The sequence below is a fragment of the Schistocerca nitens genome, chromosome 1 (assembly GCF_023898315.1).
Source record: "Schistocerca nitens isolate TAMUIC-IGC-003100 chromosome 1, iqSchNite1.1, whole genome shotgun sequence".
Lineage (NCBI taxonomy): Eukaryota > Metazoa > Arthropoda > Insecta > Orthoptera > Acrididae > Schistocerca > Schistocerca nitens.
The window spans coordinates 1,002,267,856-1,002,556,213 of NC_064614.1; positions in this window are offsets into that span (position 1 = coordinate 1,002,267,856).

The following is a 288,358-nucleotide window of genomic DNA, read 5'->3' on the forward strand; positions in this document are numbered from 1 at the left end:
GACACTTGTCAAGGGTTTACATGAAACTATCCACAAAAATAGGTCGGGACATAGCTTCCGACCCATTATGAAATGTAAGAGATATTCACTGAAACTATCATCCAACGCAATTAAAAGAACGAGCTACATTTCGAAAAGAATGTAACACAATGAATCATTTAGTAGACGACAATGAAATTCCAGATCAGAGCAGTGAGTTTCAATTACCAGTTTGCAAGAGATTCACAGTGTTTTTGAAATTTGTTAGTCAGTTTTAACAAAATCTGACCTAACAGACCGTAAGATATAAGATAGAGATTCATCATATGTGCTACAGCTTCCATCAGAGTGAGGAATGGTTCAAATGGTTCTGAGCACTATGGGACTTAACATCTGTGGTCATCAGTCCCCTAGAATTTAGAACTACTTAAACCTAACTAACCTAAGGACATCACACACATCCGTGCCCGAGGCAGGACTCGAACCTGCGACCATAGCGGTCACGCGGTTCCAGACTGAAGCGCCTAGAACCGCACGGCCACACCGGCCGGCTCAGAGTGAGGAGTTTAGAATTGACAGAGAAATCAACCAAGAGGATTGTGTAGCACCAAATCCTCTTGTAATCATCCTTACACGAGAATTTGCCGATTCTTAAACGGGGGATATGAAAGAAAACGTATTAAGTAAACAAATCGCAACCACACGAGTTTCGCTGGTGACACTGACCTCTTTGCCACAAGTACACATATTATACACCAATGAATGGAAAATAAGTTCGAAAGGAGATCTGGAAATCAATTATAATAATATCAAATTGCAAAAATCAGCACATCAAAAGGTAGTAGTACAGTTGACCATTTTTTATACTTAGGATACTTGAAGAAAACTACTGGATCGACATCAAAAGAAATGAACAGAAGAGCGAAATAGCCTCGAGTAATATGATGAACCAAATAGAGTTTTCACATGTTAGCTTTTGATGTGTCTGAAATGGAGAGCTTACAGTGTGTATTATCAGTTTTGATTTATAGAAGTAATACATGGACTTTTAATACAAAAACGTTTCAGAAATTGACAACATCTCAGGGAACAATGATGAAGTGTGCAATGGTACCTAATGGTCTTCTGCTGTGCAGTTGCTCTTCTAAAGGGGATCCCATATGAGTAAATCAGCTGCGACCTTACCTGACGTTTCTCGTAGCTCAGGTAGTCAGGCTTTGCACAGTTCTGTTTAAAAGGAATAGGTCGATGTAGTCATAGGCTCAAGCCGCACATGTCTGCATGCCTGCACGACCGGCATCTAACTTGCTGCAAATGATAACCTGAAGCTGTGATCCTGCAGTCAAATAGTCTAAGCACAAGCTAGAATTGTGAATTAATAAATACACAGGAATATAAATAAAAGATAAATAAACAACTGAAAAAAGGTCTCTATTCTAATGTATATACACTCATGCTAATAAACTAAGGATAATTGCAGAATGTGGTGCCACACAACGTGGCACTACACAAAGCTGACGCTAATAGCATAGGCACATAAGAAACACACACGACACAGATCTGCAAGTCCACGGTATTGGTGATAAGTTGAGAAAACCGTCCCGAAACACGTGCTACTAAACGCCATGTTTCCTGTGCATGTACTCCGACATCAATATGGGATATGATCACCATGCACACATACACAGGCCGCACAACGGATTCGCATACTCTGCATCAGATGGTCGAGCAGCTGCTGGGGTATAGCCTCCCATTCTTGCACCAGTGCCTGTCGGAGCTGCTGAAGTGTTGTAGGGGTTTGAAGACGTGCAACGATACGTCGACCGAGAGCGTCCCTGACGTGCTGGATGCGGTTTAGGTCTGGAGAACGGGCAGACTACTCCATTCGCCTGATATCTTCTGTTTCAAGGTACTCCTCCACGATGGCAGCTCGGTGGGGCCGTGCTTTATCATCCATCAGGAGGAAGATGGGAGCTACTGCACCCCTGAAAAGGTGGACATACTGGTGCAAAATGACGTCCCAATACACCCGACCTGTTACAGTTACTCTGTCAAAGACATGCAGGGGTGTACGTGCACCAATCATAATCCCACCCCACACCACCAAATCACGACCTCCATTAAGGGGTTGGTATCTGGTTCCTGGTTCACGCCAGACGAAAACCCGGCGAGAATCACTGTTCAGACTATACCTGGGCTCGTCCGTGAACAAACCTGGGACCACTGTTCCAATGACCATGTACTGTGTTTTTGATACCAGGCTCTACGGACTCTCCTATGACCAGGGGTCAGTGGAATGCACCTTGCAGGTCTCTGGGCGAATAAACCATGTCTGTTCAGTCGTCTGTAGACTGTGTGTCTGGAGAAAACTGTTCCAGTGGCCGCGGTAAGGTCCCGAGCAAGACTACCTGCAGTACTCCGTGGCCGTCTGCGAGCACTGATGGTGAGATATCGGTTTTCTTGTGGTGTTGTACACTGTGGACGTCCCGTACTGTAGCGCCTGGACACGTTTCCTGTCTGCTGGAATCGTTGCCATAACCCTGAGATCACACTTTGTGGCACACGGAGGGCCCGTGCTACGACCAGCTCTGTTTGACCAGCCTCCAGTCGCTCTAGTATCCTATCCCTGATAACGTCAACAGTATGTCTTCTTTGAGCCATTTTCAACACACAGTCACCATTAGCACGTCTTTAAACGTCTGCACACTTACTCGACGCACCGTCCTCTGGCATGCACGATCACACCTCTACGTATGTGGACTGCTGCCAGCGCCACAGTGCGAAGACCGCAGGTCAAATGCACCGCATGGTCATACCCCGAGGTGATTTAAATTCGCAAACCGCCAACCAGAGCGTTGTTTCACCATGTATCAGCATTATCTTTAATTTATGAGCATGAGTGTAATTGATGTGCACAACGGAGACTCATGTTGAACAATGTTTATTCAAGAAAGTGAAGCTACAAAAACGGAAAGTGCTCCTACTAAAATTAAGAATAATCCAGATGAAAAATACCCTCTCCAAACGCAGTATAATTATGTAGAGAGTTTCGTGTGAATGGTAGCAAAATACCTAAACTAAACAACCACCAAAGATACACGATAACTAAGTCAATGCCGTGATCATAATACATGAAATATTCACCAGCTCAAGACTTTTCAGAGTTCAGCATTATAATTCACAAATTTACACACATGCTACAAAGAATAGTAACTCATTCTTTCTCTGTCCTCAGTTCCGTAATACAAGCGGAAAAAGTTAGAGTCCTACACTGGAGCACATTCAGATCTCTGAAAATATAATGTCCCTTCAGAAGTTAAAACACTGTCCAATGTTAATCACCTACCTGATCAAATACCACTCACATCGCAAGCAGGGCTGCCTCCTTCAAGCTCATACATTAAAGTGTGTTCTTCAAGGTCTAGCCGAAAAATGCCCAGAGTCGCTCCCCTGAGCTCTTCATTCGAAAAGTATTGACTCTTCACATGACTCCTATAGTGTTCTGCTACTGTCTGCTTCTCCATTGGCTGAATACCGTTTCCACAATAGATGCAGCATTCTTAAGTGCTACAGGCAATAATGACTCAATTTGGCTACTTCCCACACTAAACTAATAAATATATTGCAACCATAAAGAAATATTATAAACACTCATTCATGCTAAGTCCACCCACAGTAAATGTAAATAAAGGTTTGTTCGTAAATAAATGAGCCAGTATTTTTGGACAAATGCGCTCAGGTTAAATGACAAGAGATTATCGCTAAGCGTTGTTCAACTAATTATTTGCACCTGATTGACAGAAAGGTCTTTTGGCATTCTTTTTAATGGTGGTGTCAGCTAACACAAGCGATCGACCGCTTTTTAAACTGCCAGTATTTTTAATACCACTGGCAATTAACATTAAAATAAAACCACTGCCAAAATTTCATTAAATAAATACACATGTATGGCAAATCGTAAGGTATTCATGCTGCATTCATTTGTTGTGTTACTGCCATCCAGTTTGGCCGAGTGGTTCTAGGCCCTTCAGTCTGGAACCGCGTGACCACTACGGTCGCAGGATCGAATCCTGTCTCGGGCATGGATGTGTGTGATGTCCTTAGGTTAGTTAGGTTTAAGTAGTTCTAAGTTCTAGGGGGACTGATGACCTCACATGTTAAGTCCCATAGTGCTCAGAGCCATTTGAACCATTTTTTGTTGTGTTACTGTGGGGAATGCGATCTTCTGACAAACATCTGCTTTGCGAAAAGTTATAGAAGATGTCATAACTGATAAATAAAGTAGATACAGATGAATAGCTTTCGAGATGATAGCTGCCATACAGCGCTGTCATCTAAGATTTCGTTTGTTGAAATCCCATTAAGTGTTTAAAAATTGTCAGTTGAAAGATTCATTGCATATATGTTTAGTGACTGTGAGATATTAATTTCTGTAGTTTTAAAGACATTGTAAATATTGTTATGTCAATGGATGCGGCTCATATGTCTGAGATTGGAATTTATTCAGATTTCCTTTAATATCCGACTGTAAATTATTGTTGAATCTCAGAGAGCTGTAACTTAGCCGTCTGTAAGACTGTCTGAGGTTCCACCATTTACTGGAACATTGTTCGTCCTCTTAAGTGACACAGCGTTATCAAAATCCTCCGTACTGCGATTTACCCACACCCGGCCACGTAGCTCGCCTTTGTACTCGGCTCACCTCGGCCCTGGGGCCGCACAGGCAGCCTCAGCCGTGCAAGCAAATTCCCCTCCCCTCATACCAACTCCAGCCAGCTAATGTTACAGATGGACTTTGGGGATTACTAGGGGACGCAGGAAAGCTAACAAATCGCTCAGACAGCGGCTGAGGTTCATGATGGATACTGTAGCCCAGTGAACACATGGAACTTGGACCAGATGTTTTGCTTGATTTTGACTGACTGATGATCTGACGGAAGTTGGGTAAGCTGCAAGAGATTCATGAATTCGTATAACTGAAGATGAGAGAGCAGTGGATGCAAATGGCTTATGTGAACAATGTTTACGTCAATATCCAACGAGCCAGTAATTTTGATAGTTGTTCTTAACATGTTATTAGGTCTACAACTTTGCTTTCGCCGTTTTGCAGTAGACGGCAGTAGCGGCAAGTGGGGTTCAGAAGGTTGGTCATAGGTGTAATACAATAAGCTTAGGCATCTGTAAACATAGTGCCATAAAAATATTAGTCGATTTGTGATTGCAGCGTAAGGTTATTCTCGATTAAGTACGTCAACTTACGTACCCATTTCTCACCATTTCCGGGAAGTTTTAATTTTCTGCTTTAACATGAAAAAAAATCTGCTGCTGTGGCTCTTAAAATGCTGGGTAAGATCAATGGTGAAGGAACTATTACTGGAAGAACGTGCAGAGAATGTTTTCAACGCCTTAAGAACGGTGATTTTGATGTCGAAGACCAGCATGGCCGTGGAAGACAGAGCGTTTTTGTAGCTACTGAAACAGACGAAGCCAGTCACAGGACATCATTATCGAAAGCAATTTTCGCGTTCGAGGCCAGCACTGAAACACAAACGGCCACAATACAGCGATAGACACGTAACGGTAATTTTGCAGTAGGTCAGTGCTCGACCCCATGTAAAACCCGTCAAAATATACATGGAAACGTTGAAATGAGGAGTCTTCCCCATCGTATCCCTCTGAGATTTAGTGGTAAAATGTTCCAGTTGATAGCCTGTGAAAAACTGAACACAGATCAAGCACGAAACCAGGGAGAAGGTGTGAACTGTGGAAAAAAAAAGGAAAGCAGAAATAGTGAACGGTCCAAGCTCAAGGGTGCAAATCAAGCGTATTTCAAGACGCACAGCATCGTGGTATTGTAGTCACAGTTTTGGACTGCTAAGCGATTGATACATCGTCAAATCTCCCTCGTGTCCCACTCCCTGTTTTCACAAAATTATGAACTTTCCGTCTCGCCATTGACGTCTCTGTTCTCCTTCTGAAGTTTTGACTATTGTGATCCTATACATTGGTTATGGAATATGAGTCATGCGGTAAGAATATATTACTGTCAGGAGTAAATATGATGACTACCGAGAGCAGGCAGATGCTGCGTAGACCTCTCACAGAAATGAAAACAACAAATAAACGGGTGTGAACTATGTTACTGTGGGGCGGCGAGTAAGAAGAATTGGGAAATATGTGCTTGCTGTACAAAATGTTTGTTTGTTGAATCAGTTCCTGGTTTTTAACATGTTGTTAAAGCTGTCTTTCGCCGTTCTCAACACTGGCTCTCTATTTACGTGTTAGCCCCCAGAAAGTGATTTAACAAAACGTGAAGCTTGTAAAAAGGAGTTCCTAGTGCCCACTTCACCTGAGAAGAATATTATAGCTGCAGCTTATAACTCTGAGGAATTAGGAGATTGTCCGGGATTTCCAATCAAAAACTGTAGGGAGGAGGTTGTTCTGTAACCTCTACACAGTGTGGCAGCTGTGCAGTCCCAGCTGTGTGAGATCTTCTTTCCCTTTCAGGTCTCACTCATTCTTCATCTTTCCTGTCCACAAAAATTTCGACTTCTTCTTTAAAACAAAATTTTCTGTTATGGCTATCAAGCCACGAATTATGTAACCATTCTATCCACCGATTAGTGAAACAAAATACCTGATATGACAAACCTAATAGTGACAAACAATAGAGAAGTATGATGTAATTAAGATATAAAATGTATTTGAGTAACAATTATGTATAGAAGCTTGGTAATATTGTAAGTACAAGTGTTGTTTATTGGAAATGGTCCCATAATAGTAATTTAAAAGGAAGTACAAATTCATGTACAAGCAGGATCTGAAGTGGTAGTGAAACCTAGTGTATGATGTAGAGCTAACTAATAAATAGTAATAAAGAGATTGCTTAGTGTTATAAGAAAAATACGCAGACAAGTTGTAAGAATAAACTCACCTTGTGTGGCAAGGAAAGGCAGTGTAATAGAATTGAACAGTGTTTGTAGTTGAGACGTGAAGGACACGTCCCTGAAATATTTATAAGGTTGGAGCTGGCCGTTATTTTGGTGTAGTGTGTGACAGGATACACCTACACGTATTGAGGTTACGAGTTGGAGGCGTGAATGCGACCATAGGTACCCTTATGTTAGATGAGACAGAGCAGCTCATGGTGTCCTATAGGTTTAAGGAAATTAGCATTACGCTCGTCCATAATTATTTGATGCACTTTAGTGGTAGGTCTGAGTGAGACTACCTGTGGTTTCAGCGTCCGATCGGTTGGAAATGGATTGCCACGTGAGCAAACTGATCAGCTGCAATACACTAAAGATAAGAAATAAATGTGCTATCCTATGCTTTAAATATTAATAGTGTGAGTGTTAAATAAGTAATACACTAAGCTAAGTAAATTGAATAACATACTGACAGACGTAAAACATTATTTTAGCTCAGCATATATATACTTCAAAATAAGTAAGTACCTAATTGCAGATGTAGAACTGACAACAGCAGAGGACCAATAAGTGGATTTAGTAGTCAACTAAACGTATTGTGGTTTGAACACTCACAACTGTACTATTACCAAAAGTTACTCACATGTACAAAGAAGGTGAGAAAACAACCACTAATCATGCTCATACTATCTCTAAAAATTAGGTAATCAAAGATGAGTCAGTTAAGTGCTTAAAATACAAATGTATCAGGAATGTACCGAGCATTAGTTCAGTGTTCCGGCCCAGAAATAATAAATTGACGTTAAATCTGATTTATGATTATATGCCTTGAGCATAAATTTTCTCTAGTACATGACTAAAGGCGTTTTGAGCCATTTATTTACCGATTTTATGACAATTAAGTAACCGCGAGAGTAATACTGAAAAAGTTCTGTTAACTTGTTCCAGCAACATATTAAAGGATAACATGTATATCCCCATTTCATTGTGACCCACCCTTAGATATTAAGTGAACAGAGTCTGAGGCACTCTTTTTGTTTGTTCTACAGGACAAACCAGATAACGGCAGCCTGGTAGCTGCGTGAAAGCGTGGAGTGACTTGGACACAACTCACAGTGACCCCTCCCCTTTCCCCTTGTAATTTAGAGTGAACGTGAAGGACGCACACCATAGCAACTTCCCCTCCTCTACCCTTGTGAATGGAAGTGTAGGACGCCAGCCAAAGCGGCTACAACCACGTGTGTAAAAATTATGTGTGAACTTTTCTTTCAGGTTTAGAAAAGACTGCTAAGAGATAATCATCTGTTTATGTATCATGTTATTTTCTTTGAATTTGTGTATGTAAAAATGTATTTGATGGATCTAAGATTTTCATAATTTTTCAATTTGTATGGGTTTGTTTGTCTAAGGCAATATGTATGCCAAAATATTTCATTGACTTTGCTTAAAATTTTGAGTAATGACATTGTTTAAAAAGGCAGTGAACATGCCCACAATTTAAATAATTAATGTAGGTAATCAGTTTTCTTTAATGTTTCTACATGTTTACATTTCAATTTTGAATTTTCATAGGGAGTTAAACTGTACTCTTGCTTCCCTTTTTGTAATTAAATTTTTTTTCATTCATTAACATTCATAAACAAAAAAATTTAAGTAGAGGGTGATGTAGGGAAGCAGCCTACTCACGCTGTAGTAAATTCACATCAGTTTCCATTGTGTGCCAGCCAGTCTGCTGTAACTAGCTCTGACGTCATAAATGTTGCGCAATACCTTAAAAATCAAGCAAATTACCTAAAACTTTTATAGCATGTCAGGAATAATGATAAATTAATGTGAGTTAAATATCAGTTCGATAACTTAAGCCATTTCCGAAATTTGGACGTTTTTCTGCAAAAATAATTGGCGCAACAGAAAAGAGCTAGAGATTTCAAAATTTATATTTAGATTCATCTTTCATAATGATTTAATAAAAACAGTACTTTGGATTTCACAAATTTAGATTTTAGTGGAAATTCATGATTTTCTGGTTTTCGTCTCAAAACTGAAGGAAGCAAGATAGATTAAGTAGGCTAGTAATTAAGGTTAGGATGTTTAGATTTAAATAGGTTGGAGGTCCGCTATGACTATGAAGATGTGAAAAGTTTCGTTTGAATACCTATAAAATTATAGCGATAGCGGATCTCAAAAGGGACAGTTCAGAGCTCATCTGCTGCGTGCAGTGCAATTAAATTAATTCTCTCGCCCACAATATTTAACTTAGCCACGTCAGAATTTTATTATTAATACTTACCTGCGTGCTGAATGTACAGTTAAATTAAGAGCTTCATCGGCCATCAGCAAGAGAAGCTATGATTTATTATGTGACTTGAAGTGGTGCGTTACTAGCACAGCGGCTAGTCGGGACAGCCGATTTGATCAGGCGTTCCCTCAGCCGTCCGCACCGCGGATTTATATATAAGAGCGCTGCGCGAAGAAGCAAGGCCCCAGTTCTCTCCAGACGCTGAATGACACGCCATCTGTGTCGGCAGTCGCGCCGCGTCGGTATCACTGCTACAAACAGCCTCGGGTGCCGTATTAAGTTACTAGAGATGCGCGTAACCATGAAATCATTTCAAGTGATTTTCATTATCTAGCCTCAGTTTGCGGATTGTCGTATTTTCACGTGCCGTCGCGGGACAGACATTCTACCAATTATTTAGCGTGGCGTTTGATGAAATACTATCATCAAATTATGGCGAGCATTCTTTTTAACATTTAATTCGGACTTTTATAGTTGCATCAGCGCATTAGACTCTGAACTGCTCTGTTAGTTAGGTTGTAGGGATATTGGTGTTTCTCATATGTGACTTTGAGAATATACTCAACTATTTTGGAAAATCGTTTTTGATTGGAAATCCCGGACAATCTCCTAATTCCTCAGAGTTATAAGCTGCAGCTATAATATTCTTCTCAGGTGAAGTGGGCACTAGGAACTCTTTTTTTACAAGCTTCACGTTTTGTTAAATCACTTTCTGGGGGCTAACACGTAAATAGAGAGCCAGTGTTGAGAACGGTGAAAGACAGCTTTAACAACATGTTAAAAACCAGGAACTGATTCAACAAACAAACATTTTGTACAGCAAGCACATATTTCCCAATTCTTCTTACTCGCCGCCCCACATATGGTGCATCGGCCGGGAAATACTGAAGTGAAAGTGATTTTAACTATTCGGATTCGCGAGTGAAATGCGACACGCAACTGAGTAATAGGACAGTGGAAGTGTTACGTGTGCATGTGGACGACGCAATTGGATTAACAACGCTTCTGGATTGACGGAGCTGGCACTGAGTCTAGCGGTGCTGCCGGCATCGCGAGTAGCCAGTTTCGCCGCACCGCAGTCGTCAGCCGCAGCAGCCGGAGCCGAGCCTGTAGTTACGGGCCACGCAAACACTCAACAGCCGTCGGAGTGCCGTCTGCAGTTCAACGTGCCGCGTCGCCTCAGTAATCCTGGTACGCCGCGCCGACAACGTCGTGCAGAAGGAACTAAGTTAAGTGAAAAGCTGTTAAAAATTTTACTAACCTGCACTAAAAAACTGTCGGCGATGTAACCGCCAAAAGAAACTGAGTTTAAAGTTAAATTAGAACCTATGTCTGTTGAGGGATCTGTAAATTCAGACTACGTTTCAAGTACAAACATGCATGAAAGTAGTAATGTTAAAGTGAAATATGAAGTATTGTCTCCTGACAGTAGTGGTCGAAGGGGCAATGATTCAATAATAGAGACCCCTGTAGTAAAGCAGAAAGCAGAAATTGTAAATTTATTGGATGATAGTTTCTCTGATGAATTAATAATGAAACAGTCATCAGAGATGGTAGAGTTTAAGAAGGAGAAGTTAGATATAACTGATCAATCTGCAGTTTCATGTAGTTTTGATGATTCTGGTATTGGAGCTAGTTTTTCGTCACCTGAGTGTTATAAAAAGCCAGCTAGTGAGCAACCCAAAGCTGCTGGGGCTGTTGATTTAAATGTTATTTTACAAACAATAGCTGCCAGTAATGCACAAATGACAGCTGAATTAAAGTCTGAAATAAGTGAACAGGTCAAAAGCAGTCATGCTGAATTAAAATCTGATATAATTGAGGTAAATAACAGAATTGTGGCCAGTCAAACTAATTTTAATAAACGATTGGAGGAAATGGACAATACCTTCAAGGCTGGTTGCAATAAGTTGAAAGAGGATCTAGACAGTTTGAATTGTAAAATTGATTACAATCATGATGATATTAAGAAAAAGGTTGCTCAACAGTTTTCTGAAATGTATAAAACAGTTAAATCCGAAGTTGCTGAGGTTCGCAAAGACTTCCAAATGGAAGATGCGAAGCTGGAGCGCAAGTTAACAGAAAAGATCGAGGCGGAATCTGAACTGTGCTCAGATAGATTTAAAGATGTTAATATAAAGGTAAACATATGTCAAGCTGACATAGATGCAATCAAAACTAATACTACTCATATTGTACAAAGAGTAGATAATGTGGAAATGAAAGTAGAAAATATCAGTACTAACATTGCTAACCTTGAGAGTAAAGTAGCTTCAGTAGCTTCTGGTAATGGTAGTGTACAACAAGTTGTAGCTGCAAACGCCGCTTTTATCGGGTGTCGGCAGTTCTTGCGGTTCGATCCAGATAAAAATATCCACCCGCTAGATTTCTGGAACGATTTTGAAGATGTGATTCCACCAACTTGGTCTGAACGAGAGAAAATCTCATTTATTAGAAGCCATTTAGCAGGTGACGCCATGCGTTGGTCAGCTGATGTTATGTTGAAGTGTAAAACATTAGCGGAGTTTAGAACAGCTTTTATTAATGAGTATTGGTCTAGCAATAAGCAAAATGAAGTGTTGAGAGAATTTTGGAGTGGAAAACGCTTCAATGCAGGCAAGGAATCCATTAAAGAATTTGCTAGGTCATGGATCTCACGTTTGTCACATTTGGACGAAAAGCTAAAACCTGAAATGATTATACTAGGTCTTGAAGCCAAACTGCCATGGTATTGGCAAACTAGAATTATATCTGCCCCTAGAGATAATCTGGATCGTTTTATTGAGTATCTGGAACGTGTAGAACGTGTTGCTGCCAATGAGGAGCAAGCACGTAATAACAGAAATGCTAATAACAATAGTAGTAATTTTAGGAACGAGCAAAATGGCAATGTAAACATCAGAACAGTAGGTGTTCGCCATCCTAAGGGAGGTAAGAATTGGGGAAATAATTATCAGAACCAGCAATGGCGTCCAAGGGATAATAATTTTGTTCCAAACAGAAATATGCAGGTAAACAACAGCGCGGAAAGCAATGCTATGCCAGCTAACTATAATGAGACTAAAGGAAACAGCAGTAGGCCGAGGCAGGAAAACTAGTTCCCGTCTATGAGGACACTGGCGCTCACCAGGCGGTTACTTTTCCTAAGCCAGTAGTTAAGGGAATTGGTAAGACAGATCAGAATACTCAAACTGACTATGTGGATGAAGAGTCGGTAGCACCTAAGGATACAACAGAAATATTAGATCACTCACAGTATTTGATAGATACCGTGTTAGAGACGCTTTCTAAGTGGGAAGAGAAAGAGAAGGCGCAGCTGTGTAACGATAGGGAAGAGCTACAAAATATTGAATTGTCAGGTGAAGAAGCAGAAGAAATTCATGCTTATATTTACGATGAAGATGATGTGCTCTTATCTAAAGTGCCTGTGCAGGATGTTGATAATGTACTAATAGATTTAGGACAGGAGATAAGTGAGAATGTAGAGGGTAGGCTGTTGAGGGTCGATGAACCCAGTAGCTGTGACCAGTTGTCACTTGAGAAGGAAACCGACGATAAAGGTGAAAATGGTTTAGCTGTAACTAGTGTTATGCCCGGTCTGGAGGCGCAGAATCGCTCAGACTACAGTAATTTGGGTTATGTTCAGCAAACTAAATGTAATGAAGTCGTGCGGTGTTTCGATTTAAAATTAATAGACCGACTGGGAAAGGCAGCGGAAAATGTAATTCAGGAAACCCCTACACACTGTGACCTGAATGTAATGAAGACAGATGTTGATCACTTTAGTTGGAGACAAATCCAAAAGGAACTACTAGATGAATTTGAGGAACCACCTGTACAACCTAGAATAAGCCACCCTATAATAATAGTGAATATGTTGGGTATCAATGTACGTTGTCTCTTAGACAGTGGGAGTGAAGTGAGTGCAATATCTCAGTCCTTCTTTGATGCATTACCGGGTAAAGACAAGCTTACAGTAATGAGGGTATCAGGACTAAGAATAATTGGTGCTACCGGCAAGGTGTCAAAAACAGTAAAGCAAGAAGCTTTGCTGCCCTTTAACATTAATGGTAATTTAATTGATCATCCATGTTTAGTTGTAAACAATCTCAGTATTGAGGTTTTAATTGGCATAGATTTCTTGTCAAAATATCAGAGTGTTGTTGACTTTGAAAGAAGCCAGTTAAAAATGGTCTTGCCAATAACCGGAGTAATTACAGTCCCTTTTAGTGATAAACATGTAGTAACTGATGATGAAGCTTGGGAGCTGCCTACACGAGTTCTGAAAAATAGGAAATATTGGGACGAAAGTGTTAATACTAGTAACAGTAAGCTAAACACAGAAGCTGAAGAAACCATTATTTTAGACAAAATAGTAGCTAAATTGCAGGAAATCAATAAAATTTCCGCCAATCAAAAGGAAGAACTAATACAGGTTCTAAAAAGGCATCATAAAGTATTTTCAGATCGACGTGGCGTGTTCATAGGCAGCCAATGACTGCTGTAGGGAGGAGGTTGTTCTGTAACCTCTACATTACAATTAAGGAATTCAAGAGTCAAAACTTCCAAAACGGAACGCAATAGTTATGTTGTTGTTGTGGTTTTCAGTTCTGAGACTGGTTTAATGCAGCTCTCTACGCTACTCCATCCCGTGCAGGCTTCTTCATCTCCCAGTACCTACTGCAACCTACATCCTTCTGAATCTGCTTGGTCTATTCGTCTCTTGGTCTCCCTCTACGATTTTTACCCTCCACGCTGCCCTCCAATACTAAATTGTGAACTATGTTACAATTAAGGAATTCAAGAGTCAAAACTTCCAAAACGGAACGCAATAGTTATGTTGTTGTTGTGGTTTTCAGTTCTGAGACTGGTTTAATGCAGCTCTCTACGCTACTCCATCCCGTGCAGGCTTCTTCATCTCACAGTACCTACTGCAAACTACATCCTTCTAAATCTGCTTGGTGTATTCATCTCTTGGTCTCCGTCTACGATTTTTACCTTCCACGCTGCCCTCCAATACTAACTTGGTGATCCCTTGATGCCTCAGAACATGTCCTACCAACCGATCCCTTCTTCTAGTCAAGTTGTGCCACAAACTTCTCTTCTTCCCAATCCTATTCAATACCTCCTCATTAGTTATGTGATCTACCCATCTAATCTTCAGTATTCTTCTGTAGCACCACATTTCGAAAGCTTCTATTCTCTTCTTGTCTAAACTATTTATCGTCCATGTTACACTTCCATACATGGCTACACTCCATACAAATACTTTCAGAAACGACTTCCTGACATTTAAATCTATACTCGATGTTAACAAATTTCTCTTCTTCAGAAACGCTTTCCTTGCCATTGCCAGTCTACATTTTATATCCTCTCTACTTCGACCATCATCAGTTATTTTGCTTCCCAAAAAGCAAAACTCCTTTACTACTTTAAGTGTCTCATTTCCTAATCTAATTCCCTCGGCATCACTCGACTTAATTCGACTACATTTCATTATCCTCGTTTTGCTTTTGTTGATGTTCATCTTATATCCTCCCTTCAAGACACTATCCATCCCGTTCAACTGCTCTTCCAAGTCCTTTGCTGTCTCTGACAGAATTACAATGTCATCGGCGATCCTCAAAGTTTTTATTTCTTCTCCATGGATTTTAATTCCTACTCCGAATTTTTCTTTTTTTTCCTTCACTGCTTGCTCAATATACAGATTAAACAACATCGGGGACAGGCTACGACCCTGTCTCACTCCCTTCCCAAACACTGCTTCCCTTTCATGCCCCTCGACTCTTATAACTGCCATCTGGTTTCTGTACAAATTGTAAATAGCCTTTCGCTCGCTGTATATTATCCCTGCCACCTTCAGAATTTGAAAGAGAGTATTCCAGTCAACATTGTCAAAAGCTTTCTCTAAGTCTACAAATGCTAAAAACGTAGGTTTGCCTTTCCTTAATCTAGCTTCTAAGATAAGTCGTAGGGTCAGTATTGCCTCAGGTGTTCCAATATTTTTACGGAATCCAAACCGATCTTCCCCGAGGTCGGCTTCTACTAGTAATTCCATTCGTCTGTAAAGAATTCGCGTTAGTATTTTGCAGCAGTGACTTATTAAACTGATAGTTCGGTAATTTTCACATCTTTCAACACCTGTTTTTTTTTTTTTTTGGATTGGAATTATTACATTCTTCTTGAAGTCTGAGGGTATTTCACCTGTCTCATACATCTTGCTCACCAGATGGTAGAGTTTTGTCAGGACTGGCTTTCCAAAGGCTGTCAGTAGTTCTAAGGGAATGTTGTCTACACCCGGGGCCTTGTTTCGACTCAGGTCTTTCAGTGCTCTGTCAAACTCTTCAGGTAGAATCATATCTCCCATTTTATCTTCATCTACATCCTCTTCCATTTCCATAATATTGTCCTCAAGTACATCGCCCTTGTATAGACCCTCTATATATTCCTTCCACCTTTCTACTTTCCCTTCGTTGCTTAGAACTGGGTTTCCATCTGAGCTCTTGATATTCATACAAGTGGCTCTCTTTTCCCCAAAGGTCTCTTTAATTTTCCTGTAGGCAGTATCTATCTTACACCTAGTGAGATAAGCCTCTACATCCTTACATTTGTCCTCTAGCCATGCCTGCTTAGCCATTTTGCACTTCCTGTCGATCTCATTTTTGAGACGTTTGTATTCCTTTTTGCCTGCTTCATTTACTGCATTTTTATATTTTCTCCTTTCATCAATTAAATTCAATAGTTCTTTTGTTACCCAAGGATTTCTACTAGCCCTCGTCTTTTTACCTACTTGATCCTCTGCTGCCTTCACTACTTCATCCCTCAAAGCTACCCATTCTTCTTCTACTGTATTTCTTTCCCCCATTCCTGTCAATTGTTCCGTTATGCTCTCCCTGAAACTCTGTACAACCTCTGGTTCTTTCAGTTTATCCAGGTCCCATCTCCTTAAATTCCCACCTTTTTGCAGTTTATTCAGTTTTAATCTGCAGTTCATAACCAATAGATTGTGGTCAGAGTCCACATCTGCCCCTGGAAATGTCTTACAATTTAAAACCTGGTTCCTAAATCTCTGTCTTACCATTATATAATCTATCTGAAACCTGTCAGTATCTCCAGGCTTCTTCCACGTATACAACCTTCTTTTACGATTCTTGAACCAAGTGTTAGCTATGATTAAGTTGTGCTCTGTGCAAAATTCTACCAAGCGGCTTCCTCTTTCATTTCTTAGCCCCAATCCATATTCACCTACTACGTTTCCTTCTCTCCCTTTTCCTACTACCTTCAGCCGAAAGATAGAAATTATACAATAGAAGACAGTTAAAATTACAGAAAGGAGAAATATATGGCGGACACATATAGATATAAAAAGGGAGAACAGTATGGAAGAGAACAAAAAAAGAGCGACTATAAAATGGAGATAAAAACCGTAAAAAAGTAGCTCACAAACACAAAAAAACCACACACACACACACACACTGGCATAATTAATGAACACAAGGCGAAGGGCGAAGTAGGACTGGAGCATAAAAGTATCAATGGATGGCGTAGCACATAACAGTGACTGACAGTAACAGTATTTACAAGTCCAGCACACAATGAAAATCACAGCACAGCTCTTGACGCATGGGAGAACAGCACCAAACACAACACTAACGCAGCACACTCGAGAATGCATAAAAACCTGGGGGGATCTGCCAGGGAGGGGGGGGGGGCAAGGGAGAAGAGAAAAGGAGGTGAGAAGGGGGAGAGAGAAAGGGGGATGAGGTGGGGGGGGGCGCGCCTAAGGAGGGCTGGTGAGGGAAGGGATGGAAGAGGAAAACAGCCGAGGAGGGGGTGCAGGGACTCAGAGAGAGAAGAGGAAAAAGGTGGCCCTGGGGGCGGGAGGGGGGGGAGAACAAGGCCAGATTACACTTGGAAGGGAGGGTAGATGTCATGGTTAAGTTCAACATCGGGGAGGGGGAGGTGCTGGAAAGTGCCCTGATGTAGGAGATGGAGGGTGTGGAGGTGGAGAGAGGGAGAGATACAGTGATAGATGCGCGGCAATGGGCGGGCGCTGAAGAGAAAGGAGGAAACCAGGGGGGGGGGGATCAAGCCTGTGGACAGTGTAAAGGATGCAGAGGTGTTGGAGGAAAAGGAGGAGGTGGGGGAAAGGGATGAGGTGGTACAGGATACGTGTGGAAGTAGTAAGGTGGATATGAAAGGCAAGGCGGAGCACTTGGTTTTCGAGGATTTGGTGGCCCTTGTAAAAGCGGTGAGCAAGGGGGGGGGGGGCGGAGATCCAGGCGATGTTGGCATAAAAGCGGAGGGAGGAGGTGGAAGTGTGCAATCCCCATGTCTGGCCAGCCAGGAGTTTAAGGAGGCAGAGGCAGGAATGGGCTTTCTGCTGGATGGTCAGGAGATCAGAGGTCCAGTTGAGGTGACGATCGAGGGTGAGGCGAAGGTATCTCAGGGTGAGGGTGAGCTGGATAGGACGACCATAAACGGTGAGGTAGAAATCGTGGAGATGGAAGGAGCAGGTGGTGCGGCCTATGATGTTTGCCTGGTTTTGGAGGGGTTGATACAAAGGACCCACTGGTAACACCAAGCGATGGAGAATTTCCCTTGTAATTATCTAGAACTGGACAACTTGTCTGGCACAGTGGTAATTTTATTGATGGGTCACATAGAGTTATGATAAAAATTCAGATAACAGCATTAGATAACTGAATGGCATCATTTCATACAACTTCAACAATGTAAGCAGTGCACACCAACAAAGTTCTCTGGGGGCACGAATGTTATCTGTTCCACATTTCATTGGCTTTTGGAGTGACATCTCACGGCGCTGATTGAAGCCTCGAGGTAATGCACAGGCCGATGCACGCTGCAGTCACGCGCCAGCTGCCCGACAGAAATGAAAGTATGGCACAGTCCACCAAGCCGCAGTGGATTTGACGCAACTACGGCAACCTACTGACAGGCCAACTCCAGGGCCAGTCTGGCACGAGCTGTATTTCCTGCGTGAACTTTTCTTGCATTTCCCGACACAACATCACTGGGAACTACCCTCTGCCATGCAACAGTAGTATGGAGAGCTCTGTCAACACAATATCAGTCTGCAGAAACCTCTGACACACATCAGTATGCAGCACCCTCTGCTACGAGAGATCTTTATGAAACACCCTTGGCTACGTAAAATTTTTAAGAAACACTCTCTGCCACACAGCATTGGTACGAAGCATCCCCTGCAACATAACATTACTACTAAGCACCCTCTGCCATGCAACAGTAATTTCATGTAACATCGATAGGATGCACCCTCCTCGGCGCAAAACGGTACAAAGCACCTTCTGACAGGAAACATCGGAACGAGAGACCCTCTGACATGCACCACTGGTACAAAGCACTCTCGACCGCGCAGAACTGGTATGGAGCACCCTCTGCCGCTTAACATTAGTAAGAAACACCCTGCACTATGCAACACTGGCACGAAGCACCATCTGCATTTTAACATCGCTACGAAGCATCCTCCGGCAAGAGACTTTGGTGCGACTCATCCTTCGTCATGAAAGAGTGTTATATAGGACCCTCTGCCATGTACTTCTTCTACGAAGCACTCTCTACCACGAAACACTGGTACGGAGTAACGCGCAAGCTACCGCCACTCCAAGCAGTTCCGCCATTCACAACCGTATCTTAAACGATAGTCCTTGAGACTGGCCCGAACATACAGAGAGAACTACGAAAGGGGATTTCCATTTATATGTGTATGGATTGACAGAAGCCGCGCGGGATTAGCCGAGCAGTCCGAGGCGCTGCAGTCATGGACTATGCGGCTGGTCCCGGGGGAGGTTCAAGTCCTCCCTCGGGCATGGGTGTGTGTGTTTGTCCTTATAATAATTTAGGTTAAGTAGTGTGTAAGCTTAGGGACTGATGACCTTAGCAGTTAAGTCCCATAAAATTTCACATACATTTGAAGATTTGTTTGATTGACAGAAGACGATAAACAGAAGACGTATTAACACAGAATCCTATGTAACGAGCGGTGAAATCATCGCTTCTCTGACATGGTAACTGTAAGCTGATACCCATGGAATTAGTCAATGAATGCCAACGATTATGATTTCGTAAAGGAAATTATGTGTGAATAAAACAATATATAAAAAAGAAAATTATGTCATTTTTTGTAATAGTGCGTTCACCCTAATGTACTTTTAAGACTCATCTCACATAGTTGTTCACTTATCTTTAAATGATTACATTTTACATACGTCCACATAACTTTATCTGACCAAAGAGCTTTTCCTGAAAACATTTAAAGCTGATCTTCAGTCATGCGTAGTTTTAATATGCTCAGAGATATCGACTGAAACTTTAAAACGCAGTTTTATTGCATTTAGCTTGCAGTATAGAGTGCCGTAAACGATAAGTTATACTTGTACACTAAAAAAATTAGCCCGCATCTCGTGGTCGTGCGGTAGCGTTCTCGCTTCCCACGCACGGGTTCCCAGGTTCGATTCCCGGCTGGGTCAGGGATTTTCTCTGCCTCGTGATGGCTGGGTGTTGTGTGCTGTCCTTAGGTTAGTTAGGTTTAAGTAGTTCTAAGTTCTAGGGGACTGATGACCATAGATGTTAAGTCCCATAGTGCTCAGAGCCATTTTTGAACTAAGAAAAATTATCACCCAGACTATAACAGAGGTAGATTTTACACAAACAGCAAGTGGCGTTTTGATTTATATTGCGTTGACCGAAATCTCAAAGATGAAACTGTAAGGATATTTATTTATTATTGTTGGGTTTTTCACTATATTTATCGTGAACGCAGCCTCTCTAGGATAGTCTCAGTGAGCTACCATCTCCACCACGAGGAGGTCGACACCATTGATTTATGCGTTTATGTATTACTAATACCACTAGTGTCCGCCCCTGGTAGCTGAGTGGTCAGCGCGACGGAATATCGTACCTAATGGCCCGGGTTCGATTCCCAGCTGCGTGGGAGATTTTCTCCGCTCAGGGACTTGGTGTTCCGTTGTTCTTATCATCATCATCATTTCATCCCCATTGATACGCAAGTCGCCGAAGTGGTGTCAACTCGAAATATTTGCACCAGGCGAACGGTCTACCCGACGGGAGGCCCTAGCCACACGGCATTTCCATTTCAAATACCGGTGGTGCTATAAAGGCACATTTGCATGCCGAGCGTGAGTTTCCGCGGAAACGCGAAATATTAATTAAATAAATAATCAGTGACTAATAAATAAAGCCTATGGCACACAACTGCAGCGCTGTGTCGCTGATAAAGACAAAAGAATAATTACGTTACTCTTATGTCTGTTTAAGAGAGGAGAGAGCTCAGGTAGAAGTGGTGCGAGAAGCACGTATTTTATTTTATTGTCTGGCACACCGCCATATTTTCATGTTATAGAAGAATACTGCGAGTTGCAACCACACTAGGCACTCGATTCTGTAATGAATTTATATTTATAAAAGTAAGTAGGATTATGAACTGTAGGCTATTTCATTGAATATATCTGATTTAACTAACTGTGTAACTTTTTTATGTTTAGTAGACAATCACCTCTGTACGACGTATTGGCATGGCTGGCAAATCATTGTAATATTGAGATTAGATCATGAGTCCGTACCTACCGCAGCAGTCTTTGGAAACGATTTAATTACGAAGTCCGATTATTTCAATTTTCTTTCATGGTCAACTACGAGTTACATTGCCTTTTCCAAATAGCCATTGTCAAGCGTCTGATACCGAATAATTAAACGTCCACGTTCCAGATAAGCAAATACCAATTACAACCAATCATCATACATACAGAATAATTAATCATTAATATTTTATTCCATTTTATTTTTATTTATTTTATATTGGCGACCGTGACAGGACTTGTTATTTTGTCATTTGTTACATTGTTCTTTTTGTTTCATGTCAAAAATCAACTTTCTGGACCTGGACGTGAATGTATGAGAGATAATGAAAATCTGAAGATATTTTCCAATTCTAAAGTTTTGCCGGAAGACGCAATGAAGCTTCCAGCAAAATAAGGTAAGACGCAGCATCTTTGCATTAGCAGGCTTGACCAGACGTATAATTCAGTGTATTAGCTTTTCAGTAAATTCTGTAGTGTTTCTTTCGCGCATAACAGTTTTCAGTAACAAATTTCATTCTTAGCACTTTTCCCTAAACAATAACGTATCCAACAATACCAATACACGAGTGTACAATATGGCCGACTTCTGTACGATATGATGTAACATGGCCAGCAGCCATTACCAATAATCTCAAATTCAGTTTATATTTTTAAATTAACGGGACAGCCATTGTTGCTACGAGCGATTCATGCTCAACTGCATTTCATTTTAAAATCAGTGTCAAATATTTTCTTGAAACATAAATCACGTGTGGCATGGTAATGACTAGAAATCAATACGCAAAAATGGAACAGCAAAGACGTACTATTCAGACACAATCCGACTCGGACGAGAGACAAATGTTAGAAAATGACTTTACGACAGCAACCGGTAGTGACGATTTATCAAACATTGACGCAAGTGTTGACGGAAATTTTGACAATAGGCCGTCCACCACAAAAATTTCAAAGTCTCAGTCAGAGCCCATGTTAATGCATGACGTCACGTCTAATGACGCGGCGGGGGCACAGACGTTGCAAACGGTAAACATTGCCGACATGTTACAAATGATAATGAAACAGAACGCCGAAAACATGGCAACCTTACAGACACAAAATGACGAAATTAAATCTGACCTCATAGCACTCAAGACGAGTAATGACACTTTATGTAAACGTGTGGAACTTATAGACGCCACACTGACCAAACAGATGACTGAACTCAGTACTAAATTTTCCCAGCTTAATACGACACAAGAAAAGACTACAACTGACGTAGCACTTTTACAGACACAAGTAAAAAATCTTAATGTCACGTGTGAAGTCCTTACTGAACAAATTCAAACATATCCTTCAGTACACGACAACCTTGAAAAACGAATTACTGACGTACAGAATAAATTTGACAAGGTTGAACAACACCTGACTGACATCTTACAATCTGATGCTACAGCTCATTTTCAAAACATTAATAAAGAATTTCATGATTAGGTAGTGAACAAAGACAAACATTTTGATAGATGCCTACGTGAAAATTTACCAACAATTGTGCACGACTCCGTAGCGCAATACATTACTAATAACAAACAGCTGATCAGTGACGCAGTACAATCCGTCACTGGACCAATGACACAATTCACCGATCGACCACAGTCTGAATGTAACGAAAATATCAGTCAAAATGTACAGTTCAGGAACCAATATACATTCGAGTATGACACACACATACCGCACACGACAAACACACAAGAACAAAACACACCACGACTACAACACATACCACGATGTACAAACACAAACACAAGCTATTATCATGGTAAACCACAGCAACATTATTGTAATTACTCGCCAGCTGAACATTGCAGTAATTACAGTGGAACAAATCCATATCACAATGCAAAGGAAGAAGAAAGCTTAATGAAACACAGGCAATTTCAGATTTTTATCCCAGAAAAACGAACCATTCATCCGGTGATTTTTCTTAAATCTTTTAGTAACGCATTTCCACGCACTTGGAGTGACCGGAAAAAGATTTCATATATTGTCGGTTACATCCAAGGCGATGCAGCTGTCTGGGCATACAGTCAAGCTGACGTATGTACCACGTACAGTGAGTTTGAGCGTGCTTTTCTGAACAAATTCTGGTCGCAATCCGTCCAGGAGCGACTCAGAAGACCAATTCTAGAACCTGAAACTTTTAACAGTAAAAATGGCAACTTACGCAGATATTTTGAAAAATACTTGAACATGGGACACTTTTTAGACGAACCAGTCGCAACACGCGATATACTCCGTGCGTTGAAGGCCAAATTGCCTTTCAACATTAAAGAAAGACTCCTACATATCCCGGATGACGATTCAGATTATTTTTTAACAGCTTTAGATTCGGTTGACATGTTACTTGAAGATCAGCGCTTCGCGCGGCAAAACAGCAGCCACAATGTTTACACTACTGGAATGCAAAACATGCAGGCTTGCCAACTCAATTCTGGCGCGCCCACAGTTGGATACGCGGTACAACAAAAACAGCAAACTCACATGCCGTCTCAATACGGATATCAAAATCAACACGCGTATTCCAATACAAACAATAGTTACAACAGTAATAACACTTCATGCGGCAATCCATACAAAAGGCACCGCGGTAATAACTACAGCGGTAACAACGGATACATAGGCAACAACAAAAACACAAACAGAAACAGAAATAATAATAATAACTACGAGCCAAGACAGCGTCAAGGCTGGACTCGTAACGATCAGTACTTTCATTCAAACACTGCTTTACCACAGCAGCCACCAGGACAAAATTGGAGCATACCTTATGACCGACAGATAAGTTATAATGCGCAACAGCAACAACAACCGCAAAAGTTTGGAGATCACAATAGGCAATATCCGAATGTGAATATAATAGAAATGACACCTGACACACAACCTCAATCTGTGTCAGTACCTAGTACAAATGCTAATCCAACAGACTAGAAACAGTCACTTCTATGCCCCAGGTCGTGGCTGAGGAATTCTTGGGGGGCGACTTCAATGTTAATCAGTTATTTGGCACCACAGTTGAACATCAGAATAATGATATGCCGAATAATTCTAAACAAAAATTACCTGTTTTATTTATAAGATACAACCACAATAACAATATATCAGATGAACTTTTACAAGACAGTACACAATGTCGTTCAAACACAAATGAAATTGTTTTAGCATCTACCACTGGTGTAGTAGGTGGGATTCCAACTACTATTATTCTAGATACAGGTGCAGCTGTGAGCGTTTTGTCTTTTAATTTCTATAAAAAGATGTGTGAATTGGAACCTGTGCCTGAGTTTCCTGACCAAAACTGTAAAATAACTACTGCACTAGGTAATAAGTCATGTAGGGTTACGAAGCAAGTTTTTGTAAACATTAAAATAGGTAATGGAACCGTACAATGGCCATTCCTGGTTGTACAAAACCTTGTGACAAATTGCATATTAGGAATAGATATTATGAGCGAGAAGGACTGCATTATAGACTTCTCCAAAGGTAAATGTATTTTAAATGATAGAGGCAGTGTAATTATTATTGATTTGGACAGGAGAACTCTAAAGCATGACAAACACTGTACAGGGTACAAGGTTCAGTTAGTACTTGACAATGACATTCAAGACACGCACACACACTCATTTGACACAGAGCTAATGGACTTGAAAACATTGCTTGATCATAAGATAAATGAAGCTACAGCTCTCAGTGCACATGAACGTATAAAACTACAGGAAGTGTTATCCAAATATTTACAAGTTTTTGCCAAGCGAATAGGTGTTATCAACACGTATGTGTACAAGATTGAAGTTAAGCCTCACAAGATCTTCTACCACAAGACATATAACGTACCGTTATCTCAACGACCTGCTGTGTGGCAAGAATTAAAACAAATGTTAGACTGGAAGGTCATTGAACCATCCACCTCACCTTATTGTAGTCCTCTACTTGTTGTCAAAAAATCAAATGGAAGCATCAGGTTAGTGTCAGACGCACGAGCAATTAATGAAATAATTTTACCAGTTCACACAAAACCCGAAAATTTAGAAGAGCAATTACAGAAATTTCTAGATGCAAAGTATTTTTCCACAATAGATCTCGCTAATTCATTTTGGCAGGTGAGTATCACTCCTGATTCTCGGAAATATACTGCATTTATGTTCGGGGGGCGAACCTATCAGTTTTGTGTTCTACCTTTCGGACTGAATGTCAGTTCTGGGGTATTCATTACAGCCCTGGATACCGTGCTTGGCGATGATTTAGTTGAGACAGTCACACACTATGTTGATGATATACTGATAGCTACACAGTCTTGGAATGAACACGTTGACACACTTCAAAGAATTTTAGAAAAATTTGCACAAGCTGGAGTCACGGCCAATCTTAGAAAATCAAAGTTTGGTTGCAGTGAGATAAAATATTTAGGACATATCATTAATTCACAGGGCATACGTCCTGATCCCAGTAAATTAGATGCTATCAGAAACTTTCCTAGTCCTCGAACTAAAAAGCAGTTAAAATCATTCCTTGGGCTATGTTCATTTTTCAGACGTTTTTTGCCACAACCACTTTTGAACAGTAAACATCTGCTAAATCTACTCAGAAAGAATCAAGTTTGGATCTGGTCGGAACAGTGCCAGAATGACTTTAATACAATTAAACATGCTTTAGTGAATGCAAACATATTGAGCCATCCAGATTTCAATTTAGATTTTTGTATGACTTGTGACGCTTCACGTACTGGTTTGGGATGTTGCTTATTTCAAGTTGTAAAGAATAAAGATAAGGAACAGATAAGAATTATTGGGTTTGCGAGTCGTACTCTATCTGAATGTGAGCGTACATACTCCACTACTGAGTTAGAAACACTTTCCATAGTATGGGCATTCAAGAAATTCAATTATTATTTATTTGGAAAACATACAGTAATTTATACCGACCACCAGGCCCTGACATTTTTGTTAACTTGTAAACTTGTACATCCTAGACTATCACGATGGGCAGTTACACTTCAAAACTACTCTTTTGAAATTAAGTACATAAAAGGTAAGGACAACACCATTGCCGACGCTTTGTCTAGACTTCCACAAGGTATGAATGAAACCAACAGTGACTTAGAAAATATAAATGACTACAGGATTCTCTTAATGCAAGACAAGCAGTATCACCAATATTATATTGATATGTGCAGAAACATGGCTAAATTACAAAAATCTGATCCTCACTGGTATAAGATAATAACATTACTGGTAGAAAAACACAATCATCCTTTGACTAAGTATTACAAGTTACACAATGATGTGTTATTTTATCGCCGACATTCAAATGCTACTAACTGGTGTGTATGCATTCCCAAAGAGTCTGAACGTAATCTAATTTGGCACACACACTTAGTTTGGGGTCATTATGGGACGAAGAAGTGTTTAGCAAAGCTCAGCACATACTGTTATTTTAGCAATATGAGAAGGAAAATTTACAGGGAACTGAAAACATGTGTCATATTTTCACGTCTTCTCTCTTAAAAAAAACTACTATATAGCTGTTGCTGACTGCCCTTTCGTTAATTGTTGCTTTTATAAAAATATATGGGAAGAGTGACGTGAAATTCTTTTAACAATGCTGTGCTTTTAATTGCTTTATCATCGTTACCTTTTTTAGCAAAATAAAATGATGGAAGTATTATTGTTCTGAATCTGGCCTACAATTTAAAGAACGATTTTTTAGTAACTGCAACTCATGCTAAGTATCAATATATCTTTCCTACTTCGTAATTATTCAAAGTTGAAATTAATGTCCTATGATCACTGATGTTACAGTTCGTACGATCGTTCACAAATACAAGTTTGCAGTGGATTTTATTTTTTACTAAAATGCTATTTCATACCACGGCTAGCCCAAGAACATGAGACTCTCATTAAAGAAAATTACGTATTCACTATAAAATTTAGCCAGATCAGAACGGAGCACAGCAAGTTTCCTATCAGATTCTTTAGGTACATAAAATTATTTGCACTGAAAATTATATCCTATCAGCAGCCCGCGTCAACCTGCAACACATCATAAAATCTGCTGATCTTCACTGCCAGCCTGGGAGCTAAAAGAAATAATATTATTTTTTACTATTATTTTACCGCTTCCTTGCGGTATACTCGACTATATTGTAAGTCGTTTAAATACGCCGCGGCAGCGGCTCTTCTTTCTCCACACAGCTCAGCTCCACAGATAATATTTTTATATGGCTGAAAAATATCTTAACAGGATGGGATAATAGGCAGGCACACTTTAACATTTAAGTAATACAAGTTTTCATTTAAACAACTCTATTTAAACATTTAAATATCTTAATAATTACAGACCTGTGTACATTCACGCGCAATGGCGTCCAATTCACAATCTCGACAAAAGAATGCTACCTTCGCGCTCTCTACGACAACAACAGGAGATCTTTATCTCACAGCTTTCAGATTAAGAAGAACAGAGACATTGCTTTACATCATGCCTTATATACAAATTCATTTGGTGATCTTTGTACAACATTTATCTTCTGTGTCGGTCTTATTACTCGCCGACACAGACGTTCTCAAAAATAAAAAATAAAGAAAATAATACATAATTTTACATAATGACACAATATGACACATCTAATATTTTAATTATTACATAATATATTGTCTTTGTTTATTACAAGACGTTACACTGCCCCCTGGCAGCATTTGACTAACGATGAAAATGTTCGGCAATATGCTGCCACTAACGTCTGTCTTGTTTATGGTTTATTACTTTGGTTGGAACATTCACTTTACACTACTCAGTTCTTTTACACTGTAGGTTTAATTACACTTCGTATACCGTTCTTACACTTTGCGAGGTGACCGTCAACCTAGTCCCAGGGTCATTACATTTATTTGGCTCCCCCATTCGGGCTACGTGCGATCAGAAAACCTGGGAAAACTGCGCCGGAGCCATGGTCATCTCACGAAAAGTTTAGACTCTATTCAATGTCCACATATAACAAAGGCTATTTGTGATAGCATGCTACACTTTTAGTCTCTTTGTTATCAATATACTACTTGTATTCTGGATTGTTATGAAAGTCACTTATTACACATTTTTACAATAGTATAATGAACCGTCTTTGCACTTACTCGCGACAGTTGGTTTAAAATGTCTAGCATTCGTGCGAGTATCTTTCATTAACATGACGCAAACATATTAGATCGATACATCACTAAATCCATGAATATTGTGAGTTCGTGTTGGATAACAACAAAAAAAATGTTTATCACGTCCTTGCGTGTCCATTAAACACCATTCATGTTAGCACATTATACATGTAGTTAATAGTTCATTTGAATGACAACAATGTGGTATGGAGCTGGCGGCGCGAAGCAATTGTTGAGTAGCGTCGTCTGGAACGCCGCGTACCGACGGCCGCTGGGTTCGACGACCGGCTCTCAATAACAGTGAGGTCGTGCTAGCGTGGCGCCCAAGCAGTCGCGAACCGCGCTGAACCATTCGCTGTTGTCGGCGAGTGGCAGTGGTTTACCGCAACCGGCTGGATGGCGGCACGGCACTCGTCTCTGCTTCTCCGCATGGCTCCCCGTCGTGGCGCATGAAACAAACATTCCACAACGGTGTACTGTCTTTAAGGACACAGATTACTAGCTGTGGAAGAAGAGGCAATTTGTTAAAAGCGTTTATTGTTCAGTAAGCCGTCGCTTCACTGGTATGCACAGGATGTTTTGGCGTGATAACAGGTTTTTTGTGGCATCGTGACACTGGTATTCAGAGTTCGTCACACGCACATTGTACTACACGTTTTCACTCACTTCCACGGTTGATGCACTGCCAGAGCGTCTTTCAACACGCGAAAATGGTTCGTTACACTCATACTACATGTCTCCGTTGAGCGATGTTTGTGTAAATCGTCTCCGAACGGATCAATAACTACTGTTTTTATACACTGTCTATTGTTCGTTGAGCGCTGCACTAAGACAGTCTATCACTCAACACTAGATTTATCGACGTATATATTGGTGCAGATACAACAGTCATTTTCTGTCCCTACTACACACAATATTCCGTCCTGTCCTTAAGTGTTTATGCACACAGTTTATTTTTTAACACCTTTTAACTGTTCTTTGCATAGTCACTCTGATTTACATAGCATTTATTTGTTTTCACTTTATCACAACATACTCTTCATATTGTTGCTAGGCGTATTTGGCCCTTTGTAAAATTTTTTTTTTTTTTTTTTTTTTTTAACGGTGTGTGAATTTTTTTTTTTTTTTTTTTTTTTTTTTTTATACATATTTTTTTTTCTTAGTGTAGCTTGCCTGATTATCACCCATCTATCAAACAGATTTTACCATGCGCATGACAGCTTGACTCGGGCATATTGTTCAATAAATACTTCGTTCAGCAATAACATTATTTTTAATGATTTTTCCTATATGACTACAGTGTAGGTTCTGCATTGTCTGACTTAACTCGCGTATCGCGTAATGAATATTCAAGGTCGTGTACCAAGTACACAGGCTTCAATTGAAGCATTGCTACATACAGAACGGAGTTTCCACGGAACGGGCTCGTTTTTAATTAGGTTCTGCTCCAGTGTCGTTCTCAAATCACTACTGGCAGCCAACATCACATTACATCATTGTTGCATATTGCAAAGTCAATGTCTGGCTAGTAAAGACTCTCTCTCTCAGGGTTTCTTATCCTAATACAATTACAGCAATTCCCTTACTCTATAAGACTGCATCATTTTGCACTTACACACTACACATAGAAAATGGTTCAAGAAATTAATCCTTTATACAACAAGAAAATTGTTGGATTCCGGTGTAAGGGGAATTTGCCAATATGAACTTTTCAGATCGATCGAGGTCAAGTATTGCACTCCATGAAATTTTTGTATTTGCTCGTCTAAATTCTCTGGACGAGTCCGGACAGGTATGATAATTTTGTTAATGTCCCTAGCATCTAACACTAGCCTGATTTTTCCATTGGCTTTCGCCACTGCTACAAGAGGACTACTGTATGGAGAGAAGGAGGGCTCTATGATATCCCACTCTAACATCTTTCGAATTTCCTTAGCTACTAATTCCCTCCTCGACCAAGGGATGGAGTAGGTTGCGCGACAGTATGTATTATGGGGTATCACCTCTATGTGATAGTGGTACCCTTTGACTATTCCTGGACGGTCGGTAAATACCATAGTATATTCCGATAGCAGCTGCGTCAACTGTTGCTTTTGCGTATCATTTAAACCTTCCGATTCGTGCACTTTAGTCTGATATGCCTCAACATTTGTTTCGAAATTTTGATCCTCTAAGTTCGGGTAATAGAGGTCTGTTGCATGTGAAAAATCATCGATGTGTAGTACCCAAGGGTTCCTACCTTTGATATCGATTCGATTACAGCACGGCACAAGTACCTCCTTCGATTTCATCATAGATAATTCAATCCTTCTACCCCTATTAATTATGCTTAGTTTCCCCACGGAGAGGTCGATCAATGCGTCCCTCTCACGGAGAAAATCTACTCCCAGAATGCAGGCCACCTTCAATCCTTTAACCACGAGGAACGAGCTCACTATGGCTTCGCCCTCCTTATAAATCTCCACCTGCACCTGGTACTTAACTGATTGGCTCTGTGCACTAATGGCTCCAGACACCTTACAATTATTAACCGGGAAGGTCGGAATACTATGTCCCTTTCCCAGTGCTTTAAATAGCTCCATACTCATCACACTTACTGAGGCACCTGTGTCGATAATTATGTTTACTGCAACATCATTGATTCTAGCTTCAATAATAGCTTGCACATTTTCGTTATTATCCTTCTTACATTCGTGCGATTCGTTCAGCAGATCTTTATCCATACTGACACCTTCGTTGTATCGCAGCATGCGTATCCCAGGTCTATTACTGTTATTACTCGAGTTGCTCTCACTCCATCCCTCGGCCGTCGATGGAGAGCATATCGAGGCCGATTCTAGTTTGTTGGATTAGTTACTTGGGAGGTACTTGGACGGCTATTGTCCGCGACCTCCACTATATGTACGTTCTGATTTGTAGGCCGCCACGGCTGCGCAATAGGCGCGTTTTGCGGTGGTGGTCTATTGTTGTCATACCGGTCACTAGCCTGTCGCTCTGGGCTTCTATACTGATTCTGTTGCCAATTTCGATTACTATCATTATAATTACTCTGCCACTGACCTCGCGCATTTTTCCAGCGGTTGATCCCTGACATTCCGGATTCGTATCTGTCGTCAAATCGACGCTTTTTGTTATAATTTGGTTGTCCATACCCGTTTTGGCCTCTACCGTTACTACCATTTTGCGATTGTTCTTGTCGCTTGCTACCACCCCCACCATTTCTATGGTTGTGGTTCTGTGCACTACTGTTTCTGTCGTGATTACATCCCGACCCATTATTCCGCAAATGGTCGCACGCCGATTTTACATCTTCCTGTATCAAATCTATGGAATCTAGGACCGACAGGAAGTTTTCCATGTCGCTTTCTGGTACATGTATTAACTTCTCCTTGATCTGAATTGGTAAATGGGATTTGAGTAGTCTTATTATGTCTCTCGGTGATATAGGCTCGTCCCAGTAGCGTGTTTTGTTTATATATTTTTCAAAGTACCGCCTCAAATTCCCAAGACGGGGTGAGTACGGTTCGGGATTATATACCTCTTTTCTTAGTCGCTCTTGTATACACGGCGACCAATATTTCGATAAAAATGCCCTTTCAAACTGTTCGTATGTCTTGCAGCTGTCTGCTACTTCTGTAGCCCACAGTGCTGCGTCACCTTGAATGTACGACATTACGTATTGTATTTTCTGTGTTTCGTTCCATACACTGGGTAAGATATTTTTAAAGCTTTTTATAAATACCACTGGGTGTACTGATTTCCTTTCAGTAGTAAATGTTTGAAATTGTCTATTTTTAATTAAACTTTCTTCCACTAATATTTTTGAACTACATGGGTTCGCTGCTTGGACATATGCTGTGTGCTCCGAACCGGAGCTACAGCTCTTCGCATTATCGACTACAGATTCCCCATTGTTGTATCGCATATAAGTTTGTGCGTTGCCAAAACCATGGGCTGTTGGCGACAGAGGTTCCTGTTCCACTTGTTTCCTGCTTTGTGCTAAACCCTTCTCCAGATCGGATATCCGTTTGTTAACATTCACTTGCCACTGCGGAATATCCTCACTGAGTATTTGTTTAATGGTTTGCACATCGTTCTGTACCTGACTATTTACGGCGGTACTGAACGATTCTGAATCTCTATTTGCTATTGCTGCTTCTACTTTAGAATTAATATTCGTGTCAATCTCAGTCTCCTTCACTTCTATCCATGATTTAAATTCTGTTTCAATTTTATTTGCCTGTTCATTCCACTTCTGCTCTACAAGCTGTGTGGAATCTATTTCTAGCTTTTCTACTCTGTTGGCTAAGACACCTATTTCATCTACCATGTTAGTGTTTGCTACTTGCAGGTGGGTGACCTGTTCAGTCAGCTCCTGCACGGCCTTAGGTATCGACTCGTAATTCTTTTTCATATCTGCTATCTCTTTTTTCATATTTTCTAACGATTGCACAAGTTGCTGATCTCGCTCGGCTTGCTGGCGATCTCGCTCGGCTTGCTGGCGATCTCGCTCGGCTTGCTGGGCAAGTAAATTTTCTTCTAGCCTGCGATCTCGCTCAGCTTGCTGGCGATCTCGCTCAACTTGCTGTTGCGCAAATTTTGCCTGGTAATCTAGCACACGCTCTAATATAGCCTGAATTGAATACCCACCAGGCAGATTACCACTCTCTGGTTCCTGCTTTTCTGGTGGTGGTACAATTTCTTTATCTACATCGACTTGATGACTAGTGGGCGGTGGCACTACTTCCTGTGGCCCTGCCCCCACAATTTCGCCTGTTATATCCTCAAAGAGAGTACTAGTACTACTTGAGGCACCCGGTTCCACATTTCCTTCACTAGCTAATTGTTGTTCTTCAGTATCCATATTGCTTGGACGTTGACTACGCAACTTAACCATATTCCTAAATTGCTTACTAAAACACAAACTCTAACAGTTTTTCCCCTTGCACACAAAATACATCACTTTATATACACTACACTGCACACTAAAAATTACTATCTACATCAACTTTGTCCTGTCACAAATACTAACATCAAACTACGTACAGTATGCACACCACTAGCGATATGAGATTACTTCACTGGAGCTCAACTTCTACAAACAGGACAACTACACTGTAGTCTTACCTTTAGTTTCTATTATCTCGGGGTCCGGCTGCCCCCGGATTACGTAGTCGTTAGAGCTTCTCAGTACAATCAGGATCGTCTTCTCAAACTCGCTTGCAGTAGTACGTTTTGTCATGAAAGAGTGAACCTTCATTAATACATAGCATAGATCATGATATACATACATTTAACACTATATACATATACACCTACATAACAATAGACACTGAAAGAAAATACATAAAATTTTATAATTGTGGCCACTGCAAATTCGGGCCCCGCGTTTTTGGGCGACAGTTTCACGTCTTCTCTCTTAAAAAAAACTACTATATAGCTGTTGCTGACTGCCCTTTCGTTAATTGTTGCTTTTATAAAAATATATGGGAAGAGTGACGTGAAATTCTTTTAACAATGCTGTGCTTTTAATTGCTTTATCATCGTTACCTTTTTTAGCAAAATAAAATGATGGAAGTATTATTGTTCTGAATCTGGCCTACAATTTAAAGAACGATTTTTTAGTAACTGCAACTCATGCTAAGTATCAATATATCTTTCCTACTTCGTAATTATTCAAAGTTGAAATTAATGTCCTATGATCACTGATGTTACAGTTCGTACGATCGTTCACAAATACAAGTTTGCAGTGGATTTTATTTTTTACTAAAATGCTATTTCATACCACGGCTAGCCCAAGAACATGAGACTCTCATTAAAGAAAATTACGTATTCACTATAAAATTTAGCCAGATCAGAACGGAGCACAGCAAGTTTCCTATCAGATTCTTTAGGTACATAAAATTATTTGCACTGAAAATTATATCCTATCAGCAGCCCGCGTCAACCTGCAACACATCATAAAATCTGCTGATCTTCACTGCCAGCCTGGGAGCTAAAAGAAATAATATTATTTTTTACTATTATTTTACCGCTTCCTTGCGGTATACTCGACTATATTGTAAGTCGTTTAAATACGCCGCGGCAGCGGCTCTTCTTTCTCCACACAGCTCAGCTCCACAGATAATATTTTTATATGGCTGAAAAATATCTTAACAGGATGGGATAATAGGCAGGCACACTTTAACATTTAAGTAATACAAGTTTTCATTTAAACAACTCTATTTAAACATTTAAATATCTTAATAATTACAGACCTGTGTACATTCACGCGCAATGGCGTCCAATTCACAATCTCGACAAAAGAATGCTACCTTCGCGCTCTCTACGACAACAACAGGAGATCTTTATCTCACAGCTTTCAGATTAAGAAGAACAGAGACATTGCTTTACATCATGCCTTATATACAAATTCATTTGGTGATCTTTGTACAACATTTATCTTCTGTGTCGGTCTTATTACTCGCCGACACAGACGTTCTCAAAAATAAAAAATAAAGAAAATAATACATAATTTTACATAATGACACAATATGACACATCTAATATTTTAATTATTACATAATATATTGTCTTTGTTTATTACAAGACGTTACAATATGTCAAAAATCAAAACCTCAGAATTTATCCACAAAGACAGATTTACATTCTATTTTACCCAGTAAACCCCTGGAAATTCTGTGTACTGACATCAGTGGACCGCATCCAGCAAGCTCTGGAGGCGTCAAATATATCTTGGCTTTTTACGATATATTTTCTAAACATGTAAAACTTTATGCTTTAAAATCCGCCACTGCAAGTGCTATAATACGAAGATTCTCAAGTGATTACCTGACGCACGTGGGTAAACCAAAAGCAATTCTGTCAGATAATGCAGCATACTACTCTGGGTACAAATGGAGAAATTTCTTGAAGGACAATAACATTAAAAGTATATCTATTTCAAAGTTTAGTCCACAATGTAACGCGACTGAGAGACTTTTCCGAGAATTAAACCGATTCATGAGGACCTATATTTCATCAAAACATACTAATTGGGTGTCCTACCTAAGTCTTTTCGAAGACGTACACAATAACTTAAATATTTACGATACAAATTACACACCTAACGAGATCATGTTCAGTTGCAAACAGAACGATCAGTGGATAGAACCATTACCTAAGTTGTCAGACAAGGAAATCACACCTGAACAGAAAATAAAAGAAGTTTTGACTACGCTGACACATCACGCACAGATACGAAACAAACATCACAGAAACATAATAAAAAGAAAACAAAGATTCGAGGTAGGAATGCTTGTACTACTTCGTACTCATCATAAATCTGTAGCACTCAAACGACGCAACGCTAAGTGGCGTCTGCTATATGAAGGACCTTATATAATTGTTAACATACCGCATCCTGGTACGTATTTGTTACAACATCGTAGAACTAACAAAATTATTGGGCTATACGCACACCGAGATCTTAGAGCATTTCATGCGGAATAATGTCAAAGTCACATCCATCAAAACATTGCTAAGCAACTCCAAAAAACTCTGTTGCTACAACACAGATAGTAAGTAGTATAGAAATTTTCATTTCAGCGGTTCCAGTGACGCAGTTGAAGGCAGAAGAACTCTTCTTTCAGCGCGCGCCACCACCTGGAAGACGGAATATTAAAATAAAATTTATGTTTACGTAGCAGTGAATGATATATTAATTTTTTTACGGAACATTTGTGACTGTGGGTATCACTGACTTGGTGTGACACCTGACGAACCGACAGACGTCATCTGTGAAGCGAACTTTTACTTTGAGAAATAGATTAGACGCACATCTCTCAACACGAAAAGCATCTATCAGTAGTCAAGGCCACACAGACACTATACACACACGCACAAAACGCGAGGAATCAAACATTTTCTCTCTTACTATTTTGAACATTTATTGAGTAGTGAAAATGCCTGGTCTTGCCTACTGATGTAATGAATGTTGTGTCTAACCTATCTTAATTTCAGATGACATCACAAAATAAACATCGATAAAATCCCAGCAAAACCCTTAAAGAGGACGTAAATATCTGCAATTCATGTAATCAAAGGTGACACAATGAGATAATTTATAGCTATGTAATGATGATGAAAACATGTGTATGTGCAACTGTATTATATTTATGCTAAGAAAATATGTGACGTGTGTATGTATGATTACTTATATTTTTTTTTCTTCTCTTTCAATGATGTATAATGTAACTGTTACTATGTAAAAGAAATTTGAACAAAACGAGTGCCAAAAGGACATTGCATAGTGAACCATTGTTCACGGACATTAATGAACATTACTAACTCTGCAACTACGCAGAAACCTATGTGAAAGAAACTGTTAATGACATTCATTATGCATCGTACCTATGTAAACGCGATGAACCATTTCTTTGATTAATAACTACGAACATTTAGGTGAGCTATATTCAGCAAAAAACTGAAAATGTGAAGTGCATAATTCGTGCATCGTCTAGTGACAATACTACAGTACCTAACTTCAAGATGTTAACTGGATTAAACGGACACAAAGTGCCTGTCCAGAAAACAACACGACGGGTGGAAGAAGTTTGGTTGGAACTTCAGGGAATGAAATGTTCTCGAAATGTGACGGACACTCTTACCTGGACTGTCCAAGGATCCACGCCAGCTATGTACCATCCGAGGTTCTGCAACCAAGCTTCCACGGAATGTAAAAACGAACTGCACGTGGACCAATTACTAACGGGTCACGTCAATCTGTAATAAACAATGTTTTTTAGTCACAACGAACTGCATCACAACGACTATAATGGAAATGGAAATGGACACGCTTATGTTTTAATCACGTTGTTATACAACGATGATACTAACCTGTGAAAAAATTATTGCGCAGCAGATGAATATGAACTGTAATAACGACACGATGTGAATAGGTCGACGCACCTGAAACATACGGACATTTTTCTTTGAAGTATTTCAAAACAATACTATGTAACTAAGAACATTCAACAATCTGAGTTGTATTGTGATATAACAAATATTGTAAATTTAAAACTAAGTTACCTGTTATAGAATGTAGTCTTCATATGTAATCTTGGTTGAATATTTTCTTTGTGCAACGACTAAGATACGCGCGCACACGAACAATATGAACTGCATTACTGTGCCGCGTGATCTAACTGTATGATATAACGGCACTGCCGGAGTCACACAGACGCTTCTGCGCATGCGCGCACTCTATCTGCCAACATAAGAACTTTTACGATGCACCCGCGTCATTCAAATTTTGTATATAATGTGTATAATGTGTGTAATGTAAGTCATGTGAATAGTTGTAGATAACTTAGATTTTCTTGTGCCTTTAGGTGAATTGCTCGCCTGCAGGTGTGTCCTTTCGCCTCGCAATTCAGGGGGCAATATAAAGGCACATTTGCATGCCGAGCGTGAGTTTCCGCGGAAACGCGAAATATTAATTAAATAAATAATCAGTGACCAATAAATAAAGCCTATGGCACACAACTGCAGCGCTGTGTCGCTGATAAAGACAAAAGAATAATTACGTTACTCTTATGTCTGTTTAAGAGAGGAGAGAGCTCAGGTAGAAGTGGTGCGAGAAGCACGTATTTTATTTTATTGTCTGGCACACCGCCATATTTTCATGTTATAGAAGAATACTGCGAGTTGCAACCACACTAGGCACTCGATTCTGTAATGAATTTATATTTATAAAAGTAAGTAGGATTATGAACTGTAGGCTATTTCATTGAATATATCTGATTTAACTAACTGTGTAACTTTTTTATGTTTAGTAGACAATCACCTCTGTACGACGTATTGGCATGGCTGGCAAATCATTGTAATATTGAGATTAGATCATGAGTCCGTACCTACCGCAGCAGTCTTTGGAAACGATTTAATTACGAAGTCCGATTATTTCAGTTTTCTTTCACGGTCAACTACGAGTTACATTGCCTTTTCCAAATAGCCATTGTCAAGCGTCTGATACCGAATAATTAAACGTCCACGTTCCAGATAAGCAAATACCAATTACAACCAATCATCATACATACAGAATAATTAATCATTAATATTTTATTCCATTTTATTTTTATTTATTTTATAGTGCCAACTTTCTGAACGATAATTATCCGTCGCTCGATCTTATCTACGTATTTCTCTGTCTCGAATGACCACAACATTTTTTTCTTAAGATATCTTAGAGGTCACACCATCTTCAGCACTGCAGCATCCTTCACAGAGCCGAGCAGAGCCCTAATCTTAGAAGGTGGACGGAACACACTCTTAATGTTAAAATTCCTTAAAATTCGTCCAATCTTAAACGATAAGCCTCCAGCACAAGGAAGAAAGGCCACAGATCTACACTCCTGGAAATTGAAATAAGAACACCGTGAATTCATTGTCCCAGGAAGGGGAAACTTTATTGACACATTCCTGGGGTCAGATACATCACATGATCACACTGACACAACCACAGGCACATAGACACAGGCAACAGAGCATGCACAATGTCGGCACTAGTACAGTGTATATCCACCTTTCGCAGCAATGCAGGCTGCTATTCTCCATGGAGACGATTGTAGAGATGCTGGATGTAGTCCTGTGGAACGGCTTGCCATGCCATTTCCACCTGGCGCCTCAGTTGGACCAGCGTTCGTGCTGGACGTGCAGACCGCGTGAGACGACGCTTCATCCAGTCCCAAACATGCTCAATGGGGGACAGATCCGGAGATCTTGCTGGCCAGGGTAGTTGACTTACACCTTCTAGAGCACGTTGGGTGGCACGGGATACATGCGGACGTGCATTGTCCTGTTGGAACAGCAAGTTCCCTTGCCGGTCTAAGAATGGTAGAACGATGGGTTCGATGACGGTTTGGATGTACCATGCACTATTCAGTGTCCCCTCGACGATCACCAGTGGTGTACGGCCAGTGTAGGAGATCGCTACCCACACCATGATGCCGGGTGTTGGCTCTGTGTGCCTCGGTCGTATGCAGTCCTGATTGTGGCGCTCACCTGCACGGCGCCAAACACGCATACGACCATCATTGGCACCAAGGCAGAAGCGACTCTCATCGCTGAAGACGACACGTCTCCATTCGTCCCTCCATTCACGCCTGTCGCGACACCACTGGAGGCGGGCTGCACGATGTTGGGGCGTGAGCGGAAGACGGCCTAACGGTGTGCGGGATCGTAGCCCAGCTTCATGGAGACGGTTGCGAATGGTCCTCGCCGATACCCCAGGAGCAACAGTGTCCATAATTTGCCGGGAAGTGGCGGTGCGGTCCCCTACGGCACTGCGTAGGATCCTACGGTCTTGGCGTGCATCCGTGCGTCGCTGCAGTCCGGTCCCAGGTCGACGGGCACGTGCACCTTCCGCCGACCACTGGCGACAACATCGATGTACTGTGGAGACCTCACGCCCCACGTGTTGAGCAATTCGGCGGTACGTCCACCCGGCCTCCCGCATGCCCACTATACGCCCTCGCTCAAAGTCCGTCAACTGCACATACGGTTCACGTCCACGCTGTCGCGGCATGCTACCAGTGTTAAAGACTGCGATGGAGCTCCGTATGCCACGGCAAACTGGCTGACACTGACGGCGGCGGTGCACAAATGCTGCGCAGCTAGCGCCATTCGACGGCCAACGCCGCGGTTCCTGGTGTGTCCGCTGTGACGTGCGTGTGATCATTGCTTGTACAGCCCTCTCGCAGTGTCCGGAGCAAGTATGGTGGGTCTGACACACCGGTGTCAATATGTTCTTTTTTCCATTTCCAGGAGTGTATTATGTCTGACATAACCGTAAGTGTGGTAATCCAGATAACTGTGTCAGGAAAGTAACTTTCTGTCAACGGATGCACTTCTTGTGAACATCAAAATGTTTTCATTATGTTTATTCAGAGTCTAACACCGGTTTTGTTAACTACAGATGAAAAAATAAATCACCTAAAAGGATACATGCAGATATTCCAGGAGTCAAAACATCTGGAGATAGATTAACATGAGTCCGAACATCATTCTGCACAATAAAAGTCAGTTACCTTTCGACTGACGGCGGAATTTAGATATACGAGGGTGAGTCAAATGGAAACCTTAAATATTTTTTTAAATATTATTTATTGCGCAAAAGTGGTACAAAGCTGTATCACTTTTCAACATAATCTTCCCCAAGCTCAATGCAAGTCCTCCAGCGCATACAAAGTGCATAAATTCCTTTAGAAAAAAATTCTTTTGGTAGTCCGCGCAACCATTCATGCACCGCGAGACGTACCTCTTGATCAGAACGGAACTTCTTTCCTCCCATTGCGTCTTTGAGTGATCCAAACATATGGAAATCACTTGGGGCAAGGTCTGGTGAGTATGGTGGATGAGGAAGACACTCAAAATGCAGATCTGTGATTGTTGCAACTGTTGTACGGGCAGTGTGTGGTCTTGCATTGTCATGTTGCAAAAGGACACCTGCTGACAGCAATCCACGTCGCTTTGATTTGATTGCAGGCCGCAGATGATTTTTTAGGAGATCTGTGTATGATGCACTGGTTACAGTGACCCTCTAGGCGTATAAAGCTCCAAAATGACGCCTTTTCGTCCCAAAAGAGAGTCAGCATAACCTTCCCTGCTGATGGTTCTGTTCGAAACTTCTTTGGTTTTGGTGATGAGGAATGGCGCCATTCCTTGCTCGCTCTCTTCGCTTCCGGTTGGTGGAAGTGAACACAGGTTTCGTCCCCAGTAACGATTCTTGCAAGGAAGCCATCACCGTCTCGTTCAAAGCGCCGAAGAAGTTCTTCACAAGCATCATCACGTCGTTCTCACATTTCAGGACTGAGCTGCCGTGACACCCATCGTGCAGACACTTTGTGAAACTGGAGCACATCATGCACAATGTGGTGTGCTGACCCATGACTAATCTGTAAACACGCTGCAATGTCATTCAGTGTCTGTCGGCAATTTTCCTTCACTATGGCTTCAACTGCTGCAATGTTCTGTGGAGTCACAACTCGTTGTGCCTGACCTGGACGAGGAGCATCTTCCAATGAAATCGCACCATTTTCGAACTTTCTACTCCATTCATAGACTTGCTGCTGTGACGAACATGCATCACCGTACTGAACCTTCATTCTTCGATGAATTTCAGTACGTTTCACCCCTTCACTACGCAAAAACCGAATAAGAGAACGCTGTTCTTCCCTGGTGCAAATCGCCTGTGGGGCGGCCATCTTTGTACTGTTACTGCGACGGTTTGTGTGCATCTGCACTATGCTGCCATCTACAGGCCATTCTGCACGCTGTTTGTAGCACGCTGACCAACTTACAGGATAACTGCGCGAAATTTCGATTTGTTATTACAAATTTAAGGTTTTCATTTGACTCACCCTCGTATATTTATCTCTTTTGTTCGTCTACATCGACTTTTTTCTGAAAATTTGTGATTTGTTTGTCCGTACACGTACATCACAGCTACCGATTTCCGTACCACTCGGATGACTCCTTCGAGGTACGTTTTATTTTCATCTTTAAAATTTTTTTTGTCTTAGAGAGTGTATAAGAAAATCGGAATGCAGTTAACTGCAACTGAAGGTAATCAGTCTCGTTTTGACTTTAACGTCCGTCTAATTTAGAATCTTAGAACATATTTAGAGAGCAAACCCAATGAAATCCCCCATGCCAGCCAGCATGGTCGTACGAACCCCAGCTCGCATTATTCCCATACGTAATCCTGAAATCCACTGATAGCCGTAATGTAGAGGCGAGACTTGTTGCCTCTGAATCAGACCTACGCTTATTATCAAATGTAAGCTGTGAACCGAAATTTGAGACTGTATTGAGTATTTCTTGTAGAGAGGGCGCAGCGTGTTGTGAAGAATAAGTGACAGAAATAGCAGTAACTCCAGGCAGTGTACTGGGACACTCGCTGTTCATGTTGTACATTAATGACTTGGCATTCATTTCACAGACGATTAAATTATTATAAAGATGAATTATCTGAAAGAAAGCTGAACAGATATCCAGTCAGACCTTCATAGGATTTCAAAGTAATGCAAAGACTGGCAATTTGCTTTAAATGTGCAGAAACATGGAGCAGAAGTTGGAATCATTCAACTTATGTAATTATGTAGGTGTAGCAATTGGTCCCTCCCCCCCTCCCCCCCCTCCCCAATGAACCATAGACCTTGCCGTTGGTGGGGAGGCTTGCGTGCCTCAGCGATAGAGATAGCCGTACCGTAGGTGCAACCACAACGGAGGGGTATCTGTTGAGAGGCCAGACAAATGTGTGGTTCCTGAAGAGGGGCAGCAGCCTTTTCAGTAGCTGCAGGGGCAACAGTCTGGATGATTGACTGATATGGCCTTGTAACACTAACCAAAACGGACTTGCTGTGCTGGTACTGCGAACGGCTGAAAGCAAGGGAAAACTACGGCCGTAATTTTTCCTGAGGGCATGCAGCTTTACTGTATGGATAAATGATTATGGCGTCCTCTTGGGTAAAACATTCCAGAGGTAAAATATTCCCCCATTCGGATCTCCGGGCGGGGACTACTCAGAACGACGTCGTTATCAGGAGAAAGAAATCTGGCGTTCTACAGATCATAGCGTGGAATGTCTGAATCCTTATTCGGGCGGTAGGGAAATGGATAGGTTAAAGTTAGATATAGTGGGAATTAGTGAAGTTCGGTGGCAGGAGGAACAAGACTTCTGGTCAGGTGAATACAGGGTTATAAATACAAAATCAAATAGGGGTAATGCAGGAGTAGGTTTAATAATGAATAGGAAAATAGGAATGCGGGTAAGCTACTGCAAAAAGCATAGTGAACGAATTATTGTGGCCAAGACAGATACGAAGCCTACACCTACCACAGTAGTACAAGTTTATATGCCAACTAGCTCTGCAGATGACGAAGAAATTGACAATTGTATGATGAGATAAAAGAAATTATTCAGATAATGAAGGGAGATGAAAATTTAATAGTGATGGGTGACTGGAATTCGGTAGTAGGAAAAGGAAGAGAAGGAAACATAGTAGGTGAATATGGATTGGGGGTAGGAAATGAAAGAGGAAGTCGCCTGGTGGAATTTTGCACAGAGCACAACTTAATCATAGCTAACACTTGGTTCTAGAATCATAAAAGAAGGTTGTATACGTGGAAGAAGCCTGGAGATACTGACAGGTTTCAGATAGATTATATAATGGTAAGACAGAGATTTAGGAACCAGGTTTTAAATTGTAAGACATTTCCAGGGGCAGATGAGGATTCTGACCACAATCTATTGGTTATGAACTGTAGATTAAAACTGAAGAAACTGCAAAAAGGTGGGAATTTAAGTAGATGGGACTTGGATAAACTGACTAAACCAGAGGTTGTACAGAGTTTCAGGGAGAGCATAAGGGAACAATTGACAAGAATGGGGGAAAGAAATACAGTAGAAGAAGAATGGGTAGCTTTGACGGATGAAGTAGTGAAGGCAGCAGAGGATCAAGTAGGTAAAAAGACGAGGGCTGGTAGAAATCCTTGGGTGACAGAAGAAATATTGAATTTAATTGACGAAAGGAGAAAATATAAAAATGCAGTAAATGAAGCAGGCAAAAAGGAATACAAACGTCTCAAAAATGAGATCGACAGGAAGTGCAAAATGGCTAAGCAGGCATGGCTAGAGGACAAATGTAAGGATTTAGAGGTGCATATCACTAGGGGTATGATAGATACTGCCTGCAGCAAAATTAAAGAGACCTTTGGAGAAAAGAGAACCACTTGCATGAATATAAAGAGCACAGATGGAAACCCAGTTCTAAGCAAAGAACGGAAAGCAGAAAGTTGGAAGAAGTATGCAAGGGCGATGTTCTTGAGGGCAATATTATAGAAATGGAAGACGATGTAGATGAAGATGAAATGAGACATATGATACAGCGTGAAGACTTTGACATAGCACTGTAAGACCTAAGTCGAAACAAGGCCCCGGGAGTAGACAACATTCCATTAGAACTACTGACACCCTTGGGAGAGCCAGTCCTGACAAAACTCTACCATGTATAAGATCAGCGAAATACCCTCAGACTACACGAAGAATATAATAATTCCAATCCCAAAGAAAGCAGGCGTTGACAGATGTAAAATTACCGAACTATCAATTTAATAAGTCACAGCTGCAAAATACTAACGCGAATTCTTTACAGACGATTGGAAAAACTGGTCGAAGTCGACCTCGGGGAAGATCAATTTGGATTGCGTAGAAATATGGGAACACGTGAGGCAATACTGATCCTTCGACTTATTTTAGAAGCTATATCAAGAAAAGTCAAACCTATATTTCTAGCATTTGTAGACTTAGAGAAAGCTTTTGACATTGTTGACTGGAATACTCTCTTTCAAATTCTAAAGGTGGCGGGGGTGAAATACAGGGAGCGAAAGGGTATTTCCAGTTTGTACAGAAACCAGATGGCAGTTATAAGAGTCGAGGGACATGAAAGGGAAGCTGTGGTTGGGAAGGGAGTGAGACAGGGTTGTAGACTCTCCCCAATGTTGTTCAATCTGTATATTGAGCAAGCAGTAAAGGAAACAAAAGAAAAATTCGGAGTAGGTATTAAAATCCATGGATAAGAAATAAAAACTTTAAGGTTCGCCGATGGCATTGTAATCCTGTCAGAGACAGCAAAGGACTTGGAAGAGCATTTGAACGGAATGGACAGTGTCTTGAAAGGAGGATATAAGATGAACATCAACAAAAGCAAAACGAGGATAATGGAATGTAGTCGAATTAATTCGGGTGATGCTGAGGGAATTACATTAGGAAATGAGACACTTAAAGTAGTAAAGGAGTTTTGCTATTTGGGGAGCAAAATGACTGATGATGGCCGAAGTAGAGAGGATATAAAATGTAGACTGGCAATGGCAAGGAAGGCGTTTCTGAAGAAGAGAAATTTGTTAACATCGAGTATAGATTTAAGTGTCAGGAAGTCGTTTCTGAAAGTTTTTGTATGGAGTGTAGCCATGTATGGAAGTGAAACATGGACGATAAATAGTTTAGACAAGAAGACAATAGAAGTTTTCGAAATGTGGTGCTACAGAAGAATGCTGAAGATTAGATGGGTAGACCACATAACTAATGAGGTACTGAATGGGGTTGGGGAGGAGAGGACTTTGTGGCACAACTTGACTAGAAGAAGGGATCGGTTGGTAGGACATGTTCTGAGGCATCAAGGGATCACCAATTTAGTATTGCAGGGCAGCGTGGAGGGTAAAAATCGTAGAGGGAGACCAAGAGATGAATACACTAAGCAGATTCAGAAGGATGTAGGCTGCAGTACGTACTGGGAGATGAAGAAGCTTGCACAGGATAGAGTAGCATGGAGAGCTGCATCAAACCAGTCTCAGGACTGAAGACCACAACAACAACAACAACAATTGGTCGAGACTTGAAAGGGAATGATCATTTGGCTCCAATGGTAGACTGTGTGATTCTGCGAAGGACACTCGCGTAGAAAACACTCATGTGTCCCATAATGAAAATGGTCACTAGTTTGTTTGACTCACGGTAGAGCGTCACAAAAATACTGACGAATCTTATTTGTCTGTTGCTTAACGACAGACTCCAGTGGAGTTTCAAATACCTCTATTAAGAGAAGACTTTAAAAATCTACTCCACTGCCCTGTGTAAGACAAAATTTGGCTAAATATAACGCACACAGGGGGACTGAAGCAGTCATTTTTCTCACACTACATACGTGAATGCAACAAGAAGAAACTCTGACATTCCTTATTATGTTAGATACTGTCTGTCAAGCACTTCACAGTGGTTCGCAGATGATATCTGTACATGTAAACTATTAGTCGCTAATAACAGTGTGGCGGAACCGGTTTATAGTATTTCGTGGCTTTAATTACTTATAAATGATATTTAAGGTAGATAAAAAAAAATATAAAACCAGATACCTACTGTCAGCGTAACAATTCGTTTAATCTCAAAAATGATTATCCCGGCTAATACTTGTGACTAAAGAAAACTTCACTTGACGTTGTGTAAGAAATGTTGTCTATAAAGTCGTGTGAGTGGCACTAAATTGCGTATCATTTATCAGATTTTACACAACTGTTACGCCGCGGTGGCCGTGCGGTTCTAGGCACTTCAGTCCGGAACCGCGTGACTGCTACGGTCGCAGGTTCGAATCCTGCCTCGGGCATGGATGTGTGTGATGTCCTTAGGTTAGTTAGGTCTAAGAAGTTCTAAGTTCTAGGGGACTGATTACCTCAGATGTTGAGTCCCATAGTGCTCAGAGCCATTTGAACCATTTTAAGATGGAAGCACTTTTCTCTAACAAATGGAACATGTAGTCACAAAATACTATCCGCGCACAACACTGACGTACCGGTATGTCTTCTATTAAAATATTTCATGTAAATCGTCCGAAATAATTACGCTTAATACATCAGTAAATAAGAAATTGATATTACATAACGTGCTCACAGCACTATTTTTAAAGTTTCAATCTGAGTTGAACTCTGTCTTTTAAAGTAGAGTCGGGACCACCGTTGCACATTTATTTCCATTCATTTATATCTAACAACATTTATGTTTGTTAAAATTCTCGATTCAAAACTGCCGTAGAGATATATTTTGCTAAGATGGCAGCAGACAGACGATAGTCAATTTGTCTATTAATAATCTCGATTTATGCTATCAAGGTAATATGTTGTTGTTGTTGTGGTCTTCAGTCCTGAGACTGGTTTGATGCAGCTCTCCATGCTACTGTATCCTGTGCAAGCTTTTTCATCTCCCAGTACCTACTGCAACCTACATCCTTCTGAATCTGCTTAGTGTATTCATCTCTTGGTCTCCCTCTACGATTTTTACCCTCCACTCTGCCCTCCAATACTAAATTGGTGATCCCTTGATGCCTCAGAACATGTCCTAACAACCGATCCCTTCTTCTGGTCAAGTTGTTCCACAAACTTCTCTTCTCCCCAATCCTATTCAATACTTCCTCATTAGTTATGTGATCTACCCATCTAATCTTCAGCATTCTTCTGTAGCACCACATTTCGAAAGCTTCTATTCTCTTCTTGTCCAAACTATTTATCGTCCATGTTTCACTTCCATACATGGCTACACTCCATACAAATACTTTCAGAAATGACTTCCTGACACTTAAATCTATACTCGATGTTAACAAATTTCTCTTCTTCAGAAACGATTTCCTTGCCATTGCCAGTCTACATTTTATATCCTCTCTACTTCGACCATCATCAGTTATTTTTCTCCCCAAATAGCAAAACTCCTTTACTAGTTTAAGTGTCTCATTTCCTAATCTAATTCCCTCAGCATTCCCTCAGCATCAAGGTAATATATTCAGATAAAAGCCTTTAAGCTTTTTGTTCTCTATTATTTAGCATTTAAAATTATTCTCAATGAAAAATGTTTCATATTTTTTATACCATCTGCTGTAAGTTACTAGCGCTAATGGCTGCGCTCCTAATTGCGGAGCTGGGAATTAACACTTCAAAACATTAATCAGATTGGATTACAATTGAAATAAATACAAATCCACGTCTAGACAATAACAACTCTATTTTTCAAATAATAATTTTCAAATAATAATTAACAATATAGTTACAGGTTTTCTCTTCACAGACCTCACACGTCTCACGCCCGAACAGTTCATCGATTAGCACAGGAAGAACAACTGAACCACAATTATCACAGATAACAAAAAAAGATGATAATTGTCGTTGTCTACGAATGTAGTTCTCTGATAATAGTTTTAATTCACACAGAAATTAAATTATTACAGAAATAATGAAATAATTATCGTCATTTTTACACGGTACAGTCTTTTTTATACGTAGTATCGACAATATTTGTTGAAGTTAGTACACTTAGTTCATATTAACATCATGTGGCTAGAACATAGTGTCGTGGATATTACAACAGCTTTCGGCAGTTTACCGAGAATGGAAGAAGCCTTGCAGTACAGATCTGTGGCACGTGTTTACGTACGACAGTAAACTGTGGTAAGACTGCTGCGAATAGTTCGTGTGGGACGGCAGTTCCCACAATGCCTCTCTCCTAAGAAGGCGTACGTCGAGTTCAGGCACGTGCTGACGAGCGCGCTCCCGTATCCTGACTTCCAAGTGGGCGACACTTTACCTGCAAACAGTTTACACTCCGGCGCCCTCACACTTCCGCAAATTCCATTATAAGTTTGCGATCTGGCGCCGCTGTCTGTCAACTCGAGCAGTCCTTCGTCGTTGGCGCCGCTGGGGCCTTCTTCCGGGTATCGGCTGCGGCGTCTTCTGAACTGCATTACAGTGAAGAGTCAAAGAAACTGGTACACCTGCCTAATATCGTGTTGGGCCCTCGCGAGCACGCACAACTGCCGCAACACGACCAGGCATGGACTCGAATAATGTCTGAAGTAGCGCTAGAGGGAATTGACAAAATGAATCCTGCAGGGCTGTCCATAAATCCGTATAAGTACGAGGGGGTGGAGATCTCGTCTGAACAGCTCGTTGCAAGGCATCTCAGATATTCTCAATAATGTTCATGCCTGGAGAGTTTGGAGGCCAGCGGAAATGTTTAAACTCAGAAGAGAACGTTCCTAGAGACATTCTGTAGCAATTCTGGACAACAGACATGAATGGTGTAAGTAGGCTGTTTAGGTTTTTTTATTGGTAACGCCACCTCTGTATGAAAATCACTGGCTGGGCTGTGTGCAGTCTGTGGCTGGTTTGCATTGTTGTCTACCATTGTAGTGTTGGGCAGATGGATGTTAGCAGCGCGTAGCGTTGCGTAGTTGGAGGTGAGCCGCCAGCAGTGGTGGATGTGGGAAGAGAGATGGCGGAGTTTTGAAATTTGTAAGACTGGATGTCATGAACTGCTATATATATTATGACTATTAAGGTAAATACATTGTTTGTTGTCTATTAAAATCTTTCATTTGCTAACTATGCGTATCAGTAGTTAGTGCCTTCAGTATTGTGAATCTTTTATTTAGCTGGCAGTAGTGGCGCTCGCTGTATTGCAGTAGTTTGAGTAACGAAGATTTTTGTGAGGTAAGTGATTTGTGAAACGTATAGGTTAATGTTAGTCAGGGCCATTCTTTTGTAGGGATTTTTGAAAGTCAGAATGCGTTGCGCTAAAAATATTGTGTGTCAACTTAAGTCCAGTCTTGTATAATTTTTCAAAGGGGACGTTTCATATGTCGACCCTTAGCCGAGGATACCTCACTGGAATCTTCTGATTTTTTCTTGTAGTTTGTGTAATTAGTGTAGCTATTGTTTATTGCTAGCGCGTAATTGCAGAGAGAATCTCCTTTGTAGTTGCAGTCTTTCATTGTTGTACAGTAAAACAGTTGTGGCATGCATGTAAATTTGCACCAAGTGTTTCGCAGCTGTGTTTGCAATTAACTAGATATTATTTTCAGTGCTATGTTAATGTGTTTTCTTATTTTTGCTCTTCAAATTTTGCTTTTCTGTGTTGTCGTGTGAAATATTGTGACAATAATGGCGTGTGAAAAACGTAATACTAGGCTCCAAAGTAAACTGAGAAATGACAGTGAAAGCGAAAGCAGTGTGTTAGCGCCACCGTGTAATGAATTAACTAATGTTCAACATAGTTCAAATGGCTCTGAGCACTATGGGACTCAACTGCTGAGGTCATAAGTCCCCTAGAACTTAGAACTACTTAAACCTAACTTACCTAAGGACAACACACACATCCATGCCCGAGGCAGGATTCGAACCTGCGACCGTAGCGGTCGCGCGGTTCCAGACTGTAGCGCAAGAACCGCTCGGCCACCAGCGGCCGGCTACAACATATTAATTTGGTAATTGTGCATAGGGAAATGGAGCGGGCGGCAAACAATGGTGTAGACAGTGAAACAATTAGTGAACAGGGAAGCATTATCGATCGATCGGTCGGCAACAGCCCGCCTCAGGAATTGGGAATGACTGGACACAATCTTGCAAATACTGCAGATTCAGGTTTTGGGTCCTCACCGTTTTCTCAAATAAGTCAAGACACATTTTCTGCTTGTCAAAATGTGAATGTTGCCGGTGCAACTTCACTGTCGAGAAGCACTGAGGAACATGTTTCAGACACCAGTGCATTGTTATTACAGTTAATGCAACAAATGGGACGAAGGCTACAAAAGTTAGACACAACACTTGAACAAAATCAGAAAGAAATGGGACAAAATCTTCAAAAGTTAGACACAATGGAACAAAAACTTCAAAAGTTAGACACAATGGAACAACACCAGAGACAAACACAGTAACAGTTAGACACAATGGAACAAAATCATAGACAAACACAGCAAAAGCTTCAAAAGTTAGACACCACACTTGAACAAACACGTGAAGATTTAACTACTGAGTTACATAACATTGAATCGAAATGTCAAAAAGTCTATAATGACGTAAAAAGACAAATTTGTGAGCATTTTCAACCTATTTTTTCGCAGCATGAAAATGCTTTACAGAATCACGAAGCAGCCATAAAAGAACTGCAAACTATTGTTCATGAAAATCATGAGACCTTGCAAGCTAAAATTGACTCAGTTGCATCTGCCGATACGGTTACGGAACTTGCAAAAACTCAGGAAAACTTAAAGGACACAGTAGATACTCTGAAAATTGGTTCAGAAAGACACATGGAGGATATTAAATCACTATCAGAGAAAGTAGTCGAACTTTCGGATCAGCTAAATAATTTATCTACGAAGGTAGATGATAATCTGAATGACGCAAGACCGGTAGTCTTTAATGACACAGAAGAGTACGAACAAATTAGGAAATTCAAACAAAATCAGAATCAAATTAATACACAACACCAAAGAGAAATCCGGGAAGTACAAGATCAGCTGACACAAGTAATACAAAAATTACATATTTCAGAGGACACTCGCGCTCCAGTACGGGAAGAGGGACATAGAAATACGGAACAACCACAAAATTATAACACAGGACACTTCGGAAATTATGAAAGAAATTGGCCAGGCGCATTGTATTTTGAGATGGAACCGCCGAAACGAAGTAACAATGAGCGATGTGCGACTCGCCGACACGATGATTTGGATTATAAGCTGGTTATTACTACACGTAAATTCAAAACATTTAAGAATTCTGGCAACTGGTCATTGGAGCACAGGTTAGAATTTATGTGTGGCTACTTAGAGAATGAACCAGCTGTAAGAATGCGATCGGTCATTCACGATTGTCACAGTGAAGGAGAATTTTATCATGCCTTCCTCTCAGCATATTGGTCTCAAGCTACACAAGACCGAGTAAAACATAGCATCATAATGATGAAACATTTCGAACAATCTGAATTTTCCAGTCTTGTGGAATATTTTGAAGACATGTTGCACAAGAATCAGTACCTGTCAAATCCATACAGCCCCTCAGAACTCATCCGCATTTGCTTAATCAAATTACCTGAACAATTACGACATATTATTTTGGCAGGACGTTGCAAAGACGACATTGAAGCTTTTCAGGGACTCTTACAAGAATTAGAAATTGACACTGACAATCGCGGAACGCGAAAACAGGAACACAGCAATTAAAGGTCACATCCCTCGCAATTCCGCGATGAAAGAAATAATAACTGGACACGACAAGGCTATTCTCACAACACAAATCGTGACAAAAACAGACACCACCCGTATGACAACCGTTGGCAGAGTAGTATTAATTACAGGGAAAGATCGCACTTCTGTAGTAATTAATATGACAGAGACAATCATAGAAACAGACAATGTGGGAACCAAAACAATTATTATCAAGGGAGACAGAATAACTTCAGACGCAACAGTTCAGTGCGCAGTTACGATTCAGGGAGAAATTCTCCACCATGTGACCGACAAGCAAGAAATTATGGAATCTACCGACATGACGACAGACGATATAATCGTAACGACAGAACTGAATTTCATCAGAACTGGCGGGATGCAAACAGATCAGGGCACTCTCGACGAGGTGAATTTGTAGAAGTTAGGTCTCCTTATCCTAATAACGACGCGCGCCAACAAAGAGACAGACAATGACTCACACCGCAGGCAGCCACGTGCGCCGGCTGGCTCAGAGAAAAAATAACATAGACGCTAACCTTGAGACAAATTTTAGCATTCTTTAACGACGTATACCGCATGATAATTGCGTTCAAGTTAATTTGCTGCGTACTGAGAAAAGGGTAAAAGATTGCACCACATTTCACATGTAAAACCGTTTATTGAGAGATAATCTGCTTTTTAACTTTGTCTTTTCCATAAAACTTTTCACTTCACATTACTAGCACGCTTTGTCAGACTTAGAATCTGTTAACATGCAACAATGTTTGAAGTTAACTATCCAGTCTAGAACCTAGGGAACATATTTAGACAGTATTTACAAATGCATTGTTATAGTGAACAGACGACACAGTGTTGTACATTCTTGCAACAAGTTGCACGATTACGTGACGAGTATCAGACTTACATACTTAGAACTTATACTGCTAATGATATTTTAATGCAACATTTTGGTTTACTTGAAAAGATACTCTTTATTTGAAGTACATTTGGTGAGATTAAAGATGACTTAGCATTTGGTTTCTTTGATAGCTACATGATTATATCACGACGCTATTAATATGTGACACAATTTACATTGTTGCTTTTGCGGTGTATCTGTTTTATATCTGCACAGGTTTTCTGTATCATTCTGGAAAGTAAAACATGTTTTAGTAGTAACTTTTGTGGTATAGCTACAATGAGACAGCCTTTTTCGTAGCACAACAATATGTCACACTATAGTACTTTCTTGATCACGGTAAGGTACGTAATAACTATGATATATATACGCAAAGCATTTCACTTTCGTTTATGATGAGGTAAGTACATTGACTTCAGCAGAACTTTGCTTACAGAGGACGATAACTACGACACTCCCACAGAATTATCTTACAGCAAGACGCACATTTAGCGCTACGGGACACACATTTGAGTGATTAATTTTGTACGAGGGTCGGTCAAAAAGTAATGCCTCCCATTTTTTTTCTACTTAAAGAAATTAAGTTAAGTGAAAAATTTGAATTTGGCGCCATTCCTCAAACCTTCTTCTGCAATCCACTGCAGTAGTACCTTTCTGTGTCAACAGGTGGCAGCACAGCAGAAGTTTGTAAGATGGCCGACATCGATGTTCGTTTGAGACAGCGTTGTGTGATTGAATTCTTGAATGCAGAAGGTGAAACGCCCATACGCATTCATGAAAGACTGAAGAAGGTGTATGGTGTTGTGACAGTGGATGTCAGCACTGTTAGACGATGGGTTCGTCGTTGTAAGGAAGCTGAAGGGCAAACACCGTTGACTGACGAAAAGCGGAGCGGCAGGCCGGTGAGTGCAGTGACTCCACACAACATTCAGCAAGTTGATGACATCATTCGTGGTGACCGTCGGGTGACTGCAGATGAAGTGTGTCGCATTATTTCTCTTAGTAAAGGCAGTGTGATCACGATTATTAAACAATTGGGGTACTCAAAAGTCTGTGCACGGTGGGTTCCAAGAATGTTAACCGATCAGAATAAAGAGGCAAGGAAAACAATAGCCTCCCAACACTTGCAGCGCTTCAGTTTGGAGGGAGATGAGTTTCTGAAAAAAATTGTGACCGGGGACGAAACATGGGTGCATTTTTTTGAACCCGAATCAAAGAGGCAGTCAATGGAGTGGCGTCACACAAGCTCGGCGAGGAAGAAAAAATTCAAAACTGTGCGATCGGCAGGGAAAGTTATGGCAACAGTTTTCTGGGATACAGAGGGTGTGATTCTGGTTGATTTTTTGGAGCAGGGATGCACAATAAATTCTGTTCAATACGTCACAACCCTCAAAAAACTTAAAGCACGTCTTCAGCGAGTTCGCCCAACAAAATCAATGGCAGATGTTCTTCTTTTGCATGACAATGCAAGACCACACACCAGTCGTCACACCTCTGACGAGATTGTCAAAATTGGATGGGAAGTTTTGCCTCATCCCCCATACAGCCCTGACCTGGCACCATCAGACTTCCATCTGTTCGGGCCACTAAAAGAAGCTCATCGTGGGATTCATTTTGAAGATGAGGAGGCCGTCAAAACATCCGTGCGTCAATGGCTTAGGAAGCAGAGCTGTGATTTTTACCGTGCTGGGATACATGCCCTTGTTCAAAGATGGACCAAAACTGTAGAGATGGGCGGAGATTACATTGAAAAATGACAAAATGATCCTCAATGTTGTGGTTTTCAACCTATGTAATTGCATTTAAATTTCCTGACAATTAAACGTAGGAAAAAAAATAGGAGGCATTACTTTTTGACTGACCCTCGTACTTGAACCATTTATTTTTCAAGATTTTTGAATTACAAAGAAAGTTTTCCATGATACATTTCATTCCATTGCTGTAATCTGTAACACCTGAGGGTATAATTACATTAATCCTCAGGGGGGTACACGCCTACAATGTGTACTATGTGTTTGGCAAGCACAAGGAGCCCTAGCTAATACGGTATTTGCTTATACAACTTGACACTTCGATACCATATTTCTCTAACACATGAATTACACAGCTATCTGATCATTTAACTGAGAGACAATATTTTTTTACTACATCAGTCACACATGTTTACGCAGTTACACAGTTGGATAATTTCATACCTATGAAATTGTATTTTGTCTGTACTTTGTGAACTGTTCATATTTTTTCGGAACCATTGTGATGCTATGAGAGCTTTGAATGATGTATTTGGTATGGGATCATGATTTTTAAAGTACATTTGAGGTAGATGACACTATTGAAATGAGCAGAGAATTTTTTTTTAGGTTTTTAAATTATTGCAGAAAGCTACGACGTTTTTGAGATTTGACTGAGGTGTTATGATGTTATTTTTACGACGACGATGTGTATTATGCTGCTGAGGTATGTTTATGAACAATAAGCTGATGCTATATGAGGAATTTGTTTATGCTACGTATTTGTTATGATGAAATATTGAAGAATGTCGCCGAATATGTATATGTGTAATAAGGTAAGGAATAATGAGTAGTGGTTAGGGACTCTGGTTTGTGAAAAAGGTTGTTGGAAACCAAGAATCGTACTTTAAAGAGTTATGAAATGTGTGTAAATGCGTGAATGTATCACAATGCCGACGAAAATTTTTTGGACACTTTTATATTAATAGGCTTTTGTTTCTACAGATTTGCAACACAAACTCTCGACCTGTGAAATTTTTATATGAGACTGTCACTGTAGTGCAAACTGGTGTCGTAAATATTTCGGTAAGAAAGTTAAGTGACCTTCACGTAATGCGTTGTGGACGCTCAGCTGTGCCACCTGCCTGGAGGAAAAGCCATTAGGTGGAGAAAAAAAGGAGAGACCATTAACCTCGCTATTGACATTCCTTTGTAGAAACCATCGAAAATACGACACACTCATTACTTGGAAACATACGATTATATTGTGGAGCGCGTACTTTGTGCTACTTACTGAAATGCTTATAAACTGATGAGAAACATTTCACGTCTATTGTCTTGCTAGTTGAAAGATTGTTTACTGCATTATGAACCGCCATATGGCTAGTGAATGACGTTTCACACCTTGCTTTGCCTATTTTGTTTAATATCTAGTTTCTAGCTGCACTGCAGCATTGGTTAAAATAAAATGTTATAGATGTACTAATATAAATATTTTATGCTTACAGATCCAGTAAATAATAACTTTATGATGTACTTTAAAAAAACCAAGGAGCACAAAAAGACATTCCCCTTCACAGGAATTGCATACAGAATTTCCTTTTCAAGTACTTGGTAATTTCTTTTGTAGAGTAAGTTGTGGTGCACCACTTTAATTACATAGACATTAAGATGTGAATATACATTTCCCTTATCTGCATTGTTGTCTTTAGTGCAATATTTATTCTGCTTGAGCTTTGTCATGTTTAGGTATAAGTTACAGCATTTGCTGTTGCTGATAGCCAGGCATAGTGCTACTGAACTTGTCTTGTATTACTCTGTTAAGCCAGTTTTACTACAGATTTATTTTTCTTGTTTGCTGTGCATTGCCTTATATTAGTTGTAATATTGCAAGTGCTTTGCTAATTTATATATACTGCTGCTTGCTTTGACAGTTTCCATTTTTTTGCCATTGCTGTTTGTGTTAATTTGTTGTGTGCTGCTGCAATGCCTCGTCCCTTAGTTTAGCATCTGAGCTCAGTAGATTTAAGTTAGCTTAAGAGGGGTAGACTATATAAGAGAATGAGTTGCAATGAATTGGAAGAAATGCATTGAGAAGTTTTACGAAAAAAGTACAGAAAGCAGGTATAAATAGCACTTTTTGAAATAATGAAGAATGAAGGGAGATCTCCAAGAAGTAAAGAAAGTTTTGTTTGCAATATACTGCAGTAATACAAACCCTGTCCTTTCCCTTTCTGTTATTCCGCTATGTGTTTGTGTACTCTTGTATATTTGTGTTCTTCCTGTCTTTATGGGTTTATCTGATGAGAGTTACATTGTAGAATTTTCTGATTATATGTTATTTACTTTGTAAAGATGTTTAGCATTATTTATTCTGTTTTGTTGCTCATATGTGAAGGTGATGTTTCAAAAGTTATTCTGATCTTTATGTATGTACTTATGTCATAATTCTTGTAACACTGATGTATATGTTTATTTCTATTCTTTTGTAAAGCCTGTGTTACTACAAATGTTATCTGTACTGTTATGTTCTTTAATGATGTATTTTGTACCTTTGTAATTGTATTCTTATATTGTAACTTTATAATTGTATAGACACCAGTTCTTCAAATTAAGTATCATTTCACTGCACACGTTTCTGTTGGTCATAATATATGCACAGTATGTGAGAAGTTGGGACTGTTAGTGCTTGCACGTGTGTTGATAATATAGCAAGGGACTCGATAACAGCATTGTTGGTTCTAAGGACATTTCAAAAAAAATTTTTGTGAGTGCACAAGTGGTGGTTTATGGACTTGCTATATCGTCCGCAAGACTCTTCGATGGTGATTGTGCACCTGCACAGTCGCAACAGATGGTTGCTGGCCGTCTCTACAAGGACTACAGTGGGTCTGCATCTTTTATGACTCACCAATACCATTATTTCTACAAGGACCGCAGTGGGTCTGCACCTCTGATGGCCCACCAATACCGTAATCTCTACCAGGACTACAGTGGGTCGGCTCTGTGATAACCTACCTACCAATATTCTTCAAAACTTCGACTGACTCTGCGGTGGGTTTGCTCTGTTGTGGCCCATTACCTGTCTGCATGTCAAGAGTCAGCACTGTCTTTCCGTTGGAAGGACAACACTACTTCTTCAAGACTGCATGGAAATCCACTTCTTCCATGTGCATTTTCTTTTACTACTCAGACTTTGAGAAAAACACTGCTATTTTACTGTGATGAACGATCAGGACTGTCTTTATGGACTGTGAGAAAATTTTAGCTTTTGACCAACATTGGATCAATAAGTGTGTGCATTTGATATCTTTGTTATTGTAATTATGAAAAATTTCTTCAAATCATTATTGGTCACTGCCCAAAACAATTTGTAAAATTTTTTGTGGGGAGCATGGGGGCTATGTAAGTAGGCTGTTTAGGTTTTTTTATTGGTAACGCCACCTCTGTATGAAAATCACTGGCTGTGCTGTGTGCAGTCTGTGGCTGGATTGCATTGTTGTCTGCCATTGTAGTGTTGGGCAGATGGATGTTAGCAGAGCGTAGCATTGCGCAGTTGGAGGTGAGCCGCCAGCAGTGGTGGATGTGGGGAGTGAGATGGCAGAGTTTCGAAATTTGTAAGACTGGATGTCATGAACTGCTATATACACTCCTGTAAATTGAAATAAGAACACCGTGAATTCATTGTCCCAGGAAGGGGAAACTTTATTGACACATTCCTGGGGTCAGATACATCACATGATCACACTGACAGAACCACAGGCACATAGACACAGGCAACAGAGCATGCACAATGTCGGCACTAGTACAGTGTATATCCACCTTTCGCAGCAATGCAGGCTGCTATTCTCCCATGGAGACGATCGTAGAGATGCTGGATGTAGTCCTGTGGAACGGCTTGCCATGCCATTTCCACCTGGCGCCTCAGTTGGACCAGCGTTCGTGCTGGACGTGCAGACCGCGTGAGACAACGCTTCATCCAGTCCCAAACATGCTCAATGGGGGACAGATCCGGAGATCTTGCTGGCCAGGGTAGTTGACTTACACCTTCTAGAGCACGTTGGGTGGCACGGGATACATGCGGACGTGCATTGTCCTGTTGGAACAGCAAGTTCCCTTGCCGGTCTAGGAATGGTAGAACGATGGGTTCGATGACGGTTTGGATGTACCGTGCACTATTCAGTGTCCCCTCGACGATCACCAGTGGTGTACGGCCAGTGTAGGAGATCGCTCCCCACACCATGATGCCGGGTGTTGGCCCTGTGTGCCTCGGTCGTATGCAGTCCTGATTGTGGCGCTCACCTGCACGGCGCCAAACACGCATACGACCATCATTGGCACCAAGGCAGAAGCGACTCTCATCGCTGAAGACGACACGTCTCCATTCGTCCCTCCATTCACGCCTGTCGCGACACCACTGGAGGCGGGCTGCACGATGTTGGGGCGTGAGCGGAAGACGGCCTAACGGTGTGCGGGACCGTAGCCCAGCTTCATGGAGACGGTTGCGAATGGTCCTCGCCGATACCCCAGGAGCAACAGTGTCCCTTATTTGCTGGGAAGTGGCGGTGCGGTCCCCTACGGCACTGCGTAGGATCCTACGGTCTTGGCGTGCATCCGTGCGTCGCTGCGGTCCGGTCCCAGGTCGACGGGCACGTGCACCTTCCGCCGACCACTGGCGACAACATCGATGTACTGTGGAGACCTCACGCCCCACGTGTTGAGCAATTCGGCGGTACGTCCACCCGGCCTCCCGCATGCCCACTATACGCCCTCGCTCAAAGTCCGTCAACTGCACATACGGTTCACGTCCACGCTGTCGCGGCATGCTACCAGTGTTAAAGACTGCGATGGAGCTCCGTATGCCACGGCAAACTGGCTGACACTGACGGCGGCGGTGCACAAATGCTGCGCAGCTAGCGCCATTCGACGGCCAACACCGCGGTTCCTGGTGTGTCCGCTGTGCCGTGCGTGTGATCATTGCTTGTACAGCCCTCTCGCAGTGTCCGGAGCAAGTATGGTGGGTCTGACACACCGGTGTCAATGTGTTCTTTTTTCCATTTCCAGGAGTGTATATTATGACTATTAAGGTAAATACATTGTTTGTTCTCTATTAAAAATCTTTCATTTGCTAACTATGCCTATCAGTAGTTAGTGCCTTCAGTAGTGTGAGTCTTTTATTTAGCTGGCAGTAGTGGCGCTCGGTGTATTGCAGTAGTTTGAGTAACGAAGATTTTTGTGAGGTAAGTGATTTGTGAAACGTATAGGTTAATGTTAGTCAGGGCCATTCTTTTGTAGGGATTTTTGAAAGTCAAATTGCGTTGCGCTAAAAATATTATGTGTCAGTTTAAGTCCAGTCTTGTATAATTTTTCAAAGGGGACGTTTCAATGGATACTGGTGATCAGACAGGATGCTTATGTACGTGTCACCTGTCAGAGACGTACCTAGACGTACCATGAGTCCCATATCATTCCAAATGCACACACCCTACACTATTACAGAGCCTCCACCAGCTTGAACAGTCCCCTGCTGGCATGCAGGGACCATGGATTCATGCGGTTCTCTCCATACCAGTACATGTGTGTTCATCCGCTCGATACAAAGAAGACTTGTCCAACTACACAATATCTTTCCAGTCATCAACAGTCCAGTATAGGTGTTGACGGACCCAGGCGACGCGTAAAGCTTTGTGTAGTGCAGTGATCAAGGGTACATAAGTGGGCCTTCGGCTCCGAAAGCCTGTATCGATGATGATTCGTTGAATGGTTCACATGCTGACACTTGTTGATAGCCCGGCATTGAAATCTGCAGCAATTTGCGGAAGGGTTGCACTTCTGTCATGTTGAGTGATTCTCTGCAGTCTTCGTTGGTACCGTTCTTGCTGAATCTTTTTCCGCCCGCAGCGATGTCGGAGATTTGATGTTTTACCGGATTCCTGATGTTCACGGCACACTCCTGAAATTCTCATACGGGAAAATCCCCACTTCATTCCTACCTTGGAGATGCTATGTCCCACCATTCGTGCGCCGATTACAACACCACGTTCAATCTCATTTAAATCTTGATAACCTGCCATTGTAGCAGCAGTAACCGATCTAACAACTGCGCCAGACATTTGTTGTCTTATATAGGCGTTACCGACCGCAGCACCGCATTCTAGCTGTTTACGTACCTCTGTATTTGAATACTCAGGCCTATACCAGTTTCTTTGGCGCTTCAGTGTATCTGCCAGTTGAACTCCTCGCTTACATGCCACTGAAAAAAACTCGTTATTGTGTTTGAAGTACATTTTTCTGTTTTCTTGTTAAATGTATGGAACTCTCCAAATAGCGACCGTATCGTAATTTTCTACCGCTAAAGACGTAGTGTGTCAGTGTAAGTCCAGTCTTGTATAATTGTTCAAAGGGGACGTTTCAATGTTTAGATGTTGCAATAAGGTAGACTGATTTTGCCACTGCAAAACAAGTCTGCGAACTACGAGGATGGATTACTTCAATGGCGAAATAAAGGAGAATAAAATAAAACATAACGGAGAATCAGACATTTGTTTCTGTTCTATTTTTTACAGGAGTAGATCGTCATCTTTGTTCATTGAGGTACAAATACAGTACATCAGTACAGTTCTCCAAGATTTGTGGTCGTGCAATGTTCTAAAGCACATAAATGTTTCGCCCACATTTGCAAGTGGCCTTCATCAGCTTGACAGCGGCAATGTTGTAATATTTTACAATGTAACGCAACCACCAATTCTGAATAATTTTAGCAGAACTCACTCTGACCACAGAACTCTATACACATGTACTGAAGATCTTTCTAAACTTCATGTCGTCCATGCAGGACTGTGGTTTTTAAACAATGAATGTTTATGACATAAAATAAATCAAAGCAATTATCTGTGACACCCATTTTTTTTCTTCACAGCACGTTTCGATGGCTTACACCCTGATCTTCAGGCGGATTAGTGGATGACATTTTGCTATGTTCACAATGCAGGACATGCTTTTAACTGCACGGATAATAATCTAAAAATACATGTACACCATGATTACCATGCCACATTTGGGGTTACACTCATCTGGGATGAGACTGAGGGAGGGCTTTCCACTTGGGGGCCAAACTGCACAATAGCCTTGGGTTCAGTGTAGGGGCGGCGGTGGGGTGGGTGGACTACTATGGGCTGTTGCGGGGTTGTGAACCACTGAGGGCTATGGCATGACGAAGCCTCTCTGTCGTTTCCAGGTCCCCAGTTGAATACACAATACACAATGTGGATCGTACGGCGAAACTCAAAGAAACCAGGATACCCGACGTAACTGCATTCTCCAGCAACCTTACAGGCGATGCCATAATGGATGCAGAGTATGAGCATGCTGTGAATGTCTGGCGGGAATTTAACATCTCCACTTTAGGAGAGTACCCACGGCTTTACATGGACACAGACGTGCGCTTGCTTGCGGACGTTTTCGAGAAATCCTGGAGTATATGCATGGCCACTTATTCTCTGGATCCCGCCTTTTGTTACACGGCACCTGGGTTGTCTTGGGATGCAATGCTCAAGAAAACGACGTGCAGCATTGAGTTACTGACCAATGTTGACATGTTTCTTTTCTTTGAGCGAGGGATCTGTGGGGAACTTTGCCAATGTGTCCACAGGCATGCTAAGGCAAATAAGCCACAGATGGGTGACAGGTTCAATGCATCTCTTGATTTGAGTTTTATAATGTACCTGGACGTAAATAGCTTATGCGGGCACACCATACAGCAATCATTGCCGATTGGTGAGTTTTGATGAGTGCCTGAAGGCGAATGCAAGGGATTCGGTGGAAAAATCATGGGGGGTATGGTAGCTGATTCTGATGTGGGGTATGTGGTGGAGGTAGAACTCACATAGCCTATCATTTTGCATAATGCGCACACCAATTTGGTGCTGTGTCCAGTGCAACTAGTTCCGCGAGGAGGCTCCACACGAAAACTGATGACAACGCTGGGGAATAAGCGGAGATACATTATACATTATCGTAATCTCCAGCAATGTCTCAGCTTGGGTACAGAGCTGATTAGAATCACGGGGCTATCTCCTTCAGGCAGACCCCCTGGTTGAAGGAGTATATTGATTTGAATACGAAAAAGAGAGCTTTTGCGACGTGTGACTTAGAGAAAGATTTTTACAGATTAATGAATAATTCAATTTTCGGTAAAACAATTGAGAATTTGAGGGAATGACGTGAAATTTTGATTAGAACAGAATGGGATGGGCGTTATGGCGTAAGAAAATGCATCGCCAAACGAAATTTTAAGCGGATCACCCTATTCAACAGGCATTGACTGCAGTAGAGTTTACGAACCCCATTTATGCGGAGATGTGCATACTAGACCTATCTAAACTCCATATGTACCGCTTTCATTATGAGTTTGCGAAAACTTATTTCGCAGATCCTAAAATACTTTATATGAATACATACGGCTTTATCTACTAGGTGAAGAACTGCAATCCATATGAAGTAATGAGGTATCACGGTAATGAATTCGATGAATTCTAATATATGGCCGATAATTCTTATGGTATTGTTCCACAGAACAAGAAGGTTATCGGTCTTATGAAGGACGAGGCAAACAGTTTGCTGATTGTGGTTGTTTGTAGATCTATGCTCAAAAATGTATGCATATCGCACATTGGAAAGTGTCACTCAAGAGGCAGGCTAAGGGTGTGTGTGTTGTTTGGCATTGAGAGCCCTCTCTTTCGAAGACTATTTGCGGAGCCTGTACAGCGGTGCTGCACCACAGCCATCGCATATGGCAAGGCAGACCAGTATTCGATCGAGAGGACACAAGGTGTACTCTGTGCTGCAGTCTAAAATCGGCCTGCCTCCAGATGACGATAAAAGGGTCATTTGTGATGACGGGAATGAAACTCTCCCATACTCACACTACTCACTTATAGCGAGATAAGGGGTGGGATACTCTGAGTGAGAGTGAGAGAATGAGAGAGAGAAAGGGAGTGTGTGTGTGTGTGTGTGTGTGTGTGTGTGTGTGTGTGTCTGCAAAGAATTAGTATGACCTTTTTATCATAGTGTAAGTAATTTTGTGTGTGTGGTGTAACTATTTGTGTGTACTATGCACGCATGTATATACATACACACAAAAAGAGAATGTCTGGAAAAAAATGTTATATATGTGAGGAAATGGAAAGGAAGTCCCATGCTGCTTGACAGAGTGTAGGGGAACGATGCGGGAGACCCGCACCGCTGTACTAGGTGGTTTACTGTTGTCTTCCTCCTGCCATAATAGGGGTGAATGGTGATGATGAAGACGACACAACAACAACCGATCATCTCAGGGCAGATGAAAATCCCTGATCCTGCCGGGAATCGAACCCGCTACCACGAGACCACTAGCGGCGGACTATATATATATATATATATATATATATATATATATATATATATATATATATTCCCCCCGTAAACCATGGCTTGCCGTTGGTGGGGAGGCTTGAGTGCCTCTGTGATACAGATAGCCGTACCGTAGGTACAACCACAACGGAGGGATATCTGTTGAGAGGCCAGACAAATGCATGGTTCCTGAAGAGGGGCAGCAGCCTTTTCAGTAGTTGCAGGGGCAACAGTCTGGATGATTGACTGATCTGGCCTTGTAACACTAACCAAAACGGCCGTGCTTCGCTGGTACTGCGAACGGCTGAAAGCAAGGGGAAACTACAGCCGTAATTTTTCCCGAGGGCATGCAGCTTTACAGTATGGTTAAATGATGATGGCGTCCTCTTGGGTAAAATATTCCGGAGGTAAAATAGTCCCCCATTCGGATCTCCGGACGGGGACTACTCAAGAGGACGTCTTTACCAGGAGAAAGAAAACTGGCGTTCTACGGATCGGAGCGTGGAATGTCAGATCCCTTAATCGGGCAGGTAGGTTAGAAAATTTAAAAAGGGAAATGGATAGGTTAAAGTTAGATATAGTGGGAATTAGTGAAGTTCGGTGGCAGGAGGAACAAGACTTTTGGTCAGGCGAATACAGGATTATAAATGCAAATTCAAATAGGGGTAATGCAAGAGTAGCTTTATTAATAAACAGGAAAATAGGAGTGCGGGTAAGCTACTACAAACAGCATAGTGAACGCATTATTGTCGTCAAGATAGACACGAAGCCCACGCTTACTACATTAGTACAAGTTTCTATGCCAACTAGCTCTGCAGATGACGAAGAAATTGAAGAAATGTATGATGAAATCAAAGAAATTATTCAGATAGTGAAGGGAGACGAAAATTTAATAGTGATGGGTGACTGGAATTCGGTAGTAGGAAACGGGAGAGAAGGAAACGTAGTAGGTGAATATGGATTGGGGCTAAGAAATGAAAGAGGAAGCCGCTTGGTAGAATTTTGCACAGAGCACAACTTAATCATTGCTAACACTTGGTTCAAGAATCATGAAAGAAGGTTGTGTACATGGAAGAACCCTGGAGATACTGACAGGTTTCAGATAGATTATATAATGGTAAGACAGAGATTTAGGAACCAGGTTTTAAATTGTAAGATATTTCCAGGGGCAGATGTGGACTCTGACCACAATCTATTGGTTATGAACTGTAGATTAAAACTGAAGAAACTGCAAAAAGGTGGCAATTTAAGGAGATGGGACCTGGAGAAACTGAAAGAACCAGAGGTTGTACAGAGTTTCAGGGAGAGCGTAACGGAACAATTGACAGGAATGGGGGAAAGAAATAGAGTAGAAGAAGAATGGGTAGCTTTGAGGGATGAAGTAGTGAAGGCAGCAGAGGATCAAGTAGGTAAAAAGACAAGGGCTAGTAGAAATCCTTGGGTAACAGAAAAAATATTGAATTTAATTCATGAAAGGAGAAAATATAAAAATGCAGTAAATGAAGCAGGCAAAAAGGAATACAAACGTCTCAAAAATGAGATCGACAGGAAGTGCAAAATGGCTAATCAGGGATGGCTAGAGGACAAATGTAAGGATGTAGAGGCTTATCTCACTAGGGGTAAGATAGATACTGCCTACAGGAAAATTAAAGAGACCTTTGGAGAAAAGAGAACCACTTGCACGAATATCAAGAGCTCAGATGGAAACCCAGTTCTAAGGAAAGAAGGGAATGCAGAAAGGTGGAAGGAATATATAGAGGCTCTATACAGGGGCGATGTTCTTAAGGACAATATTATGGAAAAGGAAGACGATGTAGATGAAGATGAAATGGGACATATGACACTGCGTGAAGAGTTTGACAGAGTACTGAAAGACCTAAGTCGAAACAAGGCCCCGGGAGTAGACTTCATTCCATTTGAACTACTGACAGCCTGGGGAGAGCCAGTCGTGACAAAGCTCTACCATCTGGTGAGCAAGATGTATGAGACAGGCGAAATGCCCTCAGACTTCAAGAAGAACATAATAATTCCAATTCCAAAGAAAGCAGGTGTTGACAGATGTGAAAATTACCGAACTATCAGTTTAATAAATCACAGCTGCAAAATACTAACGCGAATTCTTTACAGACGAATGGAAAAACTGGTAGAAGCCGACTTCTGGGAAGATCAATTTGAATTCCGTAGAAATACTGGAACACGTGAGGCAATACTGACCCTACGACTTATCTTAGAAGCTAGATTAAGGAAAGGCAAACCTACGCTTCTAGCATTTGTAGACTTAGAGAAAGCGTTTGACAATGTTGAGTGGAATACTCTCTTTCAAATTCTGAACGTGGCAGGGGTAAAATACAGGGAACGAAAGGCTAGTTACAATTTGTACAGAAACCAGATGTCGGTTATAAGAGTTGAGGAACATGAAAGGGAAGCAATGGTTGGGAAGGGAGTGAGACAGGGTTGTAGCCTATCCCCGATGTTATTCGATCTTTATATTGAGCAAGCAGTGAAAGAAACAAAAGTAAAATTCGGTGTAGGTATTAAAATCCATTGAGAAGTAATAAAAACTTTGAGGTTTGCCAATGACATTGTAATTCTGTCAGAGACAGCAAAGGACTTGGAAGAGCAGTTGAACGGAATGGATAGAGTCTTGAAAGGAGGATATAAGATGAACATCAACAGAAGCAAAACGAGGATAATGGAATGTAGTCGAATTAAGTCGTGTGATGCTGAGGGAATTAGATTAGGAAATGACACACTTAAAGTAGTAAAGGTGTTTTGCTATTTGAGGAGCAAAATAACTGATGATGGTCGAAGTAGAGAGGATATAAAATATAGACTGGCAACGGCAAGGAAAGCGATTCTGAAGAAGAGAAATTTGTTAACATCAAATATAGATGTAAGAGGCATGAAGTCATTTCTGAAAGTATTTGTACGGAGTGTGGCCATGTATGGAAGTGAAACATGGACGATAACTAGTATGGACAAGAAGAGAATAGAAGCTTTCAAAATGTGATGCTACAGAAGTATGCTGACGATTAGATGGGTAGATCACATAACTAATGATGAGGTATTGAATAGGATTGGGGAGAAGAGAAGCTTGTGGCACAACTTGACTAGATGAAGGGATCGGTTGGTAGGACATGTTCTGAGGCATCAAGGGATCACCAAATTAGTATTGGAGGGCAGCGTGGAGGGTAAAAATCGTAGAGGGAGACCAAGAGATGAATACACTAAGCAGATTCAGAAAGATGTAGGTTGCAGTAGGTACTGGGAGATGAAGAAGCTTGCACAGGATAGAGTAGCATGGAGAGCTGCATCAAACCAGTCTCAGGACTGAAGACCACAACAACAACATATATATATATATATATATATATATATATATATATATATATATATATATATATATATATATATATATCAAGTGTGTGAAAGAAAAGAAAATTTATAAAACGAGAAAATATTAAAAACATAAACCGAAAAATATTACTATATTTATTTATACCTTCATATGCAATGTATGTGTAGCCTGTAAATATATATATACTGTATCTATGCATCATGTGCGCCTTGTGAATAGAATCGTTTTTAAGTTTTTCACCTGCCGCTAGCCATCCAAGTCAGAATAGATTTTAAGTGTAAATCTATCTATATGGCTCGCAATCAATCAGAATTATTATTGTAAAAAAACCTTTGCAACTTGGGCTGTTGAAATTAGATTCTTAGTGCGCACAGTCCATCAGAATTACAGTAAAGGATATGCTACTTGGACTGCGGAATTTAGTTATAGTAAAGGACGTACCTCCACATTAGGTTATAGCATAGATTTATAAAAAAATTCCGACCAGTGTTACTGTTGTAGCGAGTAAGTTAAAAGTATTTCTGTATTGGAATAGCAGAGCCAATTTGTACCTCAAGAATACTACACACATCAAAAAAGGTTTTGCATCACCTCGGTTCCGAGAGTTCTGGAACCTGTACAGAAAACTGGAAAAGAGATCAACATAAACATCATTTGCGCTCTTTTTATTGCTCGTGAAAACCACACATCGCATGTTGAAACACCATACAGCGAGACCTTCAGAGGTGGTGGTCCACATTGTTGTACACACCGCTACCTCTAATAGTCAGTAGCACGTCCTCTTTGTGGTGTCACCGCTAGACACCACACTTGCTAGGTGGTAACTTAAATCGGCCGCGGTCCTGTAGTACATGTCGGACCCGCGTGTCGCCACTGTGTAATCGCAAACCTAGCGCCACCACATGGCAGGTCACAAGACACGGACATGACCTCGCCCCAGTTGTACGGACGACATTGCTTGCGACCAGAAGTACGACGCCTTCCTCTCATTTGCCGAGAGACAGATTGAATAGCCTTCAGCTTAGTCCATAGCTACTACCTAGCAAGGCGCCAATTGTATCAGTGCTAATAGCGTACTAATATTCAAGAGAGATGTATTCCAAAAAGAGAATAAAAGTTAAGTAACATCTACGTACTTTTCTTCTTATTCATTGATAAGTCTCATGTTCCAGAACTTCAAGCCCGTCTGCGTTAGTTTAGCGTGCACCTAGCTACCTCATTGTGTCTATGCTGTATGAAATAGACACAACACTCTTGCACTGATAAAAGCCTGTATTCGTCGTGGCATATGATCCACAAGTTCATCAAGGCGCTGTTGGACCAGATTGTCCCACTCCTCAACGGTGATCCCTCAGAGTGGTTGGTGGCTCACGTCGTCCATAAACAGCTCTTTTCAACCTATCCCTGGCATGTTCAATAGGGTTCTTATCTGGAGAACATGCTGGCCACTCTAGTCGAGCGATGTCATTATACTGAAGGAAGTCATTCACAAGATGTGCACCATGGGGGCGCGAATTGTCGTCCATAAAGACGATTGCCTCGCCAATATGCTGTTTAGATGGTTGCACTGTCGGACGGATGATGGCATTCACGTATACTACAGCCATCGCGGCGCCTTCCATGACCACCAGCCGCGTACGTCGGCCCACATAATGCCGCCTCAAAACAGCAGGGAACCTCCACCTTTCTGCACTCGCTGGACAGTGTGTCTAAGGCGTTCAGCCTGACCGGTTCGTCTCCAAACACGTCTCCCACGACTGTCTGGTTGAAGGCATATGCGACACTCATCGGTGAAGAGAACGTGTTGCCAATCCTGAGCCGTCCATTCGGCATGTTGTTGGGCCTGTCTGTACCGCACTGCATGGTGTCATGGTTGCAAGGAGGGACCTCACCATCGATGTCGGGAGTGAAGTTGCGCGTGATGCAGCCTACTGCGCAATGTTTGAGTCAAACACGACGTCCTGTGGCAGCACTATAAGCATTACTTGACAAGATGGCGTTGCTGACAGGGTTCCTCAGGGCCACAATCCGTAGACAGCGGTCATCCACTGCTGTAGTAGCCTTTGGGCGGCCTGGGTGAGGCATGTCATCGACAGTTTCACTGTATCTCCTGCACATCCGAACAACATCGCTTTGGTTCGCTCCAAGAGGCCTAGACACTTCCCTTGTTGACAGCCCTTCCTGGCACAAAGTAACAATGCCGACGCAATCGAACCGCGGTATTGACCGCCTAGGCATGGTTGAACTGCATACAACACGAGCCATGTACCTTCTTCCTGGTGGAATGACTGGAACTGAACGGCTGTTGGACCCCGTCCGTGTAATAGGCGCTGCTCATGCATGGTTGTTTACGTCCTTGGGCGGGTTTAGTGACATCTCTGAACAGTCCAATGGACTGTGTCTGTGATACAATATCCACAGTCAACGTCTATCTTCAGGAGTTCTGGGAACTGGGGTGATGTAAACCTTTTTTTGATTTGTGTATATTGTACCTCGAAATCTACATTGTACCTCAAGGATTATATTATGCCTCAAGAACTATATTACATTTGTGTGAACTGAATAACCGAAGAAAACAATTGGGCACCAAACGTCTTTATTGCTGTTATTTACAAAAAACTTATCCCCTGTTGCATTATGTATGTATACGTATTTAAAAACATTGCAGGTCACAAATGACATTAGTTTTGCTGGTGGAGAGTGCTATTAAGTTGGTGAAGTTTAATATGGACGATAACAAAATATATAGAGTGGTTGCATGGAATTACACCTATAGTGCAGCACGAATTAGGTTATGGGAGCAGGAGGTGCTTGACCGTGTCCGCTTCCAAAGATATAGATCAGACATGTCCAAAATTATATCTCCTGTGGTTGAAGAAAACCACAGATATAGCATCTGATTAAAACTGCACACTGTTGAAGCGGGAACAGAGAAAAAAAAAATTCTGAGGCTGTGAGGTAAAAATTCATTTATTTCTCATCCAATTTAAAAGTAATTTTACATTTTCATACGCAGACACAACAACACTATTTTCACACATCTTCTTCTTCTTCTTCTTCTTCTTCTTCTTCTTGAGTCGATGGAGAGGAGGACACCCATAGCATTCCAGATTTTGAATAGTAGCAAACTTGAAGATTCGACCCGTCCATAAGATCATCTCTTCCCCTTCACATGGATGATGGTATCCGTGTGGTCAAGTGATTGAAACAACGTCACCAAATCTTTATAGGGTATGCCAGGATCATCCCAGTGAATTCCGTGGTAGAAATGTGTTAACCACTACTCACACTTCCTGCTCTTAGCACACTTCACATACTTGAAAGATCTCGATGGTGCAATGTTTATTGAGAATGTCTATTATTCCTGCTTCTGTAGTGTATGCTAAGAATGCAACACCTTTAAATATGAACTCCAAAATGGTTCAAATGGCTCTGAGCACTATGGGACTTAACATCTGAGGTCATCAGTCCCCTAGAACTTACTACTTAAACCTAACTAACCTAACGACATCACACACATCCGTGCCATAGGCAGGATTCGAACCTGCGACCGTAGCAGTCGCGCGGTTCTGGACTGAAGCACCTAGAACCGCTCGGCCACAGCAGCCGGCAAAAATGAACTGTCTACACTCACCATCATAGAAATCCTGAGCACATTCCATGACATTCACACCCTGAGATGCCAAGGAAGGCAATGGAGAACCACCTCCGCTAGGACCTTGCCTAGTTGGTGGTGCGGGTCTCCCGCATCGTGCCGTATGCTCCTTGGAGTATGGGAACCTCATCATCATCATCAGTACACCGTATCTATGAGTCCATTATCACGAACAACGATTGCTCTCAGTTTTATTGTTTGGTTCGATTATACTGAGAAATTATTTCTGGGAGGATATCTGTCCATATGTATGAGTCTCGAAGATTAAAATGTATGCACATGGCTCGTGTTGTATGTAGTTCAACTTCAACCATGCCTAGACTGTCAATCTGGACAATCTGGATCAACAGTGCCTTGATGAACTTGTGGATCGTATGTCACTACGAATACAGGCATGCATCAATGCAAGAGGACATGCTACTGAGTATTAGAGGTACCGGTGTGTACAACAATCTGGACCACCACCTCTGAAGGTCTCGCTGTATGGTGGTTCAACATGCAATCTGTGGTTTTCATGAGCAATAAAAGAGCGGAAATGATGTTTATGTTGATCTCTATTCCAATTTTCTGTACAGGTTCCGGAAATCTCGGAACCGAGGTGATGCAAAACTTTTTTTGATGGGTGTATATACTGTGGGATTCTTTAGTTCACTGCTTTATGCTCAATGTCAATACCATCGCCACTGCTGCTATTGCTGTTGTTTTCGCAATCAAGTATTTGTTTTATAATGATTTTATATTTCTTGTCACTCAGGCTTTTTTGATCTCATGTACATAAGTCAAATGCACTATTTCATGGTAAATTTTCCCTATCATTAACTGAATAATTTATAGGTTTCTTGGTAGGTCTTAGGAAAATAAGATTCATTAAGCCAGGTGTTCTCTCAAACTGCCTATCACCAATCTGTATTATGTCATCAGTTACATTTATAGGATGCATGCCCAGCATGTAGTGTTCCCCCCTGCTAACGCCTATAGCGTCCCCAGTGCTATATTACGAAAAGACTTAAAACGGTAGTTATAAAGAAGATACTTTTAAAAACTGAATAATATGTATTTTTATCATTTCTCTGTGTAAGTTTCGAGGGCAAAGAAATATGTATAACAAAATGATCTAAAGAGACTAGATACGCTCTTTTGTTAATTTTTTTAGTCGTCTTCACTTCTTCTCTTGTCTTGGTCGCGTGTAGACGGACATCTTGCGAGTGCTGGCAAATGTAAGCATATTTGTATGAGTTAGCAGATAATATATTGATTTAATATCATTGTTCACTTTTAATTTGTAAGAGGTGATTCCGATTTCATGTCCGCCTTCCTTGAATTAACCTGCATTCAAGTAATTTACAGTTCAACAATCGCAGCGGCCGATGCAGCCAACGACGCCATTACGTGGCGATATTAACTTATAAAAATTTAGCGGAAGCGAAAAACTCGCCCGCTATTAACATAATATTCATTCTTCTCCACAGCCGCCCGACGTTGCAGAAAATACGTAGCTTTAAGATTCTCATTTTCAGTACCACAGCCGAGAGCCAGAGCCAGGACTCCGACTATAATGCAATGGTTAACGGAGGTAAGAAAAAATATTCTCGCGCGTGTGTGGGCCGCAATTGTAATTAATAACTAAAGATCTTTTGCTTTAAAGTGAGCTGACTAGCCGAGGAAATTAATATGAGTAGTTTATTACATTGTTCAGCTTATATGCTCATGTTTTAAGATTCAGTGAGTCTAACGTTCATTAATGTAACAAATAATTTGAGATTAATATTGTTAAAAAGGAGAACTTCAGGAAAGCATTTAATCGTAAATCAAAATTGAATGAAATATCATTTTTTATTAAGGCCCACCACGTAAGTCGGCAACAATCAAAATAATGATAATAATATATTAAATTACGACGGCCGACAGACGCGAGACGCCGAATGTTTTATCTATCTGACCAGGGGCGTGATGGCGTGACGGATAGTGAGTTCGCCTATGGTAACACCATCGTTATGGTGTGGTTTTGTTTTTGCCAAGAGCTTCCTGAGAGATTCAGTAACGGCCTTGAAGGTCTCTCTTAGCGCTTGCCGTCGCAACCTTAGCAACCGTAATTTCTCTCGAACCACTTTCCACGCTTGAATAACTTTCTGCTTCGTTCACATCTCGCTGTATACTAATCAGACGTCTCCGCAGCGTGAGGCTTTATATATCCGCTCTTCTTCTTCCTCTTGTTATGTGCCTGCTTCCCCTTCTCAACAAGAGGGACCTCTACATCTATTTTCCCCCTCAAGAACCTCGACCTTTTCAGGTAAGTCGTTTGTAAGTCGTTTGCTTTCTCGCCGATTTCATTAACTAACTCATTTAATGCATTGATCATTCTCAGAAGAGTCTGGTAATATGTCTCTAGTTTCCTGCGCATACCTCCAACTTTATGCACGATAGCCTGAATTTTCGCATCCATGTATATGCGAATGTTGTGTCTGTGTACACCCATTCTCTCGTATTGAGCGCTAGACAGGCGCGCGAATTTATCCGTGGTGCAGCGCATACTGATGTACTCATTTCTCTTACCAGGCTATATATACAGAACCTCTTGAAAGTTTCGCCTGTACCTACCATCATTCAGTTTTCTTGTTTTATCAGTAACGAGAAACCCGTACTGTGAATGATTCCAGCAATCAGCACATATCTTGACGAAATCGTTGAACGATGCGTCGGTCCCTACATGTGCTTGATAAATGTGTTTTAAATTCGGATTGTCTTGTCTGAATGCTATAATGAGGTTTGTATTATCCATAACCAACTGTTTCGAGATTCTGGAATATGTTTGGCTTAGAAACAATACACCAACGCCCCATATAACGACCGAAACGGAAAGATTTTCGAATTTGGCCTTGGTTTTCCACAGCAACACTGTGAAATATGTAGACAGTGTTTAACTTTGCTTTTTCAGGTGGGGAGGGGGGATCACCACTTTCACTGAATGTCGTACATGTAACACCTTTAACACCGCATAATATCTCCAGTAATAGCTGATATTTGGGCTGAAACAGTGTTTTTGAGAATAAAAAACATGTTCAAATCGGACTCCATCTACATGTGTTAGATACGTCATGAGGACATTAATCTTGCCACAATTGGATGGAACTACAATAATTGCTCGTATATTATCAGGAAGGAGAATTCTGTTCTTCTTCAGGTCTTTTTTTGCATCTTCACAGGACCAGTCACCGACAACAAAGTCCTTGTGGTGAGGATGTTTCACACTAACTACGCCATGTACAGCCAAGTAGTTGCCATATATAGAAAGATATACTTGAAGGGATGGTAATGGTATGTGTAGCCACTATAGCTCCATCACTTAACCAACTGAGGTATACCGTCTACACAGAGAAATCATCTACATATATTTTACCCATTTAGAGTAACTTCATCATTTATTTTGTCAATGACTTTCGAGGAGATGTTTGGTGCAATTATCTGCTGCAGATGCTGCTGCATCATTATAGGTGTAGCATTGAAAAATAATGATGATATTAATAAGTGCAGCACTTGGACCCTAATGAGAGAGGTATGAAATAAAACATAAACAGAGTTAGAGATTATATATATAGGGAGTTACAAAAAGGTACGGCCAAACTTTCAGGAAACATTCCTCACACACAAAGAAAGAAAATATGTTATGTGGACATGTGTCCGGAAACGCTTACTTTCCATGTTAGAGCTCATTTTATTACTTATCTTCAAATCACATTAATCATGGAATGGAAACACACAGAAACAGAACGTACCAGCGTGACTTCAAACAATTTGTTACAGGAAATGTTCAAAATGTCCTCCGTTAGCGAGGATACATGCATCCACCCTCCGTCGCATGGAATCCCTGATGCGCTGATGCAGTCCTGGAGAATGGCGTATTGTATCACAGCCGTCCACAATACGAGCACAAAGAGTCTCTACATTAGGTACCGGGGTTGCGTAGACAAGAGCTTTCAAATGCCCCCATAAATGAAAGTCAAGAGGGTTGAGGTCAGGAGAGCGTGGAGGGCATGGAATTGGTCCGCCTCTACCAATCCATCGGTCACCGAATCTGTTGCTGAGAAGCGTACGAACACTTCGACTGGAATGTGCAGGAGCTCCTTCGCGCATGAACCACATGTGTCGTACTTGTAAAGGCACATGTTCTAGCAGCACAGGTAGAGTATCCCGTATGAAATAATGATAATGTGCTCCATTGAGCGTAGGTGGACGAAACTAAAATGAGCTCTAACATGGAAATTAAGGGTTTCCGGACACATGTCCACATAACATCTTTTCTTTATTTGTGTGTGAGGAATGTTTCCTGAAAGTTTGGCCGTACCTTTTTGTAACACCATATATATATATATATATATATATATATATATATATATATATATATATATATATATATATATATATACTCCTGGAAATTGAAATAAGAACACCGTGAATTCATTGTCCCAGGAAGGGGAAACTTTATTGACACATTCCTGGGGTCAGATACATCACATGATCACACTGACAGAACCACAGGCACATAGACACAGGCAACAGAGCATGCACAATGTCGGCACTAGTACAGTGTATATCCACCTTTCGCAGCAATGCAGGCTGCTATTCTCCCATGGAGACGATCGTAGAGATGCTGGATGTAGTCCTGTGGAACGGCTTGCCATGCCATTTCCACCTGGCGCCTCAGTTGGACCAGCGTTCGTGCTGGACGTGCAGACCGCGTGAGACGACGCTTCATCCAGTCCCAAACATGCTCAATGGGGGACAGATCCGGAGATCTTGCTGGCCAGGGTAGTTGACTTACACCTTCTAGAGCACGTTGGGTGGCACGGGATACATGCGGACGTGCATTGTCCTGTTGGAACAGCAAGTTCCCTTGCCGGTCTAGGAATGGTAGAACGATGGGTTCGATGACGGTTTGGATGTACCGTGCACTATTCAGTGTCCCCTCGACGATCACCAGTGGTGTACGGCCAGTGTAGGAGATCGCTCCCCACACCATGATGCCGGGTGTTGGCCCTGTGTGCCTCGGTCGTATGCAGTCCTGATTGTGGCGCTCACCTGCACGGCGCCAAACACGCATACGACCATCATTGGCACCAAGGCAGAAGCGACTCTCATCGCTGAAGACGACACGTCTCCATTCGTCCCTCCATTCACGCCTGTCGCGACACCACTGGAGGCGGGCTCCACGATGTTGGGGCGTGAGCGGAAGACGGCCTAACGGTGTGCGGGACCGTAGCCCAGCTTCATGGAGACGGTTGCGAATGGTCCTCGCCGATACCCCAGGAGCAACAGTGTCCCTAATTTGCTGGGAAGTGGCGGTGCGGTCCCCTACGGTACTGCGTAGGATCCTACGGTCTTGGCGTGCATCCGTGCGTCGCTGCGGTCCGGTCCCAGGTCGACGGGCACGTGCACCTTCCGCCGACCACTGGCGACAACATCGATGTACTGTGGAGACCTCACGCCCCACGTGTTGAGCAATTCGGCGGTACGTCCACCCGGCCTCCCGCATGCCCACTATACGCCCTCGCTCAAAGTCCGTCAACTGCACATACGGTTCACGTCCACGCTGTCGCGGCATGCTACCAGTGTTAAAGACTGCGATGGAGCTCCGTATGCCACGGCAAACTGGCTGACACTGACGGCGGCGGTGCACAAATGCTGCGCAGCTAGCGCCATTCGACGGCCAACACCGCGGTTCCTGGTGTGTCCGCTGTGCCGTGCGTGTGTCATTGCTTGTACAGCCCTCTCGCAGTGTCCGGAGCAAGTATGGTGGGTCTGACACACCGGTGTCACTGTGTTCTTTTTTCCATTTCCAGGAGTGTATATACGGGCCTAGTGTAATTGGTTAATACAAACCATAAAAAAATGCACGGAAGTATGTCTTTTAACACAAATCTACGTTTTTTTAAATGGAACCCCGTTAGTTTTGTTAGCACATCTGAACATATAAACAAATACGTAATCAGTGCCGTTTGTTGCATTGTAAAATGTTAATTACATCCGGAGATATTGTAACCTCAAGTTGACGCTTGAGTACTACTCCTCCTCTGTTCGATCGTGTGTATCGGAGAGCACCGAATTACGTAGGGATCCAAAGGGAACGGTGATGGACCTTAGGTACAGAAGAGACTGGAACAGCACATTACGTCCACATGCTAACACCTTTTTATTGGTCTTTTTTCACTGACACACATGTACATTACCATGAGGGGTGAGGTACACTTACACACGTGGTTTCCGTTTTCAATTACGGAGTGGAATAGAGTGTGTCCCGACATGTCAGGCCAATAGATGTTCAGTGTGGTGGCCATCATTTGCTGCACACAATTGCAATCTCTAGCGTAATGAATGTAGTACACGCCGCAGTTCATCTGGTGTAATGTCGCCGCAGGCTGCCACAATACGTTGTTTCATATCCTCTGGGGTTGTAGGCACATCACGGTACACATTCTCCTTTAACGTACCCCACAGAAAAAAGTCCAGAGGTGTAAGATCAGGAGAACGGGCTGGCCAATTTATGCCCGTGTTTGTTACAACACGCAACTGAACGTCGGAGGTTTCAAGCGTCAACTTTAGGTTACAATATCTCCGGATGTAATTAACATTTTACAATGCAACAAACGGCACTGATTACGTATTTGTTTATACGTTCAGATGTGCTAACAAAACTAACGTGGTTCCATTTAAAAAAAACGTAGGTTTGTGTTAAAAAACATACTTCCGTGCATTTTTGTATGGTTTGTATTAAACAATTACACTAGCCCCTCTCCTCACGTTCGGTCTGTGGGATCGGTTCGTCAGTATTTGATGTGGTTTACGAAATGTATCCAGCGGTAACGTTAGGTGACTCACCCTATAAAATAATTTATTTAAATATCGTACATTGGATACAGTATTTCAAAAACAAATCATCAGACTGTTTCTTTATCTTCCTCATCGCACCTCTACAGTAATTCCCAAACAAAGATTTATGATGTGCAATAAATTCCGCGCGTATCTTCCTCAAGCAATGGCTGCCTCACAGTACTCAGGTTTCTCACACACACATTTAATCTGTTTCTCTTTTGATTCTGCATTCATGTGCAAACAAAGATACTGCTCCAAATCATCAACATGTACATTATGCACACGTAGGAAGTTTACAACATTATTGAAAGCGGAGTCTATGCTCGGCAACCAAAGACTCAATCTCTCCAATGGAAGGAGTAGTGTAGTATCCAGATCGTGTAAGTTCATAACTGAGGCGTACACACTTGTCACACTATTTTGCACATAGTGTAGAGTCATCATACACTGTTGTATTAAATAGTGTCATACCAGTAAGGTGAACGTCTGGGTGGGGGAGGGTACGAGTTGGATAACACTCTGCAGTCATCTGCTTACTGATGTAGCACTCTGTACAACATATTTCATCCCAGTCAAACTCAGAAGTAGGCACATTAACACCTTCTGATGCATTTTCAATTTCTATTCTTGCATGCAAGCCCCAGACATGGTGTGCTTCTATACCTACATTTACATGTTTCGTTCCACTGGGAATTAAATTGTATGTAGAACTGAACGGCATGGGTACACTTGAGGCCTTCTTATCGACTGTATCTGCACTAGTACAGGGATTTTCTGCTGGGGTGGGTCGTATGTTGGTGGCCAGTACTGTCCTCCATCTTGCTGTTGTTTAGAACCACCAGCAGCATTCGATGTGTTGGGAGGAGACCGTGTGTCCTCATCACACAAATCAAAGAGTGGGGCACACAACATTAGCTCCTTGTCCTGCTGCAGCAAGTGGGCTATGTGTGTTACAGGATCCCAAGTGGTCGCTACAGGTTCAGACATGCTGGAGGTTGTTGCTGCCACAGGTCTCGACAAGATGGCAGCTGAGGTTGCTGCAGGTCTGGAGGTGGCAGAGGTCGACATGTTGGCACTCCCCTCGCCCCTGAAGTCTTGGACATGTCAAGGTCTGCTGCTGAACAAAGAGGAGGAAGCATTACATATTGATCAAGATGCAAACACAACCAATAATAATAATAATAATGCTAATCATAGACAATTGGGATGCTTACTTTTACTTTTCTTCCTGTTGCTCAAGGCTGTTCTGGATTGTGACTGCTGTTGATACATCATGGTCCTTTTTCTTCTTCTGCTGCTGCTGCTGCTGGCTGACTGAGCGAGACTGAGGTCACTATAACCCCTCAATGACGTTACCAGATACCACCATCCTACTGGTTGAAGTGTAACACATGACCAGGTTCAGTGCTCCCATTTGTTCCTACCATTTTCCCCCCAGACCACCATCTTGGATTACATCACAGGAGGGACGAGAGCTCCCTCTGGTGGCGGTATTGTGTACCAGGTCGGTTGGACTCCAGACCTCATGGTGAATGCACTGGCTGGAGCTACTGTGTAGGACAACTCAAATTGTTTAAATAAAGACTGCATGCAAAATAAAGACTTATGCCCATCGTATTCAGCAGCCCAACACTGGCTGAATCCTTTTCCCACCAACTCCAGGGAAGAGGTGGTGCTTGGATAACTTAGGTTAGTGCAGGTAGCCCAAGTGACCTTTTTTTCTCGCCAAACTTTTCCCACCATTTTCTTAGGATAGTGGAGGTAGCCCAAGTGATCTTCTTTCCACCAAAACTTGAGCTTCCCACCATTTCTTGGGGAGGGGAGGAGGGAGGGTGCTAGGTTAGTGGAAGTAGCCCAATTAACCTATTTTCCAGCCAACATTTGAACTTCCTTCCATGACGGCATTGTGAGCTTGCCATATCTATCTCTCCCATCTTGGATCCTCCATCTTGAATAAATTTAGCAACAGTGCAACGTGGGATGGTGCTCTCCTTACCCTACTAGTAATGATATAACTGACGATTAGTGAAATAATGTTTGATATTTCTATAATCCATTTGGAAAGTATTTTAAATTTCATTACGTGGCTCAAGCTTCTCACCAACGTCTATGACTCAGCTTCATGTAATAAGACACAAATTTCGAAACCTTTAGGCAGGCAGGCATCGGCAAATCTGAATTCACTGACTGAGCGTTTTGCTTATTTTTCTTTCTTATCTTGCTGACATCAGTAAGTCTGTACCAGTTTGAATTGGTTTAAACTTGATGACTCAGAAGGAAGGGCTGAGAAACGTGTGGGCAGCCACTCATGGCAAATTATTGCCTGAACTATCATAGCAATCGCTAAATGCTTTCTGCTTCTTGGAACATATGAGCAGCTTACCAAAAATGTTAAGTATCACATATACTACTAATAACAGTCTTACATATTTCATCTACTGATTACTTGCTGGAACTCTGGCATGTTTTTCTCATTCAGCGCTGGTAATCGAGAGAGCAATGATTGTCTTCTAGTATGCAGCCATGTCGAAACTCTGAGCCTTTGGACACGAGCGGCAAACTCTCCTCTCCAGAAATAGCTATGAAATCTTCACGGGTTATCAGCCGAGTGGCGTCGTCTTCTAGTCGCAACGTTTCAATGGATTGCGTATACATCTTCAGGCGAAGAAGACTACGCCACTTGCGTGATAACCCGTGAAGATTTCATAGCTGAAATACGCCGAGAAAGCCTGCAGTCGCATATCTCCAGAAATACTTTTGAACATGATACTACTCTATGAAAATTCATATCGACAGGTACTTTTGAGTATGGCATTAAATTATGGAATTTCATATCATTCAGAACCTGTTTTAAACTACCTGTGTGAATGATCCATCCAGTTTTATTACTTTTTGACCTATTCCAGTTTTTTGAATGTGACCCAACCCCTTTTCTTTAAATGGTGGCCCATTCCATTTTTTAAACAGTGTATGCAAACAGTCTATACAATTTTTTTAAATTTAGCCATCCCATATACACAATGACACATTCTATTTTTTTAATGGTTACCCGTTCCATTTTTGAATGGTCTGTGTTTATGGTCCATTCAGTTTTTTTTATCAGTGACCCATTCCATTTTCGTATATGGCGATCGGTTCCATTTTCTTAAATAGTCTCTGTGGAAGACGCAGTTTTTTAAATGGTGACCCATTCTTTTTATTTCAGAGGTAAACAGTTTCATTTATTTGAACAGGCTATATGAATGACTCGTTCTGTTTTTTAAAAATGATGTGTGCAAATGACCCATTCTGTTCTTTTCAACAGTCTGTGGGAAAGACGCATCATATTTATTTTAAATGGTTTGAATGTTCCGTTCTGTTTATTAATTGGGCTGTCTGAATTACCTGTTTCATTTGTGTGTGTGTGTGTGTGTGTGTGTGTGTGTGTGTGTGTGTGTGTGTGTGTGTGTGTGCGGCGCGCGCGCGCGCATTTACAAAAATCTTGGTAATAATCAAATACTTTTGAAGATGGAACTCAATTCATTTGATGAAGCTTATGGAAATACCTGCTTCTGAGAATGGTGCAAATGTATTTCAATACTTTAGAACATAGTGGGATGTACTTACAAATTTTCCTGTTTCGTTACAGGTAAAGAAATACTGTGCTGTCACTTGCTATTTCATTTTAATAGATACTAAATAATTTGGTCCAACGCCGTCTTTTTACATTTCTAAGCACTATGAATGGTTAGTACCACTTTTACTTCATGCAAAAATTAATGTTCCTGCAAGCACCATCTTGCATATTTTTGGATTTCCCTGCTATTGCCATCTTGCGTTTTTAAATATCCTGCATCATCATGCTGACGATGTCGTATGTATACAATGTGATCAAACGTATCTGCCCCCCCCCCCCCTCCCGCCGTACGCGAGATTTCCACGCTCCTAAACATAAACATCCCTAGATCCACTGTTTCCGATGTGATAGTGAAGTGGAAACGTGAAAGGACACGTACAGCACAAAAGCATACAGGCCGACCTCGTCTGTTGTCTGACAGAGACCGCCGACAGTTGAAGGGGGTTGTAATGTGTAACAGGTAGACATCTACCGAGACCATCACACAGGGATTCCAAACTGCGTCAGGATCCACTGCAAGTGCTATGACAGTTAGGCGGGAGCTGAGAAAACTTGGATTTCACGGTCGAGCGGCTGCTCATAAGCCACACATCACGCTGGTAAATGCCAAACAACGCCTCGCTTGGTGTAAGGGACGTAAACACTGGACGATTGAACAGTGGAAAAACGTTGTGAGGAGTGACGAATCACGGTACACAATGAGGCGATCCAATGGCAGGGTGTGTGTATGGCGAATGCCCGGCGAACGTCATCTACCAGCGTGTGTAGTGCGAACAGCAAAATTCGGAGGCGGTGGTGTTATGGTGTGGTTGTGTTTTTCATGGAGGGGGCTTACACCTCTTGCTGTTTTGCGTGGCGCTATCACAGCACAGGCCTACATTGATGTTTTAAGCACCTTCTTGCTTCCCACTATTCAAGAGCAATTCCGGAATGACAATTGCATCTTTCAACACGATCGAGCACCTGTTCATAATGCACGGACTGTGGCGGAGTGGTTACACGACAGTAACATCCCCCTAATGTACTTGTCTGCACATAGTCATGACCTGAATGCTATAAAACACCTTTGGGATGTTTTCGAACGCCGTCTTTGTGCCAGGCCTCACCGACCAACATCGATACCTCTCCTCAGTGCAGCACTCCGTGAAGAATGGGCTGCCATTCCCCAAGAAACCTTCCAGCACCTGACTGAACGTATGCCTGCGAGAGTGGAAGCTATCATCAAGGCTAAGGGTGGGCCAACACCATACTGAATTCCAGAATTACTGATGGGGGGCGCCACGAACTTGTAAGTCATTTTCAGCCAGATGTCCGGATACTTTTGATCACATAGTGTAAAGGGTCATAAATGACATCATTCCCTCTGGCAAGTGGACCAACACTTGCTCTTCGGAAACTCACTTAAGTGCAAAGTGATCTGTGGGCCCCCATTTCGACAGAAAAATAATATAAAATAGCTACTGAGGATGGAATGCAGTTACTAAAATAAGTTGGCTCACGAAATTGAAACGTATGTTAATAACGCAAGACACGTCAGTGCCTGGTCGATTACTGCAGCAGATAATTTGAGAACGTGCTTTGTCAAGCGTTATTCCGCGCATTATCCTATGAAAGAAGATAGCCTCCACTACAAAATCAGAATGTTGGTTCTATCTGTGTTCATTCAGTCAAATACTAAGTAAATCTTACGCTTCAGTTATTTTTCACAAGTAATAACATCACATTTTATGCATTCTGCTATCTGAATGTAAGATCTTTAAAATCTACACCCAAGGAAAAAATATTTGTGTAAATTATACTTTTGCAGCTGCCCGCGAGAATATCCTCTGCAGTTAAGAGGCTACAATTAACTTCAGTTCAAGAACAGTTAGTTTTGCTGACAAACTTTGATGCCTGACAAAGTGATCATTTCTTCTCAAATTATCAATATTGTCTGAGATAATACGAATGGAGGCATTTACAGTTTATGTGTCTGCACATTAAATTCTCTTCATCCACTACAGATTTTCGGAAAATAATGATACAACTTTCGTAAGAACAGGAGAACATTTATTTTTGCGTAGGTGGTAGTTACAATTACGTTCTACAAGTAAATTCATAACGAAAATATCGGATCCAAATCCGCTGTAATGGTACGAGAAGCCTATCATCTGCACTTCACAATGACGTGTAAAAAAACTCATTTAGTGCATCGAACTGCAAGAAAATAATGATTTAGCGATGATGCAGAAATTAGAAAATATTCTGCCGTGTCAATGGCTGGTGTTGAAATTACAGAACACCTGGTATACTTTGATTTATATAACTGAATAGACGTATTGCTCAGTCATCTATCTGCATTCACAATCTAGTATACGGTGTCTGTGAAGTAGCAGAGGGTGATGTAGCAATGATCCAGAAACTGGGAAGGGATCTGCTGTGTCACTGGTTGGCGTTGAAATTATGGAAGAACTCGTAAAATAGCTAAGACTGATCATGCTATCAACTGAGGTGTGTGTTACTGTACATCGCCCCATATCAACAGTGTCTTCCCCATCCATCCTCTAGTACACTGTTCATTACTGCGCGATGATTGATTGACACCACTCGGTTGTGATGGAGGGAGCCTTTGTGGAAGACTGGATATCTGCTATTTGTGACTGTGGAGATTGGGATTAAATGTAGTGGTCATCACCTTCACACACTTGTTTGCAAGTATTCCTCAATTCTGCAAACTCGTCCTATTTCCATATGCTCTGACGCTCTCCAAATGTATTTATTTTTTTTCTTTATTTTTGTCACCAATAAGGTAACAGTACCTCTTTTTATTTCTACTACCTCATGTGTGTTGTGAACAGCACCTTTCAGCAATGGTCAACACTGGAATAGTAATTATACACATGAGTGCAAGATGAGGAAACGATGCTCATCGAAACAGAACATCGACACATTCACTACCCTGTCACTGTGGAAGATGAGATTAACTGTATAGGTCATCACATTCAGACAGCTGTTGGAAACTCTCTACAATGCTGCAGACTCTTCCAGTTTCCAAATTTTGCGATGTGTTCCACATTTTTGTCAATGAGAAACATCGTCTCTGTGTTTTATTTCTATCAATCTATGTGTTGTGGAAGCTGAATAGTTTACACCATGTGATGTTCAGCTTTCTGAGAGAGCCAAAGGATCAAAATTGGTGCAGCAGCTGACACAGATATGAAAGTCATGGTAGAAAAACAAAGTGTAGGGCGATGTACAGATTTGTAGACATACATTGCTTGGATGTATTACACTCGGAAAAAAAATGTATTAAGCTGCTTATGGAGGATCAATACAGAAACCCTCTCTTGTGATCGACATGGTCCTCCTCCAGTACAGTCGACGAAACAATACGCAGATGTGTGCAAGCAACATCGAGCACTGGCCATATACTCAAATGGAGTGATATGTGTATATGTAATAAGCTCGATGTCAAATCGCAGATGGTACTTGTTTCTTCAATATATCGGAAGATGGAGAGAGACACAGAAAAATCTTATAGCAGGTTCTACAGTGGTATAGCTGCTTGAAGTCTGGATGCAGATAGTTCCCTCAAAACTACTCCAATTTTGCTCATAAAACTAACAGATATCGGCTGCATCTATTCTCGTGGAATCATTATTTTTATCATCGTCATCACAATTGAATGTTTAAAAAATAAGTGATACATCAATTCCTGTGCTATTTCATACTTCATAACCTCTACTTGAATTGTAGATCGTTGTGGAACCTGGAAACGATAGTCTTATTTCCAACATGTGAGTAGATTGTGTGAAACAGGCTGTGATGATCAAATTGCTCACAAAACTAGAACGCAAGTATCTGCTGCTAACAGTCCGCAGCTCGTGGTCGTGCGGTAGCGTTCTCGCTTCCCGCGCCCGGGTTCCCGGGTTCGATTCCCGGCGGGGTCAGGGATTTTCTCTGCCTCGTGATGACTGGGTGTTGTGTGATGTCCTTAGGTTAGTTAGGTTTAAGTAGTTCTAAGTTCTAGGGGACTGATGACCATAGATGTTAAATCCCATAGTGCTCAGAGCCATTTGAACCATCTGCTGCTAACAGAAACTTTGCATACATGTCGGTAGAGTTATGGATCAAAAGTATCAAATGGCAGCATGCAGATGATAACTGGTTTTTATGTAACAGAAGAGAGAGAGAGAGAGAAAGAGAGAGAGATGTGGTAAGATCTTGTAGGAGATTCTATTACAAGAGAGGCTCTAAAAATTTGTTTCATAAATGCATGTGTGATATAGCTTCACACTGGTAAAAAGGGACTTGCCATAGTGAACAAAACAGTAACATCCTCTTGAATTATAGCTTGTTGTTGTCGAACGTAAAACGATTGCGTTTTCTCTGATATGTGAGCTAGTGATGTGAAAAATTGTATTCTGTTATGTTATTTCCCAGGTCTGAAATGTTTGTAATACACATATGCACGACAGTTTATTTACTGACATTGATTTGAACGCAGACACGTTCTCAGGTCGTGTAATTTGCCCATCAAACTGGAAGAAACTGCTTAACAAAGATGTTTTTTCTTCGGAGTTGAAATTCTAGCTTTTACTTTACTCCGATGATGGTTTTGAAATAATGAGGACATTCTGCGGTGATCGGTAGTTCACGCAGTAAAAAATTGGAATTTTTACCCCACCAAGGCAGGGGGGACATCTGTAGGTTCTAAATTTTAGTCTTCAGTAATCGGCGGCGACGCACTGCGTTGGATGTCGCAAAATAATGAGATGCGAATTGTATCCTGCAATTGGACGTAAAGACTGTTTCGATTTTGCTTATGAAACTAAAAGAAAATGGACTGTGCCCATTTCCGTGGAAAGCGGGCATTTATTATTGTCGCTGATGTGGTTTTCTTTTTAATAGATGCTCGATTATAAGAGATGCATTGACGTTCGATGCAGTTGTTACAACCAATTTTTTCTCTCCTCAGAAAGGCAGTCACTTACGTTGGGTTTTGTGGGGCATGGTTCAGTTTTTGTGTGTGGGTGGTAGCGCTAGGCAGCTGTGTCCCAACCAGGATGTAGCCTGTGGAGTGGGGTGGTCTTCATTTATCTCATATTGATTAGTTGGGTTTTCTGCTTTCGTGTTGACAAAGGACTGTCGTCTCAAGGAAGGACTGGGTGTCACTCATCCACTGGCAGAATGCTGATAAGCTTCAGAAAAACCGCAAGGCACTTTGCAGCAGCAGCTAGTAATATCAAAAAGCCTTGTCTCCCATAGGTGGAGGGAGGGAGGGAGGGATGGAGGGAGGGAGGGGGAGGCATGAGAAGAGGTAAAAGGGCCTCTAATTTTCGTACATTGGGGAGAACACCTGTTCAACTACCACACCTTCTCCAATCTTTTGGGATGACAATTTTCCCCAGTAAATGTGTTACATTATGACCCATTCACTACAAGTGCTGGTTCTTTTCACAACAATTTCGGTATGTAATTAGATCGGTGATGCATTTTTTCACATCACTTATGGTAGCTTGTACTGGCTTTGATTTCCTGGGCTGTAAGGTGATTGCCGTGCAGGCGCCTGTAGCGAATTGTGACGTCAAGCAGCAATACGTACAGTCCTCAGAGCTGTATGCTTACAGGTAATACACTTATTAAACTCCTCTTTGTCCAACACCAGCATCTCGTCAGTTGAATGTATTTCCTAAAAAAAAGTGATCTGTATGATTAATTAGTCAATTATGACCGGTCTTTACTTCAATTTCGCAACCAAAATAAATAAAGTACACTAACCTAACCTTCCTCTTCCGCATCTGAGCAGTTTGAATGTGACTGGGGTGCCCTTGGGCTTTCCATGAGAAGCATTAGGGTTCGAGTCTTGGAAAGGGTACCACCATTTTCAATTTCCCGTCAGTTCCAGGGTGGTGAGTGGGGTGGAACGTCAGCACAGCCCTGGGCCAAAGAAATTCCCACCAAAATTCGTAACTCACGCCAAAATTCGAAATTCCTGCCAAAATTCGAAATTCCCCACAATAAAGTAGGTGGGGGAGGGGCAGAGGTGTGGGTGAGGGGGAGAGCGAAGTTATGAATTTGATATCAAAATTGCGCCAGGAGCCCCATTTCTATACTACTGGCATATGATTCATGATGCAAGGTGCAGCAGTTATACTGAAGTGAAGAGTAGGCAAGCATTGTTTCCTCTGGATCACAGGGTCCTGGGTTCGATTCCCAGCCGGGTTGGCGATTTTCTCTGCCTGGGGACAGGGTATTTGTGATGTCCTCATCATTTCATCATCATCATCTTCATTTGTGAGAGTGGCTAGATTGGATTGTGAAACAAAATGGACTGTATAAAAATTGGGGCTTTGTACAGGTGCTGATGACCATGCAGTTGAGCGCCCCACAAACGAAACATCATCATCATCAACCAATCTTTGACGGGTCAACAGAAACAACAAAAGTGGCTGAGAAATGTGATTGGCGGGGGGAGGGGCTCTACATAGACCATGTGGGAAAAACATTTTTTGTCGTTTTATTGTTTCTCACAATGGTCGTCTTTTAAGTTTTTACACTTCAGTATGCCCTTGAACCAATTCCGAAAATACTCTTTTAGCTCTCATGTTGGTACCTCAAAAACTTGGTTGTGGACGGATTTAGCAACTTTTTGAATGAGTTGAAAATCGCTGCCACTTATCTTTGGTTTGACGCAAGCGCACAAAAAATGTCATTAGGCGATAAATCAAGGGAGTGAGATATTAATTTATTAATTTGATGCTTCTCTCCGTCTGATCACTGATATTTCAGGTGCTGTGTGAAAGGTGGCTTAGTCATGATGAAGAATGATGAGTGGTTTTCGGTCCACTGATAATTCAATCTCTATACTGTACTTAGTGTAAGACACAATGGACCCTCAAATCAAATATTTCCACACTTAAATTGTTCTACAACATTTCACCGATCGCTTTGCAACATGGGTTGGTAGAGCTATTGTAATTTACTCACTTACCTCCATGAGTTTCCTTAGAACCACAGCTTGCCCTGAAGAGATGTAAGTACGTATAGTGCAGGGTACCTATATTGCAACTCTAGTATATAGTTCAAGCATTCACCGTTAGTCAGTGCTGCAGCTGCAACACTGCAGTTGCCGGTGGTGGCGAGAAAATCAAATCCAAGATGTGCAAATGGCGGGAATTTAAAAAAAATACATGATGGCGCTGGTAGAAAATGTACGATGATGCTGATGTGAAATTCAAAAATTCAAGATGATGGGAAATTAAAAAAAGCAAAAAATTTTAAAAAATAAACTTTTAGAAGATGCAACAAATCTCTTTCCTTGACTACCTACACCACAGACCGTCCTCTTTTGGAGTACTGCTGCGCAGTGTAGGATCCTTACCAGATAGGATTAACGGAGTATATCGAGAAAGTTCAGAGAAGAACAGCATGTTTTCCATTATCGAAAATTAGGGGAGAGTATGTCACAGACATGATACAGGATGGGGTGGACATAATTAAAGCAAAGGCATTTTTCTGTGCTGCGGGATCTTCTTACAAAATTTGTCACCAACTTTCTCCTCTGAATACGAAAAAGTTTTGTTGACACGATCCACACAGGGAGAAATGAGCATCATAATAAAATAAGGGAAATCAGAGCCCGCACGAAAAGATCTTTTTTCCGTACTCTATTCGAAAGTGAGAGAATTTAAAACTGCTTGTTTGCTTCTGTCTCAGGTTCTTCGCCTGATGACTTTTCTGACGTTTCGCCAGCACGTGTGGCTCCATTGCTAATGGTGGACTGGAGCCGAGCTCGCAGCCGCAAACTATATGTACCTGGTGCGCCAATGTCCAAGGGCTTCTCCGCCGCCATTTCCGGTGCCATTCTCTTGCTATCTGCGACGGTCTTCCGCTGCAGCACGGGAGGCCAGTATCCGTTTACCTTGAGGGTACCTTCTTTCTTGTTGAGGCTGTTTTTATGTTTATGTATTTCTACAGCTTCTCTGAACAAGCGGATGTGATAGTTGTTCTCTACAGCCAGAACTTCCAAATTTTACTACGTGGTCCGTCTCAAACAATGCGAACTCTGCCACAGCCGATTTCGCCACCTGCCCCAACCTCCAATGCCACTTATGTTCTGTGATCCTGGTGTTGATTGATCGTCCAGTCATTCCAACATAAACTTTTCCACATGTACATGGTATGCGCTATATTTCCGACATTGCAAGGGGGTTCCTTTTCTTCTTTGCCGGTCTGAGATACTCAAAGAGATACTCAATGCCAGGATCACAGAATATAAGCTTGCCATCTTAATGGGTCTGATTCTTTTCTAAGGTCACCTAAGGCCCATGTATGGGACCACAGTACAGTTATGTTTGCCTGCCTGGGAAAATCTGTCAGTTTGTCAGCCATTCTTCCCCTAGTACGTGAAGATTGAAGCTAACTTCTACGGCGCATTCTGTTATGTCAAGTGAACCTCCAATCTATGGGCACTGGTGGCTGAGAGAACTGCATCTTCTCTAATGGAGAGAAACTAGTGGTGAGAATCGGCGCCAATAAGGAAGGCATACGTTGAAACTTTCTGGCAGATTAAAACTGTGTGTCGGGCTGAGACTCGAACTCGGGAACTTTGCCTTTCGGCGGCAAGTGCTCTACCAACTGAGCTACCCAAGCACGACTCACGCCCCGTCCTCACAGCTTTACTTCTGTCAGTACCTCGTCTCCTACCTTCCAAACTTTACAGAAGCTCTCCTCCGAACCTTGCAGAACTAGCACTCCTTTCTAGTGTTGATCATTGAGCAACTCTTTGTTTTGTGTTAATGCTTTGTGTATGTTAGTATTCCTTCATTACTCTTACACAGTAACATAATTAAATAGAATAACACACATAAAATGAACTACAGAGGAAGAAAAAAATATATACGAGGGTCACTCCAAAAGAAATGCATACTACATGTTTGAAAGTTTTACAGTGTGTAGATACATCCTTTAGGAACAACATTTTCATTTCTCCACATAATTTCCATCTCTCTCAACTGCCTTACGCCATCTTGGAACCAGTGCCTGTATACCCGCACGGTAAAATTCTGGACCAACCTGTTGGAGCCACTGTTTTGCAGCGTGCACAAGGGAGTCATCATCTTCAAACTTTGTTCCACGAAGAGAGTCTTTCAGTTTCTCAAAGAGATGGTAGTCACATGGAGCCAAGTCAGGACTGTAAGGCGGGTGTTTGAGTGTTGTCCATCCGAGTTTTGTGATCGCTCCCATGGTTTTATGACTGACATGTGGCCGTGCATCGTGGTTCAACAGCAAAACATCCTGCTTTTGCCGATGTGGTCGAACACGACTGAGTCGAGCTTGAAGTTTCTTCAGTGTCGTCACATATGCATCAGAATTTATGGTGGTTCCACTTGGCATGATGTCCACAAGCAAGAGTCCTTCAGAATCGAAAAACACTGTAGCCATAACTTTTCCAGCAGAAGGTGTGGTTTTGAATTTTTTTCTTGGGTGAATTTGCATGATGCCACTCCATTGATTGCCTCTTCGTCTCTGGTGAAAAATGATGGCGCCATGTTTCATCACCTGTCACAATTCTTCCAAGAAATTCACTCCACCATTCTCGTACTGTTCCAAAAGTTCGCTGCATACCGTTTTTCTTGTTTCTTTGTGAGCCACTGTCAACATCCTGGGAACCCACCTGGCACAAACCTTTTTTAACGCCAACACTTTCAGTACTCTGCAAACACTTCCTTCCCCTACCCCAACGTAGCGTGACAATTCGTTCAGTGTGATGCGTCTGTCAGCAATCACCAATGCAATCACCAATTCTTTAACTCTCTGCACATTGTCTTGAGTGTGTGCAGTATGAGGCCTGCCGCTGCGAGGACAATCTTCAATATTGCCGTGCCCGCTTTCATCACGTAACCTGCTTGCCCACCGACTAACTGTACTGCGATCGACAGCAACATCTCCATACACCTTTTTCAACCTCTTGTGGATGTTTCCCACTGTCTCGTTTTCACAGCATAGGAATTCTATGACAGCACGATGCTTCTGGCGAACGTCAACTGTAGGAACCATCTTGAAGACATGCTGTGACGGCGCCGCTCACGGGAACAGGTTGAACTAAGTTTGAAAACAAGCGGGATGGATGTATCTACACAGTGTAAAACTTTCACACATACAGAATGAAAACTGTATTTTTACAAAAGTAGTGTGCATTTCTTTTGGAGTGAGCCTCGTAGATCAAAGAAAAAATAGTGGTAATGTTGGCAACACTACAAAACACATTACACACTTAGATGTATACAAATATACAGTGAACAGGTGTGTACGAAACTGTGCTGTGTTAAATGTAAAAAATGCATAGTGTGCAAAGTAGCGTAAAATTAGACCACAATTAATAGTGCCTAACGAAGAAAGAAACGAAAGACGTGTTAGAAGACGGCATTTTCTGATGTAGGTGGAAAAACTAAGCAGAAAGTACCTTAAGTATCTTTAATTACAGAGCACTGATGACACTTTACTTTAGTAAAGTTGAACGCGTATGGTAAGAAAAAAACAATTTTCTTGTAGCAAAACGACGGAACAAAAATATTCTCCGGATCTTAATTGATTTTGGCTGCCTCAATGGGTAACCAGACCGTTTACCTGTTTGCGCATTGCTCCCTCCTTTGTCTCCTCCCTATTTTTGGGTCTTTTTACCGTTTGGTACTTCATGGATCCCTCTACTTTTACTTTTTTTTAAATGAGTTTTAACTCTTTTAACAGTTTACCACTTTACACCATGTATGTCTTCCAGTAGTACTCAGTTTACATTTTCTGTTGTACGTATTTGAGTCTATAATCTCGTGTGCACCCGATACGTAGTATTTTTCTCACACTGCCAGTCCGCCCTAGGACTTCTGCACATGCGTAAAGTGGCCTGTCATATGGTTCGCGTTAGTGTGCAGTTAGCCGCGGCGCTGCTCTGATCCACTAATTCTCCAGATTTTTCTGTTTCCTTCGATTCTACCCACCGCACCGTATTTTGATGGTTTATTTGTATTCCATTTTAGGTGCCGGCAGTTGATTACCCTCCTACATCATTACATCGTGGGCTGCGACATGATTTTTTAAATAGAGCGAAATTCTAGGAACTGGAGGAAGGTTTAATATCAATTGTTCTCCATTATCATGCTGCAACTGTATTGGTTATTGCCACATTTTACATTACTTGCATTCAGCCGGTTTGGCAATGATCGTATGTTCTTTTTATCCAAGGTGGTCACTACCTGGTATTTTATCGCGGTTTCCTTCTGTTCAGAACTTGACCTGATGACGTAACTAACGTTGCGAAAACCGGACGTGCCTTTTAAATAAAGTAGCCTTATATAGCTGTAACGGTGCTTTTTCACCCGGTATGAAGCTTTTTGTGCTGGGGATGTCTGTTGAATAAACATTTGTGTAGAATGAAACAAGACCTACGTATTGACTTTCGTACGTTCATCCCGTGCTGAGACTTGTAATGGGTTTTTGATTCTGTATAAAGTTTTTGTGGTGGTGTCTTCGTGTTATTGGAAAAGGTATGAAAATGTAGCAGCAAGAATAACAGTATTCTTTGAAAGAAAGAAATAATCTTTGATAATTCTTATTTATGTGCTGCTGAGCCCGACTATAATGAATTATTTAGTCATATCTTATCTCCACAAATAAATATTGAAATGCTGTTTCACTAATTCAGTAAGTGACGTTAAAATGTATGCACCAAATAGTTAATATATAACACCAAAACCTCTTCCCATTACAACACTGGTGTCGTCAATATTTTTATGTGAAGTTACTGATTAATTACTCTGAGAAAAATTAATCTTACACACCAGCCACAAAAATTATTTCATTTACGTAAAGTCTAAGAGTGTTCTACTGAATGTTATTTTCACTCTTAGAATAGAAAAATAATAAATTCCTGTGGGTTCTTGTCCTCGGAGTTCAAATATTGTAATATGTGATTATTTCTCGTGGGCTTTATGAAAGGCTCTGCTTATGTGCCTCTGTTACCAACAACAATGAATGAACTGAGACATCGCATAACAGCAGCTGTGCAAGCAGTGTAACTCAAGACATGCTCACTGCAGTGTGGGAACAATCTGAACACTGCATTGACATCTTAAGGGGGTCATACTAAACACCTATTAAAAGGTATAAAAAATTTTTTCTTTAGTTTTCCGTTCATCAAAAAACAAAATTAATTGTATATGTTTATTATTTTCAGAAATATAGACTGCCAAATCGGATGATTCATTTTGATATACCCTGTATAATACCTTACATGGCAATACAGTTTTCATCTACACAACATTAAGGTGTGAAATGACGACCGAACAAAAATTATCATAACGACTTGTGACCGTTTTTGCTGCCTTTGCTTCAGTTTGCTGGTTTTACTGTATTTTTCGTAATATTTGAAAAAAAGTGTGGTTATAATTATTAGTGCAGTTTTCCACGTTTGTGATTACAGTTGAAAATGACTACTCAGTGCGTCAAAACTAGTTATGTAACTTTTTAAAAATATTGTTGTTCTAGTGAACTCTGCCTTGATGACCGTTTGTGGTGTCAAATAAGCATTTTAAATTTCTTTCAGGCACACTCCTTAATGACAATCATGTCGAAATACAAAGTATGCTGAGGATAGTTGAACAGGTAGTTACAGAGCGCGCAGTCCTTGTGGCGGAGTCTCGGCTGGAAAGAGGGCTGTTTTCAGGAGGGCAGCAGCCAGTGGAGTGGCGGGAGTGGGGCGGCCGCTGAGTGCTGACGGTTCGCGCCGGCCGGCGGTAGTTGGCGCTATTTTCAGCGGGTAAACACATTGTCGGTGGCGCCCCAGTTGCCGAGTTGTGACGCGGCACCGCGCAATGACAGCGTGGGTTCGCGGTCGCTGTGGCAAACACGTGTATGCCTCCCACTCCCACCAGACATTCGTTCTTCTTCTTCTTGTTCTTCTGCTACCACTATTACCGCTTTTTTTGACACGCTACCTCTCAACTTTTCTCTTCCCTCTCTTCCGCTCAACCATATTTTATCTTTCAGTTTTGTTGTTGTTTCCTCCTTTAACCCATCCCATATCCTAATTTTGTCTCAATTTTACTCCAGCTTTTTACTTATTTCTGAAAATTTCCTCTATATATTTGCGTTCATTTCTAATCATTTTACATTTTTCTATGACGTGTACGATATATCTTGTCAACATCTTCTTTAGATGGCTCCACAAAATATTAAACTTCCTTTTGGCTTCACCTGTAATTTTTTCGACCTAATTTTTACTTACATCTTACTATTTAATTTAACTATTTCTGCGATTGTCTTGTATCACAGTTAGCTTACAATTTTGATTTCATTTATCGTTAATTTCTTTTGGCTGAACCTAAGACTAGCGTCCCTGTGCATAATAACGTTCGTTATGTAATTTATTTATAATTTTTTAAACATGACTCTGCTAACTGGTTTGATACCGCTCTTCATTTTGTAACACACCCGGGAGCAAAGGGGGTAAATATGCGGTACTAATAAAAGAAAGTCTTTAGCGCTCGGCCGGCCGCTGTGGCCTAGCGGTTCTAGGCACTTCAGTTGGGAACCGCGCTGCTGCTACGGTCGCAGGTTCGAATCTTGCCTATGGCATGGGTGTGTGTGTCCTTAGGTTAGTTAGGTTTAAGTAGTTCCAAGTCTAGGGGACTGATGACCTTAGATGTTAAGTCCCATAGTGCTTAGAGCCATTTGAACCATTTTTTACCACTCGAGACTGTACAACACTCCCTAGACACGGGAACGGGGTTGCATATTTAACGACAGTGTGCCTAAATCCACGTACCTGGTCCTTCCCGCAGCGGTTGATCTGCTGCTCTCTGCACTGCCTGCTATGATGTGTCCTGTAATGACTATTATCTGGTAAGTAGAGGAGCCACTCACACCAACAATACCAAGTTGATATGGTAGAATTCACTGTATTCTGTTAAACACTCACACAGGTTGGGGCTGCCCTGTTCACAATAATTAACATTATTCCACAATGGACGTGATCAGTATTTGTACTCCAAGTACTGGTCCGTTGTGACACATAAAGTTGCTGTCTAAATGATGGCATCGAGTGCAAAAACACGGTGCAAGGAACACAAAACAATCACTGTTCAGCGCATGTTTCATCAGTTGACGATTGGCACATTTCTTCCAACAGTACAATTCAATAGTTTATAACACGAGCGTGCGCGTGATCGAATCGTGACGTCGACGCCCCATAAAATTTCGGTTACGATGTGCGAACGAGAATGTACCTGCGCTCATGATATTCAGCCGGTCAAAACGATATGTGTTTCTTTCACTTAGAACTTGCAACTGAATCACACCAGTCCACATTATTTTCCCGTAACCGTCGCGACGCTATTGATTGTTGTTCTCCCGGCACGACACACGAAACCGAGAAACATCTCCTTTTGGATAACGATTGATACCGCGTCGTTAACACTGAAATTAAACCCAAAACTTGTGTGGCAAACATTTTCAACTACTTCACCATAACTTATAAGATCCGTGCTGCAGCCACGGCGTCAACACAACACCCCGCCCACGCTCCACGAAAGCTACGCCACCACTCCCCACTGTTGCTCTGCGCACGGCAGAGAGGCGACTATCGATAGTCAACGATACAGTTCTATTCTTACAATTTCTGCGTTTTAGGGACTGCCGAGTGACGTTAGGTGGGTTCGTGTTACTTTTTAAGCGATATTTTTAATGCATTAAGTTAAAAGCAATAAATTGAGCCACATAATTGTGTTCATGTTTTCTGTTACAGGTCATGGGGCGCGAGCGGAGGAGACCAGCGTCGCATACTTCCTTCGAAAACGTTCTGATAGCACTGATCGCGCGAAACGTATCAGCCCACGGCCAAACCATAGGATAAGATTGCCGCTGCGCTCTTCTGCCTCGCTGATAATTATTATACGTTATTAAAGGAAAAAAGATATGTAATATTTTAAATGCCTCATATGTTGTGAGATTGTAATGGAGTTTGTCTATGTCCATCTGCCAAAACTTTATGTGTGACAAGGTATTCACAGCTTTTAATTAGGGCAGTACTTTTATTATAAAGGATGTTTGTTTTGACTTGGAACAACTAAGTATTTCGAAATATTCGCATACTTTAGAAAAAAAAAATGTTCCAGATGAAAGGTTGATACACTCCTGGAAATGGAAAAAAGAACACATTGACACCGGTGTGTCAGACCCACCATACTTGCTCCGGACACTGCGAGAGGGCTGTACAAGCAATGATCACACGCACGGCACAGTGGACACACCAGGAACCGCGGTGTTGGCCGTCGAATGGCGCTAGCTGCGCAGCATTTGTGCACCGCCGCCGTCAGTGTCAGCCAGTTTGCGGTGGCATACGGAGCTCCATCGCAGTCTTTAACACTGGTAGCATGCCGCGACAGCGTGGACGTGAACCGTATGTGCAGTTGACGGACTTTGAGTGAGGGCGTATAGTGGGCATGCGGGAGGCCGGGTGGACGTACCGCCGAATTGCTCAACACGTGGGGCGTGAGGTCTTCACAGTACATCGATGTTGTCGCCAGTGGTCGGCGGAAGGTGCACGTGCCCGTCGACTTGGGACCGGACCGCAGCGACGCACGGATGCATGCCAAGACCGTAGGATCCTACGCAGTGCCGTAGGGGACCGCACCGCCACTTCCCAGCAAATTAGGGACACTGTTGCTCCTGGGGTATCGGCGAGGACCATTCGCAACCGTCTCCATGAAGCTGGGCTACGGTCCCGCACACCGTTAGGCCGTCTTCCGCTCACGCCCCAACATCGTGCAGCCCGCCTCCAGTGGTGTCGCGACAGGCGTGAATGGAGGGACGAATGGAGACGTGTCGTCTTCAGCGATGAGAGTCGCTTCTGCCTTGGTGCCAATGATGGTCGTATGCGTGTTTGGCGCCGTGCAGGTGAGCGCCACAATCAGGACTGCATATGACCGAGGCACACAGGGCCAACACCCGGCATCATGGTGTGGGGAGCGATCTCCTACACGGGCCGTACACCACTGGTGATCGTCGAGGGGACACTGAATAGTGCACGGTACATCCAAACCGTCATCGAACCCATCGTTCTACCATTCCTAGACCGGCAAGGGAACTTGCTGTTTCAACAGGACAATGCACGTCCGCATGTATCCCGTGCCACCAACGTGCTCTAGAAGGTGTAAGTCAACTACCCTGGCCCGCAAGATCTCCGGATCTGTCCCCCATTGAGCATGTTTGGGACTGGATGAAGCGTCGTCTCACGCGGTCTGCACGTCCAGCACGAACGCTGGTCCAACTGAGGCACCAGGTGGAAATGGCATGGCAAGCCGTTCCACAGGACTACATCCAGCATCTCTACGATCGTCTCCATGGGAGAATAACAGCCTGCATTGCTGCGAAAGGTGGATATACACTGTACTAGTGCCGACATTGTGCATGCTCTGTTGCCTGTGTCTATGTGCCTGTGGTTCTGTCAGTGTGATCATGTGATGTATCTGACCCCAGGAATGTGTCAATAAAGTTTCCCCTTCCTGGGACAACGAATTCACGGTGTTCTTATTTCAATTTCCAGGAGTGTATTTTCAAAAGGAACATCTGTCTGTGCTAAATATAGCCACATCCTTTTTATTTTTAAATAAAAATCCTCTTTTTTATTGCAGTTTCGGATTCTACGCCAAAACGTACCTAATGCTTATCTGAAACAATGTTTTCAATTCGTTGTAGATGGCGCTGTATTCGGTGCGATATTTCGGCGGGTGGACAGAAGAACACACCGAAATCAGATTCGAGGGGACACACCGAAATCAAGCATTCCGTTGGTGTGGTGACTCAAATAAATCACGAAGGAAACAGAAAACTACGTTACGTTAATCGTAGATTAATTGTTAGACGTTTAAATGTCTAAACGTAAAAGTTTTACTGTATAGTCAATTTTGCAGAACTAAATTAGGTTTTTAACAATAATATCAACAGTTTAGAACAAGAAAGTTTATATTTTATCGAAAATGTTAAGTAGATTCAAATGAGCCTGTTCTTAATTGTAAAAAAAACTATACACTATACACGAAGAGTGGAAAACATTTTGGTAAACTCTGAAAATTTATTTAAAAATTCATAAGAATATTACTGAACACCCTTCGAAAATTAGTTTCGCGTAATCTCAAGGGAACAGTGAAGTAATTCTGCAACGACAAAATAATTTTACCAAAAGATGGCACCTAAATAGTCCAAATTATACATTCATACGTATCCATTTTTACGAAGAGACAGTGAACATTTACAATCGATAGTAAAAACTGTATATGCCAAAAGTCATTAATAAAATTTCGGCTGCAGTTTATGATGTATGGAATATCTTTGGAGCAGCGAAGTCAGAGTGTCACTATACGTTTCCATAGCGACTGTAAACTAAAGAAGACGAGAAGAATTTATTTCAACGTAAAGAAGTTTCTCCTCTCTTTAATGTAATTCCACGAGAGCCTAAGGAGAAATTTCAATAATGGGTGAAGAGAATAAAAGTTGCAAACACGCGACGAGGGCTTGCATCCACTTCCTTAAATGTAATCGCTTCTTTCTACTGCGTTCCAGCGGAACCTGATAGCAATATATAAAAGCGCACTGCTACATGTTGCGTAACTACTATACCCACAATCTACTAACAGGACCGGCATTTGGCAGGAGCGTGGTTCGAATTCCTTCTGACCACCCAACTTCAGCTTCTCCTTCGTTCCCTCAATCTGCTAATGCAAACGGCACTACAGTTCCTCCGTAAACGACACTACTGATTTCCTTTCCCAACCCACTCCAACCCGAGAGTGTTCTCATCTCTAATTACATAGTCGTTAAAAATTGAGCAGTTAGCGTTCGTGGAGTTGTAGCGCCTGCTCCGTTCACAGCCACCGTCTATCATTATGGTTTGAGGTCTGAAGAGGTCTTAAACAGACCGAAACCGATAACCTCATAAATTAAATAGTCGTTGACTTGACTTGAAACTTAATTTTTTCTCTCTCTTCAAAAATTTTCCCCCAAATTTTATACGCCTCTCACTAAAATGTTTGCCCTCCTCTGCTCTTTCCCGTCTCAAATTAACTATTCCCGGTGAGAGTAGGAAGTATTCCCCTACTGTTTTCCTTACATGTCTTCCGTCAACTATTATTTATTTATACCACATCTGTATTTTGTGTTCTTCTGTAAATTTAATTTTTATCAAAACGTTTTTTAGGAAATATCCTCCAATAAAAATTGTAATAACGTTCAGTCAGATATGGACAAAATATCAGCCTGATGTAAAAATCGGCAACTAGCTCGTAGCGTAGAGAAATGTAAATCTGTAAACCTCACGAAACCTAAAAATGTAGCACCTTTAGATAACACTGGTAACGGGGTAGGATTGAAGCAAAAAATATCATAAAAATATATGCAAAGTAATAATGTATGGGTGTACGGTGTAGAATGATCTCATGTGTTAGTCACCGATGTATGAACAATTATACGTCAGGGGTGTGTAACAGACAGGAATCAACTAAGCAAGTAGCACATTACTTGTGTAATGCACAAGGGGGTTCTTAAGGCTAGTAGATAGTCTGTGGTCCTCTGCTGAACGCTTTTCACTCAATACACAGAGAACAAAATTAGATAGCCTACGAAGTAAAAACACTTCGAAACTCAATATTGTAACACTACATTGCCGAAACTTTTACCGCCCTCTCAGAAACCTGTCACGCTCAAATTATACTCGAAACCGAGAGCCGAATGAAACAGCAGTAGAAAGCTCTGAAATATTTAACATAGCATGGGGCTTATATCGAAAGGCCAGGTTAGACATCACAGAAAGGAGGGTCATTATTGCAATCGAAAGAAATATTAAACCTATCGAGGTCGAAATTGAGTCAGACTGAGAAATTATAAGGACGCGAATACCCGGATAGGAGAGCTCAAATTATCCTCAGATGATTTTACCGGTCAGTAGATGCTGCTCTACGAGTAACAGTCATAGGCTCGTTCACAGAAAGTCTATTTTCAGTAGCGCAGAAGTATCCCGAAAGTACAACATTAACTGGTGGTGAGTCGAAACCTACATGAGACGTCTATAAATTCATTACTGGTGGTACGGACAGACCATCTTCCAAATTGTTTTGAACGCTTTCTCTAAACGCTGTCTTGTGCACCTATTGCGACAATCGATACGCAATAGCTAAAAACAGTGCTGGCCTTATCGACAGTATCAGTGTAGGGCATGGACTGGCGATCATGATGTCATCATAACCACGGATGGTTACTAAAGATAATAAATCCATCAAGAAGGCTATGAGAGTTTTTGTAGTTCAAAGAGCTTCCTACTAAGACAATGAATGGACATAATTTAGTTCCAACATAGTGGACGCAGAGGAATTACAGGAAAAGCTTAAGCCGATCGCAAATCGCACTCTGGAGAAGTGTGTACCAAGTAAGTGGATTAGGGACAGAAAAGACCCACCATCATTTAACAGCAAAATTCAGAAAATACTGACGAAACAGAGTTCTTGCACTCTCAGTTGAAATGCAACGCAGAATATGGACAACAAAAGATAGTGGAAAATCGTGTGTCTATAAGAAGATCGATGCGCAAAGCATACAACTTTGATCGTCACACTTTACACACTTTAATGAAAGATCTTGCCGATAATCGTAGAATATAGCGGTACCATGTAAAATCTCTAAGCGAGTTGAAGGATTCTACTGTATTTTATCGCATAACTCACCCCCCCCCCCCCCCCCGCCCAAGCATATACCCCTCCTGTTAAGATTGTTCATCACTAAAAAATTATTTTATTAACATCGCGCATAATTCCCTCTCCTGATTCATTCGTATTGGAGTGGCCTTCAAATGACTACCCAATGGACAACAGTGAACACAGCGATACTTGGCACAAAAGTATTTCCATTGTCACAACATACCGTAAGATTGAAAAGTGAACTTGCAGACGTACAATACGTGGTCAAAAGTATCCGGACACCTGGCTGAAAATAGCTTCCAAGTTCGTGGCGCACTCCATCGGTACTGCTGGAATTCAATATGGTGTTGGCCCACCCTTAGCCTTGATGACAGCTTCCACTCTAGCAGGCATACGTACAATCAGGTGCTGGAAGGTTTCTTGGGGAATGGCAGCCCATTCTTCACGGATCGCTGCACTGAAGAGAGGCATCGATGTCCGTCGGTGAGGCCTGGCACGAAGTCGGCGTTCCAAAACTCTGTGCAGGCCAGTCCATTACAGAGATGTTATTGTCGTGTAACCACTCCGCCACAAGTCGTGCATTATGAACAGGTGCTCGATCGTGTTGAAAGATACAACCGCCATCCCCGCATTGCTCTTCAACAGTGGGAAGTAAGAAGGTGCTTAAAACATCAGTGTTCGCCTGTACTGTGATAGTGCCACACAGGACAACAAGGGGTGCAAGCCCTCTCCATAAAAAACACGACCACATCATATCACCACCGCCTCAGTATTTTACTGTTGCACTACACGCGCTGGCAAATGACGTTCACCGAGCATTCGCCATACTCACACCCTGCCATCGGATCGCCACATTGTGTGTTGTGATTTGTCATCAACACAACGTTTTTCCACTGTTCAGTCGTCCAATGTTTACGCTCCTTACACAATGCGTGACGTCGTTTGGCATTTACCGGCGTGATGTGTGGCTTATGAGCAGCCGCTCGACCATGAAATCCAAGTTTTCTCACCTCCCGTCTAAGTGTCATAGTACTTGCAGTGGATCCTGATGTAGTTTGGAATTCCTATGTGATGGTCAGGATAGATGTCTGCTTATTACACATTACGACTCTCTTCAACAGTCGGCGGTCTCTGTCAAACAGACGAGGTCGGCCTGTATGCTTTTGTGCTGTACGTGTCCCTTAACGTTTCCACTTCATTATCGCATCGGAAGCAGTGGATCTAGGGATGTTTAGGAGTGTGGAAATCTCGCGTACAGACCTATGACACAAGTGACACCCAGTCACCTGACCACGTTCAAAGCGCCCAATTCTGCTCTCTCACGATTTCTAATGACTATTGAGGTCGCTGATGTGGATTACTGGCAGAGGTGGCACTACAATGCACCTAATATGAAAACCGTATGTTTTTGTGGGTGTTCGGATACTTTTGATTACATAGTGTATTTCTAGGTCAGTTTGTTACAAGTGGTCATAATGTCGAAATATTCAAACTACCCGGAAACAAATTAAATGTGTTATATTACAACAAACGAAGTGAACGCTGCAGGAAGACATTTCTTCGTTGATCCTAATTCAGTACGGGTCTGGCGGAGATAAAAAGATAAACTCATGGCTGCAAAAATCAGCTCCAGATCTTTCCGTGGACCTAAATCAGGGAAATATCCCGCAATTGATAATGGTGTAATTGCTTACGTCAATGAAATTCGAAATGACGGCTATGCTGTCTCTCACGAAATGATTCAGAACAAAGCTCCCGAGATAGCTGCCACGCTCAACATTGACAGAAATGATTTTAAAGCAAGCGGTGGGTGTCTGATTCTTCTTAGTAGAACGGAAAATCTCAATCTACGAAGGAGAACATTCTTGTGCCAGCGTTTATCTCGAGACTACACAGATAAGGCAATCGAGTTCCATCGTTAAGTAATGCAAGTGCGACAGCAATATGACTATTCGCTCTCCCAGATTGGTAACGCCGAACAGATCCCAGTGTTTTTTGATGTGCCGCATGACACAAAAGTTGCTCCAACTGGCTCAAAAGTGTCCCTGTGAAGGCGACCGGAGAGGAGAAACTAAAATGTACAGTTGATGTTGCTCATTACAGGCGTTACGGTAGACGGCAATGAACTTCCACCGTATGCCATCTTTAAAAGGAAGGCATTATCAAAGGAGACTATTCCACATGGAATTCACTTACAAGTTCAGAAAAGGATTGGATGACAGCAGATTTGATGGTGGACTGGTTGGAGAAAGTGTGGGGAAGACGATCAAGGGCATTATTACAAAAGAAGTCCATTCTTGTCCTAGACAGTTTTCGGGGTCTCCTTGTGGTAGCTGTAAAGGAGAAAATGAGACGATTTTTTTCACAAATTACTAAGTCAATTCACAAAATACCGGGTAAATAAAACTTTTACCTACCTAACACACCGTTTCCCTTCTTTTCTGAATCCGTGCAGGCACATTACTAGCATAATCCTTTCCCTACTGTTTTCAAAAAGATTTTTCGAGAAAAAAGGTGGGTATTATGCGATAAAACACAGTACTTAGTTACCAGCTGACCATCTAGTGCACCGATAGCAGACAGCAAGTGGAAAGCTAAGGTTTTAAAAACTCATTCATGCAGGATGATCCATTCATACAGGATAGTACAGACATACTACAGTTTCACCCTCGCACAACCTCCCGTGTGGAGGACATATAAATAGGCATACCTTGCCCTGAAAAGTAATGAAAAGATTCTCTCCCCCAGTACAATGTCTCAAGTGACTGGGAAAAAAAAGTTAGGTGACTTCCGTATACGGGAAAGATAAAAGAACGGACCCGCAAAATCGCAAATCAATATCCTTAACGTCGATTTTCTACTTAATTCTTGAGGATGTTACGAGTTGACCGAGCGAGGTGGCGCAGTGGTTAGCACACCGGACTCGCATTCGGGGGGACGACGGTTCAGTCCCGCGTCCGGCAATCCTGATTTAGGTTTTCCGTGATTTCCCTAAATCGCTTCAGGCAGATTACATGGTTCCTTTGAACGGGCACGGCCGACTTCCTTCCCCGTCCTTCCCTAATCCAATGAGACCGATGAACTTTCAGTTTGGTCTCTTTCCCCAAACAACCCAACCCAAGAGTTGGAATTTCCTAGGAAGAGAGAAAATTTCTGTCCATAAATCAGCACTGATTTAGAAAGCATCGTTCATGCGAAACTCTGCTTACCATTTTCTCACACGATATACTGCCAACTATGGGTGACGGGCAGCAAGCTGATTCCATATTCGCCGACGGGGTGGCCGAGCGGTTCTAGGCACTACAGTCGGGAACCGCGCGACCGCTACGGTCGCAGGTTCGAAACCTGCCTCGGGCATGGATGTGTGTGATGTCCTTAGGTTAGTTAGGTTTAAGTAGTTCTAAGTCTAAGGGACTGATGACCTCAGAAGTTAGTGATTTCCCTAAATCGCTCCAGGCAAATGCCGGGATGGTTCCTTTCAAAGGGCACGGTCGACTTCCTTCCCTAATCCGATGAGACCGATGACCTCGCTGTCTGGTCTCCTTCCCCAAACCAACCAACCAACCAACCTCAGAAGTTAAGTCCCATAGTGCTCAGAGCCATTTGAACTATTCCATATTCCTAGATTCCAGGAAAGCATTTGACGCAGTGCCACAATGCAGTGTTAACGAGGGTCCCAGCATACGGGAAAGGTTCTCAGATATGTGAGTGATTCGAAGACTTTTTGAGTAGGAAGGCTTCATCGGAGACAGGAGTGGCGCAGGGAAGTGTGTAGGACTGCTCTTGTTCTCTACCTAGATAACGATTTGAGGGATAGGTGTGGCGTCCGCGACGTATCATTCGTAAGGAAATAAATGATTTGTACGAGTGTTGATCAAGCAGGACTAAGACTGATTTTTTGTGGTAGCTTTCGTGATAATTTCCTATCTGTACCACGAATATTTGAAAAGAGAGGGTTTTCATGTATAACGTCCTTAGGCAAAAGCACTCTCGTATCGGTAGGTTGGTAGTAATGCTCTGTTTTGTAGAAGCTCTTTGCATTTCGCATACCAAACAATCGAGGTGACGCGAGAGGTGTAGTAAAGCGCAATAAAATTGTGTTCGTTTAAGCCACACAGGTACTGAAACTTAACGAAAAGCTGCAGCAAGTATATGGTGCAGATGCACTACCTCGTGCAACAGTGTTTAGATGGTTCAAGGATTTCAAACAAGGTCGACTTGTCTGTGTTAAGCAAGGTGGGCCTGGTATTCGACTTGTGCTTTGACTCAAGTCAACATCAACACAGCTGCTGTGATTGTCGGTGAGGATCAACAGATAACATTACGAAACAGCGGTGAAGTGTTGAGAATTTCACTTGGCAATGTCTTTACGATTATGCATGATCATATCCACGAGACCCATATTAGTGCGCGTTAGATGCCACGTCTGTTGACTCCTAAACAAAAGGCTGTGCGAATGGAGACTAGCGTTGAGGTGCTGCGTGTATTTGTTGAAACAAGGAATGCGTTTCTGGAATAAATTATCACCGGTGATGAGTCATGGCTGCATCATTATGATCCTAAAGGAAAACGAACCAGCACAGTGTGGAAATCGCCAGCAACACCAAAAAGGCGAAAGGGTTCCATCTTCCAGTGATCACATTTTTTGACTGTCATAGAATTATTTATCAGAATACAGTTCCCCCTCATACTACTGTTTCAGCAGCACACTAAACGTCGATATTAGCTAAACTGAGGAATCACCTTGCAAGGAAACGATCAGAACGTTCTCGGACTGAGTGACGATTTCATCATGACAATGCGCGTCCCCACGTCGGAAATCAAGTCATGCAGTTTCTGGCTCAATTCAACTTTACCTGTGTACCGCATCCGCCTTATAGCCCCGATCTTGCACCATGTGAATTTTTGTATTCCTATCACTAAATGCAAAACTTTGGGGCATTGATTTGAGAACTCTGAATCAGTGCTCAAGGAAAGTGAGGCGATTCTCATGGAGCAGACAAAAAGTGGCTTCTACTGGTGCTCGAAGACCGGCAGAGACGCTATAGAAAGTACATTCAAGTAGGAGGGGAGTATTTGAAAAAGATCAAATAACATTAAAATGGAGTAATAAACATACGTGAAAAAAATCAGTCTAAATCTTTGTTGAACAGTCCTCGTATATTGCAAACTGTTTGTGTTTATGCAGGGTGTCCCACGAGGAATGATCAGTATTCAATGACATGACTGAAGTGATTATTCGAAGCAAAAAGTGTAGTGAACAAGGACTGTGAAATGCATATTTGAAGGGCTATGAGAACTTCTTCATCTCCGATGCTCTGAAACCAATCTTTTGCTGCGAGTTCTTTGCTTTCCATATTTTTGGAGTAGATACTCGTAGTATGGACCAAAACAAGAAAAATGTCCAGTAAATATGTGATCTAAAATGTATATCTGACGAACTGAGCCCTGGTTCAGGAGAAGAAATGTGTATCACAGTAGCGACCGTGAACAAGGTTTGTAGCTGTGAAGGTATGCATTTCAGAGCCCATGTTCACTTGGTTTTTCCATACGACCCTTCAAAAAATGTGGAAATCAAAGAGCTTGCAGTAGAAGACATTTGCTTTACAGTATCGAAGATGAAGAAGTGCTCACAGTTGATAAGGCCGGCTATTCATTTAGAGGCCTCGTTTACTATACTCGCTCTCGCAGTCGAGTGTGGTAGCATCATCGCAAATGACCACTTCCTGAGTCAACCTCACATGCACATTGTATATACACGAGTCGTTAGTATATGAAAGAAGTGCTCGTAAGTCCTGCTCGTTCCAATGTTCAGAAAAGAAAAGGTGAATTTTAATACGAGAAAACTGCACTTCGGTGAAGACAATTGCTAGTAGACTGACTCGCATCAGCGCTAAAAAATATTGGCCGCAATAGTAGCGTCTGCGTGTCAGTGATCAATGGAATACAGGATTTAACTTTGTTGTTGTTGTTGTCTTCAGTCCTGAGACTGGTTTGATGCAACTCTCCATGCTACTCTATTCTGTGCAAGCTTCTTCATCTCCCAGTACTTACTGCTTAGTCTATTCATCTCTTGGTCTCCCTCTGCGATTTTTACCCTCCACGCTGCCCTCCAATGCTAAATTTGTGATCCCTTGATGCCTCAGAACATGTCCTACCAACCGGTCCCTTCTTCTTGTCAAGTTGTGCCACAAACTCCTCTTCTCCCCAATTCTATTCAATACCCCCTCCTTAGTTATGTGATCTACCCATCTATCTTTAGCATTCTCCTGTAGCACCACATTCCGAAAGCTTCTATTCTCTTCTTGTTCAAACTAGTTATCGTCCATATTTCACTTCCATACAAATACTTTCAGAAACGACTTCCTGACACTTAAATCTATACTCGATGTTAACAAATTTCTCTTCTTCAGAAACGCTTTCCTTGCCATTGCCAGTCTACATTATATATCCTCTCTACTTCGACCATCATCAGTTATTTTGCTCCCAAAATAGCAAAACTCCTTTACTACTTTAAGTGTCTCATTTCCTAATCTAATTCCCTCAGCATCACCCGACTTAATTCGACTACATTCCATTATCCTCGTTTTGCTTTTGTTGATGTTCATCTTGTATCCTCCTTTCAGGACACTGTCCATTCCGTTCAACTGCTCTTCCAAGTCCTTTGCTGTGTCTGGCAGAATTACAATGTCATCGGCGAACCTCAACTTTTTTATTTCTTCTCCATGGACTTTAATACCTACTCCGAATTTTTCTTTTGTTTCCTTTACTGCTTGCTCAATATACAGATTGAATAACATCGGGGACAGGCTCCAACCCTGTCTCACTCCCTTCCCAACCGCTGCTTCCCTTTCATGCCCCTCGACTTTTATAATTGTCTTCTGGTTTCTGTAGAAATTGTGAATAGCCTTTCGCTCCCTGTATTTTACCCCTGCCACCTTTAGAATTTGAAAGAGACTATTCCAGTCAACATTGTCAAAAGCTTTCTCTAAGTTTACAAATGCTAGAAATGTAGGTTTGGCTTTCCTTAATCTATTTTCTAAGATAAGTCGTAGGGTCAGTATTGCCTCCCGTGTTCCAATATTTCTGCGGAATCAAAACTGATCTTCGCCGAGGTCGGCTTCTACCAGTTTTTCCATTCGTCTGTAAAGAATTCGCGTTAGTATTTTGCAGCTGTGACTTATTAAACTGATAGTTCGGTAATTTTCACATCTGTCAACACGTGGTTTCTTTGGGATCGGAATTATTATGTTCTTCTTGAAGTCTGAGGGTATTTCGCCTGTCTCATACATCTTGCTCACCAGATGGTAGAGTTTTGTCAGGAATGGCTCTCCCAAGGCCGTCAGTAGTTCCAATGGAATGTTGTCTACTCCCGGGGCCTTGTTTCGACTCAGGTATTTCAGTGCTCTTTCAAACACTTCACGCAGTATCGTATCTCCCATTTCATCTTCATCTACCTCTTCTTCCATTTCCATAATATTGTCCTCAAATATATATTTTATATATTTATATATTAAAAAATAGTTTCGTATACGGTATAGGATGAGCAGCAATCTGCAACTGTTTGATGATGGCGTCACTGTTGAGTGACTACAGGAGGGTGCTGCATGGTTTTGACGGACTTTGTATTTTGTGAGATGAATGGCAGCTTGATGCAGATGAGGAGGGAAAGAAATACTTATTTTTCGAATACGGTGCAAGTGGTGTGCTGCCTGACACAGTCACGTCGGTTAAATATGTGGGGAGATTTCTAAGGAAGTGTGCGGCCCTTCCCGCCGGAGGTTCGAGTCCTCCCTCGGGCATGGGTTGGTTTAAGTTAGTTTAAGTAGTGTGTAAGTCTACGGACCGATGACCTCTGCAGTTCGGTCCCTTAAGATCTCAAACACATTTGAACATAAGAAAGTATGTCTCATGTACAGTATAAACGAGATCGCGTAGAGAACACTCGTGCGACCCATTCTCGAGTGTTTGGGATCCCCACCAGTTCGGATTATAGGAATAAATAGATGAAATTCAGAGAAGCGCTACCACATTTACTACCGGTAGGCTTGATAAACAAGGGAGTATTACGGAAATGTTCCGTGAACTCAGTGAGAATTGCTGGAGGCGAGAAGAGGTTCTTCTCGCGAAAAGTTGTTGAAAAAGTTTAGAAAACCGACATTTGCCACAGACTGCAGGACTATTCTATCCCCGCCAACGTACATCTTGCGTATAATAGCATAGAAAAGATGAATCAGACTTTGCACGGAAGCACATAGATAGTCGCTTTTTTCTGGCATCATTTGCGTGTGGAGCAGGAAAGACAATTAGTAGTAGTGTTACAAGGTACCCTCTGTCACGCACCATGTACTCGCTTGTGAAGCATGTATGTTGATGTAGATGTAAATGGAGATGGCAGAGTCCGTGGATACCTCAGGTCTATCGGCGCGCCACGACAGCACGCAAGTCTACCACCATCTGAAGCAGATTGTCGCCAGCTATGGCTACGCTATGCCGCCGCCTTCTCACCGCCACTGCCTACTTTACTACGACATCGATCCGCTCCGCAGCGGTCTACCAGATTCGTCGTGTTGCACTGCCGCATGGCTTTGACTCCGTCAGCAGTGCTTGACCGCTGATGATCGAACTGGTAGTATATCCTCTGGATATCTGTGCTACCGTCGCCTATATAGTGTGACACCGATTACATCCTGTACTAGACGCTAAACTTCTGGAACCTCAAGTGTCAATTCATCCTACTTCGTTTATTTCCTCGCAACATTTAATTTTCTTTATACAAGGATCCATCGATTTAAGTTTTACTTCATGGCTAGTGAATATTGTAACTATAAAAATATTTATTTATAGTGCACCTTCATGTTTTTGCTGCGCAATGACTGCTCTACTAAGTTTCGGTTGTGCAGTCGTATAAATTCAGCTTCTTCTTGTACTAATATTTCGGCTGTATACCATTCAGCTACCTTCAGAGTGAGCCGAAAGACTAATGCTCCACCACCCGCCCCGTTCTTTTAAAGTCGCGGACCCTGCCACTGAGCATGCGGCCACAGGCACGCAGGCGTCAGAAACATTGAACGACGGCAAGGAAGTGCAATGTGCATGAATTACATCTGTGGCCGCGCAGTCGATCCACGCTGAGATGTCGATGTATCACTATGGGGTAACTCATCACTAAGAAAGAAAGTATTTATTGCAAAAAAGCGAACAGTAGCTAAGAATAATATGTGGTGATCACCCACTGACGTCACGTAGGTACCTCTTCGAGGACCTGGGCATTTTGACTGTGCCGTAACAATACATATTTTTGCGAATGAGATTCACATAAATAACCCACCACAATCTGATAAGGACAGTAATATAGATACTTATTACACCAGAGGGAAAAATTACCTTTATTACCCATTGTTAAAGCTGTCAGTGGCTCATAGAGGAGTTGTACATGCAGCAATAAAAATTTTTGATCATTTGTGCAGTAACATAATGTCTAACAGGTATCGAAGCAAGTTTTAAATCTAATTTAAAATCATTTCTTCTGGACAGTTACGTCTATTTCATTGACGAATTTCTACTTTAAAAAAGTATTCATATATACATACACCGTAAACTGACTCATTCCACATCATTTCGATAAAAAAATCGTTCAAATGATGTCTGGAACATATAACTAACTAATGACGCGACGCCTTTGTAAGTTTATTACAGAAAGCGCTGGATTCCATGCCTTATCCATGTAGCGCGTAGCGTCTCATACGTCTGACAGACTATTCGTACAGTCCATGAAAGATGTACGCAACAGCTTAGGTACACCCGCCTCTTACAGCGAAATAAATCGGTTGTGGCAAAACATTATATTGATACTGGTTACTCTATGTTGTACGAAACTGTCGACATTTCAGCGTCTGCATCATCTTTCTGGGACTAGGTGGTGAAAGGGGCAGGATATAATTCATGCACTTTGTGCTTCTTTGCCGCCGACCAACGACTCTGACGCCTGTGTATCTGTAGCCGCATGCGCAGTGGCGTGGTCCGCGAGTTAAAAGGACGTAGCGAGGGCTGGAGCGTCAATCTTACGTTTCACTCAGAAGACGGCTGAACGATATGCAGCCGAAATATCAGAACAAGAAGAACGTGCTGAATTCATGCGACTGCACACCCGATGTTTATTTGTTGTTTTGAGTTACAGCATATAGGTGCCGTTTCGGACAATGAGAATGACAGTGTTCTTCCTCTTATACGTTATTTTGGTTCTCGTATCGTCTTCAGATTTGTTATCGGTTGTATTTAATTCATCACGAAACGTTTGGAGAATATCTATCTGGCTGATGGAAATCATCGATGCTGAAACATTGAATTGTTTGCTTTTTGAGTATGGAGACTGACACTTCAGAAATTGTCGTATTTAAGAATTGCCTGAAGGAGAAAGAACTCTTGAGGAGAACAACGAGGGCTTATGAGAGTCAGTATTGTGAATGCAGTAATGAAATGCTAAGTAGTTAGACCAAAGATACACGACGGCGCAAAAATGTTTCCATCCTATACTTCCTTAAAGGTAGCCGTTGCACGCTTTGATTATCAAAAACAATGAGAAATGACACACAGTAACATTTATCCAGAGTACCGGTCTGCTACTAAACGGTACTTAACTTTTCCTTTGTAATCTGATGACTAGCAATTTATTTCCTAAACATAATACAGTGATATTTAATTAAGTTTGATGTCTCTTGGTATGAAATTGTCACTTTAACTGCATGCATATAACACACACGCTGTTGAGGGTACTAGTTCTCCGGAATTAGCCACTGCCGGTAGACACTGTAGTCTTCAGAGTAGTGCACTGAGGTGACTGCAGGCACTGAACTGAACTAACTGCTGGAGCGGAACTGTGTGAAGGTCCGCGGAGAATCGTGGTTTGGTGCCTGTCGGCGGAAGGATTTCTCTGTCCGCCAGTGCCAGGCGGAAGCAATGTAGTCTGCGGTTCACAGCGCTCCCCACGAGGTGCTGGACGAAGTGGCGCGAAAGAAAAAAGAGGTGCAGGTCCGTGAGCGCCATCCGAAGGCTGGTGCAACAGAACTGAGATGCACCAGGCGAGGTTGTGCCTGTGCGGTGGCGGCATCTCGCGCTGTCACACTGACGGCAAAAAAATCGAAACACCAAGAAATAGCTAATGTAGAATAATGAAATTTCTGGATCGTATTTGTCTAGGTGACATAAGGGATTAACATTGCAAGACCACAGGTTAATATAAGTGCGAGATAAGCCATTGCAAATATGAAATGCTGATACGTTAATAGTCTGTGTAGCCGCAAGAATGTTCAATGGAAGCATGCAAACGTCCATGCATTGTGTTGTACAGGTGCCGGATGGAGCTCCATGCCTGTTGTACTTGGTCGATCAGTACAGGAACGGTTAATGCTGTCTGTGACGGAATTGTCGTCCGATGAGGTCCCACAAGTGCTCGACTGGAGACAGATCTGTGATCGAACATACCAGGAAGGTCATATATTGGTGGGAGTCTCAGTGGCTGAAAGTGAGGAATAATAAACTACGTTCCATTAAGACCGCAGTCCAACAATGGATTACCTCCTTCCGCTCGCGACGATGTGAAGTAGCCCTTACTCGGCTTAGAATGGCACACTGCCCATTGACACATGGCTTCCTCTTACGTCGGGAGGAGCCTCACAGTATATCAGAGCTGCGAGACACAGCTGTCAGTACGACATATTTTAACTGAGTCTTTTTTATATGACGACCTGATGATTGAACTGGGTCTCCCACAGGATCTCCCTTCTATTTTAACTGATAACCAGACGAATGTTGTTCGTATCTTAAGATTTTGTGTGGTGTCCGAAATTCTTACCAGAATATTGCGTGTGAGATCTTAATGTGTCACAGAGTGTCGGCTCACGTATTATTTCTAAGGCGCCATCCACCGACGGTTATCTGACCCTTTTTAACAGCATCTTTACAGGTATTTTATCCATGATATTATTTAGTTATTCTGCTGTGTCTCGTAGGTATTTTATTATGGACTTTTCTGAAGCTTACCTCCTTGGGGTTGCTTACGATTCTTGTGGTGGGATGAAACGTACTTTTCCAGTTTATTGACCTTTTTCCATAGATTTTCACTATATTCTTCGGTATATCATTAATGCAAGGGTGCTGGTGACCTTGCTGTTCAGCGCCCTCCGCCATAAATCATCGTCATCATCACAGCATACCAAAGCAACATGTCGACACTCTGTAGAGCATGTTGGATTAGAACAGCGGCATGTCGGCGAGCGTTATCCTGTTGGAAAACACCTTCTGAAATGCTGTTTATGAATGGCAGCATAAGTCGAATCACCAGACTGACGCACAAATTTACAGTAAGGATGCGTGGTATAACCACGAGAGTGCTCCTGCTGTCATACGAAATCGCACCCCAGACCATAACTCCAGGTGTAGGTCCAGTGTGTCTAGCACGCAGACAGGTTGGGTGCAGGTCCTGAACTGGCCTCCTTCTAAGCAATACACGGATAGCATTTGCACCGAGGCAGAACCAGCTTTCATCAGAAAATGCAACAGATCTCCATCATGCCCTCCAATGAGCTCTCCCTAGACACCACTGAAGTCGCAAATGTCGATGATTTCGGGTCAGTGAAATACACCCTACAAGGTGTCTGTCCCACAGCTGCCTTTGAAGTAGTAGATTTGTGGCAGTTCGTTGTGTCATTGTGGTGCTGACTGCTGCTCAGATTACTGCTGTGGATGCAGCACGGTGCGCCAGAGCCATACACCGAACACGATGATCTTGGCTGTCGGTACTGCCACGTGGCCGTCCAGAGCCCGCTCCTCTTGCGACCGCACATTCTCATGACCACAGCAGTGGCAGCAACCAGGAGCCAGTGGCTACTTCCCTGCCAAGTCTTTCTGCAATAGCGGGAAAGGAACGTGCAGCTCCTCGTAGCCCTGTTACATGACCTCTGTCAAACTCAGTAAGATGTTGATAATAACGCCTTTGTCGCCTTAAAGGCGTTCTTGACTAACATCAACTCACCACGCCCAATCTCAAAGGAAACTAACACTCGCGACCTTTACAGCGTGTATTTGAAGCAAACCCGATTTGCATCCTCATAGTGTAGCACAACGTCTTTTTGCTGGTGCAATTTTTTCCCATCAATGTAGCTATCTACTTCTTGCTTGGCGCATAACAGACTGATTCTTCTTATTATTTTTATTTTCGTTAGCATTCACCCCCGTCTAGGTTCTAATGGCTCTGAGCACTATGGGACTTAACTTCTGAGGTCATCAGTCCCCTAGAACTTAGAACTACTTAAACCTAACTAACCTAAGTACATCACACACATCCATGCCCGAGGCAGGATTCGAACCTGCGACCGTAGCGGTCTCGCGGTTCCAGACTGTAGCGCCTAGAACCGCTCGGCCACCCCGGCCGGCTCACCCCCGTCTAGGACGGAATCCGCTGTACTCATGCATTGGAAAACTTATTTCTGTACAACTCTCCGGTGGATGCCTTCTCTGTCGCCTCAGTCGTCAATTACCTGAGGGAGGGAAGTCGTACGGGCCAACTGTCTGTCAACTGTGTGAACGTTTCGCATTGTCTGAGGCGGAAAGTGGCTACAAGCTCAACATTTGCCTAGACGACCGTGAGAAACCGCCTAAAAGCCACGCTCATGGTGACCTGTGCGCCAGACACGGTCGTTAATACGCCGCGCGCTCGATCCGGGTCTTGTGACGAGAGACCTTCGATAAACGTGAAAACAACGGAGGTCCAGATCTTGTGTAGAAGACAGGGAGGTTAATAATCCGAACTGCAAGCCGACCAGAATTGACGCGAAAGTAATACTTTATTGCAGAATACCGTGAGACGAAGCATTTCGTGCCACCAGTCTGCGGCGTTTCTCTTAGACTGACGAGTAGCGCTAAACTGTTAAGAGCTCATTTCCGGCCCCGACGTGCACGTTAGGTGCCGTAGTTGGGAACGCTCCAAGTCTGAGGAAAAGCCATCGACCTTCGCCGTGCCGTTAAACCTAACTTGTACTGTGGCGAGGTACGCGAGTGCTCACTGTGCTTACAGGTAGAAATTACAACAGGCCCAAATTAATTTTGTCGTATATAGTGACATGGAAACTACATGCGATTAGTTTCGTGTTGTAACAGCCCAAATTATGTTTTAGAACACTTATTACCCGTAAGGTTGATTTACACGTCGCTGTTCTATACCGTAGGGGCAGTTTCTTTAGGGTTCTGTAGTTCAATCTGTAAAAACTTAACGCTTGTAGGGTGTGCCTGTGTGTACAGACTATTAAAACCCTTTATCTCAGGAACGGGTAGAAGTATAAAGCTGAAATTTATGTCACGTACTAAGGTCTACAGTCCCTTGGCGGTGTAAAGAAACTGAAGTTCTAAGTCAATGAAATCAAATGATGCAGCCATTTAAGTCATAATATGATATTCGCATACTCACTCATCAAAATCTATGGGGTACTTCCCGTTAGTATAGAATCATGAAATCTGGCAAGAAGCACGGTTTCACAGCAAAACTGAAGGGGGAAAAATCCGAAAATTGTTAAATTGTAATTATATTACATAAAAAATATTTTTGTGACTAGAACTTGCATTCCATTCATCATCCATTAAAAAAAAATAGATAAATTTTGCTGCAGGGACACATAAAATGTAAGTTGTAGTCATGTTTTAATAAGTAAATAAAAATATTTCTCTCTCTACAAATATAAACTGAAGTCCGCTGCTTGCCTCCTTTTGCACGCCCGGTTTAGTCTTAGGAAGTGAAGAGATTTTGAGTAGAGATTTTGATATGTTCTTGGAATGACTGAGACCGATACGTTGGCAGTATCGATATCGATACCAGGCAAAAATCGTCGAGATTCCCGATTCCTATTATGGATGAACTACATGTATACATAGTTAATTTTGTAGGGAACCCTGAGTCCATGAGTCGTGCTCGTACTTTGCCAGTTATGTGTGAATGCACAGCTAATGAATATTTCGCACAGGAGGTTATTTTCGTGAGCAAGCAGTCCTTTCGCATAGAAATAAACACTCTCTTTTATATTTTAGCAATTAATTAATAGTAATATAGCCTTCTTGAGCATTATCAAGGTATATCACTATAAAAGTACTTATTGCATGTTACTTTCTGCGTATACTATGTGTGGCAAAAGCAATGTGTGACGACGTCCCTACTAAGCTCTTTGGAAAACCGTACTGGTTACGGGCACAGCTGCTACAGAATGGGGTCCATTTGCAAAATTGAAAAAGTGGAGCAGTTATCTTCGCCGTGTTCCAGTGCACGGAGTACATTACAGTTTGTTAAATTACTCAAGTTGACACGAATGGTATAGACAACGTCTGAAAGTCGTCTGTTCGTTCGGAAATTTCATTTTCACCCACTATACAGGATTTAGGGGTATATGTGCAGATATTATGATCATTGGTGCGTTAATATATACCCACTTCAGCGTGATAGTTGTTTCTTCTCTGTGTCTAACAGTCTTCCGGCAGTCTTACGCCTGTCAGCATAGACTAATCGTTTTGCACCCACGCCTACAAACGTCAACACAAGACCTGTTGCCCAGGGAAAAATGAGCATTAATGGCTTGGAGATACCGACCATCCTAAAAATATACTAGTACTAATAGCTGTAATTATTAGTTGTAGATAAAGTAAATACTGGTGTAATGTTGTTCAACGCACCTTCCCCAGTCACTAATTAAAGTATCTGCAATTATAATCCTAACAACCTGTATGTTGCTTTTATTTGTCCGCACCAGTTATCTTCCCAATACTTTGTGTATCTTTACTCTACTCATCTTCGACTGAGCGAAATAAGCTCGTTAAGGCACATCTTTGCATGTCCACTGAGACATTTCGGCAGTCTTTGGGAGGTTGGTTTGTCTGTTAACCAATGGGAAAATTTCGCTTTTGAGAAATCACGAGTTGTTTCTTGTTTGAATTGTTTGAACATGATTCCGCCATTCTGGTTATGTGTCTTGATGTGTTCTGTTCTGGTACTGATGAGTGTTGTGCCTAGGGAGGAACATCGCCGTTGTCTGGTATCGATCTGAGCTGGTTTGGATAGGTTGCTCAATTTTGGCCAAATTTAAACGAATTATAGCGTGAATGTTTCCATCTGAGCTCTTGATATCCATGCAAGTGGTCCTCTTTTCTCCAAAGGTCTCTTTAATTTTCCTGTAGGCAGTATCTATCTTACCCCTAGTGAGATAAGCCTCTACATCCTTACATTTGTCCTCTAGCCATCCATGCTTAGCCGTTTTGCACTTCCTGTCGATCTCATTTTTGAGGCGTTTGTATTCCTTTTTGCCTGCTTCACTTGCTGCATTTTTGTATTTTCTCCTTTCATCAATTAAATTCAGTATCTCTTCTGCTACCCATGGATTTCTACTAGCCCTCGTCTTTTTACCTACTTGATCCTCTGCTGCCTATACAGGGGCGATGTTCTTGAGGACAATATTATGGAAATGGAAGAGGAGGTAGATGAAGATGAAATGAGAGATATGATACTGCGTGAAGAGTTTGACAGAGCACTGAAAGACCTAAGTCGAAACAAGGCCCCTGGAGTAGACAAATTTCCATTAGAACTACTGACAGCCTTGGGAGAGCCAGTCCTGACAAAACTCTACCATCTGGTGAGCAAGATGTATGAGACAGGCGAAATTCCCTCAGACTTCAAGAAGAATATAATAATTCCAGTCCTAAAGAAAGCAGGTGTTTACAGATGTGAAAATAACCGAACTATCAGTTTAATAAGTCATAGCTGCAAAATACTAATGTGAATTCTTTACAGACGAATGGAAAAACTGGTAGAAGCCGACCTCGGGGAAGATCAGTTTGGATTCCGTGGAAATGTTGGAACACGTAAGGCAATACTGACCCTACGACTTATCTTAGCAGAAAGATTAAGGAAAGGTAAACCTACGTTTCTAGCATTTGTAGACTTAGAGAAATCTTTTGACAATGTTGACTGGAATAGTCTCTTTCAAATTCTGAAGGTGGCGGGGGTAAAATACAGGGAGCGAAATGCTATTTACAATTTGTACAGAAAGCAGATGGAAGATTCGAGGGACATGAAAGGGAAGCAGTGGTTGGGAAGGGAGTGAGACATGGTTGTAGCCTCTCCCCGATGCTATTCAATCTGTATATTGAGCAAGCAGTAAAGGAAACAAAAGAAAAATTCGGAGTAGGTATTAAAATCCATGGAGAAGAAATAAAAACTTTGAGGTTCGCCGATGACATTGTAATTCTGTCAGACACAGCAAAGGACTTGGAAGAGCAGTTGAAGGGAATGGACAGTGTCTTGAAAGGAGGGTATAAGATGAACATCAACAAAAGCAAAACAAGGATAATGAAATGTAGTCGAATGAAGTCGGGTGATGCTGCGGGAATTAGATTAGGAAATGAGACACTTAAAGTGGTAAAGGAGTTTTGCTATTTGGGGAGCAAAGTAACTGATGATGGTCGAAGTAGAGAGGATATAAAATGTAGACTGCCAATAGCAAGGAAAGCGTTTCTGAAGAAGAGAAATTTGTTAACATCGAGTATAGATTTAAGTGTCAGGAAGTCGAATGGTTCAAATGGCTCTGAGCACTATGGGACTCAACTTCTTAGGTCATAAGTCCCCTAGAACTTAGAACTACTTAAACCTAACTAACCTAAGGACATCACACACACCCATGCCCGAGGCAGGATTCGAACTTGCGACCGTAGCAGTCCCGCGGTTCCGGACTGCAGCGCCAGAACCGCTAGACCACCGCGGCCGGCGTCAGGAAGTCGTATCTGAAAGTATTTGTATGGAGTGTGGCCATTTACGGAAGTGAAACATGGACGATAAATAGTTTAGACAAGAAAAGAATAGAAGCTTTCGAAATGTGGTGCTACAGAAGAATGCTGAAGATTAGATAGGTAGATCACATAACTAATGAGGAGGTATTGAATAGAATTAGGGAAAAGAGGATTTTGTGGCACAACTTGACTAGAAGAAGGGATCGGTTGGTAGGACATGTTCTGAGGCATCAAGGGATCACCAATTTAGTACTGGAGGGCAGTGTGGAGGGTAAAAATCGTAGAGGGAGACCAAGAGATGAATACACTAAGCAGATTCAGAAGGATGTAGGCTGCAGTAGGTACTGGGAGATGAAGAGGCTTGCACAGGATAGAGTAGCATGGAGAGCTGCATCAAACCAGTCTCCGGACTGAAGACCACAACAACAACAACAAGAACAGCGTGAATGTTATCTTTTCAATCTTTGGTGTTGTAGTTTCGAAGTTTGCGCCCTGCCCTGAATTATGGACAAGATGCTCTCCTACTATACGTTGTGTACTGAGAACGTAGCATTCCGACGGCTCTTTGTGAATTTCACCCATTTTTGTATTGATCTGAGGACCCAAGTGGGCTTGTAAATCAACTGTGTTCTTTCCGTAACAATATGTTTATCTATTAACGAACTTCTTCCAGAATCATTTCCCCTTACAACAAGTCGTTTCTTTGATATGTGTTGGTGCTACAGCGCCATGTTGCTACACTGCCGTGTTACTTCAATTTATCGAGTCTAATCACAGGCCGTTAATATTCTTATGCATCAGTAACCACTCACTGAATTAATTCTGCAGATAGAAAACGTTAGTAGCAAGTATTTTCTTTCAGCACAAAGTCAGGTTTCAGGTGCAGAGAAGTGGATCGACGATTGCAGTTTCGGTGATCGCTTATACTAAACGTGCTTTGGACTGATCTGTCACCTTAATGAGATATTAGATGGAAGTCGTATTCATAAACTGCGTTGTTTTTTGATGGTTCATATTATCTGTTATGCCGAGAATCAATGACTATAAGCTTGAGAGGACATCCTCGTGAGCACTGATTGACGCTATAGGCCAAAAGCAAACACTTATTCAATTGTGCCTCAGTTTCTTCATGCACAGTTACTTACTGCTCTATTTTAAAATCGTGGCTACGAAAAATCCAGTTTCAGTTGCGCTTAAACGTCTTAAAAAGAAATACGATGTCCTTGACGGTGCTGTTGTGCTGCTAAGTTCTTCGACATTGTGTATTCTTTTGACTTTAAGACGTCGGCCCCACCAACCTGTGTTTCTACTTCATTAGTTACACTGGCGTAACGGACTGTAACGTATTATGTATGCAATACAGGCGTAAAGGTTGCCCTACTCCATTTTTAACACAGATTTCATGTCTGTAATAGCTGTGCTCGATCGTACTGTGGGTAGAGTTAGAGAAGGAGATGGTAGAAACTGTGACGTTCTCACTGACGAGACAGGAATAGTTAGGAATTTACTGCATTGGCTGTAACGGCTCTTTGGCTGGTCTTGAAGGAGGATTTCCCTGACACACTAGCTGAAAAGTACTAGTAAAGTAGTTTATCCTGATCGGCCAGTAGATGATCTGACTTGTCTGATATCTGCTATTTTCACGTTGCTGACACTCCAGATGAAAGAGACTATTCTCGTGTATTTGAACTGTTGTGTAGCTTTTTCCACAATTACAAAACCGTTACTTTTTAAAAAAAGGGGGTTCTTTTTGCGGTTTCATATTGCTCACTGTGTGGACGGACCTAATGCAGTCGTAGGAGAGAATATAGTCACTTCCACTTTCTTCGTATTTTCGTCACAGTCAAGGCAAAACCATTCCGCTTTGTAAGACTTTCCAGCCCTTCGCGGAAACTTATGACAGAACAGGACAAAATGTAGTTAGATGTATAAGACGTTCTACATGGTCTGACAGTTGCTCTAGAAAGGGGCAGTTGAATCCAGATTAAAAAAAAAAAACTATTAGTCAAAATACTAATAGTATATTTCCTGAAGTACAGCATAAACTTGAATGGCTTTGTACTTCCAGCAATATTAAATGCCACGAACACTTCGTTGACTCTCCCTGTCAATTGTCATTAGTTGGGTGGCTTTGTGTGAAGTTGCAGATGTGTGCGACTGCGCGGCAGAGGTCTAAATACAGGAGTAGGGCCAGTTTTGGAGAAGCCACTGTAGAAGCTCAATGGTTGCTGTACTGCTGCAGATAGGTACGCAGTGAAATAAAGCCCTGGCGCAGCGATTATTGTGCATTGCCTCGGACGAACAACAGCCGAAACCCGTGCAATTACCCGTGTTAGGAGACAGTTTCGTTGTTGACGACGACGACAACATTCCGTTGCAGCACATAAGTAAACTACCTGTGCCTTCTAAAACTTAGATAGTAAATTTAATCGAGTGTGTACCCGTAATATTACACTAAAGTAAAATTCATTTGTACCAACACCTTTAACGGGGACGTTCATGAAATTGACGGTAATGTCGATTTTCAATTTATTTTTTATTTATTGCTAGAACTCATGGACAAGAAGATCCGAAAGTTTTAATAGTGAAATCGTAACAATAGTGGCTGAAAAAAAAATTGTGACGCTGCCTTTCTGCCACGTCCACGTTTTGAAGCAGCACCAATACTAATTCGGTGAATAACGATTTCGTCAATTACTTTCAAGCAAATTTGCACGGGATACATCTAGGCGGCTGTAATATATATTCTTTGGTTTTATAGATCATCTGTGACTTTGTTCCGTATCTTAGAAGCAATAACAAACCAGCGGTTTGTCTATGGAAAAGCAATTGCTGGTGTAAATATCTACAAGCTCAGAGGGACCACAACTCCTACATCCACAACTCCTACATCCAGGATGTTGTCAAGTCCACTGACAAGCATTAACTTTTTGCTCATGGAAAAATCCAGAATCCAAATGCGTCACTAAATTCACTCCTACGGAAAAGATGACCCACAGTTGCAACTTATGGTGCATTTCTTGTACTGATGAAAACGTAGGGAGGATGAAGGTATTAGAGAGGATGGGCTTTAAGATAGGAAAATTCACTTAAGACGCCTTGAGAAACACAGATTTACAGAACCTCTCTGCAACTGACTGCGTAAAGGAAAGAAGGCAGAAAACAAAAAACCAGAAGAGAAACCTTCGAGCGAAAGAAAACTGTGAGTTCGAATCTGGAGCCTTCTCAGGAAGTGACATGGACAAATACGTTAGGCTGAAATTTAAGCCGGCAGCGGTGGCCGAGCGGTTCTAGGCGCTACAGTCTGGAACCGCGCGACCGCTACGGTCGCAGGTTCGAATCCTGCCTCGGGCATGGATGTGTGTGATGTCATTAGGTTAGTTAGGTTTAAGTAGTTCTAAGTTCTAGGGGACTGATGACCTCAGAAGTTAAGTCCCATAGTGCTCAGAACGATTTCTTTTTTGAAATTTAAACTGCATTTACCGTAAATTATGTTTCTTAAAAGTTTATGTACGTTTTTCTCAGAATTTATGAGCGCTGTAATTATGAAATATTCTGTCCTTATTTTCATAAACCCAATAAATGTCTCAAGAGTAGATTTTGAAGTTATGAGCGTAAGCTGACACATGGGACAGAGCGCTAGGAATTTTACATGATTTTAATATTATATTTAGAGGATTATAGTTAAAAAATATTTCTCCTGTTCGATACATTCCAAAACCTAATGAGATAAGCTTACAATATGCAAAGAGATGAAAAAGAGGAAATTTTGTAGAAATCTTTTGGATTGTTTCTGAGAAAAAGGTAATTATATTACTTTCTGAAAATAAAATTTTTAATTCCTTAAAAATTATATAAATAATCCAATGAACTTAGCACTAAATGCGTTAATTTCATATAAAACATGGTAAAAAATTTCAAATCTTGAAAATTGCAAATTTGGTGCATCGTTCAAATAGTGTGTGTTTTTTATGAATGTCCCCCTGAACTCCTGCCATTCCCGCTATGCTGTACTTCCTGGTCATATATCTTCGTAGTGAGCGTCAGTCTGTTTTTTTTTCAGTTAAAATTATTGTTTCACATGTAAGTAAGAATTTATTAGATTGTTGAATACTACACCTTCAATTACCTTTTTTAAAAAGTTTCATAGTAATTACACTGATGTCAGTAGATACGGCAGTCAACAACGAATTTTCGCTCTGAAGCGGCGTTTGTTATGATTTGAAACTTACTTACAGATTAAAACCGTATGCCGGACTGTGACGCCAACCAGGGACCTTTATCTATCGCCGGCAAGTGTTCCACCGGCTGCCTTATCCAAACACGACTCAGGACGCTCCCTCGGAGCTTTACTTTCGCCAGTACTTCATCTCCTACGTTCCAAACTTTACTTTGTGCCATGACTCGAACCCGATTCAAGTCCTAGTTGGCCCACAGTTTTAACCTGCCGGGAAGTTTGACAGGGCTGTTTTCTGTTTAAATTCAGGACCCGATTATGAAATAAAATGTAATCCTATTTAATGTAATTTATTTAATTTTGAAATTAATTTTGCAGGGTGCCCGCCACTGAAGTATGGCAGGGATATAAAATTCGTTGGTTGCAACAGCATACAGAGAGTGCTTCATGTCGAAATCGCTTGTATTCTTTCTCAGGATTGTAAAACATTAATATCTCTGAGTCACTGATAGTTTAAATATTTGAGCACGTGAAGCACGGTTTTCTCTCTTGTGGGCTGGTCCTGAGAATTCGATAAATACTGACATTGGAGAAAAACACACGTTACTGTAGATTTGAAATACATTACGGAACAATTTGTTTTCGTAAAGGTGAAAGGGTACAGTACCGCCTGACATTGAAAATAGGTACAACATTCTTCGTTATTCTTGTCAGAACAACATATTTATTGTAATAATAACTCAATTTTACTTAATACACTGAAGCCGGATACCAGAGAAGGAACGAAGGACAATTTATTTATTTAAATGATCACATGTGCACTCCCACAAAATAAATCCCTACATCCAATTTGGTGAGGTCTGTGAAATGAATGAATGTATGGTCGTCTGCTAACCGCAGATAGTGAATGTGCAATATATGATCATCTTTGAGACGGTCCTTTGGTCACCTTTGGTGTAGCCAAAGAGATGAAATTTACCTGAGCTCTGAGCACCTGAAATGTGGCTGACCAATACGGTAGCATGGTGCTCCCCCACCTCGGCGGAGGTGCGAGATGACCTGAAGAACGGCCATGTTTCAGCACTCTGGCGCTGGATCTTGTGTTGGTAAGACCTGTCTTAGGTGTGCTCCGTAAAGACAAAAGAGTGGAGAGAATGGTATGCATGTGAAATACTTAACAGTAGTTTGGAATAATTATTTCTCTATTTCAGGAACTTCTGGGGGGAGAATTAAATGACAGGCAGGTAATATTAAGGGGATCGTAGTAATCTTTGGAAGTGACCAACAGTCAGAATGAAACCACATGTAGCAATAAGTTGAAATACTTGCGAGTGCTAGTACTAAGTTGAAATACGTCCGAGTGCTAAAGTTAAGCTGAATTACTGGCATGTGTACTATAAGTTGGAAATATTTAAGAAATGGCGTGCAGAGGACTTGAAATTAGAGACGAGCACTTCCACGTGGTGAGTACTGTGTGAATCTCAATCTGTGTATGAGACAAAGGATAAAGAGTAGTACTCGTCCAAGGTATCATATGAGGACTCGCATGTTTGACGAATATGATCTTAATATTACTTTGCGTGTTATGTTTCTGTGTGACGCTAGATTCAAACTCTAATACTCTGAGAGAGAAGCAAGGTGAGTCAGCCGTCTATCCAGCAACGCCACTTGGCTTGCATTGCACAGGAAGAGGTGCATATATCCTCCAGAGTTCTTAGTAGGAAAGAATAGTTATGAAGTGGGGCAGTGTCGTGTGAAACTGGGATGAATACTAATTGAAGTGGGAAAGCTGAAAGTGAAGTGATTCTAAAGTTGTGACTATTCTTTGTGATGTATCCTATGTTGCCAGCCGGTGTGGCCGTGCGGTTAAAGGCGCTTCAGTCTGGAACCGCGTGACCGCTACGGTCGCAGGTTCGAATCCTGCCTTGGGCATGGATGTGTGTGATGTCCTTAGGTTGGTTAGGTTTAAGCAGTTCTAAGTTCTAGGGGACTGATGACCACAGATGTTAAGTCCCATAGTGCTCAGAGCCATTTGAACCATATTCTATGTTGCCAGTGTGATGTGTTTCATGTAACTTAAGTACGTGTGGTTTGCATGGGAGAGTAGCAAGATAGGTTCAGAGGCAGTGGGTTATGCATGTTCCTTTTTGTACCGCTCGGTCTGGAGGAAATTTTCGTGATAATGGGTGTGACAGTCGAAGTGTGAGATATAGTAAAAGATCCACCATCCTATCCAGAATGTGCACTGTAGCGTTAGATAATTACGAGACCATAAGATAGAGAATCACCAATGTAAAGCCATGCCCACTGGGCGGAGTTTCTCATGTGTAATTGTTGTATAAAATGTAATGGTGTGTTTAGGTTAGCTTTGAATAATAATAGAATGTATTGGAATAAAAACGATAGGCCGGCCGCGGTGGTCTAGCGGTTCTAGGCGCTCAGTCCGGAACCGCGCGACTGCTACGGTCGCAGGTTCGAATCCTGCCTCTGGCATGGACGTGTGTGATGTCCTTAGGTTAGTTAGGTTTAAGTACTTCTAAGTTCTAGGGGACTGATGACCACAGATGTTAAGTCCCATAGTGCTCAGAGCCATTTTAACCATTTTTTTTAAAAACGATAGTGAAAAGAAAAAGATTGGTGGCCTTTTTCTTCGAATAGTGTGTAGTCGTGATATCCAGAATTTATAATGTGTGCGCCATTCATATTCAGTGCGATGGCCACGTGTTGATCAAAGCCGTTGGGTAAGAAAGAAAATGTGGTATTGCCAGAGCGTAGTGAACAATCAGAGTTGTGGAAATTCCTAATAGTCAGATGTGCGTTATCCGTTTCCGTTGCGTAATATTCAAACAGGAGAATAATTTGTAGCTTAATTATGGGTACTAGAGCTCATAATCAGGCACTGAGGTTACTCGAGAAATAAGAATAAGTCCACTCGCTGGGCAGACCACTCATCTTGCAGGCCTGACTGCTTGATGGCACAGTATGAGCAAGGCATGCGGGTGCCTCTCAGAGGAATCGCTGTTTTAAGCTTTTACGACAGAAATAGACTAATAGACAAAATTTCAGTATTAATAGCAATCACAGATGGCAAGGTGTTATCAAAGAGAATCACCTATAAAATGTAAATAGAAAATAATAGTACTGAATATTTTTTAATCTCTTTGCACAGGCAATATGATTTCACAGACGGCTGTGTTAAAGGTGTTCAATAATGGTTCAAAAGCCTCTGAGCACTATGCGACTTAACTTCTGAGGTCATCTGTCGCCTAGAACTTAGAACTAATTAAACCTAACTAACTTAAGGGCAGCACACACATCCATGCCCGAGGCAGGATTCGAACCCGCGACCGCAGCAGTCGCTCGGTTCCAGACTGTAGCGCCTAGACCCGAACGGCCACAACGACCGGCGCAAGCAAATCAAAACAGTTTATAAGTCACTACTAGAGCGATGTAATGACGGCTGGTCTTCTACTGAAGCCTCGGCCAGGCGCACGGCGCTTATATTCTCTTCGTATAGTTGCCACTCCTGTCTTCGTATCGTCCTAGTCAATGTACTATTTGGGTGATGTCGTCTCACAGCCCTCTCTACTGTTCCATTCTTCATTTTCGTGCCGGCGCTTGTCGTTACGCTGGGACGTTTTCTCTGTTGGTGAACAGTGAGTAAAAAACGGAGTTTTGAAGTCCTTTCATGCAGTCAGAAAATAACTAGTGCCATACTAAGATTAACAGTATTAGTGGATTCTGACATTGTAAGGAAGGAGACAGCACTCTTAACGTAATTTATTAAATAAAAATTTGTTACCAAGAAAAGCTTTCAATGCCTAAACCACAATTTTCGCTATACAATTACAGCATGAGGAGTGCTTTCGGCTGCTCTCTACAACCCTCTTCAGATCTGTAAATGAGTAAAGAAAACTCACCCAAAGAAAATTTCGTATAGTAAACTAGGATATAAAACAATGTATAACAGCTGAACAAAATATATAAGGAAAGTCGACTCCAATATTAAAATCCAACATGTAACAAACCACTTAATAGCGTTCCTTTTACGATGACTTAAGGCTCAAATCCTAAAAAAGAATTGAATATGCACTGAAAAACATCATTAGATACAGTCATGAAATGACATGCATTCACATTACTGGCCAACAAGACTATGGCAATACGTAGATAAAAGCTTCAACCTGAACATGCCAGCCGCGCGGAGTAACCGCGCGGGTTGGGGCGCAATGTCACGGATTGCGGCCCCTCCCGCCCGAGGTTCGAGTCCTCCCTCGGGCTTGGCTGTGAGTGTTGTTCTTAGCATAAATTAGTTTATGTTAGTTTAAGTAGTGTGTAAGTCTAGGGACCTATGACCTCAGCAGTTTGGTCCCTTAGGAGTTCTCACACACACCTACATTGAACACGCCAGATTGTAAGCCTGCCGAAAAAATTTAAGACCAAAAATCTTAAAAAAAGCTTTGTACCTAAGTACAAGTAATTTTAAAACTATAAAGATAATAAGGAAATGATGTTAAAATCCTAAGACAGTGAAGCTACGTTTTAATATTGGAGTTGACTTTCTTTAGGTATTTTGTTCAGCTGTTATACATTTTTTTATATCCAGTTTAAATGTACAAAATATTGTTAGGCTACTTTTCCTTTACTTGTTCACAGATCTGAAGATAGTTGTAGAGAGCAACCGAAACTGGTCATCATGCAATAACTGCATACCGAAAATTGCAGTCTAGGCATTAAAAGCCTTTTACGTCAAAGAATTTAACAAGTTAATAATAATCTATTAATAAATTAATAAGCGAACAGTATTGTTATGTACTTCTGTCAAAATATGGACCTTCTGAAATAACACGCTTAAATGTATATCCTCTTTCCCGTTCTCCTGCACTCCACTAGTTGGAAACGTCAGCTGAGAATCGTATGTCAGAATCGTAATCCTCTCTCTCACATTCCCACCTGGGAACTTACGTCTTCCACGCATACGCGAAACGCAGAGCTTTATTTTATAGCTGAGTGTAACAAACGCGCTCGCGAATACGCACAGAGGAAGCAATTGCGTGTGCAAACCTCAAGGTGTTGGCTGTTGTCTTCACGTTTTACCTCTGTGGCATGGAATAGTGAGAAGTGACGCGTCACTTGCAGGACGCGGGCATAATCGCCGTGGCGCCGATGAACAAGAGGTTCTAGGTCAGTGGGTCAGTCGAGGAGCTTATCTTGGCATCCGCTCTCTGGCCAAATGAGATTTTCTGCGTACCCCGCAAGAAGCCTTCCGTGGTTTTTCACCGGGAGTAGTCGGTTAAATGGAGAAAGCTGATTTTTCTTTCCCATCCTCATTTATCTTTCCAGCCACCGAGCTACTTCTTTACTAACCACTGAGGTCTACATTTCGATAAGGGCGTACGTAGTCTTCGCTGCAGTATCTGTACCAAACTGTCCCGGAACACCAGAAGCACGTCGTGCTTTGCAATTTACACAACAACGTCAAGTTTAAATTCGTATGGTTATTATGATGGACGCTTTACTCATACACCTTTCATGTATAGCATTCTTCATCCGGGACAGTCTCTAAATGTTCTAAAATAAATTTGATTTTACATAGTTGTAAGTTGTCTCAGCGTTATTACTATAGACATTTTTATGAAGTAAATCAATCAGAATAAAAATTACTCCGGTACATCTAAGACAATTACTAAATGCGAAAGCTGCTCTCTACAGGATACTGTGTGAACAAGTCGACAGAGACAAGTGAGTAATACCTGTTATCTCCATGATTCCAGTAGTGACGCATCGTGGCGTGGACTACTCGAGAGACTGAAAGCATTGGAGAGCAATCGAGATCCATGACTCGCCATCATAAGATTAACAGGCGGGAACGTCTCGTACAATGACGTTCCAGAAGTGTTCAACAGGACTGAAGTACATTGACGTAGAATCCACGTAGCGTTCCTGAAATCGTTCTAACGTATTTCAAGACCTACGAGGTGGCTTATTGTCTTGCTGATGGCACCGTCTCCCTGAGAGTGCTGTAGGTGGACAAACAAATGTATATAATGCAACAGTATATTAATGCATCTTTGCTGGCAAGAGGCGTGGTCATACACATTTCAGACCTCATTATATTCCTCGTTTTATTTTGTTTTTTACCCTGTGAGTGTGGTGTTTGTGAAGTGCTACCGAATCTGTGGCTGGACTTAAGTTCAAATGGCTCTGAGCACTATGGGACTTAACATCTGTGCTCATCAGTCCCCTAGAACTTAGAGCTACTTCAACCCAACTAACCTAAGGACGTCACACACATCCATGCCCGAGGCAGGATTCGAACCTGCGACCGTAGCGGCCACGCGGTTCCAGACTGAAGCGCCTAGAACCGCACGGCCACACCGGCCGGCCTAGACTTAAGTGGGGTAATATTATTTATTATCTTTATTTACTCTTCACAAGGACTGTGGGCTGTTTGTCCCTGAGCCCTTGTATCATGTGGTTCTTCTGTAATTCTCATGTAATTGCGGAACTTCTGTGATAACACGAGGCACTCGAACCCGGTGCAGTGTTGGAGGTGGACAGAGCGTGTGTATTACAGATGACGAGATGTGGGACGCATGGCCTCAATTTTATTGGTAAGTCTCCGCGTCGACTCCCGGATCGTTGGTTGATTTAATTCATCGTGTAAGTCGCGAACCTTCGCCCATCTAGGTGCCCCTAGATTAGGCGGAGGCAGCGGTTTTTTACCGTTCCAATAGGCTTGAGATTCGAGGTACTGGTTGTCCTACACGTTGAACACCCGTAGAGTATTGCTGGGAGGACCGTTGCTCGGTATAGGCGAAGCTTAGTGCTTGCTCGCATGTTTATACTCGCCAAGAGAGGGTACAGTTGGATGAAAAGGCGTAAAATCTTCTGCTGTTGGTCCTGAATGTGAAGGTTAAACAGTAACATAGCATCCAGGATGACTCCTAACTACTTGACATATTTGGTCCAAGGAATTTCTCGGTCATTGAGGATGAGTTGGTCGCGTAGCAGTGGACGCTTCAGAGTGAACATTCCCGCCATTGTTTATCTGACATTTAGAGAGACCGGGTTTCCTTTGGAGCATCGCTCAGTGATTCTCAATTGCCGTTGTAAGCGCGAGATAACTACAGGCACTTGTCGGCCTTTAGTGAGAAGGACAGTGTCTTTGGATAATTCAGAGAGTACCACCTGCGGTAAGGACGGAGATCGTTCACGCGTGTAACGAAGAGCAATGGTGAGAGGACTGATCCCTGTGGGAAGCCGTCGACATGCTGATTGAGACTGGAGCGTTGTCCTCGATTTTTACCAGAATTCTCGGTTGTTGAAGGAAGCTATCAATGAGCGGTCTACAGTAATCTTGCAAAGCTCGTACGTTTGAGTTTGAGCAGTAATGCATCCTCCCAGACCCTATATCAAAAGCTTTCTCCACATCTAGGGATACTGCTGCTGTGAAGCTGGGAATGTTTAAATTATAAGCTACATATTTTGAGGTGCAGAACAACTGCAGCTGAGCCGATAGTGTAGGCTCGAAAGCAAACTGGTCCGGTCGAATAACGACATTCTCCAAGGGAGGAAAATGATGCGTTGGAGTATGTTCTTTCAAGAATCTTGGATAGTGTCGACAGCAAGGTAATTGGCAGGTTGTGTGAAGCTCTTGCATGGTCTGGGCGATGGTACGACCCGAGCTATCTTCCATTCGGATGGGAAGTATCATAATAACATGTAGTGACTGAAGACTCGGGTAAGGAGTACCAGTGGCTTTCTCTGGAGGTACTTCAACTGCTTGTTAGTTATCCCATCCGGATCAGGGGTGGAATGATTTTCTTACCGGCTGATGAACTCCTTCACCTCTACTGGTGTAGTTAGCACAGATGTGATGTGCCTGGGAAGCTCTCGAGTTTCTTGTGCTTGATGCTTGGTCTGAGCTACCACCTCAGCGGTCTCGTCCAGTGCTAAGTAGTTTTGTGCCTCATATGTACTGGCAAATATTTCGGCCTTGTTTAGTGAGTCATATCGCTGGCCTGCAGGGCCCTGAATGGGTAGTTTTGCAAGTTTCGGGTTGCGCAATGTCCTCACGAGGCTCCATTCATTCCTTGATTGCAGTATTAAGGTGTCCATTTTGTCTTCCCGATGTTTTATTCGATATTCTATACCTCAGAAGTGCAGTACTCTAGAAAGACGCCTCGTATCCCTGTGATCTGCTGAATTATGGTACTTCTGCCATCGTCTACGAGCACTGCTCTTCAGAGTGTTGAGATCTTGAAGCAATGGTGAAAAGGTCTCGTACTGGTGCACTTGAGGGTTTGTTTGTACGAAGGCTTGCTTGTATGCTGTCCTGAGTTTGCTGGTTAAGAACGAGATAGCTATGTCATTGGTTGGTGTGGTGGAGACATCTGTCGTTGGACAAACATTGTTATTTAGCCTTGAGCTGAATTGATCCCAGTTAATTGTGACAGGTGTAGCCTGCCGAAGGTGAGCAGTAGCCCCCAAGATGCAGTCAATGATGGTGTGATTGTCGGAAGTCAGACCTATAACAGTGGTGAGTTTTAGATCTAATCACTGATTTTTCAACATTGCGACATCCAGACGTCCGGTTGATGGTTGGGGTTAGTTGGGACGTTGGTTGGCTCTTGAGAGCCTATGGCAATGGTTTCTAACCGTTCTTCAAGGTCGTGGTATCATATTCTTCTTGGGTCGTTGCGCCGAGAGTTCCAGCCGTAATGCTTGGCTTTAAGATTGCCACACATGAAGATCTTGTCAAATCGGTCTAAAAGAGTCTTGAGATCTTCTTCTTCGAACTGTCGTTATTGGCTTAAGTATGCAGATATCATCATGACAATGCCATGAGAAGTGGAGACATTCACTGCTGCTGCCTCAAGAGACGCGAATTGAGGAAGCACTAGTGATATGTGCGTGATGGCTTTGTGAAGAAATATGGCAGTGCCACACCCGCTCACTCGCCCCCTGCCATTGGTTCGGTCTGTCCTGTAACCAACCATGTTCCGAATTTTAAATGTTAGAGATGGTCGCAATCGAGTTTTCGTTAAGAATAGGATGTCCACCTTTTGTCAAGTGAGAAAATCTTCCAGTTCGCTCTTCTTATTGCTAACACAGCTCGCATTAAATATGCAAAGTGTGAGATCTCGTAGATGTGAAGGTCAATGGGTCATTATTGGAGGCGAAGACCTTGTCGCACTTTCGAAGAGGATTAGTAGTTTTGAGAGAGTCCAGTGCATCTTTAAATTTCTGATTTCTTTTGTTAAGGATTTTAAAAATGTTCCTCTGGCTGAGTGATATGAATTTCGATATGCTCGAGAACAAGTGAGTGACATCGTTAAGCCGCGCGGTGTGGCCGCGCAGTTTGAGGCACCATGTCACGGACTGCGAGACCCCTCCCGCCGGCGCTTCAGTCCGGAACCACGAGGCTGCTACGGTCGCAGGTTCGAATCCTGCCTCGGGCATTGATGTGTGTGATGTCCTTAGGTTAGTTAGGTTTACGTAGTCCTAAGTCTAGGGGACTGATGACCTCAGACGTTAAGTCCCATAGTGCTCAGAGCCATTTGAACCATTTGATGGTATGTGATGGGATTACGAGAGAATTAGCAGGGGTCTGTGACTTGCCTGGAGGTATATATCGCTATTTATCGAACACTGGAAGATTCGAGGGAATATGGTGGGTAAGTGATATTCTGACACAAGGGGAGCTGATTCTTCTGTGAGTTTTGTGTGCACATAAATGGATGGACTGACAGCTTAATAGGTAGACTAAATTAACGTCTACAACTATGCTCATACTTTGCTAGCAATCATATAGTGCATGGGGGAAGGTACCCATTACCGCTACTATTCATTTCCTTTCCTATTCAATTCGCAAACAGAACGAGGGAAAGAAGACGTATATATGCCTCCATATGAGCGCTAATTTCTCGTGTCGTATCTTCGTGGTCCTTAGGCAAAATGTATGTTGGCGGCAGCAGAATCCTTCCACAGTCAGCTTCAAACGTCGGTTCTCCAAAGTTGCTCAATAGTTTTCCTTGAAAGAAACACCACCCACCCACCACTAGACTGCAGGTGACTGGTCAGTTTTTTCGTACTCAGATGCCATGTTCAAGTAAGATAATGAGTACTACACTCGTAAAAAAATCACACGATGTATTTCCCATGTCTCAGTTGACTAGGATGTGACTCGTGACTCGTAAATAGGTGTATGTTTCATTGCCCAATGCTGTTGCTACTTGACTCTTGGATGTAGGGAGCATGGATTTACAGCAGCACTACTCCTTCGCATCAACCCTCCCAAGACCCAGGTAATTGTCATGGATCGTACCAGCCGCCCCTTCCAGCTCCACGATTTTTACCTCACCATTTATGGTCATTCTGTCTACCTCACTCCTACCCTGAAATACCTTGACCTCATCCTCGACTGTCACCTCGCCTGGACTCCCCATCTGCTTACAGTCCAACACAAAGCCCGCAATAGACTCCACTTCCTGAAACTCCTGTCCAGACAGACATGGGGCCTGCATCCTTCCACCATCCTTCACACCTACAAATTTCTTGATCCGCACCATCCTTTGTTATACCAGCATTGCTTGGATTTTTGATCCTCCCAGACTCTATAAAGCCCTCCAAATCTTATAACACCATGCACTGAACCACGCCTTCCATATCCGCCTTCTATCCCCCACATGAATCCTCTACGATCTCATCCCCTTCCCTCACCTTCTTCTTTTCCTTAAACACTTCTGTACCCTGTACATTGCCCGCTGACCTGATGTCCACCCGCCCCCTGGTGCCTTCACTCTTCTTCACCCTCAGCCCATTACGCATCTACACCATTGTGTTCCGCCTCTCTCTATCTCCACACCCTCCACTTCCTTTCCCAACGCAACTTCCAGCATCTACCCCTGAAACGTCCCCTTAGAAAAATTAATGAATTACTGTGCTGGTAAACCCCTTACGTTATATGATTTTCAAACAGCTGAGCAAAACTGAACATACTTAGACATTTCTCTCTTTACTTATTCTGATCATCACTAAACTGACACACAATATTTTTAGCGCAACGCAATCTGACTTTCAATAATCTCTACAAAAGAATGGCCCTGACTAACAATAACCTATACCTTTCATGAATCGCTTACCTCACAAAAATCTTCATTACTCGAACTACTGCAATACAGCGGGCGCCAATACTGCCAGCTAAATAAAAGATTCTAACTACTGAAGGCACTAACTACTGATAGGCATAGTTTTCAAATGAAGAATTTTGATAGAGAACAAATAATGTATTTACCTTAATAGTGTTCAAAAGTCATAATATATATATCTGTTCATGACATCCAGTCTTACAAATTTACTGTCTCTGATGGACACATGTCCGGATCATCCGCTCTCAAAACTCTTCCATCTCTCTTCCCACATCCACCACTGCTGGCGGCTCACCTCCAACTGCACAACGCTATGCGCTGTTCACATCCAACTGGCCAACACTACAATAGCGACTATTCCAACAATGCCAACCAGCCACATACTTCACAAAGCACAGTCAGTGATTTTCATATACAGCACTACCTGGCGTTACCAACATAAAAACCTATACAGCCTACATACATAGCCCCCATGCTCCCCACAAAAGATTTTATAAATTTTTTTGGGCACTGGCCAATACAGGTTTGAAAAAATTTTTCAAAAAAATGGCTCTGAGCACTATGGGACTTAACATCAATGGTCATCAGTCCCCTAGAACTTAGAACTACTTAAACCTAACTAACCTAAGGACATCACACAACACCCAGCCATCACGAGGCAGAGAAAATCCCCGACCCCGCCGGGAATCGAACCCGGGAACCCGGGCGTGGGAAGCGAGAACGCTACCGCACGACCACGAGATGCGGGCAAAAAAAAATTTTTTTTTTCATAATTACAATAACAAAGAAATCAAATACACACACTTATTAACATACTGTTGTTCATAAGCAAAGATTTTCTCACAGTCCATAAAGACAGTCCTGATCGTTCATCACAGTTAAATTGCAGGGTTTTTCTCAAAGTATGAGCAGTAAAAGAAAATGCACACGGAAGTAGTGGATTTCCATGCAGTCTTGAAGTAGTAGTATTGTCCTTCTAACGGGAAGACAGTGCTGACTTTTGACATGCAGACAGGTAATAGCCCACAGCAGAGCAAACCCACAGTAGAGTCAGTCAGAGTTGAAGAATAGTGGTAGGTAGGTCATCGCAGAGGAGACCCACTATAGTCCTGGTGGAGATTATGGTATTGGTGGGCCACCAGAGGTGCAGACCCGCTGCAGTCCTTGTAGAGATAATGGTATTGGTGGGTCATCAAAGGTGCAGACCCACTGCAGTCCATGTAGAGATGGCCAACAGCCATCTGTTGCGACTGTGCAGGTGCACAATCACCATCGAAAAGTCTTGCAGACAATATAGCAAGTCCATAAACCACCACTTGTGCACTCACAAAGTTTTTGGAATTGTCCTTAGAACCAGCAATGCTGTTAACCAGTTCCTTGCTGAATTATTAACACATGTGCAAACACTAACAGTCCCATCTTATCACATAGTGTGCATATACTATGACCAACAGAAATGTGTGCACTGAAATGAATGCTTACAATATACTTAATTTGATGAACTGGTGTCAATTACAATTTTATAACATGAAAAAACAATCACAGAGGTACAGAAAAAATAATTAAAAAACATAATAATACAGGTAACATTTGTAATAATACAGGCTTTACAAAAGAATAGAAATAAACATGGACATCATTGTTACAGGAATTAAGACATAAGTAAATAAATAAAACAATGAGAATAGTTTTCGAAACATTAATTTCACACATGAGCATTGAAACAGAACAGAATTAATAATGTCTAAACATCTTTACAAACTAAATAACATAGTATTACAAAAATTCTACAACATAACTCTTATCAGATAAACACAGAAAGACAGGAAGAACACAAATACACAAGAGTACACAAACACATAGTGGAATAACACAAAAGGAAAGGACAGGGTTTGTTTTACTGCAGTATTTTGCAAACAAAACTTTCTTTACTTCTTGGAGATCTACCTTAATTCATCATTATTCCCAAAAAGTCCTATCTATACCTGTTGTCCCGAAACCCTACTGTTTTGTTCATATCCTCTTTCAAAATAATTATTATTCATTGTTCACTACTTATTTTTGCCCAAATCCTTTTCATACAACTTCTCAGCGCATTTCTTCCGATTCATCACAACTAATTCTCTTATATAGCCTACCCCCTCTTAAGCTAGCTTAAATCTACTGAGCTCAGATGCATAAACTAAGGGACGAGGAAATGCAGCAGCACAAAACAATTAACACAAATAGCAATGACAAAAATGCAAATTGGCAAAGCAAGCAGCAGTATATATAAATTAGCAAAGCAAATGCAACATTACAGCTAATACGAGCCAATGAGCAGCAACAAGAAAAATAAGTTAGTAGTAAAACTGGCTTAACAGAGTAATACAAAGTGAAATTTAGTAGCACTATGCCTGGCAAACAGCAGCAGCAAATGCAGTAACTTATACCTAAATATGACATAGCTCAAGCAGAAAAAATAGTGCACTAAAGACAACAATGCAGATAAGGGAAACGTCTGTTCACATCTTAGTGTCTGTGTCATTAAAGTGGTGCACCACAACAACTTATTCTACCAAAAAAATTACCAAGTAGTTGAAAAGAAAAATATGTATGCAGTTACTGTTATTAGTCCCTTCTTATAGTTCTTTCCTATCCAAGTGCTCCTTTCTTGAAGAATGTGGATCATAAAATTATTATTTAATAGATCTGTTGACAGAAAGTGTTCACATTAGCAAATTCATTTAATTTTATTTTATAAAACCAATGCTGCAACACAGCTGGAAACCAGATATCAAATGAAATAAACAACTATGTACAAAGCAAAGCATAAAAATATCATTCAATAGCCATGTGGCATTTCATAAGTCAGTAGAAATTCTCTTAACTCTCGTAGAAAGACACTTGTCATAATCAGGTGTGCAGATGTAAGAATATTTCCCATCAATTCATAAGCATTTCAGTAAGTAGCACAAAGTACAAGCTCCAAATTGTAATCATATGTTTCCAAATAATGAGCCTGTCGTATTTGCGATGCTTTCTACAAAGGAATGTCAATAGCGAGGTTAATGGCCTCTTATCTCGTTAATTGCTAGTGCAGCTGCGAAATACTTGGTGCAAATCTACATGCATGCCACAACTCTCTTACTGTACAACAATGAAAGACTACAACTACAAAGGAAATTCTCTCTATAATTACGCACTAGCAATAAACAATAGCTACACTAATTACACAAAGCACAAGAAAAAAATCTGAAGATTCCAGTGAGGTATCCTCAGCTAAGGGTCGCCATATGAAACGTCCCCTTAGAAAAATTAATGAATTACTGTGCTGATAAACCCCTTACGTTATATGATTTTCAAACAGCTGAGCAAAACTGAACATACTAAGACATTTCTCTCTTTACTTATTCTGAACGTCACTAAACTGACACACAATATTTTTAGCGCAACACAATCTGACTTTCAATAATCTCTACAAAAGAATGGCCCTGACTAACAATAACCTATACCTTTCATGAATCACTTACCTCACAAAAATCTTCATTACTCGAACTACTGAAATACAGCGAGCGCCAATACTGCCAGCGAAATAAAAGATTCTAACTACTGAAGGCACTAACTACTGATAGGCATAGTTAGCAAATGAAAAATTTTGATAGAGAACAAATAATGTATTTACCTTAATAGTGTTCAAAAGTCATAATATATATATCTGTTCATGACATCCAGTCTTACAAATTTACTGTCTCTGATGGACACATGTCCAGATCATCTGCTCTCAAAACTCTGCCATCTCTCTCCCCACATCCACCACTGCTGGCGGCTCACCTCCAACTGCACAATGCTATGCGCTGTTCACATCCAACTGGCCAACACTACAATAGTGACTATTCAAACAATGCCAACCAGCCACAGACTTCACACAGCACAGCCAGTGGTTTTCCTATAGAGCACTATGTGGCGTTACCAACATAAAAACTTAAACAGCCTACTTATACCCCTTCCAGATGAAGAGCTTCACCTTAATCCCTACCCCTCTTACAAACTCTAACTCAATCTTCACCCTCCTACTCCTCAGGGCTCCCTCTCCCCCCCCCCCCCCCTCTTTCCTTCCTCTGAATGGCTTTCCTCCCTCCTTTGCCCCCCTCCCTTTCCTGTGCACCCTTCTGTGTCTCTGCACTCCCTACTGAATTGCCTTCCATCTCCTGCCCCACCCATCTCCTGTCTCTTGGTGTGCCCCCCGACCCTCCCTTTCTTCTTTTCCTCCCACCCCCTCCAACCACCTCTTTCGCAGTGCACCTTCCTCTCTCCTCGTTTTCCCTCCTCTCAGGCCTCCGCCCCTTGGCAAGTTCCCTAACAGCGGTTTTTATTCTTTGTGTGTGCTCTGGCGCTTACAGGTTTTTTTTAAGTGTCTCTCACATTGTGTGTGTTTTTATACTGTGGCCGCCTTTTAACTTGTGTGTGTGACTCCAGTATATTTTAAGTCCCCAACAAATCGCCAACTGTTTTATTTTAACCTTATTTCAACTTTTTTTAACTGTCCCCCAATGAGCGTCCTGGTGTCAGTGTCTATTTTAATTTCCATTGTCTCCGTTTAATGTGTTTTTATATCCCCCTTTCTTCCGCCTCATTATGTATAACTTTCCATTTTTTATTTGTTGTAATGCCACTCAGCTGAAAAGCGGAGGGTTGTGCTGCTGCCAGCCCTCCCCTGCCCATATGGGACAGAAGAATAAAATTACAATAAAAAAGCAACAGCACTACAACACTGGGTTGCTGTCCTAGTATTATTATCTATCCTTATGGGTCTCCCAGCAATATTTACTTGTAGATTGGCAGGAGGCCACTCTTCCTGTAATTCAGTGTTACTCTGCTGTCCTTTTATTATTACTCATCCTTCCCACGTAGAGCTATTGGTTAGACTGATTGGAGCAACTCTCTAGTGCCAGACTAATAGCAATGTTTTGACTGTAGCTGGATGGCCATAAGTTTATTCGATATCTGTTGATGTGCACACTAAAATCAATCGTTCTAGAATCTCCCTTTACAGAATGTGTCATTAACAATGTATGTGTGCAAGTGTTTGTTGTAGAGTAGAACAGGGCAGGATCAGGATTCAGTACAATAAGTGCAATTGTCAATTAATCAATTAATTTGATATCTATTTGATACCAAAACTACACTCAAACCACCCATAGCTGATTACTTCTTCACGTAAGGTAAGGAGCATTACACTCGTAAAAATATCGTACAATTTATTTCCCACATTTGTGTTGGCTAGAATGTGAATTGAGACTCGTGAGTAGATATGTATGTTTCACTCGCCAGTGTTGTTGCTACATGACTCCTGTACCTGGGGAGCAGGGATTTACAGCAGCACTGGGACAGTAGGTGGCTGTCCTGATATTATTATCCATCCCTATGTCCCTCCCAGCAGCAACTATTTACTTGTAGACTGCAGCAGCCCCCTCTTCCTGTACTTGAGTGAGAGTTTCCTGTCCTATTATTATTACCCACCCTTCCTATACAAGGCTAGTGACTAGACTGGTTGGAGCAATTCTCTAGTGCTAGTAGATTGATTGATGTTTTGATCCTAGCAGGATGTTATGAGATTGTTCGATATCTGTTTGTTGTGCACTCTAAAATCGATCGTACGAAAGTCTTCCTACACAGAACGTGTTATCACTGATGTGTGTCTACATGTGTTTGTTGCAGATTACAACAGGGCAGGATAAGAATTCAGCACAAATAAGTGCAATTATCAAGTGCTGCATTAACCAGTCAATTAATTTGATTTGAAAAGTCCTCCTGTACCACACTTACTCCACTACTCCCATGAACTTATGTATGCTTGCCTTTTTTTCGCGTGTGTCGGTACGTTGCTGTTTCAAGTGTTGCCGAGCCAGAGGGTGACATTAAAGGTCGCCACACTTTTGCAACATTACAGAGGAAGTTTGTAGACACTTTTGAGCCAAATTTGAAAACTCTGGGTTGTAATGAGGGAAAATGATCGGGTTTCAAAACGGTGATACGTTAATAGTGTCGCGCAGTGTACATTAGCGCTATACTCAACAAATCACGTTTAGCACTTGATAGAGCGTCTCCCTCAGTACCATTTATTTGGGCTTCTTCCTACTCCGTTAGTTCTTGAGTGCATGAAGAGCTTTCATGATTTTTATCTTCATGCAGGTGTATGAAGACTTATCCCACATTGGTAGTAATGTCTAAAAGAAGTTGGTCAATTATTCTGTCAGTTAAGTGACCAACTGGTTCATGTTATGCCACTTATGTCACCTTGATAGAGAAAGGATGAGAATAGTCATCATCAAAACAAACGTTTGCACGAGAGCAATGAAAAATACCTTACGACATTCCATTTTCTGTATTGTTTGGGTACATCTGTACGAAGCAATAGCTGAGCAATTATAATCGTTCATAACATTAATAGTTTCTCGCCCCCTTGTCAGATTTTCTTACTGGCGCGTTCCACTGTGTGGAGAGGCATTCTTTCTTTCCAGCCCAACCGAAAACAGTCAGGGCCACCCTTTTGTCAACTGTGATAGATTGCTTACGCCTGCAAGGCTGGAGGTTTGATTCTTTAGAAATACAGCGTTAACGTCACTACGGCGGAGATGCTACGGTAAGACGTGCGCCTCGCTCATCTCCCGGTGGTGGAGTCACTAACGAATCGGTGGAGCGTTGCGTGCAGGGTTTAGCGGGCCGACAGAGCGGCATCGAAACGTCTTTTGTGGACGCTCTCTTTAGTCGCAATCTCACAAGCTCAGTGAGAACGAGGGTGTTGCTCCTCTTGCAGGAGCTATTCTTCACGAACTATTCATTAAAGTGTTCCCTGGCAATGACCAGACTGCAGCCTTGCCTACTCACGCAGCGGTCGTGTATTATAGGACGATGTTCATGGTCGCAGTCCTATGCTCTCAAAATTGTATCGTCGCGACAACCTAGCGCCAAACAGTTCGGGAAAGGACGAATTTTTCCACTCATGGGTGGTAAAATCTAATGTGTCACACACTAAACTTCATGTGGAAGAGGACAGCAAATTCTCGTTTCTCTCCCCTCACTAACATACCGTGGTTGGGATATTTTGCCTGGACGAAGCAAGCTTTGCGTTTTTCTTAAAGGATAAGTGAAGTTGAGATAAGAAGTACGAGTAACATTCTGGTGCGAAGGAACAAGAATTCTTCGATGCTGACGGACGATGCCAAATCGCCTCACTACTTTTTTTCTTTTAAATTCTACCAGTATTTCATAGCTTTTAAAAATTCAAAAGCACCAATTTTCAGAACTATCTGCATGTGGCTAGGAACGTGTATGGGGCTAGGAGAAATTATTTTATACTTTTTAGTGCGCTTTGAAGACGTGTTATATTCAAAAGATTTTTATTTAAATACTTGTTCTCTGCTTTTTAGTCTTGTGTGTATGTCAAATTTTTCAGTCGACTTCAAACATTTTGATGAGAATGCAGCAGAGAGATTTGTGGTAAATTTCAGGATTATTTCAGCTTCTCTTCACCTGAGTCAACCGATACATTGCTTGCTTCTACACCTTATCTCACTAAAAGAGCTCAAAGGTAAAAATGAGAGAGAATCGAGTTCTCAAGGTGGCTTACCAGCAACCGTCGATGTCAAGAAACATTCGCAAGTGGTACGGAAAAGGGGGAAATAGCAGTGGTACACAAAATAACCTCCGCAACACACCAGACACGAAAGCGAGTTAATATATCACTGTCATAGAGTTCTGAGCTATGCTGAAGGTTTCAGATCTCTAGGGCTCATCGGGAAGTTAGTTCAAAATCAACTGCAAAATTTATACCGCACAAAGACAGACGAAAGTGACCTAATGAAAACGTGTTAAGAAAGGGTGCCTTGCTCTTTATAGATGTGGATATATGGACGTACTAGTGGTCACGCTGTTCAAGATACCTCAGGATGTAGGAGCTCTGAAAATTCTACAACAGTCTGGACGGTAGTTTCGTGGATCACTCCTGCTACTTTTCTTGTTGACGAGTGCGCTTTCCGCAACAGCTGTTCACAGTATTTTATTCTCGATATCTATGGCGTATTATGCTTATAAGGAGTACCTAACACAGCCGCCAGTTCTGTATAGAATCTGACAAGGCACAATCGGGCCACAGATCTTAGAAATGCTAAAATATTCTCTTTGTCGTGGCGCCAAAAGCGCGCTCTCTCTCTCTCTCCAACAGGGCAGCTATGTTTAATTCAGTTATTCACCAGTGTTCTTGTCATCTACTGCAAGAGGATTTCCGCTATTGTAGAAGTAGGTGACAACAATTCGTCGAGATGAGGCAGGACTGGCTTAAATACAGTACCTCACTAGTGATCAAAAGAATTAATTGTGTGGCGTTGCAAAGAGTTACAAGAAAACAAAACACAAAAGCGAAAAAAAATAAATGTTTCCTGGAAATTACAAATTACTGCAACTATTCGCCTTTTTTTTGTTCTTTAATTTTGCTATCCCATTGTCCGCCCCCGGTAGCTGAGTGGTCAGCGCGACAGAATGTCAATTCTAAGGGCCCGGGTTAGATTCCCGACCGGGTCGGAGATTTTCTCCGCTCAGAGACTGAGTGTTGTGTTGTCCTAATCATCATCATTTCATCCCCATCGACGCGCAAGTCGCCGAAGTGGCGTCAAATCGAAAGACTTGCACCCAGCGAACGGTCTACCCGACCGGAGGCCCTAGTCACACGACATTTACATTATTCCATTACCGGTTTCGTATCGCCTAGCGATTTATCATTAGATGGTACATATTTATTGATTGTTTCCAGCAGTGTGGGAGTCGTGTAGCTGTGGGAAGATGTACAAACGAAACATGTAAGCACCGAATAAGGCGAGAATTATTCACATTATGAGATCGATTTTCTTGCTTTACTTACAGTTACTGGTATCTGTTGGTCGGTTGTTGGTGCACACAGTATTCTGGAAAACATGATGAATATTTTCTAGTGTTTTTAATTTTGCTGCACTTTACACACTTAGCCAATAAACCAAGGACTACAGCTAAAGTTGTGTCAAAGAATTTGTGTTAGGGTAGAGTGTCTCTTTGTTCTGCTCTTGTAATACACACTGGCGACAGTAAGTATGCATCTATTTCTCTGATGCAAAAATAACATGTAGTTATACGGTAAAGTAGACATGTGCTGTCGGCCGGTGTGGCCGTGCGGTTCTAGGCGCTACAGTTTGGAACCGCGAGACCGCTACGGTCGCAGGTTCGAATCCTGCCTCGGGCATGGATGTGTGTGATGTCCTTAGGTTAGTTAGGATTAAGTAGTTCTAAGTTCTAGGGGACTGATGACCTCAGCTGTTTAGTCCCATAGTGCTCAGAGCCGCTTTTAAATGAAAAAAAGAAATGACATGTGCTATTTGTAAATCTATTAAACAACGAGTTTGGAAGATATTACATTTACACTTTCAACACTGGAATTTCGTTTGACATTTCACTTATCTTTTGTTTAACAAATATTTGATCAACACTTATGAAATAAACAATAAACATTTCAGCATTAATACGTTTTTCAAATACTGGAGAAAGTCTGTGGATTTACGAAGCATTATGAGGTGATGAGCCACGGCACACAATGGGCCGCAAACGCGAGTAAGTGCATTTGGCGGATCTCTAGCGAATAGTATTTATGAAAATGGTCTGTGACAACAGGCAAAACCGCGTTGTTTCCTACACCGCAATAAAGCCGCGAAATCAGACTTCTCCTATATCGTTGTGATACAGTATTCTTACCCAAAGTAAGGGACCTTAGCACTATGATTCCAAGGAGAAAGAACCAGACTGCGGAACTGTTCCAGTAAAGTCGACAGAGGAGTTTGGTGGGAATTATTTGAATCCGCCTGTTTTCATACCAGATCACTTCTGCCAAAAAAATCAGCAACAAGTATTCAGTAAGTTTCAAGTAGAATGTAAATAAATTCCAACGTCAATACGTGAAAAGTTAACGAAACCTCATGACGAAACACGGTGACAGTAAGAGCAGGGAGTCTCATGCGGTTTTTCCTAAACGTCTGACACCTGCATAAAGAAACCGAAATTTGTGTCCGGTGTCTGTTCCCCGTTTTCTAGGATGGTGAGACACAAAGTAAGCAACTGGTGCTCTCATTCTCGTAATCTACAGTCTACGACTGGTAGACGAAAGTAAACGACTCTACTCCAATGTGTGGTTGCACAAAAAGGTCTTTAGGGATAACGGATACAGATTATCAATCTTACTTCATATGTGTCGGAAATGAGTCCTCTTTCTAGAAATATGCATTCTGAAGTTTACTCTTAGAACCCGCTGCGGGCGAATGGCGTGCCGGCCACGAACTTCGATAACTTTCGTCCGTCGGCACTTTTCCACCCTTTTGGTAGGAAAATTTGTTTAAAGTCTATATAAATATAGACCATCATGACGAGAACTTCATGCCCTTTCACTTCCTGCTCTTACTGTCACAGTGTTTCATCATGAGGTTCAGTTAACTTTTCACGTATTGACATTGGAATTTATTTACATTCTACTTGAAACTTATTGAATACTTGTTGCCGATTATCTTGGCAGAAGTAATCTGGAGTTTCAATACGTTACTAGGCAATGAGTTATGGATTATAGTAGATCTAGCTTTACATTTTTTCTGTTTGCATGAAATGTGACAAAAAACTTGACGTTTGCGCTTTTAGCTTACTATCTCACTCGCGTTTGAGAATAACTCGAAACCTGGAGTGATCATTTGTTAATGCCTTTGTAAGCCCATTAAGTGGAGTGTGCCTTGCGATGGCGGTTTCACAGCTGTACTGTGTTTCGCGGGGAGACATGTGAAGCTATCGTGTGCTCGAACCAGATGAAGAAGGGACCGATAAGAACAGAACTGCCTTGTTCATGTTACCCACAGTTCCACGAAACACGCACAAGAAAGCAGGTCTGCGAGGTCATTGGGTTACTCAAGGAAAATGCACCGTTGATCCCGTAGGCGTGCGTTGTACTTGGTCCCGTTTCAGGTTCTTTCGTCTTACGCATACGACGTCTGAATACTTCTCTACGTGACGAAAGCTTACGTTCTTCGCCTCATGTGTCACAGTACGTGAGAGCATTTTTCAACAAAACATTTACAACTTCCTGTTTACTCAGTCTAAAAATACACGCAGATGGTGTATTCTAAATAGTTGGAAACGAGAAAGAAAACAAATAAGAAAATGCAGGAGACCAAACAGGAAATATAACACTGTTTAATCACTTCACCGCTGACGATGCACAGTACGGCACAATTAATTGGAATATCGACAGTTTAATTTCTTGTTACGTTGTGGTAATAACAAACACCGACATTTTGTTTCCTGGAAACAACTAATCGAAAGAGTTACCACAATTTTATATATTTTCAGAGAAATTTCCACAGTTTGACCGCTACTGTCTTGAGGCTTGTGCTACTTGCTTATCTGAAAAGGCGTTATCCAACAATGATACTTCGCTTCTGGGCTTGCTTAGTGTATTATTGGCTAGTTCGTTCGCCGATAGAAATTTAAAGATACGTTTTAGTAATAAACATACCTGTTAATTGAAGTTACTTTATATTTATTTTGAATAAAATTACTTTGCGAATTGCGCCACGTCATTTTGCAAACCCAATCTGAAAGTATAAAACGACTGCTATTCTGTCGAAAATTGATATGTGGGACCGTGGGTGTAAAAAATATAGGTTAGTTCCTGAAAGAAAAGTGAAAACAGCAACCAGCTACTGTTAATAATGCTATTTATTTGGAACAGAGAGCGTCGCAGCTAGCTGCAAACCGACGCGTTCGTCATTAGACGGCTGTCCATATTTAAATTTCGATGTACACTCCTGGAAATTGAAATAAGAACACCGTGAATTCATTGTCCCAGGAAGGGGAAACTTTATTGACACATTCCTGGGGTCAGATACATCACATGATCACACTGACAGAACCACAGGCACATAGACACAGGCAACAGAGCATGCACAATGTCGGCACTAGTACAGTGTATATCCACCTTTCGCAGCAATGTAGGCTGCTATTCTCCCATGGAGACGATCGTAGAGATGCTGGATGTAGTCCTGTGGAACGGCTTGCCATGCCATTTCAACCTGGCGCCTCAGTTGGACCAGCGTTCGTGCTGGACGTGCAGACCGCGTGAGACGACGCTTCATCCAGTCCCAAACATGCTCAATGGGGGACAGATCCGGAGATCTTGCTGGCCAAGGTAGTTGACTTACACCTTCTAGAGCACGTTGGGTGGCACGGGATACATGCGGACGTGCATTGTCCTGTTGGAACAGCAAGTTCCCTTGCCGGTCTAGGAATGGTAGAACGATGGGTTCGATGACGGTTTGGATGTACCGTGCACTATTCAGTGTCCCCTCGACGATCAGCAGTGGTGTACGGCCAGTGTAGGAGATCGCTCCCCACACCATGATGCCGGGTGTTGGCCCTGTGTGCCTCGGTCGTATGCAGTCCTGATTGTGGCGCTCACCTGCACGGCGCCAAACACGCATACGACCATCATTGGCACCAAGGCAGAAGCGACTCTCATCGCTGAAGACGACACGTCTCCATTCGTCCCTCCATTCACGCCTGTCGCGACACCACCGGAGGCGGGCTGCACGATGTTGGGGCGTGAGCGGAAGACGGCCTAACGGTGTGCGGGACCGTAGCCCAGCTTCATGGAGACGGTTGCGAATGGTCCTCGCCGATACCCCAGGAGCAACAGTGTCCCTAATTTGCTGGGAAGTGGCGGTGCGGTCCCCTACGGCACTGCGTAGGATCCTACGGTCTTGGCGTGCATCCGTGCGTCGCTGCGGTCCGGTCCCAGGTCGACGGGCACGTGCACCTTCCGCCGACCACTGGCGACAACATCGATGTACTGTGGAGACCTCGCGCCCCACGTGTTGAGCAATTCGGCGGTACGTCCACCCGGCCTCCCGCATGCCCACTATACGCCCTCGCTCAAAGTCCGTCAACTGCACATACGGTTCACGTCCACGCTGTCGCGGCATGCTACCAGTGTTAAAGACTGCGATGGAGCTCCGTATGCCACGGCAAACTGGCTGACACTGACGGCGGCGGTGCACAAATGCTGCGCAGCTAGCGCCATTCGACGGCCAACACCGCGGTTCCTGGTGTGTCCGCTGTGCCGTGCGTGTGATCATTGCTTGTACAGCCCTCTCGCAGTGTCTGGAGCAAGAATGGTGGGTCTGACACACCGGTGTCAATGTGTTCTTTTTTCCATTTCCAGGAGTGTAGTTTAGGCTGCATACGTGCTGTTCGCCTGTTCGCTGATATCGTTAATCAGAAGATATGACAGGAATATATATCTTCTAAAAGAGCTTCGGTTATCACCAAATGATTATGTTGTTGCTGTGCCTTTCAGTCCTAAGAATGATTCGATGTGGCTCTCCATGCCATTTTCGTCTTTACATAATTGTTGCAACCTACACTCACGACAAACTGCGTACTATAGTCAATATTGTGAAACTATAACTGAGGTGACATGCAAAACGTTTAACGCTTCAGCCTTTTGCTTCCCATGTGTCGTTAACCTCAGCAGCCGCCTGCGAGATATGTAGTTGACAACGAACCATGTCAACCAGTGGGTCCAAAGTCAACACCGATATCGCGGCACACCACTTACCGCTAAAACGTACCTGCAGCTCTTGTCGCTGTAAGCCGCAGGTAATGGATCAGTGTGACTTGAGCAGACGTGCACGATGCCTCGCACACGTATGCGCCAAACTTACGGTCAAATCAGTGAGTCCGAAAAATGGCACAATTTTGGCATGAGAGAATGTGATACTTCCAGCCGGAAAATGGCTGCTCGTCTGGTACGAAATGTTTCGGCAGTGCGTGCAGAATGGTTCACGGGAGGCCGTAGAACGCGACGAGATGGGTCAGGTCGCACCACCCTGACCACTGTCGAGGAGATCGACACCTCATCCGAATAGCATTACAGGAAAAATCTGGATCTTTCTCGGCTCTGGCGCAACAGTCGAACAGTGTAACACATCGCTATCAGGGGTGACAGTCCGTCACCGTTCATTACGGCATGGTTTGTGTGTGCGTCGTCCACTTCTCCAACTACATTTGGCTAATCTGCAGAAACCACGGCAACTCTGTGTGTAACGACGTCACTGGTGACAGGAATGGCATCACATAGTATTTTCGGACGAAGCCAGGTTCTGTTTGTCTTTTGTTTTAAAATGATGGCTGCATTTTTGTTCGCCGCAGACGGAAGGAGCGGCATCACAGTGACTGCCGTTCGCACAAGACATACAGCGCAAATTCAAGGCCTCATGATGTGGGGTGCTATTGCGTACAACCACGAATCGCAGTTGGTGCGTGTCAGTGCAAAAAAATGGTTCATATGGCTCTGAGCACTATGGGACTTAACATCTGCATCAGTCCCCTAGAACTTAGAACTACTTAAACCTAACTAACCTAAGGACATCACACACATCCATGCCCGAGGCAGGATTCGAACCTGCGACCGTAGCGGTCTCGCGGTTCCAGACTGAAGCGCCTAGAACCGCACGGCCACACCAGGCCGACGTGTCAGTGCACTGTGACCAGTGTCACCTACGTGAATGATATCCTGCGACCCGTAGTCATACCCTTTCTGCACAACACCCCAGACGTCATTTTTCAGCAAGACAACGCACGACCAGATGTTGCTGCACGAACGCATGCCTTCTTGATGTCACACGATGTCAGCCTTTTCCCCTGGGCCACAAGATCACCAGACTCATCACTGGTCGAAAATGTATGGGTTATGGTGAAGTGACAGGTGCAGTGCTGTAACCCAATGCCAACCACCATAGATGAACTTTGGATCAAGTTGAACGCAGCATGGATGTCTATACAACGGCACGCCATTCGCTCCTTATATGCGTCGATGCCATAACGAATGCAATAAGTTATTAGGGCCCATGGCGGACCCTGTGCCTAATAGGCAGCAGGACACATGCTGAACAGAAGTGACTGAAATGCTAATCCTTTTTTCGAGAAGATACTAGTATGCATGTCTTGTGAATATGAACGACCCGTATCTAGTCGTTCAAGATTTTCCGGTTTTCTTTTCTGAACATGAGCGTATAAATGTAATACGAGGGCTATTCGGAAAGTAAGGTCGCGAAATGGAAACCACAGCCGCCCGAGCGGTTCTAGGCGGTACAGTCTGGAACCGCGCGACCACCACGATCGCAGGTTCGAATCCTGCCTCGGGCATGGATGTGTGTGATGTCCTTAGGTTAGTTAGGTTTCAGTAAAGTTCTAGGGGATTGATGACCTCAGAAGTTAAGTCCCATAGTGCTCAGAGCCATTTGAACCATTTTGGAAACCACAGTGAAAATCAAAACTGTTTTATTTGGAACAGTTATCTGCATCTTCCAGCTACTTCTCTACGTATTCGCCGCTCCGATTTAGACGTTTGTCGTAGCATTGTACAAGCTTTCCGACATCCGCGTCATAGAAGGCAGCCGCCTGTGCATTCCGCCACTTCTATACTTCTACACGTCTGTTTGCAGTTCGATGTATTTGCCAAAATGTTGTACTCACTACTCTCTACAAGTCCTAGAGGTTTACAACGGGAATTTCCGAACATCCTGTATATCATTGCACGATTCATTTTATTGCAAACTGAATGGCTGACCGTGGACAAACGATGCTTCGTTGTGGCTTCAGCGAGTACGGCGTGGAAAGAGGTGGCGCCTCTAGAAGAACCTTCTGAGGGCCAGGGCACCCTCCTCTGCCGCAGATGGCCCTCCCTGCACTCCAAATAACGGCTGAGTTATGGGTCGCTCTCCCACAAGTTTGTATTCCTTCCGGCGCCCTTGTTTTGACAGAGGCGCCCGCGTGATATACGATTGTGGGCTGGCGCGTCGTGTGTACTGCAGCCCTCTCTGACTAGCAGACGGGCTGTCGGCTGTCCTGGGCGGGGCTTCGTGCAATCCGCCCTGTTCAGCGGCATTCGCACCGAGAGATGGTGAAGACGGTGCAGACTACCACGAAAGACCAGTGTAGGCGGAAATTATAATACTGCGAGCATCAGCGCTGGGGATGGATGGCCTCCGCTTTGAGTTACGGTAGCCTCAATCCTGGGAAAACATGTTCAACGGACGGAATTTTAGTGGACCCTTACAGAGCACACTGGTCGCTTTTCAGCGCTGTAGGTGGCGTAGAGCTGCTACCGGGCTGTTGTGTTAGCCTCCACATTTGATGTAAAGTCATGTAGAGACGTCGCAAGAATAGCTGAAAAGCACCGTTGTTAATGTTTTAATGCAGACTTTCCAAACTGTTTACAAGTAATGACGTATTCTGGCGCCTATGGAATACGATCTAAGAATAGACGTCGTAAAAAGATCCTAACTGACAGGGAAAAAAGACAAGTGTGACCATGTTGTCAATGACAATCAGTTTCAAACAGGTGTTGCTGCTGACTGTGAAGGCACGTCGGTATCAAGCAGTTTCCTAGCGAACTTTGCGAAGGAAATTGCATACGACGGACATTTGGAGTTGGGTGCCTCGTGAAAGGCCATTGCTCAGAGACGCGCCTAAGGCTGCAAGGGGGGAATAGCCGAGACAAAACGTAAAGCTGAGCAAGCATGTAGTGTTGTTCAACAAGTCGTGATTTTCCCTTTTTACAGATGAGGCAAGGTGTCGAGTGGGCGACAGCCGAATCAGGCTTTTGACCGGCAGTGTGCAGAGCGTTTACTTGAGGCCGGAGGTGGTCCCGTGATATTTTGGGGGTAATTTTCCTACCGCAGCGTCGATCACTCATTCAGGTTACCGTGAACATGAACGATGGTGTTCCCGTCCACGTTCTCGGTGGCCAGGAGTTGACATTTGTTCTACATCTTCGTCAAGAGTATACTCTGATCACTCTTGCTTCCCAAAACAACTGCGTTCACAGGGCTATATCCAGCCATTCCTGGTTTGATGATGATGATTGGTTTGTAGGGCGCTTAACTGCGCGGTTATCAGAGCCCGTACAAATTCCCAACCGTTGCTCAGTCCAATCTCGCCACTTTCATGAATGAGGCTGAGGTGATGAGGACAACACAAACACCCAGTCATCTCGAGGCAGGTGAAAATCTCTAAAATCTCTGACCCCGCCGGGAATCGAATTCGGGACCCCGTGCTCGGGAAGTCCTGGTTTGACGAACTATCAGGCACCCTATCGTACCTGGCCTGGCACGCTAAACTGCCCATCTGAATCCCGTAGAAAATGTCTGGAAATATATGGAACAGCGGGTGAAACGTAGCAGGCGACATCCCCACAATTTGGTAACTTAGCGCGATCCAAACATCAATCAGTGGCTTCAGCTGGATATGGAATACCTGAAGAAACGTCTGAATCTTCTTTCCCGCCGAACAGAGGCCAGAGACGGTGTTACACGGTGTAAGTGTGATGTTTCCGGGGGGGGGAGTAACTTTTTTGTCTGGTGTGTTTATGCGTAAATAAGGTTGTCAACTACATGTCTCGCAGGCGGCTGCTGAGGTCAACGACACGAAGGAAGCAAAAGGTTGAAGCGTTAAACATTTAGCATGTTACCCCAGTTATATTTACATAAAACTTCAGTTTCATGCGTTGTTTACCTTGTTTTAAATACAATTATTGCTACCTAAATACGTTCAGGACATGCTTCCCAGGTGTAACCCTTCTTGTTTTGTATCTTGCGTTGTTGTTCGTTATCTGCAATGCTGTTCTCTTTGTTGTTCCTGCCCTCCACAACAGATGAGCAGTCAGCTTGTCTTGACTCCGATTCTGAAGACCCGGGTTCATTGCCAGGTACTCTTGGAGAGTCTTCCTTGGTGTGTGTGGGGGGGGGGGGGGCGACTGGAAATGAGGTACTCGGCATCACGATGCCAATTGAAGAATTGAAGAGCTGCATGAATGAGAAGTAGGAGCTTCAATGACTGGCAATTTAACAACAGCTGGTAGAGCCGTGCGGTCAGACCATGCCGATCCACACCGCAGCCCAGTGACGCCAATGGCAGAAGATGACATGGCGACCAGTCGGAATCACCTGAATGCAGAGTCTGTTGTATTAATTAATTTTTAGCTGTATGTACACCATAGTTTATATTTACACTATGTATCAATGAAATTAAAAAGACGCAACTTACATGCGAGCGCGGCGACTCGGCTTCTAACGCGACCCACAAAGCCATTGTGCTCCATTTAGAAAGTAAAAAGATAGAAAACTAAGTATAGGAAGCATTACAAACAGAGTGCTGTTTTAACGAGACCGCTGAGGACAAAACGGTTCAAAAGGCTCTGAGCACTATGGGACATAACATCTGAGGTCATCAGCCCTTAGAACTTAGAACTACTTAAACCTAACTAACCTAAGGACATCACACACATCCATGCCCGAGGCAGGATTTGAACCTGCGACCGTAGCGGTCGCGCGGTTCCAGACTGAAGCGCCTAGAACCGCTCGGCCACACTGGCCGGCTCGCTGAGGATAGTTTATTTTACTTTAGAATTAGTATGACAAGTGATAAATGCTTCTACTAGAGTGTGCTGAGTAGCAACGCCTCCCATATTTTTGTGTGAAAAGTCTTAAAGCTTTTTGAATAAAACAAACTTTATTAATATTCTACATGTTTATTATCCATGTCTAAATATTTATATCTTAACATAGTCAGCGTGTGGACGAACACATTTCTCCCAACGAGAGACCAGTTTGCTGATTCTGTCACTGTAGGAAGTTAGATTGACGGATCTACAGCGCTCGATGGCTATCAAATTGAAATCCTTGATGGTGTTCTTTAAGTTTTGGAAACAGATGAAAGTCGGAAAGGGCCAAGTCGGGACTGGAAGGAGGATGGTAGATGACAGGGAATCCAAGACATCCTATTGTTTAAGTGGGAATTGTCTAAAATGTAAACCAAATCAGCTTTTTATTAACAAATACAGTAAGTACTCTTTACACACGTTACTTTCGATTTATACTCAGTCGCTGTTTTTGACTACTTACACTTCAGTGTTTGTTTTTATTCACTCACTGCACTAGTTTTTCAGTTCCTCCCTTCGTCAGTGATAAGAAACTGACGCTCGAACCCACGACGGGTCTTTCTTTATGTACTGTTACCACTGAGTGGCCCCAATTCAAGAACATACCCTAAAGGCTTCGTATGGTTCACAGTATTCTCGAGCATTCTAGAACATCCCGAAACATTACGGAATGTTGTGGAAACCTCTACAATACCGTCGAATGTTCTGGAATGTTCTCGAATAATCTCGAATGCTCTGGAATATTCCAGAAATTTCTACAGTGTGATACTTCCCAGCCCTTATATCTTCAAAAGCACGCCATTCAGCTAAAAACGGAAATCTTCTTCACGGATGGGGGCTAGAGGGCTACCGTACCATATAACTCCCTTGATCGCATTGGGACTCGTTACTGAGTTTTAGCCCTATGCACAATGTGCACTTGTATAATACATATTGATTGGAAATCACTCGCACTAGCAAAACTTTTCTGACATAGCACTTTGCGACACTAGTGGTAAAATTTTGTTCATTTACATTCCTCTGTGGTCCGTAGTGTTATTTTTGTGTGTTATTATATGTATTAGTATATACTTAGAATACTTATAATGAAATCGGGCTTCGCCTACTTCAATCGTTGGGAACTTTTCACCCGGTTTTTTGTTATTTTTCGTGTTGCTCATTTTTTTTTTTTTTTTTGTCACACTTCCATGTCTGTATTAGCTTAGTGACGACCAATTTCTAGTTAATACTGGGAGGGAGAAACAGTGGAATCTTCGAATGTAACTGACACAATGAAAAACAATTGAGGGATGATCATCATTTCAGATGGGCTCACGCTAGAAGTGGTGCGATTATGTGTGAACGCAGTGACGAGTGATAGCTCTGCTACGCGAATTGTATTAGGTTATATACTTATAATTAGTAGAACAGCTTCGATGGTTCCGAAGATTGTTATTGAGCTGAGTAATAAACCTAATATTAAAACTTCGTAGGAAGACTTCTTCTGTAACTGTTTGTGCATTTGGTTGCTTAGAATAATTCGTAGAGTTGACGTAAAATCGTGTTATATCGGAATACCCAATGCTTGTACCACTTTTCTGTTACAGGTACGTATTTATTTCTCATAGAAGTGTGCGTTCAAGAGTATCAGGAACCGTTTTCAACCTGGCGGAAACCATGCAACTGGTTAGGAGAACGAAAAAAGTACCAAAGATATTTTAGCACCAGAAGTCACAAAGTCACATCAGCTTTTGTCTGTACGAACAGTATGTTTTCGTAGTCAAGTAATTCGTGTCTGCAGATACTTTGATGTTGATTGTATTTATCTGCACTGAACAGTACCAGAGGTTATTAAACCACATACAATTCTTCATGTTGTTAGTAGTTGGTTTTTATTTCCGACTAATGGAAGATGTAGATACAATACCAGCTGTTATATAAAGCCATAATTTTACCGCGTGTTTTATTCTGAAAAATAATATTTTACAAGAGAGAAAGAAAATAATGTAACAGTTCCTGTGCTTTTTAAACAGTAACAATCACATGTTATTGGTTTGGGAACAAGTGTAAAGCCTAACGGGAACGTTGTAGCCACACTCTTACTCTCAACAGAACACATTTAATTTTTTCTTTTACGACGTGAAGCGAAACTATTTAATTTGTGAACTGAGGAAGCTATACTAGACAGGGAAAGCCCACCAAATAAATTCTCATTGGAGTGATACAGTGAAGACTATGAAAAAATGGATAAATGCCGATGAATTTAAAGCAATAAAAATGCAGATGTATTTGAAAGAGAGAGAGCGAGAGAGAGAGACAGAGAGGGAGAGGGAGAGAGAGAGAGAGAGAGAGAGAGAGAGAGGAAAGGCGGGGAGGGGGGGGGGAGTGAGCGCGCGCGCGATAGAAAGAGAGAGAGAGAGGGAGAGAGGTTGGCGTGGAGGAAGGGAATGTGTTGACGTAGCGGATGTGTCATAAAAGAACCTGACTTAACTTTCGTATGTCGTGAAGTTGCTTCGTGTATCTTAAATACACCAACAATGACCGTGTCTCGGAAGGCACGTCGATTTCAAGGACCCGCTGCAGTAAGCTAATGAATGCCGATGAAGTTTCGCTGGACCATGGAAGGCAACTCTAAATCGTGGCTTCGGTGATATACTTACGAGGCAAACTAGCAAATGTATACTCCCATATAAAGATAACGCGTTGTTTAACGTTGTTACCAAAAGCCGCGAAAAGTTCTTGACTGATTTACTTAAAATTTTTACGCAATGCTTTATAAGCATTTGCTATGCTGTTCCGTGAAAACGTGCGGTTTAGTTTTCTCATTCACATCAGTTTTAACTACGATAATAGGGCATTTAAACCACTAGACAAATCGCCTCTGTCACTTTTATTCTTTCTCCTTGTATATAATTTAACACAATGTAAATGTCGTGTGACTAGGGCCTCCCGTCGGGTAGACCGTTCGCCGAGTGCAAGTCTTCGGATTTGAGGCCACTTCGGCGCGTCGATGGGGATGAAATGATGATGATTAGGACAACACAACACACAGTCCCTGAGGCTTTGACACTGTTAGTGGAATTTGGTGGTCAGATGCCCTTACTGATGCCCCCCTCCCCCACCCCATCCCAAACCCTTGGAAGGAATCCGTGTACATCATCTGTCTGCTTTTAGTCAGATCTCATGTTCAACTGTGGTAACGTATACTCATTGTTTACGTAACATGTGTCTAAGGCGTGGCGTGAGTGCCAGCATGGTATTTAGCTAGTTGGATGTAGGAAACGACCTAAAAACCACATACAGTCCTCGTAGTTAATCCATGAGGTGGATTTGATCCGGGGTTGGCCTATCTCTCCGTATCTCGGAAGCAGACGAGTTAGCGGTCTCGGTTTTCCGGGCGAATGCACAATATATTGTATAGTATATAATTATAAAGTCAACCCGTTTGTAGAGTCCTTTGTTGTGTGAAATAAACGTCAGTGCAGATACGAAATTCCATATGACGTGAGTATTGAAGTTGCTGTTGAAGCCGTTGTGGTAGCAGTATGCACAGTCTAAATTAAAGAAATGCGCGCTGGCGTAAACATTTACTGGCCTATTGATAAATGCATTCAACATTCTGGTAGCATTGGACGCTAGAGCAGTCTCGTAGTTTTTCCACACTCGAAATTTTACCTGCGGAAAGATGAAGTCACCAGTGCACTAGTCTTGGAAACATTACTAGCAAACTTCTCTCGTAAAGCACTGGTACTCATGAATGGTCTGTTTCTCAGCTTCTCACGCGGTTCCCTGTTACTGTTTATTCTGTTCTTTCAAAACGTATTGCTTGTGAGGAAGGAGGCCTGCCACCTCCTGAAGGGTAATAACGGCATTGTGCCGTGCGCCCGCGTTTAATTTCGCGTAATTCCCGCGGATTTGGAGTCCCCCTGGCCGCAAGAGCGCATGGTCGCCGGTAGAGGGCAGGTCGGAGGAGAAGGTGGTTACGGACTGCGGCGACCTGGAGAATGGAGTGTGACACGGGCATCGAAGAGCGCAAGTGAGGCGGCGTGTTGTGGCGAAGCGTCTGCTGTGGCCCGTTGGCAAGAGTGGTTGGTGCCTTTGCTCACTGCGAGTGGCGGGGCCGAGTTTTGGCCTTAGCAGTGAACATTGCTCGTTAAAAGCTACTTCGGCAGGACGCACAGTATTCGGCGTGTCCTCTGCTATTGAAGTTGCAAGCAGTTTGTGTCCATTGTGATGCCGGGTCGGAGTCCGGTCTGACCTTTGCAAGTACTGGCCGTGGTAGCGTCTGCTGAATGATACCCATGGGTTTCCGACTGCGAGTAATCTTCGTAACATCCGTCTCTTGGTGCTCTCTTAGAAAGCGTTTGTCAATGGGCGCTGGATTTTACGAGAGATCACAGTGAGTATCCGTTTAGTGTGCACGTCACTGGGTGTCGTGTGGTGGCTATTTTGACTCCGTATCCTGGTTGCCCGTTCTTACTTATATAAATATGTTATTTATGAAGGTTTTGCCTCGTACTACTTGAGTCCAGTTCTGTCAATGTGTGTGGGCTTGTGACTGTCACCATCCCAAAATATTTTAAAATCTAAGGGTATAGAACGAAGATGTAATTCTTCTGACTTACGAATTGTACGTTATAGTAAGTGAAAGTTGTTGAATCTAGTTACCTTATTTCTAAGGCATGTCTATAGTTACCTATTGGCTAGTATCACCAACTGGAGCTGTTTACTAAATTGTGTGCATAAAAAAAAACTAGACCCCAATTTCTGCATTTGTAGTGTGTTAATTTTTACTAAATAATTAACGAGTTGTCTCTGTGTTGCAGGATAAGCGATTGTATCTCTTGTTAACTGTGATCTTGTTAAAGATGCCTAAGTAGCATGACTGATAATCTTAATGAAGGTTTCTAGCACTGTGGTAGCGGCAACCGCTGTTCTATGTTGGTAGAGAAGGAGGAATTATTGCTACAGCCGTCGCCTCTCCCACCACCTCTATGATCATAAATTTGAACTACTTTTGTCTGTCATTTTGGCTACTTCGAAGGCAATGGCGTTTTGATAATTACTGGCAACAGCCGATGGTTGTCATTTGTGACATAATAATTTGATCATATGTTTTGCTATGTGTAATGTAAACGTAATTTTGTTTTACTTCATAATCTTTACAAAAAGGAAGTGATTTTATACTGTTGCCCTTTTGATGTGTCTGCCATCAGTTGGTTATTGAAATTTACTCTTTTTAGTCAATGCTATTCTTGGATTTTTGCCTTTTAAAAATAAACTCATTAGTTTTTTTAGAAACATTAATAAATTCATTATGGTTCAGTACCTTTCCACTCAACACCACCTCCCTACCGAATACCAGGAATCAGGCCTTGAATTTTTGGAAAGTGCCCGAGCAAGGGAAAACGCTAACACAGAAGAAGAGGCAATCATGAATCATATGGAGACCGTCAGCGTCCCAATGCCACTAATCCAGGCCAGAATTACATTTATTGTCCCTAGATGTAATACAAAAAACAAAGACAGGATCCGGATTTAGTAGTGACTTGAGGATAATGATTATCGACTGAACTATCAACAATAAAAATTTATTACATCATTAGTGTTCATTGACAAAATAAGCTAACAAGAATACAATTAATTATTACTTAAGTCTACATACGTTGGGAGCTTGGGGCAATGTTGTTCTCTCGCCGTCCTGATTAGAATTTAAAATCTATTACAGATAATTTGCAGATAATCTGCATATCCAGAATATAGCTTACACAAAAGATTTAACTTAAACGAATGAAGGAGAGGACAGATGTAAGGTTAGGCACATTCGGAGGAGACGGGATTCATAAACAACGACACAATGCGCCCTATAATAAAAGTATAGGAAAAATCGCTATCTTCAAAACACAGAAGGTTACTCATCAACATAATGTCAGAGGACGGAACTACCGTACAGACCAAGTGGGGGCTCCAACACACCTCACGACACAGGAACAGGTACATTATTGTTTCGACATTGATTTACCAATTCTTCTATCATGTTTTTGTTGGGTCTTTCCAACTGTTGGCGTCGATATTAAAATAGCACTCATCGCTTTTACCATTTTCTATAACAACCCATTATTTCAAAGCAATGGAAATTTTACACATAAATATTACTCATTTGTAAAATAACTTTCATTTAAAAACCGAACAATTTATCACTGCCATATTGATATGCCGTTTTTCACTCAATTATAAGTAAAAATAAAAATAAAATATCAAGATTTTACACATGGCTGCAGCAGCAACTGTTAAAATTCTTCACAATAAAAGGATGACAGCCAAAAACAGTTGCAGGATAAAATTTTTTTATTAAAATTCTTGACCTGGTTTCGGTACATATAAATATACCTTCATCAGAAGTAAACTTCTAAAATTACATCATGCAATGGAGAATAATAAAACAATTATGCCAAAGGCGTCGTCAGTAATTAAGATGTCATCTCCATTTGTATAACATGTGTAATGGGCACAGGGTCAAAGCGAACAGTTTAGCACCATTACTTCGGGCATGGATGTGTGTGGTGTCCATAGGTTTAAGTAGTTCTAAGTCTAGGGGACTGATGACGTCAGATGTTAAGTCCCATAGTGCTTAGAGCCATCTGAACCATTTAAACCTAGCGACTGGAGATTCCGAATAATTGCAGAGAAGCTTCTGCATTTGCCTCTGAGATGGGATTCACGGAAAAGGAAATAAGTGAGGGACTAGACTTCATTAACCTGCTATAATGCAGTTACTGAATTAAACAAGTGAACAATACACGCAGTACACGAAAAATCCTTCTCTGCCTGTACGATTACGAAGACGTGGGGAATCACTAACATCCACAAACCAGAAATAAACCTAGTTCTAATAAGACACGGATCATGCTGATTAGTATCGAAGTACGAACGCGCGCTTCTTCATATTTGCCGAAACAATCAAATGGGAACACACAATCCTGAAACGAAAATGGTTACAGGCACTGTAATCTGACTAAATACACTATGTGATCAAAAGTATCGGAACACCACAAAATATATGTTTTTCATACTAGGTGCATTGTGTTGCCACCTCCTGCCAGATACTCCATATCAGCGACCACAGTAGTCATTAGACATCGTGGGAGAGCAGAAAGGGGCGCTCCGCGCAACTAACGGAGTCCGAGCGAGGTCAGATGACTGGGTGTTAGTTGTGTCATACGTCTGTACGCGAGATTTCCACACTCCTACACATCCCTAGGTCCACTGTTTCCTATGTGATTGTGAAGTGGAAACGTGAAGGGACACATACTGTACACAAGTGTACAGGCCGACCTCGTCTGTTGGCTGACAAGAGACCGCCGACGGTTGAAGAGGGTCGTAATGTGTAACAGGCAGACATCTATACAGATCGACACACAGGAATTCCAAACTGCATCAGGATCCACTGCAAGTACTATGACAGTTAGACAGGAGGTGAGAAAACTTGGATCACATCACTCCGGTAAATGCCAAACGACGCCTAGCTTGGTGTAAGGAGCGTAAACATTAGACGACTCAACAATGGAAAAACGCTGTGTGGAGTGACGAATCACGGTACCAATGTGGCGATCCGATGGCAGGGTGTGGGTATGGCGAATGCCCGGTGAACGTCATCTGCCAGCGTGTGGAGTGGCTACACAACAACATCCCTGTAATGGACTGGCCTGCACAGGAGTCCTGACCTGATTCCTACAGAACACCTTTGCGATGTCTTGGAACGCCGTCTTCGTGCCAGGCCTCACCGACCGACATCGATACCTCTCCTCAGTGCAGCACTCCGTGAAGAATGCGCTGCCATTTCCCAAGAAACCCTCCATCACCTGATTGAACGTACGCCTGCGAGAGTGAAATCTGTCATCAAGGCTGAGGGTGGCACAACACCATATTGAATTCCAGCATTACCGATGGAGGGCGCCACGAACTTGTAAGTCATTTTCAGCCAGGTGTCGGACACTTTTGATAACGTAGGTTATTTCGACGCCTGATGCTGGAAAAAAGTGGAGAGAGAGAAGTTGTTTCTAAGAAGATGCGCTGCAAAGCTCGTGAGTTCAGCCATGAGCCTAGTATGTGAGCCTGCCACATGTGATTGTGGGGAAACAGGTCAGATATCTTGGGCCACAGCAGGAAAAAGTTCCCTCCTAAGCCTTATACCGGCGAATATCTTCATCTGCACTCTGGCCTATCTGAGAGTCGGTAACACGTTATTAGAGAATCGGTGCCTTTCAAGCTCGGGAAGCAGAATAGCACAAGGAGGAGAAAACAAGAGGGTGCTGTGCTGCACTGTTTGAAAATTCTCCGACAGTCACACAGGTCAAGCGCACCAGCAGGGTGGCTTTCCCATAAATACGGACATGCGGGATGGAACGGATATACTTTTATTTTGCTACTGTGGGGTACCAGGTCTTTGAAACACGTCAGAGTCCTGGGCTCCGTCCTGTTTCGTAACCTCATCCACGAGGTGTGTGAGAAAAGCGATGAGGCTGCCAATAGTGCGAGCGATCTGGTGACGCCGTGTTGTCCTAATTGTATAGCCCGGTGTGTTCATCCCTTCCAGATGCGAGTTTCAGCTCCCTATAACCATCATGTGATTTCTGAGAGCGCGATCAGTGAAGCTGTTTTTGTTGTGTGTCACGAAAATGGAACAGCGGATTTTATAGCAACGTTATGCAATCTTGTGTTAAACTTGGTGAATCCCGCGAGTGTGACCCTTGAAAAGTTGAAAAAGGCCTATGGGTCAAGAGATAAGACCAACGTTTAACAATAATGATGATGGGTGACCTGTTAAACACTTTCACTGTACATAAAATTTTGACCGAAGTTTAGCACATGTGAAAGGTTTATGCTAAAATGATGCCGAAAAGCCTCTTACCAGAGCAGAAGGACAATCGAAGAAGCGTGTGCGTTGATCTTCTAGAGAGGATTGCCAATGACCACGAATGGTTCAATTGCGTTATCACAGGTGGTGAATCCTGGATTTTTAAGTACGATCCTGAGACAAAGCGGAAATGCGAGGAGTGACACACCGAAACATCTCCTCGACCGCAACAAGTTCCAATGAGCACATCAAAATCCAGAACAATGTTGATTCTCTTTTTGGACAGAAGGGGTATATGCATAAAGAATTTGTTCCTCCAGGACAAACCATCAACCAAGTATTTTACAAAGGTGTCCTCGGAAGGCTCAGAAAAAGAGATCATTGAGTAAGACCGGACACTACAAACAAGTGGATGCTGCATCACGACAACGTGCCATGTCACACGGCCACTTCCGTGACGGAATTTTTGACCTCAAAAAGCACTCCTGTGTTTCACAACTCCATTTTTAACCTGATCTAAGTCACTGTGACTTTTTTCTTTTCCAAAAATTGAAAAATATATTAAAACGACGTCATTTTGAGACACTGGAGAACATTCAAAAGAATGTGACCGACATGTTATCGGCCCTACATTTGAAGGCTCTCAGCGCTGCTACCAAGACTGGGAACAACGACTCCAACGGGGTTGAGCTACTGATGGCAATTGCTTTCAACAGTACAATATTGTTCATTGAAAAAAATAAAAACTTTGGTGGATAAGAAATCAGTCTCATTACTTTTCTCACACACCTAGAACTTAGAACTACTTAAACCTACCTAACCTAAGGACATCACACACATCCATTCCCGCCACGTTAGTAATTGATTTTACGAGTCAAATTACAGTTACCCAGTATTCCGTATTTGAAAAATTGGTATGAAAATCAGGGTGAAGTTTGTTCTAAACTTCATTTGAACTTCCAGCTAAACTTTTACAAGACATGGTAGGCTTTTAGCTTTTACGAAGGACGTTTCTATTAATAGGCTCTAGGGTTTTTATAAACAGTACATCATTGATGCAACGGGAATACAGGCAAGTTGTACAGTCAGTGTCGTGAGGTGGGTGCAGCTCAGTTACGAGAGATATCATTAGCCCGTAAAGAATTTATTTGTGCGGCGCTTCCAGTGAAACTGTGCACATTTTTTCGATGGACGATCTACAATGCAGCACTGAAGTTGTTGTTGAAACGCTTTCCGTCGTATTCTTCTCCTATAGTAGCACGATGGGCAAGCTACTGATATAATAAATTTGCATTATAGGTAGTTCAGTCGATGATAATTATCCACAGCTTACTATCAAATCCATATCATCTCATTTTTTAATACTTGTATTTCATAACGGAAAAATCAATGAAATTCAGTTGAAGAGTGGAAAATGAAAAGGTTCTAAGTGGTGACTCTCACATTTGTCGGGAGAATGAAAAAATAATGTATGTCTCTATGTACATAACTGCGTCGTATCCAAAAAATTGCGAAATATTCTGATACCACAGACTACAGCCTACCACATCACCACAAAACTGTGAAGCAAATTAGAAAATAAATACTTTATTAACAAGGTTCTAAGTCCCATGCCAGGAAACTGACTTGTTATAGGTTTCAATAATAAACATTTTACGAGTTGATTTTGACAAAGACGAAAACAGCAAGCAGCCATTGGTAATAGTACTACTGATTTACACAAATGTGCCATGAACGGTGAACGGTTAGGAACCGCCGGTTTCTCCTTCAGACGGCTGGTCACGTTTATATTTACATTTCTTGTTTACATTAATTTTTAGCTGCATTTTTCCAACAAATAACTTAAAAAACATAAAATGTACACAGCCATCACCTCAAAAATATTAGTTTTCAAAAAAATGTCAGTTTTCGACAAAATAGCGGGAATAACGTTTTTCTTCGAAGTGAAAAACAAAACTGGCGATCTACGGGTACGAGCGTGGAATGTCACATCTCTTAATCGGGCAGATAGGTTAGAAAACCTAAAAGGGGAAATTAACATGTTAAAGTTAGATGTAGTGGTAATTAGCGAAGTTCAGTGGCAGGAGGAACAGGACTTCCCGTCAGCTGAATACACAGTTATAACTACAGAATCGAGTAGGGCTAACGCAGGAGTTGGTTTAATAATGAATAAAAAAAAATAGGAACACCGATAAGATACTATGAACAGCATAGGGAACGGTTTATTGTAGACAAGATAGACACGAAGCCCACACCCACCGCAGTAGTACAAGTTTATATGCCAACTAGCTCTGCAGATGAGGAGGAGATTGAGGAAATGGAAGAAGAAATAAAAGAAATTATTCAGATAGTTAAGGGAGACGAAAATTTAATAGGCATGGGGGACTGGAATTCGATAGTAGGAAAAGGAAGAAAATAAAAAAGTAGTAGATGAATATGGATTGGGGTAAAGGAATGAAAGAGAAATCCGCCTGGTAGAATTTTGCTCAGAGCACAATTTAATCATAACTGACACTAGGTTTAAGAATCATGAAAGAATGTTGTACACGTGGAAGAGACCTGGAGACACCGGAAGGCTTCAGACTGATTAAATAAAGGTAAGGCAGAGATTCCAGAACCACGTTTTAAACTGTAACACATTTCTAGAAGCAAATGTGGACTCTAAACACAATTTAATGGTTACTAAATGTAAATTAAAGCAGAAGAAACTGCAAAAAGAGAGGAGTTTAAAGATGTGGAACCTGGAAAAACTGAAATGCGTGGCGATTGTAGAGAGTTTCAGAGGGAGCATTAGGGAAAGATTGGCAAGAACAGGGGAAAGAATAGAGCACAAAAAGAAGGATAGCTTTGAGAGATGAAATATTGAAGGTAGCAGAGGATGAGGTAGGTAAAAAGACGAGGGCTAGCAGAAACCATTGGGTAATACAAGTAATATTGAATTTAATCGATGAAAGGAGAAAATATAGAAATTCTATAAATGAAGCAGGCGGAAGGGAATACAAACATCTAAAAAATGAGATCGACCGGAAGAGCAAAATGTCTAAGAAGGATTGGGTAGAGGACAAATGTAAGGATGTAGAAGCATATATCACTAGCGGCAAGATACATGCTGCCTACAGGGAAATTAAAGAGACTTTTGGATAAAAGAAAACCACATGTATGAATATCGAGAGCTCAGATGGAGAATCAGTCCCAAGCAAGAAGCAGAAAAGTGGAAGGAGTATATGGAGAGTCTATACATAAGAGATGTACTTCAGGGGAATATCACGGAAATGGAAGAGGTCGCAGATGACCATGAGAAGGGAGATATGACACTGCGCGAAGAAGCAATGAAAGATCGAAGTCAAAACAAGGCCCCGGCAGTAGACGACATTCCATTGGAACTACTGATAGCCTTGGGAGAGCCAGTCATGACAAAACTCTACCATCTGGTGAGCAAGATGTATGAGACAGGCGAAATACCCTCAGACTTCAAGAAGAATATAATAATACCAAATTCAAAGAAAGCATGTGCTGACAAAAGTGAAAATTACCGAACTATCAATTTAATAAGTCACGGTTCCAAAATACTAAAACGAATCCTTTACAGAAGAACGGAAAAAGTGGCAGAAGCCGACCTCCGGGAAGATCAGTTTGGATTCCGGAGAAGTGTAGGAACATGCGAGGCAATAATAACCCTACGACTTCTCACACAAGATAAGTTAAGGAAAGGCAAACCTACGTTTCTAGCTTTTGACAGCGTTGACTGGAATATTCTCTTTCAAACTCTAAGGGTGGCAGGGGTAAAATACAGGTAGCGAAACTCTACATGCAATTTGTACATAATTTAGATGGCAGTTATAAGAGTCGAGGGGCACGAAAGGGATGCAGTGATTGAGAGAGGAATGAGATAGGGTTGTAGCCTATCCTCGATGTTATTCAGTCTGTGCATTGAGTAAGCAGTAAAGGAAACCAAAGAAAAAATTTGAAGTAGGAATTAAAGTACAGGGAGAAGAAATAAAATCTTTGAAGCTTGCCGATGATATTATAATTCTGTCAGAGACAGCAAATGAGTTGGAAGAGCAATTGAACCGAATGGCAGTGTCTTGAAAGGAGGATATAACATGAACATCAACAAAAGCAAAACGAGGATAATGGAATGTAGTCCAATTAAGTCGGGTGATGCTGAGGGAATTAGATTAGGAAATGAGACACTTAAATTAGTAAAGAAGTTTTGCTATTTGGGGAGCAAAATAACTGATGATGGTTGAAGTAGAGAGGATATAAAATGTAGACTGCAATGGCAAGTAAAACGTTTCTGAAGAAGAGAAGTTTGCTAACATCGAGTATAGATTTAAGTGTCAGGAAGTCCTTTCTGAAAGTATTCGTACGCAGTATAGCCATGTATGGAAATGAAACGTGGATGATAAATAATTTAGACCAGAAGAGAATACAAGTTTTTGAAATGGAGTGCTACATAAGAATGCTGAAGATTAGATAGGTAGATCATATAACTAATGAGGAGGTACAGAATAGAACTGCTGAGAAGAGAAATTTGTGGAACAACCTGATTAGAAGAAGGGATAAGTTGGTAGGACACGTTCTGAGGCATCAAGGGATCACCAATTTAGTACTGGAGGGAAGCGTAGGGGGCACAAGTCGAAGAGGGAAACCAAGAGATGAATACATTAAGCAGATTCAGAAGGATGTAGGCTGTAGCAGTTATTCGGAGGTGAAAAGGCTTGCATAGGTTAGAATTGCATGGAGAACATCCAACCAGTTTTTGAACTGAAGACCACAAGAACAACATTAATTCTGAGACACTACATTTTATTTGCAGCAATACATGTGCAGAAACACAGCATTAGTTTTTCAGCTGTTTGAACTATAGTCAACAAAAACCAATTTTCGAATCTTCTACCTTATGGAATTCTTCTCGGAAGTGCTGCTGGGCATGACGACCGTGTGCTTCTACTAATATACTGTATATTAAAAAGACTTTCCCAATGGTTTGGCACCTGGATCGAGTCTAGAGACAAAGAACTGAGTTCCGAGAACACGAAATGCACTGAAGAAGCGTTTTCTGAAAAAAAAAAAAAATGTAGCACCTAGAAAGTTTCCTATTTCCACTCTTCGGTTACCTGGCCTGTATTAGTAATGTTTGAACACTACTGGTCTCCAGATGATTCCTTATTACCTGCTCCATCTTCCGTTTCGCTCATCATTTTCTGTAATTCCGGGCCCGGTTCCTTTACACCACTTCAGAAGAGGGCAGGCATATTTTCTCCCTTTAATAATTTAAAAAATATAGCAAAATGCAGCTATTCTCAACAGTTCGAATCAGGTAATGTCAACAAACAATAAAAAATAGTGAAATAATATATCATTATAGTGGCAGGCTTTCAGGTAATGTCAACAAACAACAAAAATAGTGAAATAATACATAATTTTAGTGGCAGGCTTCTGTTTGACTCAAACTTGTCTTGTCATATCCTGAAGGTTGCCCTCAGGCAAGGCAGCGATCATAAGTGGGAAGCAGAAATGTTCGACTAGATTTCATTCATCACAACCGATGCTTTTGGAAAGCCGGCAGCTGTCATTCATTCTTTAAATAACGAACATTACACCACTTACTTAGACTGGTCCGTATTACATTGTAAAGTAATGTTTTCAAATATATTTTCTAAAACACATTTTATGAAATCTTTGGAGATGTTCTAGCGTATTTTTATGAGATATTTGCCAAATATTCTTAACAGTGTAATAAGGGCCAGTGAAAAGAAAATCCATCGAATTTTGGGAATGAAAACTTGCTTCGCTGCTCAGTGGTCCTGACTATAGGTTCCTGGCGGTCAATGGACGACTGGAACTAGTTTTGTCTGATGAGAGAAAGTTCTGATTGGCTCCAAAGCGTTTAATAACGCTGATCCAAAGAGATCAGTGCCCGCATGCACACAGCTTTTTGTGTACAGTCTCTTAACATTCTCTTTGAAAAAAATGTGTACTAGTTTCCTGCTTGTCTTTTAAAGGAGCAGTGCTTCTCAACCTTGGGAAAATTTAACCCACCCTAGCGTAATTTCATTCCCTTTCATGATACTCTGCAGAAAATTGTTGCATATATAAAGCCTGAAGTATCAAAAGTAAAAGGATCTCAGTGTTCCCTGTTAACTTCACTTTCAAAGTGAATAGATTTTCTCTCTTTCATACAAGGATCCAATCACAAGAGTCGATAATTGACAGTCACACAGTATTCTTATTGCTATAAATGAGATACACACTTGAACTTGGCTCATTTTAGAGGTGCGGTGGCATCTGTAGAAATAAGTATGTTATGCTGTGTCTTCAAATTAATTTCCAGCATTTGTAATGTTTGGGTATTTACTACAACTTATTAACAGTGGTACTAACTATCTGCAATGTATTGTCAATCAGCAACAAACTGCCTGTTACCAAAATCCATGAGACAAGCGTATTAAATTTTTCACCATATGCGTATAATCAAAATATGTAAAAGAAAATAGGATGTTGATGAGGAAAGTGGTGTCACGAATAATTAATAACTTCTTCAGATAAAACTTTGTATCATTGCTTTTGCAGAAAGCGCCGATCACAAGTGGGAAGCAGAAATGTTTGACTAGATTTCATTCATCACAAGCGATGTTTTTGGAAAGCCGACAACTGTCATTCATTCTTTAAATAACGAGCACTGCACCACTTACGTATTTTTTCACTCTTAGTACGCCGCGGTTCGAGACTTCCTCATTTCCATTATCAGATATTTAAATTAGTATTTTATATGTTATGCTGCCTGTCTTGCAGTGTAGTCGTATTTTTGAGGCTATAAGATACTGTGCCACCCTCATTATTAGAAAACCATCCACCCACCTACACACACGGGCCATCGTCACTCACACTGTTTGTGAAATTTCACACTGTGTGTGTGTGTGTGTGTGTTTGTTTACTGCATAAAGTAAGAGGCACCGCACCGTATCTTACAACTTCAGAAAGATGACACAGTAGAGTGCAAGAGAGGTGTAACACACATGCAAACAGAGCACAAAATATAGTACTTATGTAAATATTTGCGCTTGACAATAAGAATAAATTCTGGAAACACGTGGCATGAAAGCATACTACCGGGTGCACTGTTTCGTAGTTTAAATCAAAAACATTTAAGCAACGCGAAGTGAGCAAAGGTGTCAACTAGCGCTTCAAACGGTGAAACAACGAAACACGCGGAATTGCGTTCGAGTAAACCCAAAGGGTTCTGACGGTCGAAACTATCGCGAAGCTGTGCAAGCACAGTAGCGACAGTTCGAAAACAGTTTCACTCGGCTGTGATGCCTTTACACGATCGAACCTAACAAGGAGCTTCTCGTGTCGGAACTGTGACAGTGAGGTACCGGGTTAACCGGAACTCTCGAGGGACGACCGCGAGACACGCATCTGCGAGCGCGGATCCCCCGCGGGGAATTTCCCTTCCGGTGCGGCACGCACGCCTGTCCGATTTCCCGAGGGACTCTGGCGTGTCTCGCCGCTGATCAGCCCAGTGAACGTCACTGTTTGCAGTGTGGGCCGTTACCACACCGGGCTTGGCACCAGCTGCATACACGAGATTGCTCCCACTGTTGAGAGTGGGCTCCTAGGAGGTGCAAGCTAATTACTTGTTCTGTATTAATATACTAGGCCACCTGCATTTGTGAAAGTTTTACAGTGTGTAGATACATCCTTCCCGCTTGTTTTCAAACTTAGTTCAACCTGTTCCCGTGAGTGACGCCGTCACAGCATGTCTTCAAGATGGCTGCAACACTTGACGTTCGTCAGAAGGAACGTGCTGTCATAGAATACCTGTGCTGTGATAACGAGACAGGGGGAAACATCCACAAGAGGTTGAAAAAGGTGTATGGAGATGCTGCTGTCGATCGCAGTACAGTTAGTCGGTGGGCAAGCAGGTTACGTGATGAAAGCGGGCGCGGCAATATTGAGGATTGTCCTCGCAGCGGCAGGCCTCGTGCTGCACACTCCAGACAATGTGCAGGGAGTTAACGAATTGGTGACTGCTGACAGACGCATCACAGTAACGAATTGTCACGCTACTTTAGGATAGGGCCGGCCGAAGTGGCCTTGCGGTTCTAGGCGCTGTAGTCTGGAACCGCGAGGCCGCTACGGTCGCAGGTTCGAATCCTGCCTCGGGCATGGATGTGTGTGATGTCCTTAGGTTAGTTAGGTTTAACTAGTTCTACGTTCTAGGGGACTAATGACCTCAGAAGTTGCGTCCCATAGTGCTCAGAGCCATTTGAACCATTTGGGATAGGGGAAGAAAGTGTTTGCAGAATACTGTAAGTGTTGGCGTTAAAAAAGATTTGTGCCAGGTGGTTGGGTTGGGTTGTTTGGGGAAGAAGACCAGACAGCGAGGTCATCGGTCTCATCGGATTAGGGATGAACGGGGAAGGAAGTCGGCCGTGCCCTTTGAAAGGAACAATCCCGGCATTTGCCTGGAATGATTTAGGGAAATCACGGAAAACCTAAATCAGGATGGCCGGACGCGGGATTGAACCGTCATCCTCCCGAATGCGGGTCCAGTGTCTAACCACTGCGCCACCTCGCTCGGTGTGTGCCAGGTGGGTTCCCAGGATATTGACAGTGGCTCACAACGATGGACAACACTGAAACACCCGCCTTACAGTCCTGACCTGGCTCCATGTGACTATCATCTCTTTGGGGAACTGAAAGAGTCTCTTCGTGGAACAAGGTTTGAAGATGATGACTCGCTTGTGCGCGTTACCAAACAGTGGCTCCGACAGGTTGGCTCAGAATTTTACCGTGTGAGTATACACACGCTGGTTCCACGATGGCGTAAGGCAGTTGAGAAAGATGGAAATTCTGTGGAGAAATGCAAATATTGTTCCTAAAGCATGTATCTACACACTTTAAAACTTTCAAACATGCAGCATAAAAGATAGATTTAAAAAAAAATAGTGTGCATTTCTTTTGGGGTGACCCTCGTATTAAGTTCCAAGAAGCTCTTTTTCTTTTATGATGTGTGGAACAGAGTTGGCCAAGTATCACTTCATGTACGGATTTGTTTCGTTTGGGAAGTGGTTGTGTGTTCGTTTGTTTTGGGCAATTTATCGCCAACGGAAGTTCGTGCGTCGCATCTTAGAATATTGTTCAAGTGTGTACGACCCATCTATATTAAAAATAAATCTGTAAAACTGGCGTGTCTGTATGTCCGAACACGCTTCTCCAAAATTTTTAGACGGATTGTCCTAGAGCTTTCGCAGGTACCTTGGGCATAGCTTGGGGCACAGTAAAGACTTTATTCCATAAACATCGGATAAGGAAAATAAATCATGATTGAAAGTTTTATGTAAAACAGTCGTATCGATGTGTTTCACTGTTTGAACATTCAAATCTCCAAAACTATCAGAATAATTTTCATATATTTTTGCAGTGAGTATGGCTTTGGGTGCCTTATAAGGTTCGTTTCATAAAAATCGGATGACAGGAAAAATCGTGATTTGAAGTGGGCTGCTTCCTTCTTTGAAGTATTCCGTTGAGCGCACCAGAGAACTAAATTCCTCAATCCTCGCTTCAGAGAGAGCTTTCCCACTAGGGGGCGCGGCTGAGCCGCCGCGAGCAACCCGGCGGCTGCTGTCAGCGGCAGGGTGGTTGGCGCCATCAAAAGAGGATCGGCTCTGCTTGGAGTGATGGCGCTGTGTAGGGCCCGGTTTAGGCCACGTTGGCCGTTAGGATTTGGTACGAGACCTGCTGACACTGCAGTTCTCCTACATTAATCCCGAGGACACATTATTGCAGCGTTCTTCGCCCCATGTGTACCTTGAGCGCCAAAATTTATTTCGCTTGTGTGTTTAAGTAATTTTCCTTTCATATGGGGATACAGTGTGTATGAACTAATGTACGGAGAGTCTGGTGTTTTGGAGACTCTGACTCATTAGGTGCATTGGCATTTGGATTATGAGATCATCGTGATGTTTGCCAGCCCTGTGAGTTAGGAACTGGTTAAGCATATTAGATGCGATAAATTAGGAGGTGATGTTGGTGGTGTCTGGGTTTGTTTCCTGTCCCGGTATGTTGCCTTCGGGTGCTGAGCAGAATCAAGGGGTAGCAACGCCTGAGCTGCTGTACTAGTGAGCGTATGCCCAGTAGTAAATCTGATAGGGTAAAAGTATTTAAAATTGCATAATGATTGGTGATTCCGTATGCGGAGAATTGTTGACTTTGGTGGAGGTCGCCTTTTCTGACCGAACACCTGATTAAGTGGGATTGTGAAGGGGCCTGGTGGTGCCGCAACTTCGACGCTCCCTTAGTTTGTTCCAGTATTATGGCTGTTGTGACACCGGCAGAGGACATCGAACCTGTTGGGCCCGTAGTTCTCTCGTGGACCTGCTTCCTGCGTGCATGGCTGCCGACATCGTCTTTGCCGAGCCTGCAGCCTCCTACATCACCTCATGTGCAAGGAATTAAATCATGTAACTCTCTTACGGGCTTCTGCCTCTATAATTGTTCAAAATGGTTCAATTGGCTCTGAGCACTATGGGACCTAACATCTGAGGTCATCAGTCCCCTAGAACTACTTAAACCGAACTAACCTAAGGACATCACACACATCCATGCACTAGGCAGGATTCGAACCTGCGACCGTAGCGTTCGCGCGGTTTCAGCCTGTAGCGCCTAGAACCACTCGGCCACAGCGGCCGGCGCTATAATTGTAATATTTTGTTTTATTCTCCTCTTTTTTGAAAAAAGAGACGTCATCCTATTTCGTGTTTTAATTCATGTGAGCTTAGGAGCTTCACTCTGTTTGCTTGCTGTGAACAGGTCTTGCCCACGCTCTTAAATTTTCTTAAATTGGCGCTGGCCAAGTTTAAAGTTTTGAAGATCTGTGATTGGCTGTTTCTTGATTTGTTAAATTTCTTCTTTCTTGTTATCTGGCACTGGGCAAATTTTTAGTAAAGGGGTTTTTAGACGTAGAGGCAACATGTTAATGGGATGCATTTATAAAATTTCTTGATTACCCGTCATGTTCTTGGTTTTATACTAGTCAGGATCCCGTTTGTAGATACAGTGACTCACAAAAGTATTCGGTCACCAGTGTCATGTTTTATTTTTACTTCATTATATACAGGCATCACATATTACAGCAGTAGTCTCGGCACAAAATTGTATAGGATTATGTATTAAATATCAGAACAGCATTTTCTTATTTTCAAACTTAACTCAAGCAACATAAACAATAATACATAAAGAAACATGCCCACTACCACAGCCACAAACGTTTTCGGGCGGCAAGTATTACAATCACAACCTTGTACATTTAAATACCTTGTATGCAGTCCTTTAGCGTTTAGGTATGCTGGGAACGAGCTATCGCGTATAATCAGGACTTATTGTCGCCATTCTTCCAGTGCTCGTTTCCTTTGAAGCTTGTTTTGATGTCACTGGCGTTTGTCGTACTTTTCGCTTCAATTCACTCCAAAGATTTTCTATTGGATTCAAGTCTGGACTCTGAGGAGGGGTAGCCAAAACCTCAGGGCAATTATACAGTGTCCACAGTCTCTCAGTATCCGCTTTATGCTTCGGATCATTGTCTTGATACAGTTTGAACTTCATCGAAAGCCCGAAACAAGTAGCACTTAGCGGTAAGTTCTCTTTTAGGATGTTCAGATACTTACGCTTGTACACTGTACCTTCAGTGAATGCTAATTCGCCTACTCCAGATGACGACATGGAACCCCATATCATGACACCGCCACCACCGTGTTTAACTGCGGGTTTCAGATGCTTCGACTGAAATTCTGCACGTGGTTTTCTCCAAGTCATAGGTCTTCCGTTTGAGAAGAACATCTGCACCTGACATTCATTGACAAAAATTACTTCGTCCCACCAAATGACACTTTTATTTACGTGCTGCTTCGAGAAGTCCAGTCGTTGCTTTCTGTTCCTCTCATTTATCACAGGCTTCTTCCTGCTTACTCGACCATTGTACACCTCTCATCTGATAATTCGTCGGACTGTTTCAGGGTGCACATCCTTCCCATATCCCTGCTGCCCTGCGACAGCAATTTTCGTTGCCGACAACCTTGGATTTGTTTTAATTTTTCTTATTACTCCGCTTTCTTTTCTTCTACTCAGCTTCATTGGTCACCCCGTTTTTGGTTTATCTTCAATTCTATCTTCTCTGTTGAATCTTCGTATAATGTCACCTACAGTACTCTTACCCATTTCTAACAATGCGGCAATCTGTCTTTCGGAACGTCCTTTAGCGGGACGGAAAATAACAAGTTGTCTCTTTTCAAGTGACGTATTGTTTCCTTTTCGCGCCATCGTACTGTGCACCATGCGTGTTAACAGCACGGAAACGCAGCACAGAATGAGCCTGCTCGGTCGACAGCTAGCACCTCCGCCGCCTATACGACGTGTGCCCGAATAATAAAGTGACTGCATGTTGTATTGCAATGCAAATATGCCTTGCACGTAGTTAATTATATTATACAGCGACCTACTTGTGGTACATTGTCAGATAATATTCACATTACAGAATGGACCGGCAAGTGCTTCTCGTAGGCCTCAAATGTTCGAAGAGAACTTCACATTTCGAGAACAATGAGGGTGGTCGAATACTTTTGTGCTTCACTAAGATCTGATCACGAAAAAAGTGTAATTGAAAGTTTTATTCATACTCATACACTGAAAACAAAACCGCACCTACCAGAAACAATGAAGAGTAATGAAATTTCGGGAATACATTTGTCGAGGCAACTTACTTAACTAACACTGTAAAATCACAGATTAATGCAAGCTTGAGACAAACCAGTGCAAATGTGAAATGATGGTACTTTAATAACCGGTATAACCGCAACAATGTTGAATGCAAGAATGCAAACATGCATACACTGTACTGTGCAGGTGCTGGATGTCAGTTTGGGAGATGGAATTCAACGCCTGTTTCACTTGGTCGGTCAGTACAAGTACGGTTAGTTCGGTTTGTGAATCGTCCTGGAGTTGTCGTCCCGCATGTGCTCGAATGGAGACAGATCTGGTGATCGAACAGGCCAAGACAGCATGTCGACACTCGATACAGCACGTTGGGTTACAACAGTGGCATGTGGCGAGCGTTATCCTATTAGAAAACACTGTGGTGTCACCGCCAGACACCACACTTGCTAGGTGGTAACCTTTAAATCGGCCACGGTCCGTTAGTATACGTCGGACCCGCGTGTCGCCACTATCAGTGATTGCAGACCGAGCGCCGCCACACGGCAGGCCTAGAGAGACTTCTTAGCACTCGCCCCAGCGGTACAACCGACTTTGCTAGCGATGGTTCCCTGACAAAATACGCTCTCATTTCCCGAGACGATAGTTTAGCATAGCCTTCAGCTACGTCATTTGCTACGACCTAGCAAGGCGCCATTATCAGTTACTATTGATACTGATTCATGTGCCGTCAAGACCGACGTTCTTCATTAACGAATTAAAGTTAAGTATTCCACCAGCTACGTCCGTTTTTCTAAATTCTAATTTCCTTGTCCTGTTCCAGACCTCACGCCAGCCTGCGTGAGCTAAAACGCGTGCCTTTCGGCCTCCTCTAGTAACACGGTGTTGGCTCTCCTGCCAACCAAAACAAACACCACATGGAATGAGTGCATGAATTGCAGCGCAACGGGTCAAACCACCAGATTGACGTAGAAATTTGTAGTCAGGCTGCGTGGAATAAACACAAGAGTTCTCCTGCTGTCATACGAAATCGCACCCCAGACCTTAACTCCAAGTGTGGGTCCAGTGTGTGTGTAGCATGCAGACAAGTTGGTGTTCCAGGCCCTCAACCGGCCTCCTCCTAACCAACATACGGCCAATACTGGCACCGAGGCAGGATCAACTTTCATCAGAAAAAGCATCGGATCTCCACCCGTCCCTGGAGTGAACTCTCTCTTGGCACCAGTGAAGTCGCAAATGGCTGTAGTTTAGGGTCTACTTCTACACTTGCATGGCTAGTCTGTAAATCACACTGTTATTCCACTAGCAAACATAACACGAAAAAAATCGAACATTTAATTTTTCCGTGCGAGCTCTGATTTCCCTTATTTTATTATGATGATCCTTTCTCCCAATGTGGGTCGGCGTCAACAAAATATTTCCGCATTCGGGGAAGAAAGTTGGTGATTTTATTTTGTCCAAAACTGACGTAGTGAGACCGTCGCTGTGTACAATTAATGCAGGCTGATTCTTACGAAGAAGAAGACAGCAACCAGCCACTATTAATACTGCTATTTATTTAAGTAAATAGCGCCGTAACCGGTTTCGAACTGGCAAGTTCATCATCAGACGGTTTTTCACATGATTTGCAAGATACACTTTACACAACCCTCATTTTTCGATTTTTATTCTTCCACTGTGGCGAAATATTCTTGGTGTGTTGGTGCCATCGAGAATTCCGCGCGATTTTGTTGCGAAGTTGCAGGATTGTATTTTTCAAATATTCCAAAATATATACAGCACTTATATAATTTGTACATCACCATATTGTGCAAAGCACCACACACACACACACACACACACACACACACACACACACACACACCAAAAAGTATTCGTCACATGTGAAGTAATCAGAAAGACTGCAGATTTACAAATACAAGTGTGACTTGTATTTGTAAATCTGCAATTTTTTGTTATAAGTGTGATTGTGGCAGTGTGACTGGTTGTATTTGCAAATCTGCAATCTTTGTGATAACTTCACATGTGACGAATACTTTTTGGTGTGTGTGTGTGTGTGTGTGTGTGTGTGTGTGTGTGTGTGTGGTGCTTTGCACAATATGGTGATGTACAAATTATATAAGTGCTGCATATATTTTGGAATATTTGAAAAATACAATCCTGCAACTTCGCAACAAAAACGCGCGGAATTCTCGATGGCACCAACACAACAAGAATATTTCGCCACAGTGGAAGAATAAAAACCGATAAATGACGATAATGTAAAGTGTATCTTGCAAATCATGTGAACAGCCGTCTGATGATGAACTTGACAGTTCGAAACCGGTTACGGCGCTATTTACTTAAATAAATAGCAGTATTAATAGTGGCTGGTTGCTGTCTTCTTCTTTGTAAGAATCAGCTTGCATTAAGTTGGTGATTACGTAAGAAGATCCCTCCGCAACGAGAAACGCCTTTGTTTTCATTATGTCCACCCCTGATCCTGTATGATGTCCATGACACCCTCTCCCTGTTTCTCGACAGTCCAAAACATGCTGCCCTTCTTTGAACTTTCTTGAAGTACACCGTTAATCCTATCTGGTAAGGATCACAGAATGTGCAGCAGTACTCCAAAAGAGGACAGACAAACATAGTGTAGGCAGTCTCTTTAATAGATCTGTTGCATCCTCTAAGTGTTCTACCAATAAAATGAAGTCTTGGTTCGCCTTCCCCGCAACATTCTCTCCGTGATCTTTCTAATTTACGTTGCACGTAATTGTAATTCCCAGGTATTTAGTTGATTGATTTATCGTGTAACCGAAGTTTAAGGGATCCCTTTTATCACTCATGTGGATTACCTCACACTTGCCATTATTTACGGTCAATTGCCAATTTTTGCACCTTACAGATATTATTTGTAAAACGTTATGTAATTGGCTTTGGTCTTCTGATGACTTTACTAGACTATAAACAACAGCATCATCTGATAAGAATCGAAGATAGCTGCTCAGATTGTTTCCTAAATCGTATATGTAGATAAGGAACAGCATACGACCTTGGGGAACGCCAGAAATCAGAGAAGTAACTTCTGTTTTTACGAGACGGCTTTCCGTCGGTTACTACGAACTGTGACCTCTCTGACAGAAAATCACGAATTCAGTCACATGACTGAGACATATTCAATAAGCACGCAATTTGATTACAAGCCGCTCGTTAGGCACGGTGTCAAAAGCCTTATGGAAATCTGAAAATACGAAATTAATATGAAATCTGTTTGCCTACATCCTCCCTAGATGTCGCTATTGTGGGCTTAGATGTAGTCATCATTTACGCAAAAAACATAATCTGCTAAAAACACATTAGGTAAAAATAATGTAGCAGACTTTTAAAATCGATAACTATCATAGATTTCTGGTAGCTACTGTACTTCAGTAGCCAGTTGCAATAATGACTGTGTGGACGATGTGGCCTATTCTACACTTTATTTTAGATCTAGGTGACGATGTTGCGCTAATTATATTTATATGTTTTGACGATGCCATTATGGCCTTAAGGACATGATGTAAAAAAGGTACGTTTTACTGAATTTTATCTCTACATTTCCCTGGTTGCATGATAGTATATTGGGATACGTATTTCTGTATTATGTTGAAAGACACACTGCTCACTAGGTGTATATATTTGTATATTGTAGATCTGAGGATGGTCATTACGGACTGAAACCGGTCATCGTCTAAAGAACTGATATTGTGATCAAAGACTGGAATAAAAAACATTTGATTGATACAAGCATCTAGAGATATTGTCCAGTCCCCTACGCTCACTGACTCAATGACCGTGACGGCCATATTAGAGTAAATACAGCTCGCACAGAGGCATTTAAGCAGTCATTCTTGCCACGATTCATACAAGATTGACTCTTGGAATAAACCCGAACATGTGGCACCACGTTAAGTACTCTTTGCTACGTACTTCGCAGTTGTTTACAGTTAATGTATGTAGATCAACGTTCATCAGTAGTCTGCTCCTTCATTATCAATAGCTAAGTAATAAAAAATAAATCAAAGATTTAGGAACGTAGTTCTCTGTTTGATGTTTGTAGATAAAATATTTTAGTAATGTGCGGAATGAAACGTTCGGAATTGGTTGGTTCAAATGGCTCTGAGCACTATGGGACTTAACTTCTGAGTTCATCAGTCCCCTAGAACTTAGAACTACTTAAACCTAACTAACCTAAGGACATCACACACATCCATGCCCGAGGCAGAATTCGAACCTGCGACCGTAGCGGTCACGCGGTTCCAGACTGTAGCGCCTAGAACCGCACGGCCACTCCGGCCGGCTGTAATGTTCAATAACGCAAAAATGATCATGTAACTTAATTATTGTCGGTGATTCCGACGTTCCTGGAATATACTTGATAGGCAAGTGAATGATTTTACTCCACTTAAGACTTCCTTAAGGGTGTCACAAATGAACTTCACTTCTTTTGAGAATGAACAGCAATTAAACCAGACATTATTTTCTAACCATACATGGCAGCCTGTGTAACTATTTTGTTACTTTCTCGTTTTCAATGCCTTTGGTATTCACTTACCTGTTTAGTGTTTTTATCTCGTAATTGCTCTGTTACGTAATAATTTATTGTTAGGGTCACTTTCTTGTACCTAGTGAAGTTTGAGTAAGTTGTTTACTGTTATGATTTTATTTAACTTTGAGGACTCCGATAGCATGTAACATACTTGGATGTGAGAAAAGCAACTCTATTTGTATTCCTCGATCCTAACAGGCACTTTCTTCTGATAAGAGCCTTACATATAGACTTCTTTCCTCATCCATTATTTTCAGTATTAATTCATTTCACAGTTCACCTGCCCATTTATAAATATTTTTCGGTAGCACCGTATTTGAAAAGATTCCACTTTCTTCTTCCCCAGTTTTCCGATTTCCACGTTTCGGTTCGATACGATGATGCAGCCACACGCACACTCTGAAGAACTTCTTCCTCTCTATCACACTAATACCTGATGCCATTAGAGATCTTCTACCGAAGAACTCTTTCTTCGACTGTGCCTGCATACTTCTGACACCTTCCCTGCTTCGGGCATCGCTGTTTAGACCGGAGAACTCTTCGTCTCGTGTAACGTCGTACGTTAGAAAGTTCGACAACAGACTAACAAGGAAGGGTATTATTGTCGTGCCCTCGTGGATGCCGTGGGTGGCACTATTGGAATTCCTTTCTCGTAGCTGCCATTGTGCATAATGGTCCGCGACCTTCTAGCCGTATGCACACAGCACGCCAGCAGGGAAGAACACGTGGCCGCCACGTGTCTGCCGCCCTATTGTCGTCGCAGTCTGCGATCCCTGCCACACAATACGCTGAGCGAGTTCCGTTGTTAATGCGCACCAAGTTCCTGCACTCATATTAGCCTCGGTCTCCTTTTGCTCCTTCGTATGGAAATATTCCATCGTAACCGTCTTCCATCATTCCGTGCCTTTGAAACATTACCGTTCTTCAGCGCCGTTAACGGGAGGTAATTGATTTTTCCAGCAAAAAGCAGACTTCACTTGAATGTCGCCCTTCACTGGTGCTCTGTGAAATAAAGTGGTCATCGAAAATGAAACAGAAATTTGTCGATGTTCTATCTGTAGTTACGACGTTCTGTCTTCTCGTGATATGAACTTGTCGTGATATGGATTATCTTTAGCACTGCTCAGTGATTGCCTTTCGTATTTGGGACTATTTAAACATTTTAAGGAGAAATTACTTATGTTTAAAAGGTTCTAGAATCTTAAAAATTTCTTTCAACGATAATAAAATAGCAAATAATCTATTCAGATGTTTGTTGCATTTACATAATGTTATTTTATTTGTTTCTAGAAGGTCCCGACGGCCTTCATCACATTCATCCTTCACGGACTTCAGTAGGAGTATTCATTTCTGACTGAAGAATAAAGTAAATCTCTGTGACTGTATAACATTTCAGCCTTAAAATCTGAACGCTCACAGAAGAAAGTATTCGTGTTTGGCAGACGATACGCATTTTTTTCTGCATAAGCGAAGGAACATATTATTAGAATGTACATAGCTTAATTTACCGTAGTGACTTGGTAACTACACTACTGGCCATTAAAATTGCTACACTACGAAGATGACGTGCTACAGACGCGAAATTTAACCGGCAGGAAGAAGATGCTGTGATATGCAAATGATTAACTTTTCAGAGCATTCACACAAGGTTGGCGCCGGTAGCGACACCTTCAACGTGCTGACATGTTTCCAACCGATTTCTCATAAACACACAGCAGTTGACCGGCGTTGCCCGGTGAAACGTTGTTGTGATGCCTCGTGTAAGGAGGAGAAATGAGTACCATCACGTTTCCGACTTTGATAAAGGTCGGATTGTAGCCTATCGCGATTGCGGTTTATCGTATCGCGACATTGCTGCTCGCGTTGGTCGAGATGCAATGACTGTTAGCAGAATATGGAATCGGTGGGTTCGGGAGGGTAATACGGAACGCCGTGCTGGATCCCAACGGCCTCGTATCACTAGCAGTCGAGATGACAGGCATCTTATCCGCATGGCTGTAACATATCGTGCAGCCACGTCTCGATCCCTGAGTCAACAGATGGGGACATTTGCAAGACAACAACCATCTGCACGAACAGTTCGACGACGTTTGCAGCAGCATGGACTATCAGCTCGGAGACCATGGCTGCGGTTACCCTTGACGCTGCAACACAAATGGTTCAAATGGCTCTAAGCACTATGGGACTTAACTTCTATGGTCATCAGTCCCCTAGAAATTAGAACTACTTAAACCTAACTAACCTAAGGACATCACACACATCCATGCCCGAGGTAGGATTCGAACCTGCGACCGCAGCAGTCGTGCGGTTCCGGACTGAGTGCCTAGAACCGCTCGCTGCAACACAGACAGGAGCACCTGCGATGGTGTACTCCACGACGAACCTGGGTGCACGAATGACAAAACGTCATTTTTTCGGATGAATCCAGGTTCTGTCGCATCCCTGCTTGTCGACATCGCAGTGAACGCACATTGGAATCGTGTATTTGTCATCGCCATACTGGGGTGTCACCCAGCGTGATGGTGCGGGGTGCCATTGGTTACACGTCTCGGTCACCTCTTGTTCGCATTGACGGCACTTTGAACAGTGGACGTTACATTTCAGACGTGTTACGACCCGTGGCTCTACCCTTCATTCGATCCATGCGAAACCCTACAGTTCAGCAGGATAATGCACGACCGCATGTTTCAGGTCCTGTACGGACCTTTCTGGATACAGAAAATGTTCGACTGCTGCCCTGGCCAGCGCATTCTCCAGATCTCTCACCAACTGAAAACATCTGGTCAATGGTGGCCGAGCAACTGGCTCGTCACAATACGCTAGTCACTACTCTTGATGAACTGTGGTACCGTGTTGAAGCTGCATGGGCAGCTGTACCTGTACACGCCATCCAAGCTCTGTTTGACTCAATGCCCAGGCGTGTCACGGCCGTTATTACGGCCAGAGGTGGTTGTTCTGGGTACTGATGTCTCAGGATCTAACCACCCAAATTGCGTGAAAATGTAATCACATGTCAGTTCTAGTATAATATACTTGTCCAATGAATACCCGTTTATCATCTGCATTTCTTCTTGGTGTAGCAATTTTAATGGCCAGTAGTGTACTATGCCATAAGTTGGAATCTCTTTGCTTGTGTCGTGGGATTGGCGTATCTTCGCGATGTGAGGACTGGCTCGACACGAACGCCATCGAGAGGCACTGGTGAGGACAGAGTAGGCCGGGCGGGCAGTCAGTTGGAGAGAATTGTGAGGAATACGTGTGCGACCAGCATCAGCGATTGGTACGACGTGCTGGATGGCCATTAAAAGGGTGCCGTTAGGAGTTGGCTGACGGACGACACACCCTGTGTGTGCGAAGCACTTTGTGTAGGTGGAAACCGACGATGGTTTGGCAGATGAATATACTGGTGCTAACGGTTAAAAGCTCCGATACTACAGAATACTATACAAGTTACGACAATAGCCTGCAAGGTAAGATCATGGCCTATACACTAAGTTATTTAAGAGTCGTATTCAAGAACTAAAATGTGAGCGAAACTCTTAGGGGAAATATTAGATTAGCAGCTGCTCCGTCGCATTTACTCGTCGTCACTATGTTAGAACCTGTGTATCACAGACCGGGCTAATCACACACTTACAGCAAGTTTTATCTTATATGTTACGCCAAGAAGAAAGGGATATAAGTTAATTTGAGACAATGTTTTCCAGAATTTTGAGGGAATCGTGTTTCGTTTATCCCTATCTAGTAGATACTTTTGAAGTTGAAACTTTTAGCTGAGGACTGGAGCATGTAGAGGAACTACAGCTCAAGTTTAAAAAATAGTTGACTATGTGCATCGTGGATATATACCCAGTAGAACAGTTCATGATGAGGGGGGGACTCTTCGTGGTATACAGTTACAGTACAGAAGCTTCTAATGTACAGTTGGTATTGCATAATAGGTATAAAACAAATCAGAGAACTATAGATGCGGAGATGTTGAATGAAGCGCGTTCGGCTGTCGAGACAGAATGCATGTAACCTTCACTGACTATTGTGGCAGAATACTGTCGAATGATCTTTCAGAAAACCTAAAGAAATTTTGCTCGTTTGTAAAAGTTGTTAGTGGCGTCAAATTTAGTGTCCAATCATTCACGGACGAGACAGTAACTGAAACTTAGCGTAGCAAAGTAAAAGCAGAAATGCTTAATTTCATATTCACATGTTACTTTATAAACGAAAACCCAGGAGTATTCCCCTAATTTATTTGTGGCACCACTTCAAATATGTGTGAAACGGATATCATTGTCAACGGTACTGGTTAATAAGTGGAAAAGCCCCAAGGCCCGATAGAATCCCTGTCAGATTCTATGCGCAATTTGTAGCTGAGATAGCCGCTCCGTTAACTGGACTGTGCAACACAATTAAAGGACCACCTTCTTGAAATCCCGTAATCACCTCCCATTGCGATACATAATATTGAAATTTGGCTAAAAGGAGCCTACAATCATCACTTGTAACGATGCAAAACTTGGCGCCTACAATCTCACCCTCGGGACCGGAACTTCCAACAGCAAGAAGTCGACACGTGCGAAAAAAAGGCCAGAGCGCAGAAGTGCATTTGAGACATTGGCACCAAATTCAACCAGAATTCTGCCCAACCCGACACTGCACGCGTTACACGATGGGAAGGTCGTTACATCACCTCTTAAACGCAGTATCCCCTTCTTTCGATTCCTCCGCAATGGAGACAGCCAAAGTTGATATCACTCAGTTTTCTTCTGCATGGCTGAAGAAAAGATTTCAGACACAACGGCCGCTCAGAATCGACACGAAAAGTCCTTGGTGGATGGCTTGAGGTCATCAATGATTGCCTCACCCCCCCCCCCCTCCCCTGCCACCCCTTCGCTTGGAGTGTTGATTCCCAACGCACTTCGCAGTCCAAAATTACAGTTCGCAGTGCGATGAGCAATGTAATTAAATTCTTGGCAACCTTTGACACTGCTGACGCCCTCGGACGTTTCAAACATTCTGTGGGCCAGTAGCTCCACTGAACGTGAAGGCATACCTTTGGAATGTAGTGCGACTACAATTTTTACTCTGCTGTACGGGACCGTCCGAAACTAGACAACGAAATTTAACCTCAATCCAACTATGACGGTACTAACAGTAATCTCAGACTTTTCGCAACTGATGCTGTTATCGACACTGAAGAGCCAAAGAAACTAGTATACCTGCCTATTATCGTGGTGGGCATGGACTCGACTGATGTCTGAAGTAGTGCTGGAGGGAACTGACACCATGAATCCTGCAGGTCTGTACATAAATCCAAAAGAGTACCAGGTGGTGGAGATTTCTTCTGAACAGCCCGTTGCAAGGCTTCCCAGATATGCTCAATAATGTTCATGTCTGGGGAGTTTGGTGGCCAGCTGAAGTGATTAACCTCAGAAGAATGTTCCTGGAGCCACTATGTAGCAATTCTGCACGTGTGGCGTGTCGTATTGTCCTCCTGGAATTGCCCAAAGCACAATGGACATGAGCATGTAGGTGAGCAGACAGGATGCTTACGTACGTGTCACCTGTCAGAGTCGTATCTAGATGTATCAGGGGTCCCATATCACTCCAACTGCACACGCCCCACACCATAGCAGAGTGTCCACCAGCTTGAACATTCCCCTGCTGACATGCAAGGTTCATGGATTCATGGGTTGTGTCCATACCCGTAAACGTCTATCCGCTGTCGTCCGACCAGATAACATGTTTCCAGTGATCAACAGTCCAATGTCGGTGTTGACGGGACCAGGCGAGGTGTAAAGCTTTGTGTCGTGCAGTCATTAAGGATATACGAGTGGGCCTTTGGCTCCGAAAGCCAGTATCGATGATGTTTCGTTGAATGGTTCGCACGCTGACACTAGCTGATGGCCCAGCACTGAAATCTGCAGCATTTACGAAAGAGTTGCGCTTCTATCACGTTGAAAGATTCTCTTCAGTCGTCGTTGGTTCCGTTCTTGCAAGATCTTTTTCCATCCGCAGTGCTGTCAGAGATTTGATGTTTTACCGGAGTCCTGATGTCCACGGTACACTCGTGAAATGGTCATAAAGGAAAATCCCCACTTCATCGCTACTTGGGAAATGCTGCGTCCCATCGGTTTTGCGCCAACTATAATGCCACGTTCAGATCCACTTAAATCTTTATAATCTGCTATTGTAACAGCAGTAACCGATCTGCCAACTGCGCCAGACACTTTTTGTCTCATATAGCCATTGCCGACGGCAGCGCCGTATTCTGCCTGTTTACATATCTCTGTATTTGAATAGGCATGCCTATACCAGTTTCTTTGGCGCTTCGGTGTTTAACGTAGTATAGCCTGAAAGAAACTCCACAAATATTTAGTCAGATCTTCAAACTGGTGCAAAGATGTCTTTACATGTTCAGAAAAGTGAAATTTTGTACTTGACAAAAAAAAAAAAAAGAAAAAAGAAAGAAATGTAGTGCCCTATGACAATAATATCAATGAGTCACAATGGGAATCGAGAAACTCGTACAGTTACCTGGTTGCATCACTTTGTGGGAACATGAGATGGAACGATCACATATGCTCAGTCGTGGGTAAAGCATGTGGTAGACTTCGGTTTATTGATAGAATACTAGGAAAATGCAGTTTTCATAGGAGATTGCTCACAAATCACTCGTGCGACTCATCCTAGAATATTGCTCAAGTATGTGGGACCGTAATAGACAAGATGCACGGCGGATATTGATCGTAATGGTCGCTGGTTTGTTCGACAAGTGGGAGAGTGTCGCAGAGATGTTGAAAGAACTGAAGTGGCAGATAGACGTAAACCATCAAGAAGAAACCTTGTAATATTGTTGCTTTAATTTGTTATGAAAGCGGTGCTGATAGACAATAAAAGCGGGTTAAAAGCTGTGAGCTGTCTGGGGAAGTTAACCTTGCATTACTGCGCAACTGTTTCCTGTTTCACCAGGTATCCAGTCTAGCTTACCAAATTCCCAACCAGACTAACATTAATTATAATCTTTTAATAGTCATACGACAACCGGTGATATATATATATTTATATAAGAGAATTTAAATAAAAAGAAATAAATCAGTTTATATTTGGAAATTTATTTTAACATTGATCATTGAAATTTCAGCATATTAAACTTGATTCATAACTAAACTGGTGCCTTATTTAGGATTGTGAAAATGTGAGTTTGTAATCTTACGGAACACATCAAATATGGAGCCAAGATTGGGAGACTGCATACAACACTGCATTCAATAAAATAACACACAAAGAACGTTGAAAGATATGCAAGAGGAAATTAATCACAACCAACCGATTCAATTTTCACCCAAAGAAGTTACGTTCGTAGCGCAATCCTGTCCGTCATGAAATTACCACACACTGGTATACTAAACTCATACTAACTCACTGTGAAATCTTCCCGAAAAGAATAGCTGAGGGCTACTTTGATGCTTACACCACATGCTTCAAGTGGTCAACTTGGTTTAAACAAAGAGTGTAACTCCACAATAATTTTGATAATTAAAATAAATTACATCGAAACGCAATTTACTAAAGAAAAACCTTGAACTGGTTACTATCGTCTTATTATTAACCTGATGCATCAAACAATTGTATAAGCACGTGGTACTGGTCTCACAAAGTATACCCCACGTGGGTTGAACATAAAGAAAAGTTGCTATACTGAAAAATATTGTCAAGACGAGACGTTATAATCTCACGCACATTCGCATTGAAGATTGATGATGCTAGTTAGAGTTACTGGTCAACACGTGGTTCCACTTTACTCACAAAGTAGTGACAAAGCAACTACCGGAATATATTCTGAGCTTCACACTCGAATTACACTGCGTTGCAATTTAAGATAACATTAGATATTTTAGAGCTAAACCTGAAATAAAGGTGATTAAATTTTCAGTTAGGCTGAACTTAAGAAATCCATTGTCCTACGGACTTAGCAGAAACGCGCTTAGCCGGAGATCTTACCACTCCAGACGCTCGCCGCGGACCGACTGACCTCCGCTCCTACCGAGCGTGCTTCCCAGATACAAACGGAAGTGACCAGAGAGGCAGCTTCCTATACCAACATGGCAAGGGACGAACAGGACCATACTAAGGATAGAAACCTCTTTGCTTTTAGAAAGCGTAGCTACCTGTTCCGACGTTGGTCCTACTGTTGTCTAGCAGACAGGCTTGTCTGCTACCATCCAGCATGCAACTAGAAATACATTTGCTCATTCATCCTCTCACACAAGAGAAGGGGGATGACAGTATCATATCATATACAGTATATAAAAGAAAGCGGATGTATCTTCCGTATGAGACTGTGTGACATGAATTACATATGAACTGTGTTTTAAAGTGTAGTAGTGTGACAGATCGTTCTTGTTTATGTGTAAAAGTAACACGTTTCACTACTCAGTCTCCTCCCAGATAGTCAGAAACGCCACAGTAAATTTAGAAGAGGAATTTATGCCGTAAATGACAACAGATTTAAGAAGTTAACATGAAAGGAATCCAACAGAGACGTTTCAACCTTATTAACAAATTTTGAGGGACAGCTTTGAATGATGGCTCTAGGGATGTACTGCAGTCCCCTACACATCGCTCCCGTAGGGATGTTGAGGACAAGATTAGATTAATTGTGGCATGAACTGAGGTACTGAAAGAATCATTCGTCCCGAGCGCTATACGTGAATGAACAAGAAAAATCCGTAATATCTGTTTCATTGAGTCGTACCGTCTGCCATGCACATCAGTGGTTTCCGGGGTATGGATGTAGATCAAGATGGAATGTGAAAAACAGACGGAGAGGGAAGTGAAATAATACTTTCGTGGCAGGAGCTTCAGTGGACGTCGCCATGAAAATGTCAAAGAACCGATCTTGTAACAGATTATTACAAGAACAGAACACCACGAACAACGACCTTTACGTCGATTGCATGTTTTTTTGTTTAATATCAGCGAATTTCGTTATATGTCTACTCAGACCCGGTGACATTTCAAGAGAAGGAAATACTTTGCTTTATTCTTATATTCGTTTCTGGCTTTTATTTCCAGCAAACAGAAGGAGCGATATTACAGACGCAGAGCAACTGCGAAACAAATGTCACAGTTGTCAGGAAAAGGGCAGGCGGTAGGGGAGCAATAAGTTTTATCCGTTTCCGTGACACGAGATGCGTATAAATAGCTTCCAGGACGGAAAGCATACTCTTGCACCACCGTTTCGACAGCAGCTGGTGGCCCAAAGTGCACTGTCGTCATCCGGAAATACTAACCAAACATTGTCAGTCGTTTCGTATTTGGTCTTGTCGAACCACGTAATGTTTATCTCTCTTAGCAGTGCAAAGAGCTCTCTTGATTTTAAGTGTACGAAACCAGATTCAAAACGGTATTTTTTAAATTTCTGTTCACAAATAAAGGGTATCGCGTAAAGAAGGCAATTTTTAATTTACTTATAAAACACATAATTTGTTTGAAAACTACTTGTATTATTACGTCAATGTCAAACACAAAGATGGCGATTAAACATGAAACAAATTATAAGGCAAATATCCTCCACGGCTTCGTGTGCACACCTAAACACTGTGGACGAATGCAGAGCTCGAATTTGACCCCAGCTCTGGTCGCCGTTGCGAGAGATGAGACGAGCAGGGAATCTTTCGCTCAGCGACCTTTTTGTTTCAACTGCAGTATGGCACGTTGCCCAATCCTGTTGGGACCGCATATGTTCCACATTCAATTCTTGCAATTACAGCCATAAAAACTGTGTTATCATGTGGTGATAACCGTCACCAATCACTATCACTCAATTAGTCCGCCAACCCATAACTCGCACTAAACAGTGTGTCGTTCTGGATGAAGGCACTTCTGACGGACCATGCGAGAATTCTCTGTGGCCTAAATCCGGAAGTTTTGTCTATTCACATCACTATTAAGCTGGACGTGTGCTTCGTCACTGAATATTATTTTCTTGTGAAAATCAGTATCGAATTCTTGTTTTGTGGAGACCCAATCGGCAAATGTTCCACAGTTCAGATGGTCCATCAGCACCAGCTCTTGTGCTAGTTGAGTTGTAAAAAGATGCAAATACAGGGCTTTTGTTAAAATTCGGCGCAAACTGCTTCTCGGACTGCCTAACTTTTGAGAACGGCGGCGAAGAGACTGTATTGAACTCGTAGCGACTCTCACACCGACAAGAGCGACGTTCTCTACCGATCGACGAGAACGTCCAGGTGATATGATGATCACTGTCGATCCTGTATCTTCAAATTTCCTTACCGGTCTCTGCACTGTTGGCACATCAGGCGCATTTTGCCTACCAAAAATTGCACGAAGTCTCCGAACGGTCTCTGCGTACCATTCAAGGTACTTGAAATGCACTTTCAAAATCTGGGTGCGTTGATCCATCGTGTATCGCTCTATTTTAATTGATAACAATACGTACTAATGCCAATTGACGATAACAGTCGGTAATCGCAATATCAGCAGCTGACAACTGCTTAAATTTCAGGTCTGGCAACCTAACAAACTGAAAGAGGCACTCATTTTAAAAATTGGGACACCCTTTTGTTAAAAGGTTAAAGAGAAAACCTTACAAAAGGAGAAATACTTGTATCAGCCAACAGGGTATTAATAGGTGAGCACTTACACATGGTAGACAAACATTTCAGGATGAAGGTGGGTGGCACACGTGAAAGAGTTCACACTAGATCAGAAAATTAGTATTGTGGCTTGGATTTCCTTTTTTTTTAGTTCGCTTCCAGTAGATTTTTCGGAGGTATTTGTGTTATGACATTTCTACGCCACAATGTTACTGGTTTATAGGAGGGAATTCGCTGAAATACATATGACATTTCATGAACTACCTGGAACACGACAGCCGGCCGCTGTGGTCCAGCGGTTCTACGCGCTTCAGTCCGGAACCACGCGGCTACTACGGTCGCAGGTTCGAATGCTGCCTCGGGCATGGATGTGTGTGATGTACTTAGATTAGTTAGGTTTAAGTAGTTCTAGTTCTAGAGGACTGATGACCTCAGATGTTAAGTCCCATAGTGCCATTTGGGTTTTGGAACACGACATGTTTTGCCTACATGCAATGCAGATTGGATGCTGAGTATTATTACACTTACTAAAGTGCAATCAAACACTCTTTATTATACAGTAACGATAAATACACAGCTATGATTTAATAGTTCACAAAACCAGCCCTCGCCGTGTCGTTGTAAATTGGCAGATACACACCAGGAGAAGAATCCAGATAGACTGAGAGGCACTCACTTGCCTTGCTCATACTGTGGCATCAAGCAGTCAGGCCTGCAAGATGAGTGGTCTGCCAAGCGAGTGGATTCATTCTTATTTATCGAGTAACATGAACTCTCGTACTCACAATTAAGTTACAAATTATCCTCCTGTATGAATAATACGCAACGGAAACACACATCTGACTATCAGGAATTTACAGAACTCTGACTGTTCACTACGCACTGGCAATACCACATTTTCTTTTTTTATTTAACGGCTTTTATCAACACGTGGCCATCGCACTGAATATGAGTAGCGCACACATTATAATTTCTGCATATCATGACAACATACAATTCGAAGGAAAAGGCCACCAATCTTTTTCTTTTCACTATCTTATTTATTCCGATAAATTCTGTAACCTAAACACACAAATTCTATAATCTACAACAATAACACATGAGAAATTCCGCCCAGTGGGCATGGCTTTACATTGGTGAATCTCTATCTTATGGTCTCGTAATTATTTAACGCTACAGTGCACTTTCTGGATAGGATGGTGGATCATTTATTATTTCTCACACTTCGACTCTCACAATCATCATCACGAAACTTTCCTCCAGACCGAGCAGTACAAAACGAACACGCATAACCCACTACCTCTGAAACTACCTTGCTACTCTCCCATGCAAACCACACATACTTAAATTACATGACATACACCACACTACAACATGAAATACAACACAGGGAATAGTCACAACATTATCACTTTCAGCTTTCCCACTTCAATTAATATTTATCCCAGTTTCACACGACACTGCCCCACTTCGTAATTCTACTTTCCTACTATGAACTCCGCAGATATATGCATGTCTTCCTGTGCAATGCAAGCCAAGTGGCGTTGCTGGATAGACGGCTGACTCACCTTGTTTCTCTCTCAGAGTATTATACACTCCTGGAAATTGAAATAAGAACACCGTGAATTCATTGTCCCAGGAAGGGGAAACTTTATTGACACATTCCTGGGGTCAGATACATCACATGATCACACTGACAGAACCACAGGCACATAGACACAGGCAACAGAGTATGCACAATGTCGGCACTAGTACAGTGTATATCCACCTTTCGCAGCAATGCAGGCTGCTATTCTCCCATGGAGACGATCGTAGAGATGCTGGATGTAGTCCTGTGGAACGGCTTGCCATGCCATTTCCACCTGGCGCCTCAGTTGGACCAGCGTTCGTGCTGGACGTGCAGACCGCGTGAGACGACGCTTCATCCAGTCCCAAACATGCTCAATGGGGGACAGATCCGGAGATCTTGCTGGCCAGGGTAGTTGACTTACATCTTCTAGAGCACGTTGGGTGGCACGGGATACATGCGGACGTGCATTGTCCTGTTGGAACAGCAAGTTCCCTTGCCGGTCTAGGAATGGTAGGACGATGGGTTCGATGACGGTTTGGATGTACCGTGCACTATTCAGTGTCCCCTCGACGATCACCAGTGGTGTACGGCCAGTGTAGGAGATCGCTCCCCACACCATGATGCCGGGCGTTGGCCCTGTGTGCCTCGGTCGTATGCAGTCCTGATTGTGGCGCTCACCTGCACGGCGCCAAACACGCATACGACCATCATTGGCACCAAGGCAGAAGCGACTCTCATCGCTGAAGACGACACGTCTCCATTCGTCCCTCCATTCACGCCTGTCGCGACACCACTGGAGGCGGGCTGCACGATGTTGGGGCGTGAGCGGAAGACGGCCTAACGGTGTGCGGGACCGTAGCCCAGCTTCATGGAGACGGTTGCGAATGGTCCTCGCCGATACCCCAGGAGCAACAGTGTCCCTAATTTGCTGGGAAGTGGCGGTGCGGTCCCCTACGGCACTGCGTAGGATCCTACGGTCTTGGCGTGCATCCGTGCGTCGCTGCGGTCCGGTCCCAGGTCGACGGGCACGTGCACCTTCCGCCGACCACTGGCGACAACATCGATGTACTGTGGAGACCTCACGCCCCACGTGTTGAGCAATTCGGCGGTACGTCCACCCGGCCTCCCGCATGCCCATTATACGCCCTCGCACAAAGTCCGTCAACTGCACATACGGTTCACGTCCACGCTGTCGCGGCATGCTACCAGTGTTAAAGACTGCGATGGAGCTCCGTATGCCACGGCAAACTGGCTGACACTGACGGCGGCGGTGCACAAATGCTGCGCAGCTAGCGCCATTCGACGGCCAACACCGCGGTTCCTGGTGTGTCCGCTGTGCCGTGCGTGTGATCATTGCTTGTACAGCCCTCTCGCAGTGTCCGGAGCAAGTATGGTGGGTCTGACACACCGGTGTCAATGTGTTCTTTTTTCCATTTCCAGGAGTGTAGTTTGAATCAAGCGTCACACGAGTCCTCAACTGATACCATGGACGAGTACTTCTCTTTATCCTTTGTCTCATACACAGATTGAGACTCACACAGTAGTCACCACGTGGAAGTACTCGTCTCTAATTTCAAGTCCTGCACACGCTATTTCTTAAATATTTCAACTTATAGTACACACGCCAGTAATTCAGCTTAACTTAAGCACACGGAAGTATTTCAACTTATTGCTACACGTGGTTTCATTGTGACCGTTGGTCACTTCCGAAGATTACTACGATCCCATTAATATTACCTGCCTGACATTTAATTCTCCCCACAAAAGTTCCTGAAATAGAGAAATTATTATTTCAAACTACTCTTAAATATTCCACATGCATACCATGTCTCCACTCTTTTGTCTTTACGGAGCACACCTAAGACAGATCTTAACAGCACAAGATCCAGTGGCAGAGTGCTGAAACATGGCCGTTCTTCAGGTCCTCTCGCACCTCTGTCGAAGTGGGGGAGCACCTTGCTACCGTATTGGTCAGCAACATTTCAGGCGCTCAAAGCTCAGGTAAATTTCATCTCTTTGGTCCCACCAAAGGTGGCCAAAGGATCGTCTCAAAGATGATCATATATTCACATTCACTATCTGTGTTTAGCAGACGACCATACATTCATTCATTTCACAGATCTCACCAAACTGGATGTAGGGATTTATTTTGTGGAAGTGCACATGTGATCAATTAAATAAATAAATTGTCATTCTTTCCCACACTGGTATTTTACAAAAAAAATGTGTTGTTCTGACAAAAATAATGACGTATGTTGTACCTATTTTGAATGTCGGGTGGTACTGTATCCTTTCAAGACTGTATCGTGTCCATCAGCATCTGTGTATTCTGAATCCAAAGATTTGTCAAAGTGAGATCCAAAAAGCAGCCAGATCACATAAGCACAGCATCAGCAAAGTAGATACTACAGCACAGTACGGTACGTAGGGAGTTCATTCAGGCAATGGGGCCAGTTTTATTTCCTTCATGACATCAGAGAGCCGGCCGAGGCAGTTGCTCACGGGCACCTCTTCCTCTGCCATAGGTCAACTTTCAATCTGAGTACCTCGAAAATTATCGATCTCGGTCCCTGACGCAGATATAGCGCCCCCCCCCTCCCCCAACCCACTTTTATTGGTCTGTAGCATTGATGTACACTTGTCAGTAGTGGGACCACTGTGCCAGTAGAGGGGTGGTGTAGGTGGGCAGGCCAGCTAGGTATTCGATGTCCATCCCGAGGTCGGTTGGTGTGTGTGGTTGCGCTGTGTCCTCTGCTTATGGCGGATCGCCGTCATGATGCCGGAGATGGAGTTCCAGTCTCTGGGTCCCCACTGTTAGCGATTGTTGGTAGAGGTGGAGAGGTGTCCCATGCCGTGGGGGAGCGGCCTCGACGCCGCTGGGGCTGCGGATGTTGGGCTGTCTCGGTCTGGAGTCTGAAGTTGTACCAAACTGACTCTGGGGCCAGCGGTAGATGGTTTTAGGTGGAAGACGTACCAGCATGGCATCTGAGCGACTCTGATGAAGCCTGTTGGTTATCATGGAACTATCTTGAAGGTGCGAGCCCAGAGAGCAGCAGTGGTGATGGCTGGACTGACTTGGATGTGTTGTACGCCACTGAAGCTGCCAGAATGTCCAGTGTCTGCAGCCATGCAGCAGTTCCACCAGAGTGCCTCCCTCGATTGGTGTGGTCCTGTAGGAAGCACTCATACGGTCTACGGTCTACGGCGGATGCACTAAGCAACACAGGTACACCCAGCTCTCACAACCCAATATTTCGGCTGTGGCATAGCACTGCCTCGAGACCAGTCACCCAACGCGGTATGGAAATGTCGAGATTTTAGCGTCGACTTCATATTTTTGGGACTCACTGATGAAGAAAGTACTGGGTGATCAAAAAGTCAGTATAAATTTGAAAACTGAATAAATCACAGAATAATGTAGATAGACAGGTAAAAATTGACAGACATGCTTGGAATGACATGGGGTTTTATTAGAAGCATTATGCAGGATGGCGCTCCACCCCATATCGCTAGACGCGTGAAAGATCTCTTGCGCGCGTCGTTTGATGATGATCACCTGCTCAGCCGCCACTTTTGACATGCTTGGCCTCCCAGGTCCCCAAACCTCAGTCCGTGCGATTATTGGCTTCGGGGTTACCTGAAGTCGCAAGTGTATCGTGATCGACCGACATCTCTAGGGATGCTGAAAGACAACATCCGACGCCAATGCCTCGCCATAACTCCGGACATGCTTTACAGTGCTTATCACAACATTATTCTTCGACTACATCTACTATTGAGGAATGATGGTGGACATATTGAGCATTTCCTGTAAAGAACATCATCTTTGCTTTGTCTTACTTCGTTATACTAATTATTGCTATTCTAATCAGATGTCGGACATTGCTATTCTGATCAAATGTCGGACATTTTTTGAACTTTTGTATTTTTTTGGTTCTAATAAAACCCTATGTCATTCCAAGCATGTGTGTGAATTTGTACCTCTCTATCTACATTATTCCATGATTTATTCAGGTTTGAAATTTATATTGACTTTTTGATCACCCGGTAGTTAAAATTAGTTACTGCGAAGAATTTAATCAATAGAGATAGCTCTTAGCTCGGGAAATCATTAATTCTGGCGCTTTCTGTAATAAACTTGGAAAGACGTCGCAGTAGTGCACCTCATAGTAGTACATCGATTTCCCAGCGTGGATTCAATTTATGTATTCTTTATTCTGCACGCGCACTGGCGCGGACCGCGGTATTAAAATCATGGAGTGAGTGCTGCAGGTGCAGTTCAGTCTGTCGGCCCACTCTGAAGATAGCCGATAAGATTACGGCCGATGTATTAGGATAAGAAATGTAGTGTATGCGGTTGCACGTCCGAAATTTAATGGATCGTGTATTTTACTGCTCTTTATTTATTTTTCCTGATTTCTAAGTCAAAGTTAACAATTTCCCTATTACTTTAAATTCTGTCCCAATCCTCAAATCGTCTTATAGGTTCATCACATAAAAAAAAGGCAGCATGTGTCATAACAGCCACAAAAGTAGTTTATACATAATTCACTTTTCTGTTTATGGACGTTTTATTGGAATGCAATCAAAAGATAGCAGTATAGTTTAGACTGTTCTTCTCTATATTTCTAATTTGTCTGATGCACAAACAAACACTATAATTTCTGAAGATTTCACCATCGAAAAGTATCAAAACATTATTACGAAAACAAAAGGCAGTAAGCTAGATGTAGCTGTTTAAAGCTGCCCCGCTTCCCGTCCAACCGGAAGTAATCGTAGGGTCCGACAGAAGGGCACGAAAACTCCACCTCCGGAACATGTTCTCCATGACCAGAACAGCCACGAAGCGATGAGCGGGCAGCCGAGGAGCTGAAACCTGCCCGAAAGCTGGTTGCCAGATGTCGCGGCATCTCACAAAAGCTGCTGACTCACGTCGCTGGGGACGGGCTTCCTCTCCTGTGTAACCACGGGAGAGCAGATCATCCGCTGCTGTCACCGTCGTCCACCCGACATGCCTCTACACGCCGGCCGTAGCTCTGCTTGGCTTTGTTCGGAGCCAACGAAAATATTTCGTCTCCTCTAACATTGTGTCCCATTCCAGCGCAGGAAAAGATACATTGTAAACTGTGCTACCAAATTCCCGTAATTTCCATCATACAGCGTCACTACCAGTTTAACTGAGACTGTGTCCTATACAGTGTGTTTTACAAAAAGGTACGGCCAAACTTTCAGGAAACATTCCTCACACACAAATAAAGAAAAGATGTTATGCGGACATGTGTCCGGAAACGCTTAATTTCCATTTTAGAGCTCATTTTAGTTTCGTCAGTATGTACTGTACTTCCTCGATTCACCGCCAGTTGGCCCAATTGAAGGAAGGTAATGTTGACTTCGGTGCTTGTGTTGACATGCGACTCATTGCTCTACAGTTCTAGCATCAAGCACATCAGTACGTAGCATCAACAGGTTAGTGTTCATCACGAACGTGGTTTTGCAGTCAGTGCAATGTTTACAAATGCGGAGTTGGCAGATGCCCATTTGATGTATGGATTAGCACGGGACAATAGCCGTGGCGCGGTACGTTTGTATCGAGACAGATTTCCAGAACGAAGGTGTCCCGACAGGAAGACGTTCGAAGCAATTGACCGGCGTCTTAGGGAGCACGGAACATTCCAGCCTATGACTCGTGACTGGGGAAGACCTAGAACGACGAGGACACCTGCAATGGACGAGGCAATTCTTCGTGCAGTTGACGATAACCCTAATGTAAGCGTCAGAGAAGTTGCTGCTATACAAGGTAACGTAGACCACGTCACTGTATGGAGAGTGCTACGGGAGAACCAGTTGTTTCCGTACCATGTACAGCGTATGCTGGCACTATCAGCAGCTGATTGGCCTCCACAAGTACACTTCTGCGAATGGTTCATCCAACAATGTGTCAATCCTCATTTCAGTGCAAATGTTCTCTTTACGGATGAGGCTTCATTCCAACGTGATCAAATTGTAAATTTTCACAATCAACATGTGTGGGCTGACGAGAATCCGCACGCAATTGTGCAATCACGTCATCAACACAGATTTTCTGTGAACGTTTGGGCAGGCATTGTTGGTGATGTCTTGATTGGGCCCCATGTTCTTCCACCTACGCTCAATGGAGCACGTTATCATGATTTCATACGGGATACTCTGCCTGTGATGCTAGAACATGTGCCTTTACAAGTACGAGACAACATGTGGTTCATGCACGATGGAGCTCCTGCACATTTCAGTCGAAGCGTTCGTACGCTTCTCAAGAACAGATTCGGTAACCGATGGATTGGTAGAGGCGGACCAATTCCGTAGCCTCCACGATCTGCTGACCTCAACCCTCTTGACTTTCATTTAGGGGGGCATTTGAAAGCTCTTGTCTACGCAACCCCGGTACCAAATGTAGAGACTCTTCGTGCTCGTATTGTGGACGGCTGTGTTACAATACGCCATTCTCCAGGGCTGCATCAGCGCATCAGGGATTCCATGCGACGGAGGGTGGATGCATGTATCCTCGCTAACGGAGGACATTTTGGACATTTCCTGTAACAAAGTGTTTGAAGTCACGCTGGTACGTTCTGTTGCTGTGTGTTTCCATTCCATGATTAATGTGATTTGAAGAGAAGTAATAAAATGAGCTCTAACATGGAAAGTAAGCGTTTCCGGACACATGTCCACATAACATATTTTCTTTCTTTGTGTGTGAGGAATGTTTCCTGAAAGTTTGGCCGTACCTTTTTGTTACACCCCGTATATAAAAAAATAAATAAGCAAATAAATTAAATAAATAAAAATGAATTAAATTTAAAGAAATAAATAAAAAATCAGTTTACAAAAGTTGACCTGTTTAATACATGAATCTGTTTAACCGAATAACTATTTTGTGTCAGTTTGAAGATCCTGCAAGACTCCCAGCGTAACATGGACTCGAGAATCATCGATGGACTCGAAAATGATAGACCTCATAAGAACAATCCGGCGTCCATAAACCCTGAAGAATAGCAGCCACTTCGCTACATGTGCAGCGTCCTGTAATCCACACGCGAACCACTATGAATACTCAGGGATTAAGATTATCCAACATAGCTACTGTTTCTGTCAGTCTCCTAGCTACGCTGCTCTTCATTAAACTCTGTTTTTTCACTTAGCCATAAACCGTGCTGTAGAAACAACTTTAACTCTAGAAAAATAGAGAGAGAGATGAATTTCATAAAATAGTTAGGGGAACTCGGGGCGGAACGGGATACTTAATGTTTCACAATTTGTATAAAATAAGGGAACACAAGGAAACACTTCTTCACGTTATAAAAACACCTTGTAGTGTAACCTAATGTACCTTATTTGAAAACCATTTAAAACAATACATTCTGCATTTTTTACAATTTTTCAAAGAACGTCTTGCATATTTCCCTTTCTGCCCCACCCATGGGGCAGAATGGGATAAGGCTATTTTTTATTAAATTATTGCATAAACGTTGAATTTGAATTACGAATACCGTATTAAACTACGACAAAATGTTGTATAAAAGGCAATTCAGACTAAGGAATGTGTAATTTAAACAATTAAAAGTCATTCTTCAAGATAAGAAAATATTTTAATGTCATTCTGAAAAATGTGCAATGCTTAATAACCACCAAACTACTAACTACCAGTCCTTTCGACAGTGGTCACAAATCAGTATTTGCTCTTCATCTTTACTGTCTATGCCAGCACATGAATTGTGTGCCCACTTGAAACACCTCTGGCATGCTACCCAGCCCTCATTGGAAACGGAATAGACGTCTCCACAGTAGAGACACTCAGCACCCTCTCTCTCTGATTCTCTCTTCTCCATCATCTTCTCCCTTTTATTTTTCTTAAGGTCTTTGATGTTCTCCGTTTTGGTTTTTTTGGATGTACAGTTTGATATTTTTGCCTTAAGTTGCACTGCACCTCACGTCTCTGTCCTGACATTGTTCGTATTTGTGCACCCTCCCCCTTTCTGTAGGCCTACTTTACGTGCGACAGCATTCTGCAGTTCCTTCTTATAACGAGAATCTGTTAATACGACGGTTTTTCCTTTTCGTCTTGTAGTCCGCCGAGTATTTTGACAGATTACTGGGATTGGAATGACAGCCTCGAGCGATATCTGGAAAGCTGAGTTGTTCGGCGAACTTAGTTGGTTGGGAGAATCAAACTGTGAAACTGCTTCTTTGTTGAATCCCATTGCTCGAGCACCAGAAGTATTTTCTGGCTGGCGAATAGACAGTGTAGGATGCCTCGTAATAAATCCTGTAACCCAGTCTTGTCCAGCTAGACAAGTTTGTTTGTCAAATCTGTGTGGTAAGCCATTTCTTCCGGCTAGCTGATGGGCTAGTGATCTGAGATCTTTCGTTGTTAGACCAAAAAGTCTGCTTTCAATAGACTTGAGATATGTTACCAGCTCATGTTCTTGTTCTGCAGTGAACACCTTTTCAAATTTCCCATCTGATTTGTCAATTATGTAGTCAGGATTATTCGTAGCTTTAGGCACATATCTTTCCAATGTTGATTTCGGTACGTTGAACTGCATAGATGTTTTCAAAAATCCCATTTGGGAAGATAAGACGGCTGAAACTGCCATTTCCATCTTTTTTACGTCCCATTGCTGTCTATCAGTGCTTTTGATGTACGTTAGCACCATCTGGAAGAGCAAGGGGGAAAGAAAAAAGAATACAGTTTGCTTTCTACTTGCATCAAAATATGACGGGGCAGAACGGGACACTATCCCATTCTGCCCCGTCCCGTTCCGCCCCACTTTTGAGATTAACGACTTTTATGTAGTGTAATAACTGACGTATTTAAACGCATTAAATGACTAAAGTATAACAAATGCCATGCACTTTAAGGGAATGTGTCATTTTAGGGTATACAATTAACAATTAACGGCTTACCTGGAGTTGAAGTTCACCAAACGTTAGAACAACGCAAGGGATAACGTGACGGACATCAATTCACTTAGATCTCGCACTTCAAACTTAATAAAAATGGCTGCCCTAACTTCCCTTCCATTTGGAGAAATAGTTACATGCCCTTACAACAGGTTGCACCACTGTGTAGTCTAGAAAAGAGCAATTTCCCATTGTGCCCCGCTATCCCGTTCTGCCCCGAGTTCCCCTACCTATAATAACGGATACGAACTATCTATAGTAGACAAAATTTTTCAGAAGAGAACAAGTAACAGAGGTACCTCGCTAGACGACGGTAAAATCGGGAAATGTGAAAGTGAAACTTACACTTCACTGCCTCTCATAGGCAATTTATCATATAGGATTAGACAACTGCTCGTCAAAAAAATGGCTGTAAAGTAGCAGACTCAACTGATAATAGCCGAAGGAAAAATTTAATTCATTACATTATAACCGAAAATGGCCCCGTATATAGTTCAGGTGGGCGGTGCCGCGGCGCGGTTTAGGATGTCCTTGGGCATGATGGTGACGCGCTTGGCGTGGATTGCGCACAGGTTGGTGTCTTCGAAGAGGCCGACGAGGTAGGCCTCGCTGGCCTCCTGCAGGGCCATGACTGCGGAGCTCTGGAAGCGCAGGTCGGTCTTGAAGTCCTGGGCGATCTCGCGCACTAGGCGCTGGAATGGCAGCTTGCGGATGAGCAGCTCTGTGCTCTTCTGGTAGCGCCTGGTTTCTCGCAGGGCGACGGTGCCCGGCCTGTAGCGGTGGGGCATAGCGATTTACCTACATGTACTTTCGCGTTCAATGTGGTAAAAATAGTATCGGCCAGGACTGGATGCCGAAGGAGGCGTGTTAGGTTTAACATCTAACATGTGATGTGATGGATGTCCAGTACTTTACATCGGACAAATTGGAAAGGCATTTAATATTAGATATAAAGAATATCTTTGAGGTGAAAAAGCTACTAATGTACATAATTCTACGTTCGGAGAACACTCGTTAACATCGGGTAATAATCCAGAAAGAGACGAAGAAATTGAGATCTAACGTAAAGGAAAGGAAGGATGGCGATGAGATATATTACAGGAATAGAGATTTTTAGATATAATAAAAGACTGCTTTCTTTTTAAGCGAACTGTTACAGTTGAGCAACACAGGTTTTCTTAACCGTTTCGAGCCGTTACTATCCCGCTGCGATATTACCGCACCTGGCCTCCGGTGGCCGTTATCGGAAATAGGCGGTGACGATACAGTAAAGGAGTGCAGCGTTGACCGAGGAAAACGCTTTGCATTGTGAATGGTTTCAAGACTGCTGTGCCCTCGTGAAATATACGGCAAACAGTTACGATAGCCGACCGAAGCGCCCTCGCCGTCAGATGCAATAATATTGTGGCGGACTAATACTTGAGACTCTGTAAATACGTTTCCGCGGTACCTGTTCATCAACACCACGTCCTCTTCAGAAGTGTTGTTTCCCTCATACACAATGTCGTAATATTTTTCATCAGTTTCCGTGAATGGCATTATACTCTGATGGGCTTGTTAACCCAAAGAGGGCATTGATATGTATCTTTAGTAACGACGTATTCAGTGTTTTAATTTCCTGTCTAATTTTTCATTGGAGCGCCATGTAACTTATGATTTTATCTAATAGGTTTTTTATGCCTGTATATTTTAAAAATTTCACACTATTTGGTGCTTTTTACAAGTTTGATTTTAATGTACCTGTTATTACTTCATTACTGTTGTTTTATGCCGGTAACAACAATTTTATTATTTGTATGTTACTACTCTATCTCGTTGCAGTAAAAGATAAATATTACATAACTGCGTTTTTTATTACGGCATCAGTTCAAATCCCAAAGAAAGCAGGTGTTGACAGATGTGAAAATTACCGAACTATCAGTTTAATAAGTCACAGCTGCAAAATACTAATGCGAATTCTTTACAGACGAATGGAAAAACTGGTAGAAACCGACAGTTTGGATTCTGCAGAAATGTTTGAACACGTGAGGCAATCCTGACCCTATGACTTATCTTAGAAAATAGATTAAGGAAAGGCAAACCTACATTTCTAGCATTTGTAGACTTAGAGAAAGCTTTTGACAATGTTGACTGGAATACTCTCTTTCAAATTCTGACGGTGGCAGAGGTAAAATATAGGGAGCGAAAGGCTATTTACAATTTGTACAGAAACCAGATGGCAGTTATAAGAGTCGAGGGGCATGAAAGGGAAGCAGTGGTTGGGAAAGGAGTGAGACAGGGTTGTAGCCTGTCCCCAATGTTATTCAATCTGTATATTGAGCATGCAGTAAAGGAAACAAAAGAAAAATTCGGAGTAGGTATTAAAGTCCACGGAGAAGAAATAAAAACTTTGAGGTTCGCCGATGACATTGTAATTCTGTCAGAGACAGCAAAGGACTTGGAAGAGCAGTTGAATGGAATGGACAGTGTCTTGAAAGGAGGATATAAGATGAACATCAACAAAATCAAAACGAGGATAATAGAATGTAGTCGAATTAAGTCGGGTGGTGCTGAGGGAATTAGATTAGGAAATGAGAAACTTAAAGCAGTAAAGGTGAAAGGGTACAGTACCGCCCGACATTGAAAATAGGTACAACATACTTCATTATTTTTGTCAGAACAACACACTTTTTTGGTAAAATAACTCAATTTCAATTAATACAGCGAAGCCGGATACCAGTGTAGGAAAGAATGACAATTTATTTATTTAATTGATCACATGTGCACTCCCACAAAATAAATCCCTACATCCAGTTTGGTGAGATCTGTGAAATGAATGAATGTATGGTCGTCTGCTAACCGCAGATAGTGAATGTGAATATATGGTCATCTTTGAGACGATCCTTTGGCCACCTTTGGTGGGACCAAAGAGATGAAATTTACCTGAGCTTTGAGCGCCTGAAATGTGGCTGACCAATACGGTAGCAAGGTGCTCCCCCACTTCGGCAGAGGTGCGAGAGAACCTGAAGAACGGCCATGTTTCAGTACTCTGCCGCTGGACCTTGTGCTGTTAAGACCTGTCTTAGTTGTGCGCCGTAAACACAAAAGAGTGGAGACATGGTATGCATGTGTAATATTTAAGAATAGTTTGAAATAATAATTTCTCTATTTCAGGAACTTTTGTGGGGAGAATTAAATGTCAGGCAGGTAATATTAATGGGATCATAGTAATCTTCAGAAGTGACCATCGGTCACAATGAAACCACGTGTAGCAATAAGTTGAAATACTTCCGTGTGCTTAAGTTAAGCTGAATTACTAGCGTGTGTACTATAAGTTGAAATATTTAAGAAATAGCGTGTGCAGGACTTGAAATTAGAGGCGAGTACTTCCACGTGGTGAGTACTGTGAGAGTCTCAATCTGTGTATGAGACAAAGGATAAAGAGAAGTACTCGTCCATGGTATCAGTTGAGGACTCGTGTGTGTGATGAATATGTTCTTAATATTACTTTGCGAGATATGTTTCCGTGTGACGCTTGATTTAAACTATAATACTCTGAGAGAGAAACAAGGTGAGTCAGCCATCTATCCAGCAACGCCACTTGGCTTGTATTGCACAGGAAGACGTGCATATATCTCCGGAGTTCATAGTAGGAAAGTAGAATTACGAAGTGGGGCAGTGTCGTGTGAATCTGGGATAAATATTAATTGTAGTGATAATGTTATGACTATTCCCTGTGTTGTATTTCATGTTATAGTGTGGTTTATGTCATGTAATTTAAGTATGTGTGGTCTGCATGGGAGAGTAGCAAGGTAGTTTCAGAGGTAGTGGGTTATGCGTGATCCTTTTGTACTGCTCGGTCTGGAGGAAAGTTTCGTGATGATGATTGTGAGAGTCGAAGTGTGAGAAATAATAAAAGATCCACCATCCTATCCAGAAAGTGCACGGTAGCGTTAAATAATTACGAGACCATAAGATAGAGATTCAGCAATGTAAAGCCATGCCCACTGGGCGGAATTTCTCATGTGTTATTGTTGTAGGTTATAGAATTTGTGTGTTTAGGTTTTAGAATTTATCAGAATAAATAAGATAGTGAAAAGAAAAAGATTGGTTGCCTTTTCCTTCGAATTGTATGTTGTCATGATATCCAGAATTTATAATGTGTGCGCCACTCATATTCATTGCGATGGCCACATGTTGATGAAAGCCGTTAAATAAGAAAAAAAAGGAAATGTGGAATTGCCAGTGCATAGTGAACAGTCAGAGTTCTGTAAATTACTGATAGTCAGATGTGTGTTTCCGTTGCGTATTATTCATACTGGAGGATAATTTGTAACTTAATTGTGAGTACGAGAGTTCATGTTACTCGATAAATAAGAATGAATTCACTCGCTTGGCAGACCACTCATCTTGCAGGCCTGTCTGCTTGATGCCACAGTATGAGCAAGGCATGTGGGTGCCTCCCATAATTTCGACCCTGCCAGGATTTTGCTGTTAGGGTTTGCTGTTAAGATTTTTTATTTTGATGGAATATATTGTGATAGCGCTGAGAAGTAAATTTTTTTTTGTTTGCAATTTCTATTTGGATTGGTGAGGATCTTTTATTTTTTTATGTAATTAATTGCTATATCGCCCAAGGCTGGAAGATCGTTGTATAATTTTTTTGGCGTTATGTCCGTAGTAACTAGGTCGCAGTCAAAAAGTGTAGTCACCATGGAGAATAGTCATTCTGGCGTGAACGTAGCAGTGCAGCTGGAAGTAGGTGTCGACCTTGGGTTAATGAGCGAGAACGGCAAACATACGGAAGGGGCTGAATTGTTCAGCGGACCGCGGCTAGGTGATCCTTTAAGCGGCGGGCTTTGTCCACAATCGGGGGCTTTTCCCGACGACGCGGGCGAGCCGGGACTAGGTCAGGTATGCAGTGAAAGTGTAGCTACCCTTAGTGAAGCTACGGTTTCTCAGGCGAACAAGGTGAGCGCACCGAAAGTAGCAAATGACAATGTGCTACTGCAGTTTTTACAGAGGATGGATAAAGATAATAAGGAGAGAGATAGGGAGAATAAGGAAAGATTGGAAGCGATGGATAGAGATAATAAGGAAAGATTGGAAGCGATGGATAGGGAGACTAAGGAAAGATTGGAAGTAAATAAGGAAAGATTGGAGGCATATAAGGAAAGATTGGAGGCAATGGATAAGGGAAATAAAGAGGCAATGAGGAAGCTACACACAGTTATCGATGAGCGTCTGCCCGTAGTTAATAATCGGTTAGATGAGGGGGAGAAGAATCTGTGAGCGTTGAAGCAAGTATGTGACACCGTGAAAGAAAAAGCCAATAATTTGAAGGTACGAATATTTGCAATAGAGAGTGATATTACAGAATGTAGGGACGTGTTGCCGGATGAGCGAATCAAAGAGATAGTGGAGGACTTACTTGCAGATAAACAAGGGGCATTAGACAGCGTGGAAGCTCAAGTCACCCGGCAGGAAGTGGTGCTAAATAAACACAGGGTTGAAGTTGCGGAGGTAGTGGTCAGAATGAATACGATTAGCGCAGATGTAGGAAATATCAGTATAAGAGGCGAAACAGGCTCTGACAGTACGCAGCGAGAGGTTTATGCCGACCAGGAGAAGATACAATCACTATTACAGTTTAAAGAGGCACAATTAGAAACAAATAGGAAACATAGGGAAGAACTAGCACAGTTGCAATTAGCGTGCAGAAGGGAAGGTGAAACACCACCAGGTAGACTGCAGAGGGAGAGTGAGATAAATTCAAAAAACGAAAATAGGTAGAAAGAGGAAGACGAACTCAGAGAGTTAGAAGAACGGTTGTGTCGGATAAAATAGGTGGCAATCCCAACTGGGTATAGTCCAAGGTCAGAAAACATAAATGCGAAAGAAGAATGTAGGAGGCACTTCTTGTCGGTACAAACGTACACTTGTTTTCCGGATCCTGATAATTACCAACATCCATGCCTGTGGCTGTCTCAATTTCAATATTCATTACCTTCATCGTGGGGACTGCTCCTCAAAATGAAGTTTGTGTGTAACCATTTGAGGGACGAGGCTAGAGCGAAAATGCAGGAAGTTATTAAAGACTGTAGTAGCTACAAGATATTTTGTGACAAGTTTTTCAATGAATTCTGGTCGAAAAGTAAGCAGGACCAGGTTAATCAAAGCATATTGATGATGCCAAATTGTAACGAAGGTGGTATAAGAGATCCTGTGGCGTGCTATCAGGAAATGCTGAGGCGAAATAGGTATTTGGATGTGCCATACGAACCTGGGGAGCTTTTAGGATCTGTATAACGAAGTTGTCAGTGAAATTGCGCAGAGATATAGTGATAGCAGGCAGAGGCTTAGACGATTCTTCGTCATTTCAGCACTTGTTACAGGAACTTGGTAATGAGAGCAACATCATAAGCGGAGACACGACTCATAGGTCAGACAGTGTCGGGGATAGGAACGGCAGAAACTATCAGAATGACAGGAGTGCATGGAATCCTGACATTTCATTCTTGTCATAATAGATTGATGGATAGGAGAAACTAATCCAACATATCAGCCCTTAGCATCTTGCCTTAAAACACTTCCCGCTGGCACTGAAAATTGTCTATGTGGCGGACATACTCTACTGATATGTAGGAGTGCAAATACCATACTTCTGATCACAGAATAAAACACCAGTAATGGAATCTGTTAGGCTGGTCTCTCAGAGCAAAATTTGCAAATTTTGATTTGGAACACTAAAGTAAAAGGACTGTTACCTCAAAAAAAACCAGTTGCTAAAAATGTTATGTAATAATGCCAATGAGTCCAGTATAATTAGTGCGATTAGACTATTGCAGGTACTTAACACGTAATGTAAAAAGTCAACATTGTGACCGAAGTTTTTAGATTAGCTGCCATCTGATCGGTAGTATGTCATTGTAATAGTGACAGTTATAATGAGGAGCTGCATATGGTTGTTTGCAATCTGGTGTTAGTGAAGGAGGCCACTAGCACCAAAGTTTCTAACACTTGGGCTGTCCCATCTCTCCCAGCTTGTATATTCTCTGCACACATTTAATTTTCATGTAAGCACAGATTCCTAACTAGCAAATTCTTTACTGTGTACAGTGGACCATTCAGAGTGAGGCGGATTGTCCATGAAAATGCTGTACTGATTGAGACGATCAAGGGAAAACAATCTCGTGGGCTTCATCACATTTATAACATCAAATTATGGAAAAGTTATGGATATATCGAAAGTAGGCAATTTATGGTAGATAGTCAGTGTATTTATTTGTGGTGTGTAACGTGGTGCAGGGTCAAATCGAACATAAGAATTTTCAGGCGGGATGTCAGGAAGTATGACGGAATAGACTGGTCGAATGAGTCATGAACAGGAGTCGACAGAGTGGTGTATGTACGTATTTTTTGTCATATGAATAAGGATCAAGCAGAAACGAAGTGATGATTAATGAGTGGATAAAGATGGTAGATAGAAAAGCGACGTGATAAATAGTAGTGGATAAAGGTGATATTTAAGGAGAGAAGCGACGTGAAGCAATGTGATTAATAAAGAGAGATTCGACGTGATGAATCAGTGGTAAATAAAGGTGAGTAGAATTAATAATGTGGAGATGTCTTAGATGTATGCTACAGAGAGGCCTGTGTATGCTGCAATCGAGATTGATGCGAATGGCGAAGGAAGACCAGGAAATGATGGAGTAATGGACGGACGGAGAGCCGAAATACGAATGAAGGGATGAGGACAACTGCACAACGTGAAGGGACATAAAGGGAGCATGAGATCCAGATGGTGAACGTTGTTGAATACTGACGTAAGATGTAATATAAGTGTAAATCTAATTCTTACCATAACATTTGCAATATGAAAAAAATAACTTTTGTTGTTGTTGAAGCCTGGTACCAGTATAACTAATCAAAACGGTACCAAGAATGTGTACAGTTATTTTGCAGGATGAACAATTTGTGTATTTTTTGTTCTTAGCAGGATGAATAATCGGTAAAGTGAATGCAGAGGTAAGCCGATGGAGAGAGGTGCCAGAGTGAAAGGACGTAATCAGAGACTGGAATGCTATCTCCGAAACAACTCCATGTGTTATGTGGTTGAGTATAAGGTAGCAAAGGTATGGTATGTTGTCGTGAGTGTGGTGGTGTTAAGGTTAGCTGACTTCTAGACCTATTCTGTTAGTGTATTAATGGATTGAATGAGAAGGAAAATGTGATGTCTGGTGAGTGAGAGTCGTAGAGTAGTGTGATCAATGCGCACACTCCTGTAAAGGGGAAGCTACCGATCCATAACTAAGACATTATTGTGCTTTATTGTTGGATTTGGATGAACCTCGATGGCAGGTCAGGATCTGACATCATGTGGATGGTACATACATGTCCTAGAAATGTTGTTATATATAATAAAAAGGTAAAATATATAAAGAGATACTAATTTCAGTCTGTCACAAGCACAAAGGTGCATTGTATGTTGTAGATTTAGAGTCATCAGTTTCTAAAATGTTTATTGTGTTAGGATGTTAAAGTAGTTTACTATTTAATAACATGTGGTAGGTAATTGTGAGCTGTGTAGATTGTTTCTTATTTTTTTGTTAGAACACTTTCAAGGGGTATTAATTTCAGTCTGTCACAAGCACAAAGGTTCATTGTATATTGTAGTTTTAGAATCAACAGTTTCTAATATTTTCACTGTGATAGGATGTTAGAGTAGTCTACTATTTTATATTGTAATTATGAGTTGTATAGATTGTTTCTTATTCCTTTTTTTTTACACTTTCATGTTTTGTATGAGGGACGACAGGTACAATCAATAGCACAAGTGTGGGCTGTATATAGAAAAGAGATAAATGTTGATGTTGTATGTGTAGAAAACTAGGGTGTATAATTTTATGTTTTTTAGAACAAAGATTCTTTTATTACCAATGTATCTAATAGATCATACATGTAATCAATGAGTATATAAATAATGTAAGAATATCCTTTTGTCTGTAATGTTGCGAGATGCATGGAAGGGTCTGACTGATTGGGTGTCGTAGCGCTGAGGTGCTACGCAGAACGCGCCCATACCGCTAGCGGGGCCAAGCTCACGTCGGCATGGGAGAGGCGACAGAGCTGCGGCACTCCCCACTCCACTGCCAGTTGGGGTACACTCCACGCGCCCGCTACAGCAGGTCAACGGCCTGGGGCGAGACGCACGTACCACTGGCCATTCATAAGTTCCGCCACCCTTACGACTGGAGACAGTGTCCCGCGGAGGCAACAGCAGGTGGTTTCTTCTGCTCAACGGCGGAGCGACGGCAGAATGAACGATACGCGGCAGAATCCGGCGGGCATTTTGTAACAGCAACTATTAACTAGTACTGGACTGTGGAGCCGTGAAACAAGATGACTGCTCGTATGTCTCCATAAGGTGGAAGGTGAAGGACTGGTGTTTCCACGTTATTAGTGGTGGAAAAGATTTTGTCTTTAGCAGACAGGACGATTGTTTTGTTTTGTCTTGACCACTGAACGGTGGGATCCATAAACTTTTGGCAGTGACTTGTTAAGTGTGCTATGTGAATTGCATGTGGGACGCTTGGTATACTTAAAGAGGACAGTTGTCGTTTGGTGACTAATTATTGTAGCCGGCCGAAGTGGCCGCGCGGTTCTGGCGCTGCAGTCTGGAACCGCGAGACTGCTACAGTCGCAGGTTCGAATCCTGCCTCGGGCATGGATGTGTGTGATGTCCTTAGGTTAGTTAGGTTTAACTAGTTCTAAGTTCTAGGGGACTAATGACCTCAGCAGTTGAGTCCCATAGTGCTCAGAGCCATTTGACTTTGAATTATTGTATGAACGCAAGAAACTAAAGTGGGACATTGACATTTGCATTTGTAGTAGGAGACATTTCTTTAATTGGTGTGGGAATAAGTGCTGGTGGTTGGAACTTATGACTTTTAATTACACCATGAACTGAAAGGACAGAACCGTGGGTAATAGTAGTTGTAGGGCCATTTCTGGACGACCAGATTCGTGTGGATGGTACTCTGAGAGTGACTATGACATTTGTGTTTAATGTGAGATACAGTTTACTGTTCAGTGCGTGATCAAAATGCCGATTTGAGTGACCTAAAGACTTTCGTCCGGGTATCCATGGGAGAGCTTTGACACCGAGACAGTGTTTCTAGTGAACCTGTCAGCAACTTTTTTGACCCCAAGAAAAATCACATAATGAAATGATTCCGTGTGACTCATGAGATAGGGAATAATGTATTTGTACTTGTAATTGTGTAAATTTTTTTATATGTTTCATTCCAGAAGGGACAGCAAGTGTAATTGTATTTCATTAACATTTGTGTTTAGAATAGTTAGTGTTTTTTTTTTGTTTGTTCTGGGTTACCAGTTCACGTAGCATGTTTATTAGAATATTTGGTACAATGATGCTTTAATTATTAGCCAGTGGCGTAATACTAACGTAGCGGCTCTTGTTGCATTGGTCAGTAAGGTTGCCACAGGGGACAAGAGTTTGTATTGCACAACAAATATCGGAATTAACTGATGCATTTTGATGTCGTGGACAGTAATAATCTTGTTGGTGTGTTGACTGAAGCCACTTATTTGCATTATCACAGTGGTGATATTTCACATTAAAGTGTAACGAAGGCTAGTCAAAATGCAAGTTCTTGTCGTCTAAATGTGTAACAACAGAGAAATGAGCAGTAGAGTAAGATATGAGAGCTTCTGGTGGATTCAAGCACTTATTGCTATCTATTTATTGCGTGTATTGATCAAAGTTGATGGACTGACTAGCTCAGCAGCAGGTATTTGTACTGGTGGACAAGGATAAGGTTAAACTCACAGTCGAGTAGTGGTGGCAATTGCTTAAGTGATGATAGTTAATGAGGTATGACATGATGTCTTAGATGAACTATATTACGTAACCAGTATGTAACTTGTGGTATATATTATTGTTTTTCTTGTCAGTTTTATTTCTCTGTACGTTTGATGTGTATTTTAGAGTAATGGTATGGAGCCTGACATTATACATGGAACTAGTGTACGCAATTTTTTTTCTTTTGTTGATTTGGATTACTCCTAAAAATAACGGAGATCCCGGTAACTAAGCAAATTTTTATCTCAACATTATTTTTTATCTGCATGATGTAATTTTTTATTTGTCATGTGGATTATTGTAAATTTGTATGTGTGCATTACTCCGGATTGTGCAGAGTACAATGATGCAACAACTGTGTCAATAATTTGGTAAACTAACAGCATTTGGTCGTCTATTTGAGGTCACCAGGGGCTAAGGTCTCCTCCTGGTTATTTTGATGACTTGCTACGTTTGTTCTAATACAGCTTTCTTAAAAGAATGTTCGGAACTACCCTTGCATTGCAAGGATAGTACCGTGCCATTTTTTTCTGCATGGGTAGCCGGTGGTGAAAGGGTACAGTACCGCCCGACATTGAAAATAGGTACAACATACTTCATTATTTTGGTCAGAACAACACATTTTTTTTGTAAAATAACTCAATTTCAATTAATACAGCGAAGCCGGATACCAGTGTAGGAAAGAATGACAATTTATTTATTTAATTGATCACATGTGCACTCCCACAAAATAAATCCCTACATCCAGTTTGGTGAGATCTGTGAAATGAATGAATGTATGGTCGTCTGCTAACCGCAGATAGTGAATGTGAATATATGATCATCTTTGAGACGATCCTTTGGCCACCTTTGGTGGGACCAAAGAGATGAAATTTACCTGAGCTTTGAGCGCCTGAAATGTGGCTGACCAATACGGTAGCAAGGTGCTCCCCCACTTCGGCAGAGGTGCGAGAGAACCTGAAGAACGGCCATGTTTCAGCACTCTGCCGCTGGACCTTGTGCTGTTAAGACCTGTCTTAGTTGTGCTCCGTAAACACAAAAGAGTGGAGACATGGTATGCATGTGGAATACTTAAGAGTAGTTTGAAATAATAATTTCTCTATTTCAGGAACTTTTGTGGGGAGAATTAAACGTCAGGCAGGTAATATTAATGGGATCGTAGTAATCTTCGGAAGTGACCAACGGTCACAATGAAACCACGTGTAGCAATAAGTTGAAATACTTCCATGTGCTTAAGTTAAGCTGAATTACTAGCGTGTGTACTATAAGTTGAAATACTTAAGAAATAGCATGTGCAGGACTTGAAATTAGAGGCGAGTACTTCCACGTGGTGAGTACTGTGTGAGTCTCAATCTGTGTATGAGACAAAGGATAAAGAGAAGTACTCGTCCATGGTATCAGTTGAGGACTCGTGTGTGTGATGAATATGTTCTTAATATTACTTTGCGAGATATGTTTCCGTGTGACGCTTGATTCAAACTATAATACTCTGAGAGAGAAACAAGGCGAGTCAGCCATCTATCCAGCAACGCCACTTGGCTTGCATTGCACAGGAAGACATGCATATATCTCCGGAGTTCATAGTAGGAAAGTAGAATTACGAAGTGGGGCAGTGTCGTGTGAATCTGGGATAAATATTAATGGAAGTGGGAAAGCTGAAAGTGATAATGTTGTGACTATTCCCTGTGTTGTATTGCATGTTGTAGTGTGGTGTATGTCATGTAATTTAAGTATGTGTGGTCTGCATGGGAGAGTAGCAAGGTAGTTTCAGAGGTAGTGGGTTATGCGTGTTCCTTTTGTACTGCTCGGTCTGGAGGAAAGTTTCGTGATGATGATTGTGAGAGTCGAAGTGTGAGAAATAATAAAAGATCCACCATCCTATCCAGAAAGTGCACGGTAGCGTTAAATAATTACGAGACCATAAGATAGAGATTCAGCAATGTAAAGCCATGCCCACTGGGCGGAATTTCTCATGTGTTATTGTTGTAGGTTATAGAATTTGTGTGTTTAGGTTATAGAATTTATCGGAATAAATAAGATAGTGAAAAGAAAAAGATTGGTTGCCTTTTCCTTCGAATTGTATGTTGTCATGATATCCAGAATTTATAATGTGTGCGCCACTCATATTCATTGCGATGGCCACGTGTTGATAAAAGCCGTTAAATAATAAAAAAAAGGAAATGTGGAATTGCCAGTGCGTAGTGTACAGTCAGAGTTCTGTAAATTACTGATAGTCAGATGTTTGTTTCCGTTGCGTATTTTTCATACAGGAGGATAATTTGTAACTTAATTGTGAGTACGAGAGTTCATGTTAATCGATAAATAAGAATGAATCCACTCTTTTGGCAGACCACTCATCTTGAAGGCCTGACTGCTTGATGCCACAGTATGAGCAAGGCATGTGGGTGCCTCTCAAAGGAGTTTTGCTATTTGGGGAGCAAAATAACTGATGATGGTCGATGTAGAGAGGATATAAAATGTAGACTGGCAATGGCAAGGAAAGCGTTTCTGAAGAAGAAAAATTTGTTAACATCGAGTATAGATTTAAGTGTCAGGAAGTCGTTTCTGAAAGTAGTTGTATGGAGTGTAGACATGTATGGAAGTGAAACATGGACGATAAATAGTTTGGACAAGAAGAGAATAGAAGCTTTCGAAATGTGGTGCTACAGAAGAATGCTGAAGATTAAATGGGTAGATCACATAACTAATGAGGAGGTATTGAATAGAATTGGGGAGAAGGGAAGTTTGTGGCACAAGTTGACAAGAAGAAGGGACCGGTTGGTAGAACATGTTCTGAGGCATCAAGGGATCACAAAATTAGCACTGGAGGGCAGTGTGGAGGGTAAAAATCGTAGAGGGAGACGAAGAGATGAATACACTAAGCAGATTCAGAAGGATGTAGGTTGCAGTAAGTACTGGGAGATGAAGCAGCTTGCACAGGATAGAGTAGCATGGAGAGCTGCATCAAACCAGTCTCAGGACTGAAGACCACAACAACAACATCGGCTCACTGTAAGTAGCTCGCTCTATGGTAGTCCACATAAGGATTGTAACTAGATACTACGCATTTACTTCGACGATCGCCTTTGTTCACAGCCATAGGTCTTTCATTCAAAGTTTTAAAACTTTTAATGGACTTTTTAATTACAATTATTGCATGTGACTTCAGTTGCTTAGCTAATGATTCATGTAACACGTTTTTTTAACGTAACCAAGAAAAGTAATGGTTTCATTTTGGAATTGGGATTTTTAATTATCTTACATCATAATTGATAGATAAATTGTTGTTTGTTTTGAATTTGAAATTAAAAAAAAGGTCTTTCAGATTTGGATTTTCCATTGGTTTATGAAATTTATAAAGACGAATAGCGTAATGAATTCTCTGAGAAGGGTGCCACTGACTTCTTTCCGTTTTTAATTAGCTCGTCATATTCGATAGCTTAACCTCTGACGTATGTGACCTATCGAATACGGATATGTTATTACGGTGGTCCCTTGTTATTACCAGGAAGGAGGAGGGGACGTGCGGGTAAATGTTTTCCACCATCTCTCTTTCCTTCACGTCCATAAAAACCTATAATATCATACAACACGGCGTAACAGCTCGTCATAGATATATTAGTATACACGACTCACATACGTACTTGACACGTTAAGGGAAAAAGATCGTGTTACTTTTGAATTTCAATATATTCACGAAAACTACCGTGCCGATAACGATCTACGAGTTAGTTCACTTTTGTAGGTCCAACTATCACCCTAAGTTAACACCCTGTTCATATGCAACCTACCTACGAAACCTAGAATAATACCTACAGCACATGTATTTCTGTACTTGTATCTCTTTTTCTTATCATAGCCTTTTGCACTCTCTAGATCACCTCTGGCGGCATAGGATATTCATCATAACTTCATCCACACTTAGTCGTAGCTCCGCGAGAGCAAATTCGAGCGACATGATCTTTGAACGTTTTCCGATTAGCGTGTTGAATTGGGAAAATTTTACCAAACGTCTCGCACTCTCAAGTTCGAAAATCCTCCGTAACACAAAGCAGGAAACCTCCATCTGCGAATAAAACTGTTGGTGATACGGGCGGGAAAGACAGTTCCATCGGAGGGCCTTGTTAACACCCGCTAAATATAAACGACCTTTAGCTTACTGCTAAAACCAGCGATTGTTCTTAAGTGGCTTTAATTGGTGACTCACAGCGCAGTAATCTTGTCATCTCTCTTGGTAAGGGAGCGTCATCTACGTAGCCAGTAATATGAGAGAGAGACAATACATCACCGAAATCGCTGAGGCATCATGTGTGAAGTGCCTGCGTACGAGACAATGAAACAGTTCCGTCTAAACGCACTCGGAATGAACACGTCTGTGTTTAGGGGGAGGGAGGGGTGGACTGTATCAACCACACAATAATGGAAAACGTGATAGCCATCATTAGTCATGTCTATCCCCACTGAATGAGAGGGTTTATGCCATTTTTAACGCAGATATCCAGATTTTGTATCTCTGACTCAAACAAAGGTTCCGGAGAATGAATCGTTCCACGCGTTATTGACGTGAAGGTGAATGGCCGAGTTCGAACGCCTACCAGTACGGCTGTTTGTTGGCAACTTTAATTAAATCCACTGTTGTTGTTGTTGTGGTCTTCAGTCCTGAGACTGGTTTGATGCATCTCTCCATGCTACTCTATCCTGTGCAAGCTTCTTCATCTCCCAGTTCCTACTGCAGCCTACATCCTTCTGAATCTGCTTAGTATATTCATCTCTTGGTCTCCCTCTACGATTTTTACCCTCCACGCTGCCCTCTAATACTAAATTGGCGATCCCTTGATGCCTCAGAACATGTCTTACCAACCGATCCCTTCTTCTGGTCAAGTTGTGCCACAAACTCCTCTTCTCCCCAGTTCTATTCAGTACCTCCTCATTAGTTATGTGATCTACCCATCTAATCTTCAGCATTCTTCTGTAGCATCGCATTTCGAAAGCTTCTATTCTCTTAATGTCCAAACTATTTATCGTCCATGTTTCACTTCCATACGTGGCTACACTCCATACAAATACTTTCAGAAATGACTTCCTGACACTGACTTAAATCCACTATTTAACAGAAAGGAAGGTCAGTTTTCAATGTGTCGTCAAAAGTGGAGCACCATATGAATTCTACCAGACTCGGTGAAGAAATGAGACATGGTCATATTGAAGATACTAGTACACTGATTTCGGGAAATTATGAAAATTCCTAATATTGATTACCGGGTGAGGATTTTCAATGCGCTACATCCGAATAAGGCACAATATGTCTTAACCATTCCACCATTACAAATTTTATCTCTAGTGTGTTAGTGATATACTCAACGTGGAGGTCCGTTTCATGGTCACGCGTATTTCATCCATCAAACCCTACTCTGATATTTTAGCATTGACGAGGAGAGTAAAGTAGGCAATAGCAGATTTAATGTGTGCAGTGAATACTACGATGATGTTAATAATGAGCGAAAACTGCCACAGTTGTATCGATACACATTTACTCTATCACGACTGCTTTCATTCTTGTAGAACATCATCAGATTGCCGATTTGTGCCAGTACAATGATATGACGTTAGAGACAAAATCCGGAAACGACCACCATATTTATACTTACATGTTCTTTCGGACATGTCCGAAAGAACAGACACCATATCCATATAAGTATATAGTTCTGGCAATACCAACCATGACCTTCTTCTTCTGTGCAGATGCACACATATTCCCCGAACTCTTACGGGACTTGGTAAGAACGTTTTCCACGAGTAATGAGTGTGTTGGGGTGGGACACTACCAATGTAGTGGGTGGACATACAAGGTGAGAGTCTGTGTCTCGCGGGAGGCGTGCGCGAGATAGTCCCTGCATTCGGACTGTTCTCTGTGCCCTCGGTGGCACAGATGGATAGAACGACTGCTATGTAATCAAGAAATCCCGCGTTCGAGTCCCGGTCGGGGAACATATTTTCACCTGTCCCACTTGATATATATCAACACCCGTAAGCAGCTGAAGGTATTAACTTAATTCTAACCACCATATTTTGTCTCGAACGCTGCATATCGCAACCAGGCGTTTCATATCGTGATACTGCCACAACTCGCCAGTCGCGTGATGTTCTAAAAGAAAGAAACCGATCGTGACAAAATAAAAGTATATCAATACACCTGTGGCAGCGTTCATTAAAAAAAAAATTGGTTCAAATGGCTCTAAGCACTATGGGACTTAACATCTGAGGTCATCAGTCCCCTAGACTTAGATCTACTTAAGCCTAATTAACCTAAGGACATCACACACATCCAATCCCAAGGCAGGATTCGAAACTGTGACCGCAGCAGGCGCGCGGTTCCGAACCGAAGCGCCTAGAACCGCTCGGCCACAGCGGCCGGCAGCGTTCATTAATCATTAACATGTGAAGCTCAATATGATCAAGATTAATTTCACGTTGGATGTTTTTGTCATTGGTACGATCAGCATGCCATGCCAATGGACTAAGAAATTTGTGGAAGGAAGTGGAAGAATTCGTTTTTGAAAATCTACTAGACCTTATTAAGTGATTAAGAAGGATCTATGTACTGTAACCAGCGAGAAATGAACGCTGTTTTCGTTCACATTCATTCAGTTAAGCCTCGGCAGTCGTTAGAAGAGGATCAAATGTTGATAAGTTTTTAATTGGCCATGTGTCAGTCCACCGAATGTTGCCTATTTCTCCTTGTGCCATTACACATTTCTGTGTCTCTTAGTATTACGTTTGCCTTGTTAGTACCTGCTGAACACCAAACATTCGAGTTAAAAAATTTATGAAGGTGACCAGACTACTGATTAACTACGGAGATGGGTGAACTGCCGCGTCAGCGCCGTGTGCAGCAGGACATTAGAACAGCAGGGGAAGAATATTTCGAGGAAGGGGGCTATTTAAAGTCGACGATGCATCAGAGGCCTCAAATTGCCCTTCAGCATTAAACTGTGACTGTGACCTCGCCATGGCAGGCAGGTATCGAGCGCGGAGCTGCGGATTAGAGACGCTGACCCCGTGCTCGAAATGGCGAGGGATCGATTGCGTGGCCAGTTTATATTTCACGCTGGCTCCTGTACCTGAATGCCCGAAGCTATCTCAGCACGACCGGGATTAGCATTTCCATGATCTCCAACTGTAAGATACCTCTTTGCTCGTATAGTGATGATAATGAGAACCGTTAAATGCGAAACCAACGCCCGCCGTTTGTACATGATAGGCATAGTTCGTCCAGTAGCTATGAAGATGTGGGGAATTAACGGGCTGTGGGGCTGAAGGTGCATGTACGTTCCATCATGCATTATAGATGTCCTCAAAGGGAGGTCTAGATTAGCACGATATTTCTGCCAGTAGGACAGGATCACAGGGAGACAGTCTTCCAGACTATGCCATTTCCATAATCAGCAAAGAAGGCCTCCTAGAATCAACTGACGGAAAAGTTTTAACACAGCTCAGCAATAAGATAAGAGTAAAAACAAAACAGAGCGTTAGAAAAGACATATTATCGACTGATAATCACAATATCTTGCGCTTCCAGTATACGATACAAATTAAAACTATTGGCAATATGCTCTCCAGCTCTATCAAAACTTTTTTTGGAAATATTGTACACAAATTGAAGTAAAAGAAGTGTTAAATAGGACCTTAAAGATGTCCGTAGGTATTCAGAAGAATATTAGTGGTTTCTATAGAACATTGTTTTATGTAGCAGACGCAGTTAAGAAATTGTTAATGTCATCAACACTATTTTGTTTTCAGTGATTAAAATGTCGATAAGAGACTGACTATAGCTGACCGCATTATTTTTTCTGCAGTGAGATAGAAGTGTATAATTCTTGAATCTAATGGCTCAGTTACGTTATTTACGAATTAGTAACATGAAAATAAAATTGTACTTCAAAAAGTGAGAAAGGTGTTTTAAATGGACGGTCTCCTTCCGTAAATATTAACATACGTTTCTACAGTAAGATTAAACACACCCAAGCCGTGGTATGCCGCATATTATTCCCAGTTTGCAGGTCGGTCGTTTAAAGAAAAAGGTCTAATAGAAACATCCTCACAGACCTCTTGAGACTGGCCCTATTTGCGGAAGATTACTTTTTATTTCCCTGATTGTCTCTCAATAGCGAACTTCTTCGTACCGTAACGGTTGGGTAAATGTAACAGTAATGTATAACAGCAACAGCTTGTTGTAGATTTCTTTCTGTACATTAAAAATTCCCTCCTGTTCATACCATATACATTATCTGATCAAAAGAATACGGGCACGTCTATTGGACATTAATACGGGATCTATTCGCCACTCTCCTGTACGACGTCTTGAACTTTGCTGAGAACACTTCCAGTGAGGTTTCTCTAATACACAATGTGATCAAAAGCATCCGGACACCTGAGTGAAAGTGACTTACAAGTTCGTGGCGCAATCCATCGGTATGCTGGAATTCAGTATGGTGTTGGACCACCCTTAGCCTTGATGACAGCTTCCACTCTCGCATTATTAATAGGTGCTCGATCTGATGACAGCTTCCACTCTCGCATTATTAATAGGTGCTCGATCGTGTTGAAAGATGCAATCGCCATCCCCGAATTGCTCTTCATCAGAGGGAAGCAAGAAGGTGCTCAAAACATCAATGTAGATCTGTGCTGTGATAGTGCCACACAAAACAACAAGCAGTGCAAGTCCTCTCCTTGGAAAACACGACCACGCCATAGCACCACCGTCTCCGAATTTTACTGTTGGCACTACACACGCTGGCAGACAATGTTCACCGGGCATTCGGCATACCCACACCCTAACATCGCATCGCCACACTGTGTACCGTGAGTCGTCACTCCACACAACGTTTTACCGCTGTTCAATCGTCCAATGTTTACGCACCTAACACCAAGCGAGGCGTCGTTTGGCATTTACCGGCGTGATGTGTGGCTTATGAGCAGCCGCTCAGCGATGAAATCCAAGTTTTCTCACCTCCCGCCTAACTGTCATAGTATTTGCAAAGTATCCTAATGCAGTTTGGAATTCCTGTGTCATGGTCTGGATAGATATCTGCCTATTACCCATTACCCGTCTTCAACTGTCGGCGGTCTCTGTCAGTGAACAGATAACGTCGGCCTGTACGCTTTCGTGCTGTACGTGTCCCTTCACGTTTCCATTTCACCACCACATCGGAAACAGTGGACCTAGGGGTGTTTAGGAGTGTGGAAATCTCGCTTACAGACGTATGACACAAGTGACACCCAATCACCTGACCACGTTGCAAGTCCGTGAGTTCCGCCGCGCGCCCCATTCTGCTCTCTTACGATGTCTAATGACTACTGAGGTCGCCGATATGGCGTACCCGGGAGTAGGTGGCAGCATAATGCACCTAATTAAAAAAAACGTATGTTTTTGGGGGTGTCCGGATACTTTTGATCAAATAATCTGTGGAGCAATGGTTGTCCATTCTTCCACAAGAGCTGAAGCCAGAGAAAGTGTTGATTTTGGCAGTCCCGTCTATTTTAGGAATGTTGTTGTCCACAAACCACTGTTTCACTGACGCTGTTTTATGACAACAGGCATTGTCATGCTGAAATATCGTCTCCGAACTATTCCCCTACTGTTAGCTGTACACAATGCTGTAAAATTGTGTTCACATTCTATTTCATTTAGCGTTTTTCTTTAGCGCAATAAGAGTACCACTAAAAACACCACCATACCGTAGCATCACCAACTCCGTACTTTACTGTTGGCCACAGATGGTGGCAGGTAACGTCCTCCAGACATTCACCAAACCCAAACCCTTCCATCGAATTGCCACTGGCTGTAGCGTCACTCATCACCCCAAATCACTCTTTTCTGCGTCCGCCCCCGGTAGCTAAGTGGTCAGCGCGACAGAATGTCAATCCTAAAGGCCCGCGTTCGATTCCTGGTTGGGTCGGAGATTTTCTCCGCTCAGGGACTGGGTGTTGTGTTGTCCTAATCATCATCATTTCATCCCCATCGACGCGCAAGTCGCCGAAGTGGCGTCAAATCGAAAGACTTGCAACCGGCGAACGGTCTACCTGACGGGAGACCCTAGTCACACGACATAATTATACCCTTTTCAGCCACCCACTGTCCAGTGGAGTCGCTCTTTACACCATTTTAGGTGTCGCTTAGGACTGACTACACAAATATGTGGCTTATGAGGAGCTGCCCTACCACTGTACACCATTATTTTCAACTGCCTTCACACAGTCATTGAGCTAGCCGGAATTCTGGTAGTACTTTCCAAATCACAAGTGATTCCCTCCACAAAGTTGGGCGGTACCTGTCCGTCGGTACATGCGACCTGTATGGTCTCGGATTAGCTGTGGTTGTCCCTGCATGCTTCCACTTCATCACATCACGAGCATTCGACTTAGAAGGCTGAAATGTCGCTCATGGATACGTTGCTCAGGTGATACAGAATTACTAGTCTAAGTTCGTTTGTCACTGAGTTCTCAAAAATGGTTCAAATGGCTCTGAGCACTATGCGACTTAACTTCCGAGGTCATCAGTCGCCTAGAACTTAGAACTAATTAAACCTAACTAACCTAAGGACATCACACACATCCATGCCCGAGGCAGGATTCGAAACTGCAACCGTAGCGGTCGCTCGGTTCCAGACTGTAGCGCCTAGAACCGCACGGCCACTCCGGCCGGCTCACTGAGTTCTTCTGAGGACCCGACTCTCATGGCACCTAATGGTCAAGGTTGTAACCTCTCTCCGCCCCCCCCCCCCCAACTCCCCTCCCCTCCCCGCCTGTCACCCTTACTAATCGCTTAACATGGATTTTCGAACCTGATCGCATGCACCCAATAGGACAATAATTTATAATTTATGATGAGACTAACATTTGCGAAGAAAATTGTACCGCTTAATGGGGAGAAGTGTGCAATAAGTTGTCCTAACGAATAACTACACTACTGGCCATTAAAATTGCTAAATCCACGAAGATGACGTGCAACAGACGTCAAATTTAACAAACGGGGAAAAGATGCTGTGATATGCAAATGAACAGCTTTTCAGAGCATTCACACAAGGTTGGCGCCAGTGGCGACACCTACAACGTGCTGACATGAGGAAAGTTTCCAACCGATTTCTCATACACAAACAACAGTTGACCGGCGTTGGCTGGTGAAACGTTGTTGTGATGCCTCGTGTAACGAGGAGAAATGCGTACCATTACGTTTCCGACTTTGATAAAGTTCGGATTGTAGCCTATCGCGATTGCGGTTTATCGTATCGCGACATTGCTGCTCGCGTTGGTCGAGATCCAATGACTGTTAGCAGAAAACGGAATCGGTGTGTTCAGGAGGGTAATACGGAACGCCGTGCTGGATCCCAATGGCCTCGTATCACTGGCAGTCGAGATGACAGGCATCTTATCCGCATGGCTGTAACGGATCGTGCAGCCACGTCTCAATCCCTGAGTCAACAGATGGGGACGTTTGCAAGACAACAACCATCTGCACGAACAGTTCGACGACGTTTGCAGCAGCATGGACTATCAGCTCGGAGACCGTGGCTGCGGTTACCCTTGACGCTGCATCACAGACAGGAGCGCCTGCGATGGTGTACTCAACGACGAACCTGGGTGCACGAATGGCAAAACGTCATTTTTTAGGATGAATCCAGGTTCTGTTTACAGCATCTTGATGGTCGCATCCGTGTTTGGCGACATCGCGCTGAACGCACATTGGAAGCGTGTATTCGTCATCGCCATACTGGCGTATCACCCGGCGTGATGGTATGGGGTGCCATTGGTTACACGTCTCGGTCACCTCTTGTTCGCATTGACGGCACTTTGAACAGTGGACGTTACATTTCACATGTGTTACGACCCGTGCCTCTACCCTTATGCGATCCCTGCGAAACCCTACATTTCAGCCGGATAATGCACGACCGCATGTTGCAGGTCCTGTACGGGCCTTTCTGGATACAGAAAATGTTCGACTGCTGCCCTGGCCAGCACATTCTCCAGATCTCTCACTAACTGAAAACGTCTGGTCAATGGTGGCCGAGCAACTGGCTCGTCACAATACGCCAGTCCCTACTCTTGATGAACTGTGGTATCGTGCTGAAGCTGCATGGGCAGCTGTACCTGTCTGTACACGCCATCCAAGCTCTGTTTGACTCAATGCCCAGGCGTATCAAGGCCGTTATTACGGCAAGAGGTGGTTGTTCTGCCCGCATCTCGTGGTCGTGCGGTAGCGTTCTCGCTTTCCACGCCCGGGTTCCCGGGTTCGATTCCCGGCGGGGTCAGGGATTTTCTCTGCCTCGTGATGGCTGGGTGTTGTGTGCTGTCCTTAGGTTAGTTAGGTTTAAGTAGTTCTAAGTTCTAGGGGACTTATGACCACAGCAGTTGAGTCCCATAGTGCTCAGAGTCATTTGAACCATTTTTGTGGTTGTTCTGGGTACTGATTTCTCAAGATCTATGCACCCAAATTGCGTGAAAATGTAATCGCATGTCAGTTCTAGTATAATATATTTGTCCAATGAATACCCGTTTATCATCTGCATTTCTTCTTGGTGTAGCAATTTTAATGGCCAGTAGTGTACTTCCACTTCCGGTACTCTCTGCTTATTTGGATTCCAAATAATGATTGTAAAACAGAGCAGTTAGCCCAACTGGGCAATATCTGTTCACTATCCAGACGTGAATGGTCACGTATTTCCTTAAGCGCATGTGTGACAACAGAAGGTTCGCACACGCGTTTCCAGCGCCACAAGACGGTACAACGTAAGAATGGGAAAATGTTGGTAATCACTTTGAGTCGTCAATAACAAAAAAATTTAATAATTTCGAACAGTAATAGACATTCCTTAGTGGCACTGACTGACTGGAGGCAAATTTTGTTGTAGCAGTACTTACGTAACCTCATAGTAACGTTTACTTACGTACAAATAGTGTATGGCATTTGCAACCTAAACACGTTGAATATCATAAGTGATTTCGTAAATAGTCATATAAACAAACAGTCATTAATTTTCAACACGTTTGCTACGCCGGAATAAATGTCACGCTAACACGCAACTGCACTTTGATAGGTAACATATGTAAGTAGCCTGTTTGTGTGTTGGAAGCGCTATAGATTGAGTCAATATCGCTGAAAGCGCTCTGCATCCTCGGCAAGAGATTCTGTGGTTGGACGGACCAGCAGTTACCGAGTGGATAAGGAAGAGTATGGACATGAATTCTTAGTGGAGACTCTGTGTTGGTACGACATGCATTGTAAAGCAACATCAAACTTTGTATTTATAAGAAAATACGCAAGGAAATGTATGATGATGGATGTTGGGTTGATAATGTTTGAGCAGTGAAATTATTGACGACTATATATTTTTTGGAACTGGATGTCACATGTATAAGGCAAAATTTTCTAAATACATTGCTTGCTCTTCAACAAAATCTTTCTTTCGCTAACAATATGCCTCCTATCAGTTAGAGTGTATAGTAGTTAGAATATTTTTATTTATCTGGCTGTAGTTGCAACTTGCTGTAATTGCTGTACTTCGTGTTACGAAGATTTTCTGTGACGTAAGTGACTTATGAAAAAGAATGGGGTTTGCACTGTTGGGATTCGCGATTGAAATTAGTTTAGATAATTAACAGATTTGGGGGTAGTTTCATATTTCTTTAATTTCATATTTATTGGATTTATACTATTTTTAGGATTTCTTTCAATTCAGGGCCATTCTTTTCTGTTAATTATTGGAAGTCATGTTGTCAATGTATAGCAGTCAGATTGTGTTGGGCTTGTATATTGTGGGTAATAAATGAATAGGTTAAGTTTGAGTTGCCTTTTTCAGGGAAAATTCGGTAGGTCAGTGCATAGTAAAAAAATAATTAAAGAGATAGTTTCACATAAAATGAAATGTGCTATGTTTGGGTAGTTTTACTTAGAATGTTGGTTTGCCCGTAATTATGTATTTAAATTAACTTTGCTTTTACTTCAGTTTGGATTGCAATAACAGATTTTGCCTCAGATTATTATGACGGAACAGAAGAATTAATTTACTGAGGCATCATCGATAAGTACTTTCAGTAATGGCTTTATGATTATTTCTTGGTCACGTTCTTTTAATTTTGAGCAAAGACACTCGGTTAATTAATAACACGAAAAGATTTAGAATGCATGTAGGTAACAATGACGTAGGATAATAAATACATTGGCTACCTAGAATTTTAGTGTACAACACTTATTGTTGAAGTAAAGTTAGTTTCAAGTCAACGAGTGACGCCTCACAATGTTTCAAAAACTGTTCGGAAATCAAAAGATCTTACAGTTCGCCGTAATGTTGAGACACTGTCTTCGCTGTCGTCGACAACGCTCCAGTTGCGTGGTATGTAGCGGGCACGCACGGAGTAGCTATGAGCACTTACGGTGAAGGCTCTTGATGTTCCTGGAACCTCTTGCATCTGCCCGCATTTGTGACGCCCTTGTGTCACGCAAATAACAACTTCTCCTTACACACGCCCGATTTTCTACTGTACACGCAACCTGCGCCTAGACTAACTCTCGTGTCTTACACAGCAGTCCTTGCACCGCTCGCTCGCTCCGACGTCACATTACTTGCGTCTAGTGACGGTGCTACACTATGTGATCAAAAGTATCCCGACAGTTGGCTGCAATGACTTACAAGTTTGTGGTATCCTCCATCGGTATACTGGAATTCAATATGGCGTTGGTCCACCCTTTGCCTAGATGACAGCTTCCTCTCTCGTAGGCATACGCTCAGTCAGGTGCTGGAAGGTTTCTTCGGGAATGGCAGCCCATTGTTCACTGAATGCTGCACTGAGGCGAGGTATCGATGTCGGCCGGTGAGGCCCGGCACGAAGTCGGCGTTGCAAAACATCCCACAGGTGTTCTATTGGATTCAGGTCAGGACTCTGTGCAGGCCAGTCCATTACAGGGATGTTATTGTCGTGTAACCACTCCACCACTTGACGTGCATTATGAACAGCTGCTCGATCGTGTTGAAAGATACAATCGCAAACTCCGGATTGCTCTTCAACACCGGGAAGCAAGAAGGTGCTTAAAACATCAATGTAGGCCTGTGCTGCGATAGCGCCAGGCGAAACAACAAGGGGTGCAAGCCCCCTCCATGAAAAACACGAACACGCCATAACACTACCGCCTCCGAATTTTACTGTTGGCACAACACACGTAGAGCGCCCCGGTCTGCTCTCTCAGGATGTCTAGTGACCACTGAGGTCGCTGATATGGAGTACCTCGCAGTAGGTGGCAGTACAATGCACCTAATATGAAACACTTATGTTTTTGAGGGTGTAACCTCCCCACAAAAATCGTTCACATTTAGTGTCACCTCAAAACAGAAAAATTCCTAAGCTTCTCAACAGTAAAAATTATAATTATGTCGTTCACATTCAGTGTAACGTCCCAACAAAAAATAAATTCAGTAACCTGGTAATAATACAATGTAACTAATCTCTCAATTAAATTGTCGCTCACTTATAACTTTTCAATAATTGACTGTGAATTTAACCTGGTAAATTTTGGACGTCAGCAGTGCTGCGTCATGGCCCTGAAAGATCATTCTGAATAAAAAAAGAAAAATTCTTACCTCAATGAAGTCGCCCGATAACGCATATATATCTGCTCTTAGAATAAATTTTTCTGGCACAGCCCTGTGCAATGCTGGCCGATAGATTTGTCATTTTATGAAAGGAAACAACTGATTTTTCTTTTGCAATAATCGGGATGATCATGGATTGGAGAAATTAGTAAATTTTTTAAATTGAAATGAATGGTTGTTAAAAGTTACTTTTTATGAGAAAGATTATTATCAGGAGATTTTTAAAACATTTACATGGGACTTGAGATAACAATACTACATACGCGCGAGGCTGCTTTTTACCTTATACAATAATGCTCAGGCTCCGGCATCGATGCACCACGACCGGCTCAGCCAACACGATACACCAGACTGCTCGCTAGCAACAACTTACTGCTACAGCTACACAGTTGCTACTGCAGTCAACATTGCTCTCTGGTCTGAGATTCTCTTATACCTTACATATCGCAGGCAGCGCGTGCGCAGTACATCGAAATTACATCTGCTCGGACCTCTTACAAGGGGTGTCCGGATACTTTTGACCACATAGTGTATAACCCCATCAGGATCCAAAATGAACGTTTTGGAAGAAATCGAAATCTATAAATACTCATGGACAGACCCTGATAAAATGTTAAAAGAGCAAACGGACGTAAAACATAAAAATTTTTTAGATAACTTATACAAAAGTGTCGGAAGTTGAGAACTGTGAAATATAAAGTCTGCAGATGGCCGTAGCTCGCGGGGCCCCCGTGGGCGGCAGGTAGCGGTCACCGGAAACGCTGGACAATACGGCGCTTTTGGGGTAGCCCGGCATCCGGAGCCACCTGTGCTGGGCAACACGTGGCGAAGACGGAAATTTCGTTTGCCTAGGGGCGTTATGACCTACTCCATCATTGGGTAGGTTTCAGAAATGCCGTTGGAGGGATTTCGGCGGTGATTGAGCGTTCGACATTGGCCGAAACTTTCTTCCGCCGCGTTTTCGTACGCGTGGCAGACAGAAGAATTGTGGAGAGAGTGGACTTCGCCTTCAGCCATCGAGCGGTACGCAATTGGAGACGGCGTCTTGGCCATCGTCTTCGAAGGGGGATATACGGTCTGTATCGCAGCACTGCACCAACGCGTGTTCCGTGCAGAGTTCTGCGGTTAGAGCTCTTTGTGGGCTCAGAAGCGAGATTTTCACCAACGTTTAACCACTTCCAGCAACTTACCTAATACTCTTGATCTGGTAGTTATCGTTGCGAGGTGTCGAGTATTTATCAATGTAGCTGCCGGTAATAGGGGCCCGTAATTGCAAATTGTTAATGTGCCATTCTCAGGAGTGTGTGGATGGACAAAGAAATTCACATTTTTTTGTAAATTTTGTCAGTTGTGGGGGACATCAAATTAAAACGCCAGTATTGCAATCGAATTATCGACTTCATTGTAGCTAGCACTTACCCTGTCCCAGTAAGCTTTACATGTACTCTAGTCACTGCACAGTTTGCCCAGACGGGAAGGAAAGAAGATTTGCGGTCATCTGTGTCAACGACGGACAAATAAGTTTACAAAAACAAAACAAAGAATATAATACCACTCCATAGATATTACAAAACATAGACAAATGAATAAACAAACTGTAACCAAACAGCATCGCTGGATTAGCTATCAGTCGTAGCTGTCATAACCACAACAGTATATGCAATCAATTAAACACCTAGCTTACATCTGCGAACAACAGCAATTAGTTGGGATTAAGATAAATATTTAAAAACTTGGCCGATATTGGACAGCGACAACGCGACTGTGTGAGTATTAACACACAGTAAAAACAACATTGTCGTTAGTTATAATGTTACTACTTCTGACGAAGCGTATTAGGTTGCAGATAGCCTGAAAATGGCGACACTGCCGAAATCGGCCTATTGCTAGCGTAAAAATTCTAGCGATTAACAATTACAGCAGTTACCGTCTTTTATTTTAACATGTCATTACAAGACATCTGCCATGCTGTGGTTCTAAGAGAAAATAAATCCAATATTTTACTTTTTCCTCTTGTATCTAAAGTTTCATGAACACGCAAGACATTTGGAAACAGCTAACCTAATGCGCAGCTGTTATAATGACCTGCTCCTATAGCTTAATCCGCACAGCGGTGGCTTTCGAGCTTGGGAGGTGTGCTGTACCCGGATGGAATCCTCGCGGTGGGTTAACGACTCTTGGTCTGGTACACCAGCCTGTGGTTTTCAGGCGCTTTTCCACGCTCCTATAGGCGAACGGTCGACTGGCCGCCAGTCCGTGCCTCTCGAAGTTGAAAATACCACGCACAAACTGTTAAGATACAATAACACTCAGAAAAAAGTTTACACGACTCACAGACGGATGGTGCACACCGCTTCTCTCTCCTAGATTAACCGATAGTGTGGCGACAGGAAGGGCATTTGGGCACTCGGTTAAAAATAAATAAACTAGCCATATCATGAAAACAGCAGGGACCATACAGCAGCATGTACACTTGGTAAGAGCGGAAGCTACGGTACTGAATGGAAGAAAATCTTCAACAGTAGAATCAGTAAGGAAGGAAGGAAGGGTCGTACGGCGACCGCGAGGTTGTCTAATCGGAAACGGTTTTCTTTTCCCGGGAAAATGACCCATTTCACCGAAAGTTGTATCTGAAGTGCATCTGTTGAGTGAAGGTGACTGTACCGGATTTATCTGCCGTGTCGTGTTTGTATACAGATGAGGGAAGAGAGCAGGTGAACCACGTTACCGGTACATAGCCTACTACTCTGAAATAGCACAGAGGAGGCCGCCCATCGATAGTTTTAAATACCCTCACTTTACGTGACACGGATAAGGTTGAAAGGTAATCCAGGGCATTCGAACAAAGTCTGGCGATCAAGAGCGTTACATAATTACCTCTCCTTCCTCTGCCGGCCTAGTAATTTCTTCCATCACCAGTAGCCGCACCAGATACCCCCAACTGAGCACAACTGCACAGGCGTTCGTTAGCGACCTCGGTTACGGAGGCGACGTTACTAAAATTCGTAAATATTTGTCAACATCAGTTCATACTGTGTACATTCGTAGCAAGAGTTTTGTTTCCTTATCTAAAAAAACGGTCTGTTGTTCTACTAATTTACTACCGCACTCCAATTATATCTGTTCCACCTTAGATTCCTCATTTCTGTGTTCCAGCACACTCAACATCCTCTATAAACTACGTGTCACACTGCTATATTTCTCACTTTCTTCATCGCTGCTCAGAGCAAAGTGGTAGTGACAAAACGCCGGATTCACAACAGGGAGAGCGGTGATTCCAATCTTCTTGCAGCCATCCAGCTTCTGTTTTTCCATGATTTACCGAAAAAAATTAGGACAATTATAATATTAAGACAACTACATTATCTGATCAAAAGTATCCAAACATTACAATACATATTTGCTACCTAAATTTTTTAGCAAATTTGTATACTGTAAATATCAATAAATTATTTTTCTGTAAACCTTAAAATATCACTTGTGAAATGAAAATGAAATATGTTTTCCTAATCTATGCAAATACTGTAACATCTGCGCAAAATTATACTGAGATGACGAAAGTCGTGGGTACATCCTAACACTGTGTCAGACCTCGTTTTTCCGGGCATAGTGCAACAGCTCGACATGACTTGGACTCAACAGGGCGTTGGAAATCCCCTGCAGAAATACTGAGCCGCGCAGCCTCTATAGCCGTCCATAACTGCAAAAGTGTTAGCCGTGCAGAATTTTTTGCACAAACAGACCTCGCAATTACGTCCCGTAAACGTTCTATGGGATTAATGTCTGGCGATGTGAGTGGCGAAGTCATTCGTTCGAATTGTCTAAAGTGTTCTTCAAACCAATCGTGAAAAACTGTGGTCCGGTGACACCCTTGCTTGGGATCGTAAAGTCCACGAAAGGCTGCAAATGGTGTCCATGTAACCGAACGTAACCATTTACTGTCAAAGATCGATTCAGTTGGACCAGAGGATCCAGTCCATTCCATGTAAACACAGCCCACACCGTTATGGAGCCACCACCACGTTTCGCAGTGCCTTGTTGACAACTTGGGTCCATGGCTTCATGGCGTCCGCGCACTCTCGAACCTTACCATCAGCTCTTACCAACTGAAATTGGGACTCATCTGACCAGGCCGCGGTTTTTGGTCACGAGCCCAAGAGGGGCGCTGCAGGAGATGTGTTGTTGGTAAAGGGTTTGTCGTTTCGTGCCATAGCCCTTTAAGGCTCGATTTCGCCGCACGGTCCTAACGGATACGTTAGTCGTACGCCCCACATCTGTTTCTGTGGTTATTTCACGCAGTGATGCATGTCTGTGAGCACCGACAACTCTACGCAAACGTCGCTGCTCTGTGTTGTTAAGCGAAGGCTGTCGGTCACTGTGTTCTCCGTGGTGAGAGGTAATGCCTGCAGTTTGGTATCCTCGGCACATTCTTGACACTGTGGATCTCACAGTATTGAATTTCCTATCGATTTCCAAAATGCAATGTCTCACGCGTCTTGCATCAACTACCATCCCGCGTTCAAAGTCAGTCAATTCCCGTCTGGCGGCCATTACCACGTTGGAAACCTTTTCACGTAAATCACCTGCGCACAAATGACCGCTCCGACAATGCACTGCCCTCTTACGACTTGTGCACGCGATATTGCCGCCATATGTATATGTGCATATCGCTATCCCGTGACGTTTGACACCTCAGTGTATTTCTGAACTATGATGTAATTTTACTGGCTTAAGGGGCTCCGGAACGCCCTATAATTGCAATGTTAAAATAACGCTTATAAATTACATCTTTCCTCACAAAGTATTTGAGGTAGGAAGTTGAACTTTTTACAGAGTATTTATTGGAATATGGGCTACAACTTAACACAGGGATTTTACAAAATTTTAGTTCAGTTATTAAAGATGATTTTTTTTCAATTGTAATGAAAATTCACAACATTTTTTTGCAATTTTTTATTTATATATTCAAAAATATACAGTTTTTTTGGAAAAAGGCTGTGTTAAATTCTGCAGAAGGTATTGTGTAATATTTACTGAAAGTTTGAAACAATTATGTTTGGAAGATCCTTAGAAAACATGTAATTAGTATGAGAAAATAAAAGTTTTGGGAATCGAGCGACAAAGATTGGATTAACTTTTTAGTGCATTCCAGGTCCATAGGATGGATTATCTTCATCCTCTGCAAACTCCTCCTCCAGCTTCCTCTTGTTCCTCCTCCTGTTTACTCTTGCTTGTATTTCTAGACTCTTTACAGCCCTGTCTGCAGCCCGAAGGCGTTCCTTGTCTAAAGCAAGCCTCGCTCGTACCATGTTAGAACCTATCTTCATTCCCATATTTCTAAATACCTTTGGCTTTCCAAAATTTCTCCTTTCTTAAAAGCCTTCAGCGGATTTCTAATAACTTTACTTTTACTCATTATTATACTTCAACAAAACAGAGACTCAAGAAACAGAATTAATTACGAATATTTTCGAGATAACGACAGAGTAAATAAACATGAAACAATCGACAATCACACCAGCGATATATATTGAACCATCACAGGTTAGCCACAACACATACTTTATCTCACATCACTAAAATGTACCTGATGAACACGGACGTTAATAATAACACCATTTGACAGCAGTTTAACAGCGGCACAGTGGGTCACGCCCATGTAGAACACATTTCAAAAAAAAAATTAAAAATAGCTGTAGTCTTCGGAATTGAATAAATTATATATCTATTAAAAGGTAATAGTCTGCAGATTCAGAAAACGCAAAAAGTAAAAATTGAACTTTTCATGATTTTGAGCCTTTCCGGAGCCCCTTAATGTCGTTAGGGAATTTTAGCGAAATGGAGTATCGTTTGTCAGAGAGTGAAGTTAGGAAGCTACACTATGTGATCAAAAGTATCCGGACAACTCCAAAATCATGCGTTTTTCGTACTAGGTGCATTGTGCTGCCACCTACTGCCAGGTACCCCATATCAGCGACCTCAGTAGACATCGTGAGAGAGCAGAATGGGGCGCTCGGCGGAACTCACGGGCTTGCAACGTGGTCAGGTGATTGGGTATCACTTGTGTCATACGTCCGTATGCGAGATTTCCACACTACTAAAAATCCCTAGATCCACTGTTTCCGATGTGATAGTGAAGTGGAAACGTGAAGGGACACGTACAGCACAAAAGCGTACAGGCCGACGTCGTCTGTTGACTGACAGAGACCACCAGACAGTTGAAGAAGGTCATAATGTGTGATAGGTAGACATCCATCCAGACCATCACACAGGAATTCCAAACTGAAACAGGATCCACTGCAAGTACTATGACAGTTACGCGGGAGGTGAGACAACTTGGATTTCATCGCTGAGCGGCTACTCATAAGCCACACATCACGCCACTAAATGCCAAACGACGCCTCGCTTGGTGTAAGGTGCGTAAACGATTGAATAGTGGAAAAACGTTGTGTGGAGTGACGAATCACGGTACACAGTGTGGCGATCCGATGACAGGGTGTGGGTATGGCGAATGCCCAGTGAACGTCATCTGCCAGCGCGTGTACTGCCAACAGTAAAATTCGGAGGCGGTGGTGTTATGGCGTGGTCGTGTTTGTCATGGAGGGGGCTTGCACCCCTTGTTGGTTTGCGTGGCACTATCACAGCACAGGCCTACATTGATGTTTTAAGCACCTTCTTGCTTCCCACTGTTGAGGAGCAATTCGGGGGTGGCGATTACATCTTTCAACACGATCGAGCAGCTGTTCGTAATGCATGGCCTGTGGAGGAGTAGTTACACGACAATAACATCCCTGTAATGGACTGGGCTGCACAGAGTCCTGACCTGAATCCTATAGGACACCTTTCGGACGTTTCGGAACGCCGACTTCGTTCCAGGCCTCACCAACGGACACTGACTCAGTACAGTAGTGACGAATGGGCTGCCACTCCCCAAGAAATCTTCCAGCATCTTATTGGACGTATGAGTGTGAGACTGGAAGCTGTCATCAAGGCTAAGGGTGGGCGAACACCATATTGAATTCCAGTATTACCGATAGAGGGTGCCACAAACATGTAAGACATTTTCAGCCAGGTATCCGGATACTTTTGATCACATAGTGTTGGTAAGATTTTCATTGCGTCTGTTATGTGAACAGCTTCATGATTTTCTGTTATTAATTTTTTGAAGAACTTGGATTGGTTTGCGTCGCTAATTCTTGTCTGTCTGTCCTATAGAATGTTAATCATAGTTTATTTTTTATATGCTTGTGTGTGTGTTATGGTGGTTTTGCATGAGCGGAATGGATTAGAGTTTTGAGGTTATCTGGTTCTGTATGTGAATTTAACTGCTGTGTTTAGTTATGTGTTTGCTTCGTTAGACATTTATCCTATGTGCCTTTGAGGTATGTATTTGAAGTTTTGTTTTGTGGGTATTTGTTTTGTTATTTTTATATCGCTATGGATCTTAGTCGATTTAGGTTTAAGATGTTTGTCGTATAGTTCTCCCACTATGCTTGGATCACAGTTATTTGTTGAGCTGTGTAAGTAAGGACGTTCAATACTTTTTGTACGGCTGTATGTTCTAAAGGTAGATTTATTAGTTTGTAAATCATGTAAAGTATGCATATTTGTATCGTTTCGAGTGGCAAGAGATACCGTTAATAATGTTGTCTGACGTCGTGTGTTTTTGGTATATTTCAAACTTGTTACTATTTTTGATTGTGAGATCCAAAAACTTTACAGTTTTTTCAGGTTCCATTATGAATTTGATTTTCTCGTGTAGTTCATTTAGCGCTTTGTATAACTTGTATGTCAATGTTGGATCCGTCTATTAGCAGAGTATCATCAGTGTACCGGAAATAATATACTATATTCTTTGTTAGTGTGTTAGTTGGGAAGATGTCAGCTACGGTTCCTGCAGTGCTACATCCCTGGTTGTATATCTTCCTGGTTGCATATATCATTGTTAAATTCAAAGTAATTTGTTTTAGTACTAGTTTTAGTAGGTTCATGATTTCTTGTATTCCTGTCGTAGGTAGCTTTCTATATTTTAGTAAGTTGTCTTCTTTGATAGTTATTGTTTTTTGGATTGGAATGTCTGAATATAAATAAGTGATGTAAAAGGAAACAAATTTACCATTTTGTAGAATTTTTATCTCTTATTTTATTTGATAGAATTCTTGAATTTTTATTCTGGATTATTTGTTATAGGTGTAGCGAGTAGTCTAGCATTTTACTAATCTGGTATATGGGACTATCAATGGAGTTTACTACAAGATGTGTCGGTATTATATTTTTATCTAGCTTTGGTTGTCCATGTAGTTTCGGTGTTTTTGGATTCATGTTTATACACACTCTTCTTTCAAAATCAGTTAACAGTTTGTCACAGCTTTTTATTACTTTTCGAATTTGTGCTGTGTATTTGTTTGTAAGATGCCTATTCAGTCTTTTTAATGTGGTTCAAATGGCTCTGAGCACTATGGGACTTAACATCTGTGGTCATCAGTCCCCTAGAACTTAGAACTACTTAAACCTAAATAACCTAACGACATCACACACACCCATGCCCGAGGCAGGATTCGAACCTGCGACCGTAGCAGTCCCTCGGTTCCGGACTGAGCACCTAGAACCGCTAGACCACCGCGGCCGGCCTTTTTAATGTGGTTTGCTATAAAAAAAAGGTCCTGTACTTTGTTAATATAGTCGTTTTTGTCTGTTATCACTAGGCTATTGCATTTGTGTGATTTGATTGCTATTGCTTTGAGAGAGAGAGAGAGGGAGAGAGAGAGAGAGAGAGAGAGAGAGAGTTGTGAAGGGTAGAGTGAAGGTGAAGGAAGGAATGAGGGTTTGGGAGAATACGTTAAGAGATGAACGATGAGATACTGGAGGTTAACGTTTCAGTCTACGAAAGTCACTACACATTGTAGAGTGATTTAGCTGTAGAAGGTTACATGCATGGGACATAATATTACGTATGTGAACTACTTGCAGAAATACAGCAACCAGCCACTGCTTACATTATGGGTAGCCGGAAAGCTTTGATTATCACTTTAAGGAAATAAAATTACTTGATTAATTTGTTGCTTGTATGCGAGTACGTACCTGCAATGCTGGTACATATTGTAATCACTGCACCACAGTACCGTACCACGTCACCGGAGGGGTCAAAACATACTGGCGCAACCCACTGATAAAGTAGGATACCGACCGTAATTCATTTTCAAAAGCTGCGGAAATGTTGCAGCCGTGTCAGGCCATGGCATACGATTTCTTAACAGCCAGTGTTGGCCTGAGACAGCTGCAATATTTCCGCAGCCGCTGGAAACGAATTACCTCACTATCAGTGGGGTGCGCCATTTTGTTTTGGTTACTGTAGAAGCGAGAGTTCAATATGTATCAGGGCTGCAAACATCTACCTACAAACAAAGAGTTAAAGAAAGAAAAATTCACTATGAAAGTTTACTTTTTCGAGGTGATAAGTTAAAATTTTTTGATTAGCCTCATGTAATTCAATTTATACCAAGACGCGTTTCGGGATTTCCCCCTTTTTCAATTTGTGTAATTCAGTTATACGTGGTGTCGAGGAAAATATGGAAACACCAAATACACAACACGTTACCATGTTTAATACTATGAAGGAAACTCGCTGGCTTTCAAAACAGCTTCCATTCATCCTGGAATGGATATAAATACAAAGTCTGTATGGTTTTCAACGTAATATTATATCATAACTCCTGCAAAATAGTGGCAAGTTCAGTTAACGACGATAGAGATGATCACGCACCCTTCTCTCCAAAGATTACCTCAAAGGCCAGGGGAGATTACGACAGTTTATTTTCGTGCTCACAAAACCAGTCCCGGACGATGCGAGCTGTGTCACCAGGGGCCCTATCGTCTTGGAACACAGGCTCACCTTTGGGGATGGGCCTGATGGACCTGATCACCCAAAGTAGTCTCATAATCCTTGACAGTAATGAGGCCTGTCAGAATAGCTATGTTGCCCATGCAATACAACGACATGGCTGCCCAAACCGTCACCGAACCTCCGCCGTATTTCAGTCTCTGACGTAAACTCTGCCAGAAGTTGCAAACAGTGTGAAACAACTCATCCGACCGAACGACGTTCTTCTATTGTCAGGTAGTCCATGTTTTATGGCTTCGGCAGCACAATTCTTTATTACGGGCATTTGCATCACTCTGAGTTGTTTTGGAATTCCAGATCTCCCTGGAATTCTCTGCTTGTGTTGCTGTCCTCACGTTGTTTTGGTGCTGACTGCGTCCGCGAGTGCGACATTCAATTCTGCAGTGACTTTTGCAGCTGACGTCCTCTTATTTTTTCGTCACTGTCCTCTTCAATGACTGTCTGCCACAATGACTAAGTAGTGACTCAGCGGATTTCTTTGCATTTCGTGTATGCGGTATAAATCTTAGACACGGTGCCCCCTGAAACACCAGAGACTTTGGTTACCTCGGTTACGGAAGCACCCACCATACGAACACCAACAATTTGCCCACGTTCGAAGTCACTTTACTCCAACATAATGCACTCACAACTACACAGAGCACTTTTCCGGCTACGACTGACGCAGCGCGAACAGGTGCCGTTCGTGCTTAAATGTAACAGCAAGCCTGCAGGCTTCGCTATGAGTTTCATTAATGTTCAAGAATGCGTTTCTCCTGGTGTTTCCATATTTTTGCACAGTGCCTGTGTCTTCCTTAATACAATGTTTTGTCGAGTGAAGTTTGAACTCTGCACCTTGAGAATGGAACATAGGAGCGCTGTCTGCTGAAGAGACATGATTCGCAGAATTTCTTCGAGAGCAAGACTGAGCTCCGCTCTCACGATCAGATGTGTCGCCTCCAGGTAAACTGCGCCGCGGTGCTGCGGTACGGCGCCCCCTCCCCCCTTCAGCACAGCAGTAAGCGGCGCGACGCCCGTCCAGATTGCAGATCCGCACAGCAGCCGCGGCGGGGCTTCCCCGTAATCGGCTTACCTGCGCGCCGCCGCCGGTCCGGTAGTCGATATGCAGTCGCGGCCGCGGCTCCCGCTGAGCCGCCTTCCAGCACCCCGTCGAGGGCTCTGAGGGCTCCCCCACCAGCGGAACGCCTTCCTCGAAAATTGCCCGCCTCCTCTACGGCCCACTGGAGCCCTGTCCCCAAGGCTTCGTCGTGCAGGTCGCCGCCGCCGGCCTCCCACTCGTTTGTGACAATGTGGGATGTCCCTCGCTATCGTCGCTGCGAAACGCATCAGCTCTTCCACTCCAGTTGCCTCTCACACACATACAAGCTGATATTACTAGGCTTGCCAATAAAAGACTTTCCTTAACTAGCGCTGTTTTTCAAAGTAATACCTTATTGCTACACCAAGACGAAATGCAGATGATAAACGGATATTCATTGGACAAATATATTATAGTAGAACTAACATGTGATTACATTTTCACGCAATTTGGGTTCATAGATCCTGAGAAATCAGTATCCAGAACAACCACCTCTGGCCGTAATAACGGCCTTGATACGCCTGGGCATTGAGTCAAAAGTGTACATGTACAGCTGCCCATGCAGCTTGAACACTATACCAGAGTTCATCAAGAGTAGTGACTGGCGTATTGTGACGAGCCAATAGCTCGGCCACCATTGACCAGACGTTTTCAGTTGGTGAGAGATCTGGAGAATGTGCTGGCCAGGGCAGCAGTCGAACATTTCCTGTATCCAGAAAGGCCTGTACAGGACCTGCAACATGCGGTCGTGCATTATCCCGCTGAAATATAGGGTTTCGCAGAGATCGAATCAAGGGTAGAGCCACGGGTCGTAACACGTGTGAAATGTAACGTCCACTGTTCAAAGTGCCGTCAGTGCGAACAAGAGGTGACCGAGACGTGTAACCAATGGCACCCCATACCATCACGCCGGGTGATACGCCAGTATGGCGATGACGAATACACGCTTTCAATGTGCGTTCACCACGATGTCGCCAAACACGGATGCTACCATCATGATGCTGTAAACAGAACCTGGATTCATCCGAAAAAATTACGTTTTGCCCTTCGTGCACCCAGGTTAGTCGTTGAGTACACAATCGCAGGCGCTCCTGTCTGTGATGCAGCGTCAAGCGTAACCGCAGCAATGGCCTCCGATCTGATAGTCCATGCTGCTGCAAACGTCGTCGAACTGTTCGTGCAGATGGTTGTTGTCTTGCAAACGTCCCCATCTGTTGACTCAGGGATCGAGACGTGGCTGCACGATCCGTTACAGCCATGCGGTTATAATGCCTATCATCTCGACTGCTAGTGATACGAGGCCGATGGGATCCAGCACGGCGTTCCGTATTACCCTCCTGAACCCACCGATTTCATATTCTGCTAACAGTCATTGGATCTCGACCAACGCGAGCAGCAATGTCGCGATACGATAAACCGCAATCGCGATAGGCTACAATCCGACCTTTATCAAAGTCGGAAACGTGATGGTACGCATTTCTCCTCGTTACACGAGGCATCACAACAACGTTTCATCAGGCAACGCCGGTCAACTGCCATTTGTGTATGAGAATGCTCTGAAAAGCTAATCATTTGCATATCACAGCATCTTCTTCCTGTCGGTTGAGTTTCGCGTCTGTAGCACATCTTCGTGGTGTAGCAATTTTAATGGCCAGTAGTTTAGGTGGAAAGCCCGTTGCTCATGTTGCTTCCACAGCACTTGAAATACCGTACGTGACATGAAAAAATTTACTATAAAGCACGAAAGCTATTCTTTTACTCTTGGTAAGCCCCAATTCTTTAAGTAATGGACTCCCACGTACAAAAAAGCTTCCAAAATCTGATTATAATTGAGTTAATGATTTAAATATTTGAGGTTCAGCGTGTAAGCGATAATACGTTTAGAAAAGTTTCGAAAGTATGTTTACATTCTTTTTGCAAGATGCTGTTGTTGTTGTTGTTGTTGCGGTCTTCAGTCCTGAGACTGGTTTGATGCAGCTCTCCATGCTACTCTATCCTGTGCAAGCTTCTTCATCTCCCAGTACCTACTGCAACCTACATCCTTCTGAATCTGCTTAGTGTATTGATCTCTTGGTCTCCCTCTACGATTTTTACCCTCCACGCTGCCCTCCAATGCTAAACTTGAGATCCCTTGATGCCTCAAAACATGTCCTACCAACCGATCCCTTCTTCTAGTCTAGTTGTGCCACAAACTTCTCTTCTCCCCAACCCTATTCAATACCTCCTCATTAGTTACGTGATCTACCCACCTTATCTTCAGCATTCTTCTGTAGCACCACATTTCGAAAGCTTCTATTCTCTTCTTGTCCAAACTGGTTATCGTCCATGTTTCACTTCCGTAAATGGCCACACTCCAAACAAATACTTTCAGATACGATTTCCTGACACTTAAATCTATACTCGATGTTAACAAATTTCTCTTCTTCAGAAACGCTTTCCTTGCTGTTGGCAGTCTACATGTTATATCCTCTCTACTTCGACCATCATCAGTTACTTTGCTCCCACAATAGCAAAACTCCTTTACCACTTTAAGTGTCTCATTTCCTAATCTAATTCCCGCAGCATCACCCGACTTCATTCGACTACATTTCATTATCCTTGTTTTGCTTTTGTTGAAGTTCATCTTATACCCTCCTTTCACGACACTGTCCATTCCGTTCAACCGCTCTTCCAGGTTCTTTGCTGTCTCTGACAGAATTACAATGTCATCGGCGAACCACAAAGTTATTACTTCTTCTCCATGAATTTTAATACCTACTCCGAATTTTTCTTTTGTTTCCTTTACTGCTTGCTCAATATACAGATTAAATAACATCGGGGAGAAGCTACAACCCTGTCTCACTCCTTTCCCAACCACTGCTTCCCTTTCATGCCCCTCGACTCTTATAACTGCCATCTGGTTTCTGTACAAATTGTAAATAGCCTTTCGCTCCCTGTATTTTACCCCTGCCACCTTCAGAATTTGAAAGAGAGTATTCCAGTTAACGTTGTCAAAAGCTTTCTCTAAGTCTACTAATGCTAGAAACGTAGGTTTGCCTTTTCTTAATCTTTCTTCTAAGATAAGTCGTAAGGTTAGTATTGCCTCACGTGTTCCAACATTTCTACGGAATCCAAACTGATCTTCCCCGAGGTCGGTTTCTACCAGTTTTTCCATTCGTCTGTAAAGAATTCGCGTTAGTATTTTGCAGCTGTGACTTATTAAACTGATAGTTCGGTAATTTTCACATCTGTCAACACCTGCTTTCTTTGGTATTGGAATTATTATATTCTTCTTGAAGTCTGTGGGTATTTCGCCTGTCTCATACATCTTGCTCACCAGATGGTAGAGTTTTGTCATGACTGGCTCTCCCAAGGCCATCAGTAGTTCTAATGGAATGTTGTCTACTCCCGGGGCCTTGTTTCGACTCAGGTCTTTCAGTGCTCTGTCAAACTCTTCAAGCAGTATCTTATCTCCCATTTCATCTTCATCTACATCCTCTTCGATTTCCATAATATTGTCCTCAAGTACATCGCCCTTGTATAAACCCTCTATATACTCCTTCCACCTTTCTGCCTTCCCTTCTTCGCTTAGAACTGGGTTGCCATCTGAGCTCTTGAGATTCATACAAGTGGTTCTCTTCTCTCCAAAGGTCTCTTTAATTTTCCTGTAGGCAGTATCTATCTTACCGCTAGTGAGACAAGCCTCTACATCCTTACATTTGTCCTCTAGCCATCGCTGCTTAGCCATTTTGCAATTTCTGTCGATCTCATTTTTGAGACGTTTGTATTCCTTTTTGCCTGCTTCATTTACTGCATTTTTATATTTTCTCCTTTCATCAATTAAATTCAATATTTCTTCTGTTACTCAAGGATTTCTATTAGCCCTCGACTTCTTACCTACTTGATCCTCTGCTGCCTTCACTACTTCATCCCTCAGAGCTACCCATTCTTCTTCTACTGTATTTCTTTCCCCCATTCCTGTCAATTGTTCCCTTATGCTGTCCCTGAAACTCTCTACAACCGCTGGTCCTTTCAGTTTATCCAGTTCCCAGCTCCTTAAATTCCCACCTTTTTGCAGTTTCTTCAGTTTCAATCTGCAGTTCATAACCAATAGATTGTGGTCAGAATCCACATCTGCCCCTGGAAATGTCTTACAATTTAAAACCTGGTTCCTAAATCTCTGTCTCACCATTATATATTCTATCTCATATACCTTTTAGTATCTCCAGGATTCTTCCAGGTATACAACCTTCTTTTATGATTCTTGAACCATGTGTTAGCTATGATTAAGTTATGCTCTGTGCAAAATTCTACAAGGCGGCTTCCTCTTTCATTTCTTCCCCCCAATCCATATTCACCTACTAGGTTTCCTTCTCTCCCTTTTCCTACTGACGAATTCCAGTCACCCATGACTATTAAGTTTTCGTCTCCCTTCACTACCTGAATAATTTCTTTTATCTCGTCACACATTTCATCAATTTCTTCATCATCTGCAGAGCTAGTTGGCATATAAACTTGTACTACTGTAGTAGGCATGGGCTTTGTGTCTATCTTGGCCACAATAATGCGTTCACTATGCTGTTTGTAGTAGCTAACCCGCACTCCTATTTTTTTTATTCATTATTAAACCTACTCCTGCATTACTCCTATTTGATTTTGTATTTATAACCCTGTAATCATCTGACCAAATGTCTTGTTCCTCCTGCCACCGAACTTCACTATTTCCCACTATATCTAACTTTAACCTATCCATTTCCCTTTTTAAAGTTTCTAAGCTACCTGCCCCATTAAGGGATCTGACATTCCACGCTCCGATACGTAGAATGCCAGTTTTCTTTCTCCTGATAACGACGTCCTCTTAAGTAGTCCCCGCCCGGATATCCGAATGGGGGACTATTTTACCTCCGGAATATTTTACCCAAGAGGACGCCATCATCATTTAATCATACAGTAAAGCTGCATGTCCTCGGGAAAAATTACGGCTGTAGTTTCCCCTTGCTTTCAGCCGTTTGCAAGATGCTAGCTACTCTTATTATGAAACACTAAATGAATATAGTGTGAGTACTTCGCTCTGCATTTTAAGCAAAACCCAGTTTTGCCCGCATCTCAGTGTTTATGACGTCACACCGTCTGAACTGCGTGTCGCAAAATGATATACATTGGTGTGCTAGAACATTATGACCACCTGTTTAAAAGAGTGTTGGTCCTCTTTTGAAACAGAATACAACAGCGGTTCTACTTGGCATGGATTCAAAGAGTTCTTGGTAGGATTCCGGAGGTATGTGACACCATATGTCACCGCTCAGATCAGGCAATACCTGTAACTTACGGGCCGGTGGTTTGCGTGTGCGCCTCTGATGACCGATACGTGTTGGAACTGATATACACTACTGGCCGTTAAAATTGCTACACCAAGAAGAAATGCAGATGATAAACGGGTATTCATTGGAAAACTATATTATACTAGAACTGACATGTGATTACATTTTCACGCAATTTGGGTTCATAGATCCTGAGAAATCAGTACCCAGAACAACCACCTCTGGCCGTAATAACGGCCTTGATACGCCTGGGCATTGAGTCAAACGTGTACATGTACAGCTCCCCATGCAGTTTCAACACGATACCACAGTTCATCAAGAGTAGTGACTGGGGTATTGTGACGAGCCAGTTGCTCGGCCACCATTGACCAGACGTTTTCAGTTGGTGAGAGATCTGGAGAATGTGCTGGCCAGGGCAGCAGTCGAACATTTTCTGTATCCAGAAAGGCCCGTACAGGACCTGCAACATGCGGCCGTGCAATATCCTGCTGAAATGCAGGGTTTCGCAGGTATCGAATGAAGGGTAGAGCCACGGGTCGTAACACATGTGAAATGTAACGTCCACTGTTCAAAGTGCCGTCAATGCGAACAAGAGGTGACGGAGACGTGTAACCAATGGCGCCCCATACCATCAAACCTGGATTCATCCGAAAAAATTACGTTTTGCCATTCGTGCACACAGTTTCGTCGTTGAGTACACCATCGCAGGCGCTCCTGTCAGTGATGCAGCTTTAAGGGTAACCGCAGCTATGGTCTCCGAGCTGATAGTACATGCTACTGCAAACGTCGTCAAACTGTTCGTGCAGATGGTTGTTGTGTTGCAGACGTCCCCATCTGCTGACTCAGGGATCGAGACGTGCTGCACGATCCGTTACAGTCATGCGGATAATATGCCTCTCATCTCGACTGCTAGTGATACGAGGCCGTTGGAGCCCAGCACGGCGTTCCGTATTACCCTCCTGAACCCACCGATTCCATATTCTGCTAACAGTCATTGGATCTCGACCAACGCGAGCAGCAATGTCGCGATACGATAAACCGCAATCGCGATAGGCTACAATCCGACCATTATCAGAGTCGGAAACGTGTTGGTACTCGTTTCTCCTCGTTACACGAGGCGTCACAACAACGTTTCACCAGGCAACGCTGGTCAACTGCTGTTTGTGTATGAGAAATAGATTGGAAACTTTCCTCATGTAAGCACGTTGTAGGTGTCGCCACCGACGGCAACCTTGTGTGAATGCTCTGAAAAGCTAATCATTTGCATATCACAGCATCTTCTTCCTGTCGGATAAATTTCGCGTCTGTAGCACGTCATCTTCGTGGTGTAGCAATTTCAATGGCCAGTAGTTTAGGTGGAAAGCCCGTTGCTCGTGTTGTTTCCACATCACTTGAAATTCCGTACGTGACATGAAAAAAATTTTCTACTCTTACTCTTGGTACGCCCCAGTTCTTTAAGTAATGGAACTCCCACGGATAAAAAAGCTTCAAACATCTGATTACAAATGAGTTAATGAGTTAAATATTTGAGGTTCAGCGTGTAACCGAGAATACGTTTAGAAAAGGTTCGAAATTATGTTTACATTTTGTTGCAAGACGCTAAGTACCCTCATTATGAAACACTAAATGAATATAGTGTGAGTGCTTCGCTCTGAATTTTAAGCAAAACCCAGTTTTTCACGCATCTCAGTGTTTATGACGTGATACCGTCCGAACTACGTGTCACAAAATGATATACATTGGTGAGCTAAAACATTATGACCACCTGTTTAATAGAGTGTTGGTCCACTTTTGAAACAGAATGCAGCGGTTCTACTTGGCATAGATTCAAAGAGTCCTTGATAGGTTTACGGAGGTATGTGACACCATATGGTACAGCTCAGATCAGGCAATATCTGTAACTTACGGGCCGGTGATTTGCATGTGCCCAACTGACTTCCGATACGTGTTCCAACGGGTATAGATCAGGGGCATTTGCTGACCAAGACATCAACGTGAATCCACTACCGTGCCCCTCATACCACTGCAGCGCGATTCTGACCCCGTGGCACAGACAGATTTCCCACCGGAAGATGTCAGCGCCGTAGGGGAAGATGTCAAGCATGAAGCGATGAAGTAGGTCCTCAGTGTTCACGCAGATCACAGGTGTTATTGTGCCTTCGATTACTACCACAGGTGCCACGGAAACCCAACGTACCCCATCTTGTAATGCTGCATCTGTGGCACAGTGCATGTTCGAAGCACCCATGCACCTGGGTGACGGCGTGTAAGCGTCAACGGTCGACCTGGTGTAGCAAGAAATGCGGTTCATTTGACAGGCGACCCGTGTCTATTTGTAACACGCATGAGAAGTAAGGTACTAAAAAAGCTAGCCTTTAGCACTCGAGACTGTACAACACTTCCTAGACACATGAAGGGGGTTAGATATTTAACGTACATGTGCCTAAATCCAAGTACCTGGTGCTTACCGCGACGGTTGATCTGCTGCTCGCTGCACTGCCTGCTATGATCGGTCCTGTAATTGTCTCGCAGGGAGAGGAGCCACTTACACCAGCAATACCAAGTTGATCTGGTACAGTTCACTGTATTCTGTTAAATACTCGTACAGGGTGGGGCTTCACTGTTCACAATTAACATTATTCCACAATGGACGTAATCAGTATTTGTACTCCAAGTGCGTGTCCGTTGTTTCGTACAAGGTTGCTGTCTAAATGATGGCATCTAATGAAAAAAAAACATGTAGCATAAAACTCAAAATAATCACCGTTCAACGGATATTTTATCAGTCGACGATTGGCGCATTTCTTCCAACAATACTAAAAAATTCAACAGTACTTATAACACGAGCGTGCGCGTGACATAATCGCGACACGGACGCTCCATAAAATTTCGAGTACGATATACGAACGAGAAAGTACTTGCGCTCGTGATATTCAGCCAGTCAAAACAATCTTTCTTTCTGTCACTTAGAACTTACAATTAGGATCATACCAGTCCAAATTATTTTTCCGTAATCGTCGCGATGTGGTTGATTGTTGTTCTCCCGGCACGACACACGAAACCGAGAAACACCACCTTTTGGATAAACATTGATACTCCTTCGTGAACACTGAAATAAACGCAAAACGTGTGTGGAAAACATTTGCAATTACTTCACCATAACTTGTAAGATATGTGCTGCAGCCACGGCATGAACACAACACTCCACACACGCTCCACGAAGGCTACGCCACGACTCTTCACTGTTGCTCTGCGCTCGGCAGAGAGGCGACTGTCGATCGTCAACTGCACATTCTATGCTTACATTACCGCACAGGAAGTTTTCTAATTCTAGTTGAGAGTTGCGAAAAACAAACAAAAATGAAGCGTTTGTCGGCTGACGATTGAGGGGGGAGGGTGGGTTGGGGAACACGCCGTCTCACTGATAGTGCCACAGTCGACTGAGTACCGCAAAGCCATACCATGACTTGCAAACAAATGTAATATTATAATACATACAAAGAAATATTCCGGAGGTAAAATAGTCCCCCATTCGGATCTCCGGGCGGGGACTACTCAAGAGGACGTCGTTATCAGGAGAAAGAAAACTGGCGTTCTACGGATCGGAGCGTGGAATGTCAGATCACTTAATCGGGCAGGTAGGTTAGAAAATTTAAAAAGGGAAATGGATAGGTTAAAGTTAGATATAGTGGGAATTAGTGAAGTTCGGTGGCAGGAGGAACAAGACTTTTGGTCAGGTGATTACAGGGTTATAAATACAAAATCAAATAGGGGTAATGCAGGAGTAGGTTTAATAATGAATAAAAAAATAGGAGTGCGGGTTAGCTACTACAAACAGCATAGTGAACGCATTATTGTGGCCAAGATAGACACAAAGCCCATGCCTACTACAGTAGTACAAGTTTATATGCCAACTAGCTCTGCAGATGATGAAGAAATAGATGAAATGTATGACGAGATAAAAGAAATTATTCAGGTAGTGAAGGGAGACGAAAATTTAATAGTCATGGGTGACTGGAATTCGTCAGTAGGAAAAGGGAGAGAAGGAAACATAGTAGGTGAATATGGATTGGGAGGAAGGAATGAAAGAGGAAGCCGCCTTGTAGAATTTTGCACAGAGCATAACTTAATCATAGCTAACACTTGGTTCAAGAATCATGAAAGGAGGCTGTATACATGGAAGAAGCCAGGAGATACTGACAGGTTTCAGATAGATTATATAATGGTAAGACAGAGATTTAGGAACCAGGTTTTAAATTGTAAGACATTTCCTGGGGCAGATGTGGATTCTGACCACAATCTATTGGTTATGAACTGCAGATTGAAACTGAAGAAACTGCAAAAAGGTGGGAGTTTAAGGAGATGGGACCTGGATAAACTGAAAGAACCAGAGGTTGTAGAGAGTTTCAGGGAGAGCATAAGGGAACAATTGACAGGAATGGGGGAAAGAAATACAGTAGAAGAAGAATGGGTAGCTCTGAGGGATGAAGTGGTGAAGGCAGCAGACGATCAAGTAGGTAAAAAGACGAGGGCTAATAGAAATCCTTGGGTAACAGAAGAAATATTGAATTTAATTGATGAAAGGAGAAAATATAAAAATGCAGTAAATGAAGCAGGCAAAAAGGAATACAAACGTCTCAAAAATGAGATTGACAGGAAGTGCAAAATGGCTAAGCAGGGATGGCTAGAGGACAAATGTAAGGATGTAGAGGCTTTTCTCACTAGGGGTAAGATAGATACTGCCTACAGGAAAATTAAAGAGACCTTTGGAGAGAAGAGAACCACTTGTATGAATATCAAGAGCTCAGATGGAAACCCAGTTCTAAGCAAAGAAGGGAAGGTAGAAAGGTGGAAGGAGTATATAGAGGGTTTATACAAGGGTGATGTACTTGAGGACAATATTATGGAAATGGAAGAGGATGTAGATGAAGACGAAATGGGAGATAAGATACTGCGTAAAGAGTTTGACAGAGCACTGAAAGACCTGAGTCGAAACAAGGCCCCGGGAGTAGACAACATTCCACTAGAACTACTGATGGCTTCGGGAGAGCCAGTCATGACAAAACTCTACCATCTGGTGAGCACGATGTATGAGACAGGCGAAATACCCTCAGACTTCAAGAAGAATATAATAATTCCAATCCCAAAGAAAGCAGGTGTTGACAGATGTGAAAATTACCGAACTATCAGTTTAATAAGTCACAGCTGCAAAATACTAACGCGAATTCTTTACAGACGAATGGAAAAACTGGTAGAAGCTGACCTCGGGGAAGATCAGTTTGGATTCCGTAGAAATGTTGGAACACGTGAGGCAATACTGACCTTACGACTTATCTTGGAAGAAAGATTAAGAAAAGGCAAACCTACATTTCTAGCATTTGTAGACTTAGAGAAAGCTTTTGACAATGTTGACTGGAATACTCTCTTTCAAATTCTGAAGGTGGCAGGGGTAAAATACAGGGAGCGAAAGGCTATTTACAATTTGTACAGAAACCAGATGGCAGTTATAAGAGTCGAGGGGCATGAAAGGGAAGCAGTGGTTGGGAAAGGAGTAAGACAGGGTTGTAGCCTCTCCCCGATGTTATTCAATCTGTATATTGAGCAAGCAGTAAAGGAAACAAAAGAAAAATTCGGAGTAGGTATTAAAATTCATGGAGAAGAAGTAAAAACTTTGAGGTTCGCCGATGACATTGTAATTCTGTCAGAGACAGCAAAGGACTTGGAAGAGCAGTTGAACGGAATGGATAGTGTCTTGAAAGGAGGATATAAGATGAACATCAACAAAAGCAAAACGAGGATAATGGAATGTAGTCAAATTAAGTGGGGTGATGCTGAGGGAATTAGACTAGGAAATGAGACACTTAAAGTAGTAAAAGAGTTTTGCTATTTAGGGAGTAAAATAACCGATGATGGTCGAAGTAGAGAGGATATAAAACGTAGACTGGCAATGGCAAGGAAAGCGTTTCTCAAGAAGAGAAATTTGTTAACATCGAGTATAGATTTAGGTGTCAGGAAGTCGTTTCTGAAAGTATTTGTATGGAGTGTAGCCATGTATGGAAGTGAGACATGGACGATAACTAGTTTGGACAAGAAGAGAATAGAAGCTTTCGAAATGTGGTGCTACAGAAGAATGCTGAAGATAAGGTGGGTAGATCACGTAACTAATGAGGAGGTATTGAATAGGATTGGAGAGAAGAGAAGTTTGTGGCACAACTTGACTAGAAGAAGGGATCGGTTGGTAGGACATGTTTTGAGGCATCAAGGGATCACAAATTTAGCATTGGAGGGCAGCGTGGAGGGTAAAAATCGTAGAGGGAGACCAAGAGATCAATACACTAAGCAGATTCAGAAGGATGTAGGTTGCAGTAGGTACTGGGAGATGAAGAAGCTTGCACAGGATAGAGTAGCATGGAGAGCTGCATCAAACCAGTCTCAGGACTGAAGACCACAACAAACAACAAAGAAATTATAAACACTCCTAACCTACCTACAGTGCAGCCCGCTACAGAAAAGCATAATTACAATTAGTATATAAAAAAAAATACAAAAGCAAAATACAATGTCATTTAAGTTCGTGAAAAAGAAGGTATAGGTGCATAAACGTTATGTCAACACAGCCATTTAAATACACCGCTGACACCGTCAAGAATTTTTTTTCTTACACGTCAGCACTTGGTCGTCCACACACAAAGAAAAACTTCATTACTCACAGCACTACACCCCTAGGGCGTTCATTACACGGCAGATTGGCTTCAAATGGCTCTGAGCCCTATGGGACTTAACATCTATGGTCATCAGTCCCCTAGAACTTAGAACTACTTAAACCTAACTAACCTAAGGACAGCACACAACACCCAGCCATCACGAGGCAGAGAAAATCCCTGACCCCGGCGGGAATCGAACCCGGGAACCCGGGCGTGGGAAGCGAGAACGCTACCGCACGACCACGAGATGCGGGCGCACGGCAGATTGGAGAAAGGGTTGGTCTGTTGCAGCTCTGCCAGCTCGCAGCCACGGCTTAGATGACCGCTGACACAGCAATAGTGTACTCGGACAACCAGACATCAGATCCCTCACCTCATCTTGCGGTAATCCGTCCATGGTGTACATGAAACAAACGTAACAGTCCCTTTTCACTGTTGACCCACTCTTAACCTACGCATCATATCTTCAGTTTATATCCACTCATAGTAGCCTTACAGTTTGCACAACTAGCTTTAACGGGAATACACGAATTAACGTAATATCCACAAAACTTTAAATGAGCCTGCACACACTGCAGATACTGTGCTCAATTAAAATAATCATTGTCGTGCCTACGCACAGTAGCAGCTAGTCTCCATGTTGGAGCGAGGAAAACAAAATTCTACAAGTTACCAACATATTATGAATCATATTGACAATTTGGAACACACCCACCTAGCTTTATCATAAAAAAATACACATATGGAACAAACACTATAAAATACTCAAAACATGAACATAATGCCAGACCACTTAGCATGTTAACACTTATCAGTACTACCCAAAAATATATTGGTGGGTGCTCTGTGCAAAGCCTGTCCTTCACAAGGCCTTGAATAATCATTCAAGGCCTTGTGAAGGGCAGGCTTGTGGCGTGGCGGCCACGGACTCAGGAATTCTGTTTCACCTTTCTCTGGTAATGTATCATGAAGCCGTATTCGCCAGAGCGCCAGGTGATAGTGAACTGTGCCAAGGCACAGCTCATATCCCTCCCTCGCCACCACCTTGAAGAAGCTATGGCCAGGGCGCGCACATACTATGGGTTGGTACAAGAGCGTCCATTAATGCATTATGTCATAGCAGAACGATGGCATTGTCAGAGGACCTTGATTAATGTTCTTACATCCGATGATGGGCAGCGTTTTGATACCCAACGGGATATCGAGTCTGCGCTCCACGCAATTTATGTTATGCTGTACTCTGAACAATGTCACCACCCTGCCAACATAACAGCAGTCTCCAGACTCTCATTTGGCTCGGTTCCCATGGATGCAACGATGGATCTGCTTGCTAAAGTCACAGAGGGTGAAGTCCTTGATGCTATGCAGGTTGGTTCTACGAACAGGTCGCCTGGCCCTGACTAGAGTTTTATTGGACATTCCGTCCCCTTCCGGCTCCAGTGTGAACGGAAATTTGTCAGGACCTTATGTCATCCTTAACGCCGATTCCAGATGGCTTCCTTGATGGTTTCCCCATTTCCATTCACAAGCCTCATGGAACCTCATGGATATGTGGTTACGGCCCCTTGATGTTACTCACCAGCGACACAAAGATCTTTCCCCAGCTGTTGGCTGTGTGGCTTAAACCGACAGCTTGGTACGTGGTTTCCCCAGACTAAACTTCTTTGGGATGTGCCCATAACATCCACACTGTCCTCTGTTGCTATCGGGACATTATCGCTCTTGCTGACGCTGCCTGGACTTTTCGCAGCTCTTGACTTCAGCCAGGTGTTCGACCGGGTCGAGCACAACTACCTGGAAGTGGTGCTCCAGAATACGGGCTACCTTGATACTACTGTTGACGGCGTAATGCGTCTCCTTTGTGGAGCTACGTCTCGTGTACTCTACAATGGCCGTCTCACTCCTCTCATCTCGACCCATTTATCAGTGCATCAAGGCTGCCAGATCTCTGCACTCTTGTATGCTTTTGCCTTGGGACCATTGCTCTGCAGCCTCCGTCAATGCCTCTCTCCGTTGTCTCTCGGTGACCATGTATCCAGCTGCACTGCTTATGCAGACGTTCTTGTGATCGTTCTTCGTAGTGGTGCTGAGGTCAGAGGATCACTGGCATGGGTTACCACCTACGGCGAAGCTTCTGGTAGTTGCCTTAATGCCCGCAAATCGAGTGCAATGGTTATAGGCGCTGACGCTGCCTGGACTTTTCGCAGCTCTTGACTTCAGCCAGGTGTTCGACCGGGTCGAGCACAACTACCTGGAAGTGGTGCTCCAGAATACGGGCTACCTTGATACTATCCGATGCTTAGGACTCGAGTTCACAAGTGATCTGCGGCGGACATTTGCCCTCAACTACTGTCACCTACTTTCCCACTTACGAACTGGGTTCCTAGATCACAGTTTACAGGTACTTGATCTTCTGCAATGGACTACTACTACTACTACGTGATCAGGCCCAGTGGACCGCACGCATCTACAAGTTTCCTCCTCCACTGTATTCTGTCCATTGCTGCTATCCGCCATTCATCCACATCTATTAACATTTGTTTTAAATCTTCATGGAGTCCATCCCTCAAACGCTTCTTGGGTCTCCCTGGCGGTCTCTTTAGTGTAGGTGTGAAATCCAGGAGCTTCCGAGGCCATCTGTGATCCTCCATCCGGGCCACATGGCCGGCCCACTGCATTCGTTTGGCTTTGACAGCTCCTGCTATGTTGGGCTGCTGGTTGTATCTGATCCTCCATTCCCCTGTATCTGCATCCAGAACCGGACCGAAGATCTTCCGAAGCACTTTTCTATCAAAGACAAGGAGCTTATGGAAGTCCTGTTTCCGGATACTCCATGTCTCACAGCCATATAGAACAACAGGCTGGATCAGGGTTTTGTACAGTCGAATCTTGAACTGTCTGGAGAGAGATTTGGACCGAAGCAGTTGTGCTAGGCTGTGGTAAGATCGATTTCCTGCTTGCAATGGACACAATATGTAAATGTATATTTGGCGTCATGTATCCCCCATGTGGCCCAGACACTTCCTATTCAGCCATCCATGGCACGCTGCATGCTAGCAGCATTGGGTTCATTTGGTTGCCAGGGCTTGCTGTTCCAGATAAGGTACGAGACCCTCACCCTCCCGTGGTGCAGAGGCGATTTAGGTTGTATGATGTGCCTGACAGAGCAGTAGCCCTTCTCATTAGCTCTCACCGTTATTCTACGTGCCTTACCAGCCTACGGCTGGAGGCCGTTGCACCACGCTCTCTGTCAGCACCTATCCGGCTTTTGGAAGTCCCACCGCTTTCTTTTATTTCCGCCACTATTTTTTCCTCGAACTGAGCTACGTCCATACTGTGATACTGCCAGCACACTTGACATTGACGAAGGCGATCTGTGGTTTCCTTCAGCAGCACAGGTCACCAAATGTGGTTGAGGGGAAGCATCCCCACGTCGAGTGGCGTGCCGCTTGGCGATCAGTGTGCGCTCCTTATCTTGACACTAACGTCCGGTCTGCATGGTACCTTACTGTCAATGGAAAGCAAGTACGCCGTCACGCTTTCACAGGTTTCACCTTGCATATATCCCATTGCGTGTCGCCTCTGATGTTTTAGACACACGAGCACCACTGAACGAGATGGCGCAGTGGCTAGCACACTGCACTCGCATTGAGGAGGATGACAGTTCAAATCCGTGTCTGGCTATCCTGATTTAGGTTTTCTGTGATTTCCCTGAATGCCAGGATGGTTCCTTTGAAAGGGCATGGCGATTTCCTTCCCCATCCTACCCTAAGCCGATGGGACTGATGACCTCATTGTTTGGTCCCCTCCCCAATATCAACCAACCAATGAGCACCACCTCGTGCTCAGATTGGTAAGAGGTGTCTGGTTCCTGGTGCGACAGATGTTGTCCCTAATTCCCCCTAAGAATCCTAGTCCGATCCCTCCTCAACTGTTCTTCTGTACATGGGATACTCCCTGCAGGCAAAGATGAACTCTGTGAAGTGCATTTGTGCGCATGGAGCTCACTACTTGTTTGCTGATGGCGAGAAAAGTATAACTGATTTTTGGGAGTTCCTTAATGAACACCATTGTGCAGTTGTCCGCAATCCAAAATACAGACAGTTTTTCTCCAATTTTCTTTGCAGTGTCTACCTTAACCCACCCCAGAACTGCGGTGATCCTGTCATGAGGAGTTGACCCCTGCCTCTTCCACACTTTGAACTGATATATTCTCCCGTCATCCATATGTTCTATACATTGATGGTCTCAACGAGGCTGATGTCTTGCTGCACCTTGCTCCTAGCGACGCCATTTCCTGCTATTCTCGGTGGTATTATCAATAGGAAAACGAAACAATGAAAAGGAAAAAAACATAAATAGATAAATGATGTTCATTGTACCTCTACTCCACGTTCCCTACACTTTCCTTTGTTCCTGGAGGGTGAGACTGGGACACGGTGGCCAGGCCTCAGGTTGCGACCCCTTGTCCACTTTCCTCCCACCCCTTCCTATGGGCGCCGGGAAGGTTATTATTTTTTTTAAAAAATAAAATATACTGGTAACGTGTTCGCCTACCATGCAGCGGACCCAGGTTCGAATCCCAGTCGGATTGTAGAACTTCTGCGCTGTGGACTGGGTGTTGTGTTGTCCTCATCATCATTTCATCACCACCGAGACACAGGTCGCCCAGTGTGGTGTCACTTCAAATAAGATTTGCAACTCGGTGGCTGAACTTCCCCGGATAAGGCCTCCCTGCCATCAATGCCACATGAGCATTTCACAATCATTACTGTGCAGTGTCTGTGTTTTACAGTGTACTATGCAATGAGTTTTAGACATTCTTGCGTGCCTGAAGGAACAGATGCTGTTATGATCCACAACTGTAGCTTCAAAATTTCGTGGTAACATATGAAAATTTGTGCCGGACCAGGACGCTAGATATTGCAACATTTCGAACATTCTATTAGGTACATTTGGATCTTTACCGGCAGCCATTTGATTCTACCTTTCCCTTTCCTGTCTCTCATGTACCGATTCTTTAATCTGTGAAGGAAGTGCAGGTGCGCTGACACTCATTCTTTCTGTCATATCACGTGACAATTGGTCTCTCACGACTACACTCGGCTCGACATAGTTCAACATAGTATCATCCGAAATTACGCCTCTGTCTTGATCTGCCTCTGCACAGTTTTCATCATCAATTCTTTGATGTGAGTGCCTTGAACTTGCCACACTTTCGTGACTTTCATGACGTGACATTGCGACTGTCATGTCGTACTGTCCATGCAGTTGTTCTGCCTTTGACACGCGCCCTGTCCCTTCCACTTGTCTACCACCTGGCTTTGACCTGTCCTATGTTCTTCCGTCATTTCCGATCTTTCCAACGCTCTCTGAACATAGCACTGTTTCTGCGCCTGACTTCGTGTTAAAATGCGATAATACGACTTAACATGCCTCCAAAACAACATATATAGTCCTGTACAAATTCTAGTTTACAGTGCACACTTTCTCTCAGTTTAATACAAGAACTTTTTCAACGACGTTTGAACAGAATCCAACACACCAACAATGATGTGACAAAACCTGTGCGCCAGCGAAAGACAAAAATAAAATTGTTAATTATACCGAGCTACTGACTTTCATTGAATTCAAAACTTTTTTTCCAAATTTAATCTAATTACAAAAGAAATCACATATTTAATGCTAAATGGCACTTAGGGATCTAACAAAGTTTGTTGTTACTTAATCTCTGAAGTTCCAACAAGATAATGCCCCCCTATTAGTTTACTCACTCTCTGACATTTGTTAACATAAACTTACTCTTGGTAACACTGAAATGTGCTAACAAACTTTTCCAAGTCTAAACTCCAACAAGATAACACACTCTATACACAAATCGTTAAGTGCATCTCTTTCAGTCCTCAAATTGACCACCAATAGTCTCATGCCTCTGCCACACACATAATCTAATGGTGTCCAATACTAAATTAATGTGATTCTAACAATTTCACTCTGCTCAAAAACATGTGGACAGTCTAAATTTCACCTATCCTAGCACTCTCCCATCAACCATAAATGTATTCTGGCAATTTTCCACTATGCTCAAAAGTATCTGGACAGTCTTACTTTTCAACCAAAAAGTCCCTAATACTCTCCCTTCAGCTAAAAATGTATTCAGACAACTTTTTCCTATGCACAAAAATGTCCAGACAAACGAATCCTGGTATCCTAATCTCTCAACCAATAATGTATCCTGGCAGGCTAATCTCTCAACCAAAAATGCATCCTGGCAGGGTCGCCATTATCTAATGTACTCCCCCAGTCATTATGGCCAGTCTTTACTACTGGCCACAGATGGAGATATCTGACAGAACTAAAGTGCCTGTGAATCCGTCATACAGGCCCTAAAATATTTCAATGAGAAAGGGGTAGCCTCTACTCCAGAATACACAAACGTTACCTGTACTAAATATTTCTACTGCAGAAGCACCATACACATTGAGTTCAGGTGGGTAGTTGGTGATGTTGGAAAATCCTCTATAATTAGGAAAATCCTCACAATGAATTCACAAACTAAATAAAATTAATCGTGATAAACGTGAAGACACAACAACCTTTCAAAACCGATCCTAGATGAGAAGAGAACCCCTAGCGTAACTTACAATACAATGATCACAAAAGAATTTACCCTCCACAATATTACACTCACAACACTTCAATATGCCCTACTGTCTATGCTATTTCAGCTGGACAATAACGTGTATTTACCGATGCCCTTCCTGACTTGTAAGCCCTATGAACACACACGCGATATGTGGCTAGCATTAACAAGAGGGAATGAGAAGAAAATACGTAACACAACTCCAATCTCCAATAGAACTGAAGTGCACACGCAAACTAGTGACTCCTTTACTGGCCGGCCGAAGTGGCCGTGCAGTTAAAGGCGCTGCAGTCTGGAGCCGCAAGACCGCTACGGTCGCAGGTTCGAATCCTGCCTCGGGCATGGATGTTTGTGATGTCCTTAGGTTAGTTAGGTTTAACTAGTTCTAAGTTCTAGGGGACTAATAACCTCAGCAGTTGAGTCCCATAGTGCTCAGAGCCATTTGAACCATTTGACTCCTTTACTGAGCGCCTGAGCAAACGTGATATTTGCCATGCTCTGTCGGCGGCTGCTGTGGTCGGCAGTGGCGTATGATGACGGCGGCGCGTCGATGCTGTGCGGACCTATAAACCTCAATATTATTGTGCCCTTGACTGTATTAACAGTCGGAAACTGCCCTGAGTACTCATGAGGCGAAAAACTGTGTTTTTCCCTAGCTAAACTATTGACAATGTCTACTCGCTCTGGCTTAGCGACGTGTGCACCTCTGTCCTCTTTAATTGTTCTGCGGAACGTAACTAAATCAGTAATCTCCACTCTGGAGATGTTACGAGATTTTCGAACCCTGTGAACGCAAGTGTTCATTAAAAAGCTCTTATAGGCCGACAGAACAAATTTTTCTGTCTACGCACGGCCTTGGTCAGAAGAGACTTCTCTTCTTTCTATTCACAGCCTGTATATATTCTTTTTGTTCCCCCCACTGTACCTTGTGTTCACCCCTATCACAGTGCTGATTGTGGTACGGCTTACGTCGTTTCTTGGCCCAATGAAGCTTGAGAAGCATATTGGGGTGGAAACTATTTTCCTTTTAGCCTATAGCATTCATGTTTCGCTCCTGTACTCTCAGACTCCGCGCATACATGAGCTATCCACGGGGTACCTCGTGTTCTCAACGCCCTTCATCACATGATATGCGAGCATTTGTCAAACACAGCGCTTCTTGCCACTGTGGCCTGTTTTCTGTTTTGAAAAAAAAAAAAAAAGACAAAAGAAACATAGTAACAATGTTTTTCATGCTTTTCAATCTCCCGTTGTGATTCTGAAAGCATTCCTTTCCTAGAAGCTTTCCCAGGCCTCAGGTGTGGTCTTTTACTAGGCTAATTACTGTTTAGCTCTACAGGATCTTTATACTGAAATGTTTCCCCACACCACCTAGTATTGTCTTTCTATGTGTGTGAGTAACAGTATGTTCACTGTTGTGGGTAAATACATACAGCGTACACAGGCCGGTGTGTGAAACTGATAGCGATTACACGCTTCCGCTGTTGCAGAAATCTGCTCCAGATGCTGCAGATACCGTGTTGAGCTGAAAGTGGTAACCGAAGTACGGAGAAATATTCTTCGGGGCTCTGTTGCATAGCAATCAGATTGCTTTCAGTTCTGAGAAATGTCCAGTTACTATTGTGGATTTGAATGATCCATGAAGTGACTTCTTTTCCGAAGAAAACATCGAACTGTTTCACTAGAACTGAACGCTCCCGTCGGAACTGTTCTCAAGCTGGTGTTTATTAGTAAATCACAATAGCAGTATATCGCTAGGTGTATAATAAGACGTACCTTCTTGAAATGAACAATATTTTATTGTTGTATTAACTGATTTCCTTCCATATACACTTATATTTTACAATGTGAATCAAAAACTCGCAATGGCGTCGATTTTTACATCACAAGAATGGCTCTCCTCTCCTAAAATTTTTTACTCTTAAGAAGAACAAAAGCTCTATCTACTAAGAATAATTATGTGAGCTCTGACCGCCACAGAGTAATAAACAATATCTTTGTCTCTCTCTCTCTCTCTCTCTGTCACAGCAAGTTACGCTACATGATACATCATACATGCCCCTCTTGTGGACGAACGTTTTTGGGCAAAAACAAACACGAGCGTTCACACAACACTATATCGGTGATTGTTTATGACGCTGTATTAATGTCCACTAGAGTATTAATGTCCACTGTATTTCTTATGATATTTGGTATTAGTGAGTGACTATCTAAATGGAAATTATAGATTTGGGTGCATATACTGCTGACAAAGACTGTGCTGCTTGAAAATTCCTGATGCAGCTTATATGCATAGCTTACATGCTTGCTTTTAAACATTTGTCGAGGATGGCATGAGATGTGATCAGAAACCTTTTTCATCATCTGTCAAAGCTTCAGTCACTCGTCTTGGGATGTCTCAAACGGATAATCTAGCCATTCGGCCAAGCCCCACAAAGGAAAACCAAGGAAAACCTCGGGGTAGATTTACCATCCTCGTATTTCTCATTTGCAAAGAAAATTAATTGAATTACAATGGAAAAAATAAAAAAAATATTTACAATATGGATTTTTTTAATGAATTTAAACACTGTTCACAAAAGAAACACAACACTGTTAATCTTCTGTGTCTTGAGGTGAACCGTCGACGCGTTGGTTTACGTCCATCTACGATACCCTTCTATCTGCCAACTCCGGGTAACTGATTGAATTCTATTCCCATTTCACCGTCTCTTCGTGGGTATTATGGTTTTCCGCATATGGTTAACAGGAAAATAAGAGTCAGTGTAAGTTCCGTGGAAAAGGTGTTTGATCTATGCTGAGCTGAAATAGAATCTAATCTAAAGTTCTTTCTAATTCTCTGTCCTGAATTCGAAATATTCGGAAGTCGTAATGTGTTCTTCATTTTTATCAACAACCCTAGAATGCACTATACACAAATCCAACTGGTGCTGCCGTGTCAACTTATGCTCGTCATCTTTCAGATGGACTTTAACACTTGTTGATGTGCTTATAACTGAAGGGCATTCGCTCAGTTGGTAACTTCGCGAGCAACAACTGACATAACATAATTTGCATACACAGGTATGTTACAACAATAGTACAATTATAAAGACAATGTCCATCACAAAAGATTGAAACAAAGTAATAGGTGTCCTTTTAAAACTGAGAATGGGTTACCTCATCCGAACAGCATGACTTCAGCTCAGCGAGTAAAAAAGCAAATACAAACATACACTGACATTGTTAAATTGACATAAGAAAAAATATCTTGTCATAGACCAGATTCATTTGAGTCACTAACCCATGGTCATTATGCATTGTGAAACCTGATTGAAGTTACTATCAACTAAATAAAGAAAATTTTAAATCATTCATACTACAGCTAAATACTCTGCATACTGAAAAGAAAACTTATCTTTACAGTGGAAAACAAATACATAAAAATATCTCTCGTACATTATGCCTGATAAGAAAAACTAACTACTAAATTGCAAAAAGAAAGAAACTATCCTAAGTATGATTGATAGGTTTAATGAAAATTCTCTAATCAATATTATTTGACAAGAATAGTATCTTCAATCTTCAGAATCTTCAGTCATCATGAAATTGCTTTAACAAGTGATGAGGATACATTCCTTTCACCTTTCCATTCTTCACATCCTTCAAAACATAAGTTCCTGGATGGGGTATTTTGGTAATCACAAATGGTCCTTGATACAACAATTGCCATTTTGTGTTCTTCCTCTGTATAAGTGAAGCCTTAGGATGAGTTTTTACTAAAACTTGGTCTTTCACTTTATATGTTTTTATTTTTCCAAGTCGATTGTGAAAATATATTTTCCTTTTTCTTGCCTTGTCCATTATATTGAGTAACGATTGTCATACTTTATTTTGTAGGTCTATTTTGTTAATAGCTACTTTAGGAATTGGTCGAATCCAGTCATTCTGTTCCTGTTTTCCAAACATCAATTCGTATGGGGTGTATTCTGTCGTAGTATGTGGCATATTGTTTACAACTTCCTGAAAATCGTGAAGACAATCGATCCATTTGGGTTGCTGATTGTGGAAATATGTTCTCTTGAACCGGTTTAATTCACGAAAAATTGGTTCCACGGGATTCGCCGAAGGGTGGTACACTGATTTTAGAATTTATTTTATACCACAACTGGCTAATGTTTGCCTCCAACGAAATCCAGTGAACATTGACCCATTGTCAATAGCCTCTGGTTTGCCTACCTTGACTATATAATCCTTGACCAGCTTCTTGGCTATGGATGCAGCAGGATCCTGTAGAACTAAACAGTAATTAGCCTAGTAAGAAAGGAGTCTTTATACTTTCTATGCATGTTCTGTCCAGTTGTCTCTGCCCCGCTGTTAACTGTATTTTGTGCGACCCAACATTTTTCATAAATCCGAATTCCGTTTATTGGTCCACTAAGAGTGGCCATGTGGACCCCTGCTATGCTGAGATGTTTCTTTCCGTTCCACGCAGGTGTGAGTCAGAGAAGCTCGCTTAATGGCTTATTGTTAGCTAATGGTGCCTGCCTCCCTGCTGTGAAGGGTCGGCTTTTATGGCCTCTCTCGAAATGTGTTCCATGTTCTACTTCTGTCGACAGATGGGAACTCCCTGCACCCACTCCAGTTCAAAGTGGTTGCGATACTACGTCACTATTAACACACAAAGCACGGAATGCTAGTTAGTATCGAGTTCATGTCGGCCGCATATGAATGATTACTCTCTGTACTATGGAAATTAGTATCACTTTACTTGAAGTAGGCCATGCATGTTATCAAACTCCTCGGCTTACTGAGTAGATTACGCTTCTATATTTGAAACAGTATGTTAAGGGGCAAAGTTGTACCTCTACCTTACACTAAGACATCACAGAAGTAACAGATGAACTGGTTCAAAAATGGTTCAAATGGCTCTGAGCACTATGGGACTCAACTGCTGTGGTCATCAGTCCCCTAGAACTTAGAACTACTTAAACCTAACTAACCTAAGGACATCACACACATCCATGCCCGAGGCAGGATTCGAACCTGCGACTGTAGCAGTTGCACGGTTCCGGACTGCTCGCCTAGAACCACGAGACCACCGCGGCCGGCAGATGAACTGGTGGAGTAGTGACATACAAACACTTCGACTTATAATGGACCATGCTACTCACATCCAATACTAATAAAGACAAACAAGATAAATACATGTTCGTAAATATCAAATCATACAAATAATGCTAGGAACACTATCATAAATAGTGTGCCCCTTGTCTGTGAAATTCAAGTGTGCAGTTTCTTCTTCAAGTGCAACAGTATTTCAGTTTGCACCTACCCACAATGCAGCCTATAGTCAGGCCGCAATGCATGCATTTACCACGAAATATACAATCAAAAAATTCATACTTTGAATATTAGCTCACAGTATCATTGCCAAATTAACTCTGTTACGTAATAAATATGATCCCCCAAGGGCTAGAAACCTGAAAGGAAAACCTGCACCTTGTCTAATGGAAGAGCTAAAACAGTCCGTGAACGTTGTAGAAACTGCACATCGGACTCACAAACGACCTCCTATCCTTGAAAATAAAACTGAATACATGCAGAAAGCCATCCCATGAACCATGGACCTTGCCGTTGGTAGGGAGGCTTGCGAGCCTCAGCGATACACATAGCCGTACCCTAGGTGCACCCACAATGGAGGGGTATCTGTTGAGAGGCCAGACAAATGTGTGGTTCCTGAAGAGGGGCAGCAGCCTTCTCAGTAGTTGCAGGGGCAACAGTCTGGATGATTGACTGATCTGGCCTTGTAACACTAACCAAAACGGCCTTGCTGTGCTGGTACTGCGAACAGCTGAAAGCAAGGGGAAACTACGGCCGTAATTTTTCCCCTGGGCACGCAGCTTTACTGTATGATTAAATGATGATGGCGTCCTCTTGGGTAAAATATTCCGGAGGTAAAATAGTCCCCCATTCGGATCTCCGCACAGGGACTACTCAGGAGGACGTTGTTATCAGGAGAAAGAAAACTGGTGTAAACTGGTGTTCTACAGATAGGAGCGTGGAATGTCAGATCCGTTAATCGGGCAGGTAGGTTAGAAAATTTAAAAAGGGAACTGGATAGGTTAAAGTTAGATATAGTGGGAATTAGTGAAGTTCGGTGGCAGGAGGAACAAGAGTTCTGGTCAGGTGACTACAGGGTTATAAACACATAATCAAATAGGCATAATGTAGGAGTAGGTTTAATAATGAATAGGAAAATAGGAATGCGGGTAAGCTACTACAGACAGCATAGTGAACGCACTATTGTGGTCAAGATAGATACGAAGCCCATGCCTACCACAGTAGTACAAGTTTATATGCCTACTAGCTCTGCAGATGACGAAGAAATTGAAGAAATCTATGATGAAATAAAAGAAATTATTCACATAGTGAAGGGAGACGAAAATTTAATATTCATGGGTGACTGGTATTCGTCAGTAGGAAAAGGGAGAGAAGGAAACGTATTAGATGAATATGGATTGGGGGTAAGACACGAAAGAGGTGTGGTAGAATTTTGCACAGAGCATAACTTAATCATAGCTAACACTTGGTTCAAGAATCATAAAAGAAGATTCTATATATGGAGGAAGCCTGGAGATACTGACAGGTTTCAGATAGATTATATAATGGTAAGACAGAGATTTAGGAACCAAATTTTAAATTGTAAGACATTGCCAGGGGCAGATGTGGGCTCTGACCACAATCTATTGGTTATGAACTGAAGAAATTGCAAAAAGGTGGGAATTTAAGGAGATGGGACCTGGATAAACTGACTAAACCAGAGGTTGTACAGAGTTTCAGGGGGAGCCTAAGGGAACAATTGACAAGAATGGGGGAAAGAAATACAGTAGAAGAAGAATGGGTAGCTTTGAGGGATGAAGTAGTGAAGGCAGCAGAGGATCAAGTAGGTAAAAAGACGAGGGCTAGTAGATATCCTTGGGTAACAGAAGAAATATTGAATTTAATTGATGAAAGGAGAAAATATAAAAATGCAGTAAATGAAGCAGGCAAAAATGAATACAAACGTCTCAAAAATGGGATCGACAGGAAGTGCAAAATGGCTAAGCAGGGATGGCTAGAGGACAAATGTAAGGATTTAGAGGCTTATCTCACTAGGGGTAAGATAGATGATACTGCCTACAGGAAAATTAAAGAGACCTTTGGAGAAAAGAAAACCACTTGTATGAATATCAAGAGCTCAGATGGAAACCCAGTTCTAAGCAAAGAAGGGAAAGCAGAAAGGTGGAAGGAGTATATAGAGGGTCTATACAAGGGCGTTGTACTTGAGGACAATATTATGGAAATGGAAAAGGATGTTGATGAAGATGAAATGGGAGATACGATACTGCGTGAAGAGTTTGACAGAGCACTGAAAGACCTGAGTCGAAACAAGGCCCCGGGAGTAGACAACATTCCATTAGAACTACTGACGGCCTTGGGAGAGCCAGTCCCGACAAAACTCTACCATCTGGTGAGCAAGATGTACGAGACAGGCGAAATACCCTCAGTCTTCAAGAAGAATATAATAATTCCAATCCCAAAGAAAGCAGGTGTTGACAGATGTGAAAATTACCGAACAATCAGTTTAATAAGTCATGGATGCAAAATACTAACGCGAATTCTTTACAGAAGAATGGAAAAACTGGTAGAAGCCGACCTCGGGGAAGATCAGTTTGGAATCTGTAGAAATGTTGGAACACGACATGCAATACTGACCCTACGACTTATCTTAGAAGCTAGATTAAGGAAAGGCAAACCTACGTTTCTAGCATTTGTAGACTTAGAGAAAGCTTTTGACAATGTTGACTGGAATACTGTCTTTCAAATTTTGAAGGTGGGAGGGGTAAAGTACAGGAAGTGAAAAGCTGTTTACAATTTGTACAGAAACCAGATGGCAGTTATAAGAGTCGACGGACATCAAAGGGAAGCAGTGGTTGGGAAGGGAGTGAGACAGTGTTGTAGCCTCTCCCCGATGTTATTCAATCTGTATATTGAGCAAGCAGTGAGGGAAACAAAAGATAAATTCGGAGTAGGTATTAAAATCCATGGAGAAGAAATAAAAACTTTGAGGTTTGCCAATGACATTGTAATTCTGTCAGAGACAGCAAAGGACTTGGAAGAGGAACGGAATGGATAGTGTCTTGAAAGGAGGATATAAGATGAACATCAACAAAAGCAAAACAAGGATAATGGAATGTAGTCGAATTACGTCGGGTGATGCTGAGGGAATTAGATTAGGAAATGAGACACTTAAAGTAGTAAAGGAATTTTCTACTTGGGGAGCAAAATAACTGATGATGGTCGAAGTAGAGAGGATATAAAATGTAGACTGGCAATGGCAAGGAAAGCATTTCTGAAGAAGAGAAATTTGTTAACATCGAGTATAGGTTTAAGCGTCAGGAAGTCGTTTCTGAAAGTATTTGTATGGAGTGTAGCCGTGTATGGAAGTGAAAGATGGACGATAAATAGTTTGGACAAGAAGAGAATAGAAGCTTTCGAAATGAGGTGCTACAGAAGAATGCTGAAGATTAGATGGGTAGATCACATAACTAATGAAGAAGTATTGAATAGGATTGGGGAGAAGAGAAGTTTGTGGTACGACTAGAAGAAGAGATGGGTTGGTAGGACATGTTGTGAGGCATCAAGGGATCACAAATTTAGCATTGGAGGGCAGCGTGGAGGGTAAAAACTGTAGAGGGAGACCAAGAGATGAATACACTAAGCAGGTTCAGAAGGATGTAGGTTGCAGTAAGTACTGGGAGACGAAAAAGCTTGCACAGGAAAGAGTGGTATGGAGAGCTGCATCAAACCAGTCTCAGGACTGAAGACAACAACAACAACAACAGCAACAACAACAACAACAACAACATGCAGAAAGCAAACAGAATCAATCAATCTGAGAGAAACAATAACTAATACATGCCAACACATTAAAATAAGACATAAAGACCAGATGCTCTATGGAAAAGCTTGTGGCATCTAGGGAAGAGTAGGCAAAGTAGAAGCTGCAGCTATTCCCATTGTCCCAACCAAGCTTATTGTTGATACACTACTGCTCATAATAACTACTGCTCCCTAGACACTGACACTCTTTTCTGGACGACATAGTAAAACACTCATTCCCCTCAGAATACAAGTGCTAGAGATCCAATTGCTAATAAGAGTAGCTGGGTGTATTTCATCTGACAGGAGAGTGAATGTAGACATCAGGAAAGAACTGAGTGTGTAAAACTTAAATGACCAGATTAAAGATTTCAGAAACAACTGAAAGGATTATGTCAAAAGAATGGAAGATGACAGATTACCAAAACTGGTGATATTTACTCCCATTGGGCAGAGGATATTTAGAAATCCAGAGGAAAATTAACAATTTCAGCTAAGAGGGGCAACAGGCAAATGCCTACTAATGCAGAGGAAAAATTCGAAAATTTGTGGTAAATTTGAGAGAGGACAAGTTACTCTCTCACCTATTTTTTTGTATAGAGAGAGTTATTAAAGATTTTATCACAACCAGACACACCTTGAGCGAGACTCTAGAAAGTTAATGGCCTGAGCAGACGTTGTGGAGCCTGGTAGGGCGCTAAAAGCGTTAGGTATGTTTGTGGTTCTTAGCATGTAGAAACGACATGCTTGGAGTTTAAAGCAATTGGTGGCGAGCCCATCCCTCAGTAATTCTTGCAGGAGAGGTCCACAGCTGTACAGGGCAGACAGAGCAGCCGCTCATTGAGACAGGTCTCCAGCAGAACAATGCTGCAATACCTGCATTGGCACCAGCTGAAGGCTGGGCTGGGGGCGACGGACTTAAGGGATGCATCTACACAGTGGAGTTGTAAACTGGGCACTGTGTGCACATCCAAGTGTAATATATATTCACAAGTTTTCATGTTCACCAACACTGCTAATAGGCCTGTGACCTACTTCCATTGGCTGCCTCAGTTGTATAATAAACTCTGGCATCTGAGAAACGCTTACAGATAGACTCTTTATTACACCTCACAGCTATGACTAACAAGCTCCAAGGTACAGGTGACTTAGATGAAGATCTTTAATATTGAAACTTCCTAGCAGATTAAAACTGTGTGCCGGACCGGGACTCGAAGTCGGGAACTACGCCACTCACGGGCAAGTGCTCTCTACCCTCTGAGCTACTCAAGCACGACTCACGCCCGTCCTCACTGCTTTACTTCCGCCAGTACCTCGTCTCGGTGCGGCACACAGTTTTAATCTGCCAGGAAGTTTCATATCAGCGCACACTCCGCTGCAGAGTGAAAATCTCATTCTGGATCTTTAAGATTGCATCTGTTTGCTTGTTGCCATGGGAAGCGACACGACTTCAGAGAAAAACATCTTCCCCCTCCACAAAAACTTAAAAAGCCAGAAATTGTCTGTTTCTTTATTTTCCAGAAACTCAGATTTCGTAACTCTTGTCCTGGTTCGACATGAGTTTGTGCTGTCGTGTGGGAGGGGAGAGTTAGCGCCTCTAGAGCCCTATGACTGGCTCAAGACAGCATGAGGGTGGTGTCGTTCATGCATTTTGTGGGAAAAGGGAATTTTTTCTGAGAAGTGCGAAGCACTCGGGTGCTGGACTTTGCTCTGGTAAGGAGGCTTCTGGTTGATGCTTTGGCATTTGTGGTTGGTGCTTGGGACCTGTCCTGAGACTGACTTCACTTGCAAGTAGTTTAGACTGGGGAGGGGAACCTGTGGTGAAGTTCTTACTGTACCAACAGTGTGACTTCAAATGTCTCTGACCACTCGTTTGCCAAAGGTACACTTATTCGTTTTTGGTTTACCAGTCTTGACGTTTGGTGTCCGGGTGCGCTCTGTCATATAAGTGAGCCAAATTGGTGCTTGGTACGACCAGCGAATGAGTTTGTCACACACTGAAATCTACCGTGATTCATGGCTCTGGTAGATAGTAAATTGCAATCCGCCTGCTTGATCGCTAAACTGAGATTTTTTTGCATTTCTTTCATGGCCGCGATCGATTTACAGGTGCTGCCTCACGTCTCGCCTCCGCCGCACACATCTCGCCAGCTACAAGTTACATCGCCGCGTGAAGCAAACAGGGTAACGTACTGCTGCTCCAGCCTTGTCAGGGCCCAAAGATCTCAATCGCCACTTGCTCTCAGCTGCACCTATATAGAGAAAATTCTGTAGATTTGAACAATCAAAGCCTGCTCAGCGTCAGATCAATTCAGATTGCATTACCCACATTTTTAGGGCCAGAGTGCTTGACTCACTTCTGCTACCCAGGATCCTTGTCCATTGTGGTCTTAAACCACCTGTTAGTTGTTTACGGTATTCAATCATAACTTGTTTAGCATAATTTATGTCTGCCTTTGTTTTGGGAAAAGAATTGTTGTCAGTAAACTAAATTTTTCATACATTCTCAAACATTTATATAATCCCCACAGGGTTTTCCTTCAAGTTCCTAAGTGACCAAACTGCCGAGGTCATCGGTCCCTAAGCTTATACGCTACTTAATCTAACTTAAACTAACTTACGCTAAGGCAACGCACACACACACACACACACACACACCCATGCCCGAGGGAGGACTCGAACTTCCGACTGGTGGAGCTGCGCAAACAGTGGTAAGGCACGCCAGACCGCGTGGCCATACGGAGAGAAGAAGAGATATCATGGCATAAATATTGTGATTTTTTAAGTAACTGTAATTTTAATAAGATTTGAGGTTTCATATAAAACTCTGGTCAGATGTAAGAGGACTCCTGAGGGCATTAATCTGTTTAGGTTAAATGAATAAATAAAAAATTAAACATAATATACAGGTTATCTCAGGATGAATGGTAAACATTCAGGGATGTGACAGGAACGATCATTTGAAGCAGAAAACTTCTTATGGACATACACACTCTTCTGACTGGTTTCCGAGATAGAACATATTAAATGTACATCGTTTTATATGTTCTTTATTATTCAGTACATTGTCATTGTTTCCAACATACCAAAGTAGAGCAGATAAAGTCGAGACGAATATTTTGATACAGGACATGTGGTCTATTAAGTCGAGAAAGTACCTCAAACTGACTTACCTACACCTCAATGCATGCACAAGAATTTCCATATTTTCTTGCTCTCTTCATACAACCTAAGAGTCCTTGAGAAAAGATGAATAGGACCCTTTGAAAGGAAATTTGATGTACAGGGTGATTATAATCAAAGTTGAACTTTCAAACCTCTGTAGAGATAAAACCACTGGTCAGAATGATGTCAAACTACAACGGAATATTATAAATTGTAGCAATAGATGGCGCTGTAAGCATCGTAATTTAATAGTGGTCGACTACAAATGACAAATGAATCATACAACAATGCCTAAGTTGTACATTTGATGTTAAATAAACTGTACTACTCAGCGTGCATGGGTGTGCAGGTGCAATACAATTAGTTACGTAAGTCCATCCTCCACGGCAAGCTCATACCACATCAGATAGGAAAAATCGGTTCTTAATTGTCCTGAGACCAAAAACCTCATAAAAAGCATAACTCACATCTGTTTTTAATTGTCCTGAGGCCAAAAGCCGCATAAGGAGCATCAATCAAAATCAAATCGGATTATTACTTTCCGTGTGGCAGGCGCAAAACATGTACAATATGCTGTCCAACGTTTTCTGCAAAAAGTTGAAATCGAGAAACAGCATGTTCCACAACTGATCGAAGTGTTTCCGGGGTCACGTTCAGAATGTGTTGCGCAATGCGTGCCTTCAGTGCAGATAGGTTTGCAGTCGGAACACTGAACACAACATCTTTCACATAGCCCCACAGCCAGAAGTGACACAGATTAAGATCAGGTGATTGGGACTGCCAAGCTGTAGAGAAATGGCGGCTGATAATTGCAGTATTCTCGAAATGGCGCTTTAGCAGCTGCTTAACTGGGTTTACAATGTGTGGAAGTGTGCTATCATCAACACATCCACACTGCTGGAGAGCTTGAATGACGTGGTTGTGCAAAAGACACTTACAGCGCTTACCAGCGACGGTACAGGTTACAGGACTGGAAGCACCTGTCTCTTCGAAAACAATATGGCCCTATAATAAATGATGCCGTAAGCCCTCACAGTGAACTTTTCAGGACGAAGTGCTTCTGGTTGATTTTCGTGTGGATTTGCCGTTGCCCATATTCGACAGTCCCTGTCAGGTGGAAGTGGGTTTCGTCTGTCCACAAAATCTCCCACTGCCAATCATTGTCCTCTTCCATGCAAGCAAGACATTCTAAGGCAAAGGTCTCTCTTCTTGGCAGGTCAACAGGAAGCAACTCGTGCGCAGGGGTTATTCTGAATAGTATGCGAAGCAGGATGTTTTGTATAATTTTACACACCGTGTTCATGGGTATGTCCAATGTTTGGGCAATTCTCCGTGCGCTACACGTTTGCACACCACCACTCGTCTCCTCCTGCATTGCTGTGGCTACTGCTTCCACTGACGTCGAATCAATTTGTTTCCTCCCTCTACCAGTTTGCACACCAAAAGAACCCATCTTTTCGAATTTCCGAATCATTTTATCCAGCCTCACGGAAGTCATCTGATGAATGCCTTTTTCCAAATGCTTCAGTGTCCGGAACTCCTGCAGAGCGACGTGTGCACAGTCATCATTCTTGTAATACAGCTTTACAAGCATAGCGCGATCCTGCATTAAGACAGTCATGGCGAACTTCGCAGACTCGCAAGGAGGAAAAGCCGTGTACCTGGCGTGTTTATACCAACTTCAGTGGACGCGAGATTGAACCGTCGTCCTCCGGAATGCGAGTCCAGTGCGCTCGGTTCGTGCGCATGACAGGTGTTTTCATTTACGTATTCAGACACATTCAGCGCCATCTATTGACCAATTTTCACACTATTATTTTTCTTCTGTCATACGTTTTCCCGCTTCTCCTGTAATATTACGTTGCAGTTTGACGTCATTCTGACCAGCGGTGTTATTTTTACAGTGTTTCGAAAGTTTAACATTAATTACAATCACCCTGTAGTTTAATTTAGTACTTCGACAAGTTTTCGCTACAGGCTGCAGATTTCGTGTTATTCAAGGAAAACATACAAAAGTAACTTTGAACATTTTTCGTCTCAGAAATCATTTGAAATGGAACATTTGCCCGTATTTAGTTTTTTGCTTCAAATTATCTTTCCTGTCGTATCTCTAAATGTTGACCATTACTCCTGAGATAATCTGTACACATGGACTATCATGTATATGAAAATAACCGTCACATTTAGTATCCTATCCACCGAGAGTAATTAAAAGGCGCATAAAGGCTACCGACACACCAACGAAAGTAACTATAAATGCGACAGACCTAGAAGAAGACATAATAGCACACCTAACAAGAACACTCACACAACAAAGAAATGGCAGACCAACAACACAAGAAAATGACGATAAGTGCAGATCAAATAAGGATACGCTCAGTCATGAATGTGAGTTGCTGGTCGTTTCACTGTGCCAAGAGCACAGACAACAGATTGACGCCTCAAGTCGTCATATGGTCTGCTCTGCGCAATTTCGTCCGCGAGAGCTAGTTGCCTTGATGGGGAGCAGTGAGCTAGTTTGCGATGCACGCTTAAAAATGGTAGGGAGCATTGAGCTGGTGAGCTACCTTGCAGTCTGACCCCTGAGAATGGTGGTGAGCAGTGAGCTAGCCAGAGAGCGAACAGTCCGATCGGTGAGAGTGGTGGCGAGTGCTGCGCTATTGGGAGGGGAGTGATGCCGGAATCGGTGCGACTCGCTACGACTATGCGGTGGCCGAAGGCGCAGCTTTTATGGTCGCTGGCTACACATTATGAATGCGATGCTAAGTCAAAGGATAAGAAGTAACAAATCACTCAAAAGCATGTAAACGTTTATAGAGCTTCTGAAATTTGAGATAGTCTTTTGAAATCAAGAACGGAAACATGCTGGAAGGCTTTTCTGCGTTAATGTATAGTTCTGAAGAGCTCGATTTTTCGAGAGCCTCTGTAACTGCGTGGTCAGCGCGGCGGATTGCGAGTTAAAGGTTCCCACATTCGCTTCCCAGCAAAGTCGAAATTTTTTTCTCCACTCACAGAGTGGTTGTTGTGTTGTGCTTACTTTCATATCAGTCATAATTGGCATTATGATTGAAATGCTGGATACTGCCTGGCAGCCAATGAATTGAAAAAAAAAAACAACGGAGCTTTCTTTATTTTCTGTTTTCATAGATGAAAAAAGCTCCATGTACTAATAAGGTTTGTAAATCCACATGTGCACATGGTCTATATCACATTTTTTGTAGCTTGGGGGACGTTTTCGTAAAGATGCGACATGAAGATAAACTACCATTCATTTTTTCTGAATCATACATTATCCACTCTTTAGAAAGATCTGGCTATTTGATTTAATTCAGGAGGAGTGTGCCCATCGCCTTTGTGGACAGTGTTTTAAATGTCTGGCACACCGTAAGTAGCCGTCGCTTGATGTGAAGTGGAGGTCCGGCAGCCTCTGCACAGAGGCTCGGTATGGGGCTTGTTCTGATTGACGCAGTGCTCAGTCGAAGCCCTTCATGGTGCTCCGCGTTCAACATCTTTAAATAGGATCTTGCAGACCCATACACGGTGCACCTATGATCTAGCAGAGGTCGCACAAATGCCCTCTAAAACCGGAGCACACAAGTCCTATCCGCTCCCCGTGTACTGTGTCTGAGACAGTTTAAAACACTTACAGCTTTAAGGGACAGTTTTTTTTCAGATGCTTAAAATGTGGCAACCATGTATGTCTACAGTCAAATATGAGGGCCAGAAACCTCACCGTGTCTTTAGAATTAAGATCAATGTCCCTCGTCCTCATTTCAGGAAAGCTTAAAATGGAATGTGAATGGTTAAAAAGAATTCACTCAGATTTCTAAATTGAAAACATAAAACCACTCTTGTGCGCCCATTCGCCCAAACGTCGAAGAGTTAGTTACAACTAATGTGTTGTTGCAATGCTTGAAGAAGAGAAAAGTACAGGCAGTCATCCATAAACAAAGAACATTGGACAGACTTTTCACTACAGGCGTGATGCTATTAATAGCTATGGCAAAGACAGTCACACTTAAAACACTATCTTGAGGCACGCAGTTCTCCTGCTGAAAGCCATCAGACAGGACGTCACCGACTCGGTATCGAAAATACCCTGGAGAGAGAAAAAAACCAGTTAAAAATGGAAAGGCAACCACGAAACCCCATTCTTGAAGATAATACTCTCAAAGTCTACCCGAAAGAGTCTTAATTTGTTATGAAAACTGAAACGGACAAAGATAAATCAGAAGTAAGTTTATTTCTTTCTCGTAATTATGTGTTCCATGTTTATAAATGCTGATAAGTCCTAATAATAAACAACTCGACACAAAAAATGACATAACTGATAGTTCAAAAAAATATGTTAAAAGACAGAATATGTAGGAAACAAAAACCAAGTAGAAATATGCTTGTAAGTTGCCAATGTTGGTTCAAATCTCGTACGTTGCAGTATGCAGACTCTTAAAGTTTCTCACTGAGAAGGTTCTTTCGATATGAAGCTGTCTTGACAAGCTCACATACTGAACGTTTCAGTTGCTGTAATATATATTTCGCATGTTGTTGTTGTTGTGGTCTTCAGTCCAGAGACTGATTTGATGCAGCTCTCCATGCTACTCTATCCTGTGCAAGTTTCTTCATCTCACAGTACCTACTGGAACCTACATCCTTCTGAATCTGCTTAGAGTATTCATCTCTTGGTCTCCCTCTATGATTTTTACCCTCCACGCTGCCCTCCAATGCTAAATTTGTGATCCCTTGATGCCTCAGAACATGTCCTACCAACCGATCCCTTCTTCTAGTCAAGTAGTGCCACAAACTTCTCTTCTCCCCAATCCTATTCAATACCTCCTCATTAGTTACGTTATCCACCCACCCAATCTTCAACATTCTTCTGTAGCACCACATATCGAAAGCTTCTATTCTCTTCTTGTCCAAACTACTTATCGTCCGTGTTTGACTTCCATACACGGCTACACTCCATACAAATACTTTCAGAAACGACTTCCTGACACTTAAATCTGTACTCGATGTTAACAAATTTCTCTTCTTCAGAAACGCTTTCCTTGCCATTGCCAGTCTACATTTTATATCCTCTCTACTTCGACCATCATCAGTTATTTTGCTCCCCAAACTTCTTCGCATGTAACACACAAAAAAGAGAAATGTGAAATCTCAGCGTACAACGCATTAGATAAAGGGAAGAGTTCGGGCGTTTGCCCGCATCTCGTGGTCGTGCGGTAGCGTTCTCGCTTCCCACGCCCAGGTTCCCGGGTTCGATTCCCGGCGGGGTCAGGGATTTTCTCTGCCTCGTGATGGCTGGGTGTTGTGTGATGTCCTTAGGTTAGTTAGGTTTAAGTAGTTCTAAGTTCTAGGGGACTGATGACCATAGATGTTAAGTCCCATAGTGCTCAGAGCCATTTGAACCCATTTGAACTTCGGGCGTTTCGTTGAGATAGTTTAATGTGATTATAATTATGAAACGAGTCGGCAAACTTCCAAACATTTACATTCAGTACACCTTGTAGCAATATCTATCCTTTAATGAAAATCTAACAACATTAACCTCAAGTAATCTGATAGAAACAACTTTCTGGTAAGGGCAACCACAGCTCAGAGACATTGTGAACAACAATGAAAAACACTTAGCACTCAATAAGCATTGAAATTATCATAAAAATTATAGAAATTAAAAAGGTCAAGATTGATGAGGTGGTTCTAAATGCCACATTGCTGTATGAAGATACTTCATTCACAACAATCGATTTCACGTCAGAACTGACGCACCTTCAAGTTTATAATAGTTATGCTTTCATATTGTAGACTGACAATTACGGAGTCCCAGCAATCGGGAAGTTATCCACGTTAAGATTCAAACTACATTGGTGGGCTGTTATAATAAAATTGAGTACATCTGAAACATACTTTTGAAAATATACAAAGCATGACTGCTGAATGAGCCAGGCCGGATAACACCCAATACGATATATTACAGGATGCGGTAGACACCAGCTATAGAAAAGCAATGTAAATAAACCTTAAGATCCTGTATGAGGTGCGTACTTTTGCCTTATTGCTAACTGGTCGATATGGTGTAAGCAGCCGGTGGAGGCTAGCAATACGCTGGAAGGCAGTAGGTATTCTGAGATGCCGTAAATAAGAGAATTGTCAGGAATGAGTACAGAAAACGTTTATACAGATTAATGAAGGCTTGGCTCCTGTTAGTCGTCGAGAATATGTAACAAATTTTGCAAAAACAATTACTGACAGGATTATTCCCAATTAACAGCCCATATTCTATAATTAAGTTATAATTCAGTAAACATTGTACATCCGTTATTTCAGTTTCACGTTATGAGCTAACAATTCGCTTGGGAATAAAAAAAAGGTAATTTATCGCGATTATACACTAGCGTGACAAAGGTCATGCGATACCTCCCAGTATCGTGTCGGACCTCCTTTTGCCCGGCATACTGCAACAACTCGACGTGGTATGGACTCAACAGGTGGTTGGAAGTCCTCTGCAGACGTATTGAGCAATGCTGCCTCTATAGCCGTCCATATTTGCGAAAGTGTTGCCAGTGCAACACTTTGTGCACGAACAGATCTTTGTATTATGTCTCATAAATGTTAGATGGATGTTGGGCTATCTGGGTGGCCAAATCATTCGTTAAAGTGGTCCAGAATGTTCTTCAAACCAATCGCGAACTACTGTGGCTCGCTGGCATGGAGCTTTGTCAATCATATAAATTTCATCGACGTTAAGGAGCATGAAGTCCATGAAAGGGTGAAAATTGCCTCTAACTATCCTAACATAACCATTTCCAGTCAAAGATGTAAACGCAGCCCACACCAACATGGAGTCACCACCAGATGCCCAGTTCATTGTTGACAACTTGGGTCCAAGGCTTCGTTGGGTCTGCACGACACATTAACGCTACCACCAGCTCTCACCAACTGAAATCGGGACTAATCTGACGACGGTTTTTCAGTCGCCTAGAGTTCAACTGATATCCTCACGAGCCGAGGAGAGGCGCTGTAGGCGATGTTGTGCTGTTAGCAAAGACGCTCTCGTCGGTCGTCTGTTGCCACAGCCCATTCACGCCAAATTTCGACGCACTGTCCTAACGTACTTTCGTCTACGTCCCACATTATTTCAGTCAGTACTGCTTTTCTGTTAGCACTGACAGCTCTACGCAAACACCGCTGCTCTCGGTCGTTAAGTGAAGGCCATCGGCTACGGTTGTTCAAGGTGAGAGGTAATGCCTGAAATTTTGCATTCTCCGCACACTCTTGACGATGTGAATCTTGGATTATTGAATTCAGCAATGATTTCCGAAATGGAATATCCCATGCTTCTAGCTGCAACTACCATTCTACGTTCAAACTTAACTGCCGTCGTGCGGCCGTAACCACGTCGGAAACCTTTTCACTTGAATCACCTGACTACAAATGACAGCTCCGCCAATGTACTGTCCTTTTGTACCTTGTGTATGTGATACTGTAGCTACAGGTATACGTGTATATCGCTATCCCCAGACTTTTCATCTCGATTTAGTGGGAGCGTTATAGGCGTCGAGGGAAGAGCCATCAATGGCCTCTGAGCTGGCGAGTCTACTGCTCCAGACGTCGTCGAACTGTCCACATAATATACTTGTCTTGCTGCAAATAAGCCCGTGGCCTTGCTCAAGGTGCGGGACCCGAGGCTGTTCGACCCTGCCCAGTGGAGCGAACACTATGTCTGTCCTCTGTTGCTACAGTCGCGTGGTGTTCTTAAGAGTGGATTATATCCCTACTGAACCCATCGATTCCACATTCGCACGACACTCTGACCAATGCGAGCAGCAACATTGCTATATTACTGACATATGCTGGTAGACGTTATTCACTGTTACATCATCTTCTCGTAAACGAACAATTGTTGTTGTTGTTGTCGTCGTCGTCGTCGTCGTCGTCGTCGTCGTCGTCATCTTTAGTCAGAAGACTGTTTCGTGGCAGCTCACCACGCAGCTGTACTGTGCAGGCCTCATCATCTCCGAATAACTACTGCAACCCACATCTTTGTGAATCTGCTTACGTATACATCCCTAGGGTTTCATCTACAGTTTTTACTCCCCACACTTCCCTCCATTGCCAAACTGACAACTTCTTGGTGCCTCAGAGTCTGTCCGACAACCGAATCCATTCTGTTGCTCAAGTCTTGTCATAGATTTCTTATCTCTCAAGTTCGATTCAGTACAATCTCATTAGGTACGTGATATACTCGTCTAATCTTCAGCGTTCTTCTATGGCACTACATTTCAAGCAGTCTATCCCCTTCTAATATTTTTCGGGTGTGCAACCGGATACTGTCGACATTCTGACACGATATTTCGGCCCAGAGACGTCCGGGCATCTTCAGGTGAGTAGATAAGTGCTGAAGAGACCCGGTGCATGCGCATGCGCCGAAAGACAGCACATTTCGAATGCGCGACGTTCGGCATAAATACCGTGAATGCACATAGGCTCTTCAGTAGTTATCTACTTGCCTGAAGATGGCCGGACCTCTCTGGGCCGAAATATCGTGATAGAATATCGACGGGATCCGGTTGCACACACGAAAATTATTAGAAGGAGAAATACGCAGTGAAAATTTCAGAAGTTACAATCTATCTTCTTCTTGTCTGAACTACTTACCGCTCATGTTTCTTCTCCGTAAAAGGCTACACTTCAGATTAATAACTTTACAAAAGGCTTTTAAACACCTAAACTTGTCTTCAGTGTTAACAAATTCCTCTTTTTTCGAAATGCTTTTCTTGTTGTAACTAGTGTGCATTTTATATTCTCTCTACTTTGCCCATCATCAATTATTTTAAGGCGCAAATAGCAAAACGCATCTACTACTTTAAACGGTTCATTTCTTAATTTAAATCCGTCGACATGGCCTGATAGGATTTGAGTACATTTCATTACCTTCGTTTTTTATGCTCATCTTATAATCCGTTTCCATCGCATTATCCCTTCCGTTCAACGGCTCTACTTTCTCTGACGTAATTACTATGTCGTCGGCAAACCGCAAAGTTTACATTTCTCACCCCTGAACTCCAGTTCTTTCTCCTAATTTTTCTTTCGTTTCCTTTATTTCTTTTCAAGCGTACGCATTGAATAACATATGAGATATGCTACAAGCCTGTGGGACTCCCTTCTCATCTACTTCTTACCTTTCATGTCTTCCGACTGTTACAACTGCAGCGTAGTTTCTGTACAAATTGTATAAAATCTTACGCTACATATATTTTATCTCTGCTACCATCAGAATTTCAAAGAGTCAACATTGTAGAAAGATTTCTCTAGGTGTACCATTACTATATATACAGGTCTGACTTTCTTTAACCTGTCTGCTAAGATAGGTCGTAAGGTCAATAACAAACAACCACAAATGTCATTCCTAAATAACGCGCTGCCTAAAATAGGTCGTAAGGTCAATAACAAACAACCACAAATGTCATTCCTAAATAACGCGCTGCCTAATCTTTCCTTATAAACAGGATGTAGATGGCATAACTCTTACGTACTTTGCGCTGAAGTTGTAATCATTTGTCTGTCCTGGCATGTAGTACTATTAACGCTGAAACGCAACTAGGTCCTTACACGTCCTTGACAGTGATTTCAAACTGATTCCGTATGTCTACATTTCCAGGATGTTTTTCAAACTGTACCATACAAGCAGGTTTGTAGTGAAATTGCATGCTTATTGAATGTCGTCTAAGTTATTTCACTAGATTTGTGATTTCCTGTCAGAGGTCACAGTTCGTAGTAATTGGCGGAAAGTTATCGTGTAAAACAGAAGCGATTTCTGGCGTTCCCCAAAGTAGTGTTATAGGCCCTCTGCTGTTCCTTTTCTATATAAACGATTTAGGAGACAATCTGAGAAGCTGTTTCAGATCGTTTGCAGATGAAATTGTCATTTATCATCTAGCAAAGTCATCAGAAGATCAAAACAAATTGCCGCGCGGAGTGGCCGCGCGGTTAGAGGCGCCAAGTCACTGAGGTTCGAGTCCTCCTCGGGCATGGGTGTGCTTGTTGTTCTTAGCATAAGTTAGTTTAAGTTGGTTTAAGTAGTGTGTAAGTTTAGGGACCGATGACCTAAGCAGTTTGGTCCCTTAGAATTTCACACACATTTGAATGTTCAAAACAAACTGCAATACGTTTGAGGAAAGAGATCTGTATGGTGCGAAAATTGGCAGTTGACGCTAAATAATGAAAAATGTGAGGTCATGCACATGAGTGCTAAAAGCGATCCGTTAAATTTGAGTTACAAGATAACTCAGTCAAATCTAAAAGCGAAAATTTCCGGTGTGGCCGAGCGATTCTAGGCGCTTCAGTCTGGCACCGCGCGATCGCTACGGTCGCAGGTTCGAATCCTGCTTTGGGCACGGAAGTGTGTGGTGTCCTTAGGTTAGTTAGGTTTAAGTAGTTCTAAGTTCTAGGGGACTGATGACTTCAGATGTTAAGTCCCATATTGCTGAGAGCTATTTGAACCATTTGAGCAAAAATTTCAACTAAATACGTAGGAATTAGAATTACGAACACCTTAAATTCGAAGGCGAACCAAATACTGCGATTTAGAAATTGCAACAGATCTGCTTGAGAGGCTGCCTACACTGCGCTTGTCTGTCCTCTTGCAGTCAGATAGGATTAATGGAGTACATCGAGAAAGTTCAAATAAGAGCAGCACCCTTTGTGTTATCGAGAAATACGGGAGAGAGTGTTACGGACACGATACAGGATTTGGGGTGGACATCAGAGCTCGCACTGAAAGATATAGGTGTTTGTCTTTTTCTGCGCGCTGTTCGAGAGTGGAATAATAGAGAATTATTGTGAAGATGGTTCGATGAACCCTCTGCCAGGCACTTAAGTGTGATTTGCAGATTATCCATGTAGATGTAGCTGTAGATGTGGATGTAGGTGTAGATGAATGTGAGGTTTGTAGCATGTTGTCTCTGTGGTGTTGCAATTTTAACTATCGAGCAATGCAGTTTGGAGAGAACCATACCGGGATTTGACCAGCGCTCCTGCCTGAACACGAGACGCGTCTTTATCCAGCGAGGCAGCTGCAGAGTGAAAGGTGACCTCTTGTCTGGAGACAAGGCGCCCTACGTGCCTGCCTTGCTGCGTGCTGCCGCGAGCGTCGCAGCGGCCACGTGCGTCTGCTCTGTCGGCCGTGACTCACGTCAGGCGCCAGTCACCCCGTGACTGCACACGTTGCACTCCTCGCTGGTCCAGCAGTCGGCTGGTATGCGAATGAACGTAACGGTCCCAGGAGCCCAGGAGAGTTTGCTTCAGGGTTTAAATTTAGAGGATGTGACCAAAACTCAGAGACGTTTAAAAAAGAGAAAAGTGAGCAGCTGCGATACATTAGAAGACTGGTTGCACAAAGTTACAGACCAATATAATGGACGTCTCTCTGTTACAGGAACCCAGAGCATATACTAAGCTCAAATATCATGACCTTCCCGAAGGAAAACAAGCTAGTCTCAGAGAACTACTCACCTGAAACACAACTTATTTTACTCGTACGTGACATCTCGCAAAAAGTAGACGCAGGTGAACTGCTAGACTCCGTCTTTCTACGTTTCCGAAAGGCGTTTGACCACCGCCACGTCGTCGACTGCTAACCAAGAAAAATGCAATGGATCACAAACAAAAAACCGAATATATTCAGAAACAGTGGAAGGGCTTGTTTGAACTATGTCTCTCACCACTCATCTATGCGGTCCTCGTTTGAGATGTGGCCTCTCACCTCTCACCAACGGGTTGCTTGTTTGTAAAAATTATTTTACACTAAGAGCTCAAAAACCGGTGCGGAGTTCCTAGTCTTCCATCGGGTGCCTCCCCAGGTGGAGGATAGGGGACCGTTCACCAGATATGGCGGACGCCGAGGAAATAAAATAGCCGGGGTGGATCAAAACAAGCCAACTGCTGTCTTGCAACTGGGAGTTGGGTCTCCAGAGGCGAAGGGATGAAATCACTGAATAAAAATACCCGTTCTCCGGCAGAGGTTGGACGTAGATTGACACCTGTTACAAAACTTCAACAAAGAAAAGCCAGATAGATAAGGATGACGGATATGGCAGAGACAAGGCTGTGAACGGGGGCAACCGAACGATGGAGACAAGAAAAGTAAGAAGAGGCAGAAAAAAAAAACTGTCATCAGTCTTCAGAGTGGTTTGATGCTGCCCGCCACGAATTCCTCTCCCATGCCAACCTCTGAATCTCAGAGTAGCACTTGCAACCTACGTCCTCAATTGTATGCGGAATGTATTCCAGACTCTGTCTTCCTCTACAGTTTTTGCCCTCTGAAGCTCCCTCTAGTACCATGGAAGCCATTCCCTCATGTCTTAACAGGTGCACTATCATCCTGTCCCCTTTTCCTTATGAGTGTTTTCCACATATTCCTTTCCTCTCCGATTCTGCGCAGAGCCTCCTCATTTCTTACCTTATCAGTCCATCTAATTTTCAACATTCGTGTGTAGCACACCTCACATGCTACCGTTTTCTTCTGTTTCGGTTTTCCCACAGTTCATGTTTCACTACCATACAATGTACCATTAGATTTTTCTTGGCAAGCAATGCCCTTTTTGTCATTGTTAAACTGCTTTTGACGTACTCCTTGTTGTCCGTCATTGGTTAGTTTGCTGCCTAGGTAGCAGACAGAATTCCTTAAATAGGTCTACTTCTTGACCATCAGGCCTGATGTTAAGTTTCTCGCTGTTCTCATCTCTGTTACTTCTCATTAGTTTCGGCTTTCTGCGATATACTCTCAGTCTGTATTATGTACTCATTAGGTATTTCATTCCATTCAGCAGATCATGTAATTCTTCTTTACTTTCACTCAGGATAGCAATGTTATCAGCGAATCGTATCATTGATATCCTTTTACCTAGACTTTTAATTCCACTCCTAAACCCTTGTTTTATTTCCATCATTGCTTCTTCAGTGTACAGATTGAACAGTAGCTTATCCCTATTTTTCTCAGAATTTCGAACATCTTGCACCGTTTGACACTGTTGAACGCTTTTTCCTGGTCGAGAAATCCTATCAACGTGTCTTGATTTTTCTGTAGTCTTGCTTCCATTATCACCCGCAATGTCAGAATTGCCTCTCTGGTGCCTTTATCTTTCCTAAAGCCAAACTAATCGTCATCTGGCACCTCCTCAATTTTCTTCTCCATTCTTCTGTATATTATTATACTCAGTAACTTGGATGCATGAGCTGTTAAGCCGATTGTGCGATAATTCTCACACTTGTCAGCTCTTGCAGTCTTCGGAACTGTGTGGATGATATTTTTCCGAAAGAACGTTATCCTTTCGTTGGTTATTGATGCTTTTTCTCGTGGGCACCTCTCCATTGGCAGTCCCCTCTCAGAGATCCGAATGGAGGCCTGTTCCGGAATCTTTTGCCAATGGAGATATCATCATGACACTTCTTCAGTTATAGGCCACATGTCCTGTGGATACACGTTACGTGCGTTTAATGCAGTGGTTTTCATTGCCTTCTGCATTCTCATGCCGTTGATCATTGCTGATTCTTCCGCCTTTAGGCGCAGTTTCCCACCCCAAGGACAAGAGAGTGCCCTGAACCTCTATCCGCTTCTCCGCTCTGTTTGAGAAGGCCTTTGGCAGAATTAGGGTGTGTTCTTACGCCGGAAGTCTTTGCCAATGCGTCAACCGGACTTACTTATCGGTACTTGGAATGTGAGATCACTATATCATCCAGGAGCCTTCACAGTGATGCTATACCAAATAATGTTCAAATCTGTGTGAATTCCTAAGGTAGCAAACTGCTGACGTCACCAATCCCTAGACTTAACACACTACTTAAACTAACTTATGCTAAGAACAACACACGCCCATGCCCGAGGGAGGACTCGAACCTCCAGCGGGAGGGGCTGCGCAATGCGTGACATGGCGCCTCAAACCAAGTGGCCACTCCGCGCAGCACCAAAAAATGAATCTGAAGCAGAGCATCATGGCATTACAAAAAGTAACAGTGGAAACCTAGAAAAGAAAGAACCAAACATATTTTATAGCTGTAGCAACAGCAACCATGAGTTGGGGCAGGATTTGTGGTGCGTCACCAACTGAAGCACTTAGGATTCAGCCCCGTAAACCCAAGACTGTCGACACCTAGGGTAAAACGGAAATTTTTCAATTACGTACTCCAAAGTTAATGCCGACGCACCAACTGAAAAATCAGAGAATGAGGAGAAAGAAGTTTCCTACGAATCTCTCGAAACAACGTCCTCAAATAATGCCCGTTATTTATCACTTTTTAAAGTGACATCGATAAAGAAGAGATTAGTGAGATTGTCACTAATTATTGCACACCAAACATTCATATTCCACGAACGCTGATGTTCAACTTTTCATAACCAAAATGAGTTTTCCACATTCAAACAATGCATGTTATGTCAATTAATTGTACCGTGTATATCGTTCTCTCCCTCCCTCTCTCTCTCTCTCTCTCTCTTTCTTTTTTTGATATTACAGTCTTTCGATTTTGTTGTAAGATGTGGTCGGGATTGCTTGCAAAAAGGCAAAGTATATTTAAGACAGTATTAGCAAAGCGTATATTAAGGAAAGGCAAACCTACGTTTCTAGCAATTGTACACTTTAAGAAAGATTTTGACAGTGTTCACTGGAATACTCTCTTTCAAATTCTAAATGTGGCTGGGGTCAAATACAGGAGCGAAAGGCTATTTACAATTTGTACAGAAATCAGATGGCAGTTATAAGAGTCGAGGGGCATGAAAGGGAAGGGAGTGAGACAGGGTTGTAGCTTACCACGATGTTATTCAATCTATACATTGAGCAAGCAGTAAATGAAACAGAAGAAAAATTAGGAGTAGGAATTAAAATCCATGGAGAAAAAATAAAAACTTCGAGGTTTGCCGATGACATTGTATTTGTGTCAGAGACAGCAAAGGACCTGGAAGAGCAGTTGAACGAATTGACAGTGTCTTGAAAGGAGGCTATAAGATGAACATCAACAAAAGCAAAACGAGGATAATGGAATGTAGTTGAATTAAGTCGGGTGATGCTGAGGGAATTAGATTAGGAAATGAGACACTTAAAGTAGTAAAGGAGTTTTGCTATTTGGGGAGCAAAATAACTGATGGTCGAAGTAGGGAGGATATAAAATGTAGACTGGCAACGGCAAGAAAAGCGTTTCTGAAGAAGAGAAATTTGTTGACGAGTATAGATTTAAGTGTCAGGAACTCTTTTCTCAAAGTATTTGTGTGGAGTGTAGCCATGTATGGATGTGAAACGTGGACGATTAATAGTTTGGACAGGAGCAGAATAGAAGGTTTCGAAATGTGACGCTGCAGAAAAATTCTGAAGATTAGATCATGTAACTAATGAAGAGGTACTGAAAAGAATTGGGGAGAAGGGGAATTTGTGGCACAACTTGTCTAGAAGAAGGGTAGGACATGTTCTGAGGCATCAAGGGATCACGAATTTAGTATTGGAGGACTGCGTGGAGGGTAAAAATCGTAGAGGGAGACCAAGAGCTGAATATGCTAATCAGATTCAGAAGGATGTAGTGTGCAGTAGTTACTTGGAAATGAAGAAGCTTGCATAGGATAGAGCAGCATGGAGAGCTGCATCCAACCAGTCTCTGGTCTGAAGACAACGACAACAACAATATTGTGCACGCTCGTAACACAGTTAGTACACAGGCAAAAATGTTACTAAAAATGGCTACAGTTTTGCTTGCAAGTGTTTAATTACGTTATACAGATTCGCGGATAGCTCAAGGATAATCAGAAGTAGCATGAATCTGTTCCTGTTATTGCCCGAAAAATTAATTGTTCCGAAGAGAGAGGCGATGTAACCGTCTACGTAGCCTAAGTATTTTACTCACTATAAGTAATTTCAAAAGCAGAGACAAAAGTAGTATTATATCTTTGAAACAAGTTCTCTTAACATCAATGATGTAGGATTTCCATCGTTACAAAGAACGTCTTTACACTGTATATTTATATTTATTCTCTGATAAAAAATACAGATTTTATTAATATTTTAAAGATGAAATATATCCTACTAACGAGTTGTAGTCTCATAATTATCTGTCGTATTAACTACGGTTTTTATAGACGAAAATAGTCAGTTTTGGTACCTGCTTTACACTTCCATTTAAACGACTGGTATAGGTTTAGTTTAATTTTTATAAGGACCTTTCCAGAAGACGTCACACGTGGTTCGTGAAGGTCTCTTTATCAAAGAACAATACTCGAGCAAGAAACTGGGGTTTCTGTGTATTTGCTGAAGCGACCACTTGATAAACGTTACTCGGTTCTGGAAATCACTGCTATGAATTTCTTGGTGAAGGGAAGTACGAAAAGGATGATATTTTCTACATTTCGCAATGCAGCAAACAGTAGTCTGACTAATTCTCAATTCACGACTTAACTGCCGCTGTAATATGCAGCTAATACCGCATTTCATTGTTCTTCACAGCCGTGCTCTTCAACAGTTCCGTTTCCGTGGTTGTGCAGTTTCCTCGGTCGAGAACTGTCAAATAATCCGACAAAAATAAGCGCGTTGTTTGTAAAACCTTGATCATAAAAGGATACAGCATTATTGACATTCCTACTACTTTTTCCATTAAGGTAAATTATTTCAATTTTTTCTTCTAGCGTAATAACTTGCATTCTAACTAATAACGCTGCAAGTTTATGAAGGAATGTATTTAATAAATGAGGGACGACGTCCACGAAGTGAAATCAAGTTAGATAAGGAATAAATGTTAGAGAACAGCTAAAGCGAGAAAACTGCAAAACACCTAGCCGTGTTTCACACATGTCTGTATATATGTGTTTGGTCCAATGCATTCTTCCAGAGACAATACCAGTTTTGATTTCAACTGTGTTATTTGTCTTTTACAGCGCCATCTATTGTGCAACGACAAAAATGTTACATACAAAAGTTACGTTATTTTTCCCGTGCAATCTGGTTCTACAATGAAACTTGGATGTTTTTATCTGAGATTTCAAAGGTATCCCGCGACTCATCCCCTGGGGGTGTAGCAGGGTTCAGCATTGGTATCTGCGGACAGTATTTTTGTATTTTCTAACCCGATGCTTAGGTTTTGAGATGTTTCATTGGCTTAAGATAAAAAACGAACCCTGTACGTTAACGATAGGTTGAAATAAGTTTCATTTGCGCTTAATATATTTACCGAAACTCAGGTTACTATCCTGTAGGCTTATAATAAATGTTACCCTCATGGTCGGCAAAAACGGCATAATCGTACTCGTCGCTCTGTATAGACCTTCATGCATCCACTGGGTGACGTCACATCCTTCAGCTACACTGCCCTATTGCAAGGCAAAATATGTCTCCGATAGTTACTACGTTTTAGACGAGGTATTGTCACATCTAGTGCCTAAACCACCGTGATAATCCACTCGGTTCATGCACACATGGCTGACGCGGATGGAGAATATGAGAGAACCATCCAGTTATTAATATAAAGTATTTAGGGAAAGCACCCGCACTTTCGAATGCAGGGTTTTTGCGACATCGGGTGTAAGTCGTCCTATTATTGCTCGAGGTCTCAGTGCTTGTTTGTAGTTTCTTGTAACCTAACAGCCAGCAAACAGTGCATAGGACTACTTAGAATAAACTAGCAGCAATTATAAATTCCTTATATAAAGGAACTGATGAAGTAGAACGAAACCTCCACGTTCGATGGAGTTAGCAACCATTCGCACCAGGTCGTCAGTCCCTAAGCTTACACACTACTTAACCTAAATTATCCTAAGGACAAACACACACACCCATGCCCGAGGGAGGACTCGAACCTCCGCCGGGATCAGCTGCACAGTCCATGACTGCAGCGCCCCAGACCGCTCGGCTAATCCCGCGCGGCTTAGCTCCCTATCTTTCTGTTTTACTTCCAGCACTCAGACTATTTGTTTTTTCAACATCGTGGTGTTTGTACGACCGTGCGTTTTTTTTTATATCCAACTTCAAAGGATTCGTCTGTTTGGCCGATGTAAAAAGCAGTGACTGTCCAATCACCTGTAAACAGTTGTGTGTTTCAGGTTGCTGTGCTGTGTTCAGTTTCGTGTGAATTTCCGGCCTTGTTTACACGTTGATCCGAATGATAAACGCCGGTAAATTCCATTGCTTTCAAAGAATTCAGCTTAATACAGTTGTGTCGGTGGGTGGTCAGCGTTTCTGGCTAGCACATAGAGGAGTCTAGTTCGATCCTCTATACCGCAAAGAGAGACGGGAACCCGCTCCGCTCAGCCTCTGGAGGACAAATGATGGGCCAACTGAAGGGGTTAGCAAATGTTCTTGAAGACGGATATTATCATATCAACATTTTGTACTTGTTACACAAACATCAATGAGTTGTTATTTTTGTATGCTTTCATATTTGTGTGTTTATTATTATTGTTGTTATTATTATTGTTATTCATGTTTTTGCCTTTGAGACGGTGTTTAACTTGCTTGTTACATGAACAGTTTTTTCTTGTTTCCTTCTTTTCCTCCTCTCAAAATCTCTTCATTCTTTGGCTGGGTACCTGTTTCCTTTGCTGTGTCCATACCTTTTGTTTTCTTCTTTACTTTCACTTTCATGTTCATATTTATGTTTCTGAATTTGTCTCCCCCATTTATCATTTCCCTACAAATTCCTACTACTTTTAGGTCTTCTTTTTCTTGAAACCAATTGCTTTTTCTTTTTTTGCTGAGCGGTGTATCACGTCAAACATCCTTTTTGCGAGTATATTGTTGCTCATTCTGTGTATGTGTCCACAGAATATTAGTCGTCGTTTTCTGATCATGTCTTTGAGTCTGTTAGTATAGTTCTTTGGTGGGTCTCTTCATCCATACATCATTTCTGTGTGCTGCTACGAAAGATTTTTTGAAAGTTTTACGTTCTATTTTTTCTGCCACTGTGAAGCCTGATGCTCCGATTGTGCTCGCTTGTGATGTGTGGAGTGCTTCTGGTAGAACAACTCTGTTCTTGCGCCTGATGCGGGTTTCAGCTGCTGCACGTAATCAGAGTTAAATAAACGCATGAAGTATTGATTAAACTTGCTCGCTTGTATCGGAATAAATGTTACAAGTGTATTCTATGTGTCATAAAATTCCAAATATGATAATTGTTTAAAAAGTATGTATGTTAAGGTCTCTAACGTTCTAGATACTGTGTAGGTCGCTAATTCATCAACTTTCATCCAACAGTATTGTGTTTATTGTGTACATATTTGTGAATAGCAAAATTGCTTCTAAAAGTGTAACTGTAACAATTTTAGGGTCCTCATATACTAGACACTGATGGTCAGCAATCAATTGATATGTAGTAAAGAGTATGGTATTTATCAAACTGGTCTGCTAGTAAACATTAGTGTGACACAATTTATTGCTTTATTAATGGTAACTTATGATGGCAGTGTCTCATACTGCTAGTGTGATCCTGTGCGACTGCACTTTTATTTTTCATCCTGAAGACAAAGAAAGTTAAAAGCTTAGATTTCATTTCTGAATTTTTTAAATTTATTATTTGTCATTAAACATTAAAAAAGCAATCTGTGTCGTCTTTTGTATATATACAGGCTTACGTATACAATTATATATATAATATGTATGGTGTAAAATATATTTTAGACCATTATTGTCTATAAAAACGATAAAAAATTGCGTATCATACTGTACATGATTTATTTAATTTAAATTTAAAGGGAACAATTTCATTGTGTAAGATCATCTTTAGATCACATTTTGAACTTTTCTATTGCATAAAATGCTTCTTCTAAAAGCCATTTCTGCATGGCGCTTTCAGACATATTCAGTGACATAATGTGTACCTGTAGTGGCTACATGTTAAATAGTTATACCTGCAACAATCTTGAGTTTTCTTAAGTCTAGCAACTATGACATCAATCTGCTGCTTTAGGCATGTGTCATGTTGATGAACAGATTGTCACAGTTCGTGACTACGTTGATCTTGTTTTGTATGTACTAGACAACTTAGCACAAAGAGGGACGTAAGTGTAGGTATTTTTAGTTTTTTGAAATACGTTCTACAAGACTCATGTTTCCAGCTCACTTCTTTTACTAAATAGCTTTTCTTGCTCTAGGTGAATTCCCTCATTACAAAATGGCTTATGTCAAGCGGCCTTGAAAAAAGGCATAGTATGCATTGAGCAATAAACTTACCACTAGCACAAGATCTTAGTTTACCTAACAACTATATCACACATGCTACCTTAGTACAGACATAATTAGTGCGATTCTTCCTTGTTAATTTTGACTCACTGTGGATCCCAAGTAGTTTAAATGAAGCACAATAGTCATTTTCAATACATAAGCTAGGGAAGACATTCACA